This window comes from Heterocephalus glaber, unplaced genomic scaffold (assembly GCF_053883595.1).
Source record: "Heterocephalus glaber isolate CG9 unplaced genomic scaffold, H.glaber_assembly_v1.0 deba00000546, whole genome shotgun sequence".
Taxonomy (NCBI): domain Eukaryota; kingdom Metazoa; phylum Chordata; class Mammalia; order Rodentia; family Bathyergidae; genus Heterocephalus; species Heterocephalus glaber.
This window is the reverse complement of record NW_028258147.1, coordinates 33,300,963-33,546,697: the sequence shown is the minus strand read 5'-3', so window position 1 is coordinate 33,546,697 and position 245,735 is coordinate 33,300,963. Positions and strand designations below refer to the sequence as shown.

The 245,735-nt window shown below is 38.0% G+C and overlaps 1 protein-coding gene, 1 long non-coding RNA gene and 1 pseudogene across 9 annotated transcripts; 1 reads left to right on the top strand and 2 right to left on the bottom strand.

Moving 5' to 3' along the window:
* Window positions 1-8,274: 8,274 nt before the first annotated feature.
* Cdk6 (cyclin dependent kinase 6) lies at window positions 8,275-238,085 on the bottom strand. Of its 6 annotated transcripts, none has more exons than XM_004862366.3 (8): window positions 237,891-238,085; window positions 234,620-235,196; window positions 159,017-159,152; window positions 106,888-107,055; window positions 65,110-65,219; window positions 20,936-20,986; window positions 15,853-15,988; window positions 8,275-12,769 (listed from the first exon to the last, which is right to left on the bottom strand). In XM_004862366.3, the coding sequence occupies exons 2-8, from the start codon at window positions 234,850-234,852 to the stop codon at window positions 12,623-12,625; spliced, it is 981 nt and encodes a 326-aa protein (XP_004862423.1). In that variant the 5' UTR covers window positions 234,853-235,196; window positions 237,891-238,085; the 3' UTR covers window positions 8,275-12,622. The 6 variants fall into 6 exon arrangements, with proteins under 6 accessions (XP_004862423.1, XP_021098325.1, XP_004862420.1 ...); XM_021242666.2 differs by lacking the exon at window positions 237,891-238,085 and adding an exon at window positions 236,234-236,744; XM_004862363.3 differs by lacking the exon at window positions 237,891-238,085 and adding an exon at window positions 236,523-236,744.
* On the bottom strand, window positions 20,445-20,595 carry LOC147829670 (U2 spliceosomal RNA; annotated as a pseudogene).
* LOC110345386 (uncharacterized) lies at window positions 37,939-66,042 on the top strand. Of its 3 annotated transcripts, none has more exons than XR_015448662.1 (3): window positions 37,939-38,485; window positions 58,309-58,576; window positions 65,480-66,042. It is a non-coding gene; the product is annotated as an uncharacterized LOC110345386 (long non-coding RNA). The 3 variants fall into 3 exon arrangements; XR_002388695.2 differs by having other exon boundaries at window positions 58,309-58,616; XR_015448661.1 differs by having other exon boundaries at window positions 58,309-59,044.
* Window positions 238,086-245,735: the final 7,650 nt, after the last annotated feature.

Sequence of the window (245,735 nt, the reverse complement as noted above, 5' to 3'; positions counted from 1 at the left end):
CACTGCGCTAGGCACTGGGATGGGACAGGAATATACAGTTTCTTTCTTTCCTGGACCTTATTTTTTTTCTCTGTCTCTTGTGCCTCTCACCTCTCTCTTCCCTGTCACTGTCTCTGTCTCGCCTCTGTCACTGTCTCTGTCTCTCTGTCTGACAGGTCTCACTATGTACACAGGCTGCCCTGAACTCACAGTCAGCCTCCTGAGTACTGAGATTACAAGCATGTGCTGTGACACCCAGCTTGTTTTCTACAGAAGGGTAACAAATAACTATAAGAAACTATAGCTGCTCAGGGAAGGTACACACTGCTTATCTGTAGCTTTGTATGTTCCCTTATTTTCTCAGGTTTCTGGGAACTTCAACTTGAAAAGTGCAGACCCTTACTTGTTGGGCTTTTATCCACTTAAATAAGAACATGATTCTTCACTTAGCTTTTCAATAGCTTGAAGTATAATCCAGTATAGGGACCCCCAACTGCAGTGCTGATCAGGTGCTGTATCAGGATATTTTTTCTGCAACCAATAGACATTTATTTAAGCCACATTAATTAAAAGGGGAAAGAAAGCTGAAGGCAGTTTATCATAAGGGTATGATGTTCAGAGCCCAGGAACAGGACTAGGTTATCCGGACCCAACCTTTACCTATCTCCTTTCCCATCTCCGGATGGACGCGCTCCATGATCCTCTGTATATATGAAGGGACTCAGCCCACCTGCAGCTCTGAGTGTACAGGTAGCAGACCTAGATGTACTTTTGACAGCCTCAGTCTGATATTTATGACATAATCTGCTGAGAATGGAGTCAGTAGAACAAACATGGCCTCCTGGGACCCATCCTTGCCATTAGCCTGTCTCTAGAGAGCAGGAAAGTGGAAATCGGGAGGCTCCTCCACAGGGAAGGAGGGGCAAGGGATGAGTTCTTAATGTAATATGGTTCTATGTGAATATAGCAGAGACGATTAGAGGATCTGTTGTACACAGCTGCAAAGGAAATGGTCCAGGCAAAACTGGTTATTGATGCAGATCCTTTGTGGAAACATTTATTGTTATGACTGACCACTCAATATGCCACATAATTTCAATTTCTTAATAAAAATCAAATTACCAAGTTTTCATTACCCCTCATAAATATATTTTTTAGATTTAAAAATTTTAAATGTATTTAAGGACCTATAGAAATAAAGGCAAGTCATTTTTTTGGTACCGGGCCTTGGGACCTTGCACTTTTGAGACAGGTGCCAGAACCACTGAGCTAAATCCCTGGCCCATAAAGGCAAGGCTTAATGGGAGCTTGCAGGGAATTCTAGAGGTCTAATTTAAATATACCTAATATTATATACAAAGAGGGGGAACACAGGTATCAGCAACTACAGTGTATCTTGGGAGCTATGTCTTTTAGTCACTCTGCTTCTAGTACATACATGGCGAAGCAAAAACAGGCAAACATTAGCAGCAACTGTCTTCTCTGATACTTCAGTGGTTCTAAAACCCTTTGTATGGCACACGTGACCTCTCAACTGTGCTTCACATACCCACCACCCAGATCCATTGTTTTCAAACTGTAAGTCGTGCCCTATTAGTTGGGTTGTAAAATCAATTTTAGCTACTAATACTTTCAGAGCAGAGAACTACAGAAGAGACCGTGTGAAACACGTAGCATCATTATGTGAAATACTTTGCAGAACAAACCTCTCTGGACTGGGACCCACCATCTGGGACCCTGTTCCCAGAGAACAGGGAAGTGGAAACAGGGCTGAACTCCAAAAGGTAAAACCAGTGACAAAAGGCTACTAGGCACTTACGGGAGCACAGCAGGGATAACCAAGGGAAAGATTTGTCTGGACACAGCTTAGAAGAAAATGGTCCAGAATATATGCATGTGGGCACATGTGAATCAGATCATGCTGCTAGATTATACCCCACCTACAAATTATGATCTAGATGTTCAGAAGCCACTCCCTGGCACAGCCTCACCAATCTTCCTGCCCTTTCTGGCTTGCTTTTTCATAACCACAGGACTTTGTATGTGCAAAGTACTTTGCCTCGTGTGGCTGGCAAATACTGACCTTGGCATTTCAGTCCTCCTAAGCCTTATTTCTTTTTTTTTCGTACCGGGGATTGAACTTGGGTCCTTGTGCTTGCACAGCAGGTGGTGAAACCACTGAGCTAAATCCCTGGCCCCTAAGCCTTATTTCTGATGGGAAACCTTTTGCTCACCTCTGGGTCAGCCAGTGATGACATAATCCCTCTTTTCGTCTGTAAGCTTTGGAACAGACTGCCCACATTTTATTCATTTTTGCATGTTTGGTGCTTAGCACTGTTAGCTCATAAGGGCGTGATAAATACTTCCTGGATGAATTCTAAGTTCTATGCGCTGTTACTTTATTTACACTGGAAGTCTTCAAGTCTCTTTAAAAAGTTTAGAACACATTCTGCTAATATATTCTTGTAATTTAGCAATACATTACTTTCTAGGGTTATAGTCATTTTAAAGTAAAAAAAAAGCCAAGAAAAAAAGTAATTCCAAGAAAGCAGTTAAAATGGTGGTTTTTATTTGCTACCAATATTTTTATTGTAAGAAATACAAAAGGTATGACAAATGTACAAATTTTCTTTTTGCTTCAACTGAGCTTGAGTATAAGTGAACAAAATGGACAGTAACATTCCAACAATAATTTTGAATAAACGAATCCCATTATTTGACAATAAATACCTAAATTTCCATTCTAGCACCCAATAAGACATCCAGTTTCCAAAGGATTATTGGTCTGTAACCCTCTGAATTTTCTGACCTGTCACCTTTGCCACTGGAACAGAATCACCACTGCAGCGCTCCTTCTCCACACAAATCTTAGAACGAGGCACACACTGGATTGACTGCTTCCGACCTCAGAAGCCCTGGGTCAGAAAGCATCCCTCACTTTTGATACTTTTAGAAACAGATTCCTAATGATGGGGTATTTACTGGAAGTTGTGTTTCTTGAATGACATACCTTACACGATACAAACCCCTACTTTTCTATTCTCTTCTTCAGGTGGGAGGGGTTTGGATAAGTGGACTAGTATTTTCATCTGCTTCAAAGGGAGCGAGCGCATTCAGCTGAGGGTAAGCTGAGATAAGCCTTCTTTCCTTCTTCTCTCTTTTTGGCCTTAGGAAGGCTTCCTGTGTGGAACAGGGGAGAAAGTCACGAGATGACCCACCTGGCCCTTCCCTGTCTGTTGCTATCTGTACTCAAGGTCATTTTTCTTTGAGGGCTAATAATCTGGATAGGTAGGAAGGTCCCTGCTTCAGAGGTTGTGCTACACCCACCCGAGAGTAGAGCACAGGGTTTGTATATCCTGTGAGGAAGGATACTTGCATGGACCTGACTGGCCAGCGTGGGAACTCTTAATCTTGTTTTCAGAGAAAAGAGCAGAAGCAACATTTGACACCAAGCCATCTGCCAGCATTCTTGTAAGACTGTGATCCAGGCAGGGATTTTCCACATTGCTTCTTTGACCTGCTGAACCGAAAGCACCAAAACAGAGCATTCTGTGGCAACATGAGCAAACAGAATGAGTCAGTATGCACCTTGAGGGAACATGCACCCTGATGTCTGTACCCTGATATTAAAACAGCAGAATGAGTTTCAAGTATGAAGAAATACAGTAAAAGTACAGCCTGTAGATGGATAGAAAACAGCAGCTTGGAATGTGGTTTGTATTCTTCGTTAGTTTCTCTCTTGGTTCCACAGCCAAAACTGAATGCTCTGTACAATGACTTGTTTTAAACATCAAGATGCATACAAAGATGCTAAAGGTATATCTGATTGACATCACCAGCACACACTGTGCCTGGCATCAGGATCCAAAGACCAAGTGGCGGTGGCGGTCAGGCCTGTGTAACCAAACCGTGGTACCTAAGGTGTCTCTCATCATGTCCCTGATGCCCACAATCGGCAGAGGAGGATGGACAAGTGAAAGTGGTGGCAGGGGGCACCTTGGTGGGCAGGAGGAAGAGATGTAGGGTGGGGTAAAGGATGTGGGAATATTGGTCATCTGGGCCTGGTTCTTCACACAGCCTAGATTAGCGTTTGATGTGTACAATCTCTGTATTTCTGTGATTTCAAATAAGAAACCAAGGAGTCAAATGTTCAGATTAAGATTTAAAAAAAATTTTTTAAAACATTTTCTATTATAAGTCAGAAAAAAAGCTTACTGTGTGTGACAGCTTTGGCGAAACCTAGAAGTTTTAAAACTGAGAATGTGGAAGCACTAATGCATTATTATAGCAAAAATATACTTTTACACATCAGAAATGATAATCCTCTAAAACTCTCTAGCTCCAATCTGCACTCTGTGGGAACTGATATTGTGCTTTTCTTAACACATACTGCTCTTCTATACCAAACACTTGCCCTTTAACCTTCAGATCAAATCTAAAAATACCAAAAATGCAATACCCTTTTAAGGCTTTGGGACTTGCTGGTCATTAAAACCTCTTTGTCTATTATTGCAATCCTAGCTTTTTATTAACAGGCTGGATTGCTTCTGTATGCAGCAAAGTTGCCCAAAGGATGCCAACTTGGACTTCTCAATTGGACACACTCCGGAAGCCTCAAGACATAAGCTCTCAGTTATGTTCCTACAAAGCAACTTCGGCATTGCTTCCCTCTCAACAGTATTACTTGTTCCACTGCTGCACAGAACACCTACTCACAATGGCACTGGAGCGTGGGGGAAACTTCTTCACAAGGCCAGACAAGAGGCACCGCCCATACACCTGTCTCTACTCTCTGGGCAGCTGGTGTAGTTCCTAAATTAAAGCAGCCTCTAAAATGCTTTTCTACCTTTAGCTTTTACTTTTGCTGTAATATCACACTAAACTAAATACACACTTGACAAAAGCAACAAATATAAAGTCCTTTGCTTTAATTCCTTTACATGATAAAACACCTAGACACCAAAAGTACTACATCATAGACTTAAACCTACTAATCATGTAGAAATGCATGCAGGTTATTTGGTGACTTAGTCTAAGTTTTATTTCCTTTCTCTATCAAGGCCACAGTGAATGTTAAATGCAAATCTTAACCTTCAGTTGCACTTTCACAGGACTAGTGTGATTCAGGAATAAATAAAATACATGAATAATAAAAATAATTTATGCAAGTGTCAAACTTGAAAAAATTATTCACCTGTTAAGTGCTGCTCAATTCCATGTACTAATACAATTCTTACTAGTCACAGGGAAACAAGTGAATAAAAAGTAAGTAGGGAACTATAATACATGTGTGTATACTGTTGCAGAGGACCAAGAGTGAAAACATACACGATGTATGTGGGAGTTCAAGAGATGTATTGCTGCTGGAATCTACTTTAATTTTTCAGAGCCTTCAAAGTCAAACTCTGAGTTACTGATGACCACATAAATACAAGTTACTGCATTTCATAAAGCTTATGATTAGAATGTTCAAGGGTACAGAGTATCTATGGAACTTTAACCTAAAGACATCAATAGAATTTGGCTAGAAACCAGAGTCCAAAATTAAACAACCATGTGGCTCTTTGTTTGCTGGTTGGTGCCACCTAGGACGTGGCTGTCAACATGCAGCTATATGCACTTTAAGAAAACCCGCATTTGACAACTCAAATTCCTAACACAGAGAAGGCCTGATTATTTGTGTGACCAATCACATGAAAGGTTCCTCTACACAAAAAAAAACTCTCATTACATGACATAATTGTCTTTTATACCTTTAATTACTTGGCAAATAAAAAGAACTGGAAGCTAAAGAAATAGCTCCTGCCAACTGAAGTAGAAAAGGAACAAATTTTCAAAACTTTTCCAGGTACATCTTTTGCCATCATGCATGTAGGATAAAAAAAAAAAAATCTATCCTGTAATTATACATCGCCTCCTTAAAAAACAAACAACAAAGCTGAGCTTAGCACTTGGGATGCCTGGTAGAGCGCTTCGCACTTAGCAGTCTACTGCATCTCTCTATACCCGAGTGTTGGGAGGCTTGTGTTGTACTTCTTGACGCACAGAAGACACCCGTTTGTTTCTAGGGCCGGTTTACTCCCTAAGACTGCAGAACTGGTACCTCTGAGCCAGCAGCAGGGAACCCGACCTAGACAGTGTCCCGCCCGCGGGTTCGGGCAGCCACGCCCCTGCCACTCACCGGCCAAGGGGCGGGGTGGCGAGAGCTCCGCCCCAAGGCATCTAGGTAAGGTCCTGGGGTCGGTGGGAGCTGGGGGCGAAGTAGTTCCAAGGCTTGATGTCAGAACTTTGACAGTTCCAAGTGATTCACTCTGAAGAAACCAAGTCCATCGTTCTGCCCCTCAGGATTAAACTGCCTTGTGCTGTGCCAAAGAAACTTAAAAACACTAATTTCCTGCCTCTCAAATTTCATAGATCACTGAGGAAGGGGATAATGGGTCTCTGAGCAGAAATGTCAACTTAAAAAAATACATACATTGCATGAAGTTGCCAAAAAATTGGCAAAGTGGAGAAATCAAAGACTTAGGTAGACTTATCTACCTAAGTATTTTGTCATATACTTAAGACAAAATAATTTTTGTGGTGCTGGAGATTGAACCCAGTGCCTTGCACGTGCTAGGCCAGCACTCTACCTCTGAGCCACATCCCAAGACCTTTTCAATTTCTTAAGAATTTACATTTCTGACTATGGAAATGTAAAAATTACCAGATCTTTTAGTATTCTGGGTCTCGTTTCAGTATAGCAATTCTTTTAGAAAGTTTTGTCCACTTAATTACTGATACACTACTTATTTCGCTCACTTGATTTTTAAATTAGGATTTTTTTTTTTTTTGGTACCAGGGATTGAACTTGGGACCTTGCACTTGTGAGGCAGGTGGCGGAACCACTGAGCTAAATCCCCGGCTTAAATTAGGATTTTAAAACTGAATTCCTCAAAAGGCCACCATGGTAGGAAATGTGAAAGCAGCAGGGAGCTGTGAATTTTATACTCCTAAAAAAGTGTCCTCTTTGCACATGTGGGTTGCTTTTTAGTAAATCTGCCTACACTAGAAAAGTGAGGTAATTAGGAACCTCAAAAAATGTTTCTTGAGTAAACGAATGACCTGGCTTTATTCATTCAAATGATCAAAATCGATGTGTAAGCCACCCTAAAACATACTTTATTTGTAAACAATTGTTCAGAACTTAGCTAAGAAACAAAGTATTTAAGTTTCAGAACATTACGAAGACTATTAGTTATTAAATAAGTGCTAGGCAACTGTTAAAAGATGTGCAGAAAAATGAAGTTAGAATGATGTCTTTATTTTTTATTTTTTAGAATGATGTCTTTAAGAAGTATCTCTCTAGCCTTGGTCAGACTTTAATTTTTCTCTTAAAGTGCCACCTTGTGGGATACACTGGAATAAAACAAAAAAGCCCAGCTCTTAGGACAGAGTGAATTTTAAAACAGACATTTGCAAGAAAAACTATCTTCAGTCTTACTGTGTTAACTTTAAAGCACTGTAATAGAATTTCAATAGATGCTTGAAATAACAGCCTTTATTTTCAGGTGGCTCCTGTTTTCTTCTTGAAGGCCAGAGCACCAGGGTCAAGGAAACACAAAAATGATGTCCATTCATTAATCTAAACTAACTCCTTGAGAATACTAAGAATTAATTGAAAAAAATTAAAAATCAGATACCTTCTGTTTTTACAATTCTGCTGTTTATAAGGTCAGAAAATAGAAAGTCCAAAGGAATAGATTTGGCTTATTTTCTAAAGAAGTAGAAGTTAGAAATGCTTGAGGCATAGCTGTGTATCAAAATTGAGCTGGAAATTGTATTGCTATAAAAGGAAGCCAGTAAGACATGTAAAGGCCTTTCCCATACCTTTGAAGAAACTCCATTATTAATTTTTCCAGTACTTACATTGCTTGTCAGGCTTTGGTGGCCTCAAGTTGTTTTTCCATTGTGAACAAGGAACATGTAACTATCTTCCTAATTATGTATCTGTATGCACTTAATGCACAGGAAACGGGCTTTTTGGTAACGTCTACAATTTCTCAAAAGTCCTACTGACATAGGACTTTCACAGATACCTTTCAACAATTTATTTACTTTTACAGTGAATATACTCCTAGGTATGTAAAACAAGTATAGCTTTGAGTGGCTGCTTCTTCCCACAAAATGAGGAAGGATTATGAATGATTTAGTTTATTTGGCTCAGTCTTTGAAAAGATAATTTGTGATTGGGATAGCTTCTCCATAAAATTGGTTTTTGAACGTATCAAGTCCATAGTTGGCAGGTGACCTTAATTCTTTTTTTTTTTTTTTTTTGGTACCGGGGATTGAACTCGGGACCTTCCACTTGCAAGGCAGGCGGCAGAACCACTGAGCTAAATCCCGGGCCAGGTGACCTTAATTCTTGTAATACATTTGATGATCAAGAATGTATCTTTCAAAATGTATGGAATTTTAAAACTACTTGACTGTAACTTTCTCCAAAATTTCCTCTCGCCATTGTGTTTTACAAATAATTTTTTAATATTTAGAAATCATGCAATATCTTTATTTTTATGTTAGAATGTTAAACATGCATTTTTTGAATTCTACCAATATGCACAATTAAGTAATTATGGTGGCATAGTAACTTTTAATATTATTCTTTCTTAGACCAAAGTATGCAACAAAAGCATGCTTCTTGAAAATAAAACGTGAGACACTCTCATGTGCTTATCATAAAAATAGTCAAGTTTTTACTTAAAAAAAAAGAAGTTCTTTGGATAGAAGAATTTTAATATGTCTATGATAGTAGAGGTTTACATGATTTAATTTCCAAAATGGAATGAGAATTGCCATTACTGAACAGGCACCTTTTTAAAGATAAGCAGCTACAGTTATTTAAAAATCAATTTAAATACTCATACATAATTTAGAGTTCAAAATGTTTGGTATTGTTGATTATCACAAGATGGATAGTACCATATTCTGGAGTCAAAGTGTACACTTTTCTATTCAAAGGAACATGTGAAAATATCAGTATCCCATGCATTCTGACATTTTCACTTTTCCTTAAAGCTAACATGATGGGATTGTATTCTTAGGTGAATAATTTCGAGCTATTTTTAGTAAGTCACCTGGGGCTAAATGAGAATTCTACCATTCACAGTGTGCTTCCTGAGAGAAAATGAGAATTACAGCGGCTGAAATGGCTTCAAGTGTTATTTCAAGCAGTCTCTGGTCCTTGAGCTCCCATACTCTTCAAAGACCGACAGAGGAATAGGAGGCTCTGACTCACTGGGTTCCTAAGCACTCAGGAATTGTGTTTTTCAGGTCATTATCAGCCTTTGCCACCCAATAGCTTATGATAAACTAAACCAACAGGTTTCCTTTTCTTTTCAGATCAAGGTTGCTAAAACTCCACCTTAAGTGATAGTTGTCACAATCCCTGGACCAGCAGAACCAAACCCCAAACAGAAGCTATCAGGCACATTCTTGTACTAGTACTAGTATGATTCAAATGTGCTTTCAGATTTTCAAATTCTGATACTCTGCTTGCAATAAGTTGCTTTACTAGAGCCCTAAAGCAGTATGACCTTTACAGCTAAACCCTACCTAGCTTTCGGCAAAGATATCTGAAAGCTTATGTCACAGAATAGGCTGTGTTCACAAAGTTTGTATTTTGCTGTATGCTTCAAAGTGCCCTAACCTAATGGTAAGGCTGCTTGGTGAGATCTGGACTTCAGAGGTCATGAGCTTGGGTGCTGAAGACATACATGGAGAGAGTTTAAGTGCTCACCTCTGGAAGAACTGGGGCAAGACAAGCGAGGCTGAGGTGCCCTTTCATTCTGTGTCCATCAGAGGGCACTGTGCCAAGTAGCTAATGCCAGAATGTTTGTGCTTTAATTCTTTACAAACGCTAAACTAGAAATAAGTCCAAAGCAGATACTAGAAATAAAAGTTGAACTCAATTCTAAAAATGCTGAAAAATTCCAGTTTAGAACAGCTGCACTTTTCTTGAGGGAACTTAAGAAAAAAACTTACAAAAGCACAAACCCAGGTTATGTTCACTTCCACACATGAATACTAGCCAAAAAGGTCACGATCAATCAGTGCAGTCAGTTTTTAAATTCAATTTTTAGGCCCCAGCATGGGTGTCCTTGTATTCTGAACCTTGATCAAAGAAAAGGTGGAACTCATTTTCCAGGTGAAATTTTGAGCATACCTTACCTCAAATGCTCCAGGTTCACTATACTTAGGCATCTACAGGGCTGACAGCACATCATCATGACGTGCTGCCACATGAAGCAGTATAAAATATTCTATGCTCTGCCTTTATTTTTCTTCTTCTTTCCCTTGCAGTACTGGGATTTGAACCCAGGGCCTTCATATTGAGCTACATTCCCAGTGCTTTTAAAACATTTACTTATTTTTAATTTTTGAGGGAGGGTCTCACTAAGTCACTAAGTTGCCTGGGATAGACTCAAACTTGAAATCCTCCTGTCTCAGCCTCACACAGTGTTGGGATTACAGGCGTGTATCACCACACTCAGCTTCTTGTGGCTTTTCTATCTTGCTTTTAAAGACTTCTTGTTCCTGAGGCTACTGAACTGGAACAATATTAAGCAGTGTATGTACTTATAAGAATGGTTCCTGTCAGGTTTGGAGGCATACACCTACAATCTCAGCTACCTGGGAGGCTGAGACAGGAACATCAAAAATTTGAAATCTTAAGTGAGACTAAAAATGCAATAAAAATAAAAAGAGGAGGGGACAAAGCTGGGGATGTAGCTCAGCATTCCCTGGGTTCAATCCTGAGTATTTTTTTTTTTTTTTAAATTCCCAACCCCACAAGCCACCAAGGAGAAACATCTGCTGAGTGAAGCAATCACCATTCTTTGAAAATCCTCTCTAAACATAATCTAGCTATTTGCTGCATGCATTCAAAACCTGAGTCTGAAAGCACAGGCAGTTACATTTCCTAAAGATACTTTCCGATCCTAAAGATGTCTTCTGATTCCTTGAGCCAGCTGAGCACTAAACCATGGGTAAGGCAGAGGTGGTATGGGATACAAAGGCCTGAAGAGAAGACAGTAAGAGAAAAAGTAAAGCTGTTTACAGTGCTGAGGTCAGGCTGGCACTGTAGAGGGCAGGTGTGACAGCAAGGCATTTGCAACAATCTCAAAGCAGAAAAAGATCACTTCAGAGAGTAAACAGGTAATCTTTAAGAGAGAGGAGTTAAAGACAACACGCACCCGCCCCAGATACTACACTGACAATATAGTCTATAAAAACGGAAAACACTAGGTAACAGTTTATAGTGATCTATGTGCTAATGGTAGAGAAGAAGTATCCTATATGCTACCTAGGGAGCGTTAGGGAATGCAGGCTAGGAGGGCTGCGCTAACAGGGGCCATATGGGTTGCTGGTAGGACTGCAGAAGTGAGCCCATAAAATATAACCTGAAACTCAGTATCTGAGAAAGGTTCACTGGAAGAAAGTGAGCAGGTGGTGTGTGGAACAGCTCCAACAAGCTGCTGTTATAGAATGGTAGCAGTATTTATCAGAGGAGCTGGGAACTAGATAAGAGAGGCACGTTGCAAACAAGGCAGTGTGGTGAAAAGTACAGTGTAAGAGTAAAGGCAATTTAAATGGCATTCCTGTCTTTAACCAGAGAAAACTCTCCAAACCAAGACAGGAAACAGTTTCTGAAACATGCTTAACACAAACAAAATAACAACAAAACCAAAAAGGAAATAATGACATTTCAAATCAGAAAGTAAAAGCTATCTCTATTTTTTTAACCTACTTACTCCCTATATCTATAGCAAATCATAAAAAGCTTATAGGTATTTTCCAAAAGAAACAATAAAGAATGGTACTATAGAGAAGGTTCAAATAAACTTAACACAAGTAAATTCAGCTTTTTGAAGAGTACATAGAATGCATGCTTTAAAAAAGAGGTCTCTTAAAAGATATGAGAATTTTTTCACTTTTGTTGTGTGTCTAAAACTTCATCTTTTATCGCTAGCAAATTTATTGTTTTTGTCCAGAAAAGAAATGCTGAGGACGTATGCTCAACTTTCTAATTTGAACAGAACACGCTTAGTGAACAAGTGCCTGTTATTCATGGTCTTTAAAATTCAATTATTCTTGTCATTTACAAAAAGTAACACTTTAAGAGATCAGAGAATCTCCCTCTGTCACACACATGTGTGTGCACACTCACACATACACACACACACATACACACGCATGCACGAACGTACACTCACAAGTACCAAATCAGGCCTGGCAGCTGCAGGGAGATCACATCATAACTCAGCTGTGCCTGGATTACCCACTTCACACTGGCAGCATTCAAGGTTAGAAAAATGAAATGGCAGCACAATTGGTCAGCAGCTTCTCTTCTTCTGGAATTTTTCCAGGTTCTTGAAACAAACAGACAAACAAACAAATGAACGAACATAAAGCTGCAATCACTCTTGCATTGATTTCTAAACAGTAAACGAGGCGGTTTCCTTGGAGAAGCAGAGCCCATGCAAAGATGGCAGCTGGAAGGCCTCTAGCCAGCAAGGCTTAACAGCTCTGTAGGGCCTGCTCAGGGACCCAGCCGCCGCCGATGGTGGGCTCCAGATGATCAGCTCAAGGCAGCCCGGAGACCTCAGGCTGTGTTCAGCTCTGAGGCATTCTGGCTGGATGGCAGGTGGGAATCCAGGTTCTCCTTGCACCTCTCCAGGTCTTGGAAGTATGGGTGAGACAGGGCACTGTAGGCAGATATTCTCTTGGCTGGATTAAATGTCAAGCACTTCTGTAATAAAGAAAAAAGAACTGATTGTTATAAAACATGTAAATATAAATACTGTGGTCATATAGTTATCCTTCTATTCACTGTTGTGTATTGTCTATAGTAAGAGTATTTGCTTAGAGGGACATTAAATAATATGTTCACAATACTCATATATATCCCTAACACATAAGCTGGCCTCAGAAAAGGCGACATCTTTTGGGTGTCTGTGGACTCTTACCCACCAGGATTCCTCTCATGGCACACCCCAGGCCCATTAAAACTTGAGGAGGGCTGGGAGTGTAACTCAGTGGTATAGCACCTGCCTAGCGTATGTGGAGCCCTGGGTTTGATCTCTTAACACCTCAGAACAAAACAAAAACAATCGGAAAAGACCCCAACTGCCACATACAGACAAGTTAATGTTTTATTTGCAGTATGTATATCACTTTACTTGGACAGGATTCTTCTAGTACAGTTTTAGCAAACTTAGTGCTATAGTGAGAGACTTCACTCTAACATTTTGCTTTGCCCCAAGGGTTGTCAATGAGCAAAAAACAGAAGAAGTACCTGTTGAGATGTAAAGGATGACTACTGAGCAATGATGCCTGATGGAGGGAGTAAGGAAGAGCTAAACCTAGGCCCCTACAGCCTAATGCAGTCAGCCATGGACCTTGCCATGAGGCTGCACCACCAGAGGAGGGGATGTTGTCCTTCTAATTCATATCCAGAAGCCACATGGGCCAGAGCCCAGTGGATTAAATCTGAGCCACTGAAGTCTGACAACTCAAGCACAGGGACACTAAACTAGGGCAAACGAGCTGGTCCCTGCGCTTACGGAGTACCTGGTCCTGGTCAAACAGTTTAGAGTTTGACTGGGCTACAGAGGTAGAAGGCCAAATGAAGCACAGGTGAACCACTGGAGAAGCCCCAAACTCCATTCCCCAAACTGTCAACTGTGTCAGTAACCTCAGTCCCATTTCCATTCCAACCCCAGAAACCTGCTTTCTCAACTCTCTCTCCTCCCACTGATACCTCCTGCAAAGCACCTAGCTGGTGATAAGCACTAATTATGAGCTCCACACCCTCTGCCCCAGGAGCTCACAGGCTGCAAACATTCGACAGGATTGAATTTGAGGCACCCAGCGTGTTATATCCACTGCTGGATCTGGGTCTCTGAAATGTCTATGAATTTCAGTCCTCCAGAGACTTAAGGCCATTATGGTTTTGCAGACCTCCTCTCCTCAATCTGGGCTTCTGCTCACAGTCTTCATTCTGATGGGATCAGGGGCCCCTCTAATACACTGTTGACAACTACTGGCTTAAAGAGACACATACAAACAGAAAATTCTACATATAATTTCAGGCGAATTCTTGGATTTCCTGAATCTTATTTATCTGAGCTCCTTACAAGTCCAGGGATGCCAGTCTCCCTTTTGGGTTTTCTGAAAATCAAAGAGCTAAACAGCAGGCAGAGGAGGCAGCTTGTTTGCAGAATGGTTCCTCTGTGTCTAATAGTAATAAACAACCTTAGAAAAGCTTTGCAAAGGCTAAATTTGCAAAGAACAGGAAAGCAGAGGCAAAAATTCTTGAGATTGAGCCTTTCTTCCCACAGTCCAAGGAGAAAATAAGGCAGGAGTATTGGAAAAGGGAATCAGCCAGTTTAATCCCTAGGACACAGGAAAGGAGAAGCGTTGTGGAAATATGTTCAAGATACAGAGACATAACCCTAGAGGATTGTCTCAGAGAAAGCCCTTCCCCTGCAGCTACACCAATGGTGTAAGAACTGGGAGAGGAGAGTTCCTTAGCCAAATGTGGGGATGTATAAACTTCAAGGGGAAGTGTTTAATACTATAGATATAGTCCTATAGATATAGTTAGAAAAAGTGGTTAAGTTCTATTATTGCTCTACTTTAAGGTATAAGGTAGGTTGCATAAGACTCAACTCAAAAACTCTGTGTGATAGTATTACTTCTGCCCCAAAATGCTGACTTACAAAGCGAGCTTTTAGAATCATAACTTAGTCAAGACTTGAATACTGTGGTAGAATGAATTTTTTTTCAGTAGATATTCCCTTCTATTGCGTTCTTCCACAGGAGCAGCATTCCTTCCTTGGTTGAAGTTGGCTTGGCCACGTAACATACTTTGGCCAGGGGAATGTGGCAAGAAGTAGTAGGGCGCTTCTCCCAAGCACAGGCCTCAGGGCCAATGTGTGTTTCTGCCTGCCTGTGTGGGAGCATCTATCTGCTGCATGAGAAAAACATGCCTGAGGGAGCTGCTGCCTCTCTGGCGTGGGTGCAGAATAAGACACATGGAGAAGACCTGAACTGGATCCACAGGCTGAGGCAGATATCAAAGTCTCTTATTTCAAGATGTAAAGGATACACTTATTACTCACTGGGGGCCAACATCAAGAGAAGCCCAATAGATACCCTCTTCTGTATAGGGAAATTGTGTATAAGGTCAAGTATTATGATTTTAAATCTCAAACGAGCACAGAAGTCCTATTCTCTCTCTCTCTCTTTCTTTTTTTTGAGACAGTGTTCTCACTATGTGGTGCAGGCTGGCCTCAGACTCAAAGCAGTTCTCCTGCCTCTGCCTCCCAAGTTCTGGGATTATAGGTCTGTGCCACCACACCTGCCTTCTTTTCTTTTCTTTTTGCCCTTATTTTCAATGACGTATTTTATATATGCAAGGCACATTAAATCTTTATTAAAGAAACTGGTAACTAATAGGAGTATTGCTATTTAGTTCCTTTGGAGAATATCTTCCTAAAGATGTGACATTGCATCTTTGTCTTAGAAAAGGTACCGTTAAAATGGCGAGTTGCTTAAAGCAGCATGAAGCTTTAAACAAGCAAACATAATATTTACCTCTAAAGAAGTACATAGAGAAGCTTCTAATGTGACATTCAAAGGTGGCAGACTTTATTAAAAAGTGGGGTTCAGAATCAAAAGCCACCCGCTGGAAATGGAACCCAGGCAAAGACTGGGGCCAACTCCCCCAGTGTTGCTGTGGCGTGATGCCTGCAACTGGTACTCGTGTCCAGCACCCAGTCTGGCTAGGACGAGGGCAGTGCAGACCAGCTATGTACTGCATGAACTTACCAGAAGTAGGTCTTTGCCTAGCTCGTCAATATCTGTTACAAACTTCTCAATGGGTTGGGCAGGTTTGGAATGAAAAGCCTGCCTGGGAAGGGCCACATCTCTAGGCCAGTCCTCTTCTCCTGGGAGTCCAATTACACTACAATAGAACCACATGCAAATGTGAGCATCACCTGCTATGTGAAGGGTTTTCTCACTACAGTCTACAGAATGCAAAACCTTCGGGGCAGGTAAGGGGGACACAGAGCCCCAAGAGAACTTCACTTTAACGATTTGAAGCTTCTCGCACTTATTTCTGCTCTAAGGCAATATGGTGGTCAGGGGTCAAGGTTCATATCACAGGACAGCTGTAATATTCCCAAGGAGGAGATAAGAGATTACTTGGGATCAGATAACTAAATGTAATTGCTAATGTAGAAATGGAACATACACTCAGGGAAAGTCCTAATGTACTGATGAAACAGGACCCACTGGATTTAAAGGAGACACACATAGGTATATAATATCTTCCCTTTTGCCCAAGAGTGTTTTTGTTGTTGTGGTTTTGATGGAATATGTCCAAAAGGACATGATTTCATGATACTCATCCAATATGGTTTATTAATACATCAATTTGGTTGCATTATTGGTTAGAGTAATTCTCCAAACAGCAACTACATACATTAGACATCAGATAAAAAGAAAAGCAGGGCCAGGGCTGGGGATTTAGCTCAGTGGTTCCACTGCCTACTTCGCAACTGCAAGGTCCCGAGTTTGATCCCCGTACCAAAAACAAAAAACAAAAAACCCAAAAACAGGGCCAGAAAGTATATTAGCTCTGTCTTATGCAAACACTCTTTTATAAAAGACATCTTTGGTATTCCAAAGTGAGTAAATAATAAAAGGATATTGTTTATGTTTCCTTTAAAGGCCATTTTGGGATCAGAAATGTGGAGAAAATAGCAAGTGATAAAATTAGAACAGGTTTTGGAAATAGGTAATTTGGGTTCAAATTCTGCATCTTCAGGCCGGGGATTTAGCTCTGTGGTGCTGCTGCCTACCTCGCAAGCGCAAGGTCCTGAGTTCAATCCCTGGTACCAAAAAAATAAAATAAAATTTAAAAAATCTGCATCTTTCACTTACTGGCAGGAAGGACGAATTACCTAATGTCTGTGACTCTTGATGTTTTATGTATACAATGATGATATTAATTTAGGGTTGTAATGATGATGAATGATAATATATGTGAAGCATGTAAGAGTGCTTCAAACATTGCAAACATAGTCAATATCATAACTCACTATTATCATAGGAATATAGTCTTACGGGAAATGTAGTGTCACTACACTAAAAATATGACTAGCTTGACTCCTATTTATGTGTCATTAAAGGTTCTTTAAAGTCCTATATAATTTATAAACTAAGAGATATTATCTATAGGTTATGTATCGGTGGTAAGTAGGTTTGAACAAGGTATATAAGAGGATGGAAGAACTTATATCTTACAAAGACAGAGTAACTGAACTAAAAAAAGTTTAGCGGACAGAATGTATTGCTATTCAAATACAGAACCAAATTATTTTAACTCCAATTAGAAATGATGTTGACCCACATTAGAGTCTTCCCCTTGGTCTGTACTCTTTGAATCAGACTAAAGCCTGGGAAGGGGTGACCTCATGAACGTATTTTCAGGCTTCAGGATGACCTGGTGGTAAATGTCATAGGATCTGCCGGGCTTTGTTTCCCTTTCCTTTACCTAACAGAGCCCAGGGTCTAGACGTTACCCAGAAAGAGCAGATACCCTGGGTGTCAATGCACTTGTCACTGGCTGTCACAAGACATTAACTCTGCCTTAGTTGGGCATCTAGAGAGAGCCACATTATGGAGGCAAAGAGTCTTGTGGACATATTTACTGAAACCAATGAGTAGAAACAACAACTTGAGCAATATATGAATATGTTTAATGACAAGCTCTGCAATGAGAGAAATGAGAAGAAAATGAGCCAGGAGTGTAGTTCAGTGGTTGATCATGTGTTCAGTATAGTCAAGGGCCTGGGTTAAATCCCCAGCACCCCCTGAGTCAGAAGAAAATAAAACTACCACTATTAATTATAAGGAAATGTATGATGTGCTTGGATAGAACTGGGGGACAGGGCAGAGGACAAAAACAGTATGGTTTACTAACGATCTTTCAAAATTTTCTTTCATTCCTTTTTAGCTTTTGCCTTTTTTATCAGCATTTTTGCATATCATCACCATTCATCATAATAATGACTGAGAAATAAAATTTTTTTATTTCCAAGTTTGAATTTATACCTTGAGATACAATTTTGCAAGTATGGTCAACTGAAATGTATGTATGGTAGATGATTACATATAAACTAGATTATATATTTTTAAAATTACTATTTCTATAAAGTTTTATATGTAACTGTAAGTCTTTCTCCTCATCTGAGTCATGGAAGGACATCCTGACACATGTTGGCCAGGGATATTAGTCCCCTTTTGAAGCTGGGGAAACAAGAGAATGAGAAATGAACTGAACTGAACTGCAAAAGTCACACACTGAGTTTGGTCACAGGGCCCATAGAGAACCCCATCTCCAAATTCCAAATCCAATATTTTATCTTCATTAACTATGACACTGCTCTTACAAAATGCTCTAAAATGTCACAGGCTAGAAGTATTGTTTCACTTTCAAAGTACTTGTGTTTTTTGAATGTACAAATCTTCTTAAACACTGAAATATCTGTCTCTCTGAGAGTATGTGAATGCAGCTTTCCTTTAAAAAATTCAGTTTCATATCCAGTATGAACTTTCATGGCCCATATATGAATGTTGTGAAATTCTGATAGGTACACTAAAACGTGCTTGCATCACATTCCACTATTTGGACAGCTGTCAACTTAAAAGGTGACATTTATACTGGAAAGACTGACAGCACAAAATCTGTAAACGGCTGTGATGGTGGGAACGGAAGTCATTTTTTACGGATTTTAGCAGACACTAGGGAGCAGCACTGTCCCTTTTCTCAGGGGAGGTAATGCATTCTGAGGAAGCGGAACATAATTTTGATGAAACAGTGGCAGAAACCAAGAAATGAAACCTATAGGCACAAAATGTACAGAGCTTTACAAGTTCTTTTCTGTTGGAAATCCAGGCTTGTCATGTCCCTGCCAAAGTGGAACCAGCTTTCCCTTGGAAGCAGGTCAAACATGCTGGTCAAATGTTCCTTCTGGTCCACTGTACGGCTCCATTTTCCAAGTGGGGATATCAACAATATTAACAAGTCCGCACACAGTGCTGGGGGAGCAGCAAAATCCAGGTGGTGTGAATGAGGAAAAGCAAGGGATGACCTTGAATGCCATGCCTGGCAAGTGGATTTTGGTGCAGACATTTTCTCTATTCAACAGAGGGACACCAGAATGTCTGAGTTTCACAGTTCCCTCTTTAAAGGCATATGCACACAAAATATATTCAGTGATCATGGGGAAAAACAAATGTGAGCTTATCACTGAATGATCAAGGAACTTGACATCCAGAAGCAGGGTTAACTTGAGGGCTTTGTGCTGACTTTATCCATATCAGGGGTGGCCAGCAGTACCAATAGTGGCAGCTGCCCTACACTTGGGAAGTCCCCAGACTAAAAACAAGCAAAAACTAAAAAACAAAACTAGCAAACGTTCTTCAGGCTTTCAAGTCGCTGGGTTCTGACTCAGTGGCAGCATGGGCATTTTCAGAAGTCTACTGGAGCTGCTTCCAGTCATCAAAAAAAGAACAAAGTCAGGTTTCAGTGTTATTCCAGCTGTTTTAAGCAGTCATGCTTGAATAGATAGTGCTAACAAATTCTGTTCTTTAGGGCCATATTTTTGCCACCTTGCAGACTTAAGATTTCATGAAAAGCACTGGGATTTCTATTAAATGTTTCAAACCAATGATCACAGCTATTTTGAATTAGAACTCCCACTTTCTTGCTGCTCCACCCCAGTTCTCATGGGTCTTGGCAAATGCACAAGCCCCAAAAAGATGCCATACTGACTGCATGCTTTGTGAGAAAAAAATGACCCAGTTACATTCTAGAAACACGAAAGCATACATATGCTCACATGCACAAACACGTACATATGAATTCTGCAAATCATCAAGGAAGTGTGTAACAAAAAATGGAACCAAAGAATTTGAGCCCAAGAAAGAACTGTACGAGTGGGCTTAAGTCAAGAGTTTCATTTCTCAAAGAAATTAAGGAAGAAAAAGGTTAAATAATTAATGACGAATTATAATAACGACTTAACATTTTTTTTTTTTTTTTTGGTACAGGGGATTGAACTTGGGTCCTTGCGCCTTCGAGGCAGGAGACGGAACCACTGAATTAAAAACTAACATTTTAAAAGCACTTACTATGTGCCAGAGACTGTGCGAGCCCTTTACAGGGTGTTTTAAACAACTTTTTTGGCACCGGGGATCAAACTCCGGTCCTTGCGCTTGCGCAGCAGGCGGCGAAACCACTGAGCTAAATCCCCGGCTTAAACAACTTTCTCAAGATTATTTAGCCATAGTCCCAGGATGAGAACCTAGGATTCTCATTACCTATTTGGTGCTCCAAAGAAAAACGGGATTGTGTAGCATCTCATCCTTGGGTCAAGAAAACAAAACAAAACGATGCAAAACAAATCTAGATGACCAAGAATATATCCAACAGGGTCAAGAAGCTTAATGGACAAGGATGAGTTACTACACTTGATCTTAGCCAAAAGGCCGAGAAGCGATCAGGATGGGTTACCAGGGCACCAAGTGGCCCACCTCTGACGAGGGGTGCATTTGAAATGACCCTAGGAAGAGGACACATCTGCACTAAAGAGCTGGAGCTCAGCCAAGCAAAGAAAGAGGAACGGCAAAAAAGGTTCACACAAGCAACACACAGCTTCCAGAGCAGCAGTCAGGCTGCACTTCAACGGCGGGCACTGTCTCCACTCACCACACACATAGTAACACTGTCTGCAGCAGCGGCGTGGGGTCAGAAAGACAAGAGATAAACATACATGAATATCACAGGAAAGTAACTGGAAATGTTTTCAATGTTATGGATACTGATGTAGTTATGACTTACTCCAAGATTTTTCCTAGTTGATCCACATCTGAACTTCCACGAAAAAGAGGCCTAGAAGAATAAAGATATATCATGTATAAGGAATCTTCTCAGGTTACATGCAGTCAAATTTGTCATTATCATTGCTTAACAGGAGTAACATTCTCCACGGCTGGGGAAGAAATAAAGAACTGTGACATCTTTCCACTGATCACTGAAGGTTGTCCTTGTATATCCTCTAAGATAAAGATCTCTCATGAGAATCTGGTGGTACCTGCCTCATGTATAACAATCATGGGCATCATTTTTGCAGGCTTAGCAATAATAGTATACCATCAGCTACAGGGTTCAGAGTTCAACCGAACTGCGAGGTAGAACACACCACGGTCCTAATCTCACACCACGGGAAGGTAGGACTTTTTGAAGTGCTTCTTGGTGAGCACCTGCTCAGGGCATCTTTTGCACCACTGTTTATTACAGTGCTTCCCCCTGGGCCTCTCTCTTTCCATTGGTCCCTCCTGTAGCAAGTCATTTTTTTTTTTTTTTTTGGACATAGGATCTTGCTATATTAGATAGGATCTTGCTATATAGTTCAGGCTGGCCTCAAACTCACTAAGTAGCTGGGCTGGCCTCACCTTCAGTCCATACACAAATTTTAAAAAATGGAATCTTAGCACCCATCTTTTATTGAGCGTGAATGTTTTATCTGGCATGGTGCCAAGTGTTCCCACACATGATCTCATTTATTTCCAAAAAAATTCCTGGAGAAGTGTATTATTATTATCCCTACTTTCAAATGAAGAAATGGGGTTGAAGATGTAACATGACTTAACACAAAAAAATCGCAGACTTAAAATTCTAACCAGCTCTAAAGCCTGTTTGCTTCACTTTTGCCATAATACTTTTATTTTGGTTACTAGTATTCTCTTTGCTCCATCAATACAACTAAACCTCTAGGGAGAAACAACATGGGACTCTGTGAAGGACACTTCAGAGATCTGATGCTTCACAAGCTACTGCCTGTGGGATCCTGTATTCAGATTGCTTTGTGTCTTAAGATTCTTGCTCTACTTTACAAAAGAATGCAGCGATCCATTAGATTAACTGATTTTCTCTGTGAACTTACTTCTGATGGCTGCTATGATCTGAATGTTGGTCTTCCTCCAAAATTCTTAAGTTGGAACGTAACACCCAAAGTGACAGTATGAAGAGATGAAGCCTTTTGGGGCTCTACCCTCATGTATGGTATTGGTGCTCTTATATGAGAGGTTGAGGAGCTGGGTGTAGTAGTGCATGCCTATAATCCCAGCACTCTGGGGGACTGAGGCAGGAGGATTATAAGTTTGAGCACAACCTGGGCAACTTATTGAGACTGTCTAAAAATAAGAAATAAAAAAGGGCTGGGGATGTAGCTCAGTGCAAAGGCCCTGGATTTAAGTCCCACCTTTCCCTTAACCCAAGAAAGGGTTGAAGAGAGTTAGCTTGTTCCTTCTGCTGCATGGCAGCAAGAAGGTGCCATCTTTGAAGCAGAAAACCATTGCACCAAATCTTGGACTTCTCAGTCTCCAGAATTGCAAGCAATAAATTTCTGTTGTTTATAAAATACTATCCAGCCTAAGGTATTTTGCTATAGCAGCCAGACTAAGACAATGGCCTGTCTAGATTTACTTTGTATTATTATTATTATTATTATTATTATTATTATTATTATTATTTGCAGTGCTGAGAATCGAATATCCAGCCCTTGTTTGTGGTAGGAAAGTATTCTACCATTGAGCAACATTCTGGAGTTAGAATGGCCCAAAGGTTTGGCCTCTTTTAGTAAGGAGTGCAGCAAGCACAGGGACTGAATCATAGCCACTATTCTGTGAACACTCAGAAAAACTTGCTTTGAAAAACTTTTTAGAATACTAGAATCTTTGAGGCAGCAATTTGGTGAACAGGTCAGAATGACTTTCATCTCCTTAGGGAGACCTGGTCTGTGACTCTGAGCTCTATTAACTTGGCTTTGCAGCAGATGTGGGCTGGCTTGAGTTACACAGTGCCACGAAGCTGTAATTGCATACAGTTCTATTAAAATGGATCTCTGGATGTATATACATAGTCAGAAGACAATGGAAATGGGTCATGTGAAGGAGGGAGCAGACGAAGAGGTTGATCATGAATGTGATCAAACTTTTAATACAAGTTGTTTGAGTTTGGGCTGAAAATTCTGAATAGGTGGTAAGAGCTGGTTTTATAAGAAAGGATGCTGTGTACATCAGGAACATGGAGAGGCACAATGGATTCTGAGGAAGAATGAAATCTTTCATCATGGCAAAACCTTGGAATGCTATGGTAGAGTACAAAGATATAAGACAGCTACGAGGGTCTTATATATTTGTCTTTAAAGGTCTCTAATGAAAACATTCTTGGGGATATCAGGTCTGTGTGCTCTCAAGAGATATACAGGGCTGTATTTTCAGAGGTCACTATGAGTGATTATTTCTTCCTCAGGTTTGCTGATTTAAATATCCTTAAATTCATATAATTTATGCATATTTTAGGTGGAAAACATAAAAATAAATATTTGATTATATTCTTTGGTTTAGTAGTAAGCGGGATTTAATTCTATTGCCTTAATTTTATAACTGTAGGAATGATTCAGCTAACATACATACACTCTAAGTAGTTAGCTGTTTATTATCATGACATACAGCTGAGCTGATAGGAAGCAGTAGGCTGAAGGAACAAATAAAAGAAAAGAAAGACTGAAAGAGATGGTGATGGCAACACAGAGACAATCTGAAGAGACTCAATATAACTTTGAACTCTATTTCATTCCATTGCTTGGACATTTATCTCCCCAGGAAAACCTAGGGAATATTTAGGCTCTGCATGAAGACTGAAGATGGGAAAAAAATGCTGTACTATAAACAGTGAGACTGAGGCTCCTAAAAATCTATGCATTTTTTCAAGGAAAGCATTCACTAAGTAAAACCATTTTGTCTGCTTTTCGGCACAAGCCCTCTAGGTGACATACTAATTCTTCTACAGTAAGTCCCTGCCTTGTGAATGAGTTCTGTTCCAGGAGAAAGTCCATAAGTTGGATTTGTTTGTACTCACAAAGTGAATTTTATACAGTATACCTGTGAAAGTTGGCAGCTCGAACATTTGTAAGTTGGTGACTTGTTATATTTAAAATTTTTATTTTAGTTTCTGTGGTCCTGAGGATTGAACCTAGGGCTTTTGCAGTGAACTACATCATCAGTCCATTTTTATTTGAGACAGGGACTTACTAAATTGCCCAGGCAGGACTAGAACCTGTGATCCCCCTGCCTCAACACTCAAAGTGCTGACTCTAAGTGTACACCACCAAGCCCAGCTTCTACTAATTCTTTTAAAACTAATTATTTAAAGGTAAAATTAGCAATAGAGACATTTGAGAGTAGCAAATCTAAAAGATATCTTTGTATTTAAAAAATAATTTCTTCCTTTTTCAATAATTTTGGGGGAGGGGTAAAACAGAATGAAAAATTTTACCTACCAAAACATCTCAAGATAAGGACTGTGTAGTTGCTTTCTTAGGTTAACATATAAGGAAAAAATCTTTTTATTATACAGGAGAACACCAAAGGTAAGTGAATATAATATATTTTACTATACCAAAAACTACAATTACTTACATTAAAAGACTTTCCAGTCATTTAGTCAAGCACTTAGGATAATGGCACCCAAACTTAATCTGCTCAGAATCTCTGTTGGCTCTAAAGTTCACAAATCCTATTTCTAATTTTATATTCATATTTTCTGTCACCTGGCTTATGCTTTCCTTTTGCATGGGAAGATGTCTCCATACTCTTGGTACTATTCTATTGCACAAGGTCTCCTCCTATTAATTATAGGAATTTCTTATAGCTCACTTTGAAAATCTGAAAGTATTTGGAGGGAGATACTTAGAAAGTGAACACTTTTGCAGTGCATTTTTTCTTTTTCTTTTTGGTGCTGGGGAATGAAGTCAGAGCCTTGGATATGCTAAACATATGGTTTACCACTGAGCTTCAATCCTGGATATATTGTTATAAATTTTTATGAAAGAGAATTTTAGGCTATTTCCAATATTTCATTCAAATATCCTCCTTCTCCACTGGACTTTATAATAGTTAATGCTAAGATAAAACTTTGTGAAAGTAATATATTTTCATTTATATATTAAGCATTTTTTCATAATAGAAGATTGTCACAAAATGCAGTGACGGGGGCCAGGGATTTAGCTCAGTGGTTCCAGCACCTGCCTCGCAAGCACAAGGTCCCGAGTTCGATCCCTGGTACCAAAAAAAAAAAAAAATGCAATGACAACCTACATTCTTTTCAAACCACAACAAGGTTAATTCTCAATGTCCTTTAAGGTACTATCATGCCCAACAGGTACAGTTCTTGGCATTTTATGGCAAAGATTTTCCTCAAGGTTCTCTTGAGTTTATAAGAGGTTAAGTCTGAATGGTTCTTCTTCATTTCTTTCTTTTTGGTTAGTATACTTATTTTTGAGGGAGATGTTTGTTGACTAAGGATAGGGGATAGACTTGGGTGATGAACTGTCCTGGAAGCAAACCCCTACTGACAAATCCCATAACACCAAGTGACATTAGGAAAAGTCTCTTAACTCTTTTGAACCTTAGCTGCCTCATAATGAGATAATGAGATCTCAAAGGATCAACTAAGTGAGATTATGACATATACCATCCCCTGGAATGTCCAGCTTACAACAGACCTATACAAAGTTGTAACTAAAACACCCACTCATGGGGGGATGTCACCCTTGTTCCTTACCAGTATTACACTGAGAGAATAGTAATGTATTTCACACTGTGAACAGGAAGGAAGGAATGAAAGAAGGGGCATTTCTCACCATTTGATGAACTTTAAGTCCAACAGGCCTTTGCCTGGGTCACTATAGATTCCTTAGTATGTTACAGCTCTTATAACTCTATCAAGGAAAGATTTTTGTAAGTGACGGATGCCAAATTTTCTGATGAAGATTAATTCTGAATTGGCAGTATCATTTCCTCTCCTGTATGTAGTTTTGCAAAAAGCCTCAATGATGTACTGAAGTCTGTTATCAGTGAGGTGAATTTTTTGGGGTCAAATTACAAAGGAGACCAAGTTCAGATTATATGTTTTTAAAAAAATAAACAACTAAAAGAACACAGAAATATGACTCCTAATCTCAGTGAGCAACGGAAAACAATAATGAGAGGTGTGGTATGTTTCCTAGTAGATGAGAAATATATACTGGTATGTCTGTTACAGAAAGGAAATGATTCATGCATAATGGAAAATGAAAGATTTCATTTATAATACACTCACTATACTAAAAAGACAAGGAAGTTCTGGGTCACCCTATAGGGCACCTCTGTAACCTGCATCTGACCTGCGGCTATACTTCAGCTGCTATCTTTCTTGATTAGTAGAGAAATTTTCCATGTTCATAAAGTGACCTTTTGAAAAATACTGCCCTTCTATCTTATACTCTCTCCTTGTGTTCCATTCTATAGTTATCTGTTAAGTTAAAAAAGTTAATATCACATTACAATTACCACCTATTCAAATAACCAGGTAAAGCAGAAAATCAATTAAGTGATTTACTTAATAAATACTAATTGAGTTATTACTCACTAGGCACACAGAATCACAGCTGGAGCTGGGAGATTCCAAAAAAGGGGGCGCATATATATAAAATATAAGAAGCATTATATATAGTCTTATTAATGTATAACACCACACACTATAGATACTGAAATTATATTATATATATATTTTATTTATTCAACCAATAGATGTTATTTTTATACATTTATATAATACATTTATTAAAATATAAATTTGTAAGTATTTGTAAATTTTAAACATATACACACCTACATATGCAACCATAATGATCCTCGCTTCTACAGGTGACAAGATAAAGCTAGCATTCATCATCAAGTAGAGGTTTCTTGGTGGGGTCTGAAGCCCGAGGCAATCGTGTAATTTTCACTACAGTACTGGAGGCAGTCTGATTAACCTCCTTTTACTGGAGTAACTTATCTGAGGAAACACAGCTGAGTAAGTGGCTAGGCTGGTCTGTCTGACTCCAATGAACAGCAGACTAGAAGCTGTGTTTAGAAAGATTTATTTGGCAGGGGTCTGCTGTCAATCATACAGGATGGAGACTAAGTCAGAGAGCCCACCTGGGAGGTGAGTGTGTGAAAGAAATGACGAGGGTGAGGGTGTAAACTGGGAGTGGGGCTGGAGCAGGAGGTGGGAAGAGATGAAAGGCCACGTGAAGAAGATCAGAAGAGAGAGTGAACGAACTCACCCTGGGAGGGGAACATGAGTTTAAGTTCATATTTCAGTAAAGTGGGCAGAATGAGACGGGGTGTGTGCGTGCGTGCGTGCGTGCGTGCGTGCGTGTGTGTGTGTGTGTGTGATTAGTCATCTTCTAAGAGATCTAAAGGGTCCCCTAACCCCTTTTCCATGTGAGGACACAATAAAGAGTGCTGCTTAGGAACAAAGACATGGCCCTTACCAGACACTGACTTTACTGGTGCCATCCAAACAACGCGAAATGAATTTCCAGGGTTTATAAGTTTGTAGTGTTTTGGTATAGCACCTTGAGCTGCCCAAGGCAGACTGCTACTGGGTACGGACTTTCTTTTTGGGATACTAAAAGTCCTAAAATTGAATGTGGTGATTGTGGCACAATTCTGGACACATAAAGCTTAGAACTATAGATTTATATAAGTGAATTGCAGGATATGTGAATTATAACTCAATCAGCTGTTTTAAAAAAGCAGTAAAGAAATTACATTGCCAAGAAAACATAGATTCAAGACAGAAAAAAAGAATTGCCAAGAAAACTGTTTTAGGCCTAAATATATGAAAGGCTTAAGTACATGGTACTGAAGTACAGTGACAAACATGTATTTCAAGCACTCATCTGAAGACATGTGCTCTGAATAACCTAATGATATGGTCTGAATTTCTCCTAACATTTGATTTATCAGATTAGGGTAAAATAACACACCAACTCCCTATGATCAAAAAGGGGGACACTTCTGAAACCATTACTTTATGGTTTACTCTACAGATGGTTAGTGATTTGTTGTTTTGCATTTTTCTGTTTTTTTGTACTCATCATTCTTTGAGCACTAATTACCTTTACACAATCAGAGGTAAAAAGGCCAGCAACACTATTCCTTGCATGTATGTTGTGTTTACGATCTGTCTCCCCCCATGTCTATACGAACCTACTTCTGTTACTTGTTGGTTTCTACACCAACTGGAAGCTTAATGAGAACAAGGTCAACCCTAACTGGTTTCTGTACCCAGAGCACATAATTGATTGCCCCGTCTATCCATAATTGGCATTCAGTTAACACATCCTGAATGGTTACTGTTCCTCCCTACAAGAAGGTTTTTTCTTTCTTCTTTACATCAACTTCAGTTTTTCATTTCAAAATTCCCTTTCTTGCCTCATCTCTGGATAATTCAAGAGCCCGCATGTGTATTTGCACAAATATGTATATATATGAATAGATATATACACACTGAGAGCCAAAACTGGGTTCAATTTATATCATTGTGTCTATGCTTTAACCAGCCTGCACTAGGCATGAGGCACTATGTGCCTGAACATAATGGGCATTTAAAAACTGAGACTGGTTGGCAGTCATTCTCCTACATCCAAAATCTTGTCAAAACCACCACAGAAGCAGTAAGAAGCATGCAAGATGGGAACTCTGCCCTCAGGTGCTAACTTTACCTAGGTATGCAGGCTGGGGCTGGGCTCTTTGGAAGACAAAGAGTGAGAAAATGTGTAGCAAAGGCATAAGGAATTGAAGAGTGTAGAAGGAGGGGAAAGAGCACGGAAGAAGAAAATGAAAAAGCAGGCTCTTCCCTAAATCAAAATGACCGTGAAAGTAAACATTTTGAATCAATTCAAGACACTGAGGCAGCCTGACAGTGCAACATGAAAGAGGACTTCCAGAATGCAAAGAATGATGGGCTAAGTGTGTTGGAAGTAAGGGGGAGTGTTTTGAGGGGAATTATGCAAATGTCTTTTACTGTAATAAATTTTAAAAATTAAACATTTACTGTACTTTTTGATCTCAGCTCATATTTTTCACAGTTCTGGAGGGTAAGTCTGAGATCAGGCCAGCATGATAACACAACAATTCAGGGTTTATGTGCTCTTCCTGCCTTGCAGATTGCTGCCTTCTGGATGTATGCATGTTGCTCACATGGCTGGAGAGTCAGCGTGCTCTCTGGTATTTATTTTTTTGGAGGGAACAGGGTCTCACTATGTGGTTCAGGTTGGCCTTGATCTCATTATGTAGCCCAGGCTGGCTGCAAATTTGTGGCGATCCTCCTGCCTTAGCTCCCCGAGGGCTGGGATTAGAGGAGTGTGCCTCCACACCTGGCTCTCTGGTTTTTTTTTTTTTTTGTACTGGGGATTGAACTCAGGACCTTGCACTTGCAAGGCAGGCACGGCACCACTGAGGTAAATCCACGGCCCTCTCTGATGTTTTATAAGAGCACTAATCCCATCATGGAAGCCTTACTCTCATGATCTCATTTAAACCTAATTAGTTCCCAAAGGCCCTATCTCCCAATTCCTTTCTCATGTTACTGAATGCACTATACTTTCCATATCTTTAACAACGGAAAGTAGGGCTGGCAAGTTCTTGTCCAATAGCAGCAACAAATGCAATTGGTCTACTCCGTAGGAACCAAGTATTCATTTTATGTACTTCCTGATCATTTTTTAAATCAAATAATAAGTTTGCTGTTTGCCCTGAATCTCCTTGTCTCTTGTTCTCCAATCACAATGCTCAAGGGAATTCTTAAAGACAGGGTAAGGAATGATCATGCCATTGGGGTAAACTTTTTTCAGATATACACACATGAAAGAGAATGTGTTCTCTGTCTTTCTGTATCTGAGATATGTCATTTAACATGATGTTCCCCAGTACCACCTGTTTTCCTGCAAATGACAGAATATTGTTCATTCTTTTTATGGCTGTCATTTCCTCAATCCATTCACCCACTGATGGGTATCTAGGTTGACTCCCTATCTTCTTAGCAATTGTGATGATTTGTCTTGTCCAATCTGACTGATTACAGGCACAGGCTATGAGTTGGGTTGAGAGTGATTCTGAAGTGCTATCAAGGTGTAACAAGAGTATGGAGGTTAATGAGCAACACGTAACAATGAAAACAAACTAGCCAAATAAATCAAGTTTTCTCTTGGTGATGGGCTGACTTCAAAGTAATATACAAGGAATAAAGGTTAGAAAATGCAAAAGTAAGTCCATTTAGTAGAAGCATATTTCAATAGCAAATACTATATACATTATGGTAACCAAAATGTGGCTTCCAAAACCACTTACTTTCAATCCCTGAATCCAGTGGGGTCTTGTCTTTGACATGGTATTTTTGCCAAAGGCTATCTTATGAACTTTTCTGTGTGATCACATCTATGCTCAGACACACGTTTTCTCTTGCAAAAATTCTAATTTAACATCAGCCAGCTGTCAACAAAATGACATCTTTCCAAGACTGATGGTTTTAATGTAGATTTTTGGAGGAAATAATCACTAGAAATCTTCTGAAGTGGAAATGTCTGTTGGCCAGCATGGCTTATTTTTAAAAAAGCTTTGTTCAGAAGGAAACCAAGAGTATCACTCATAATTACAAATGATCCAAAAATAGCCTAAAGTTGGATTCAATCACTGGTTATAAATACTCCAAGACTGATGTTCTCATTTTTTTCCTTAAAAAATTATAATCTGCTTATCATACAAATACGAGTTCTGGTCCCTGACTGTCAATGATGCTTCCTACATGTCTCTAGTATTGAAAGATTAGAGAGATGACGAACTGACAAAGTTGCCTTTTATTTTATCAGGATAAAATTGTCCTGACCCAAGAACCATAATAATTTTTCAAAAGGCTTATGTAAAGCCTTTTGTGGAAAATTTGGGGAAAAGAAAAATATATTAAGAGATATCACACAAAATCACTTCCATCTTTTCTTTTTTTATACACAAATGGAGGACTTGGCATCTCTAAAGATCTCTTTTTTTCTCAAACAAATGAAGATAGCACCATACCCTGAGCAGGATCTGAATCCTGGCTATGTGGTCCTTGGTTTGAAAAGTGTAGAGACAAGAAAGCAGTTAGCAGTCATAACAAAACTCTGACCGAATTTGACTTAAGCTTCTTAGAAAAAAATCAAGGACACATTTAAAAAAAAATTACTTGCACACACATTTTCTCCTACTGTTTGAGTTTATATCTTATGACAAGGAGCATAAGATATTTTCTTTTTCCTTTACAAATGGTAAAATCAACTGGTATCCTGTATGAATATAATATTTTTATTCTGCACATTTTGGGTAGAATCCAATAATGTGTGATAACTCAACAATTTAGTACAGGAAACAAAGACCACAGCATTACTCAGAAATTTCACAGACTTTCTTAATAGAACAGACCTACTTGTATGTTTTTTTTTTTCAGCAATACTTGCAGAATGAAACTCTTCATTGTGGACACCTGGGTTTGTGACAGACACAAATTTAGATCTGAATATAACACAAATGATTGAACCTCTTATGCTAGGCTTCCTTAGACCTTTTTCTTTGTATGGGTCAAATGAAGGAAAGTTGGTGTTTGACAACTGTAGATGACTCATCAGAGGAAGTTCTTACCATATAGACGTGCTTGTTGAAATAGAGCTGGTGAACAAAGAGTCTTTCTTCCTGTGGGCTGGTGAGGGTTTCATTTTAGGAAATGGAAGTGTCAAATGTGGACAAACTGTCCTGAAGTATTTATAGCATAATGTGTAGTTTCCTTTAACTGCTTTTCAACAAAGAAGATGTGAATGGAAAATAAGATTTGAATTTCTTTCATTCTCATGTTATCTGAACTATATTCTTTTAATAAAATCCATTTATCCCTGTGATACTTACATAATGTGAACATGAAAGTGGTGTAGCTACACTGGAGTGTGATAGTAGTTTCCCAATTAATTGTAAGAGCTCTTTACTCATTATTTTGCCATATTCATAGCAAACATTTCTCCAAGATCATATGCTTTTTATCCTTGCAGTTGTTTTTTATTTTTTTATGAACAAAAGTTTTTAATTTCTACATATATCAATGTATTTGTTTGTGACTCTTTAATGCCCTGAAAGTCTATCTCCCTAACAGGGTCATAAATATTTCCTATAGTTTTTTTATTCTCTTATGATTCCATTTTAATATTTAACTCTTTAAGCCATTTGCCATGTCCTATGGTAAGAAATACTGAGAATCTAATCAGATTGCTTTCTGCTCCCAACAAGTTGATCAGTTACCTGACGTCATTTGTTGAACAAGTCATTCTGTCCTCCTAGGTTTATAATTTATGATAAATTACATCTTGTCCTATACTGGGGTCACCAATCTGGTCCTCTGTTCTATTTCACTCATGTCTGTCACTTCTTTGCTTGGTATCACACTGTTTGTATTACTATATCTACATGATATATTTTTGTATTTGGAAATAAAAATTTCCCTTCATAATTCTCTTTCTGGGGGAGGGAAATTCTTGGTTATTCTCACCAATTTAACTTTTCCAAATGTATTTAAAAATTACCACTGGGATTTTGACTAGAGCTACAAAAACCTAAAAATAGAATTTAAAAGATTTTATATCTTTACAATAGCCAATCTTTTCATTCAGGAAAATGGAGTTTTAAAAAATATTCAAATATTCTCTATGCTTCTGTAAGAATATCTGTATATCTCTTAATCAAAAGTTTGATAGGTTTCTAGATATAGATCCCACACTTTTGTTTATATTAGTCTACATTTTTAATTTTTGTGCTGGGAATGAGATAAGTTGCTACCAACCCTAGACAAACTTAACTGTGGTGCTTCTATCTGAGGTCACAATCCTGACTGTTCTTCTGAATCGTGGATTATCTTAGGTTTGAAAAATGGAAAAAAAAGGAAAAGGGGCCCGGGAGATGAAGTAAAGTCTTGTTTTATATTCACAGTTAGAAACTCTAAATCTCCTGGGAGGGCTCTAACAGTTAAAAAAAACATGCAACCAACAGCACCGAGGGTTAGTAAAACAGAGAAATCATGAACTAATAAGTGCTCAGAGTGATGACTCATTGCATTGGATCATCCTTGGGAAACCACCTACTAAGCAGAATTTAGCAGACAAGGTGCTATTTTGGGCGCATGATTTATTGCTACTTCCCTTTGGGAAAAAAATAAAGATTAATCCCAGTTCCCTAAAACACATGAAATTTGCTCATTCTGGCAGATGAACCTGTCAGGTAATTGCTATTTCTAGAACAGGACAGGGCTGTGTCTGCTGTAGGGACTTCTTTGGAATAAGACAGAAACACTTAATCATGCGTAATAGAAAGGAGCATTGACCAGCAGACAGAAGCCCCGTTCTTAACACCAGATCTGTAGCTGATTAACAAATCACCCACAGCAGGCCACTTACTCTCTGCTCATCTGTAAAAACCAGAGAGCTGAGCTTCTGGCTCATGTTGTATCACAGATGAAAATAATACAACAATAATAAACCACATGATGAAGCAGTTACTACTGCTGAGGAGTAAAAAGAGCCTGCTCAATAAAAGTAACACTACCAATCAAGGAGTAAGTATAATGAATGCTTTCATTCAAAGTCATTCACTTTTGTTGAATACTGTGTTCTCTTCTTCTCCCTTTGTTGTTTCTTTTCCTTGTTTATTATGACTAAACATGCAAGGGCGATTCAATGCTGTTGTTTGGTCCTATCTGCGAATGAAATTCCTAGATTTAATTTACCCATGATACACTGCTGGGCTATTTACAAAGATCACCAGAGAAGTTTAAAGACGATAGTTAGGAAAATGACAAAACTAAGGGACAGCATGTTTTCTTATTTTATGCCCCTGGCAGTAAAGCTCATTAGTTACAGCATTCCCCTCTGCTCCTTCAATTGTGCCCCTGAATGTGGTCGTTTCCACAACTGATTAAGGAATCAAGGTCCTGAGAGTTTAAAAGATTAGCTGGAGTTTTGAGATCTGTTTACTCGCTTGTTTATTCATTTTTCTTCTTCAGAGAATATTAAAGGATTAGCTGGAGTTTTGACATCTGTTTACTTGCTTGTTTCTTCATTTATTTTCTTCAGAGAATTCTGAGTGTGGGATACTGCTATGGATGCTATGAATACAGCAGTCAATGAAATATTCTCCCTCTCTGTGAACACACTGATAATTTGTTAGAATGTGTATTTTATGGTTTATAAGTAAGTCTGAACATTCTTATTCATGTTCATTCTTATTCACCAGTGGTAATACTCCTGTGAATTTCTACGTCACAATTTCTAATACTGCCAGATGATTCGGCTTAAACAAATGGGACAGAAACTATGAGCAATACTTGTTATTTTACTCCTTGTAAACATCCCTGAAACATAGGCATTATCATCCTCAGGTGAGAAGTCCAGGGCTCAGGAAAGTTTGTAACTTAAGACACAGTTATGCATGTGGTTAGCTGCAGGAGCTAGAATCTATACTGTATGTCATGATTTCTTATTGATTCTATTTTTTAAATCAAACATTTAATTGTAGCAGCACATTAAAAAATGTGTTGTTTAAGTCATAATGTCAGTCTTTGGCTTCACTACTTAGATTATTTATTTATTTATTTTGGTACCGGAGATCGAACTCGGAACCTTGCACTTGCGAGGCAGGAGGCGGAAAAACTGAGCTAAAACCCTGGCCCACTTAGATTATTTGTGAAAAAATGAATTTGTAAGAATGAGGAAGCTAAGGGCATATAATTATATTTATGATCCATTTGTATTACACATTCTGTAGAGAAGAACAACTCTGCCATATTTTTTATTTTACAACAGAAAGATATAACTAGTCAAGTTTTTTTAATGTAACAACATTCAGTTAAAAAAACTCAAAACCTTGTGTATAGTAATACTTACATTTTGGCTAAAATTCTGAAAGACTGGACATATATGATAAACATGTTTGTATAATATAAAATGTAATTATATACATATAAAAGACTGGAAAAGGACATAATGAAAATGTTAAGATACATATTTTTTTTGATTCTTTGTTTTTTCTAAATCAAAATTTTCAAAACTTTGCTAAGATAATACTTTTTAATTTGAAAAATATAATAAAAGTCATTAAAAATAAAAAGTAAAAATATAGTCATATGTTGCTGTCTCTAAACTTACGGCTTTAGAAAAAGATAAATTTGCAGATATTAAGAAAACTTTGAGGGCTGGGGATTTAGCTCAGTGGTGCTGCTGTCTTCCTTGAAAGTGCAAGGTCCTGAATTCAATCCCTGTACCGGAAAAAAAAAAAAAAAAAAAAAAAAAAGAAAAGAAAAAGAAAACTTTGAGAGTAACTATATGGCCATAGGGGGCTACCAGATTGCATGAGGTTTCAAAGGCCTCTAACAAAATTGAAGATTTAAATAGCAATGAATATTTTAGTCAAAAACTCCCTGTGGATCTAGAAAACAATTTGATCCGATTTTCAAAATTAAGCAAATGAATGTCTACTTCCAATATAAAGTTTACTTAGTAGCCAGTAGGACTTCTCATCTTGGAATTATAACTGAGGGACACATTTTCCTTGAAAAACAAATTTAGATTCTTTCAACTTATAAAGGAACTTTGATGATTTTCTTTTTTGGGTGGTGTTGGGGATCCATCTCAGGGCCTCAGAGGCATGCTAACCAAGTGCTACCACTGAGTCAAACCCCCAGCCCTTTCTGCCCATTTTTGGCTAGATTAAAATCCTGAAAGAAATTTTAAAGAAGTATAGGAGAATATTTAACTTTGAGGTCACTTTTTTTGGTACTGGGGATTGAACTCGGATCCTTGCGCTTGCGAGGCAGGTGGTGGAACCACTGAGTTAAATCCCTGGCCCTAGGTCATTATTTTTAAAAAATTACATAGATAAAAACCAGTGCAACCTAAACAAGTGTTGAATAGGAAGTTAATTTCTTCAACATCAACAGCTAATAATAAGAGGTATAAGTTATCACATGCTTATTATGGTATAGGGTAGTGATGGTAAACCTTTTAGAGACGAGTGCCCAAACTACAACCCAAAACTGACTTATTTATTACAAAGTGCCAACACTGCAATTAAACTGAATACTGAGGTTTTAGTTTAGAAAAAACAACTTACACATTAACACCTTTTGTCTTAAAAGAAAAACAGCACGTTGTCACCCCTGGTATAGAGGCTGCTTTACTCTGTTTTACATATAGCATCTCAAATAATTCTAACAACACTTTGCTAGGTAACTATCATTTCCAATTGAAAGAGAGGAACTGAGGCTTAGAGAGGTTAAGTGAAGATCAAATATCAAACACTGAAGAGTACATCCAATGGTATTTACATAGGTGATTATTTTTTGGGAAAGAAAAAGTCTTGGGATAAATTCAAATTGGAAAGTTTGTACTGTTCATTCATTTCAATTATCAGAACTCTTTAAAACTTACCAAGTATTTTGGGTAAAAGTACTTATATATTATAAATAGTATGTTGTATAATTTGTTAATAAACACTGTATGCACTGCTTATAAAATGCACTTTCAGATTGTGTACTTGTAGTATATAACTAATGCATACTTTTAACTACTTTGAATTTACATGCTAAATGTCTAAAAGACATTTTAATTTTCTTTATATGGCAATTGAACTACTTTGTATGAAGTTTCCAAAATATATAAAAAGACTTAGTATATATTTGGCATTATTTTATTAGCACCAATACTGTTTCTAAATAAACGATTTACTGTACAAGACGAACCTGGTGTCGGCTAGATGTGGGGGCCCTTGCTGCAAGGAGCGTGCAGCCTGAGGCACTGTGGGACGGCAGCCCACCAACTCTAAGTCCCACCCTTGAACTAATGTTTACTGTCTCCCATCTCACTGACCCCCTCATCTGAGGCTGGGGCTGAACTTTCTGATACCTTTACCCACTTGTTTGGGAGTGCTGACAATGCCCAGCGCGAAGGATGCTTCAGAGCAATTGTGGCCTCTGCCTCCCCTACTCCTGCTCTGTGCCTTCTCTGATGGGCAGCAGGACAACACATTCTGTGTCCACCGCCCAGGCTGGGCAGGAACCCCAGTTCTGCTCTGCCGCTGACTGGCTGTGACCTGCGAGGGCCTCTGAACCTTAGTTACCTTAGTCTCTTCCAGCACAGGTGAGGCTGTTTGTGTGCCTCAAAGGTACATCACTTGCATACTAAATTAAAATATGCCTGCAAATTAAATATGTGCTTGAAAATTCCCTTTGATTCCCCTGAGTTAACCAGCCCTTCCAAGCTAATGATGTGCAGAAAAACAGCAACTTTTGTTTTCCAAGCAGAACCACCATATTTGGTCCAATTTCAGACACCACCCATTGATTAAAATTTACATCCTGATTTTGTAAATAATCAAATGCGAAAACCAAAAGACATCTTGGAAACACTGAAGTGTGGGCGAATAGCTGGGAAAATATTTTCTTGCTGGGTGGTGATGAAATGCTTCAGATATACTGTATTCAGACTGTCCTTGGTGTTACCCTGGAACTTATATTTTCTGCACCCATATAGATCCATTTACTTTTCAGTTCAGTGAATACAGCTTTGCTGAGAGTTTTTTCTCCTTGAAGTATTAAAAAAACAACACCTTGGAACTCTGGTGAGCACTCATGGAGAGCTGCCAGCCTAAAGTTCTTGAAATAAAGAAAGTAAATAGAAGGCTGATTCTTCTTGCTAAGCATTTCTCAGTTACAACATGCATTTCTTGAAAACTGGTGAATGGCAGCAGCATTATTGAACAATTGCTCTGGCAAGTTCAGTAAAGAGAACTATGGGGAAACTCCTTTGACATAACTTGGCAATCAGACCCCCAGGTTCCCTGCCTGGTGTTATCAGTGGTCTGAGGAGCAATGTTAGGAAACTGACAGAAGCAGTCTAATTAAACGCAAGTCATTTGCTTCCTTCACGGAAAGCTTTCTTTCCCAGCAGCATTAGTGGAGAGTATGGATTATTGCTTAATGCCTTCCTGTTCTCCCTGGAAAACTGGAGTCAGTGCCTGGGGCACTGCCATCATGCCAGCATCATGCCTGATGATCACACCAGACTATGAGGCTTAAACCGCATAGTACAATTTCCTTTGTTTCCCCCTCCTTCTCTATAATTTTTTTTGTTGTTGTTATGGGCAGTGACAGTTTCTGGTTTCTTTCGTTTATCAACGGTTTCTTTTACCACAGCCTCTATTCCTCCTGCTGGAAGCCTGGCATGATTGGATGCTGGGAGAAAAACCACAACTGAATAGCCTGGCACTTACTATAACAGTCATTTCCAACCACAGATTAATACTGTTAGTGGATTTGACTAACGGCTCTTAATCAGCCCAACTGTCATCCCTTGAGAATGTGCTCACCAGTGAAAGACAAAAGAAAATATAAGCACCTCCAAAGCATGGTATAGTTCTGCTGATGGCTCATCTTCTGCATCCAAAGGTATCTCTCTGAATATCCTTTTCTTGGTTCTCCTTAATAATCTGAATAATGAGTGGACCAGGAGATAAGATACGCCCTGCTCCAGCTGGTTAGAGGATTAGGCCAGCTGGTAAGAGCTGCCATGGGACCCACTTGTGTAGAAGGACACACTGCTCAGCTGCCCAAGGAATGTGTGTGGAGCCTGTACTCTGCCCTGCCCACCTTGGGAAACTGCACTGGATGCTGGTGGTTGTGTTAAAAAGGAGCATCAAAGTACAAATAGAAGGAGGCCTCTTGGAAGCTTAGGCTTGCTGACAGTAGTACCGAGTGCTAAACTATCATACACAGGGACCAGGTTTTTCTCTTTATCATTTACTTTGACATAGGACAGTGATGGTGAACCTTTCAGTGACTGAGTACCCAAACTGCAACCCCAAATCCACTTATTTATTGCAAAGTGCCAACACTGCAATTAAACCTGAATACTGAAGTTTTAGTTTAGGAAAAATAGCTCACACATTAACATCTTTTGTCTTAAACAACATGTGTGTCATAGGTTTGTCACCACTGACATAGGAGATTCTAGCCTTAGGGCAGCTGGCAGAAGAAATTCTCAACAGATACAAAAAGAGGATGGTCTGATAGTATATGATACGGTGTATGACTGGTGCAATTAAATCAGATTCTATCCCAACCTTGTCATTTCTGCACTAACAAAATATATCCTCCTGGGGCCGGGGATCTGGCTCAGTGGTTTCCCCACCTGCCTCACAAGTGCAAGGTCCCGAATTTGATCCCCAGTACCAAAAAAAAAAAAAAAAATATATATATATATATATATATATATATGAGTGCAGGCTTGGGTCCTGACAGAATCTAACCCTAACCTACGGATGAGAAAAGGAATTCAATGACTCTTTTCTTTCTGAGAGGGGGGTTCCCCTGTGGTGCCAGGCTGCTCTTGAACTCCTGGGGCTCAGCTTCCCAAGTGCTGCACTACAGGCACATACCCCTGGCTCAGTGGATTATTAATTCTGGAATGTCAACTTCATTGGGTTAAGAAATGCCTAGCAGATTAGTACGGCATGCTCCAGGCAGGTCCAGGTGGGTTGTGGAGGCATGATCTTGGGGATTGATATGGTCCCTCACCGGCTCCACTTGGACACTGTTCCTCTGCTCTGCTTCCCTGCTGCCATGAACTAAGCAGCTTTGCTTTACCACACATTCTGTCATGATGTATCTGCCTCGGAGCCTGTGGACCATGGAATGACTCTCCTAAAACCCTAGGCTAAATTAAACCTTTCTTCCTTTAAGTTACAGGGTGTCAGGTTCTGTGTTTCAGTGACAGGAAAGCTAACCGATATACCCAGTTACTGTTATTTTCTCACTGATGACTGCTGGGTCCCACTTTGGGTATTTCACATACATTAATCTCAATGTTCTGCCTTAAAAATGTACTAAGTGGCATGCATTTTACACACCTGTGGTGGGAAAGTTAAGTAGAAAAATCTTTTAGGAAAGCCATTTGACTCCATGGATTAAAGGCTTTGAAATATTCTTTACTTCACTATTCCACTTCTAGGAATTAGTTCCAAGGGAATAATCATAAGAATGGAGAAAACTCTGGTTACAAAAAATGGGCATCACAGCCTTGTTTGAAGAAATCTTGCAAATTTTATTCACTCAACATGTTACTATATGCCTATCATGTACTAGAGAATAAGTACAAATATATAAAATCATAATTTATTTCTATGTAAGAAAAGTATATTACAAAAAGCATGATCCCATTTTGTAGGAAAATTAAACAGGTACAATGCACAGGAAAACAGCTGAAAGATACCCATTGAATCAGTGGTCCTCAGCTTTTTTGGCAACAGGAACTGGTTTTGTGGGAGTCAATTCCATGGATGCGGAGTGGTGGTTTTGGGATGATTTAAAGGAGCCACAACCTCACTGAACCTCATTCAAGATCCCTTGAATGAGCACTGCACAGCAGGGTTTGTGCTCCTATGAGAATCTAATGCCCAGCTGATCTGACAGCAAGCGGAGTTCCGGTGGTAAGGCCAGCCGTGCTGAGCAGCTGTAGACACAGATAAAGCTTCTCTTGCCTGCCTGCTGCTCACCTCTTGTTGTGAACCCTCTTCCTAGCAGGCCACGGTACCACTAATATTGATCATCTTTTGGTCACTGGCTTATAATTTATCTTTCTATTTCTCCTTTTAAAAAATAATTGTTTTGTAGAGAGCTGTTTTGAGATTATGTAAATCTGGTGTGTATTAACTTTCCACTTACTAATTTTAGCATCCATTGATAATTTTCACCATCCTATCTATATTATGTTATAGTTGCCATTGTGCTATATTCTTTCCTGTCCTGTTTCTTTACATAGACCTGTAGATTTTTATTCAGTCAATTATGATTTTTTACTAGAGTTATGTATTTTCAGGTTCAGAATATCTTGTATTTGTCCAGTGGTTCATTCAAGCTAAATTCTGTGCCTTTCTGAAATGTTCTCATTATTTTTTGAGCATTTTCTTACATTCTGGTACAACAGAATGCTTCAGGCTTATTTTGTACTCTTTTACTTTTATTTTAAAATGTTCTATAATAACCAAGTATTACCTTTATTAAATGAAAGAACAAAATGCATTCAATTTAAAGAATAATCTCACATAAAATGTAATAATCTGTATAAGATATGCATTTTATGTAAGGTTATTTTTTAAAAAAGTACAGATTGACAATCCTACATGGTTTAGAAATACTGTATTAAGACAAATGGGGCACCTCTTGAGTTCTACTTGAGATAGGAGAAGGGAGCCCCTGCCTTACAAGGCAACGTAAAAGGCAGCTGTGCCCAAAAAGATCGTTAGATGCACAAGTCACTACTCTCTTTTGACTGAAACCAGTGATTTAGCCACATAACCTGAGATACGAGAGGAAAAAGTTTAAGTACATTCTACTCAATTAATGTCTCACAGTCCAATGTCTCCTTGTTTCCTGGCCTCTGAACACTGCCTACAAGAATGGTGAGCCATGGTCATTTTCATCTGTGACTGAATTTCTTTCCGCTGACTGTTTGGAGTTTCCCTATGAGCTGGTGTGAGGTACTTCTTCCTGTGGCTCAGAACAAGACTCTCTAGGAGGGCCTTGGGGACTGCACTCTAGATTCTGTGAGCCACTATGGAAATAAAGAAGGACCAGGCATGATCCCCAACTCCTCCCTGTCCATGAAGATGAGTCATTACTTCACTGATGAGTCATCTGGCTAGGCCACTCAATCTGCTGTGACCTAGGCTGGAAGTGCTACCTAGAATTTCAGCATTACAAGGCCTGGGCCTTTTTGACTTTGAGTTCTTTTCACATTTCTGACAAGAAGTCACCCTCTATCCTGTTCCAGAAAAATGATACGAGGTATTTTAACAATATAAACAACAACAACAGTGGCTAAGTTTTACTGAGCATGAACAATGGAAAGCACAAGGCTAAGTGTGCTTTCCGTGCACTGTTTTATTTAACAACAGATTAACATTATGTGGCAGCTATATATTAATTTCCTCATTGTACACTTCAAACTGAGGCCGAGGAGTGGTTAATAAATAATGAGTTTGATGCTCCAAAACTGGGTCTTACCCCACTTCACTACAACACAAGCTTCAGATCTGACTGTGGAACTATGAGTGAATGTGAAACTGAGACTGAAAAAAATTCCAAGCTTTCTTTTAAATGAAAAATTAATGAATGGAAACAACACTAGTTGGCTTGGCATTGAGACCAAGCAACATCTTTTAAGTTGAGTATAAGAAAGCAAAGAGATGACTTGAATGAAGCTGCGAGTCCACGAAGAAGTCAGAGCACATTTGCCACAAAGCAGTTCAGTAGTTTGTTTATTCATTCATTACATTTTGGGTCTATGATGTGTTTCTCACTGTGCTGAGTGAAGGGAACATGGAAATGGGAAGACTGACATGGGTTCTAGCCTTGTGGGGCTTGGCTTATAGTTTAGGAAGAAAAAAAATCGTAAGTGGTAAATGCTATGAAGAAAATAAGCTACTCTGGTGAAGAATATGATGGTCAGAAAAGGTTTCTCTAAGATGACATTTGTCTTAGTTACTTTCTTGTTGCTGGGACAAAATACCTGACACCCACAAGTTAAAGGAGGAAAAGTTTATTATACCTCACAGCCTACAGAGATTTCAGTCCATAGTCAGCTGCCTCCAAGGCAGGGAAGCATGGCAGAAGGGAATGGCAGAGCAGAAACAGTTCTCCGTAGGGTAGATGATAAGACAGCCACAGCAAGTAGCAGCAAGCCTCCCTTTCCCTTTTATGCCATCTAGGCTGCAGGACTTTTAGGGGGTGCCACCCAATATCTACACCAGACCTATGCTAAACCAATCAGTGGACTACTTTAGTTATCAAAAACTTAATCCACATTCACACACCCTTGATCCGGCTGCCTCTGAAAAGTCCCAGCTAAGAGTGCATGAGGATTTGGAGGGACCATCTAGATAAAAGCTATAACATTTTAACCTGAAGGATCAAACAGAGGTGCTAAGGCTGATGAGGTCTCTTCATTTTCCCTTCATCCTTGGTAAGAGATGAAAACTTTGAATACTTGTCCTGGGTGCTTTACAACTTGTTCGGTGGTCAGCAGGTCAACCACTATTATACAATCCACGTGTTTTATCATTATTACTTTCCTTTACTCTATCCCAAACATCACAAAATGGTATACTTGAGATTTTTACTATTTAGTCTAGCACCGTCTCATTCTTTTTCTTTTTAATATAGAAAAATCATATCAGAATCAGGGATAAGAGGAAAGGTCTTTGTGTTTCACAGAGTTCATCCAAGTGTACCATTTGTTTCTTCCCTGTGGAATTGTCATATCAGCTTTAGGAAAGTTGATGGGGGGAGGGGGAGAGAAATGGGCCCGGAAGGGTGCCACTGAAACAAAGCCAAATTCGCTATTCATGCAGGCCCATGGGGTGAGGGGTGGAAAGCAAAGCAGAGAATAGAATCCAATTTTTTTTTCCTGTCACTGCAATGGTCAGATATAGTACTCAAGCTAAAACCAAAAGGTTCTTTCAGCCAGCACCCATGAGTCCGGACCTACCTTTCTCACATTTCTGTTCTTTTTTTTTTTTGGTACCAGGGATCGAACTCGGGTCCTTGAGCTTGTGCAGCAGGAGGCGAAACCACTGAGCTAAATCCCCGGCCCACATTTCTGAAAATGGTTATTTTACTATCTCACAGTAGAGATACTGAGAGCATGGAAAGCAGTAGCATGGGAGAACTGGGGTCCTTCTTTGCTATAATCAGACTGCATTTTCTCTGGGAGAAAGACAAACGGTGTTGGGGTCAGTGGCCATGTAATGCTAACAAGGGAGTATTTTTGATCTTTAGAGAACTTAAATCATGATTATATTTTCTGTTAAAAGGTAATAACAGTATGGTTGTGTAATATCTTCACAGAGCAATTTGATATTCTAAGACCCTCTACTTCCAGTCTTCCAGAAATCTGTTTTTTCTCTTATATTTCTTCTAACTACTGAATAATTAACCATAATGTTACTAAGCTAGTCTCATAGGAAAAAGGCTTGTGAAATCCACTCCTGATTCATGTAATAAGTGCAGAAGGACACATTAAGTAATGTGTACAGTCTGGAAAGGCCAACATTCTTTCCCCAAGGCCTAGTCCACCCTGAGGAGAGGAAAGTTTGTTTTCTCATTATTGGGGCAGCCATCTGATTGTTTCACACATTCCCAGGACCTTAGGGATTTCTCCTGTCACACAGAAGCGACACGGATCAGCCTGTCTCTCCACACTAACTGCCAGTGGAACTCCACACCAACTGACTGAGTTGTCATGACCCCAGGCTGCCAGTGCAGGTCTCCAGCTTGTAAGGCCTCAGGGTCAGATTTGGGGCCTGGTGCTGGCCTGCCACAATGCTGCATAAGGAGCCAGCAGCCAGGGAGACCTCTTTCTGTGTAACAGCCTGGTCACCTGTCTGTGAGGGAAGACAAATTTCATTTCATGAGGTCTGGCAGGGAAAGAAAACCGTCCACCCCACATCCAGGAAGTACTTGAGTGGCATAAGGTGTGACCCCCACGTGTGGGTATAAATGTGAATCTCAGGATAAAACTTCTGGTTATCTTGGTTTGGATTCCATGATGTTTTCACTTAGCTCTCTTCAACTTTAAGCCAAATTTATAGTTCCCAGGCTGTCAGAATAATTCTTTTAATGAAGCATGGGATGCCAAAGTAATGGCATCAGAGTTCTTTGCCCTTTCCTGGTTTTTAAGGGCCACTCAAATCACCATTCCCCAACATATCCATAGAGGAAAAAAGATGACGCTTATCTTGTTTTTAAGCTATTGTGTTACTCGATTTCCCTGGCACATGAAAGGTACGTAAATGATTGCAAAATAAGGTCTGACCCAAGCTTTGCCTGATATGAAGTTTTTATCTTGCTGAGTGTACTTGATAGTATGATTTCAAACTCAGCATTAGAAAGCAGGGTTCAGTCCAGACGTGTACTTCTATAGCACTGGGAGGGCTCCTGATTACTTCACAGTGAAGCCACTGTCACAAACAGGATTTCCTAAAGAGGTCTTAGGGCAAGCAAGCTTCATTCTAACTTTGGCTCTGCCATCTGGGAAGCCCTGCTGCTCCTCCTCTACTGTAAACAGGCAGTTGGGGGGGACTGGGGAACACTCCTTCCTATTGTTCCTCATGCCTTTCACTTCCCTTTCATCTTTGGTAATAGCTGGAATTTATGAGTACACTGGATGACCTTCCAAGTCTTCCCTTCAGAGTTTATTTACTTCATGGAGACTCCTTAGCACAGATCTATCTTTGGCTTCCCTCACCCCAACTATATTTGCCAGAAGGTGTGGCTTCCTTTCTGTCTGCTCTTTAACGGAATGGAAAAGGAGTCACAGAGACTGCATTCTTATAGACTAGAAGACACTATTTCCTGACATATACCTTTCACCCTGGCTGGGTCTTGCTTTCCAAAGAACGTGCTATTTCTGCAGCTTGCCTCTTCTTGTTAAATATACAATTAAACATCTCCAAAATCCACCTCAGAATTAACTTCATGCAGCTCCTATTATTTGAGTCCAGTTCAGGGTAATATTTAACTTTTCTAAGCTCTTGGAGTTTAAAAAATCTGTATCACATAGCTTAGCACTTACATATGCATGGTCTAATACTCCTTGCTAAATATTATATGCTAATACTTCACGCATATTTCTCTTATTTGTTCATATGGTTTATAACACTTTGAGGCTTTGGTCTTTCACTTCTTTGTTATTTTCCACAGTGCTTAGAATAATCTAAAACAGGGCCAGGTATTTAGCCCAGTGGTTCCACCACCTGCCTCACAAGCGCAAGGACCCAAGTTTGATCGATGGTACCAAATAAAAATAATCTAAAACAGTTGAAAATTTTGTTCAGGGCCTGGGATTTAGCTCAGTGGTTTCACTGCCTGCTGTGTAAGGGCAAGGACCCGAGTTTGATACCCAGAAACAAAAAAAAAAAAAAAAGAAAGAAAGAAAATTCTGTTCACTCATTAGTTGAAAGATGAATCCCACATTACTCCTGGTGTAGTAAGTTTCATTTCCTTATCATATAAGTTGGTTGAATACATTACATGTAAACATTAGAATTACTTTAAGGAATGCTAGGTCTAGTATTGATTTAATATGTTTACTTTATTTAGGACAGTAAACTGTATAAGTTCACGAGATTAAAATATTAGAATATAAAATAAAAATGATTAAATGCCTCTCAAGAAAAATTCTGAGACTGTACAAGTAGGGAAGAAACATGGCAACATCGGTTTGAGAAAGGCAAGAATAAAACAATACCTTTGGCCCATTCTATGCCAAAGATACTCAAAGAATGAGAGGCTCTGAGCTATAGGCTACAAGATACCCATTCATTCATCACTTATTTACTTGGTGGCCATTTTATGCCATGGTCTGTTAGGCACTAGCTATACAATGCTGAGCAAAATAGAGATGGTGGGGCTCACAACCTCATGACTGATGAGACAAACAGGTTTTAAGTCAGAGAGCACTAAAATATATACTTGCAGGCTATGGTAAGAACTAGGAAGAAAAAAACCCAAGATGCTATGAGAGTGAGCACAAGAGGGTACTGATTTTATTCTGGGTCAGGGAAGGCCTCTTCGAGGAAATCATATTTATGAGATTTGTAGGATGGGCTGGAGCAGCCAGAAGGTAGGCTGGAAAGTTCGAGTCAGATGACTCCTGGAACCACTGGAGGAAATTTCTCCAGGACACTGCTATCACTGTTGCATCTGCATGGCAAAGCCAATAATTTACGAATTCCAGCAAGAAGACAGGAAATTCACCTACTCATTTGATAAATCTTTACTGAATGCTATGTGCCAAATACAGTTCTATGCCCCTGAGGTATTCATGTAAACAAAGTAAAGATATTGTGGAATTTAAGTTGTAGGAGAAGAAATAAAAGCATTAGCTTTATATTCACCTAAGCACTCCAGGAATGGCCACAGAATTTAGATGTACACAATGAAACTAGAACTATTTCAGAGGAAGGAATAATGACATAGGGAATGGTGGAGGCAGCCTTTACCTGATGGGAGACAATTCTGCATGTCCTTTGTGTTTCTACACAACTTGGAAGTCAAGGCACTGACTGCATTTGTTCTCAACTAGATTCCTAGGTGAACAGCCTTAAAGGATAGTGTCTCTCTCTGGAACACAAGTGGGCTTGTTTATTCAACATAATGTTATCTCCCGGGCCCTAGAGCAGGCTGACTTACTGTCCATTATAAAATATTCTAGTTTCCTAAACTTGGGGTTTCTTTTCTGCATCACTGTATATACAAGTCTTACCTGGCAGTCTCATCCTTCCACGGGACCTGGGGATCCAGTGCTAATGCTAATAATGTAGTGACTGCTACTGCTGTGAGTTAAAAACTATCCTTTGTCTTGAACTTACGGAGTTTTGTGCCTCTGCCAGCATTTATAAACCGTGGCAGACTAATTTGTTAGCTTGTATTTGGGGAAAATTTCATATCCTTCACAGTTTTTGACATCAGTCAACTGACAGTCCAAAAAAATGTAGATTTCTTTAAAGTTCAGAAAGACAAAGACCAAGGGTGGGGATGGATAAAGCTCAAGTCTATAAAAATCAGGAAGAGTAAGCATGGTTGTGTTCACCAATCTTGAATGGCAAACCAATGGTTAATCCCTAACATGTAAGAGGTAAGTTTAAGAAACAAGAAAGGGATTTCTTCACACAGAGGATGCTGTACTGCTTTCTATAACTTAGCATCTCAGTATTTACTGGTGGAAGATACAAATTGTCCTATTAAAAAAACTCAATTTATAAATGACAGACCTAGACTGCTCAACTCAATATATAACTGAAGGCTCGGTCTTTGCCAAATGGTGGATAATGCCCTCTTACAACAGGATCTCACTATCTTTGTTAGAAGACTATTGGGAAAAGTCATTAACATAATCTAAAAAGGGCCATTTAAAATCTTACAAAACAAGGAAAAGACTTCACTGTAACTGTAAAATCTTTACCACAACTACAGTTCAGAATAATCTTCATTTATTTTTCCCTGTACTGAGGATCGAACTCAGGACCTTGTGCTTGCCAAGCAGGCATGGCACCACTGAGCTACATCCCCGGCCCTTTCATTTATAAATGTTAAATAATCTTGGTAAAATATACTCTTATTTTTTTTTTTCCATTAAGTTTATTGGTACATTTTAGGTATAAAATACAGTTACATACATCACTGGGATCTTGTACCACTACATGAGTATCTTGGTTATTTTTTTTTCCCCTTCCCCTGCCCTCCCTTCACCCCCTCCACCCTTCCCTATTTGCAAAGACTTTGTTTCAATTTTTTTCCTTTTCTCATATTTTTTCTTTTCCCTTCTTTCCTTTCCCCTACCCCTCCCACTTCCCCTGCTCCTTTAGACCTTTTCTTCCTATTACACAATATCAATTATACATTTAAAAAATTACACTATCAAGATCTAGGAGACATTACCACAGATTTTACAGAATTTAAAAGGATATAGAAAGCATATTACAAAAATCTTTTTTGAAATAAGTTTGACAACTTCTAAGAAGTACCTTGGAAGACAAATCAATGAAACTAACTCTGGAGGAAATATAAAATTTGAATAGCACCTATTAAAGAAAGTATATTCCTAGCTTGAAAACCTACCTATATGACAATAGCAGGCTCATATACATTTTAACTGATAAATTATATCAAACAATTAAAGCAGAAAAAAGAAGGAACACTTCTCCCCTCATTTTAGGAAATCAACATTGTGCTAATCCTAAAACTGGATAAAGATAATAGAAGAAAAAAGCATGAACATAGATAGAAATTTGTTTAACAAAACAAACTCTTAGAAGTCAGATCTGGCAGTATGTAGAAAGTGGTTTTATTATAGGGATGGCAGTGTTGGTTCAGCACTGGAAGATCCACCCCCAAAAGTCATCATTTTAACAGAGGAAAGGAAAAAGCCATATGATCGTGTCACTAGTTGGAGAAAAAGTATCGGACTAAATTCTATAGCGTTCATAGTAAAAGCTATCAGGAGACTAGAAGTAGAACAGAACCTTCTCAACAGATTAAAGACATGTACTCCATACTTCCAGCAAAAATGCCTTATATGAATGGAGAAGATACAATGCTTTCTCCCTAAGGTGGGGAACAAGGACAAATATGCCTACTCTTCATCTGTCCATTAAACTTTGAAACACAGGCCTAAACCAAAATAGTCTGGCAATAAAATGACCAATTAGGATAGGACTGGCAAGGTAGAAGCAAAATGTTCATATGTAGATTAAGTGATCATCTACAGAGAAAATACTAAGAAATCTCTAGGAGCCCCTAGAACTTGTATTTGAATTTAGCAGGATTAGAAAACACAAGGTATATATAAAAATTCAGGTCTATATATACTTGCTATAAATGAAGAATTGGATATTGAAATTTAAAAGTTATGTAGGAGTATAAAGGACCTAGAAAAGTAAAAAGAAAAAAAAAACAGTGTTGGAAGACGTTTAGTACCTAATTTTAAGACTTCCTCTTAAAGGTACAGTAATCAAGGCAGTATTGGTATAAGGAAAGACATAAAGATCACTGGAATAAAACAGAGAATCTAGAAATAGAAAAACACATATATGGTCCACTGAGTTTTGAGAGATTATTTAACATTAACATTTTATAGAATATAAACTCAATTCAAGAGCCGAGGAAGAGATAGTGTTTTCAGCAAATGGCACTAGAACACCTGGTATCTGTATATAAAAAATTAACCTCAACCCTTTATTTCCATACATAAAAATAACTTGAAAGGATCTATGAACCTAAATATGAAAGACTAAAACTATAAAACTTTAGGAAGAAATTATAAGGGAAAATGTTTATGAATTCAGGGTAGGCAAGAACTTCCTAGGATACAAAAAACACGATGTATGACAGAAAAAAATTGATAAATGAGATTCCATCAAAATTTAGAACTTTAAATGAGATCATTAAAATGAAAAGTAGTCCTTAAACAGACCATATTTACACTGCAATATACTCTCATCTTAGGGCAGTTGTTTCCCAAGCTAGACATGCAGAACACTTGCAGGAAATTTAGAGGTATACCTTGAAAAAAATGATTCATGGTCAAATGCGTTTGGGGAGAAATGCACTATGTATCTATACAGAAACATCAGGCAAACAAATGCAAGAAAACAGGGAACCCAGTTCCGCACACTATGCTGAATTTGGCCAACAACCTCAATGAGATCAGAAGCAGATTTATTTCCAGAAGTCAAGAATGGAACACAGCTCTGCTGACACCTCAATCTCAGCTTTGCGCAAGTCTAAAACAAAAAACGAGCTGAGCCACAGCACACCTGGACTTTTGACCTTCAAAACTATGAGATGATGGCACACAGTTATTCTTTTAAGCTGTTAAAACTTGTGGTAATTAGTTGCAGTTGCAACAGGAAATTAATAAACCAACATACACACTAATGGCAACAAGAATAAACCCAACAGGACACAATGGAATAAGCAGTAAACACTGCAGAACAATGTTCTGAATGGCTGTGAACTTGCTCTCTGGCTGAGAAATGTCCAAGAAAGAAAGGAGCACCAATTTTAAACCAAGAGGACTTGCTGGTAGCCTGCACTGAGAACCCAACTAAAACTAAACAAAAAGATCAGGAGTTTGGGGTGGAACCACGAATATATATACAAAAATTTACGGAAGAAAAATACTTCAGCGATGAGACATGTTAACAAAGGGGTCTTGTGCCAGGGATTTAGCTCAGTGGTTCCGGCACCTGCCTTGCAAGCGCAAGGTCCCGAGTTCGATCCCCGGTACCAAAACAAAAAAACAAAGGGGCCTTGTGAGGCACTATAATTAAGAGTGCGGGTACATGTAAATACCGAATAGTTTCTCAGGTGTGAGAAAATGAAAGTGTAAATAAGGACTAAAAGGTATACGAGATAATGGGAAATAGGAAGCAAAGGGGCAAAGGGGAAGGGGAAGTGGGAGGGGTAGGGGAAAGGAAAGAATGGAATGGAATTAATATGAGAAAAATGAACAAATGGAAACAAAGTCTTTGTAAAGAGGGAAGGATGGAGGGGTTGAAGGGAGGGCAAGGGAATGGGGAAAAAATAAGAATCAAGAGAGATTATGTAAAGGTGCAAATTTCCAACGATGAATGTAACTGTATTGTACACCTAAAATGTACCAATAAAGTTGAATATACATACATTAAAAAAAAAACTGTGGGTGTAGTGTTTCCAGTTACTTGTTTACTTAAAATCAATATCGTAGGGCCGCGGATTTAGCTCAGTGGTTCCCCCGCCTCCCTCGCAAGCACAAGGACCGGAGTTCGATCCCTGGTACCAAAAAAACCCAAACCAAAACAAAACAAAAATCAATATAGTATACAGTAACAAATTGGTGAGAGGAAGAAATTATCCAAAGGGGAGATTGTTTTGACAGTGGGTGGATGCTGTTCCTTTTTTTTTCTTGGTACAGGAGATCGAACTCAGGACCTTGTACTTTCAAGGCAGGCGTGGTGCCACTGAGCTAAATCCCCGGCCCTCATCCTGTTCCATTTGTATTTCATTTTTTCTGACAAGCTTTCTAAACTATGTTAGCACAGAGTGCAGGTGTTAGTTTATGGATCCTAGACTCTGAAGGTTGCTTTACCCCAACCTGAAGATAATAGTGAGTTGCTTTGTGATGTGAATTACGCTGGTAATATGCAAGTTTGCTAATACATGATGTAATTCCAGAGGTACTTGTGCTTAGGGGTTAACACTGTGGAAACAGACTGACTGGGTTTAAATCCTCATCCTTCCACTCAGCAGCTTCATAGCCATCAGACAGTTACTCAACTTCCCTGTTTCAGTGTTTCCTCTCCTGTGAAGATGGATAATAAGTCATTCTCTGTGGTGGTTTATTGTGAGCCAGGGCTGCCCTTACTTCCTAGAGGCTTCTCTCCAGTTCCTGATGTGGCCCCACAACAGAGCCAGCAACAGCAGGCAAGCTCCACTCATGCCCGCCATCTCTCTGACTTCCCCTCTGCCCATAGCCTTTGTCTCCAGGCTGAGAAAGATTTCTGTTTTTAAGGGGCTCACGTGATTAGTTGTCCCACTGAGGTAATCCAGAATAATCCAGGGTTTATAATCTTAATTACATCTGTAAAATCCCCTTTGCCATTTGTAGGGATTCAAATGTAGACATATTTGGGAAACTTTGTGGTGAGCTTTACTATGCCTAAAAGGCTAACTGAAGTGAATGATAAAGCTAAAGCTGCCTCAGTGCAAACAAAGAAGGAACAACTACATAATGCACAAGAGAACTTCACAGGCAGATGTTAAATTCTAAGTTTTATTCATTTCCAGGAGCTTTTAAGGTCCAGGGAACAGAATAAAGATCTGCGGGGAGTTGGACCTAGTAGAAGGTCTCTGATATTATAAAGAACATAATGAATTTTCCAGACCAGCAACTGTTCAAATTGAGGCTGGAAGAAATTATTGCTAGGGCTGGGGATTTAGCTCAGTGGTGCCACCGCCTGCTTCACCAGCACAAGGTCCCCGGAGTTTGATCCCCGGTACCAAAAAAAAAAAAAAGAAATTACTGCTAAACAGGATGACTTCAAGGGACTTAAAGAAAATGCATGGATTACAACCAATGAATATTCCCAGGATACATCTCTGTAGCCTGAGATGAGGTTATATTAAAAAATATTTATTTAACAGAAGAATTCAGGGTTCTGGAGAACCCTAGTAGACCAGCTGCTAGGGAGGTCCTGAGGACTTCCTGAGAAAGTCAGGGGCATCTAGGGAGTTGTGATACTCTGGGGAGTGGCTCTTCACTGAAGGGTATGGAAGCACACCAGTAGTGTAACAACAGGTAGTGAGCAGTACAGTAGTATTAACAATACTAACACATCCACTAACATGAATGACACGCTAGCTCTCTTATAAGGAGCATACTATATAGCACAAATACTTTCATATTTCACCATTTCTCATACTTTTTTGATACAATGTTGTTTTCAACCATTATAAAGCATTCTATTGAGTATTTTGATTATTCCATTTTTGTATTAGTTTCAATTATCTTCAAATAGAAAAATCAAGTGTTAAAGAAAAATGAGAAAATGCCAGAAATGATATCAGAAGGAACAAGTCATCTACCTGAAAGTAACCACTTTGCCTTTTGGATCTCTTCCTCAGTTCTCCTAAGTGTCAGTTTTGCTCTTTGCTCCCTGCTTCCTAAGGAGGCTGTAATTTGGCTACTCTTACTTTGTTTTTATGCTACTTTCTTATCTCATTCATCTCCCTTTCTATTTCATCTTTAGTCTTTCACTTTAACCTACTCTTCTCTATTTTTGTTGAAGATCTTCAGAGACCATTTCTTTTTAGTGACAGGTGGGCTAAAATGAAGCATAATTTTAGTCATATTTAATGAAACTTTTAAATCTGATGGTGTACTCTTGCTTGAGGCTTTTCAGGGGAGTTTCTGAAATCCAATTACAGGGCTATTCTCATAATAAGGACTAATAATTCATAATGAAATTATTTGCTTTTAAGCCTCATCCAGATGCTGTTGTGAAAAATATCCTAGTCCAACTACATTCCTTTGGGTCATTAGTGGCCAGTACCAACAGGTGAGGCCTGCTGAGGTCCCTCCCTCCTGAGAGCTATGGGAAGAGGTGGATGTTGGGGTCTGGACAATCCCACCAAGCATCTGCCAGGACTTTCAACCAGGGCATCCCATTCTTAAAATGGATGTTTTGAGGTCCTTCTTAGTCCAACTGGTACTTAACCAACAAACACAAAGTAATGGAATCCTTGTACATCTGATACATTCTACTGCCTTCAAACATTTACGACAACTCTGTTGAGTATAAAGTACTTTGGCTGTAGATTTTTATGCCCACAAAGCTATAGAATTTTATCTATTCTCTTCTGGCTTTTAGTTAAACAAAAGAGAAGACTGAGGCCAGCATAATTTTTTTTTGCCTTTCAGTTGAGTTTTAAAATAGATTTATTTGATTCTTGTAGGCTTTTTTCCTTCTCCATGCAATTCACTTTTTTTTTTTTTTTTTTTTTTGGTACGAGGGATTGAACTAGAGATCTCGTGCTTGCGAGGCAGGCGCCGGAACCACTGAGCTAAATCCCTGGCCCGATTCAAACATTTTCTAGGATGTGCTCTGTGTCATTCTTCCGAGTGGATTCCATGGATTGTCGTCCTAATATTCATGGGACAAATTCTTTATAAAAGTATCCTGGTACAGATGTGAAACTTGGAGCTACTAAAATCACTTTGCCATGAGTGAAGATGGTCTTTGAAGATGCCTGGACATAAAAATGGAGCTGCAGCTTTTGGGTTACACCAGTCCATCCCAAGGCTCACTTTTCTCTGGAGTGATCATTTAAGAGCCAACAAATGCTTTTGTTTCTAGTTGAACCAAGTTGAGTTTTGTGTACTCCCAGCTTTCAGAACCCCAAAGTGTCTCTTCGAAAAATAAATATCTTTTAAGAATTTAAAAAAGTCAGTTTGTGTCTCTTTCAATGACTTTTTCCTCAAAATACTGCAGATTTTGCACTGCCTTTTCTTACTTAGGAATGTTTGATTACAGTTTTGATTACTGCATTTCAAAAACCATCAACTTCTTAGCCCAGATTTCCATTCTCTATCCTCTATACTTGTCATTTTCTCACCTTTTGAAATCTTTTATTCTTTTCATTAACATCCATGAGAACTTCCAATATTGTCCTTTACACATCAATGATTCCATTTCCTACAATATTAATTTGACTTTTAGTTTCTATCAGATTATACTTACTTTAACTCATTAAGTGCTACAGTACTTGATTTCCTTACAATTGCACATCTTATTCATCTCTCCAGCTTCGTTTCTTGTTTACACATTTTAAAATGTTCAATTTTTGTAGTTTCTTGGTTTTTTTATTCATTAAGTTTATTGGTACATTTTAGGTATACAATTTGATGACATTCATCATTGGGAGTTTGTACCTTTACATGATATATCTTGTTTCTTAATTTTTTTCCCATTCCCCCACCCTCCCTTCAACCCCTTCACCCCTCCCTATTTACAAAGACTTTTGTTTCCATTTTTTCCTTTTCTCGTATTTATTCCTTTCCCCTACCCCTCCCACTTCCCCTAGTTTCTTGTTTTTGTTTTAGAGAATATGTCTGCTAGCCTTCTTTTGCATTAGTTTACTATTTTTGGAAATTTTCTTCTGATTCTGCTAATTGATCATTTTCAGAATTTTTTTGTTTCTTGAATCTTTTGGTTAATGTTATTTTGCCTTGTTCAATATTTTTTGATGTTATAAGATTTTTAAAATTTTTAGTTTTTTGTCCTCATTCTTCTAAAAGAAGCAATCTAGTGCCGCTGCCTGCCTTGCAAGTGCAAGGTCCTGAGTTGGATCCCTGGTACCAAAAAAAAAAAGAAGCAATCTAACCAATTTATAGTCAATACAATGTAAATATTACTTTGAATTCATTCTGTAACATTTAATACTGAGTAGGTCTTCTCAAGTTTTGGACATGGAATTTCCAGAAAATTAACTGTGTCAGTGATAAAAAAAAAAACGTTGGTAACATCCAAATCGGTTGATAGTAAAAGCTAATTTCCACTGTAAATCTGCCATTTTGAATTGTCTCTTGCAATATTTTAATTTGTAAGTAAATATAGTCCACATGTCTCTAGCTGTCTCTGCCACACCTTTTGTCCTCATGAAATTACTTGCATGCATATACATACATAGCTGCCAAAATCTCTTAATCTTATCTAAGAGCAAAATCTAGTATCTGGAAATTTAATTTAGCAAGCAAAACTGGAGTAATAAATCATAAATCCAATACTATCATGAGAAGGTTAACACTGAAGATCATGTTGAATATTATTTCTTACATTTAAAATGGGAGGAAGAGAAGGTAGAGAGTAGCAGAAGGAGTCAATAGAAAAGAGAGAGGAAAATAGTGAAAGAAAAGGAGAAGGTGAAGGAAAGTGTGGAGGGAAGAGGAGGAAAGAAGATGAAGAGAGAAAAATAAAGTAGGTAGTCTCTTACATCTGTTAAGAAAAATGTCCAATGCTTCTCAGTTAAATCAAGTAGTGGATCTTCCCAGACACCAGCTCCTCCATCTACCATGGGAAGGGCAGATTGGAGGCAGACCCTCAGTGCAAAACAGTGGCACCTGGGTATCAGACAGAGAACACTCCAAAGCAGTGGGCTGAATGAAGTGTCCTGCAGACTGTCCCTACAACCTATTGCTTTTAGTATAAGAACCTGTACATCTTACCATTTGTTGTAACTTAACACCTGGGTATTGTTCAGAGGAAAATTATGTAGACATACAATATACTTTCATGAATTTATATTTATCTAAAGTGACATTTATTATTTACTTATATTTATTACCTTCTCTAATAAATTTGCACAAAAGGTACAAAGCAACAAACGTAAATGTGACATCATGGGCAAACTCAACTCAGATTGGAGGTCCATGCCTCAGCTAAAATAACTTTGTGTTAGTCTCGTGTTTTTTATTTTGTAGGGCTGGGAATCTTTTGTTCATGAGAAAGAGATGATAAATTTGCCACTGACTACTGTCAACAATTGGCTTTCAGTGTATCAAGTACCTTATTTCTCTGGTAATGTTTTATAATTAAAAAGTGAGGGGCCAGGGATTTAGCTCAGTGGTTCCACCACCTGCCTCGAAAGCGCAAGGTCCTGAGTTCCATCCCTGGTACCGCCCCCCCCAAAGTGAGTGGATATTTATTCAAATTAAGTATCTTTATCCAACTAAATGACTGAAAGATGTGACCAGGTAGACCTAACATTTTATGACTAGATAGATTCAAAAGTATTGGTCTGATTCTTTTCAATTTAGATGAACCAGATAACAGAAGGGCTTCCCGTTACTTTAAGGCATAGACCTAGGAAGCAAAATCCAACTAATGATCCTGAGCTCTGGTGACTTACAGGAAGGATGACATGAAGAGAGGGCCTAACTCTAGATGCCACCTGGAAGGAAGATCAGAACTCAGTACATACTATTCTCTAAGCACAGGCACCGTGGCACTCTGTGGAATGATCGTTGGGATTGCCTGTGCACTGGGGAAAAACTAGTCTGAAAAACTGCTTGGGACATTATCTAAGATAACTTTAACTGACAAAACGAGGTTGACTACTTCTCTATCACTACTCAAACTGATAAAAAGGAAACCCATATTGAATTTTACAGTTGAAAGAGCTCTCTTACGCATCACACCAAGCTCAGCAACAGTTGTATAAAATTACCACATTCACTGACATTTTCCAGCTGGTATTATTTTTAAGTAGGGGTAGAAGAAGTAGCCAAGGCTTACATAAGAGTTCTTATCTTATTTCACTCTTAACAACCTTTCTTAATCTTGGAGAATTCTCACTCTCACGTCCCACTTTAAACTAAAACCAGACTCTAGTTTAAGATTTTTTTGGAGGGTGATTTGGTTTAGCTAGCAGAATTTTTAAAATATGCATGATATTTGACCCTATAATTTTGCTTCTGGAATTCACCATACAGAAATACTTGGGATGAATGTTCCACAAAATAAGCTCAAGGATTTTACTGCAACACTGTTTATAATAGAACCAAAATCAAATGAATAAAATCTAAATGTCTACCAACATAAAATTGGTTTAATTATGAAATAAAAAGATAGCTTTTCATCAGTTTAAAAATGAGTTAGAAGAATAGTGTAAGTCCATTTCTGTGAGAAAAATTTATGCCAAAAAATGTGAGCATATATATTTCCATGCTTATAAACACACATACCCACACACCCACACTCTTCAATTCCTAATGAAGATCTGGAAGTAGGTCCAGTATATTCAGGAATTATCTTTGGAACTTTAGATGGAAATATAGGACACGCAACATTTACATTTTGTACTTCTGTACCATGTGGCATTTTTACAAGCAGACGATGATTACCATTACTGTTAACAATAAAGCTGACTGGCACCTCAGTCTCCTAGCTTGCTCTTTCCCTCCGATTCTTGTTTCTGAAAGTGGCACGTGGAGCAAGAGGTCACAGGGACACTAATAAATTTTTCTTATCTCTAAATGCAGATGATAAGAGAACCTCATGACATTTTCCTGACATTTAAAAGAAACAGTGCATTTTAAACCAAGTAATGGATATAGTACTTGATACACAGTAAGTCCCTACAAAATGTTATCTATTGTTTTTATCACTGGACAGAATTAAGAGCGGATCAAATGACACAGAAAGAGAGGCTCCCTGTGCATGTATTCCTTTATGAAGTGTGCTCGTGAAGAGAAGGAGGAATACTGAGGGGAGAGAAAGAGGAAGGAAGATCTTTTCCAAGATGAAGTGCCAAGAGCTGGCGGTAAGGGATCCAGAAGGGCAGTATGGATGAGATGCGAGCCTAGCAGCAGAGCAGGATCAAGAGCACAACCTCGGAAGGAGGAAGAATGTATGCTTTTCAGAAACAGAAGGAAAACAGAAGGTGAAGATCAAGCGTGACTTCTGAGTGGAAGGGAGGGGAGGTGAGCAGCTGACTCTCATCACCTCACTCATCTCACCTAACTGGCGATGAGGCTGGTGCCGGGCTGTGAGTCTGGGAGTCGACTCGGGCTCAGGGGCTGTGCAGTTGGCGGGGAGGGAGCCCTCCCACGAGACTGGCCTCGGTCTGGGACCAGGGAAGGCAGCCTGATGAAAGGGGACAAAGCCAGCCAAGCCCCAGATAGCAGGTGCCAAGTGAGCACATGTGCTCGAGCTGTCCCTGTTTCTGTCTGTAAATGGAGCTTTCCTTTTCTCGTGGTACACGTGAAACCAGTGCTCTACTGCTAAGCTAGCTTCTCAGCCCAGCCCAGCCCAGCCCAGCTATCTTGTAATGGTGGAGCATTTGATGATGCTATTTCTAAAGCACAGTGGTTTTCAGATGTGAGCAGAGAAACCTGAGTTCATCACCAAGGTAAATGAATGAATGCTAGGGGGATGGGAGAATGTAAGTTGAATGATGCAGCTGCTGAGCCAAGTCTTCTGTCTCCGAGGTGCAAAGCACTTCTATCAGTAAAGTTCTTTCTTACTGTGTAGTAGTTCTATGCTAAAAACCCGTGATTCTTAGTCTCAGGCAATGCAATGAATACTGGGATGCAGGAGCGTATGAAAATGGAAAAAGTAGAGAGGCTTTGGCAGAATCATGATCCCAAAGCAGCAAATGGAAAAGAAGACCATGATTCCCTTCTGAGAGGGGACAGAGCACCTAAAGGAAAAGGGTAAAAGAAAGAGATTGTGAGGAAAACTTGAAGGAAGCAGGGTAACTTGTGTCACATAACAAGGATTCCAAGATGGAGAGCAGCATGCAGAGGGCCACAGAAGGGAGCAGTAGGCTGCTAGGTACAGGCATGGGAGTATGAAAAGTCAGAGAAAAGGACACGATGACAGAACTGTAGGAAGAATACTAAGAGAGAAAATCTAGTTTGTGGAGAGGATCACAAAACAAGCAGATGCAGGTTGCCGGAATGGAGGGGCACCAGGTTGGGGAGCTGGAGGGCAGAGCTGCCCTCACAGGGAAAGGCCAGGCCTGGTGGTGACTTTGTAGTATATATTTTTCAAATTCCTGTTAAAGTAGGCTACACACTAAGAATGAAAAGAACCCAGTATTGATCATATTACAAAAGTATTCATTTGCTGTTACCTAGAACTATCCTGTATGTATTACTCAACCAACATCGCTCCTGAGTACCATCTTGAGTATTTCCTCACCTAAGAAAATGCCCCTTTGATTTTTTTTCCATTTGGCTGGTTTTCTAAATGGAGGAGGAATAAAAGAGCTAAGAAAATATCACATAAGAGAGAATAAACTTCAAAGTCCGGTTGAGGCTGGGGCTCCAAACTCATGGTCTGACTTGATCCGAGGTGATCATTGACAGAGCTTGCCTCTGGTGCCTTGGTGTCCAGAACAGCCAACTACAGAGTCTCATCTGGTTGATGTCATTAGGAGAGTGCTCCAGTACAGAGATGTATCAACACAGCCACTGATGGGAAGTTGGCAAGGCCCTCAGTGACATTTTAGACTTTTGGCTCACTGACCACTAAGTCACAAAAGACAGTTTCAGTGTCAGTTTCTTAGTGCTGTGTGTTTAATTCATAGAAATCAATGACAACAAGCCTAGAGGCCACGGCACAATGGGAAATATAGTCATGAGGCTTGTCTGTTTCCTTCCAACAGTGACTGTATTTATTATATTCTTCCTGGTGGCATCTGCATTTCATAGCTAGGGATTAGCAGAGCTGCCAACCCAGAACTTCTAAGAATTACTATCTGTTTACCACAATCTCTATATTCAAAGAATCAGTAGCATGTTTTGTTTTTAAAATGTGCATTTTCTTTTCATGACTTCGCCTTAAACTGGAAAACCCCGTAATTTTAAAACCACAGACAATAGTTTTGACCAGGATCACAAGGCAACTGACAGGTACCTGGAGAGCTGTTGTCATACATTTCTTTTCCCATGTAGTGAAAAAAAATCATTCTTTTCCATCCATCCATTTACCTAACCATCTATCCTTCAAGCTGACTAGTGGGCTACTGACCAAATTCATAATAATATTTTTTAGTATTAAAAAATACCCCAATGTGGAGTAAAGATGGATAGCCCACAAAGAGTCAAAGGAGGAAGATGAAAAACACAGCTCTAATCCATTTTGCAGAATGCTTCTGTGGGTCAATGTGGGCAATTATTAAACCCAGATAGTAGTGACAGATGGTATTTAAACTCACTGGCTCTTTGTCAACCATCTGCCCTAAGACTGTGTATTGAGTTCATATTTCCTAGGTATTCAGTTCTGAATGGAAGGCATGTACCTCTTAATGGTATTAGAATTGGTCAACCTTTCTAATAAAGGACAAACTGGAAATCAAAGCTCTTAAATGTGTAACTTACTTCTTGGCTTCTTTAAAATACCACTGGGGCTACATTGTAGCAATGCATGAAACATTCCAGCAACAACAGACAAACAATAGCATGAGCAGAAATACTGCAGAGTAGAAAAAAGCTCTGGAGTCTGGTACACCTGAGCTCAAATTTGGTTCTACCATTTAACAGTTCTGTGCTCCTAAACGAGTTCTTCACACTCCTTGTGGAAGAACAGCCCTCAGATGTGAGTTTGATGACATAATGCATATGGGGGTCCCAGCCCTGGGAGTGTCCCATGACAAGTGTTAACTCTCTTCACTTCTTTTCCCTAGGTTACAGAGGATGGTGAGCCTTGTTGATACACACACAAAAAATTATTCCTCAAAGATTTCATACATAAGCAAATAGAACGTGACCTCTAAGGAAGGTTAATCTTGCCTTCCACAAAAAAATCTTCATTCCTCAAAAGAGTCTTCCCATTATACCCACCCACAGGACCCCACACTTCTTCATAGTGCTTACCACACTCACCGTGTATGTAAATACCTTTCTTCTCCACCAGCCCAATAGTCTAATAGTAAGTTATCTGTAGACTTAAGGAAACACCTTATTACAGGGTTTCTAACATCTGACATATACTGCTGGTGATATGTGGGATAATTTCAGGGAATGAATATGAACTAAGTTTCTTAATAATTTTAACGTTTATATATATTCTAATGTGTATTAGGCAAATACAACTGTCACAACAAATCTCTGATTTTATATATTTTTGTTTAAAATGAAGCTAAATAAAGCAAGTAAACTAATTCAATGTAGTGAATAAATTAAGTCAATAATAGTATAGTTGCTGTAAGAATACAGGAATGACAATGAAGGTGATAAAAAGATGACAAAATCAGGGAATTACTGCCTTAGCATTAAGTAGGAGCCCAAAGTGGACACACAAAATTTCCTGATTTAGTCTACAGTAGGCCAGGCATGGTGGTGCACACATGTAATCCCAGCATTCGGGAAACTGAGGCAGGAGAATTGCCATGGGTTCAAGGCCAGCCTGGGCTATATAGTGAGTTCAAGGCCACCCTGAACTGCATAGTGAGACTCTTGTCTCAAAAAAAAAAAGAATTAGCGTACAGTAACAGGGGAGCTTTCTGAATGGTTTGTGACTTCTCAGTTGGGTCAACAGTGAGTCAGAAGTTGGATCTAAATAAAGCTTGGGGTTGGGACCCCAGGATACATTTGGCATAAATAAGAAGCATGGCATATTCAGATATCTGGATGGTATCACAGGAAATACCAAACATGAACTAAGTCAGAACACAGGTGAGATCCCATGGTCACATTCAAGGTTACAGCTACATCAGTGGGAACTACCCAGGGGACTAGGCTCCCACTGCTGCAAGGATGTGTGGTTGGCTTGGGCTCATTTTATTTCAGTCTTAAAGCACATGGACTTGGTTTCTGATATTGCTTCCTTCTCCACGCAATTATTTATCAATTTACCACCTTTGTACGAGACTCCAGAAGAAAGAGTACTTTCTTATGTGCATATTTTAAGAGGCAGTGGGTCTACCCAACTTTGTTTTACCAGAAAACAAAACACAATGTTGCCATATTGTCAAAAGAATCTTTTCTTAGCCCCTAACAAGTGAATTCCCTTTCTCAGTTCCAATGCTAGGGTGGAGAGGGGTAGTTATGTCATGTTGGACTGGAAAACAGAATACATTTTCCCATAGAAAAAAAGGTTTTGGTAAATTAGCACAATTGATGTTTCAAATTTGTTCCAGGATATATAGGATTCTGCAAGCTAGGGTGGGAAGCTGATTACCAATTAGACTATCATTTCAGTGGAGAATATGTTTTAATGCTTAAAAATAAAACTCGGGTTTGTAAATGTTCCATAAACAGGGGGCTGTCTATACTTAAAAATAAAGCAAATTCCTTACCAGTAAATGAATAAATAAATATATCTATCTTATATTTTATCTTTCAACAGTTTTAAAAAACTTTGTTTTTACCATCAATTATGGCTAATATTTAAGTCTGTATTGTTGAAAATTAACTGACTATCCTCTCCCCACACCAAAAGACAGGCTCCATCTTTACATTGAGGACAATTCTAGATACATATATGTAATTCTAATAAGCATTTCTCTAACCAGGTTTTAGCTGTACTTAGTTATTTTTTGGATGATCTGGAATGACAATCTTAATTTCCATTCTGCTCTACTCACAGTAACTTATTTGCATTTCTGACCACGAGCCTATAACACAATGTGTTGGATGCAAAGAGTTACCAGAGGCACATTTCTTTTTTCTTTTTGGTACAGGGGATCGAACTTGGGATCTTGCGCCTGCCAGGCAAGTGGTAGAATCACTAAGCTAAATCCCCAGCCCTCAGAGGAACATTTTTTTAGAGGGACTTAAAAAAATAAGAACTCCTGGCCCCAGCCCAATAGTGAATCAGAATCTCAAGGGAGCGGTCCAGGAGCTGCACTCTGCCCATCCCTGGTGATACTGTCATAGAACCCAGTGATTCTTGCCCTGAAGGGTGTATGAGGATTGAGTGGAGGGCTTGTTAAAACACAGGTTGCTGGAATTCAGCCCACAGGCTTCAAATTCAGTAGGTCTGGGTGGGGCCTGAGAATTTGCATTTTTGAAAAGGGCCCAAGCGATGCTAATGCTGCCATCCAGTCAAAACCACTTATTTAGCCCATTTGGTAGACACTGCCGCTGAGCTGAATGTTACTTTTTCTTCCTTCCCTTGTAGAAAAACAACACTAGATCAGAGCTCACAAGACTTCCTTTGGATTCATACCACTGCTACTTTTTAGCTGCCTGATGTTACACAAATCACCGAGTCCACTGCAGTTTCCTCTCATTGTAAAAATTTAAAAAGGTAACACAAAGAAACAGCTCTGACACTGTACCTGGCACTGGAGGCTGCTGTTAAACGTCTGCTTACTCTGATCTCCTTGCCATTATCCCATCCTATGAGCTACAGATAAAATTTGCTGAGTTCTAGAAAGAGTCCCCAAAATACACTGCACAAAACTTGATTAAAATAAACAAACAAACAAAGTAACGACTGACCATTTTTCCTAATGAACTATCATGTAGCCACAATTTGAACATAATATGTCCAGTGGGAATATGCTCAGCTTCTCAACTCACATTTTCCCATGGAAATAAAAGCAGAAAAGAGAGATTAGATTATGGTGAAGTTCTTTGTTTAATTTTGACAAAGCTGAACTTAGTACCCAGGTAGGGATCATTTTCTTGGCAGATTTTTATTATACTGTTTGGCTATTTCTTGTGACCTGAAAATCAAACAAATGAATCACAGACTTTCATACTCAGGGTGACCCTGGAGGTCACCCACCTCACCCACCTGCCCTCTGAATGCTGCTGGAAACATCTCCAGTGTGTGGTGGTTCAGACTTAGACATCCAGTGAGAATCACAAACCCTCAGGTACTTTTCAGATCACTGTTCAATCACTAGGCTGTCCCTTCTCTGAGCAAATCATCTTTATGTCTTTAATTTCTTTTTTTTTTTTTTGGTACCGGAGATCGAACTCAGGTCCTTGCGCTTGGCGGAGCAGGTGGTGAAACCGCTGAGCTAAATCCCCAGCCCTATGTCTTTAATTTCTACATGCCTTCATTCCATTTCTGCCTGCTATAGGGCCCCCAAATGTCCAAACTTACCTCCAAGTGGCAGTACTGACACTGCTCTTGCCTCTGCCTTGGAGGCTAGCCTAAACATTCTGTTTTTAACTATTTTCACCATCAAAATTTCCATGTACTTAATAGTTCTCCTCCTGTGGATAAATATCCTTGAGAATTTTTTTTCACTAAAAAATATTATAATATACTGGGGTCACCATATCTTATCACTAAGAAAAGCAATGTAAATTGGAACAACAGTGAGGTTTTCCTTCCCAAAGTTTCTAGGAGTTCAAAGCTTCAGGTACACAAAACTGCACTGTAAATACTGAATGAGTGTTTTCAGGGGAGGCTCAGAAGGGACAGGTGGATCCAGACCATGACCTTGAAAAAGAAAATGTTACACTGCCACTTAAATTACTAAAGATTTCAAAAAGTAAGTGTATGTCTTACTTTCTACGAAACATTTCTGCAAATATGCAGCCAACACTCCAGAGATCCACGGGGGTGGCGTAGCTGGACTGGAGCAAGACTTCAGGAGCACGGTACCACAATGTGACAACCTGCAATGGCAAGCAGATCTGGGTGTTACTGAGAGACACAGCAGCTGGCTTCAGTGCACCATCCCTAGTGGTTTAAGGACAAGATTCACTTCGCAAAGAACTCCATATATCTAGGGTGACACTGTGATAAATGCAGTAAACAAACAGGACTCCTCACTCACAGGCCAGGACATCATCCTCACTCATGAATGCAAAATAACACAAGCTTCAGAAAGCAAAGACCCAAAACCTCTTATTTAAAGCTATTTTTTTTCTTACAGGACCTAAAAGGTAAAAAATGGAAAATAGATGACGGCAACAACTCCACCTCAATTCTCAGGTCAATATTATTGGAAAATCAGAAGATTCCAGAGGCTGATGGAATGTGACCCTGGAGTCTCCAGAACCTGGAGGACAAGTCAAACTTATCATGACACTTGGGGAATCAAAATAAAACCCCTTCCATGCTGCTCTTTTCAGGGAACAAACAAAAACTGGGAAGAGCTTCAGTGAGAATGTGTAACACAAATATTCATACCACATGAGAAAAGAAGTCATCCAGAGGAAAAGATCCAGAAAACAGAAGAACCCATTTAGTGCAGAGTGAATCAAACAGATGAAACAAACACAACTGCAATCACTTCAGCCAGGCTGAGGCCTGAAGAAGATGTATGATGTTAAGACTTTAGATTTATGCATGTACAGGGGATTAAGTGCTTCCTGTTTTGGGCAGGGTAGAGAGGCAGATACTCTATGGATACTTGAAATTGAGGGCTTTTCCTTTATTGTTAGGTAAAAAACTGAATACATAACTCTACTACATAAACATCTTGTATTATTCAGACCCCTTTTGTCTTTATTGATTTGTCTTCTTGTATTATTATCAACATCTATCTAAACTTCCTAAAATTCAGCTTTATGTATTGGTGCATTAGGACTGGTGAGAAACTCTCTAGAAAAGTTCCTATCAATCTCCTCCTCTCCTTGATGCACATACTGTTCCTTCCATCAAGGGACAGAGTTTATTCATTTTCCATTGAATCCAGGTTGGCTTTTGGGACTTGCCTGACCTGTAGAATGGGATGGAAACAATGTTTGAGGATACAAAAGTGTGGTCACAAGAACCCTTGTAACCTGGGCCTTTTCAAATAGTTCCTCTTGAGATGCTTCCTCTTGGGACCCAGTTACCTTGCCAGGAGAAGCCCCCCAAAATGTTCTGGTCCCCAGACCCAGCTGAGCTGTCAGCTAAAAGCCACGTGAGCAAGCCATCTTGAACAGTCAAGACCAACTGATTCCCTAATGAATGCAGCCCCGCCCAACATCACAGAGAGCAGAATTGCTCAGCTGAGTCCAGTCAACTGACAAGATTATAAAAAATAATGAAGTGGTGGTTAAGTTTTGCAGTAATCAGCAACATTAACAGCTTCCCCCTTTATCTCATTTAACATACTTTGTTTTGAATTTATGTAGGGCTCAAATTTATTTAAGGGATATCTGGCTGATATCTAATGGAGGAATCATGGTGATGTGATAGAAATAAAAAACACAATTTAACAATGCCAAAATGATGGTGTTCCAGTTATCAGTAAGCTCTGATATATTTTACCAGCCTCATCTCCCACAATATTTCCATACCCTTTATACTCCAGTCACACACTAGACTATACTGCTGGTTTTCAACCTTGACTTTGAACAGAATCATCCTTAGGTTTTGAGAAAAACTTAGGTATCCGGACTTTATCTTGGTCCCTCACTGAGTTATATCTCCATGTGTGAGCCATTTGTTTATATCCATACAAGAAAAATTTAACAAATATCAAAGAAACTATTTTAAGGCAATCATTCTTAGAAAAATAACTGGGCAAAATTCAATGATCAAAGAGAAGATGGTATTTTTACTGAGAGTCCATCCAATTTGGGTCCAGTTTTTAGTTACATACTGTATCTCTGCTTTATTAATATTTCTAGCTGGAGAAACACTTCTTCGCTCCTCTGACACATTGTGACAGAAGTGCAGGTACCAACTGTGCATAAAGTTCCACTTGAGTGGGTTACATATCCTGTGAAGGCACATTTACTTTCTCACTTCAATTCAGATTACTCTTTTACAATCTAGCATTATAGGAGATGAAATACAGCATTACAGGAGATGAAATACAGCATTATTTTAATCTGAATACAGCATTATTTTAAGCTGTTCTAAGGCAACTGTGGTTTCTGATTGGTTACTCATCTTTCTAAAAAAATTTTAGTAGGGCTATCTTCATTTTCAATACTTTAGTCTGTGATACCATTATGATCATAAAATAAATGTTTATACAGTAAAAATGAAAACAATATTGGTAAGTTTTAGTTCCTTTCTATTTAAAATTTAGTTACCACTCAAAACACAGAATAAATTTTTATCAAATGATTTAAAAAATACTTATTGAAAATGACCATTCTCCTTTATTTTATAAATGACATATTATATTAATAAATTTCCTAGTATAACACCATTCTTGCCTTCTTGAAAAAATCATTCCTAATCATTCCATATTAATCTTTTAAGAAACCTGAGAATTCTATTTGCTAATATTTATTTACGATATTAACCTTACTCATATATTAACCTGTACTTATAAAGCAGACTAATCTATAGTTTTCTGTTAATTTTTTCATGTTTCAATATCAGGGATATGCAAGCTTTCCATCTTTCCTATATTCTTTAATTGTATAATAACATAAAAATAATTAGTCCCTTGAGGATAAAATTTACCCATAAAATCATCTGGTTTTGCATCTTTCTTAGCATTGTGTCTTTACCAAACATAGTCCGTTCAGGTTTCAATCTCTTTTTAAGTCAACTTTGATTAAGATAAAATATTTTCTATGAAAACCCAATCTAGATTTTAAAAAATGCATTGGTTTTAGTATGAATGCAGTATTTCTTACAGTTATTTTATTGGTTTCCTTGGTTATACTGATTTTCTCTTTTTTAATGTATTTTTTCTCTTTATATCTGACAGGCTTATCAGAAGTTTAGCTGTATTATTTATTTTTAAAAACTCACGCAGGGTTTTATTTCCACTTTGGGAAGATTATTGTTTTATAATTTTTTGATTTCTATTTTTAGCCTCTTAAATTTCCCCCTCCTAGTTTCTTTGTTTTTCTTTTAGTTAAAAGTTTATTTTCAATTTTGATTAATAATAGAATATTTAGCTATTATTTTATACTAAATTTTTCTTAGTTTTGTTCATCTTTTAAAAATATGTAATCTATTTTAATTTTCTCTTTATTCTAAGAGTATACTACTCAAATGATGACAATTTTAAAAATCTAGTTCTAAGTTCTTGAGAACAAATTTTCCTAATGGTAAAACATAAATTCCTTTTTTTAGGAATTATAATCTTGTGCCTATAAAAACTGATGGAAGACTGCCTAAGGCACTTGAAGTCACACATAAGCAGAAATTTATTTATTTGAGAGCTTTATAAAGAGTGAACATTACTGATAAAAATGTTTCAGGTTTTAGTGCAAGAAGGAAGGACAGTTAACAATATAATTAATTTTTATTAAAAGCTCCTCTATGTTGAATAATTCTAACTGTCCTTAAAAACAAAGCATAATGTCAAATCTAAATTTAAAAACATGTTGTAGGAAACAATGAGTGTAATATTTAAAGATCAACATTTAGAAATCTGTGACAAAGGTAGCTACCAATGGTAACAATGGAGTTGTCTAGTAAGCAAAGATAACAATAGGAACTATGGACAGAGTTTGGTGGTTGAAGCCAGCTGGAACTAAAGCAAATACAATGTTTATTACAACCATTACATGTATTAACAGCCTCTAGAGGTGCTGAATGGATTTGGCAACAGGAGGGGTAGCAGAAAGTGGGGAGGAGTTCAAGGATATTTACACAAGTGAATGTATCTGTTTAAACTGCTTTGATCTCTATTCACAATTTTTTGAAGCAGTTCAATAACAATATAAGATAAAGTAGAGCCAAGGCCAACTCTGACTCAAAATACATGTCAGAATAAAGTGCGTTCACTTAATAATCTACTTAACAGTCTTTTATTCATGTACCCTTTCACCAAGATCCTGAAAAAACTGTCGGTCTGACTGAGCAGAGAAGCAGGGTGTGAACACTGTGCTGGGGCTCTTCCTTTTGCCTCTCCAGATGCTCTCTGCCCTGGAGGTAGACCTCTATCTGCCATATGCCTTCAGTTTCTTATTGAGTTTGGCCAATGGGAAGCTTTGGCAGGAGTTCAGAGAGAGAGGGAGAAGAGAAGGTCATGTCCTTAACTCCTTGGTTTCCTCCAGCAAGTGGTCTCCAGCAGGCTGTGTTGTCAACACACAGTCATGGCCACCTCAGGCAGCTTACTCTATTTGTTTCCCTCTGGATTCCTCCCCTTCGTCCTTTTGAGCCTGGGAATGCTAACAGCATGGGTGCTACTGAGTCAAGGTCTGGCACCATCCTGAGTCCCCTAAACCCATGTCTTTGTTAAGTCCTGTCTTAAACAAACCTTGAATTACCTTATTATATTGAGTGAGTCATATAGAGTATTTCCTGTTGGGGCACTAACACCTATAGTTTACAGATGAAGAGACTAGCACAGGGTGGGACTTCAAGCCTCAATTTTCTCATGTGCCAAAAGAGGACATCTGGATTAGGTGACCTGTAAGATGCTTTGTTACTATTCTAAGAGTCCCTCAATGACATGGCAATAGTAATGGAAGACTTACAAATGTCCACACCTTACAGACTGAAGAATTCTAGGCTTGGCTATCCTTGCTGCCCTTTCTTTGGCTTTGTAATTCCTAAGGACTGTACCAGTGGGGTGCTATCCTCCTTTTGGTTCCCTTCATGTTGTCTCAAATGCAAACAGGTGTAGATAATGGTTTATAAAATATAGATGCAACCTTTGGGGTACTTCAGCTTTCTCTTCCATAAATAATTGCTTTCTCCAAGGCCACATTGTCAGGCAGTCACTTTTCTTATATAATGCACAATTCCTAGATGCACACCATGGGCAGCTGCCCCCTAAATCCATACTCTACCCATGCCAGCTGTGGTGGTGTGCCCCTGCAATCCCACCTACTTGGGAGGCTGAGGTAGAAGGATTGTGAATTTGAGCCTGGGGACCACAGTGAGACTCCATGTCAAAAACACCACCATCGGGCCGGGGATTTAGCTCAGTGGTTCTGCTGCTTGCCTTGCAGGTGCAAGGTCCCGAGTTTGATCCCCAGTACCAAACCAAACCAAACCAAACCAAAAACCAACCAACCATACAAAGAAAAACACCACCATCATCACCACCACCACTGTATCCAGAGCTCTGCAGAGCACCTGACCACAACTTCTACTCTCTTGTGGATGTCGCCACTCATTCCTTCCATAGGAAGCTCAAACTCAAAATGCATTCATCGTTTTCCACTGAAAACTGCTTCTCCTCTTGTATTCACTCTCTCTGTAAGCAAAATCACCAGCTACCAAGGTTCCCTACTCATCTTCCTGAGCAGTGAAGTCACCAAACCTGACAGTTACATTGTGAATCATTCTTCTTCCTGATAATCCCAGCAGCTTCCTCTGGGTTTTTTTCCTACCAGTCTACTTCCTTCCACTCTAGACTTTTCAAGTGCACTTCCCCGCTCAAAATCCTTTATCTATTCTCCATAACTTTCAGGGTCAACATTAAGTCCAGCTTACCCACACTGCCCTCACAATCTGGCTTCCATGTCCTCTGACTTCATCACATGCTCCTCCTTTACAAAAAGTTTGTCCTTACCTGCTTACAGGCTTCAAGATTTTTAAATATGTGTGCTGTTTCATTCACTGGTGCCTTTTTATATACGCTGAAACCTTTCACTAGGTCCTCCTCACAACCTATTTTTAATTCTTGTGAACCTTGTTCTGCCTAGTCCTTCCAAACTTACTTCACTGTATCTCTTTCATTCTGTTTCACAGCATACTCAACCCCACAGCCAACCTTCTGAGGACAGAAACCACTTCTAGGTGAACTTCTCAACATCAGCACCTTAAACAACGTTGGATATAACAGGCATAAAATAAATGCACATTCCAACAAATGTATGGGTAGCCAGAAGACGTAAGGATGAGAGGTTCCAGGCTTAGGAAGGAGAACATAGGGCAGGACACATGGTTCCTATAATCTGGGAAATAGACCCTGCTTAGGTCCCCAGACCCACACCAGACATTCTGAGAATCTACCACTACTATCTTTAGTCAATGTGTGACTTTCTGATAAAGTTCCAGACCACTTAATTTTTATAAAATGAAGATTTAAAATGTTTAAAGGATCCATGTTTTCCTCAGGCTGCACTGTTCAAATTTCATTTTGAACTCTGTGAAACTTAAAATAATTACCCTTTGCTAAATGTCTATTATGTTTCTAGTAAGAAACTCTTCCTTCCTTCCCTTTCTTTCTTTCTTTCTCTCTCTCTCTCTCTCTCTGGATTGAACTCAGATCCTTGCACTTGCATGGCAGGCGGTGGAACCACTGAGCTAAATCCCTGGCCCTCATTCTTTTTGTAGAAGTATAGTATAGCATAGTTTTTTGATTCTGACACTAAACAATCACCCACTTGATCTTTCTCTGCCTTCATCATAGGAACCAAGTAAATATTTGCAGACATTCCTTCAACCTTTACAGATAAGTAGAAATGTAAACCAGTCTGAAAACACAGGATATGGCAGACTGCACAGCTCATCGTTTCCTCTTAAAAAGTTATTTTAACTTTTAAGGGAATCTCTGTGCTTTAGGAGGCCACATAATTACTCAGACTTGTAAGAGAATTTAAAAATGGATTTTTTTTGGATATGGAAATAGTCAAATACCCTCTAAAATCTGTGCCTTTTTTCTCCTTGGTCACTATGATCATTTTTACACAGGCTACATGCTACCTTTGATCTTAGCCAAAAGGCCGAGAAGCGATACACAGGCTACATGCTAACCTATGACATGAGTCTATCAGATTGGTTAGTGCATGAGAAAAAGGAAATGGAAGCGTAGTTTTGAAATCTAAGTTAAAGCACACACATTCTTGAACATATTAAAATTCTGTGGGCACTATCTTCCTTAAATGGAAGAATCTAAAGATCCTCAGTTGACTTACCAAGATACGGTTCATTCTGCGGCATGTACTCTCCCCATACATCCCTCCATCTAAAAAGGTTCACAGAGATGTACACAGGAAAAGAAAACTAGCCATACAATTTCCAACTAACCTGGTGTGTTAATTTTCTCTCGTTGCTGAGACAAAATACCTGACAACAAAAGTTAGAGGGGTTATTTGGTTTACAGTTCCTAGAAGGTTCAGTCCATAATCGGCCAACTCCAAGGCAGAGATGACAAACAGGCATGGCAGAGCAGAAACAACATGGCACTCTCAAGGCAGCAAAGGTAACAAGAGGGAGTTTAACAGCATCTTTCTGTCCCTTTTATCTTATTCAGACTACTGGGGATTAGGGCGGTGCTAATCACTCACATGGAGTGGTTTAGTAATCACACACCCTTAACCCCAGCATAAAGTCCCACCTCATCCGAATGAAGCTTAGGGGACATCTAAACACAAACCACCTGGGATACCAGAAACAAATTTAAAGTACAGAGGACTCTGGTGTTCTACTATTATTTTGTTTCAGCTATTAAAGTGAAAAAATTAAACAAAATATGCTTGTGAAGATTAGGATGTTTCCTGATTTTCATTTAGCAAGACTAAAACTGCAAACAAAAAAGGGGAAGGGCATAACTGACAGAAGGACTCAGATTGCAGCCTTAGGAATTTGGGTTAGAATAAAGGAAGTATTTCCTGACAAGAACTGTTAAATATCAGAATGGGTTGCTATGGGATTTTGTGATCTTTTTTTCTAAGACTTTTTATTTTTAATCTTATCTGAGGATAAAGAAGTGGGCTAGAGAAAGAAAACATTTGTAAAGAACAGAAGATGTAAAGTACTGTGCTGGACTGTCTACCTATTATACTTTACATAATCTTCAGTTTCATAGTACGAGGTACAGATAAGGAAGAGGCTACTCACAGAAGTTAAGGACCAATCACCTAGTGAAGGGCAGAACCAGGAATTAAAACAGGGCTTACATAACTCAGGTTTATTCTCCTTGTTGTGGAGCCTAGATGGCTCAGATCTTTTTTTCCCTCCCTACGGTCTTTAGCCTGATTACAATACAAATGTTTGTTATTTCCCAATCAACCAACATTTTTACAACAGTGTAGGTTTACCAAAATATCGAGAAATACAGAAAATGTTCTTCTAGGAGAATAATACCCAAAAGATTTCACCAAGATGGCCATCAGTTGTGGGATCAGGGTAGTGGGTGTGCAAATAGCTGAGTCCTAGATGGAGGTCAAGGAAGGTTGACCTACCCACAATGCTTTGCATAGGGCATGGGCAAGTTGCTGCTGTTCCTTCAGAACTCCCTTCCCTGGAGACCACAGCACTGTCCTTCTTCCCAATTTGTTCTCCTTTTGTATCTTCTAGCTCTGCATGTGAAGTCATCCTTTAACCAGTTTCCCAAGTCAGACTCTTCCTCCATCTCACCCCTCACTCATTTACATGAACTCAGTATATAAAATAGGCACACAAATGCAAAGAGGACAGCTGGGAAACTAGAAGGAAAATGCAGTGTGGGAGCCTGCATACCATTATCCACCATTTTATAAGAGTTCCAAGCAAAACAGGGAAAAAAAAGTTACAGCACTAGGAATAATAATTTTTCAGGTTTGAACTTAGTACAAGTGCATGGGTGCCATTATATCATCCTGGATTTAGTTATCTGATTTCAAATCTGATGTATTTAAAATTTAAATTCATTTCATATCTTCTATGAGCAAAGATGAAGAAAGGATCACTGAGAAGAATATAGGTGTTAATTAAATAATTACAGAATAAATAAATTCATTTGCTCTTAACTACAGTGCTTCTCTTAAATTGTCTCAGTTTCTAGGAAGAACCACACTAATACCACAGACTTCACAGAGTATTTCTAGGTACATCCGCCATCAGGAGAGGGACATGTGTGAACATAAAAACCAGCGGAAGGTTTCTCACCTAAACTCAGGGCCTCATGCTGCATGTATGTTCAGGGCTGGCTAGTTGCTGCCTGCAAACACAACTTGAAAGGAAAAGTAACCTTTACATTTGGGTAAAATTTGGCTTTTACCTCAGAACTAATTCAAAGAAACTCTACCTTCATTTATAAACATTTCAAAGAATGTTGCTGCTTTCTAGAAATCTGTTGCCACATTTCCCTCTGAAGAGTTCATTTAGTCACGTTTCCAGCTGTATTGAGCTGATATTCACCCAGGCAAGGAATTTAAACATGGGGACCCAACTACTGGGGGTGGAGACTGAGGGACAATGCACATTGGGCATATGGTGCCACTTTCCCTTGTAGATAACAAACCCCGCATGACTGTAGAAATGATGTCTTCATTTACTCACTAAACATTTGCAGGGTGCTACCCAGTGGTTGACATTTAGTGCTAGTAATTACTAGGGTATGGTTCTGTCCTTATGGGACTTAACAGTCTGACCAATTCCAAAAATGTGGTGGGGAAGATGGGAAGGAATACTACTATAAATTTTAAGACAAACGAATAGAATCTGTAAAGTTCATCTGACTTCAAAAGAAATAAATGCAAAGTGATTCCATCAATATTTTCCATTAATAAAGACACTTCCAATCCGAGAGGAGGTTTGGAGATGTTGGAGGAACCCAGCTGATTATCTCCAAGCCTGTTTCCCAGGGGGAGTTTAGGTAATGCCCAGAAATGTTATATGAAATGTGATTCTAAGTCAGGAAAATTTAGGGCTATGCTGAGTTTATCGTCTTTAAGTTCATTAAACACTGACATATTAAAAGCTCTGAGAAGTTTTGCAGTTAAGAGAACCTACTTAATTCAACATTTACCAAGCCTAATGATTTTTCTTTTTTTATAACATCTATTACCACTCTTTGGAATTTTTATTCCTTGGAAAATACTTTGCAAAGCTCTAGTCAATGACAACATGCAGGGTTGGGAAGAAGTAATTTGCAATAAGTTTTGGAAAGTATCTGTGTATGCAACTTAATGCTCTTAACTAATGTAGACCTGAAAAATAACAGTAAGTATGTCTTGCTTTAAAAGCAAGGTATGAAGCTGAGGATGTAGCTTGGTGGTAGAGCACTTGCCTAGTAACGAGACCCTTAACATCAGAGAAAAAAAATCAAATAATATATAAATAAAAATCTGGTTTGCATTAAAAAAAATCGAAGCACAAAATGCAAATGAGTTATTTACCCTTCAGAGCTTCGGTAAAACCATTATGGCATCAATTACCACTATATGTTATTACAGATATAGATGGTGGGGAATATGCCTTATTTATTTTCCATTTCTTCTTCATAGTACAAGCAGAATGCAGAAAAAAATCTAATTACTTAAATTTTCTAACTGTTTGTACATTATCTGGAAAGACATTTATAGTTCATTGTTGAAGTTCATAACATTTTTTTGGCAACTAATTCACCATGATAGGGGGGTGAGATTATAAAAACAAATAGTAGATTATGCTTTTCCTGGAAGAGTTCATGGCCTAGTGAGACAAACCAAAAAAGAAATAACATTAATACAGTGTGGGAGGAACTATAATAAGGCACTGAGAAAGTGCTATAGAAACACAGATGACTTCATTAAACAGAATGGGTGATATACTGCTCCTAACATAAAGTACACATAATTCGCCTATGTATAATAAAAATATGGCTGCAATAAAGAAAGTAATAAATATTTATTGAGCACTACTATATACTGTAAATCTGCATGCCAGACTTTCTTAATTATCAAAGACCACTACTAGTCTCAGCATTGCAAGTTATTCTTGAAAGGAATATAAAAGATCTGTCAGATTCTTGAGCAATTTTATATCCAGAATTAGAGGTAGCCAAGCAAAAGTTTGGTTTTACACTATAGAAAAAGTCTAAGGCAAAGAACATCAAAGCAAGCAATCCATGGGATTCATAATCAGAACTATATTTTACATACTTTCATTTCATAGTTAGAGCCAGCAGAGGGAGTAAACTGCTTCCAAAAAAAGTCTAAAGTATCTATAGAGAAATGTAAGGCTGTGTATGTAAAGAAAACATAAAAGCAAACTGGAATGCAGAGACACACTTCAAATACAGGAAAATAATTTAACTGTACTTTAGAAATTTGGTACAATGTAAGAGTAACAAGCAATTGTTGAGTAAACTGCAGGATGCCATCCTCTTGCTCCAACAAGACATACAGGACTGAAAGTATGAACTTTCCTATCAGCTATTCCCCTGCTGGGTATCTTCCCCAAAGAATTAAAAGAATCATACCACAGTGATATATATGTGCACCCATGTTCATAGCAGCACAGTTTGTAATAGCTAAAACTTGGAAACAGCCCAAATGCCCATCAACTGGAGACTGGATAAAGAAAATGTGGTTTTTAATAAAATAAAATGGAGTACTACTCAGTCATAAAAAAGAGAAATTAGAGCCATTTATAGCTAAATGGATGCACATTGAGACAATACTCTTAAGTGAAATTAAATAGGACACACATGTGTAAATACCGAATAGTTTCTCTACTGTGAGAAACTGAAAGTGTAAATAAGGACTAAAATGTATAACAGATAATGTGAATTAGGAAGAAAAGGAGCAAAGGGGAAGGGGAAGTGGGAGGGGGTAGGAGAAAGGAAAGAAGGGAATGGAATTAAAATGAGAAAATGAAAAAATGGAAACAAAGTCTTTGTAAATAGGGAGGGATGGAGGGGTTAAAGGGAGGGCAGGGGAAGGGGGAAAAATAAGAACCAAGATGGATTATGTAAAGGTGCAAATTTCCAATGATGAATGTCATTATATTGTATACCTAAAATGTATCAATAAAATTAAATAAAAAAAAAAGAAACTCTCTGCCAACTGATGTTGCAGTACTAAGCTGTCCAAAGTGGTAGCCATTAGCCACCGGCAGCTATGGAACACTTGAAATGTGTCAGTCCAAATTGTGGTAAGCTGGAGGGAAACACTGAATGGAAGACAGCCACTTGATTTTGAAGACTTATTAGCACAAAGAATAGAAAAATCTTTCCTAAATATTGTTTTTCCATTTTGATTATTTTGTTTTTTAATTCATTCATTTAAAATATTTCCAGCCTCCTAGTTTATGAAAGTATTTTTCTAATAAATGTACCATTATATACTTTAAGAATGTTTTCACTTTTCATAAAGCGTATACATAACATCAATTTTTTAAAAACCATAAATAAATAGATGCTTGTTGAAAAGAATTCCCTTCTATGCTTTTTTGGATTGAAGCCCTTTACAGTTACATTCAATCTTTCTCATGTAGTCATAACAGCATTTACTTTAGTGCTCTGAATTAGCCTCTGTGAATAGCTTTGGTCATATTGTCAACTTTGATGTAGAGTTCACTGTTGTAATGTGAAGTCACTCCTATGTATTAAATAGGCAAGAGGAAAAAAAGGGGATTCTACAGAAGTTGTTAGAAACCTATAGTGAAACTGAGGTGTGGCAAGTCGATAAATGCCATGGTTGAAATGTCAGTCACCAGTACTCTGGGAACAAGAAAAGACCAAGTCCTCATGTGGCCACCCACCCACTCAGTGTACAAAATGTCCACTCAGATCCACTGTGTGGTCCTCTCCCTGGGGAGGTACACCTAATATATAAATATCAGCCATTTATTAATCTCATCTTTGGTCACTAGAGGACACCACACTATACATGTAGTGTAAGACTAGATGAATTATAGGAAGAAGTTCTGGTTTGATATTTGGAGAACTGTGTTTTCATTCCTGACACACTTGTGTACATTTGTTATAAATAACCTCTGTATATTATCTTATAAAAAACCTATTTCAATCCCTTGGCTCCATTTTTCTCAACAATAAAATCAAAGTCATTAGATTATTTCAAAAGTCCTTTACTTGACATTTAAAGAAATGGAACTTTGACCAACAGGAAAATTTAAAAGACATTTATAAGTCCCCAAGAGAATGTCTGATTCCATAAAGCTAAAGTGGAATTTCAGAAGTCACTGTGAAGAGGAGTCATTTAGACTAAGAACCAAGGGCAAAGCCACATACCTCTGATCATACCCAGTTACAGGCTGGAAAACAATTATGTCTATATGTCTGTGTAGCATGGTAAGGGGCTGGAGCCCATTTCATATTCTTTTCAAAATTAGGTATTGTTAAACAGGAATGTGTAGTGGCTGATTGCACTTTCTGTAGGCAAGCATCCAAATGTATTACCTAATAGGCTCACAGTAGCCATTTCAAAAGACAAGGGTAAGATTTTGTATGTCTGTCCCTAAAATACAGTCATTTCTAAAAATAAAGATCATAGCAAAAAAGGAATGGTCTGGAGAAGAACGTTTCTACCTCTATCTATGGTAGCATGTGAATTTATCAAAATGAATTATCGGCTGCTATCTTCATAAATCACTAAAAGAGGGCTGAGGGTGTAGCACAGTGGTAGAGCAAGCGGCTAGCATGCTTGAGGCCCTGGGTTTAATCCCTAGTAACCCCCCCCCCAATCACTGAAGGGAAAAATATATCAAATCATTGAAACTGCATAAATTAATTATAGGTAGAAAAATCTTAATCCCCTTACAACATACTAAAAAGTTCAAGAGAAAGAAATTTAAGCTGCATAAAACATCTCTGGAAATTCCATTCTGTTCTCATGCAACTGAATGAATGAAGTTATAAAATCAAGCATAAATAGCAGAAAATACCTGAATCATCTTGATTTCTTTTAAACATTACTGAATAATTATGATCGAAGACAACTTTATTTAAATTACAATAGAATAAAGTCCCACAGTTTCTTGTTGCTGATTAAGTGATTTTAAAAAACTCAAGCAGCAATGCTCTAGGTAATAAGTGCTTTCCTGTTACCAGCTCTCATATCCGAGGGCACTGGATCGAGCTAAAGGACAAAGAGATAAGGGCAATATTGCTAGTTACTAACAAATGACAGATAAAAGAGCTCTTCTGGGTTCTGATTAAGTGACAGCATTCTACACATTCTTTTGACTTGAGAAAGTCAGACCAAGAGCAGCAGCTACGTTCCATGTGAAGCACCACTAAATAAGCGTATCTGCCATGCTTTCACATTCCCGCAGGACAAGATTCCTCCCCTTTCATTCAACAGAGGCATGTTCTCTGGGCTCACAGCAATAATGTGCCTCTTCTTCAGCTTCCATAAAAAAGCATAAACGTATATGCTGAAAGCACAGAGAAGTTTTGTGCTGTGGGATGCGGTGGCTGGGAGCCAATGTTTACAATCCCCTGGGTGGGGAAGGCAGGCTGAAAGGCTCAGGGAGGCAGGCTTTAAAAGTCTTTGCTGTTGCCGCCAGTGACCTTCGCCTCTGTTTTCAAAGCGGCTCTCAGGTTAACCCCTTGGATTCTGTGTGCACTGGAGCCGCACAAAGGAAATACCTTTCTTTGAAGGACACCTCTCTCATACACTTCGGTTTCTGATTTCAGCTGCTGGAGCAGCTCAAACACTGGATTAAGAAAAAAGAAAAAAGCATGTCTTCAATCTGCCGTAAGAGCCATGGGCATGTCAGGGGTAGTGGATCTGGATTTCGATGTGTGCTGTGTTCTACAAAGTGAAAGTTTCCCGCTTCAGGCAATGGACTCAAGCTTACAAACCAGGGGACTGTGAAACATGAGCATATTTGGTCTCCAGGGGAGAAGGAAGCATCCAATTTATACAGAAATGCTCTTTTCCCAGCTAGCCAATGAGAAGCGAGGCTGAGAGAGTGGGGCTTCCTAGTGGGATCTCCTGACTAGAAGAACGGTGCTGCTTAAAATTAAAGACAGGTTAAATTGCTAACAGCCCAACTTAAAAAACAGCGGAAGAGAAAATGCCAATTGTAGAAATGAAAAGGGGGTTTTCCTGTTCTGAAGTCAAAGCTGACCACACTTGGTTTATCATTACTGCTGCTGTTATTGTTTTAGTGGGAGAGAGTTAATAATCTTTTATTCCTAATGTTAAGAAGATCCATAAAGACTTAGCACACATGCGTGTACGTTTTATTAGTTTTTACAGTTTTACTCAAAAGGTATTATTCAATAGTGACATTATTTAAGACCTCAGAATATTTTCAGGATAGAAAAATTTACTTTAAAAAAAAAAACTGGTCTGAGGGCCAAGGATTTAGTTCAGTGGTTCCGGTGCCTAACTCCCAAGTGCAAGGTCCTGAGTTTGATCCCTGGTACCAAAAAAACGAAACAAAACAAAACTGGTCTGAGGTCAGACTGGTGCCTATTTAAACAAATGCTTTGGTCTATGACAAGTTTTGTGGACTTAAAGATGTTTGAGCCCTAAACACTGATCACCATTAATTCTGTCACTCCTTTATTGAATGACTAGCACAATGAATCCTAAGGTGTTGAATTTGTGCAGTTCTAATATTTGGAGTCTGTGAATCCTTAACATGTCTTCTGCCTTCAAGACAGTTGAGATTTCTGGGAAGAAAAGGAAGAACATACACCAGAAAATGTGACTGACTTGTTAAAGGCCATTAAAGTAAGTCTTATGAAAGAAAATTCAATCAAATACAAGACAATAAAGAGAGGGAGGACTTTCTCTTCACATTTGGAGATGAAGCCCTGGTGTCAATAATGTCATAAGGTATGCCTATTTTGTAACTGGAAGCCCAACGCAGGAAGAGCAATTCTATTTGAGAGTACTGTTTTTCAGTTTTCCTAGACTAAAAAGTGGGTCTTAAGTGCTTATGAAAGGAGTTATTAAAATCAAAACTATTTCCCTGGCTTTCATTATAGACCAAACAACCTGTTCCTTGATATCTTTTGCAGAAGTCATTGGTGATAAAGTAAATACAGTATATTCAACTCTAATGCAGACAGTGCCTAAAATAATGTTTTGAGCTCAGAGAAACTCCAGTACTTCACAACAGAGAAGATGTACTAATCCAGCCAAAGTTTATAATGGGCTTTCCTTATGCTTGGGATCTCATTAAGGACTTGTCCCATTTCCTGTCATTTAACTACTGTAAAAACTATGGGCTCAGCAATTTTTGCCCATATTCTAGGGTAAAAAAACCAAACCAAAACAAAAACCCTGATGTTCAGAACATGTTAGGAACTACAGTAGAGTTCCTCAGCTAGCCTGTGTCTGAGCTAGAATTCAAACTCAGGTGTAACCCAGCGTCTGCATGCCTAACAACTGAGCATGACAACCATGCAGGCAGACAGATCTCCGCACTGTCAGAGCAGCCCCTGGGAAACCTAGTCCATTGCTCTCACCATTTGGGATACGTACAATTACTATGACTAGTGGAGACTCCAAGGCTTAGCAATCTTTTAAGAAAGGAAATGCCTTCAGTTGGAGCATTTTCACCATAGTACTGAATTAAAATAGGTCATGAGGTCAGACTACTTTGTTTCTGCAACCAATTTACTAATATTTATCCACTTTTAAAATGGAATCTAAAAGTAGCAGATGGGATTTTCCCCATCACAATTTTCTGTGTTTTACAAATAGGCTGGGGAATATTTTTATTTATAGGCTCTAGGATCTATATTCTTACAACTCCCAGTTAGAGCCCCTATTTCTACCCAGCTTTTAAGGTATCGCTCTTATTGGTCTCCATAAATGACTACTCTCTTTAAAAAATTGTTGTGAAATCAAAGAAAATAAATACTGCCACCTTTTACAGAAGTGATAAATCATTCAAAAAAAAGAGAAACTTTTCAGCTTGGATTTGGTTTCTGAAGCTGCTTCCAAGAACCTAACAGCTATCCATGAACTTTAATTACTGCCATAGAATTACTAGGCACAACCAGTTACAACGAAGCTTCTCCACGCACAGTATAAAGTTAAAACTGGACAAATGAAGCCAAAATATGCACAGCTAAAAGGAATGTTACAGGGGGGCCTCTCAGCGAACAAAGCAAGCTCAGTTTGGCTCTTTCTCACTCGCACTACCACATCCGCACATCGTTAGTTGGAAAATTCCTGATATATGCTGTAATTTTTTGTGCTTTTTTTCCCCCCAGTACACTTGGGGCTTTAATGTCCAGATGCCATTTCCCCCTTATCTGTCTCTGTTTGGGGCTTTGCCAGCTATGGTCAACAATTAATACAGCTGATGAAAAAAATACAGTACACTCCCTGGCAACTGGTACAGCCTCACAGGAAATACCAAATAAAAACTTGATTATGTATTGTTTAACCATTTTGTTTGCCTGTAGGCCACCCTGTCGTTGGTGTAATTCAGACGCACATGCTTCATCTGGATGGTCTGTGCGCTGCACCATTGTTCTCAGAGTCTGTCATGCACAATCACTGGCTTCAGCCTGTGGCCCTCTAAATGAAAGGAGCAGATTTGTGGCAGCTTTCCAAACTGCATTCCTTTTAATTAGTCAACTTGTGGCCCAATGTTATAATAGATAAGTAACCTCTTAATATTCATGTAATTATTTTTTTTCCCTCATTCAGTTATAAGCCTTTGCGTGGAGGGGTGTGCTTTTCCTATATGGGCTCTGGTTTATGAAACAAGCATGTTACTATTACAAAAAACATCAGACACCATGTTTCAATGACTCTCCATGAGGATAATTCCCAGAAATCACAATATGCCCCTACCTATATTTTAAGCATATTATGAATTTAAAATAGCAACTAGTATTTTTCTTTGGTATGCATTTGATATATGTAAGATGAATTATCTTCTAGCCAACTTAACTGGGCTGGGAAGCCTCCCTTCCATCTGAACTGATAAACTGGTTCACTACCAGAGGGGCAGAAAGCTTCCTTTTATAGGATCTTCTGCAAAACAAGGCTAACATGGAAAGCAGGGAGCAGTTCTCAAAACACTAGACCTCAGTTAAGTCAATAATTAAACTGTTGATGCCCTTAAGTATTGGCACATGATTCCCTTCAAAAAGATAAATTAATTTCTATAATTTGGTTTTTTTTTGGTACCGGGGATTGAACTTGGGCCCTTGCTCTTGCGCAGCAGGCGGCGGAACCACTGAGCTAAATCCCTGGCCCAATTTCTATAATATTAATATTGTCCACTGGTATCAGGAATAAGAATGGCATTTAAATAAAGCTCAGTATTTAGGCTCTTGCAACTGTTTAAATTTCTAAACTAAACCAAGTGCTGCTCACACTGCAATGGTGGGTGAAATACAGTTGTATCTGCATTGCTCTTACATATTCTTAATATTTCACATGCAACTTATGAGACATTTACAATGTCACTTCAATAATTCATGCATATACTAATTGCCTAGTGTGTAACAAGCATTGGATCCCAGTAAGGTGACTGAAGACATTTTATCTGCTCTCAAAAGCCCACAGGTGCCCAATTGAGCAGAGGTCCTAGTTGAGCAGAGGAGGCAAATGTATAACTACTCATTACACATGTAGTAACTACTCATTACATGTGCCAGGGAGAGGCAGGTTCAAATTCTGGCTCCTCTTATGAGCTATATCACCTTGGCTAAATATAAAAACCTCTATATATCTCTGTTTCCTCATCTGTGAAATGGAGGATCATAGCAGCTACTTCACAGGGCAATGGAGAATTACATGATGCAAGAAACAAAGTGAAGGTGCATGGCTCTACATTTTAGCTATCAGCAAATGTCTGCATCATCAACACCACAAGCGTGGGCCAGGCTGCTGGAGAGGCACACACTGTACAGTGTTAAAAGGCAGTAGAGAGGAGCTGCAAAGGCATGACTGGCTGAGAGAACAGCTTGAGCAGAAGCTGAGGGGTATGAAACCATCTTGACCAGAACACGAAGACATCAGGTGCCCAGTGACAATCTCAACTGTGGTGGGAAGAGAAGGTACTGAAGGGTCTTATGTGGGGGATGCATGTCAGATTTGCACATCTGCACTTGTTTTCTGGTAACTGTGTAGGATGAAACTAGAGATGATCCTGGAGGTGGATAGCTCCATCAAAAGTTTGCAACAGTCCAGGGCACAGGAAGACCTGTGGAACTATACCAGGAAGGAGAGGAGAGGAAGGAAGAACAACTTTAAGTGAGTCAAGTGAGGGAGAAAGGAAGAGAAAAGGATGTATCACATTTCTGGCCTGGGTGACTAGGGGGAGGTGGGGAATGATGGGCAGGTTTCCTGCTTACGATGATGTCCAGCTGGATACTGGGGTCTGGAACTCAAAATAGACTAAGTTGGACATAAGCTGAGTTCCCTGCCTCCAGATCACCTTCATGGGGTGAAGGAAACTGTTGGAGAGTGTCCACAGGCTATGTGCCACAGGACAAACCTATGGAAAGCTATGCAAAGAGCAGTGAGCAGGCAGGAGGAAAAGCAGGACACTGTGATGTTACAGAAGCTAAGGCAGATATTTACAAGAAATAAAGAAGAGAGAAGCATACATGTACCAAAAGATACCAAGCAATTTGACGGTTGCCTGCATGAAACTGAAGGGTTAATGGCATCCAGAGTGCAAATTATATTTCTTTGGCTATAAAAGAATAGAGGCAGATGGCAGAGCCATTTGAAGCTGGTCTCTGCCTCCCCTGCCTTTTCCACCACTCGCTAACTTTGCTCAGAACTTCTGACTTCTTAAGGTTTCTTTCCTGGAAGACACAGGATGCAGATTGTGGCTGAAGGCATGGGGCAGCAGAGACATAATGCAAACAGGACCTAGAGGGGCTCAAAGCAGATAGGAGCCCCCCGCCCCCTGTGAATTAGAAGACTTCTGCCTCCAAAGCTGTGGATGTGAAAGTGAGCGTGAGCTCAGATAAACACAGATTAATTTGGAGGTATGTGCAGTAGGAATGAAGAGTTAGGATAGCTCACAAAGGTTTATTTACTTGACAAAAATAAAAAATGATATTATCATGAATAGACAGAGAACCTTGGTTTGCGAAGTCTAAAGCTTATACACTTTTAGTTTGGTGTGCTGGTGCATGCCTGTAATCCCAGCACTCAGGAGGCTGAGGCAGGAGGATCACCGAGAGTTCAAGCCAGCCTGGCTACATAGTGAGTTCAGCCCAGCCTGAACTACATAGCAAGACCTTGTTTCAAAACAAAACAAAAAATTAGTGTATATACTTAAAAAGCTGTCAAATACTATAAACATCACACAAAAAAATCACAGTATTTTGATTAATAAACCAAGAACTCCTCTAGGAAACTTCCTCGTTTTACTTTTTTTGTCCACAAACTATCTGCCTTTCATTTGACAACTTGTGAAACATTTTCTACAGAAAGACAAAGAGAACATGGTTTACTGACAGTTATGATGCAAAAAACATACCACTTCACAAGTGTTCATTGTTTGTGCTACAGGTATCAGTCTTAATAAGAGTAATTTTTAATAAAATCTATTTTGGATGACCCCCCGTCCCCCCGACTGTTTTTATGGTGCTAAGGACTGAACTCCGGATCTCACTCATGCTTAGCACATACTCTACCACCAAGCTACACCACCAGCTCTTGGATGATTCTTATAAGGATAGCTCTTTCTATTTAAACAGGAAAAAAAATGCATAGTTCTTTTTAAAATTAAAATATTGCATTATCTTGTATCTTTTTTCATTATAAAATACCTTCTATTTTGACTAGGCATCGAGGAGGACAGAATTCTTTGCTTATACTTTACATATCTATTGCCTCAAAGAATTTTCTTCAGACTAGCTTCTGGCCCTGTACGTTACAAACCACCATCCACAGACTTTTGGTGCCAGGCACTGTAAGCTCTGCCCACACTGGATTGACAACTGACCCCAGGTGAGTCAGCACAGTGGCAGTGGGGTTATTTCTGGAAGTCAGCTTACACTGGTCTGAGGCCAGCCATTACTGTTTTAAATGGGTTCTCAGTCTGAACCTTAGTTCTCTACTGCAGGGGGCTGCCCTGTGCATTGTGGGATGTTTAGTAGCATCCCTGGCCTAGACCCACTAGATACCAGTGGCAGCCAATATCCCTCCTGCCACCACCACTGTGACAACCAAAAATGTCTTTAGGTAGTGCAAATGTCCCCGGGGGGGGGGGATCATTTCAAGCTGAGAGCTACTGATATATTGATACATTCACTGAGAAACAACAGGGAACCTCACTGAGCTTACAAAGCTCAAAATAACTCAATATTCCCTTAGCCAGATCGCAGAAATGCCCATGGTCAGTCCAGTGGCACCAAAGTGTGTGAGGAGGAGAAATGTTCACCAGCTGCATTTAAAATATCTTACTTCTGCAATTACAAAAAACTCCATGAACAGATTGCTAGGGCCTCTCCCAGGGCCTTGGTGCAAAAGGGGGCCACAGTGAGGGGCTCTGAGCTGACTCATTAGGCACACTACACCCACTTCCGACCGTGAGTGATTCTAGCTGTATTTCATTAGTCATAAGCATTGGTATTTGAAAAGGTTATCTTTTACACTGCATAATAATTAATAATATTAACACTTCAAACAAGTCTCAGGATGGGCGAAAACACATTTCAATTAATCTCATTAATCATCACACTACAATCTACAGTTAAGTAACTAAAGTATAAAAAAGAAGCAGTCTCAATTCACTGGATAACAATCTCACATTTTAATGACATGAATTTGTCAAAGTGTATGCATGAAGAGAGACAGAGACAGACAGAGAATATGAATGCAAGCAAGTAATATTTTGACATCTCCTTTGTCTGGTAAGATGAATAAAGATTTAGATATAGGGCCGGGGATTTAGCTCAGTGGTGCCGCTGCCTGCCTTGCAAGTGCAAGGTCCTGAGTTCGATCCCTAGTAAAAAAAAAAAAAAAGAAAAGAAAAAGAACAAAACCCCCCAAGATTTAGATATAACTAAATTTCCCAGATTAAGTTTCTCTCTTCCAGCTCTGAAAGTATTTCATTTTGATCACGATACTGTTTTCTTACTTTTTTTTATTCATTAAGTTTATTGGTACATTTTAGGTATACAACATGATGCCATTCATCATTGGGAATTTGTACCTTTACATGATATATCTTGGTCATCAAGCTGTTTCTTATCAGTTTTTTTCTCTATCACACTGCTTGTGTTTATCAGCCTAACTCCTTTCCTGGTTTCTGATATGGACTAGACCCCTTATTCAAAGCCTTCTGATAGTTTCCTACCATGCTGAAAAATGCATCACCCCTTTCCCAGGTCTCCAACAGAGCGTGGGGATATGCTCCTGACCAATCCCTTCCTATTCACTCTGCCTCTGTCACAAACTGCCCTTGCTTTCCTTGGACAGGTGGAGGAACTCCCTCCTGCCTTGGTGCTGACGTTACTTGTCCCCTTGGCTGGTTTGTTCCCAAACCTTAGCATGGCACAGCCTTCTTTCTAGCTTCTCACCAGGCTCTACAGAACTTATCACTACATGAAATGATGTAACACCGTAATTTGTTTCCTTGTTTATCATCCATTTTCCTTACAAGAATAAGGGAGACCTACTGTGTCAGCAGCATCTACACTCTCAGCTCAGTACCTGGCCAACAGAAACCTACAGCAAAACCTTCAGCAATCATGTTAAATAGGAGTATGAACTTAAGAGCCCAAGGAGGTAGGTGTCTATGGCTTTAATAATGTTATAGCTATCTGGGTGCTCACAGATCTTTCTTATGTTCCGCTTCCAATTCCATTTCTTTGCTCATTAACAAGTCTCTTTGCCTCCACAGGCAAGCACTATTCTAATCCTGTGTCTTCATTTCTTCACTTAAAAAGGTATATTATATAAATATAACAAAATAATATATTTAGGGGCTGGGGTTTAGCTCAGTAGTTCCGCTGCCTGCTTTGTAAATGCAGGGTCTGGAGTCTGATCCCTGGTACAAAAATAAATAAATAAATAAATAAATATATATATGTTCAGTACTGATTTATAAATATTCAATGTAGTTTATAAATTTCTTCAATTTTAAAATTTAATATTGTTTCCAAGATTCACCCATGTTATTGTCTATATAGCTAGAGGTCATTTTGCTCTTTATTTGTACTCTGGGTTTCTCATATAAGAGAAATCATGCGATATTTAAACTTTTGTGTTTGATTTATTTCACTTAACAGTATGGCCTCAAGATGCATCCATCTGACTGCAAACGATTTAAGTTTATCTTTCTTTACGGCAGGGTATTATTCCACTGTGTATAAATGCCACATTTTCTTTATCCATGCATCTCTTCATGGACATATAGGCTGCCTCCAAGATATATCTATTATGAGTTTTGCTGCTATAAACATGGGTGTACATGTATCATTGTAATACCATGTCTTTAACTCTTTCAGAAGAATACTTAGATGGAGTTTCCAGTCAGTTTTTTTTTTTTTTTGGTACTGGGGATTAAACTCAGGAACTTGTGCTTGCAAGGCAAGCACTGGAACCACTGACCTAAATCCCCGGCCCTCTAGTTAGTTTTTGAGGAATCTCCATACTGATTTTCACAGTTGAACTAGCTCCCATTTCCACTAACAGGGTAGAAGGGGTTCTTTTTCTTCACAGCCTGGCCAGTATTTGTTACTATTTGATTGCTTGATGATGGCCATTCTTTCTGGAGTAAGATGGAATCTCAGAGTTGCTTTAATTTTCATTTCTCTAATGGCAAAGGTGTTGAACTTTCTTTCATGTATATTTACTGGCCATTTGTATACTTCTTCTGAGAGGTGCCTATTCATTTCACTTGCCTATTTTTTGATTGGGTCATTTATTGGGGGAATCTAAGTTTTTTGATCATTTGCATTTCCATTGCTACACAAGTCTATTGTGTAAACATATCAGATTTAAATTAATCTTTATTTTGTATGTGAATTACTGGGTTGTTTGGATTTTTTCATTATTACAAACAGTGCTGCTATGAATATTCCTGAGTATGACTCTTTGTACATGTGAGCAATCATTTTTCTATGGTATATTCCATACCATGCATGAAATTGCAAGGTTTCAAGGAATGGGTATGTTCGACTGTAGAGTTTATGCCAAATTATTTCTCAAAGTGAAGAACCACTTTAAGTTCCCAGCACCAGAGGATCAGAGTTTCAGATGTTTCTTGAAAGTGTACAGACTTGGTTTTAGATAAATGTTTTAAAAATTCGATCTAACATTCTTTTTTTTAAAAAACTGCTTAGTTCTGTCCATTTACATTTATTATGATTAACAATTTGTTTGGATATATCTACTAATTACATACCACTCTTTCTTGTATCTTGGACATTACATTTAGAATATTTGTTTTTTATTTTCAAAGTACATATCATTTAGTGAAAAGTCTTGGTGGTAAACTCCTGGGTTTTGTTTACATGAAAATGTCATTATTTTGTGAGTATGTTCTACACTTAAGACTATACATATATATGCATGTATATATACACAAATAATAAAATATCAGGACTAGTTGTGGCATTTGTACTATTTTGTCTTTTAGGCACCAAGAGAAGAAGAGTATAACATGTAGTTAGTTAGTCACCAAGTAACCAACCTAGCTTTTTGGTTCATACTCATGGTGCTCAGGCATGCTTAGCAAATACAACCCCTCCTTCTTAATCTCAAAGAGCTTTAGGCAGCAAAAAAAAAAAAAAAAAGGTAATCACAAAACAAAAGCAGAGTACAAGGTTTCATGTAAAGGGTGGCTTAAGAAGGGCTGAACTTCTTCACAGCAGGAAGTATCCAAAGGAAGCTGGCTCAAAGTCAGGTCATGTTGCAGAAGCTTCTGAATTACACTTCTACACAACAATGCTTATGTGGCCAAACCACACCTTTACTGTGAATCTAAGAAAAGCCAGAGCATGCTTTCCTCAGAGATCATATTGTGGTTTAATCTGAATCCTGAATTGGGGACTTGGTAAAGACTAAATTAGAGGGTAAGCAATTATTAAAATGCCACACACAAATTTCCAGAATGGCAGGCTGAATATGCCACTGAGTCATTAGTTTAGGTACCAACTCCTTTTGTGAATGGGGAGCATTCTTGCATGAATCTGTACAACGAAACAAGACAGTGCAGGTTATATGAGGGCTGGGCTGAAAGCTTCAGGGATTTCTTTTAACTAATGTTTTTGAAAGGTTAGAAGCTAGAAGAGTTCTTATACGACACATCTAAGTAAACTATGGGAAAGAGTGTATGTTATTCGTGATATTAATTCCTAATCCACAGCACAATGAGTCACTTATTCACCAGAGAAGAATCTAACCTATTTGGGAAATGAAACCTTCTGAATATTAACCACCATCTATCCCCAAGAGAAGGTGATAACTGGAACACAAAACAGGTTAGTTCAGAAACAAGATTAAAGTGCTCATTCTGTCTACAGAAAGGAAAGAAATTCACTTACATAATATATGAATTATTACTTTTCATCAACAGTCATCCACCCTACAGAGATTAAATCCTGAAGGTTTGTTTTGAAAATAGTTTCTCTTATCCTTCTAGAGCTTGTCCCGTAGGTGCTAAAGAAGAAAAGTACAACCACGAAGCTTTGTGCTGGAGCTAAAATTCAATTCTTCCTCAAACCTTAACCTCTTGCCTACCAGGTAAATGTAAGCAAGAATAAGGACTGAAGACACAGTGCTAGATTTCTGGGACTCCAAGACCTCACAACACTGGGAGATGGTGCCTGAAAACTAGACAGCATACACCACCTTACAGCTCACTCACAATAACATTTCACCTACGCTGTCTTGTGAAAACTCTGCCACTGGATTTCCATATTTACTTTCCTATATTCAAAGAACAGATATGTGTACAGAATATACTTTTTCCAAACTTCAATACTGTTTAAATACTGAGAAACAAATAATAATTTTAAAGAGAATAATCTCTTTAAGGTATTAATAACCTAAACTCTAGTATTAGTGGTTCCTAAATAACTAGTTGGCAGTAAAAAAATGGTTTCAGTATTTATTCCTTACCTGTCTTCATATTCTGGTACAAAGAGGCATCTTACTACTATATAATTCAATTACAGGAGTTTATTGGGTACTTTCTTTTTTTCATGTATGAACCTGTTTAATTCTCATAACAATCCTATAAGACAGGTACTGTTATTTTTCTCTGTTTTAATATAAGAGAAACCCAGGACACAGAGAGGCTAAAGAATTTATTCAAGGTCACAGAGCTTGTTGTAGCAAGCATCAAAAAAAGGTCTTTTCCCTTAACCAATGTATTAAGTTGTATTGAATCAAGCAAGATTTTTCAAAACTTATCTTTTGGCCTCTAGGTGAAAATGGTAGGGAAGAAAAATATTCCAGGAACACTTGAATCAACTTAAGATTTCAAAAACAATGTTGCCAAGACGATAGAAACAAGGGAAGAAATTCTAAAACAGGATCAATAGACTCACTGTTTAAAGAAAAGAAAGGACTTATTATCTTGAGAGGGTGTGTACTTTTTATTCACCAATACCTGATGTGATACAGAACACACTCAAAAGATAAACAAATGTAGTACTGGAAAGAATGTCAAGTATATAACTCTTTTTATTTTTTGGTTCTGGGGATCGAATTCAGGACCTTGCACTTGCAAGGCAGGTGGCAGAACCACTGAGCTAAATCCCCAGCCCTCAAGTACGTAACTCTTTAAATCCGATTTCTTCCCAGACTTTTCCAACTTAACAACATCTGGGCTCAAGAAGCTGGCTGTATTCTCTGAAGGGACATGGCTGTTGGCAAGTGTATGATGTTAAGGGTGGCACTGGGCACATGATGGTTGATGGTGAAATTTGGAGACATATTTAATTTTCTAAAAATCCTCAAATTGACCAGAGTTTTACTGGATGGATTCATTTATTTATACATGCACGCATACATACACACATACATACTAGGGATTGAACCCAGGGCCATTGCACTGCTCTTGTTATGTTTTATTTTGCTAAGTCATTAAATTGCCCATGCTGAATTTGAACTTGTGATTCTCCTGACTCAACCTCCCAGTGTGCTGGTATTATAGGTGTGCACCACCATGCCTGGTTTAAACAAATTTTTTACTATTTATTTATTTTTTGGTGCTGCTTGGATTAAACCCAGCACCTTGTACATGGCAGGTATGTTCTCTATCACTGAGCTATACTCCAGGGCTCCATATCTCATTTTTAAATTTGTGGTCCCTTAGAAGCAGCAAGCAAAGAAAGGTAAAAGTAATTAGCCACAAGCAAAGAAAAATCAAATGAAGGACTGAAAATTATTTATACATTTCTTTATATATTTACATCTTTCTTTCAAATCCTAGTTTGAATTTCCTTACTTTGAAAATTAAAAAGAACTCCATGCTACCATTTAACAAAATGAACAGATGAGATGAACCAAGAATAGAGAATAAACTGAAACCACACAAATTTGCCTATAAACATTTAAAAAGTACATCCTCATTACCAATTCCTATTTAGTAAGCATAATATATATGATGCCCTGTTTTCTTCTCTTAAGGTGCCTGTTCTCTAATGAAAAGAGTAAATTATAGTATTTTGTGGCTGTTTACATTACACAGCCCTCATTAGAGTTTAGTCATATAATGACCACATGTGAGGTATATAATCTGCCAATTTCAGCAAAAGCTGGATTATTGGGATAAAGAAAGGAGGAACAGAAAGACAGGTGGCTAATTAGAGAGAACATAACTGTGTTACTTTAGATTTAATAAGGTAAAAAGCAGCTGTCATTTAAAAGTCCTGAGGAAAATAAATATTTTTTGTAAAGGTTGTTTGTAAATTAAAAAATCAGATTTTATGATAGTCATCTTAATTACAATTGGGATAAATGTTAAACCATTAGAAAATTTCTGAATTACATAACGACTAGTAAGATCTCTTTCCCAGATTCATTATACAATATGCTCATTTTGAATGGAAACAATAATTGTCAACAGAAATTACTGTGTGTGTTCATATCACTTCTAGTAAAAACAGTAATGATTACATCAATAGCAGTACTAGGTCCCAAGCATGTGTCTATTTTATCACAACAGTATAATATGAAGAATATGGTCACAGATACTTTTTGATTATTATTATATGACATTAGTTTTTAGGGTTTATTTTTCATAAGATCAATTTCATACTAGACTTTGGCAAGGATGTGTTTTTTTTCATTACTCTTTCTGGATCTACTTTTAACTGTCTTCAGTTTCTGTCCTTTCTCTTTCCTGTCTTCATGTAGGTCTGCCTGCCAGCAACTTCTTAATTCACACAAAACTCACTGTACCACTCCATTTGTCACACTGTATTAAATCTTAAAAAAAAACCTGTTTGATCATGTTCTTCCAAGACGCTATGCTCATCAATCCACATACTCCATATACTTCTTGCTGTTTTGTGAACATGCTGTACCTTTTCGCAACTGTAACTAGAACACAACTTTCCCCCTTAGTTTGCCAGGCAAACTCCTCATCCTTAAAGACCTGGCTCAGAAATCAGCTCCCCTGTAGAGACGATCGGACTCTCCCAAATTGAAAAATGTTTGCCTCCTAGATTAACCAGAATTTACTTGGCTACGTAAGATATGTAGAGGCAATTTTGAATTTACATGTGCATACATGTACTTCATATATGCATATAAAAGTAACTAATGTTACTTAAAAATATATAGATAACTAAGTAATGTCCCATAAACATTAAAGAATTAATATCTCTTAAAAATTAGTTAAACTAGATTTTTCTTGCTGCCTCACCACTTTAAAAAACCATCATCAGCTTCTGACATATCTAGTTGAATTTCTGTGCAAAGATGTCAACTGTAAATTACTCACAGGTTTGCTCACACTCAAAAAGTGCTGATTATTATTAAAGAACCTAAGGAGTTATAGTTCTGCCTGCTGTGGTTAAGCATTCATCCTTAGCCTAATCAAAATAAAATTCAGCTTTCAACCTTTGTGGGGCAACTATGGGAAAAATGCACCATATTTCATAAAACATTTTAAGAGAGATAGTATATACACACCTCTGAGCGGAATCAACAATACAAATTTCTACCTACATAGTGGCCCTGTGTTTGGGAATGTACCAGATCAATGAAGAGCCCATCACTGACTCTCTACTGAGGTGCCATTCCTCTTCCTATGGCTAATATAAACTGACCTTCTTTGGGTAGTGATATGATTATCTGCAGCATGACTGAGCTATGCACAGGCATGTGATCCAATTCTACATGATAAAACCCAAGTGGAAGTCTGAAGAGAGCTTTGGAAAAGGTTGTCTTCCCTGATCAAAGAGGCAATGAAATGGTTCTTACTTGTGTAGCACACTGTGTATGAAGATGTGATGCTTGAAGCTGAAGCAGCTATCCTGAGGCCATGAGGGAAGACATAATCAACTTGTGGAGGGAGCAGAGTGAAATTTCTCCAGTATTTGGTTATGTTGTAAAATGGCATTTCCAAGCAATTTTACTGCAATTTCAGAACTACCCATCAGACTTCTTATGTTAGATTAAAAAATTCCAACTACTGATAATACTTTGGATCAATTATTCTGTATTTGTGCAACCAAATAAATGCTGATACAAATACATCAGAAAAAAAAATCTGAAGATTCCAGCTTTCATGATTACTAGTAATAAAGTTAAAGAAGGGAAAATGAAGCAGAACTGCCCACAGCAGAATAAGCTAGTGAGTGCCTTTCTTGTCATGATACTGTATGTTTCCATTACCAAGGGACAGCTGATGATTTAAGGGGGAAAGGGATGAAGGCTGACATTTGAAGGGGACCTTGGGGCAGAGCAGTGAGGTTGATGACATGGTTGCCTCTGCACAGAGATAAAAATGAAAGCCACAGGCCAGAGACAGAGTGGAGAAAAGGCTGAAGTTTGAGCATTTGAGGTGCTTTATTAGTAGGTAAGAGGAGCAGAAAGGCCCAGCAAGGTGGTGTCCAGAACACTCGGAAGGCATGAAGCTGAGGGTTCATTTACACCCTGTTAAGAGGAGAGTAGAGGTATGAAATGAAATCCTTTTGGAGAAAAAGTGGATGTTATCTATTACATTTTAAAATGTGCTGCTCCTTCTTTGTCCACTCAAATGTTCATCACAAGAGACCAGGTAAAAACATTATGGGTATTTCACACAGCGAAGGTAAGAAAATGAAACAACAGGCTATATGATAGACATGGAAAAATGCCTAAGATAAATTAAATGGAAAAGGTAAAAAAGAAACCCTCACACATAGAAACAAAAAGCCTGTATGTATATATAAATGCACACCTCCATCTACTCATACTGAGAGTTGTACACGAATAGTAAAAAGTATGAAAGTTCATTCACCAAACTGTTGATAGAGGCTTTTTCTGGGAGGAAGGATTATTGAGGATTTCCCCTTTCATTTTATTTTTAACTTACCTGGAATGTTTCAATTTAAAAACGATTTTAGCAATTAAAAAAAAAAGAATACAGAGGTTAAAAACACTGATTAAAGAAAAATGAGAGTTTAAGGTGGGAAGGAATTCATATATACCAAATTCATATGTACCATGGTACAAAGGGAATGCAAAACCAAAAAAGCCTGCAGAAAATGCCACTGAATTTGGTGAACTACATCTTATATGCAGTGTTTTTTTGCTCTAAAAAATTGTTCCTTGGTATCAAATTCCTAAAAATAAAATTACAGAGTAAATAAATTCTATTAACTTAGGTTTTTGTAACAGTTGATGGCTACCTTATTTTTCCAAAACATTATAGAACTAATGGTATTTGAGAACTATAATCAAATACTGGGGACATTTGGTAGAAGAGGGCATACAGTAAACCTCAAATGAAACAGAAATGGATGGGAACACAAATGGAGTTGTTCAGTACCAGTAATACAGCATTTAAATGCAATAATTTTAGTCCTACATTCTAAAACTAACAGGCCCTTATAGAAATAAAGATAGAATAACAAACATAAACAAAAGATAAAGATGAGATATGTCTGACTGTATAAAATTATCACAGATGAATCACTGTTTTATCTATTAGTATGTGTCTGCAATACACAGTGAATACATTTATTGTGAGGAGTTGGTACTATAGGTACAGCGTCTTGGTCCTTTTCACTTTCTCTCCCCTCCCCTTGCATGCCTAGATCCCCTTCCCATATGCAAAATGTGTATCTCCCTGCTTCCTGTCTTTTACTTTGCTCTTGAAGTTATTTATACCTTGGGTTTCTCATGTAAGAGAAACTATGTGATAAGGCTTATCCTGCTTCAGATGGACTGTGTACTCAGTCTTGTCAGCATCTCATATTTGCCAGTAAAAAGCATGATGGCCAATCTGTGTTCAGCTATAAGAATAGGTGAGTCTCTTTTTCCTTCTGGACTAGTTTTAAATTCACAATGAACTTTTATGGTTCTTGTATGTATATTCAGTTAAGAGCCAGAATGTCCAGATATTACAAAAAGTTACTGTACATACTACATAAATGCTGGAGAGGCTTAAAAACACATTTTAGGGCCGGGGATTTAGCTCAGTGGTTTCACTGCCTGCTGCGCAAGCACAAGGACCTGAGTTCGATCCCCGGTACCAAAAAAATACCCAAAAAAAACCCCCCAAAACAATTTTAATCTATTATATTTTAGATGCATATAAAGCTTTTGAAAAACTTTGGCATAAGCCTACTGACAAAATATTTAATTATTTAACCAATTTGATTTTTTGGAAAAAACCTTAAGCTGTTTTCTAAAGCTTTATTATTTTTAGAATAAGATTTGGTTTATACTTTAGCTCCATTAAGAATGCCCCCAATTTATGGGCTGGAGATTTAGCTCAGTGGTTTTGCCACCTGCTGTGCAAACGCAAGGACCTGAGTTCAATCCCCGGTACCAAAAAAACCCAAACCAAAACAAAAAAGAATCCCCCCAATTTAAATAGGTATTTGTAAGTTAAGTCATTTAACGTTAAAAATGGTGGTGCAGTCAGGTCTGATGGTATGTACCTGTAATTCTAGCACTCTGTGAGGTTGTGGCAGGAGAATAAAATTTTGAGTCCAGCCTGGGCAGCCTAGTGTCTTAGGGAGACCCTGCCTCAAAACAAAAAAAGGGCTGGGGACGTAGCTCAGTGTGAAGGCCCTAGGTTGAACCTGCTTTATATATATATATTCATAATACATATTCATATATATATATACATACATCCATATATACATATATTCATATATACACACATATAAATATATTCATATATATATGAGAAAATAAGGCATGGTTAAAAATGAGGTAAATATTTACATTGTGAAAATGTATTACAATGAAAGACACATTGCCATCAACCCCCTTCAAAATACTCCCCCTCACCTTGAACATTTATTCCATCATTCTTGCCCCTTTCTGAAACAGTTCTGGGAGTTCTCTTTCAGGAATGTGTTTAGTTGTTCTGTTGTGGCTGCCTTGATGTCCTGAACTGATTCAAAATGTTTACCTTTCATGATCATTTTGACTTTGGGAAAGAGGCAGACATCATACAGTGACAATACTGGTGAATACGGTGGATGGGTACTCACTGTTATGTTTATGAACCTGCCTTTCAGTCAGCAGTAGTATTCACCAGGTATTTTTTTTATCATACTTCAAGAGCTACTCAGGAAAGAGGACTTCCAGAACTGCTTCAGAAATTGGCCAGACTGGTGGGACAGGTGTCTTTCAAGTGGGGAGAAGGTGTTATTTTGAGGGGGTTAACAGCAATGTGTCTTTTACTGCGACAAAATTTTTAAATTTACATGCTCATTATTTCAATCATAGTACATATATGAAACAAAAAAATAAAAAATGGCTGTGATCAGAATTAGAATACTCCATAATAATACCCAATCAGCCAACTGGGTATAAGCAATAAAATTCTGGTTTTCTAGAGTATAAGCTAAGTACAAATACCAGATTTTAGCAATGAAAGTAACTCACAAAACACGTTCCGACTGGTTTTCTATTTCTGGTGCTGAACTGTCTAGATGGTTGCAGACAGAAGCTGTGAGGGTGCCTTGCAGGGAAGCTGATGTTCACGAGAAAGCAAGCTCCTCTACTCAGAAAGTTCTCATTTCATCACACTCATATATTGTGAGAGCCGGCTACCATGGCCTGTGTGTTACCTGGAGTGCTAAAACGGGTATTTCACAATGTTAACCTTTCTAAAATGGATGCACAGAAGTCAAACAAATGGGAATACTCTCACGAGAGCTACTAGATGACAGGCCCATCAAAAGTACACATAACTGGTTGTGCCAGGCTACCCCAGCGCAACAGGGAGACCGAAGAGGTGGGTCTGGAACTGAGTCTTGAAGAACGAGCTTGTTAGACTGAGAGGGAAAGGTGGTCTGAACACAGGGGAAGAGTGTCTGTGGCAGGGAGGCATAAGATCTCACTGCGTGTGGTCTCAACCATGTGCAGGTCATGGGGTATGTGGAGGGATTTGGGGTAGGTGGGAAGCAGGAATGGAGAGAAAGTTTAGGAATGACTTGCATTCCAGAGCTCAAAGTACAAGACTTGTGGGAAGGGGGAGCCACTGGCCAGTTTTACTCCTCCTCTGTCCCCCTAAGCTTGCTGGTTTCATATATATGCTGTGTGGCTGCTCTATTGCACCCTTCTATAAGCTAGTTTTGTCTTTCCAGGAAAAAGAAAATCTGCTTTTCTGATTAACTGTAGTCCTGATCTTTCATCCACTTCTCAAAAATGGAGTTTTATAGTCAGGTAAAGAAGCATTCATGAATATGTGTGAAGACCATCACTTTAGGAGTTCACTTTAAATTCTTGGTAGTAACTTTTTTTATCCTTAACAAAAGTTTTAGTTGTATTTTTTCTAAATTGCATTTTCTAAACGAGTAAAACCTAGTTTTTTGGAACTAGGTTATAGACAGACTTTGGCCCATTTAACAAGGTCAGACTGTTTATTCTTGACAGAATTCTTTCCCACTGTAAAAAGGTACTTTTAAATGCCACATTCCAAAACCAGTGCCAGTAAGCCACTGAAGCATATTTTCCCACAAGAACTGATACCATGTGCAGTCTCTACCTCACTGAGATCACCCAGCATTACTGAGGTGCAGAGTATTTAATACCACCCTGAAGTCTATCAACTGAATTTTATCAGCCAAGTGCTCAGAAAACACTTTCACATATTTCAAAGCATCAGTGATCTTTAAGAAGTAATTAAGTAAAAATGAAAATGAGAAAAGAGAATGATGGTTTTTAAAATTGAAAAAAATTAAGACAGTAGAATAAAATTGTAACTTTATATTAGTATCCAAACTTAGAAGTAGCAGAGCTTTTTATTCCTTATTTTGGGGTTTTTATGGTTGAGCTGTTAAATTTACAGCCCCATTTTTAGATTCTGCCAAGCCTTCAAGATAAATATATGAGCGGTGCTAAAGTAAATTCTCCTACGTTTTCCCCTTCTTTCCGTTGGATGTCTCCCTGAGACTCGAAGGTACATTATCCCTCCACAGCCAACTGTCAAGTTTAACATTCCCATTTATGAGGGATTTAAAAATCATCAGTATCCTAGCAGATTCTGGGTGCAAAAGTATCACTCACTCTATGTGTATTATCCCCAGAGAAAATAAATGATGAAAACAGGGGCAATGAAAGGAAGGGTTCAGCTGCTCAAAAAGCATCATTTAGGAACAGATTTAGAAAAGCAGCAATAAAGTCAATAAAATTAAACAGAAAATCTGGGACTACAAAAAAAATCCTTGAGAAGTGTGACCTGAACTTTTGGAGATGCCTAGACAGATTAACAGAAACACATACCTAATCTTCTAAAGGACTGAAAACAAACAAACAAACAAACAAACAAACAAACAACGCAGGCATTTCAATCCTTTCCTGAGACAGTATGGTTCTTCCAAAGATCCTGAAAACTATTTTTCTTAATTTTAAATAAAAGCATATCATTCCAAAAATAACAGTATACAAGTTGGGGAGATGCAGGAAGGTCTGTGAGCTTGAATATGGAAGGATGAAACACAATGATTATCTGAAACTCAGGAAAGACCGCCCAGACACACATCCAAAGTGTAAATGTTACTCAATTGGAGCTCAAGTGACTATTTGGGAGTGACACAGGCAATTGGCAAGATTAGCTAGAAGTTTCATCTAAAACAAATTTTTAAAAATACCCTAAAAACCTTAACTGGTTGTAAACGATGATGCAGAGACAAGCAGTATCATGGAAACACAGTTGAAAATTCATTCACTGATTCATTTGTGAAAGCAGGGAGTTGAGAAACAAGTTAAAAATAGTGAGACATTTGATGACATTGGATGACAAGTAATAAGTGATTATGTGCCTAGGATCTTTGGATGGGAAGACAGGAAAGCAGGTTGGGGATGCACTGCAAAAAAACAAAACAAAACAAAACAAAACAAAACAAAACAAAAAAACCACCTCGTATGTAACACTATAGAGTTTGGTATTTGTTCTTTAGGCACTAGAGAATCATGAGGATTCATTCATTTATTCACCTTGTATTTCTCAAGTGCTTACCAGGTAGAAAGAAGGCACCATAAGAAACACTAAAATAGTACAAAAGAAATTTTTTTTTTTGGTACCAGGGATGGAACTGGGGTCCTTGTGCTTGCGAGGCAGGCGGCGGAACCACTGAGCTAAATCCCTGGCCCAAATAGAATAAAATTTTGATTGAGTGGGGTATACATGGGCATGTTCAATGTGACAGAATTTGAGCAAAATATCTTGACTTAGGAACGTAACACCATGAGATTACTGAAGCCCAAGAAAAATGATGATATGGCCAACTTTCCCTTCCTTACAAGGCAGTAGTGACAGCTGTAAAACACAAGGAGTTTACACATCCGAAAAATTAAAGGGGACACTAAAGTCCAAGATATAGAAATATTGCTTCAATTCCAATGTTATTCAATTCCAAGGACCATGCCTTATAGTCTGATGTGAAATTAAGATACTTGAGTTAAACAAATTTAGGTAACAGAATTATCTCATTAAATGAAGTTCTTCAGATCAGTCTCTGACCAAGCACAGAAGCCATATTCCCATAAGAACATTAAAGGTAAGAGACAACAATACTGTCAACTTCTGGATTCCTGAGAAACCTTTTCTTGCAGGACCTCTCTAAAGTGTTTGTTCTGGTCAATTTTAAGATAGTGCTTGGTTTTCACATTTAAATTTGGCTTCAGGTTTCTGAAGTTTCAATGAGACCATATGGAGTGTTTATGACAGGATATAAAAAACCATATATCATATCTTATCTATATCTATATCATATCATATATCTATATCATATCATCTATATCTATATCATATCATATATCATATATCTATATCATATCTTGATAGGACATGCTGGCTGAACATGTACGGAGGAAGCAAAACATCCAGTCCTTTCTCTTAGTAAAACATCCTCCTGAAAGTAGCACTGCAGTTAAATTAATTTGCAACAGTGACCACTTATGAAGGAGCTAGAATTAGATGAGTCCAATGAATGGCTATCTTTTATAAATATGGAGAGCAGTCATTTGATTCACTTCCCAAATACAGCTGGCATAATCAGATAGGCACATGCACCTACAGCAGCTGCCTGTACAGTACAGAATTAATTTTCTTCCTGCACAGGAGAAATTCTCACAGTGGTCATCAATGTTTGCCTTTACTGTGGAGGCAGAGTTAACCTATCAGATGATAATTCAAAATGTGTTTTATTACCACTGAGAATGCGCCATGGAGGATCTGGATGGGTTTTCGTGTTTGTTTTGGCTCTGGCATTTTCCACGTACCCAGTCCTGGGAATCCTAAAGAAAACGTGTCCTGTTCCCAGCTCTGTGCACTGCCTCCATTGTGTTCCACTTCCCTCACTGGGAAAAGTGAAAACGAAACCAGCACAAACACTTCATTGTTAGCTATGAAATATGTACTGGCAACTGAAGTTCTAACCAAACAGACCTGGTAGTGTCATGGCAAGATGTTGAGTGGGGAGGGAGTTCTGGAGGCCCTTCCTTCTTCAGAGGTGTATCCTCCACTTTTGCGGAGGTGCTGAGGCCACAGGGCTTTGGGTTTTTTCCACTATACTCATGTAATGCTCTTGGTTTGATTTATTCAGTATGCACTGGCAGCTTCTGGAGGCTTCTGTGGGAGCAACTCAGCTGCCCAAGCAGAGGCACAGACCCTGCCAGGTCTCCATAGTAAATACAAGATGCACAAAGTGGAAACAAGCATAAACAATTTACTTTCTCCTGTAAAAGATGACATTGTTCTCCGATCTCTGGTCCTGCTTCACTCTGTCACTTGGTAGTCCCAAGTAGGTGCTATACAATGAGCTACTCCAAACACATACACAAAAAACAAACACAGATTGCATGATGCACACATCATGGGCCTATATATCTAGACAAGTTCTAAAAAGAGCATGGTGGTGACCTCTAAGAGCACCCTACATCTTGGCATGGGCAAGCAGGGAGGGCTTCCCTGACACCATCCTTGGTGGGTTCCTGAGTCATATGGCTGCACAGAAACTGTATAGAACCTTAGCTCTGTTTCTAATTATATATTCCTTTGTATGACTCTTTCATGGAGCTCTGTCTCCTCATCTAGCCTGTAAACTCTTTGAAAGCAATGACCTTACTTATTTTTGTACACCATAATCTCTCAAGTTCACTGACAGCAACCTGGCACATGGAAAGTAATCAGTAATTATTTAACTGAAAGCCATGACTCATTAAATTTATTTTCTCCCACAGTTTCTTTGAATCCAAAAATTTCTTTTAGTTTTTAATAAATACTATGAACACTGAGGTTAGCATAAGAAATCATCTAGTGTCAGAGGTATAAAGGATGTATACAATTCAAATTTTGAAGTACTTGTAGTGGTAAATAAATTAATCATCTTTTTTTTTTTTTTGGTACCGGGGATTGAACTCAGGTCTTTGTGCTTGCGCAGCAGGCGGCAAAACCACTGAGCTAAATCTCCAGCCCTAAATTAGTCATCTTAATAGAACAATCTTTAGAATCTTATTTCCATTAAAAATTCCCAAATTATTCCTGTATTTTTAAAAAACTCACTAATAATAGTCTTACTAGGTTTTTTATTTATGTATTGTGGAAATTTCCTCCAAACTATATGTTAGGTACAGGCATTAGAAGAAAAAATACTAATTTACTAAGTACCAAATGATTACACTAAAAAGTCATGATAAGACTGTTTAGTGTAGAGAAGAAATTGATTTAAGGTAGGCCAATCCTGGACTTCATCCCAGCAGCTGATGTTAGGGAGGTAAGAAAAGAAACGGTCTCATTTTATGGTGTAGGCTTCTTTCTATCCATGAGTAGTTTTATTGTGACTGTCCTAGAGAGTGACTGGCCCTTACTTTCTCAGTATTGGGATTCACATCTGGGTATAAAAATGTCTAAAAGAAGTCTCGTACAGCAAGTTAAGCACAATCCATGAGCAGCCATTTATGCCCCTGGATGATTTAAGGGAGCAGATACACACATAGGAATGACTGAGAGAATGCATCATTTACCCTAATAATACATATCCAAGATATTCAGATGCACAGGAATGTCAAAATTTTATTCTGAAATATGCATAAAAAATAAACCAAGAAGTGACAGTGCATGCTTCAGTGTTCCCCACTGTGTCAAAATGTGGTAGCAGCTGGGTTTTTAAAAAAAAATAAGACTTAAAAATATTGTAAAAAATGGACTCTTGAACATTTGTGGCACATTTGGATAGTTTCTAGAACCTGAGAGTTCCAAGAAACAAAGTTTGATATTCTTTGAGGTACTGAAGCCTCTAATCTGGAGAAAAGGGAAGCGGGGATTGGGGTAAGAGCCAGATCAGAAACATCATAATTCTCTAAGCCATTCACAATTTAGTTGATGAATTCAGACTTAATCTGGTTTGAGTCTCAGTTTCCTCACTTTCAGTATGAGATGGTTGATAAAGAGATCCTAAAATACCAAAGGCAATAAGATCACCTTGAATGCTGTATGGTTAGGTTTAAGAAAAATAAACAACCAAGTTTTACATCATAAACAGAAAAGAAGATAATTTCCTCCTTGAGTTGCTGGCTATAGGCTTTATGATGATCAGAGTCCTCACTGGGGCAGCTGGTGATGTTCTTGGCTCTGCTCTGAGACTCACTCTGACAGACCTGGGTGCACTATCAGGTAGGACTGAAACTGGCTGAGGGTTCTTCGTAATTTCTTTTCCTTGACAACAAAAATGAGTTGGACCAGATACTGCATTTCACATGGGAAGTACTCAGGAATATTGACCTTAGAATGACTCTAAATATAATTTAAGCTAGTCTTAACAGTCATTGTATTAAATACATGTATATTCTGGAAACATTTTTGACACAGCGATTACATAAATATATGGGTCGTGATTCTTTCATATAACTTATTGCAATGGAAACAAGCTCCACATAACCTATTCTCTTTGGTTTTCCACACACAGAATTGTTCAGTATAGGTCAGGAGAGTTGATTTTTCATGGTTTCAGAGAAACTTTTCTGATAAAAACAACTCACATCAGGAGCTAGGTATAATCGACCCTATTTCTCCTCTCATTTCCAGCTCTGTAACCCACAAGGGACTTCACATACAAGTTTACAGACATTCCAGTCTGAATGTCAAATCTCTGTCCACATGTCTGCAAACAACTCACCCTGGCTAGGGACAAATACACAAGTGGCACAATCTGCTGTTAGGAAGGATGATCCCAGGCAGCTCCCATGTGGTCAAGGTATGTCAATGTCCTGAGGGCAGGTTAGAGGTCTCTGAGGCAGGACCCGTTGGCATACTGGGCTCTGTGCCCCATGAAGGAAACATGGTTAGAGCAACCAGCATAGGGCTCCCCTTTACTCTGAATATGAAATTTGTCTACATTTTCCTGTTTTCAAATATCAACTTTCAGCAAGAATGGAATGTTAATTAACATTATATGCAGGCTAGGCTATCCATCCTCAAATTTAACAGGCAAAAGATAATCAAAACAAAAACCAACTGGATTTCCTGCTTTTATTTACGGATATTAGTGCCACTTGAGGCGATTAGAATAAAGTGTCCAGCTCAGTTACAGCTCATCCTTCCCTCAATTTATGTACTCAAGGAGACCAGTTCTTTCATCTGCTCCCCAATGACTCTCCTGGACCACAAAGCCTATTCATGCTTCTCCCCAGGGCCCCAGAACTACATGTGCAATAACTTCCTAGGGAAGCCCAAAGCCTACCTCACCCTTCCCACTTGGGAAACACAAACTCAACCCTTTTGGTGTGATTATGTAAGAATACAAGGGCTTGTCTGACCTCGTCTAAAGGAGAATCTATTCTTCAAATATCAACCTGCCTTATCTTCTCAAAAGTACTGGTGTATTCTGGGCAAAGAGGAAGCAAGTATGATTTATCTTTCAAAAATGGTAACATACTTCAAGGATTCTGGGTAAAGAAAATAATGTTGGGAATGTAACAAATTTTACAAGTGCAGGTTGCACTACTCGTATTTTGAGTAGGGAAGGAGCAAAGGGGAAGCAGAACATTTGTAAATTGGATTTTTCCCAAGGCAAGTTACCTGTCTCACACAATTTCCAACTTCTCTCCTGAGTTTCTACTCATCAGCTGATGCATTACTGAGTTTGAGGAAACAATTTTTCCTTGGGCAAAGTGTTTTGTTAGCCTCTTTCAAACATGTGCACCAAATATCAAAAGCAGCTACCCAATTCCCCATGTCACTGTGATGTCTAATGATACAATGTGATGTCTAGGTATTTCTCAACAGTGCCTCCCACCCAGGACAGTGCTGCCCTGATCTGAGAACCTCTCTGAGGTTAAACACAGACTACATCTGGATTATTTTTCTTAAAGCTTAATTTAATGTGTTTAAGGGTAACACTTCCATAGTCCTTATCAAATCAAAGGGATTCTCTGCATTATACTCCTGCTTCAAAATAAGTAGCACAGCAAAAGGACACTGCTTGGCTTCTTGTATCTTTGCATGAATATACTGTATATAAAATAGGTATTTCAAAGAAAAGGGATATTAATTCCTACTTTCATGCTGCTGTTTTCATAGCTTGGGTGCATAATTTCACAAAAATCCATCTCCAAAACAATAAGGAAGCTAACTAAAGTCAATAGCTCATACGATTTTGCATCTGAATGAGACAAAGAACAGGAAGGATATTGTAACTCATTGTTTACCAAAACAGGGTTTTGGGTTCACTTTCTATTCTGGCTCAGATGAAGTCTTCACCAGAGCAGCGCTACCAGTTCAAGGGTCATCCAAGTTCCTTGTCAATTTAATTTTTTCACATTCGGCACCATGTTCAGAGGAGTGCCTGGGTAAGACACTGGTTATTTCTCAAGCCAGGATAGTCAGTCGGATCAATATTCTCAGTGCTTTCTGGCCTTTAGCTGAGTGTTTTCCCATCATTACATACACAGCTCTGAAAACAGTGGTTATGGTAAAAAGCATTTGGAAACTTGTAACTGATTCCTTTCTAGTGGCTAAGATGCAATAGGCTATTTCTGCAACCAATCCTGTCCACAACAAACCCAGCCCGGATGTGTCTGTAGTTGTAAGCAGAATGCTTTCCTCTTACCCACTACCATATAAAAAATGCAAAGACATTCTTTCCTAGTTGACACTAACCATAGGCAATAATAACTTTAGGAGCACAGAAGGTGGGGAGTCTGTCATTCAAAAGAGGAAAAGTAAGTTTAATGAAAGGACAGTGCTCTTACTCACCACTGAAGTAAGAGCCATCTGAAAACTATAGATGCGGGCAAGGCCAAAGTCAGCAAGCTTTATTTGTCCACTGCTGGTCACCAGAATATTCTGTGGTTTTAGATCACGATGCACCACTCGGTGAGAATGAAGGAAGTCCAGACCTCGAAGAAGCTGAAACATCATATCCTAGATAAAACCAAAAATAAAGTCAGTAAGTGCTCAAAACAGAAATTCACCAAGTGCTGTGTGTGACGCTGAACCCTCAGCACTTTGCTGAGTGCATGGCATAAAGTAGACAATGGAGAAATATTAGCTGAATGAATGAATTGGTCTTCCTATTTCTCCATTCTCCACTGTCAAGAACACTACAAAACTTTTCACTCTCAACCATTTTATTAATGAGAAGACAACTTAAAAATAGTTTCCAAGTCACAGGAAATGTTCTGGAAGGATATATACCAAACTGGTGCGAGAGTTAATGTCAGGGAGGGGAAGTAACAGGAGGCAAGAGAGGAATGCATCTCCCTTCTTTTTTTTTTTTTGGTACTGGGTATCGAACTCAGGACCTTGTGCTTGAGAGACAGATGGCGGAACTACTGCCTTGCATCTTCCTTCTTGTTTAATATGTTATTTCAACAAAGAAGATCTAGTGAATATTCATAATGCTATTAATGGTGGTTATAATTTTTATAATGACCACTACACTAAGCAGTCACTATGTATCAGGCACTATTCTAAGCACCTTCATTGAATAACTTGTTTAATCTACAACAATTGTTGAGGTAAATAATCTCATTACTCCATTTTATAGGTCAAGAAAGTGAAGTTAGGTAACTGTCACAACACTAGCAAGAGACAGTCATAAATCAAACCAGAATCCAGAAAAACTGGGCTCAAATTGCCAATGCACTCCTTTATTAGGTCAGTAAGTGTGTAAAATGAGGCAAGCCATTTAACTTCTTTGAGACCAAATGCTTTCCATCTGTAACAAAATGGGGCAGTGTTTCTAGGGGCAGTGTTTCTTGGACTATCATTATTAACCAATATGGAACAAGAGGGCAATCTGTAAATAGATCAGATTATTTTCCTAATTTTAGGTCCAATAAAATTCGATACAAAATATGAAGCTCAGAAGCAGTAGCTGAAAGTAGGAATTTAAGACACCGGCCATAATGTTATGGTCTCTTGAAATCTGGAATTGCTAAGGGTAACCTACTCTTTAACCTCAATACTGTGAGAATAGTGCATATAAGGAAAGATCAGCCTATTTCATTCATACATGGGTTGAAAAAATGGTTAGACAGCATCATGGACTTCAGAGCTGACAGGACTGTGAAGATATACCAGTTTATCAGCTGGACCACTAAACCCTTTCATCAAGAAAGGCACAGTATTAGGTTTCTGGTTTCCAGTTCTGGTTCTTTCTCTAGAGATGAGAGCTCTGTATTCATGTTCCAGCTTGTTCGAAACCAAAGCCTTTGTTTTCCATTTATCAAATGGAGAAAATGACATTTACTTTTCATAAGAGTACAAAGTTTAATGTATGCAAAGTGGGAGTGGTGTTTCTGGCTCACGGTAAGCACTCAACAGATGGCAATTCTTAAGATGACCATTGCCTTGATAAGTAGTCTGTCTCCCGGGGAGAGAGATCACAACCAACTATTATAAGGTCAGTGTGAACAAAGCTATGAGAGGGGGCACGCAATGACACAGGTGTTTGGGGATCACTTCTGAGATCCCCCACAGGTGGATATTCTGAGCTGGCAGGGCTTACCTTTTAAGCTTGCCAAGGTGAAAACCTTGGAAGACACTGCACTGGCAAGGGATGAGAACCAGTGCAAGTCAAAGAACTAGGAATGAATAAACAGCAGTGTGAAAATGAAGCGCAAATGTTAAAAGAAAGTCATCTTCTGCTGTGGCAAAGTCTTTATTGGAAACATATGCACACAGCTTGTAAGCACTGGATTCTAAAAAGCATGACTAACCTAAAGTAATGTCATGCTGGCTCATCATCTTCAGCTTTCTATACAATAAGCATCACCCATTTAAAACAGAACCAAGAATAAATCTGCTTGGTTCATGCTACAGGGTCCAAACAATTAAGTAGCCAATTAGCAGTGTAACATCTTAAACTAATTAATTAGTAAAAGGCCCACCTAAATTTGTATTAAAAAGTATGTACAGCTTTTGTGTCCTTATGTACATAGTACACACTACATTTTTTTTTTTTTGGTACCGGGAATCGGACTCAGGACCTTGTGATTGAGAGGCAGGCAGCGAAACCACTGAGCTAAATCCCCGGCCATACTACATTTTTATTGGTTAGAGAATTGATAAAATAAGTATGTCCATGCTTACAGAAATATATATATCAGGTGGAAGATGAAAAATCACTGAAGGGCCGGGGATCTAGCTCAGTGGTTCTGCCGCTTGCCTCGAAAGCGCAAGGACCCAAGAGTTTGATCCCCAGTACCGGAAAAAAAAAAAAAAATCACTGAAAATTCCAGTACTGAGTACATGTCACTATTAAATAATTTTTGTGGAAAAAAATTTTTGTGGGCCTTTCTAATCTGCCTTTTAAAAATTACACATATTATCATATTTGTATGGATAAATAAAATATGCATTTAAATAAAATGGTTATTTTGTACTTTTTGGTAGCCTTTTAAAACCATGTAACAATTTATTGTGAATATCTGTCATTTCAATAAAAATACTCTACATGTAACTTTCTTATACAGTGTGATTTTTAATGACTACATAATTTTCAACCCCGGGATATGCCATAATTGTTATTATTTGGTTTTAGTTGTGCTAATTTGGCACTTATATTACATGTATAGTTCTGCTTTGTTTAAAGGTTAGAGCAGATTGAACTGACTTGTTAACATTATATCCAAGTGAGAGTTAAGCAGCGTGAATCCACATAACTGTGCTAACCACAATTCCATCTTAATGACCCCTAAGGATATAAATTTGGTTTATGCTAAAAACCATTCTGAACTTTGGTTCCAAATAATAGGATGATATGAATGAGTGAACTATAACACTATACAAGTATGAAAGAGTATCTTTATTCTGAATCATAAGAAGGGTTTTGATTAAAGACATTTCAAAGAATTCTCTACTTAGGCGAATCTGTTCTATCTCAATTTATAGTTTCATGAGACATACTTTTAAATTAGCTTTAAATAATCTATCCTATAGAGGAGTCAAATACTTCACAGCAACCCAAGTGATACAGTGCAATGAAACTTAAGAAATTGTCAACTATGGCTCTTTAAGTTTAAGTTTAAGGTTTAAGTCTCCCTCATGTTGCGTAGTTCTGGCACAGAAGTTTTGAACATCTAGTCATATTTGTGATAAATAGTCTCATGGGGCCTTACTCTAGCTTCACATGTGACCCGGAAGTGTGTTTTTAACAGGACACCACTGTGGAATGAAGAATGGCCCTATGTGTTTTTAGATGGGGCTCTGTGTTTGGCAACTTCCCTGCAAAGACTCCAGACCTCAGTCTGAATACCAGAAATCTTCAAGTCTTTTAATTGTTTCTTTTAGGTATTCTAGAGCTATAATTCTCTTACTTTTTAAAAACCCAAACAAATAAGCAAACTCAGAACACACCTTGAGCTTTTCTAATGGGAAAAAGATTATCATGAGGTTCTATTTTCCAACTGTCAACAATGCAGATTAGTTCCCAAAAGTACTGAAAGCACCCAGTTTATACTATATAGTAAATCACAGATATGGCAGCTTTCAAATGGAGATTTCTGGATACTTGGATATATCTAGCTAATCTGAGGAATATGTTTACATCCTCAAACTTTTGGTTCCAAAAATGTATAACAATTTTTCTATTTAAAAATTGAAAACAAGACATATACAACGTATACAAAGGATAATCATTTTTTCTCCTTATAATCTGAAGCCACAGTATTTTTAAATTCTTTATTAAAATTTTCACAGAAATATCTTCATAATATTTTGTTTGTTCCCTCAAAAGGGTGTTACAGGAACCTACAGTCTCAGATGTATCACTTTAAAAAAGATATTTACTACCAAACTGATAACAACATATAGACTTAAGGTAGGGATTATGATTATAGAAATAGAGGTGAAGGTTACCTGAATCTACACTTCAACAAGGATGGTGAAGTCATAAAATAGAAGGCTACTGAAAATAGTAAGGGTCAGTTCCAGGACCTTTTATCCTTATTACTAAAACACATCTATATCTTTATCTATGTACCTATATATTTAATTAATTGTTGTAAAATACATAAAACATAAAATTTATTATCTTGAACCATTTTAAGTGCATGTATTCACACTATTACGTAAAAAATTACCAGAACTTTTTCATCTTGAAAAACTGGAACTGTATGCCCATTAAACCAAGACTCCTCATTTTCCTCATCCTTTGCTCCCTGGCAACCACCATTCTACTTTCTGCTTTTATAAGTTTGATGACTTTAAATACATGTGAATTGTTGTATCTATCTTTTTGTAGGTGGCTCATTTCACTTAGCGTAATATCCTCAAGTTTCAGCCATATTGCGGTACGTATCACAACCACCTTTTAAGGCCAAATCACATTCCACTGTTTGTATGTTCAGTACTTTGTTTATACATTTATCAACGAACATAGGCTGTTTCCACTTTTGGCTATTGTGAATAATGCTAGTACGTACATACATGACAATTATCTTTTGGTAACACGTTTTCAATTCTTTTGGATATATACTCAGAAATCAAATTGTTGGATCTAGACCTATAATCTTTGAAAACCATAAAATGTGGTACAATATTGCTATCTAAGCAATGAAATAGTGAATAGCAAAGTCATGTAAGGTCCTCGAGCATCAGCCAGGTTGGTTCACTGAGTCTCTGAAGATTTTACCCCTTCTTTCTGCACTCAGGAAGCATCTGCCCCGTGGTCACTCCATGGAGCTTACTGTAGTAAACACCCTGTACTCTGCTTTAAAACTTGACAGGGCTCACTCCTGCATGCTTTCCCTGTTCAATTCCCAGTGATAAAAATGGCCTTTAAAGGTTGCTTTCTAGACAGTAAAGCAGGAATAAAGAGTACTTCTTGGTTTGTTTTTGTTTTTTGGTACTGGGGATTGAACTCGGGTCCTTGTGCTTGTGCAGCAGGCGGCGAAACCACTGAGCTAAATCCTCGGCCCTAGTACTTCTTGGTTTGGTCCACAGCAGTACCCAAAGGATGTTTTACTTCAAGTGATAAAGTACAAAACAAATCCCAAGAAAGCAAGAGAAGGGTTAAAATGGATTCCTAAAAACCTTCAGATCACCTAGAAAGTTGTATAATTGGTGAACCTAAGGCAAATAATTAACCAAAGAATTTGAAGACAAACCGTAAGAGTCACATGTGAGCTTTGTTCCAAAGAAGAGCACAGCCAAGTTGTGCCATTGCCTGTCGCTTTCCCACAGCACACGAGGGTGAAGAGAGACCCAGAAAGATGACATGTCACCGTGAAGCTCCCCAACAGAAACCAAGACACTAAACAGCCCTAATTAGAAGTGCTGGGTTTCTACTTTTACTCCTTCCAGGTAGATGGATAAAAGTGCAATATAAGTGGCTGATTTTGCATATAATTTTATTAATTAAATAAATATTCTGAAGTGAGAATTTAAAGAATCCATGTTATTAATTCCTGGAAGTTAGGGTAATGTTGGGAAGGTAAAGAATCTGCCTCAACCAACCAGAAATGGAAAAAAACAAACAAAAAACCCCTCAATTTCACCAAACTTCATGACTAGACTTACAGACCCATCTTTCAGGGTACAGTTCTCTACATCTCGTTTTTTTTTTTTGGTACTGGGGACCAAGCTTGGGTCCTTGCACCCGCACAGCAGGTGGCAAAACCACTGAGCTAAATCCCCAGCCTCTGTACATCTTGTTTATAGAGCCTCAATGGTTTTCTTTGTACAGTACTATAATTTTTGCTGATTGTACTGTATAGTACAAGTAGTTTTATGTTGTTATACATTACGGCATTGCATGCAAGAGTCACGCAAATAAAAGCACAGTCATCAAGTTGGAGTTTCCTTTGACCATTTCTTTGTCCTGAATATTGTAATGTATATACTACGTACAATTCCTCACTTAGTGACCAATTCAGTTAACAGCCTAGTTGCAGGCCTGGAACTTGGTTGTTAAACAAGGAATAACTGTACAATGCAATGACAATGCGATGACATACATGGACAATGTGAAAGAAGAAATCATTACCTCATCATAATGGCTATTATTAACCTACCATGGAAAGTCATCAGGAACTGAAACTACAAATATGCAATACTAATTATAACTTCTTTAGAGAGGATATACAACTCAGAATTGCACAAATAAGAAAATGTGAAGTTCAAGGCCCTTATTGTTTTACGTATGCTGTTTTAAAAATATTTAATATTATACTATGAATAATTCCCCATTGCAACATACATTCTTCTATAATGAAATTACAACAATATGCCTTTTTTTTGGTACCAGGGATTGAACTCGGGACCTTGCACTTGCGAGGCAGGGAGCGGAACCACTGAGCTAAACCCCCAGCCCAACAATATGCTTTTTAACAGCTGCATTTGGAAGAGATACCTTCTCATCTATTCCCATTCTCCTTCTCAATTCCTTCTTTTGGAACTTTCCCCCTCACTCTGCACTTCCCTTCTCTCCATATGAAGTAATGTATTACAGAAGCTGCTTTTCCACAGGGCAGACCATATTTGCCAGCTGTAGCAGACACTGTTGGTGGCCAGCCATTAAGGACTGGTCCACACCAATCAAGGCAATCCTATTTCCATTTGCTAGGAATTGATTCAGGGATGGGCATGAGACCCAGGCCCATGTGGGAAGGCTGGGGAGAGTTTTAGGAAGTACTTATCTCCTTGATAAGAGAAGCACAGTAGCAGGTTCTCTGCCATACTTCCCCCTCACTTCCCAGCTCCCACCTGTCTTAGACTGATCCTTAGAAATCATGTTATTATTCATGGAATGCATTATGTTTCTTTTTGTAATTAACCTGACTCTCTGATGTGGTTATAACTTACTCTTTACCTACACTTATACTTTTCTATAGGGTCCTCTGACCATTATGATTCTCCCAAACTGTCCTTTGAGTGCTTTCATAGGATAATAACCACAAACTAAGAATGTAATATAAAATTTTACTTAGTTGACATATATTCAGAAGCTAATGAGTAGGAAAAAATTACTAATGAACTTTTTCACATAATTAATTCTGGTTACTTTCCCAGCTTAACAAATAAGAACTAGAATTTGTGACAGTCTTTCCTTATGTTGTCCATTAATGGTGCACTGTGTGGATTCCAATGCAGAGGGGGGAGAGGAGCAAATGAGGACTCTGAAAAGAACACTTAGCTTCATTTGGTCAAAAAATGGTCTTTACAAGGGTTTTATTATAGGTCATAAAACACTGCTTACCACAATGTAGTTCTTCCTTGAAAAAGAAAAGAAACCCTTGCAGTGGTGAGAAGCTGAAAACAACACCCTGAGAGTCCTTGTGCCTTCCTCCCATAAACACATCTGTGCATGTTATCTGTTTTGGGAAGAGCTGTGTGCACAGCTGTTTATGGGGCTCTAAAGAGGAGGCAGTACTTCAACATTCTTTATTTCGTGCTGTTGCAAGAACTAAATCTAAGCTGAAGCCTGTTAGGATGGAGACAACAAATGCATCTCCAGGGACAAGACAACCATATGATTCACACTAATAACATCATCAATGAACAGGAAGAGGCTCTAGGTGGCCACAGCCACTCAGGAAAGCATGGAGAAAAGGAGCTCTTTTGACCAAACGGAACTGAAGAACTAACCACCAAGCCAGAAGTGAGACCTGGGTTAACAATTTGATGGCTATTTTATGATGAACTCATCAGGTTAACATTAAGATTGGCATCATCATGGGAGTTACTCAGGGAAAGAGCAGGACCATTACAGCTAGGAAAACCTTGGTCTTCAGTGGTACAGGTATCCAGGTACAGGTACATTTATTCAGGGAATGCTATTTCAGCTTAAGGATGTCCCCTGTAAAGTACAGCGTTCTGTGACTTGTTTTATTTTTTTAAATTTTATTTTATTGGTACATTTTAGGTATACAATATAATGACACTCATCATTGGAAATTCGTATCTTTACATAATCCATCTTGGTTCTTATATTTCTCCCTTCCCCTGCCCTCCCTTCCACCCCGCCATCCCTCCCTATTTACAAAGACTTTGTTTCCATTTTTTCATTTTCTCATATTAATTCCATTCCCTACTTTCCTTTCCCCAACCCCTCCCACTTCCCTTTCCCCTTTGCCCCTTTTCTTCCTATTTCATATTATCTATTATACATTTTAGTCCTTAATTAAACTTTCAGTTTCTCACACTAGAGAAACTATTCGGTATTTACACGTGTGTCCTATTTATTTCACTTAAAGAGTATCACCTCAATGTGCATCCATTTAGCTATAAATCTCTCTAATTTCTTACTCTGTATGGCTGAGTAGTACTCCATTTTATTAAAAAACCACATTTTCTTTATCCAGTCTCCAGTTGATGGGTATATGGGCTGTTGCCAGGTTTTAGCTATCACAAACTGTGCTGCTATGAACATGGGTGCACATATATCACTGTGGTATGATTCTTTTAATTCTTTGGGGAAGATCCCCAGCAGGGGAATAGCGGGGTCAAATGGGACTTCCAGTCCTAGTTCTTTGAGGTATCTCCATACTGATTTCCACAGTGCTTGCACCAGTCTACACTCCCACCAGCAGTGGAGCAGGGTTCTTCTTTTCCCACAGCCCCGCCAGCATTTGTTATTGGTTGATTTCATGATAGCAGCCATTCTTTCTGGAGTGAGGTGGAATCTCAGCGTTCTTTTCATTTGCATTTCTCAAATGACCAGTGATGTTGAACATTTTTTAATGTATTTATTTGCTATTTCTACTTCTTTGTGTGAGAAATGTCTGTTCATTTCAGATGCTCATTTTTGGATTGGGTCTTTAAATATGGGAGGTCTGATTTTTTAAGTTCTTTATAGATTTGAGATAGTAGACCTTTGTCTGAGGAAGAGCAGGTGAAGATTTTTTCCCACATTGTGGGTTGTCGCTTCACACTGTTGGTGGTTTCTCTTGCTGTGCAGAAGCTTTTTAATAAGAAGAGATCCCACTTGTTGACTGTGCTAGTTCACAGGCAACTGAGGTTTTGTTCATAAAATCTTTTCCTACACCAATGTCTTCAAGAGTTCTACCTAACCTCTGTTCCAGCTGATTCAGTGTTTCTATTTTAATAGCTAGACCTTTAATCCATTTTGATTTCAGTTTAGCCCATGGTGAAAGATACAGGTCTACTTTTAATCTTTCACAAGTTGAAAACCAATTTTTCCAGCACCATTTATTAAAGAGGCTATCTTTCCTCCAGTGAGGGTGTTTGGCTCCTTTATTGAAGATGAGGTGGCTGAGTGTGTCTGCAGTTGTTTCTGCATCTTCTAATCTGTTCCACCGGTCCTCAGATCTGTTTCTTTGCCAGTACCATGCTGTTTTTATCACAGTAGTTTTGTAGTATAGTTTCAAGTTGGGGATTGTGATACCCTCTACCTTGTCTTTGTTGCCTAGAATTGGTTTTGCTATTCTGGGTCTCTTCTTGTTCAAAATGAATTTTTAGATTGTTTTCTCAAGGTCCATGAAGTATGCTGCTGGGATCTCAATTGCAATTGCATTGAATCTATATAGCAGTTTTGGAACTATGGCCATTTTCACTATGTTGATCCTTCCTACCCATTAGCGGGGGATGTCTTTCCATTTTCTGATATCATCTTCATTCTCTTTTCAGAGTGCTATAGTTTTCAGAGCAGAAGTCTTTGATTTCTTTCGTTAGGTTGATTCCTAGGTATTTCAGTTTTGTGGATGCTATTGTGAATGGACTTGTTTGCCCTATTTCTCTCTCAGTCAGTCTGTTTCTCGTGTAGAAGAAAGCTATTGATTTTTGTGTGTTGACCTTGTAACCAGCTACTTGACTGAATTTGGTTATTAAGTCTAGAAGACTTTTGGTGGAGTTCTTCGGGTCTTCTATATAGAATATCATGTCATTTGCAAATAATGACAATTTGAATTCTTCATTTCCTATCTTTATTCCTTTTATTTCTTTCTCTTGTCTAATTGCCATGGCTAATGTTTGCAGAACTATATTGAACAAGAGTGGTGATAGTGGACATCCTTGTCTTGTTCCTGATTTGAGTGTGAAGGATTTCAGTTTTTGACCATTTAGTATGATACTGGCTGTTGGTTTTTCATAGATGGCTTTTATCAGACTGAGGTAGAGACCATCTATTCCAATTTTTTGTAGAGTTTTTATCATAAATGTGTGTTGGATTTTGTCAAATGCTTTTTCTGCATCTATGGAGATAATCATGATTTTTGTCCTTGGCTCTATTGATATAGTGTATTACAAGGATTGATTTGTTTACATTGAACCATCCCTGCATCCCGGAGATGAATCCCACTTGGTCAAGGTGTATGATCTTTTTGATGATCTTCTGCATTCTATTTCCCAGTATCTTATTAAGGATTTTTGCATCAATGTTCATTAGTGAGATTGGCCTATAGTTCTCCTTTTTGGTTGGGGCTTTCTCTGCTTTGGGGATCAAGGTGATGCTTGCTTCCAGGAATGAATTCAGGAGTATTGCTTCCCTTTCAATTTCATTGAAGAATTTAAACAGTAGTGGCAGTAGTTCCTCTCTAAATGTCATGTACAATTTAGCGGTGAAGCTATCAGGGCCTGGGCTTTTCTTAGTTGGTAAGTTTTTAATTATGTTTTCTATTTCATTGTTTGATATTGAGTCATTTAGAATTTTTAGGTCATCTTCGTTCAACTTTGGTAATTCATATGTATCTAGGAATCTGTCCATTTCTTCTGTATTTTCCATCTTATTGGCATATAGGTTCTCGAAGTAGATAATGATGATCTTGTGGATTTGTGCTGGGTTCATTGTAATTTCATCCTTTTCATTCCTAACTGCATGGATTTGGACCTTTTCTTTCCTTTTTTGGAGAAGGTTGGCTAAGGGTTTGTCAATTTTGTTTATTCTTTCGAAGAACCAACTCTTGGCTTCATTAATTTTTTGTATTGTTCTCTTAGTCTCCATTGCATTGATTTCTGCTCTGATCTTTATACTTTCCTCCCTTGTATGAACTCTGGGTTTGTCCTGCTCTTCTCTTTCTAGAAGCTTCAGATTTAGCATCAGGTTGTTTAATTGGGTTCGCTCTGTTTTCCTAATATGAGTATTCACTGCTATGAATTTCCCCCGTAAGACTGCTTTCATTGATTCATAGATTCCAATATTTTGTATTGTTATTGTCATTTAATTGAAGGAACTGTCTGATTTCTTCTTTAATTTCCTCTGTGACCCACTGGTTATTCAGAAGTGTGTTGTTCAATTTCCATGTGTTTATGAAAGTTTTGCGGTTTATTTTGCTATGGATCTCCAATTTCATCACACTATGGTCTGATAATACACAGGGGATAACTTCAATTCCTTTGCACTTAATTAAACATGTTCTCTGAGCAAGTATGTGGTCTATTTTGGAGAATGACCTGAATGCAGCTGAAAAGAATGTGTATTCTGATTTTGCAGGGTCGAACACTCTGTAAACGTCTGTTAAGTTCATTTGTTCAAGAGTTTGATTGAGTTCTAATATTTCTTTACTTATGTTTTGTCTAGTTGATCTATTTGTGACAGTGGGGTATTGAGGTCCCACACTACTACTGTATTAGTGCTTATTTGATTTTTCATGTCCTTTAGTATTTGTTTTATACAGTTGGGTACACCAGTGTTTGGTGCATATATGTATAGGATTGTCATCCCTTCCTCTTGGATTATTCCCTTTGCAAGGATGCAGTGTCCTTCTTTGTCTCTCTTAGTCAGTGTTGGTTTGAAATCCACTTGATCTGCAAAGAGGACAGCTACTCCTGCTTTGTTTTGGGTACCTGTCACATGGAGTATTATTTTCCACCCTTTAATTTTCAGTCTATGAGTTTCCTTTTGAATTAAGTGCGTTTCTTGTATGCAGCATATTGTTGGATTTTGCTTCTTGACCCATTCTGCCAGTCTATTTCTTTTGATTGGTGAATTGAGACCATTAACATTGATGGTTATAACTGAAACATTTTGACTTGTCATTGCCATGACTTTTTCTTTTGGTTGGGTTCTCCCCCTTTACATTTAATTTGTCATGCCAGATGGGTTCATTCTGCTTTGCGTCCTGGGGTTGTGATCCTCATTGTCTGTTCCTAGGATATTGTGTAAAATTTTTTGGAGTGCTGGTTTGGTATTCATGAAGTTCCTGAGGTGCTCTTTGTCATGAAAATATCTTATTTCTCCTTCAATTTTGAAAGATAGTTTTGCAGGGTACATCAGTCTGGGTTGGAGGCTGTTTTCCTTTAGGGCTTGAAATACATCACTCCAAGCTCTTCTTGCCTTGAGGGTTTGTGTTGAGAAGTCTGCTGTGATTCTGATGGGATTTCCTTTGTATGTGATTTGTTTCTTTTCTCTAGCTGCTTGTAGAACTTTGTTCCTCTGTTGGGTTTCTGGAATCTTAACAATTATATGCCTATGTGTAATTTTTTTCTGATCAAGGCTATTTGGAGTCCTATACACTTCACTTATCTGTATGTCAAGTTCTTTCCCCGTTTGGGAAATTTTCTGCCATCAGTTCTGTGAACAGTTTTTTTATGTCATCTGCACTCTCTCCTGTTTCTTCGTTGACTCCAATCAGTCTTATGTTCTTCTTCCTTGGATCGTCTAGCAGCTGCTGGATTGATTTCTCATGGTCCCTTACAATTTTGAAGCAATTTTTCTTTTTCTGGTCACTAATTGCAATCTTATCTTCTAATCTGAAATTCTGTCCTCACATTGGCTCATTCTGCTGTGTAGACTTTCAATGGCATTTTTAATTTCCTGTAAATCTGTTTGCATCTGTTTTATGGATTCCATTTGTTTCCTATGTTGGGATTCCATCATGTTCCTTAGCTCCTCTCTATATTTATTAATCATGTCTTGCACTATGAGCACAATCTCCGCTGTTATCTGAGAAATTATTTCTGATTTCATTTTTTCCAGATCTTTTGTAGCCAGTTTAGGGAGTCCAGGTGGTTGAGAATCAAGAGTGTTTCCTCTCATTTTCCTTTGGGGTTGCTGTAGGTGATCTGGAAGTCTGGTTTTGAGACTTGTTTATGTGTCTTTTCAGTTTGATGGGGGGTGGGGGGGTGCTGTTGGCGCCTTCGTGTCTCACTTGCTCTGGGCTGGGAGTGGTGGAATGGTAGCCCGGAAGCCCCTACCTCTGCACTGGGAGCGGTGGAATGGCGGCCGTTGTGTGACTTCTTGAGCTGGTTCTTCTCTTCTTCTTTTTTTTTGGTACTGGGGATTGAACTTAGGACCTTATGCTTGTGAGGCAGGTGCAGTGCCACGGTGCTAAATCTCTAGCCCTTGTTCTCCTCTTACCTTCAAATATTTTCGTGGCCCATTTAAAGCTCCCAGTTAGCTTTCTGGGTCTTTCCCTTTCCTAGGACCACAAAATTGTATTTTACTTCTCCTTAAGCTATTCCTCCACGGCTGCTCCTCAGCAACCATTTATCCATCTCTCCTACTACAATTAGAACTGCTCAAACAAAAATGTCCATGTGCATGAAGACTGGAGTGGTCATATATCACAGCCTCCAATTTCCTTTGGGCTTTCAGTGCACTCTTCTCTGGCTCTGTGGAAAGCCTCCTTTTGTGTTGCCCACAGTGGTTATCACAAACATTCAACATTTGTCTTTTTTCTCTGTCTCATTTTCATTGTAATTATGGTTCTCAAAATTATGGTTCTCTTATCTTAAATTCTAAATTCTGCCTCTACCCCTTCACCTCATTCATTCCATGGCTTCAACATTTATATTAATCATATTTTGAGACATCTCAAGTCATGATAGGAGTTGGATTGTGCCCAATCTCTGTGCAAACTTTGCTTCCTGCTCTGTTTTCCAGAATGTTCCACAGAAGTGGTAATCTCAGTCTGTCCAAAAATAACACAGATTTTTCACTCCTATCAAAACTTGTTCTTCAGCCTGTATTTTTTACCTTGTACCACCATCTGCCCAAATTAGCAATTCAGAAATTTGGCAAATCTTTTAGGTTCCTTCTCGGTTTCCAAATGTAATTAATCAGCCTCTATGTCCTGGTCATTACAGTTCCTAAATAACAGTATCTCTTGGCTGGATCCCAGCAACAGTGTTCCAATACAGCTAGCTCCCAGTTTAGATTTATGTATCTTTAATCTTTTCTACAGTGATGACTAAATGATCCTTCTAAAAGGTCTATATGAGTCATACAGAAATCCCCTACTACTCACTCTAAAACAAAGGTTCAACTTAGATTGATACCTAAGACACTTTCCTTTCTGATTTCTAACTCCTTCTGATTTTATTTATAGCTATTCTCCTACCCCTTGTACTACACTCAAAAGGTAATGTGGTCTATTATATCTCTGCCCCCTTGCAAGGCTGTTCCCTCTCTCAGCAATGCTCCTCCTGTGACTCCACTTCCTAATATACACACATTTTATCTGGCTCCTTCCTTGTAACCTATCTTTGAAGACTTATGTGAGTCTTGAGTCAAGTACTGGTCAATTCTTCTCATACCTAAGGGCTAAGCAAGGCATCCCTTTCTATAACACAGCACACTAAATAAGAGTTCTGTTATAGAGCTTATCCCACTTTCCTGAAACTGTTATGTCTCCTTCTCATGCTGCTAAGAAAGTAACTGGAAATGAAGGTGGGGTGAAAAAATAAAAGTGTATCCTATACTCTCCACATATATTATTTTTTCCCAGACACGGTATGTGTTATTTCATTTAATTCTCACAGCAACCCTTTAGGTAAACTCATCTTCATTCATTCACTCTAAGTTTGTATCATGAGCCAGCTCTTGAGCCAGGTCTGTATTAGGCTGGAGAACAACGGTGACTCTGAGAGGTCCACTCCACCGATTCCTGGGCTCTGTCCTGACCTTGTGCCACAGGCTCACCAGCCCTCTTCAGCTCCTGCCTTGGACCTCAGGTGCTGAATAAGTACAACAGATATGAACAAAGGCGGAATTTAAAAGATGCGATGACCTAGCACCCACTTCCATGCATTCACCCTACAGAACCATCAGCGCAAGTTTATAATGAATCAGTACAAAGAGATTCACTGCCATTTTGTTTGGAAGTATAAAACATGGAACACATCTATAAAACCTACACCAGTAGGGGAAGAGTTAAGTCAAGGGTGATGTGTCCTACAGTTTGGATGTATAATGTTCCCCAAAGCCATGTGGTCTTCAAGTCTGGCACTTCTGGATTGTGGTGGAACTATTAAGAGGTGGGGACTACAGGAAGGTTTTAGGTGACAGGATTTAGGTGTGCCCCTAAAAGGACTGTGAGGCATCACGCTCTTCCTTTTCGCTTGTTGGTCACCATGAGATAAACAGCTTGGTGCACCACACACTGTGTCATGATGTGTTGCCCTGTCACAGATCCAGAGCAAAAGGCCAAATGACCATAAACTGGAACCTCCAAAGTCAGAACAAACCTTTCCTCTTTATAAGTTTATTATCTCATGTATTTTGATACAGTAATGGAAAGCTGGCTAACACAATGTGTCTACAGTGTAATCTCAAGAAGCCATTAGAAAGATGGGTAATTCTACCATGTTAAACTAAGGGTGAAGGAGTAAACCTAAGAGTCATACATAAAATCTTGAAAAAGAAAATTATAGTACATATTTATGAATGTATAGCTATGTCTATATTAGGCTTATAGGATAAAATACATAACTCTTAATTAAATTTGAATTTGATATAAACAACAAATACCTTTTAAACATGTGTCCTATGTAGTATACAGGACATATGTACCTGAAAAAATTAGTCATTGTTTCTCTGAAATTTACATTTAACCAAATATCTTTATTTGCTAAATCTATAGTAGTAATCTAGTTAAGTATGTGCCACCATGTGTGAATGTTTGAGTCCAGCCTGGACAACTTAGTGAGACCCTATCTGAAACTAAAAAAATGGTCAGGGATGCAGCTCAGTGTGAAGGCTCTGGGTTCAAGCTCCAGTACAAAAAGAAAAAGAAAAAAGTTTGGAAAGAGATATAGCTACAGTTAAAGGTTTTTATTTCTGGGTGCAAGTGTGGAATGAAGGAACAAAAGGGAGAGATTTCTGCTTCTTTAATGACAAGTGTTAAAAGTGGCAATATTATGGGTGATTAAAAAATTTATTCATGTTCATTTGCATTTGCTAATTAAAATTATACAGATATATTGTTTCTTCTACCAATCTTAATTTTTAGTTAGTAGCCAGCAATCTTTTGAAAACATAAAAAACTTAATATGTGTTTGATAAAGTTTGTGAAATAAAAAATCCCACAAAGATCACTGAAAAATACTTCACAGAAACAGAAAGCTTCATCATTTTCTAAGAAACAGCACATCATTTTCTAAGTTAAACAGTGTTGCTTTGTCCACAACATAGTAAGTGCAATTTAATCAGTTTTTCTTTTACCCCCCACTCGCTGACATAAATCCTAGGAAGAACAGGTACTCAATAAATTTAGTTTAAAAACTGACAAATAAAAATTGTATATATTTATCATGTATATGATATCCTGAAGTACTTACACCTTGGGAAATGACAAAGTTAATCTAATTGACATATATACTATTACCTTATTTGTGGTTAAAAACACTTAATATCTACTCTTTTAGCAATTTTTAAGAAAACAAAACACCTTCTACCTCACATTGAAGTATAAAATTACTGGAAAGTAAAAACTACAGATGGTTCTGACAGACAAGAAAACAATGTGTTTTGGAGAAGACATAATAATACAAACATGTATTGGTTTTTAAAAAACTCTTAAACTATTTAAAATACTTTAATACTTTAATGAAATCTCAGTCAATAATGCCCTTTTAGAATATCCCTGAACTTTTGTTAGGATGCCAGTAAAAAGCTTAAAAGTTTACAGGCAAAATAACCAATGTAAAAACCCCAAATAGCCCACATTACAACAAAGATTGCATTTTATCTTTCCTTGAATACTTCTTTATTTTTGGTACCGGGACCCGAACTCAGGACTTTGCACTTGACAGGCAGGCATGGTGCCACTGAGCTAAGCCCCAACCCCCCGAATACTTTTAAACCTCAATTCTTTCCTGTTTGTTGGAATCCACATGCAGAATTTTTCCAAATCGTTTCTAAAACCTTTTCTCTAGTCTCCAAGACTGTAAAGCAGGCAATTTATTAGCTCAGGTTTTGGGGGTCATCTTAGAGTCTGTTAGACATGATTTGCCCAGAAATACCAGGTTTTTCAAGAGTTTCCTGGTGTTTCTTCAGTAGCTTGGAAGTGTAACTAGATTCAAGTGAATGCAGTTTGCTTTTATTTTGTACTTCTGTGATGTATCTATAAGGAATATTGTATTCACACCCCCCCATATTCATTCATAACCAGCACAATGGATAAACTAAAAGAATTGTTCTTTTCTCAAATATGGGATCTAAAAGAAAAATGAGGTAATATGAAAGTAGGAGAGGACTATTAGAAAAGAGGAAGGAATTAGGGGGAGGGCTCAAGGAATGGCAAGGGGCGAAAGGGGCCTGAAAACGATCTGTGTTATGTGTACGTATGAATATGCCAAAACCCCCTGTTTTTCTGTAGAACTAGTATGGACGAAAAAGAAAATTAAAAAATGAAAATTCTTTTTTTTCTAGAATTGCATTAGCTTTTCTTTTCTTTTCTTTTTTTGAGACAAGGTCTCCCTATGTAGTTCAGGCTGGCCTTGAACTCATAGCAATCCGTCTGCCTCAACCTCCCAAATGCTGGATTATAGGCATGTGCCACCACGCCCGGTTTCAGGTTTTTTTTTGTAGACAAAATGTGCAGCATTTACAAGTCTAGCTATGATGCTTCACTTTTTTTTTTTTTTTTTGGGTACCGGGGATTGAACTCGTGACCTTGCGCTTGCGAGGCAGGCACCGGAACCACTGAGCTAAATCCCCGGCCCTACTATCTTGTCACATGTATTTAGTGGCAGTTAAAAATATTTTACTGGAGACTTAAAGTCAAGTACGCTGGAATTCCATATTATGAATTACCAAAGTAGGCTAAAAAGGCATTAGGAAAATTTCTTGCCTCTACACATTTTTAAAGTGTTCAGATTAGGAGAAATCCAACTGATATTAAAATCATCAATTTGCTGCTCTACATAGGTGAAGAGTGAGGGGAAAGACACAATTTAAATCTCTGTGAAATGGAAAAAGACTTTCAAATTGCATATATGTGAGAAAGGATTTATACTGACAATATATAAAGAACTTCTACAAATCCATTAGAAAAAGACACATAACCCAATGTATATAAATGGGTGAAAGATGTAAACAGGAACCTATCTCACAAAAAAGGAAATGAAAACGCTCACTAGCTTATGAAAAAGTGCTTAACTTTATCAACCTGAGCTTACAACTGAAAACTAGAAGCCCAGGACAGTACAACATGGCTCAAACTGATCACAACAGGTGTGAAGATGTGGAGCAATCAGCCCTCTCATACACTGATGGTGAAACACAGTATTGTTATCATTATCAATTTTCTATCATTTGTCAATTTGTTGAAACACTTAAAAAGTCAAAAGTGCATTATCAGTAAGATTAAAAGCGTACAGTCATGGTCCTTTTCCCTCACTCCACAGGACACTGCAGTAACTCAGACTAAACGATGGAAAAAGGTTGTCCGATAAACTATGGCACAATACTTTATTATTTGAAAAATGTAATCATATATAGTAAAAGAACTCTTGTAGGCTTTTAAAAGTTTGGATTAGTATCTATCATTCTTTTTAAAATTAATTTTATTGGTACATTTAAAGTATACAATATAATAACATTCATCATTGGAAATTTGCACCTTTACATAATCCATCTTGGTTCTTATTTTTTCCCCATTGCCCTGCCCTCCCTTCAACTCCTCCATTCCTCCCTATCTACAGACTTTGTTTCCATTTTTTCATTTTCTCATATTAATTCCATTCCCTTCTTTCTTTTCCTCTACCTCTCCCACTTCCCCTTTGCACCTTTTCTTCCTATTTCACACTATCTATTATACCTTTTAGTCTTTACACTTTCAGTTTCTCAAACTAAAGAAACTATTCGGTATTTACACGTGTGTCCTATTTATTTCACTGAAGAGTATGGCCTCAATGTGCATCCATTTAGCTATAAATGTCTCTAATATCTTGTTCTTTATGGCAGAGCAGTACTTCATTTTATAGAAAAACCACATTTTCTTTATCCAGTCTCCAGTTGATGGGCAATTGGGTTACTTCCAAGTTTTAGCTATAATGAATTGTGCTGCTATGAACATGGGTGCACATATACCACTGTGGTATGATTCTTTTAACTATTTGGGGAAGATACCCAGCAGGGGAATAGCTGGGTCAAATGGGACTTCCAATCCTAGTTCTCTGAGGTATCTCCATACTGATTTCCACAGTGGTTGCACCAGACTACACTCCCACCAGCAGTGGACCAGGGTTCATCTTTCCCCACATCCCTGCCAGCATTTGTTAGTGGTTGATTTCATGATAGCAGCCATTCTTTCTGGGGTGAGGTGGAATTTCAGTGTTGTTTTCATTTGCATCTCGTGATTGACCAGTGATGTTGAACATTTTTTCATACGTTTATTTGCTATTTCTACTTCTTTGAGAAATGTCTATTCATTTCAGATGCCCATTTTTGGACTGGGTCTTTAAATCTGAGAGATATGATTTTTTAAAGTTTTATATATATATATATATTCCGGATAGTAGACCAGGGACAGCTGGTGAAAATTTTTTCCCACATTGTGGGTTGTCTCTTCACACTGTTGGTGGTTTCTCTTGCTGTGCAGAAGCTTTTTAATAAGAAGTGATCCCACCTGCTGATTGTTTGTGCTAGTTCATGGGTAACTGAGGTTTCGTTACATAAAATCTTTTCCTACACCAATGTCTTCAAGAGTTCTACCTAACCTGTCTTCCAGCTGGTTTAGTGTTTCTGTTTTAATATTTAGATCTTTAATCCATTTTGATTTTAGTTTAGTGCATGGTGAGAGATATAGGTCTAGTTTTAATCTCTGGCAAGTTGAAACCCAGTTTTTCCAGCACCATTTATTGAAGAGGCTATCTGTCCTCCAGTGAGGGTATTTGGCTCCTTTATCGAAGATGAGGTGGCTGAGTGTGTCTGGAGTTATTTCTCCATCTTCTAATCTGTTCCACTGGTCCTCAGCTATGTTTCTTTGCCAGTACCATGCTGTTTTTTTTTTGTTTTTTTTTTTTAATCACAGTAGCTTTGTATTATAGTTTCAAGTTGGGGATTGTGATACCCCCTACCTTGTCTTTATTGCCTATAATTGCTTTTTCTATTCTTCTTGTTCCAAATGAATTTTTGGGTTGTTTTCTCAAGGTCTGTGAAGTATGCTGCTGGGATTTCAATTGGGATTGCATTAAATCTATAAAGCAGTTTTGGAAGTATGGCCATTTTCACTATGTTGGTTCTTCCTACCCAGGAGAGCAAGGGAAGTCTTTCCATTTTCTCATATCGTCTTCAATCTCTCTTTTCAGAGTGCCATAATTTTCAGAGTAGAGGTCTTTGATTTCTTTTGTTAGGTTGATTCCTAGGTATTTCAGGTTTATGGATGCTACTGTGAAAAGAACTGATTGTCCCATTTCTCCCTCAGCGAGTCTGTTTTTCCTGTAGCAGAAAGCTATTGATTTTTGTGTGTTGACCTTGTATCCAGCTACTCTACTGACTTTGGTTATTAAGTCTGGAAGACTTTTGGTTGAGTTCTTGGGGTCTTCCATATAGAATACTATATCATTTGTAAATAATGACAATTTCACTTCTTCATTTCCTATCTTTATTCCTTTTATTTCTTTCTCTTGTCTAAATGCCATGGCTAATGTTTCCAAAACTATATTGACAGGAGTGGTGATAATGGACATCTTTGTCTTGATCCTGATTTTAGTGTGAAGGATTATCAGTTTTTGATCATTTAGTATGATATTGGCTGTTGGTTTTTCATAGATGGCTTTTATCAGATTGAGGTACTCCTTAATGACCATCTATTCCAATTTTTTGGAGAGTTTTTATCATAAACAGGTGTTGGATTTTGTCAAATGCTTTTTCTGCATCTATGGAGATGATCATATGGTTTTTGTCCTTGGCTCTATTGATATAGTGTATTACATTGATTGATTTTCGTATATTGAACCATCCCTGCATCCCTGGGATGAATCCCACTTGATCAGGGTGTATGATCTTCTTGATGATCTTCTGCATTCTGTTTCCCAGTATCTTATTAAGGATTTTTGCATCTATGTTCATTAGTGAGATTGGCCTATACTTCTTTTTTTCGGTTGGGTCTTTCTCTGCTTTGGGGATCAAGGTGATGCTTGCTTCCAGGAATGAATTTGGGAGTATTGCTTCCCTTTCGATTTCATTGAAGAGTTTAAACAGTAGGGGCAGTAGTTCCTCTCTAAATGTCATGTACAATTCAGCAGTGAAGCCATTAGGACCCGGGCTTTTCTTAGTTGGTAAGTTTTTAATTATGTTTTTAATTTCACTGATTGATATTGGGTCGTTTAGAATTTTTAGGCCATCTTAGTTTAACTTTGGTCATCCACACGTATCTAGGAATCTGTCCATTTCTTCTGTGTTTTCCAACTTACTGGCATACAGGTTCTCAAAGTAGGTATTGATGCTCCACTGGATTTCTGCTGGGTCCATTGTAATTTCATCCTTTTCATTCCTAATCGCATGGATTTGGGCCTTTTCTTTCCTCTTTCTGACAGGGTTGGCTAAGGGTTTGTCAATTTTGTTTATTCTTTCGAAGAACCAACTCTTGGCTTCACTGATTTTTTTTTGTATTGTTCTCTTAGTCTCCATTGCATTGATTTCTGCCTTGATCTTTATAATTTCCTCTCTTATATGAGTTTTGGGTTTGTCCTGCTCTTCTTTTTCTAGAAGCTTGAGGTTCAGCATCACATTGCATAATTGAGCTTGGTGTTTTCCTAATATGAGTATTTACTGCTATGAATTTCCCTTGTAAGACTGCTTTCCTTGTGTTCCATAGATTATGATATGTAATATCTGTATCATTCTTGAACACATGTGAAAATTGAAATTTTTGTGGAATAATTTAAGGTTTTCAAAAATTTCTTTACACTGTAGATACTTGCTATTTCAAATTTTTTCCCACTCAGAATTGCTTGTGCCTTCCACACAGTTTTGTCTTTTGTATTATCAAGGGCACTGATGATTGAACAATAGAGCCCCAGCATTAGTTCTAGGGTTTTCTTACAGGTTGTTAACTAATCCCCAAGTTCTTGGGCACGTGAGCAGGCTACAGTGACTGGATCAGGACTGGTGCCTGCGGAAAGTGACCATACAATAGATTCCAACTTCAAAAGCATTACATTGTGAAAAGACACAAATCTGAAAACTGATGAAATATGGTTTTTCAGTCCAGGTAGGCCTATAATCCCAGGGCTCAGGAAGCTGAGGCAGGAGAATCCCTGTGAGTTCAAGGACAGCCTGAACTACAAAAGAGACCCTGACTCAAACAAACAAATAATCCAGCTCTTCTATTCTTTCATTTCCAGTTTCCTCTTAACATTTATCTTTAATAACACGATAAAGATTAAATAGTGTTTAGTATATGAGCTGCCAAAGCACAAGATTAAATTATGTTGAAGGCAGAGTATTCTACTAGGCTAGAATATTCCAGTTTCATCATGAGAAACGTTAAAATGTGGCTCCATTGTTTCCTAAAGCCAATGTTGCTGAATCTGCTAGTTCTTCACTTTGGGATGAAATCTGCTCCATCCTGCAAGTGAATTATCACTCCAGTAGGCACTCATGCAATATACAGCAAAGAATATGCTGGATACTATTCTAAATGGTGGTCATCCCTGAAGAGTCTTTTTGAAGAAAATCTTGTCTGGCTATGATAGTAACGTACTAGTACAGAAAGGCTATCTACATAAGATCATGTCTTGATGAAACAAGTTAACTGCTGGTGATTATTGCATCGTTTTTTTTTTTTGGTACCGGGGAACTCAGGTCCTTGCGCTTGCGCATCAGGCAGCGAAACCACTGAGCTAAATCCCCGGTCCTATTGCATCTTTTAAACATATATTTGAATCTTAATTTTGATCACACAAAAATTGTGAAAGAATGTATCTGTGTTATGAAAAAGTATGAAAGAAACATACTGTTGAAGTTCCATTTTACTACTTACTGGGATTGCCAAAGAAAATATAAGACCTTTAGGTAAGTTTGAATAATTTGATAATGTTTTTGTGTAAATTTTTTTTGTTTATCTGAAATTCAAATTAACTGGGTATTCCATATTTTTATTTGCTAAATTTGAAAAATGTACAACCTACTATAACCTTAATCTCTTCCAAACTGGTAGGCCCTATTATTAATTTGTTGCATATTCTTCTAGACTTGGTTCTGTGAATTATATGATATATATATATATATATTTCAAATAAACAGAATCAGATTATCCTTAAAATTCTAGAACTGGTTATGTTTTTTCCACTCAGCACTAGGCCTTAAAGATAATTTCTCATAGATCTATATCACTTTTTCATGGTCACATAGTATTCCATGCAGGGTCATGGTCCAGTTAGCCATCTCTGAAGAATATATAGGTTATTTATATTTTTTCTTATAATTAGTACTACAACAAACTTTTAGTCATGCAATCTTTTATACTTGTACTAGGATTTCTCTGAGAAGTGAAAATGCTCAGTTAATGCATTTTCAGTTTCAATAAGTATTGTCAGAATACCTCCAAAGTACTGTATCAATTTGTACTTCCACCAGCAATATATGAAATTATCATTTTTGTTTGAGACAAGGTCTCCTATGTAGCCCAGGCTGGCCTTGAACTCACAATGGTCCTCCAGCCTCAGCCTCCTGAGATTATAAGCATGTACCACCATACTCTGCCAGAGATTATAATTTCTTAACAATCTCACAGATATCTGGTATTATCAAACTTTCTCCTTTTCTTTCCCTTCCTTCTCTTCCCTCCTTCTTTTTTTTCCTTCTTGCATAAAATTGATGAGAGAAACATTTCACTATAATTTTACTTCTGTGATTACAGTGAGGCTTGGGCATCTTTTCTTAGTTTTTTTTCTTTAATTCTTTTTCTTTTTGGTACCGGGCATCAAACTCAAGACCTTGCGCTTGCAAGGCAGGTGGCAGCACCACTAAGCTAAATCGCTGGCCCATCATATTTATTATTCAGTTGTTTTTCTGTAGTTACAACTCATTCTTTTAATAACCCAAGACCAGTATCAATTTTGCTTGAGTATACTATATAGAATCTATATTTGAAACAGACCATTTCTCATTTCCAGTATTCTGGCAACCCTCCTAGGAGTCCTGACTCCTCAAAAGTTAGCTGGGACTCAGCAGTTGTAGCTATAAATTCCTGAAGGGCCCTCAGATATAATTTTCTTTTCAACAAGACTAAACAATAGCCTTCTTTCCCACCTTAACCTTTCTGTTCTCTACATATCTATTTCTGCCTGTTCTTTACTCTCGGCAAGGAGGAACCAGTACTTGCCAAATCTTTCTTCAGAATTTCTCATTTCTCTCCATTTAATCATCATCACTACCTCCCCTTCTGGTATCAACCCTGATTATCTCCTTCCCAAATTACTGAACCCACTGCTTTAATATCTTTCTGTCACCCGAAACGAGCACACTGCTTCATGATTCATCAGTTGAAGGCCCAACAATCATGGTGTCACCCCCCACCTAAGAGCCTGCTGCCGTTTCCAGTGCCACACAATCGAGCCTGACTCTCTCCTTCTTAACTGGCTTCTACCTTCTCTCTGGGTGCACAGAGCTTAACGCCATCTTCCCCTAAATGGAAACCAGCAAAACTTGAGCAAGACTTTTAAATCTGGGCTTGTGCTGATTTGTATCACTCATGCTTCAGAGTAACATCTTCAAACTCCCTCAGGAATCCTGTTTTGTTCTGCAGTACTTGATGTTTGCAACATTCACATGGCATTTGTCATACACTGCCTTATGTGGTGGCTATTTCTCTACATATCATATTTTCCTTTTCTAGATTTTAAACTACCCATAAGCTACACTTATCTGATACTGGTCCTATTATTTAACAGAGCAGCTTGAACTATAAGGACTTATAGGATAAATGATATAAAACTAGAATATATTTCTCCCCCCTATTAAGTTTATTGGTACATTTTAGGTATAAAATACATTTACATTCATCATTGGGATCTTGTACCATTACAGGAGTATCTTGGTTCTTCTTTTTTCACCCTTCCCCTGCCCTCCCTTCACCCCCTCCACCCTTCCCTATTTGGAGACTTTGTTTCCATTAGAATATATTTCTGTTTAGACAGGCTTTCTTGTTCCCATTTAAAGCATACCAGTAATAGCTGACATGATTTAGATATATCAAATATTACAATATTTTAAAAATTAACATTTCCATTTGATCAGCTGCCATCCAGAAAACACAGTAAGATTTGAGGGAAAAATGCACAGATGTGCATATACTGTATTATTCCCAGGACTTTCACTTTTTAAATGTTCCAATAGAAAATTCTTAAAATCAACTCCCTAAACTTATGATAGCATATTATGTGTTCTATACATAGAAATTTCACAAGTAAAAGTTTATACGATTTGACTATCCAGAGACTATGAAAATTTTTAACATAATTCAGGCAACTGTTATATTACCACCAAGAAAGTGATGGAAGAGACAATCAACACTGTGTAGAGGCAACCAACCTAAAGAATGGGAAAAAAATCTGCCAGCTGTTCTTTTGATAGAGTACTAATTTCTGGCATATATAAAGAACTCAAAAATTTACCCCCAAAAAACAAATGACCTGGTCAAAAAATGGGCAAGCTAACTCAACAGACATTTTTCAGAAGTAAAAATGGCTAATAAGTACATGAAAAAATGTTAATCATCTTTAGTCATTAGGGAAATGCAAATCAAAACTCTGAGATACCATCTTACCCCAGCCAGAATGGCTATTAGCAAGAATACAATAAACCACCAATGCTGGCAAGAATGTGAGGAAAAAGGAACCCTTCTATACTGTTGGTGGGAATGTAAACTAGTACAACCACTATGGAAATCAGTATGGAGATTCTTTAGAAAACTAAAAACAGAAATTCCATTTGACCCAACTATACCTTTCATGGGTATATATTCAAAATAATTAAGTATCATAGTAATACCCATTGAATTGCATGTATACCCATGTTTACAGCATGCAACTCAATAGCTAAGATCTGAAAATGGCCTAGATGCCCAACAACAGACAAATGGATAAAGAAAATGTGGTATATATACACAATGAAATAGTCAAAAGAACAATGAAATCATGTTATCTGCAGGAAAATGCTAAGCAAAGTAAGTCAGGTACAGAAAGTTAAATATTGCATTGTTTCTCTTATATGTGAACCTTATAATATAAATAAATGAATGAATGAGTGAGAGATGACAGGAAAAAAGAAGGCAGACTTTGGAAACAGGAAAGGGGATGAAGGTGAGGGAGAAGCTAAGGGAGAGGAGGATAAAGGGATTAAAAATGATCAAGATATGTTATAGGCATGTACCAATTCTCCCAAATGAACATCATTCTGTATTGCAAATATATAATAATAAAAGAAGAAAACACCAATAACGAAGTGATGAAAGAAAATGCAAAAGGCATTTTATGTCAACAAAGGCTGCACCAGAAGGAAGAAAGGCCTTTTGGGACACCAAATACATCAAGTGGCCCTGGTGAGTCATTAAGGCCCTGAAAAAATCTAATTGATCTCACTTTTTACTAAATTGATAAGCCACCACTGTCACCAGTGAGACCCTTGGTGTAGCACTGTGACTAACTCGGTCTTTGAAAGTACAGAAGGACAACTGGAAAGTACACAGGAGAACAGTAATCTTCCCTTATACAGGTAGTGGCAAACCTATGACATGCGTCCCACAGTGGGCTATTTGTATCACTGAAAGCTCTAAAAGGTTCACCACCACTGCCTTATATCATTAGGACAGTAGACTGTGTACAAATACTTTATACTTTTTTTTTGGTACCGGGGATCGAACTCAGGACCTTGTGCTTGCGAGGCAGGCACTGGAACCACTGAGCTAAATCCCCGGCCCTACTTTATACTTTTTAATCCATTCGATTTGCACATTTTTCATGCTTATTTTACAGATAAGAAAACTGATGCTCAGAGAAATGAGGTGCTCAGGCTAATAAACAAGTTTCTTATTGGCAAGGACTCTCACCGTATCAAATAAATAAAACAAAGTCGGCAGACAATGCCTCCTGGGCCCTCAGATCTTTTAAGTATTGTGGTATTTCCCCAAATCTAATCATGGTATTGCTTCCTCGGGATCCACAGAGGACGGCTGTGTAACTAGTATATCCGGCCCGCTATTCTTCCCCCTATTGCCACCCATACTTAAAACTGTTGATACAAGGATTTCAAGGTGATTCTGTAACTTAAGACCAACTGAGAAAAGAAAACACAGCCAATGTCCAAAACCAAACCTGAAGTTCTTCAGGGTAGAAGTGAAATTTGCATTTCTAAAATCCCATCTATACTTTTGGATCCTCGGAGCCTCTTTTGTACTTATAAAAAATGTCTCACAGGAAATGTCTGACTTCTCTGCAGCACTTGATCTGTGTCTCTGAGGTTTTTTTGGTTTTGTTTTGATACCGGAGATTGAAGCCAGGGCCATTGTACTGAGCTACATCCTCAATATCTTCCCATTTTTAAAATTTTGTTTTGAGACAGGGTGTCACTAAGTTGCCTGAGCTCTATTTGAACTTGTGATTCTTCTGCTTCACCCTCCCAGACTGCTGGGATTACAACTGTGTGCCATCATGGCTTGGCTTCTCAATGTTTTGAAGGTGCTCTGCTGTATTTATTATTAGCCATCTCTAGTGCTATGATGTAATAGTGCTTCGTGTGTAGAAAAATATGCAATAAATATTTATTGAACTAAATAAAAGACATGTGCTTATTAAACATATATTCTTATTTAACTGATATGCTGGTACACTGCTGGAAACTACTAGGAAATAATAGGAATACAGACTGATAATACATGAGCATTACTGAAATGAAAGAGGTTGTCAGAAAGCACTACAACTTTTCAGAGAAAAGGAAATATAGCTGGAATAAGGGTCCGGTTAAAGAAAATAAAACGTTAAGAATGACAGTTCTAGCAAAGAAAGTGCTACTGATTCTGGGGTTAGGTCAGTAAAAACGAGGGCAAAGTTTAAACTAACATTGTTTTTAGAGGAATGTGTAAGTCCAGTAATTCTTTCAAACTAGTAACAAAACACTTTAAGTATAGGTCTTCATTAGAGGAAATAATTCTAAACAAATGAGAACAAAACCACATTTATATGGCTTTTGGAAAGTCCACCGAACTAGCACAGATGAACTAGGGTACAGTCCTAACATGACTTTTAATTGCACAACTTGTGGCAATTCATCCAACCTTTTTGGGAGTCACTTCCTTACCCATAGAGCGAAGATACTGAACTATACAAATCCAAGGCATTTTCCAGTTATGAAAATTTTGTGATTTCACTGGTCTATAGCTAAATTCTGCCTTCAAGACTTCAAAAATGGCCTCCCGAGGAAGTTAAACATAATTCCTCCAGTTTTGTTTATACTTCTAATTTTTAGATCTCACAAATGAACTTTGTCAATTTCTCAAGGTTTCAGTTTGGGAAGATCGAAGTGGATTAAAGATATAAATATTAAGACAGAAACACTAAACTTGCTGGAAGGTAAGTTAGGTAGAACTCTTGAAGACATTGGCATAGGAAAAGACCTCATGAACAAAACCTCAGCAGCACGGGAACTAGCACAAAGAATCAACAACTGAGATCTCATCTTATTAAAAAGCTTCTGCACTGCAAGAGAAACCACCAACAGAGCTAACAGACAACCTACAATATGGGAAAAATCTTTTAGCAGCTGTACCTCAGACAAAGGACTACTATCTAGAATATATAAAGAATTGAAAAAAATCAGACCCCCCAAATTCAAAGACCCAATTCAAAAATGGGCATCTGAAATGAACAGACATTTCGCAGATAAGGAAGTAAAAGCAGCAAACAAATATATGAAAAAATGTTCAACATCACTCGTCATTTGAGAGATGCAGATGCAAACAACACTGAGATTCCACTTCACCCCAGAAAGAATGGCTGCTATCAAGAAATCAACAAATAACAAATGCTGGTGGGGTTGTGGGGAGAAAGGAACCCTTCTCTATTGCTGGTGGGAGTGCAGACTGGTGCAACCACTGTGGAAATCAGTATGCAGATACCTCAAAGAACTAGGACTAGAGGTCCCATTTGACCCAGCTATTCCCCTGCTGGGTATCTTCCCAAAAGAATTAAAAGAATCATACGACAGTGATATATGGGCACCCATGTTCATAGCGGCACAGTTTGTAATAGCTAAAGCTTGGAAGCAGTCCAAGTGCCCATCAACTGGAAACTGGATAAAGAAAACGTGGGGTTTTTTAATAAAATGGAGTACTACTCAGCCATAAAGAATGAAAAACTAGAGTCATTTATAGCTAAATGGATGCATATCGAGGCCATACTCTAAAGTGAAATAAATAGGACACACATGTGTAAATACTGAATAGTTTCACTAGTGTGAGAAACTGATAGTGTAAACAAGGTTTAAAATGATTAAAATGAATAATTGATAATTTGAAATAGAAAAAAAGGTCCAAAGACAAAGGAGTGAAGGGAGGGGAAGGGGAAAGAAAAAGAGGGAAAGGAAAAACTATGAGAAAAGAAGAAAAAAAAAAAGGGAAATGAAATCTATGTAAATAGGGAAGGGCGGAGGGGGTAAAGGGTGCACAGGTAATGGGGAAAAAAAAATAAGAACCAAGATATATCATGTACAGGTACAAACACACAATGATAAATGTAAACAAAGTGTATACCTAAAATGTACCAATAAAAGAACAACAACAACAAAAAAGGTTTCAGTTTGGGTTTGGGACTATACTATGTTTAGGAAATTATCAGAAAGATTAAAATGAGAACTGGCTGAACCTACATATTCTATCAGAAACAGAGTCAAAGTGATAATAAAAATTACAGCCTGAGGCGGTAATTTTGATTTTATTTTTTAAACAAGGATAACAGATACAGATTCTAAAATCTACAAAATACTAAACAAAGAAATCCCAGGAGTGGTTTCTGAACTGCTTGCATGAACAATGAAACATAAGAATTTCTTCAAAATGCCAGAATTCAACTTTCAGTGGTTTCTCACAATCTTCAACTGTTGTCAAATAAAGGCATAAAATACTAAGTTACACAAAGAAAACTGCTAGGAAGTCTGACGGTAATGATTAATCTCTTCAGATGGTAGATTATTACTGATATTTTAAGAAGAAAAGATAAATTTTTATCTTTTATCTGGGCTGTAATTCACAACTGCATTCAAGTTTGTGTCATGCAGGTGGGAGGGTTGGATCTTTTCATTTGAGAGAAGGGAATTTAAGTGAAGAGTATCCTAATACGGATTCTTTTTTCAATAACAACAATATACCAGGAGCAACCGCAAACAGGTGAGAATTTACAGATCTCTGAGGACGTATTATAAAAGTTATAATTGCATAGGCAACTGTTAAGACATGCAGCTATATTTTTGTAAAGCATACTGTATGTATTCTTGATTTGGTTATATAGTAAGTTTGCAAAAATAAGAATATATTCTCCTTAACTTGGAATATAATTTTAGAGGTGCTAAGCAAAAACCAATATATATAATGAACAGCCAATATCTAATGAACACCTTTTATTTCTGAATCCTGTCATCGACACCATGGGCTTTAATTATAAAATTTATGTATAAAAGAGGCAGGATGTCTTCATTTCTGAATTTATTTTATACAGAGGCTTATAATAACTAAAATTATAAAGATAAATTACTTTAATGGCCCAGAGGGCATGGAAATGTTAAGACATTTATGTAACAGGACTTACCTATTAAAGAGTGCTGAGAAAATATATAAATTATATTTAATTCTACTGTAGTGACTGAGATGAAAACAATCTAATGAATTGTGCAAGAGTCACAAATTTCCCTCCTGGCTTTTGACTTGTGTAAACTTGGGCAAGTCATTAATTAGCTATTTACACCAGCTGTCTTCATCTGTAAAATTAGGACAGCACTCCTTCTCAATTGCACAAGAACGTCCCCAGCTCTGGTCTAAGAAGTGTCCTCAGAATTTAATCCTTTTAAGCACCAAACCCAGCTGAGATATACATGTACAGGAAATGTTCATTTTTCCTTAAACTTGCAGACCAGAAAATGTCTTCCAATGGCATTACAGAGGCTGAACTAGTCCGTTGTTCATGAAAATAGTCATGGTTATTGATTCAGTAGGCTTGTGTGTACATGAGAGAGGACTCTGAGGGTAAACAGGGGATAAGTTCTGGGGAAAAGAATGCAGTGAGTCATTAGGACTTGAAGTGAGATGAAATGTTACACCAAATCCTGCCGAAACTGTAGGACTTAAAATGAGAAACTACTTTTTCCCATGAGAACTCAACCATTATAATTTTAATGAATGCAAGGAATGATCTTCAAATTCTTAGTTGACATGTTTAAATGTAAATGTTTTCCAATGAAATATGCAATTTTATAAAATATGGCCACAATTAATGCCACAACCAGGAGAATTTTTATGGAATTACATATGGACACGTGACTACCCAAGCAGCTCATCATGACTGATGTTATTTTTCTGGATACAACAGTAGTTACTAATAATGATTCAGTGCCTTCCCATGAAGTTCAAGCCCATGTTTCTTGTCTAATTGGCTCGACACTGTTCACTGAACTGGTAGTTTTCTCTGCTATTCCTGTTTCTAACCACCTGGTATTCCTCTGGAGTCCACACAATTTTCAGGTTAAGTGGTTCAACTTAGCTAAATCTGAAATCAGGCCTAAAAAATAATTCTGAGAAAAACAATGCTATTTAAATGTAAAGTAAGTATAATTTATTTAGTTTCCATTTAAATGAAATAAAAACCTACCTTATGGTGAATGAATTTCTGAACCCCAAATTGTGACATTTATTAACTTACTAAATTATATGCTTCAATATTCACCTAAACTCAAATAGTATGAGTTACTGATTATGAGATAAATAAAATCAGAGATGAATGACATAACAGAAAAATTATATATAATCTACCCATCTACATGATGAGATCCTGTAGTTAAGGGACTGAGCACATATTCATGTGGGCTCACATTTATGTGTACTTTACTGATATTCCTTTGTGATCTAATGTTTAAAGGATTGTAAATACTAGCCAGGCATTTGGCACACACCTATAATCCCAGCATTCTGGAAGGCCAAGGCAGGAGTATCAAAAATTCAATCCCAGTCTGGGCAACTTAGTGACTTAGTGACACTCTGCCTCAAAACAAAACAAAAAATAAAGAAATGGCTGGGTACAGCTCAGCGTGAAGGCCCTGAAGTTCAATCCTCAATTCTTCTAAAAAAATAAATAAATAAAGACTGTAAATATCTAATGAGGCAATTTTCTCCAAATCTATGTTATTTTGATGTTAAAATTAAGAAATGTTTTATTAGTGGGCCAGGGATTTAGCTCAGTGGCACAGAATCTGCCTCACAGCAAAAGGTCCTGAGTTCAATCCCCGGTACCAAAAAAAAAAGAAATGTTTTATTAGATATACTAAAAATTCACAGGAAGGCCTTCTTTTGAAGTTGGCATATTATTCTAATAGGGCCAACTAAAACTGGTGCTCAAATATATAGCCTGACACCATGGCAGAAGTTAATTGTGGTCCTTACTGAAGAAGGCTGCATCTACCTCAGGTTCATGGTTCTTTCCTGCTTTCTGTCATCAGTAAGATAGGGGGACCCCTTTGTTGCTATCTAGACTGGCCGTAACTCCTCTACTGACAAAGCCCCTGGAATGATGTAATTGGGGTCTTGCATTCTGTCTCTGCTTCACTCTGAAATCTTAGCAAAGCCCCTCACCTCTGAGGCTTCTGTTTTCTAATCTACGAAATGAGGACCTCAGACTAAATGATGTCACAGAATTGGAACAGGTCAAATGTTCATCACCAGTAACATCTCCACTTCTTCCATACAGCACAAGAGGAAACCTAGATAATAGGATGAAATGTTCCTGCTACTCAATTATCCCCAAGTATGATTACTCCCTCCAGGATTTTGTCTTTGGATGCAACAATTTAAATGAACACTTCATTATTACTGATGCTTTTACAACTCGTGTCATTTTCATGTTCCCAAGTAAAATGGGGTCTTTTCAGTACACAATTCTAAACCAATTACCTGTTGGAGTTAACCACGGAAAAAAAAAATCATTCTTTTCCTTCTCCTCTAATATTAATGATCAATTCAAATGAGCAATTTTCAACAAACAATTTCACAAAGATTCATTTCATTCATGTGTCCCTCTTTGTTGGCAATCGGATATTTTCACTACGACAAATCCACCCCAAAGCACGGTATGTGCTTACAGAAAGTTTGGTCACAGTTCTCTTTGGTTAGCAGTAGCTTAATCATTTCAATCTTTAAAAAAATAAAATGGCAGTTTCTGGAAGCCTCTATTTATCTTAGTTTGTTTTCTCATCTCAGATGGCCCTTCTCCTCTGAAACTGGTTCTCATCCTCCAACGCTCCTCTTTCTGCTTGGTTCTCATTGAAAGACTCACAAAACCGGAAGATGGATCATTGTGGAAATGGAAGCCCTCTGGAGATCAGCAGTTTTAACCACTTCAGTGTGAACTGAAGAGTTTACTGCCACTCTAGTCCCCCTCTGTGTGGCAGTAAATTACCAACGATTAAGGAGCCCACTTCCCTTCACCCTCTCCCCCACCACTTTCCTCTGCTCCCAGGAAAAACATAAAAATGATCCCCAAAGGACAAAACCTGCCACCAAGGCTGCAGCACTGTAGTAATTTCCCAAGGCATTATGATTGATAATGATCAGCAGGGCGTGGGATAATAGCTCCCCTTAATTTACCAGTCCCTTTGAAGGGTTAAAATATGGCAGATGTTGATAGCTGACACTCCTTGCTAACAGGGAAAGACACATTGCTGTGGGGCCCACGTCTAGGCTTTCCCTTCCCCGCAGCTGTCTGTGTAGGGCTAATTGTATCCACTTGTTTAACCTCGGGGAACGTCTGGAGGGGACCCAGTGCCACAAGGGTACCTTTTTTTTAACGGTCATTTCCTCTCTGGTGTAACTTGCATGACAGTATGTGACAAGCAAAAATTAATGGGGACACTGCTGTGCCAATCCTCCTCAATTGCTGACACTGGCTACAGGCTGCCTGTTTGCCACCCAGCCAAGACCTCACATGAAACATGGCGAGAGGCCCACAGCTCTATTCACCAACAAGCCAGCTGGTCAGTGATGAGAGGAGCTGAAACAATGTGGTGCACACAAACCAGGAAGAAAATGCTTTACAAACCAATTCAGACTAAGGAGGTGGCATTTGCTAGGAGTTAATATGCTGGTTTATTTTCCTCAGTGGCAAACTGGAGGATTCCAATCTCCAAGGACTTAAGACAGAAGACATATTATAGACCTCTTTCAAGATCTCCTAAGGTACAAGGACAACACACCATCCAGGCAAAAGGAAGCTATGTGAGATTCATCTCCAAGGAGACTCTTCCAACAGGCTGCTTCCAGGAAGGTCTGAGGCAACAGGCTACCTCCTGCCTTTAGCTAACTACCATGGTGCTGGCCAGTTCAGAAATTCTATGCATGGATATCTCATTCACTCTTTCTCGCACGTACAAGTGCACATGCAAGCACATACACAAAAGAAGCTTTAGTTCAAGCCCACTAATTGCCCGCTACATTTTGCAGGGTTGGGGAATATGTCCCAATCTTGGCAAGATCTGTTTTCTCCTCTTAATATAATCAGGAATCCACCTCTGCTGGTGGCCACTTAAAATAGTGACCCTGTTATAGATTAGGTCCTGCTGATTCTGGCAGAGATGAACAAAAAAAAAAGGCATGTTTTTAAAAAGGAACAGCAGAAAAGTCACCTACCTTTAATCCTGGGTATGACTCAAAAGTCAAGTTTAAGGAGAAAAGATGGAAAGTGGAAATAGGAAAACTATACTGGTAAGAGTTTTATAACAAACTTAGGAAACTCTAAGAGCATTTTTAAAAGGCACAACAAAGAGGCTCCTGAATTTTGTGACTGAGTGTGGCATGCAGTGAAATTTTGGTAATTCTGAGTAATGAATACACTCACAAAAACAAGAATCTACTTAATTCACTTTTTCTCCCATTCAAAGTTTTAAAGTGTATCAGTTGATAAAAATGGGGCATTGACAGTTTCCAAGAAAATAAGGAACATTCGTAGCAGGTTAGGAATTCAGCATATGAACAATGTGAAGACTTGTGTCTAAGAGCTCTCTTTTCAAGGGCAAGGAGAGAGTGCAACATCCTCAGAGCTGCTAGGAGGACTCTGGGGAGATAGAAAACACGTTTCCGATTCTGAGGGGATTTTTCCAAGCCAACATTTGGTGGCTTAAGATGATCATTCTTTGGCCACAAAGAGTTAAGTTACAGGGACAGGTAGTCTACCTTCGTACCAACAAACGGAAGGAACAAAATTCTCCAACTCACTTGGGCAAGAAGCCCAAGACCAGGGAGAGAATCCAATAGGCCATGTGTGTCCACCTCCACTGGATGAAGGTACTGGGAATAACTTCAATGGGATGTATAGAAAGAACAATTTCTGTAAATATAACTGTGAGAGATCTACTGAATTTAGGAAAAGTTTAAAACATTTCTAACTCAGAACTCAAATACAGGCCTAGAAAAAAAAAGGAAGAAGTCATGGTAAGAGAAACACTAATCTCTTCAGCAAACACATTTCTAAAATATACAAAATAATGCAACCTGAGCCTTTTTAAATGTTTCCTGGCAATACGGTCTTTAATGAACCCTGCTTTCTGATAACAAAGTAATATTTTAACGAAAATTAAACACTCTACTCCAAAGAGTGCTTAGAATGTACTTTCTAAATACTAGATCCTTTTTGCTCAAGACCCATGTAGAAACCCTTTTCAACAGAAAACCCATTCAACTTCGGCATTCCCTCTATGTGATAACTCAGTGGTCTGAAAGTCAATCTCTCAGAATTAATTTTGCAGATGTCACTGAAGAAGTGGGCGAGTGAAACCCTGAACTTCTCCTGGCTGAAAGTATGGTGCCCACAGCCTCTGCAGTGGTTCTGCAGCCTACTCCTACGGCTCCATCCAGGACTGCTTGGGGTAGGGGCTGGTGGGTGCTGATACCTCCAGTGAAGTCATTTCATGGTGTGTGTGTGTGTGTGTGTGTGTGTGTGTGTGTGTGTCGGGGGGGGTATGTGTGTGTGGCTGGAAGATGTGGTCCAGCTGTGTGTCACAAATGGGTGCTTCCAACGTTGTTTCTCATGAATTAAAATATTATTTGAATTTATGAGTTTAGCAGCAGTTTATGTTTCTGAGCTCCTTAGTTGTTCCAGACTACACTAAATATCCAATTTAAAAATGCCAGAAGGGGTAAATGAATTCTACATACAGAATTTCATTACATGGATACTTTTTAGAATGCATTTTGTTTTTCTTAGGCTCAACAGGGAATAACCAATAGTCTTTCCTGTCAAATGCCACATTATAGGGTTAAAAAGCAGCCAATGCCAGTAATTTGCACTTTAGGAGGCAGAGGTAGGAGGACGGCAAGTTAAAGCCCAGCCTGGGCAACTTACTCTGTCTCAAAATAAAGATTAAAAGAAGGACTGGGAATGTAGCTCAGTGTAAAGGCCCGGTGTATAATCCCTAGTACTGCCAAAACAAAAAATAAATAAATAAAAGCAAGCTGCACAGTTTGTTAAAGGCTATCCAACATCCACATGTTCTGCTTGTGTGAAAGGGAACTCTCTTAGAATTGTACTTTCAAAAGTAATTCAGCCAACAACTGGATATAGCACATTTCCAGACTTTATAGTTCTTCTTGATGCTTTGTTAGCTTCTTATCAGAACAAGAAGAATGGAGATCTCTGTCAGGGCCTTCCTGTGGTAAGTAAAACACAAGGTGATGATTTTCCAGTTCATTTCCCCTGGCAACATGCTCATCAATCACTGGAGGCTGGGACTTTGTTATCTGGCTGAAGGAAAGAAAGCTCAGTGGTTTCTGTCCTAGTGAAATGGGACTCTCCCTTCACCTACAATTCAGGTTATCTTTAAGGCTGTGTATCCATCATAAGAGTACCTGCACTGATGGCTGATGAGCTCACAGGGCTAACCTGGAGCACAGCAATTTTAGCTAGTTTGGAGATGATTCAGTCTGCAATAAAAGCTACTTTTAATGTTTGCTGGTGCAATTTCTTAAATTCAACAGGGATACCACAAAAGTGATGGGTATTTATCTTTACTGTAAGTGATATGTCCTCAGCAGTTTACCATTCATTTACTATCATCCACACTGGTCAATTTTCATCTTCGTATGTTAAAGAGGCTGCAACAGGAAGGAAAAACAAGACTGTGAAATAAGGCAAGAAAGTTTAAAAACTATACACACACATCTAACTTTCCTGTGTTTGGTATCACTTTCTTCCTTTGATTTTGAAGAAATGTAGCTTGTCTCTGGGTAGATGGTGGAGTTACTTACAAACATGTTACTGTATGGGAATGTACATGTTATGAAGATTGTTGTTAGCAATTAGTCTCAAATTAAATATTTTACTTCAAGAAAAACTGGAAAAGCATTCTTGCATTACAACAATTCTGCATTCATACTATCTATTCATGGGAAATCTCCCCATAAAAGCCAATATAGGATTTTAAAAGAAACATTCTTTTTTTTTAAGTAGGCACAGACTAACACATACCTCCCTAAAAAGCCTTTGCTCAAATATAAAATGTAATTATTATGGGCTCATATTAACAAGAACACTGAAAGTGATTTCAAGTAAAAAATACTGGAAAACCAGAGACCGTTAAATAAACCTGTCCCTGTACCTGCCATTACAGTAAAAACAGGCTTGTAACTTTATTCTATACAGACATTAATTTAAAAGTTTACTACTTGCTGGCAACAGCTTCCATGTAAAATCAAGTGAAATTCCACTACAGCCTAATGATACTATTCTATGAATAAATGCCAGTAAGATTAAAAGAAGTAACAACAATGATGTATGTCAATCTTACGAGACATCACATTTAAAAAAATTTTTCAATGTAATTTTATCCAAGTGATCATCACTGTCAATAAAAATACAGTGAATACTTTAACGCATACATGATTATTCTACAAAAATCTGTCCTATTATGCTGCCTAATAGCAAAGGATGTGATAACAGGTTAATTCTTAAGTGGGGCTACAAAGACTCAGATATAAAAATGTCAACTTGTCTGTAATATAAATTAATTAAAATGTATGCTATTAAAATGTATGTTATTAAATTAAAATGTATGTTATTAAAATTGAAAGGTACATGGGCCGGGGATTTAGCTCAGTGGTGCTGCTGCCTGCCTTGTAAGCACAAGGTCCCGAGTTCGATCCCCAGTACCAAAAAAAACCCCAAAACATATTTTTAAAAAATATTATTACTTTTATTAGTACATTTTACGTATACAATATAATGACATTCATCATTGGGAATCACCTTTAGACCCTCTATCTTGGTTCTTTATCTTTTTCCCCATCTTCCTGCCCTCCCTTCAACCCCTCCGCCCCGCCCTATTTACAAAGACTTTGCTTCCATTTTTTTCATTTTCTCATATTAATTCTATTCTCTTCTTTCCTTTCCCCTACCCCTCCCATTTTCCCTTTGCCCTTTTTCTTACTATTTCACATTATCTATTTTACCTTTCAGTCCTTATTTACACTTTCAGTTTCTCACACCAGAGAAACTATTCAGTATTTACACATGTGTGTCCTATTTATTTCACTTAAAGAGTACTGGCTCAATGTGCATCCATTTAGCTATAAATGTCTCTAATTTCTTGTTCTTTATGACTGAGTAGTACTCCATTTTATAGAAAAACCACATTTTCTTTATCCAGTCTCCAGTTGATGGGCAATTGGGTTACTTCCAAGTTTTAGCTATCACAAACTGTGCTGCTATGAACATGGGTGCACATATATCACTGTGGTATGATTCTTTTAATTCTTTGGGGAAGATACCCAGCAGTAGAATAGTGGGGTCAAATGGGACCTCTAGCCCTAGTTCTTTGAGGTATCTCCATACTGATTTCCACAGTGGTTGCACCAGTCTACACTCCCACCAACAATGGAGAAGGGTTCATCTTTCCCCACATTCCCACCAGCATTTGTTCTTTGTTGATTTCATGATAGCAGCCATTCTCTCTGGGGTGAAGTGGAATCTCAGCGTTGATTTCATTAAAATGTATGTTCTTAAATGTAATAAAAATGTATGTTAAAACATCCTTCTTTTGGGTTACAAAAATATTAGGTTGCATTATACAAAACTACTACTTTTGCAGGGCAAAACCAACTGATTCTTGGGAATTTTATATGGTTTAATGTAATAGTAATAGTTGTAGTAGTGCATGCTTGTTTTAGACTATAAATATCAACAACTCAAAATACTTCCAGAGAGATATGCACTATTAATATTTTAGCATATCTTATGTTAGATTTTTAAAATATAGGTATTAGAAACATATTTCCAAATTGAGATCATATTTATATCATGTGGTTCTTGTCCTTGTTTAGGCAATTATCTTTAAAAAAATTTTTTTCTAAAAATTATTTTCTGGAGATGTATATATTATATCAGATGAATTGTCATAATCTAATCCCTTATGATACATTCTGATTTTTAATGTATATCTCTATTATTTGTGAGGCTGAACTTTCCCTTATGTCTGCCATATTCTATGTATATCTATGTCTTTGTGAATATGTCTACTCATTTTCCTTATCCATCTCTAAATTGGGTATTTTTTTCTTATTGGTTTGTAAGAGCTTTTCGTATATTAAGGACAGTAAACCTTTATTATACTTTGTAAAAGTATTTTATCATTTGCCTTTTAGTTTTATTTATAATGCTATAAATTTAAAATTTTTATAATCAAATCTAAGAAATCATTTCTTCTGTGGTATTTTCTTCTTACACATAGAAAACTGTACTCTTAGATCTGATCAATATTTCCTTAATTATTTATCCATTTAAAAACTAATAATAGTCCTCTCATACACACATATCTTTTTCAACTATGCTGTTTAGCATTTACTTTCTAAACATCATAAAAGAAGGCACTTGCTTGGTATCTAATGCTGAAAGTACTGTATTCAGTCTCCTAAACAGCACTAACTGTTGCTAAATCAGGCCTGTTTCTAGCAAAATTTACAAGCAAACTCAGCTGTCTCTTTTCTAAGGAAAATTTCCTGCTGTACAAAGGGTTACCTCTGAACAGTATCTCCATTATTTTACCCATGACTCCATTCCTAGTTTTCTGTTTTTCTGGCAGCTGCTCTCCAACTTACAAATAATGTGTGTCTTTGTTTAGAGTTCCTTAAAAAAACTGTATATTCTAAATGTGGAAGAAAGCTCAATTTATTTTACTTTGAAACCTGAGAAATCAATAACATGAACCATATGTTAATTATGGAACTCGGTGATAAATAAAGTTAGAAGTCCTGTGAAATTGTGGTGGTGAAAGTGATGGTGGAGTTGAAACAGAAAAGGAAAGAAGTCCTTTCTCTTGGTGTGTGATCTTTTCATAAATCTCTTCATTTGGGAAGATACCAAAATGCACCTCTTTTCTTAACTCATTCTAATGTAATTTGTATTTTACTTTCTTCCAAGCTCCTGAATGTTTTTTTTTTCAAGATCTTATAGCAAAGGAGATGCATATCAAGGGCTGTTAGTATAATGGCAACATTTTAGAATACTTGATGCCAAAGATAAAACTTAACCAATATTTATGCCCTTCTGTGGTTTATTTGGATTTATATGGTTTAGCACTAAAGATGTAAATCAACTCAGCTTTAATATCTAGTTGAAGGACTTGAGGTGTTGTGATCAGAGAAATAATCATAATGGCAGGAATAAGGGTGATGTAACATTTTAGCTTTTTTATACTCAGCATAATTATGTGCTTTTTAAAAATTACTTTTGGGTGGAGGCTTATTTACAGTAAATAAATCTCTCTCTTTTTCCCAGGGACCTAGCCAATCAATTCTCTTCTGATCACCAACTTATTTCTTCCCTCTTCTTGTACCTCATCCTTCTGACCAGGAACATATTTTAGAGGGAGTGCCCAGAGAGAAGCAGGGCCCTCACCTATATCTTTTATACCATTTTAGTTTCAGTGAAAACTTCTGCAGTTTCAACAAACACTTCAGGTCTGCAGCTATGGGTGATGCTGAATTTCCCAGTTCCAGGCTTGAATATTAACATGGGATATATCATTGCTATTAAAACTTTAACAAGGAGTGCCTCAAGTGTTCTTTATATACTACTAATCATATTCATAGATTGTTTTAAATTGAGGATAACTTTGCAGATCAATTTGTCTCTGACTGCTAAATTTGGACTTAACCTCTAATGTTGCAGTTCCTAAACTTAATTTGTAGTGAAAGCTCCTAGGTCTTGCAATCTTTAATCTCCTCTATGTTCTATTTTAGCTTTCTAATCTAAAAGTGGTCTGACAGGAGAATGATAAATATTTTCTTTGTTTTTGTCTGAGAAAGGGAAAATTAACAAGTATGGTCAGGGCTAGTAGTGAACAATGGTAAATACAAAAATCAACAAGCCTTGTTAAAAGCTTAGAATCACAAGTGGGAGAAAATCAGCCTCTGGGCACTCATGGCTTCTAATACATATGCCTCAAAAAGGGTACTATATTTGGCCACGATACTGTCAGTGCTAAAACCTTATGACTATAATTCGCTTAAATTTCATATGGTTTTGGTTCCTCACCTGTAAAAATGGACTAAGAATTTTGACGAAGTACACGTGCAAATCTGGTAATGGTTTACTAATTTAAGGGCACAAGGAACCGTGGAAACAGTATATATGAAACAAAAAGCATCTTTTAAAGGTCAAATTATTATGCATCATGAATGCTTTTTAAAAGTACAGATTTCTGTGTGTCTTAAGAATTTTTAGTTAGAATTTCCATATTTCTAAACATCTCTTTAATTCATATTGTCTACCAATGTATTGGGTCTTCCAGTAGAACATTTTAAGGAATAAAACTTCAATGCTTTTAAACAAGTTTCATACATACGAATGACTTTAGTTAAAATGCCACTTATGACTTTATGTGGGGTTAGAATTGAGTCTTCTTGGTTATTTATACACAGGCAAGCAAATATTTCACAGGTTTGAGAACATAAGAGAAGTTTTCCCTTTCCCAGTTTTGTCATATGTCAAAGTAGAGGAGAGAATTTCTTAAAGTGCAGGGTCTATAAGCATCACCAGGGTACTTAATGTAAACTCCCTTCTCAAGACTATAGAAAGTCAGTTAGGGCAGGACTGTCATTTGAAATGAGCATCCCAGGGGCTGGAGATGCAGCTGAGTCACTAACCACCCTTAAGAAAGAGGCACAGCAAAGAAACAGAGAAACAGAACACAGTATTCACCTAAGCCTTTTGTCTACCCTATAATAGACAGTAACTCATTTTTTGCAAAATCTTTTGAGTTTAGTGTATTTTCCAGGTATCTTCACTAAACTAACCATTGTATAGTAGCTGCCAGGATTTTCAAACATTAGAGTTTGCTTGCTCATTTCTAATATTCAAGGAATTCTCTTTGCCTAAGACTTCAAATGTCACAGTACCAGGATGCATGGCATTAAGTCCTTGATTTAAACATATATATCCAAACTAAGCCCAAACTCTCATTTAATTGATTGACCATCAGACTCAATCATTTTTGAGAATTTTACTCTAAAGGGTGATAAAGAGCAGAATGACAGTAATTACAATATTTCATACAATGGAGCCATATGAATCTCATAACTAGCACCACAGGGCTCCATTACACAATCTTTTGTGAAAAAAAATGTAATTATTCAACAAGTATTTACTAGGACCAACTATTATTTTCTTAACTGCAATGAAAAGACTGATTAATCTTTTCTACCTTGCTTAGGAATGAGGAATAAATTATTATCTCAGATAAGTGATAAATCTGTTCTCTACATGCCTGTCACTAAATTAATAGTGCAGATTACTAACAACAGTGTGTGCCTGGAACATGCTTGTACAGGACATGCTTCTATGTTCCAAGCAGAGTATGTATCCTGGAGATACTAGAGTTCTGACTTACAAACCTAAAAATAAGTATGTTTAGACAAGTGCGATGAGAAAGATTAAATAAGATAATGGTTCTGGGTGTGGTGGCACAGACCTGTAATTCCAGCTTCAGGAGGCTGAAGCAGGAGAATTGTGAGTCTGAAGCCAGCCTGGACTACACAGTGAGACCCTGTCTCAAAAAACCAACCAACCAACCAAATAAAAATAAAATAAAATAAAATAAAATAATGGTGTTAGGGTATACTGTGATAAAGTCAATGTGAAGGTGACATGGCCAGAGAGGGAATGGTGAAGCTGTGTTATGAGCTGAGAGGCACAAACTATTCTAAAACAAATGAAGAGTAAGTGGACACACTGACACACGGGAAGAACAAAAAGAAGGCCAGTGTGGCTGTAAGACAGAGACCAAGAGTCCTAGTGGGAACAGACTAGAGAGTGGGAAGACTATGGGGGGTGCTAGGTCACACAGGCCTGTTCTCGGCAGGTTGCAAGAGACCACTGGACTTAAGTTGTAAGGAGGGGAGTAAACCACCGTCTCTAATCTGAGCACTCTGGGCGGCTGAGGCAGAATGAACCCAAGTTCGAGCAGAGCCTAGGTGACTTACTGACTCAGTAAAACTTGGTTCAATCCTCAGTGCTACTAGATAAAGAAATAAAGAAATAAAGAAGTAAGTGAGTGAGTGAGTGAGTAGTGGAGTGACACAATTTTACATAATTATGCTTTAATCAGGTCTCCGGTTGTTTTACAGAGAATGGTCCAAAAAAGGGCAAGAGCAGATGTAGCACTTGGAGTCAGGAAGCTTGTCTGATGAGCTGGATTATAACTTTAAATAATGAGAATATTGAGAAGTAGTTGGATTGTGGATTATCTTTTGAGGATAAAATCATAAGTACTTACTGATAGACCCGATAAAACATGTGAAAGAAGAGAAAAAATACAAAATGATGTCTAGAGAAGGCTTGAATCGGGGAGAGGATTCCTGGCCAATATTTTGGTGAGGTGATGTCAAAAGGCTGGTTATATGCACCGAGAGCAGGGGGGGAGAGGTCAGGCTGGAGAAGAAGTATCTCAATGTTCTGACTGAGTGACCCACTTGGCACAAATGTCTATCCACCAAGGAGGAGAAGGACTGCTGGTAATGCCCAGGAGGTTCCAACATTCAGAAGAACAGCAGGCTGGATCTAGGAAGCGTAAGCACACGCTGAATTTAGGTGAGGAATAGTCCTCTTCTGTGCAGGACATGACTGCCTATCTGTCACCATGGTGATATAGATGAGGCATATAAAGCTTGCAACTTTTTAATGGACTGTACAAACAGACTCCATGCCTAAGGTGAGGAAGCATTTTCTAAAGAGAGCCCAACTTATCTGCTATTAGTTTAATCTAAGTGTCATTTGTCTATTCAATGAGTCAGTATTTATTTAGTGAGTCAGTCTTATGGTGCTGTTAGAAAGATACTTGCTTTTATTTTTTAACTCATATTTCCTGTTGGAGAAAAAAAACCCCAATAAATAACTCTGTTATACTTAGTAATGAGAATATCTTGCATTTGCATAATTCTGCCCTCTTTCTCTCCAGGTATTTTCAGCTATTACACAGACTTGGGAATTTGTATACGGATTTGTTTCTTGGAGAGTCTGCAAAATCTAGATTACCCAAAAACGGTCACCCTAAAGAAGTTCCTCAAATTAACAAAACTCTTCAAATATAAACAAAATACTATGTTTCTAATGGGGGAGGCACAAATGGAAATTACTACTATGGCAACAAATAGTACACTAAAGCGTTCACTGCTCTCTAAATCTTAGATCTGGGCTTAAGTGTTCAGGATGTAAATTACTGCAGTTGTTACAGTTTGCTTTACATTTTCTTCTAAATTTGGGATAAATTCAGTGTTGACTCACTAAGCTTCCAATCAGCTCTCCTAGTCAATGGCCCAATGTTGTGATTCTTCAATTTAACCTTCTGTTTACTGTGGCTGCTAAACTTTTGCTTAGCAATATATCTGATGTTCCTCTTGCAAAGAAATCCCCGAAACTGTTTATGTATGTGTATGTATGTGGAGGGACACAAGGGTAAATTTTTGGTTTACACAGAGAGAACAAACATTCCTTTTGAGTCAAAAGCTTATATTCAAAGCTAACTTTCCACAGAACTCAGGTCATGTTCCAGGCAAATGTTTGGCTGTCTGTGTTTTAAAAAACAGAACTGGGCTGGGGATGTCGCTCAGTGGTACAGTTTATGCCTACCATGCACGAGACTCTGAGTTTTGTCCCCAGCACCACAAAGAAAAATTAATGAATAAACAGAAAACGGAATGCTTCTAAGGCATAGTAAGGGTCTAAAACAGTGATGGCAAACCTTTTAAGTGCTTTCAATGATAACAAACAGCCAGCTGCAGAATGAGTGCTATAGATTCGCCACCACTGGTCTAAAATGTGTATACATACTGGGGTAAATTATTTTAACAGCCAATCCTATGAAATGCCACACTGATGTAGGAGGGCAGGAGAACTAATAGCAAAGAACCTTAGGACTCAGGTTAAAGAATCTGAAGTCAGGGATGAAGAGGAGGCTGGACAAGGCTGCACTAAGCAGAGGAAAGCTAAAAGAGGGCCATACAGGTTCACAGAAATGAGACGGAGAGGGAGTTGGAGACAGTGAAGGGAAGAGATACAGGGACTTGAGTAGCAAGAAACTGGGAAACCACAGCAGCAGGCTAAAAGCCTCGAGAGATCAACTGTACTGCAGGAGTGAATTATTCTGAGTCAAACTGATGTAAGTCAAGGTCTATCTTACAGTGAAAGTGGCATGACTGATCTATGAGGTCCCTTATACCACAGCGAATGTTATAACAACATTCTATTTTTCTTATTAAAACAAATTTTATTAAACAGTCTATCAGGTATCCTTCATGTTATTTTCTGTCATTGCATTAAAAACCAGGAAAGACCTGTGTGTGTGCGTGTGTGTGCATGGACGTATTTTAAAAATTATGCACGGACTATTCAATTAGTTCGTCCATGATATCAGACTGAAAAAAATTTCCTTCCGAGATCCTTATCGTTATTGTGGCGTATTTGTTCTTTGGATTTCTGCTCTTGTTTTTGAGATCACCTTATTATGCAACATCTGCTCTGCATTTCAAATGTGATAAACAGAGTATAAGTGTTGGTGGCAGATGGCTAATGACCAGCAGTGACAAGGCATTCAAGCCTGCCTTGTTTTCTGAGAAGTGATATTTTCATGTTAATTTGCTCTGTGTCCTGCAAAGATGAGACAAATCACCTGCTCATAATTCAGGCAAAGTGGAGACCACCAGGAGCTGAGAGGGGGCCATGGCTTGGTTCCTGTAGGAAGAAGAGGACAGGAGACTTTGCTCATGCAGTACAGCAGACTAGTTAGTCACTCTGCGTTATGTCAACTGGAGAAAGAGGAACCAACCCTGGGCATCCCACACTGACATCAGAGCCACTGTTTACTGCAAGCAGATATTAGTCATGAAAACAGATATTTCCCAGAGGCAGAAAGCAGGTGCTATTAAGAGTGTATGTCAGCCTCTGAAGTCTGGGTTTTGTAAAATAAACCTAATAGTACATTTTATCTCTTTCTGAAAATATTACAATCAACAGAAATCTCTTAAGAAATGTTCAATTGAAGATAAATGAAATCTAATCCACTGAGAAAATGAGCAACACAGATACATAAACCTTGAGCTTTTTTGGCTCTCTCAAGCTCTATAAAATTCATTTATCACAGGGATATATAAACATAATTTTTATCCCAAGATTGAATCATCAAAAGAGGTCATATGGTTTTGAGCTAAACGGGTTCTGTCCTATTTTAGAGACTGCTGATCTGGGTGAACTTTCAGTGCCTCAAACTTGTGAAATTATACTGCCAGTTACATCAACTGTGTTACATGCACAGAATGTCCAAGGAATTGATAGTAGGTAGGTTCTTAAAGAGTTTATAAGATAGTTGAGAAGTCAGACATTACCTAGGAAAGATAATATATTTATTGTACAGGCAAGCTTTGTTTCTGAATTCAGTAAATGGTTCAGTAAAAGAGGGCATACCATTTTGAATGCCTGAACTGAAGAATATTTTACATAAGAGTCTCTCCTCCAATGTATTTCACTGTATAGTTCTTCTAAGTAGCACATACAGATGACTAAGGAAAATAGTGAGAAAATTATTTATATTTTGTTTGTTTGTTTTTTGAAACACGGTTCGGCTATGTAGTTCAGACTGACCTTGAACTCACTGTGTTGACCTGCTGGTCTCAAACTCACTCTCCTGCCTTGCTAGGATTACAGGTGTGTGCCACCATGCCTGCCTTCCTTTATAGTTCTTACCTTTTCTCACAGGATGGCAGATAAAAGAATGAAAGAGAAAAATAAAAATCTGAAAGCCTTTTTTTCCATAAAGCCCCCCATAAATGGAAGGTGCTATATAAGCAGATACTCTAGATTTACCATGAACTTTAAAAAAAAAAATAACACAATCATTAAGATGTTGATTACCTCATAAATTTAAGCATGAAAATCCTATAACAGAATATTAGACCTCAAATGATTTTTAAAGATTAAAGATGGCACTGAATCCCCCCCCAACTGATCTGAAGATATTATGAATTAGAAAGAAGTAAAAAAAAAAAAAAAAAGCAGTGAGAATGTGAGGGTAAAAGGAACTCTTCAGTACTGTTGATGAGAATTTTAATTATTATAGTCATTATAGAAATCAGTATGGAAGTTCCTCAAAAAAATTAAAAATAGAGCTATTTTCTCTACCACTCCTTAGCATTTCCCAAAAGAATTAAAGGCAGTGTACCATACAGGTAGCTGCACAGCCATGTTTATTGCAGTTCAGTTCACAACAACTAAGCTATAGAAACCGCCCAGGTGCCCATCAATGGATGGTTGGAATAAGGTGTGGTATGTACACACAACAGAATACTATCCAGCCATACAGAAGAACAAATCATGTCATCTGCAAGAAAATGGATGGAAATGGACACTATCATGTGAAGTGAAATAAGCCAGATTCAGTAAAGTAAAATACTGCAGCCAGGTGTGATGGCACATGCCTGTTAATACAAGCACATGGGAGGCTGAGGGAAGATGATCCCAGGGTCGAGCCTAGCCTGGGCAACTTATTGACTTAGCAAGACCCTGTCTCAATAAAAAGAGGGAAAAGGGAGCTTGAGATACAGCTTAGTGCAAAGGCCTTGGGTTCAATCCTTGGTATAGCCAAAAAAAAAAAAAAAAGTCAAATATTGCATGTTGTTTCTCATATAAGTAATCTAGGGTAGGGGGTAGGAGACTGTTAGAAGAGGAAGGGATGGGGAGAAAGAAGAAAGTGTGAAAGGAGTAATGGGGGGGGGTGATCAAAGTATGTTTTATGCATGTATAAATCTGCCAAAATGAAACCCCTAGTCTGTATAACTAAGATGCACTAATAGAAAAAGGAAAAAGAAAGCCAGATATGCTCATGATAAACCTATGAAGCAACATTAGAACATTTGTTGACTTCACAGTACAGCAGTCAGCAGGCTCCTTTATGCCAGTGTCATGACCAACCAAGAACGGATAGACCCTTTAAGGACATCAGAAAAGAGATGAAAGTGGAGTGTCATGATGCATACCTGTAAAACCAGCTACTAGGGAGGCAGAGGAAGGGGGACCACAAGGCAAGCTGGAGGCCAGCCTTGATGGTAAGATGCTGTCTCAAAATAAAAAGGGCTGTAGATTTAGCTCAGCATGCCACTGGTTCAATTCCCACCAAACTGCCCACCCTAGGGAAGGAAGGAAGGAAGGAAGGAAGAAAGGAAGAAATGTACATGTTATGTCTGTCTTTTTAGAATACGCTTTTTTTTTGGTACCAGGGATTGAACTTAGGACCTTCCGCTTTCAAGGCAGGCAGCAGAACCACTGAGGTAAATCCCTGGCCCAGAATATGGTATTTTTAAAAGCGCTGAAAAGAACTACCTATAATTTTGTTTTACTCTTATGAAGGTCTCAACAACAGTGTTCAGTTTAGGCCTACCCCCTTAATTTACTTTATCAAAGTCTGACAAGAAGAAAAAATGAACAAAACCTTTTAACAAGTCTCTTTGTTTAAAAGCCTGGGGTAAGCATCCTCCCCCATCCCCTTCAAAGGCCCCAGTGGACTGAGCTAGTTCCCTACTCTCTCTGCCCCACTCGGAAGACTGCCTCCTGCCTGTTCCTAGTTCTATGCTGACCTCCTCTCCACACCCTGCCTTGAGAATCTCCCCATCCACTTCATCTCTATTTCTGTCTGACCAAGGTTTCATTAGCAGACCACTATGACTTATCAGTCATCTTAACTGCACAGATACTTTAGAAAATGATTCCACTTAGCAGCCTCTGGTATCCTAGAAGAATTCAATGTGAGGCTCAGAAAAATCTATGGAGGGGGCAATGTATGATATAAACATATGGTTAGCTTGTTTGTTCTTTAAAAAAATGACAAGGTCAAAAATAATTTTGAAATTAGAAATGTATCAGAAAAAGCCAATGATTATTTTGGTAGTCTATATTTAAGCTGCTGGAAGTAATTTTGAAAATAATTATCTGAAGAAAGCTTGGCAATGTCTTATTCACTGAGTGCTTATGTGTATAAATCACTGTACCGCATGGTCAGGATACAGGGATGAATACACAGATAAGATGTGTACACGAGTAATCAATTCAAGGCAGAAACATGATGAAGAAGTAACTATATGTAGAATAAGTGATATAAGGCAAATGAGCTAACATGAAACTGTAAGAACTGATTGAATGGTATCTGGGTAAGCCTTGAAAGTTACGCACATAGTTATTGATGGGAGAGAGAGGAAAAGAAATAGCACAAGAAAGAGGGCCATTGAGGTGGGAAGACACAGGCTACTCTAGGAGAACACTGATTAGTTCAAATTTGGTCAGAAAATAGAGTAAATAAAAAGAGAATGAGACCCTGCTTTACCTGGTGAACACAGGGTTTCTGACAAGCTTATAAAGGAAAGAAATGAAGCTATAAGGATGAAATAGAATATCAGAGAAGAGCGGTGCAGACAGAAAAAAGGGCCAACAGATGATTAGAAATACTTAACATTAAGAGGTCCCTCTCCTACAACATTGCTGCTGTGAAAATTAACTACTTCCACCACTTTCTATCTAAAATGATACCGAATTTTAAAATTCATTTCTAAGCCATGAATGATAAAGTATGGAGTATGCTTAAATAAGCTACCTAATTCAGACAAAAAGGCCATGAAGACTTGTACATAATGTGAAAACATTTAAAAGGTCTGGGAAATTCAGTTATGTAGAATAGAAGTAAAACCAGAAAAACTTTATGAGCAGCTTTCTCCAACAGCCTTGAGGAAGTATTTGAATCATTCTTGGGAAAATGGATGCACCTTGACACCACAATGTTAAGTGAAATAAATCAGACACACAAGCTTAAATATCTCATGGTTTCTCTTATATGAATATAAACTGTATAAATATATTTATAGTATAAATAAATTAAAAAGCAAAATAAAAGATAGATAATAGGAAACAAGGAGATAGCATTTTTGCAAATTGGAAGAGGACCAAGAGATGGAGTTCTGAAGGTAAGAGGTTGGGGAGGAGAAGGAGACTAGAAAGAATTAAGATGTGTTATATACATGTACCAACTCCCTATGATGAATGTAATCATTACATAATGCAAACATGTACTAAGAAAAATTTAAAAACCAATATACTACATTACCTTGTTGACCTCAAAGGACAAACAGTAAATCTTAATCATTTTTGAATCCCAAGAGTCTGGCAGTATTTGGTCACTTTTCTGTTGCTGGGACAAAATACTTGACATTACAATTTAAAAGAGAAAGGGTTTATTTTGGCTCACAGTTCAAAGGTTTCGGTTCATGGTCAGCTGGCTCCAAGGTAGAAACATCATGGTGGAAGAGCATGTGGAGGAAATCTGTTCAACTCATGTCAGTGGAGAAGAGAGCAGGGGAAGAGTCCAGAAATGAAGTGGTTCAGGACTAGATGTAATCCCCATGGTCACATCCCCCGTGACCTACTTACACACACCCAAATGTGTGTTTTACTAATCTCCTACGTATCTCTCAAGACAATCTAGTTGAAAATCAAGATTAACAATCATTGGCATATAACCTTGCACTTAGGCTTCCTGTAACATTTTATCCATGAGAAATAATGGCCCCAAATCAGTGTACAGTTATAATATACAACACGATCATGACAGATGTTTCAATGCCCCTTAGAGAAATACACCAACAGAAAATGATTGATCTATATTTACTACACTATACTTTCTAAGGTTAGAACCAGATAATGTACAAATAGTTATTTTAATATAAGTTTAATAGGCATTAAAACTGAAGGGTTATTTTACTTCAATATGAAATTAATGACCTAGAATATATCCCATTCTTTGAATACCCGTTAGTTGATAAGCTAGAATACGTCTCATTCTTTGAATATTTTACTGAGTTGATACTTCATACATTGAGTTCTAAAAGCTGTAATTCTGGCAATTTTCATAAGAAAAGAAAGCCGTTGCTTAACAGACTACGGTGCTGACTGCCTAACTAGGCAGAAACATGATTCTTGGTACCTTTATGGTTTCAGTAGGCACTCCAGGCTCGGGAACTTTGTCCAAGTAAGTGGTCAGGTCTTGATCAACATGTTCAAATACTAGTGTTAGTTTGGTTTCCCTGTCTGTCCGTGACACTGTGCACACATCAAACAACCTAGAAGGAAAAAAAAAGGAGATTAAGTAGGTAGAAATAAAAAGTAGTCTATATGTCTTACACATATCCCTCGATTTCATCACATACAAGGACAAAAAAAAAGAGCCAGTGTCTACCATTCCGGTTGTGATCTATGCAAAGACACCCAGGGATTTGCTTCTTTATATCAACATGAAAGTTCAGGAGAGGAACACAAGTGAAACACTTGGTTTGAGAGCACCTAAAGCAAGCTGACTGAAGTACCAAACATCTAGCTGCAGAGTGTCCTTAGTGTAGACCTTAGGTTGAACTTGTTTATGAAAATAGTTTTTTTTTTTGGTACCGGGGATGGAACTCCGGTCCTTGCGCTTGTGCAGCAGGCGGCGAAACCACTGAGCTAAATCCCCGGCCCTGAAAATAGTTTTAAAAAGTTGCAGTCCAGGCAAAATATGCTTCTTCTTGGCTGAAGTTTGAGAATTATTCCAGATAAATTAAGCATTTTTGGACTCTGCAATGAAGATTTTCCTGAAATGTGAGGTAGAGGCCTGTGAAGTTCTAAGGCAGCTTTCTCTTTCTAGTGAATCAAATTATTCTTTCTCCGGAAAGGGCATACGTTCTTAAATTGGTTTTAAAATTCCCAATGTCAGGTTAAAACCAATACTGAAAAATTCTAAAGATTTTTTAAAAATTTATTTTTGACAGATTATAATTGTATACACTTACGGGATATAGTGTGATTTTTTTTGCTCTTTTGGTAAACTACTGCACCGAATGGTGACTAACAAATAATGCAGTATAAATTGCAAAATTGCTGAAAGTGGAGTTTACCAGAAAAATTATAAGTAATGTGAAAGATTTATTAACTAGCTTTATTAAATCATTTCACAATGTAAACAATAAAATTTTTAAATTTCTTTTTTAGGGGAAGGAAAAACTGCATTGGTAAACTATGTTGCTCTTGTGTGATAAAAAACAAATTAACAAACATTATAATTAAGTTTGGATTGGCCAATTCAGTGAGGTCATGAGATCTTATAAATGATTCAAAATTTAAGTTTTAAAAACAAACAAACAAAGACAGCCTTCAGTAGTCAAAAGAATTTTCAAGCCAAAGGACAAAATGTCCTTTAGTTTCAACCATATCACACTATCTGGCAGAAGAGATTCTCACCAAATGTTTGAAGAATTAAACCAGCCACAAACAAGCTGTAAGAAAAGTTCTTTTAAAAAATGCAATATAAGGGCCGGGGATTTAGCACAGTGGTTCCACCGCCTGCCTCGCAAATGCAAGGTCTGGAGTTCGATCCCTGGTACCAAAAAAAAAAAAAAGCAATATAAATACTAAGAAAAACCTAGTAAAATGCTAGTCATAATATTTTTTTCATTAAAATACGAAATAAAAACCCTCCTCAAAGAAATTAACTGTATATGTGCATGCAGCCCAGTTACTACAAGCAGGGCTCACAACTCACTTGTCCAGGGGTCCAGTTTGTATATTACTTTCGTTAAGTTTTCAATGACCTGGTAGGCTCGCCATGCCACCCTACATTTCTGGGCTATGGGGCCTATAACATCTGGTACCTCTCTGTGAATCTAAACTAATTTTAAAAGAAATCTGAAGAACACTCTAATTAATTTACATCTGGCAGGGCAAACAACAGAATACCAATGAGTATCTATATGTCACAGCCAGACCTAAAGTATTACTGTTCAACTATGGGCAATTTGGGGTGAATTCTACAACTACATTAAAACCAACCAAAATCAACTGATTTTTCCTCTCACATTTATCTCCTTTCAGATATTCTGATTTTATGTTTTTATAGCTATTTGTAAACTTGGTATTATCCCCTGTTGACTTATTCTGGAAAATTATTCTGACAAGGTGAAAACTCCTAATTAATAAATTTATTAAAGAAAGTGCCATAAATCATGTAAGCCCCATACACTATGAAACGTATGATTGCTATCATGCATGAATTTAACACTTGGAAAGTTTATCAGAATAATTCTTTGAGCTTGACAATTTGAGGTAACTACCATTTATTAATAGACTTCTTTGAGCTATATTATTCCTATTAAATACACATTCTTGGATAATTTCACTTTTTCTTCCTTTTGAAGGAGAAAAAGGAGTTCTAAAATTACAGAACTTCTTTGTATCCGCCACTAGTATATTTGCGATAAAAGAGCAACAACCTAAAATGACATATACTAAATCAAATACAAACATGGAAATGGTCATACTATATGTACATGACAGTTAAGCTTCTCAAATATGACTTTAAAGAACATGTCATTATAATTAACACAAGAATACATTGCTTATCAGTCTGTAATGATTTTAGCAACTCTGGTTCTTACTGCATTTATAATGTATGTAAGGCATTTTGGCAATTTCTAAAATAAAAGAAATGGTGATGAGTACATAATGGGAGAATGAAATGATCCTATAACACTGGGGAATCAAAAGGTCACCTGTTCCCCAAACTGTTGTCTCAGAAGTTACCTAACAGCCCTGGCAGCATGCTGTTGCCTCATCTCACTGAAACGGTTTTCAAGCACTCTCAGCATGACAAAATTCATGACTAATACTAACTCACCCAAGTGGTTTTCCTCTAAGTTATAGATTCACTGATGCCACCCGGATTAAATGGACTCCATATGTAACTTTCAAAGTATGCTCAAGACATGTGCCACTGCTAATTAACTTAAATGACTAACCTTGGGAAAAAAGCAGTCATTCTATAGGTAAAGTAGGATGCATTTTAAAGAGATGCACAAAGAGTACACAGAGTAGAGTGTTACTGTATGAATTTTAATGGATGTATTTTTTAGGCTACAAAAAGAAGGGTGTCAGGCAGAAGTTGCTGGTCCAGTTTCAAGGTGGTAATCTTTTTAATTTTTAAGGTATTATTATTATTATTAATTTCATTTGGGAAGTGGCACAGATTACTTTCACTTAGAAATTTACAAGGGCATCAAGTAAAAGTCCTAAGAATACTGTAAGATGCGCTCCCTGCTTTGGCGCCAATGCTAGCCAGTCACATCCTATAGACCCATCACCTTGGAGAAGACATTTAGGAAATACTGTTCTTCAATAAAGTATGAAATTTTGTTTGACTTAAATTTTTTAGTAAATATTCTTGTAATAAAGGCTAACAGTTATATTTGTCAGTGGGTAGAAAATGCACTTCAAGACAACAGCTGTAACTATTAGAATATTTACGATGCTTTTCATCTATGACTTCTTCTAGAATTACCCCAAGTCAAATAATAGCAATATTGGTGAGAGATAAGACAGACACTTTAATATAACAAATAAGTTTCATAAAAAGCAACTGAGCGGGACAAGAACTGAAATCCCTGGTATTTGGCTGGAGGTTAACAGTACATATGTATATAAATCAGTGAAGAATTATAGGCTGCCTATAACCCACATACTTGCAAAACCAAAAAGCCGAGCAGGTCTGAACATTTGAACACAACACTGGAGAATAACTTCTATTGTATGATTCCTGTGTTGACCAACATTTTTATGCCTCGCTAAAACTTTTTTTTGCTGGTTTATTTAGTAAGCTGGCAAAAATACCATTTCAATGACTACATGATTGGACTTCCCTGAGAAAAATGTAAGCACAATGGAATATGAATAGAATATCTCTCAGATTACTTTCAGGAGAATTATCATTCAAATGTATCCATTACAGCTTCAGCGTGATGCAAGTGAAGGTTTCTTCAAAAAGGAGGAGTAAAAAGATGTTTTCAGCATTTACTAAGGCCATGCACCCTGTGTAGCTGTGCAAATGCAATCCAAACCAGGCAGATAGGTCATTATCGGTTCACAATTAAGTCAGCCAAGCCTCTGACTATCCCATAAAGTAAGTTCTCTTGCTGTCTCTATTGTCCTGACCCTCCAGCTGCAGGGCAGAGAACAGGCACAGCAGTCCAGCACAGTGCTCAGCTTTCCAGCTGTCCTAGTGATGTAATTATCTCATAACAAAATATCTCCCCGAATTAACTCTGTATCCTACCCATTGTAATTCTTAATGACTGCTTCCTGTTCATGTTCTCAATTTAACTTGCTATTTGGGATCTACTACACAGGCTTCCATCTAAAGGATGGGATTACATCCAATAGGTTTGGGATTTCCAAAGATTACAATTTACAAAGGTCTCCCCAACAACATGCTTTGTAAACACAAGCACTGCCTTTCTATTGTGGTTACAATAAAAGGGAAATCTGTATTATTTGCTGTGATTACACTCTGAACTGTCACAGGAAGTTCTATGAGGATTTTTTTCCTGTCAGGTTTTTTTTTAAACATACTCTTGATGTTTGGACATCAAATGGTTCAAAAACTGAGATATGTCTGACATAGCTGCCTAAAGGCCACAACAAAATTTCATTTGAACTAGAACCAGTACTTGGCATTAAGAAGAATTTTTTTCTTTACTTAATCTGGTCCTCAAAAGCCCATAAAGCACATTCTGGGGGCACTAAGTTTTATGTACCAGGTTCACACATCTTACAAGCTCTGAACTACAGGATGCTGCCCAGGGTGTTCTCTTTTTGCCTCTGTGTGTACTTAACCTGCACGAACACTGAGTGATATAGCTTGAGAAGTATCTGCCACCAACAATAAGGATTGCTAGAAGGAAACTGCTATTTCAGCAGCATCCAAAATATTTACAAGTTCTTACCATGTGGAGGCGCTATACTCAATTTTGGAATTTCCAACAGATGTTAAGACAAGTGTTGTCTTTTAAGAGCTTTATTATCTAGTTGTGAGACAGAAGACTTACATGTACAAATACATGTAATCAATACAGCTATGTATTAGTATCAAATATATTCTAAAAATACTATGTGTAATTTTATGTATAACACTGAAGTAAATTCATTCTACACCCTATCACATTAGACTAGAGTGGTATTTCCCCCTTCAGTACTGGTTTCTCTCTTCTGGCAGCCACACCCTTATTTTCTCTAGAGGAATCTCACCTGCCCCACACTCAGGTCGTGATGGTTTGGGGCACAGGGGCCTAGGGATAGCACGTGACCAAACCTGGACAATAAGAGTGACAGTGATTGATTGGGGGATGAACAGCACCATGAGAACCAGTCCCAGGAATTTTGCTAGAATTTAAGGGAGAGCAAAGCTCTCTTTATATCAGGATTACCAAACTGGCAAGACATAAGCCTGCAGCTGCTGGGGGCTCTTTGCCACCACTTTAGAGAACTTACCACAGAATGCAGCTAACATTGAGGAGCGAGACAGTAGACAAGAAATTCCACATGATACTGTTTAAGTACCTAAACTCTTTGCCTGATGTAAATCCTAGATTTTAGATGTATGAGCCAGTGAAGTTATACTGCTGCTTACCCAGCCTGAGTTGAATTTTTATTATGTAGGACAATTGTCCTAAGACATTCATAAATATTTTGAAATGATTAAATGACTTTAAAACATCAATATCTGACCTCAAATATGTCCTATACAATTAACAAAATGAGTAAAGCTCAAGCACGTACGAAGCAGTAGTGTTTCCTAAGTGACTGTACCAATTCTCTGACTTCCTGGAAGACTATTCACCATAAATGGCTTCTCCATTTCCATGTGCACAGGGCAAAAGTGATTGACAGCAGCAGATCAGATGGATTCTTCTCTTCTAAAGAGCTACTTGGCCTCCTCCCAGAATTCTTATTTGAACCAATTACTCTTTTTTTTGGTACCAGGGATCAAACTCAGGATCTTGCACTTGTGAGGCAGGTGGCAGAGCCACTGAGCTAAATCCCCAGCCCCAGAATTCTTATTTGAGATTCCTGGTCTAACCAGACATTTTACGGTTAAAAAGCAGGGACAGAAGACAGACAAGCTCTTCACAAACAGCAATATGGAACCTAGAACAGGAAAGAACTCAAAGGGTAAGAGGAAGCATGGAGGGAGAAGTATTTAAATATAGACTTCATTTAATTTAAAGGTTGAGTCTAATGCTCAAAGGCATGTTCTCCTGAAACCCTCAATTAAACAACCCCCTTCCCACTAGCTACTGCTGAAAAGTGCAAATTGAATAGGAGTGGCAAAGTAATAGTAACTCTACAGCAGGGAAACCTCTTTTGCTCACAATCTGACAAGGGACTACAAAGCTAACATCTTTTATTTGCTAAATCATTTTATTTCTAGAGCCTTAAGCAGAGCGTCCATAAGAAAGTTTCATAGTTTATCTTCTTCTAGTTCATCTTTAGAGATGCTATTCATCTAGTTTCAGCTTCTATTTACATGTACCTGGCAACTCTGACTCTGTGAGTTAATATCTCCTGGATCTCTTAACCAAAAAAATGTTTTACAGAAGAAATGGGAATCCCCTAAACTGGGCAAGTTTACAAGATGTGACTCACACTACAGTAAATATTGAAAGTAAAGCAAACAGTAAAATTTGTGTGTATGGAAACATTCTCCTACTACAGAATCAGCAACAAAACTGGTGTACTACTAGTCACTGGTATAACTAGGCCTCAAGTAAGCTATTTAGGCTGCTTTAATGATTATATGGGATGCCCACACACTGCTCCACTCATATTCAAGATACATTCTTGAAATGGAATTCAAGTAAAATAATTCAGACTTCTTCCATAGTCCTATAGCAAGCACTAGAAGCACTTTTCTATCACCAAGCACAGTTCTTCAAACTGCTAATGCATTCTATCTGAATAAAAGGCAGAGAAAGAACGAAGTTATAGCCTCACTCTGTTATGCTAATTACATGCTGCTATGGGAAAAAGAAAAATACTACTTTAGAGCTGAAACAAAGAAAACGAAAGAAACATATTTGTTGCCTTATAGGGAAGAGAATGTTAACAGGGGCACAATATTTGATAAGTGAACTCAGAGTCACTATGTGGACCATTATCTTTCCCAGACAAGAGACAGAAAATACAGGCAGCTGAATAACAATGAGGTGATACTTTTGTTAAGACTCAGTTGCAATACAAAAGTTTTAGAAGTTCAAAGAGAGTATCAAGACACTCTACCAAAGGAAGAAACTGGGCAACTGAGAAAACAAGCGACTTTGGTCTAGATTAGAATAATGTCGGAACTATCTGGATTAGAATAAACATCAATTCATGAACCCCAGCTGAAGCTCAGGAGTAGGACACACAGTTTTCTTCCCTGAGATGATGAACTTTTAGCCTTATGGAAGAGTTAACTTCAACCAATCACTTGACCCATCAAAATAAGGGACCAACAAGATTCAATGGCTAAGAGACCCTAAAACTGGTGAACCTGGTGAGGGTAGGGGAACCAAGTCCCAAGCCTTTTACAGGCAGGTCAGAGATTACAGATTCGTCAACTAAAGGTGGCTTTAAAATGGGGGCACCTGTTGGTACTTGTGTTTATTCTTTTAACTTTCCACAGCATCCAGCGCAATGTCTGATGCACAGTAGGTATTCAATACATTTTTACTCAAATTTTTCAAAATTATAACTTAGGGGGCAGGGGATGTAGCTCAGTGGCACCTTGCCTGCTTGGCAAGTATGAGGTCCTGCCTTTGATCCCCAGTACCAAAACCAAACCAAAACAAAAAAGCAAACAAAATAATAACTTAGGGTAAAGTCAGGAGCAAAGTAGAAGAGAAGATTCTTAGAGATGCCACCAAGAAGGCATGGCACTCTGAGTAAGCCTAATTTTGTAACTGATGTTAAATGAAGACTCCGACACTAATACTGGATTGCATTTATTAGTTAATACTTATGAATTTGCACACTAGCTACTAGGTACTTCTATATGTTTTGATTTTTAAAATTCTCACAGCAACTCTATGAGATAGTATTAATTTTAGACATAAGAATCTGACACATGCAAGCAACTACTCTTTGCATCACCATTTACGATAGCCAAAAAGTGAAAACAACCCAAGTGTTCATCAACTGATGAATGAAAAAACAAAGTGTGGTATATGTACTGCTGAAGCGAGCACAAAACAAAGTGTGGTATAACCATATAGTGGAATATTATTTACTAATAAAAAGAAACAGAAGTACAAACACATGCTACAACATGGAGAAACCTTGAAAAGATTGTAAGTAAGGGAAGCCAGTCAGACACAAAAGGCTACATGATTCCATTTAAATGAAATGTCCAGGAATAAGGAGATCCATAAAGACAGAAGGCAGATTAGTAATTGCGTGGGAGTGGACAGAGGAATGGGGAATGATTACTAATGGGTACTGGGTTTCCTTCTAGGGCCATGATATGTTCTACATTTAGATCACGGTGATGGTTGCACAACCAGTAAATACTGTAAAAATCACTGAAGCGCAAACTTACACAGGGGAATTTTGTGGTATGTAATGTATAACTCAATGAAGCTGTTTTGTTTTGTTTTTTTTTTTTGGTGTTGGGGATCGAACTCAGGACCTTGCACTTGTGAGGCAGGCAGTGGAACCACTGAGCTAAATCCCCGGCCTCAACGAAGCTGTTTTAAAACAAGCAAATAAAAAAACAGCAGTTGGACCAGGGATTTAGCTCAGTGGTTCTGCCGCCTGCCTCAAAAGCACAAGGTCCCAAGTTCGATCCCTGGTACCCCCCCCCCAAAAAAAAAAAAAGCAGCAGACAGGCTCAGTGCTTTTCCTAAGGCATGGGGACAGTAAGTGGCAGAGAAGGGATCAGATGGCAGGCTGTCTGGCTCCAGAGTTCTACTCCTAACAGCCTCCATTTCACCTCTGTAGGTAGCACAGTATTGGGGCTCCAGGGAAGTAACCTCTACGTGGCAAATGAAACACACTGCTGACAGCATTGTGGGAATGCCAGGCCCCAAACATTTTTGGTAAATTTGGAAATTCCAATATATACTCAGTACACTGGGCTGGAAAAAAAAAAGTTCAGGAAATTTGAGGAAAAATGTAAAAAGCTGAAAATTTCCTACCCCCTTAACTAGTTCAAAAAATGGCACACTGTAATTCACACGACAGAGCTTGAAAAGGATATTCTGATCTTGAGAATACATGAGTTAAGTGATATTTTAAAAAAGCAAAGTGAACAGCTCAGGCTTGAGTCAGATAAAGTGCAGAACATTCTGGACAACTTTCAACATTTAGTTCTCTTTCCATTTCTGACCTGTAAAAGCCCTGTTCTCCAGCTTGGGCCTCTCTTGAGGAAAAACGATGCGGCAGCCAAAACTAGGCAGGCGTCTGTGATGAAGACTGTCTGCACAGTCTTAGGAGAAAACCAACCAAGCTTTACCTGCACCATCAGCCAAAAATCTTTAATAATCACATTCTTACTAGGTGAGTAAATTTATCCCAGCACTAATTCACTCAAGTACTTATGATTACATTCTTCTCTAATGAAATTGCCACCGAAGTTCATTCCTTTTAAGGAAACACAAATGACCACTAATATATCAGAACATGCTAAACCTTACTAGTAACTTAAAGAGAAATGAAAACTAAGTGATATAATATTTAAGCCCTTCAAACTGGGACCAAATTGTCATTAAATTTTTTTTAAAGTAATAAAACCACACAGCATTTGTGAAAATAGGCCCGTTTCACTAGGAATGAAATTTGGTAAAAATCTTTCTGGACACACACACACAGACACACACTATTGTGTCTCTTAACATTTTCATGATGGGGCCATAATTTGTACGTCTTGCTGCCAGGCAGCTTGAACCACCAGTGGTTCATGCATAACTATCTCATCAGGTGGCTTTTTATTAATTATTAGTAAATTAATAATTAATCATTTGTAAAAAGACTGATAAAAGTGATGACCCATTTTAACCATCAGTGGTACAAGCTGCCTGATGGGATAGTCATGCATGTGTACATGCAGGAACATGTCAAAGTGATGACAGAGATCCATATTTATTGAACACAGAAAGGCATTCATTATAAACTCTTAAAAGAAAATTCAGGTTTCAGACAGTATGCATAGTGTGACTGCACGTATGTCAAACAACAGAAGGGTAAAATGCTACCCACGGTTATCTCTGGGTAGAGCTTACAATTATAATGTTTTTCTGCTGTTTACTCATCTGACCTTTATACAATGAGAACATATTAATTTTTAATAAGAAAAAAAATCACTATTTTAGAATTGAGTTATAAAATATTCTTTTCTCATTCAAGTTTTCTTCCTACCTCTTGTATTTTTTCTTCTACCCGCTCCCCTCTGACTTAATCATCAATCTTGAAAATATAGTTTTAAATATTAAATGTATAAACAGTGTAATTTCTTAATTTTGTTCTAGGAGAAAAAAATAATATGCATGTCATTACTTCATCATTGAAGGCATATAACTTTCAATACTCTCCCAATATGGAATGACCATAAACAAACAATATGGGGAAATGATATTGTTTTTCTGGTACCTGGATAAAAGTTCAAAAGCTAATAGGATTACCATGAAACAAAAAAAGAAATAATGAAAGCTCATAAAGCCTTCACATTACGCTAATATTCATTTTACAAGCAAAGAAAAATCCAATAGTGAAGAATTAATGGACTTTTGTAAGTGGAGGCAGTTTAGAGCCTGTCCAGTTCTGTCCAGTTGTTTTACAGATGAGAAAACAGGAGAGGGAGCGCAGAGAGGCAATGCCAAATAAACTTACTTGACACCTGGGTCTCATGACTAAGGATTCTGTGACCTTTCTAATACAGAAAGGTACTAAGAATTAAAAAACATTTTTTAAAAGGGCCCTGAAAAAAATTAACATCTAACATCTTCTGCTTTTAAAGTATACCAATTCCAGCAAAAATTTCAGGAATTATGATAAGAATTAGAATAAATTCTATAAATATTTTAAGGACACTGATGAAAAAACTACATTAAAAATTAGAATTCAAGAGTCAAAAATTAAAAGAACTGTTATCTTTACCAATGGGTAAACACAAGGATCTGTGCATGCGTTGTTTTGTTCAGATGTAAAAACTTGGTAAAATTAAAGTATGATTTGCTACATCTATGAAAGTTGTTTTTATTTTTGAATTTTATTTTTGATCTCAAAATATCTCAAATAAGGTAAATATTTTATGGTCTTAACAACAGTCAAAAACTAAGAGTAAGAATTTATAAATGTAGTTGCAACTGTATCTCCTTCACAGAAGACTACTACTTTTGCAAAGAACCACAGAACACCTTATACTGGAAGTCTGTTAGGCAACTGAGTATTCCACATTAGTTAATATTTTATGGACTTGATTCTTTCTTATCTTAAGACCCCAAACTGTTTTAAAATTAAAGTTTTTAATGGAATTCTTAATAGTATGCATTGCACATTTTTGACTATTCTATTGATGCTTCACAAATATTAAATTACTATAATTTAATTCAGCACAATTATTATGACCATTTATTTTAGAGCTTACTAGGTACATGTGTATAAGACAAAAACCACATTCACCCAGACACATTATAATGAAACTATTCAAAGACAAAGGGCTTCTTGAAAGCAGGGAGATTAAAAAAACCTATCACATTCAATGGATCCTTAATAAGATTAACAGTCAACTTCTTATCAGAAACTATGGAGGGCAGAAGGCAGTAGGATAATTTTAAAGGCTTGAAGATCTACATTTGGTAATACTATGCTACAACAATGAAGTAGAAATTATGACATTCCTATAAAAACAAAAATGCTAAAGGGAGTCCTTTGGTCTGAAACAAAAGTACAAGAGACAGTATCTCAAAGCCATATGAAGAAATAAAGAACAAAAGTATCTATGCATGGAGGTAAATACGCAGTTCCTACATTTTGGTTTATAAATATATTCTATATGATTTAAATCACAAGTGCCATGATAATAACTATAAATTTATGTTAATGGTCATATAATACATAAAAATGAAATTTATGACAATAACAGCATAAAGGGGAAGGGAAATTTTTAATATACTATTAAAGTTAGCATTAAAATTCAAACCAGGCCCTACTGAGGTTGCGAGTCACATGGAACACACCAAATCAGCCTGTGCCCCAGCAACACTCCACTGGACACCCAACCACCCCCACCCCGCTCCTCTGTACGGCCACCTTGTTCCACACTACAAAGACACAGAGGACACTGGACCACCAGACCACAGTACTGAGTCCTGCCGCTCCCACCCCAGAGGTAGGAGCTTCTGAGCCACCATCCCACTGCTCCTGGTCCAGAGGAAGGGGCTTCCCGGCCACCATCCCTCCCATTGCTCCCAGCCCAAAGGAAAGGGCTTTTGGGCCACCATCCCTACCACTGCTCCGGGCCCCTGTCCCACCACCTCTCCCAGCTCAGAGGAGGTAATCCATGCAGGCGCCAACAGCACCACCCCCAGTCGAAATGAGAAAACATTAAATAAGTCTCAAAACCAGACTTCCAGATCACCTACAGCAAACCCAAAGGGAAATTAGATGGAACACTCTGATACTCAACCACCTCAACTCCCCGAACTAGCAACCAAAGAAGATCTAGAAAAAATGACATCAGAAATAATTTCTCACATAACAGCAAAGATTTTGGCCATAGTGCAAGACATGATTAATAAATTTAGAGAGGAGCTCAGGAACATGATGGAATCCCAACATAGGAAACAAATGGAATCCATAAAAAAGAAGCAAATAGATTTCCAGGACATGAAAAACTCCACTGAAAGTCTACACAGCAGAATGAGCCAATGTGAGGACAGAATTTCAGATATAGAAGATAAGACTGCAATTAGGGACCAGGAAAAGAAAAACTGCTTCAAAATTATAAGGGAACATGAGAAATCAATCCAGCAGCTGCTAGATGATGCAAAGAAGAATAACATAAGAATGACTGGAGTCAATGAAGAAACAGGAGAGAGTGCAGATGACAGAAAAAAACTCTTCACAGAAATAGTGGCAGAAAACTTCCCAAGCAGGGGAAAAGAGCTTGACATACAGATAAGTGAGGCATATAGGACTCCAAAGAGCCTTGATTAAAAAACAAAATCTACACATAGGCATATAATTGTTAAGATTCCAGAAACTCAACAGAAGAACAAAGTTCTAGAAGCAGTTAGAGAAAAGAAACAAATCACATACAAAGGAAAGCCCATCAGAATCACAGCAGACTTCTCAACACAAACCATCAAGGCAAGAAGAGCTTAGAGTGACATATTCCATGGGAGAACCCAACAAAAAGAAAAAGTCATGGCAATGACAAGTCAAAATGTTTCAGTTATAACCATCAATGTTAACTGTCTCAGTTCACCAATCAAAAGAAATAGACTGGCAGAATGGGTCAAGAAGCAAAATCCAACAATATGCTGCATACGAGAAACACACTTCATTCAAAAGGAAACTCATAGACTGAAAGTTAAAGGGTGGAAAATAATACTCGATGTGACGGGAACTCGAAAAAAAGCAGGAGTAGCTATCCTCTTTGCAGATCAAGTAGATTTCAAACCAACACTGATTCAGAGAGACAAAGAAGGACACTATATCCTTGTAAAGGGAACAATCCAAGAGGAAGAGATGACAATCATAAATATCTATGCACCAAACACTAGTGCACCCAACTATATAAAACAAATACTAATGGACTTGAAAAGTCATATATGCACTAATACAATTGTAGTGGGGGACCTCAACACCCCACTGTCACAAATAGATAGATCAACTAGACAAAAAATAACGAATGAAATACTAGAACTCAATCGAGCTGTTGAACAAATGAACTTAACAGATGTTTACAGAGTCTTCCACCCCACAAAATCAGAATACACATTCTTCTCAGCTGCACATGGGTCATTCTCCAAAATAGACCACATACTCACACATAGAACATGTTTAAGTAAGTGCAAAGGAGTTGAAGTTATCCCCTGTATATTATCAGACCATAGTGCGATGAAATTGGAGATCCATAGAAAAAGATACAGCAAGAATTTATTTAAACATGTGGAAATTGAACAACACACTTCTGAATAACCAATGGGTCACAAAGGAAATTAAAGAAGAAATCAGACAGTTCCTTCAATTAAATGACAATGACAATACAACATACTGGAATCTATGAGACACAATGAAAGCAGTCTTATGAGGGAAATTCATAGCAGTGAATATGCATATTAGGAAAACAGAACGAGCCCAATTAAACAACCTGATGCTGCACCTCAAACTTCTAGAAAAAGAAGAGCAGGACAATCCCAGAGCTCATACAAGGGAGGAAATTATAAAGATCAGAGGAGAAATCAATGCAATGGAGACTAAGAGAACGATACAAAAAAAAATCAATGAAGCCAAGAGTTGGTTCTTCAAAAGAATCAACAAAATTGACAAACCCTTAGCCAACCTTATCAGAAAAAGGAAAGAAAAGGCCCAAATCCATGCAATTAGGAATGAAAAGGGTGAAATTACAACAGACCCAGCAGAAATTCAGAGGATCCTCAATACCTACTTCCAGAACCTACACACCAATCAGATGGATGACACAGAAGAAATGGACAGATTCCTAGATACATATGAATTACCAAAGTTGAACGAAGAAGACCTAAAAATTCTGAACAACCCAATATCAACCAATGAAATTGAAAACATAATTAAAAACTTATCAACTAAGAAATGCCCGGGCCCTGATGGCTTCACTGCTGAATTCTACAAAACATTTAGAGGAACTGCTGCCACTACTGTTTAAACTCTTCAATGAAATTGAAAGGGAAGCAATACTCCCAAATTCATTCCTGGAAGCAAGCATCACCTTGATCCCCAAAACAGAGAAAGACCCAACCGAAAAGGAGAACTATAGGCCAATCTCACTAATGAACATAGATGCAAAAATCCTTAATAAGATACTGGCAAATAGCATGCAGAAGATCATCAAGAAGATCATACACCCTGATCAAGTGGGATTCATCCCAGGGATGCAGGGATGGTTCAATATATGCAAATCAATCAATGTAATACACTATATCAATAGAGCCAAGGACAAAAATCATATGATCATCTCAATAGATGCAGAAAAAGCATTTGACAAAATCCAACATGCATTTATGATAAAAACCCTACAAAAAATTGGAATAGATGGTCTCTGCCTCAAACTGATAGAAGCCATCTATGAAAAACCAACAGCCAATATCATACTAAATGGTCAAAACCTGAAATCCTTCACACTAAAATCAGGAACAAGACAAGGATGTCCACTATTACCACTCTTGTTCAATATAGTTCTGTAAACATTAGCCACGACAATTAGACAAGAGAAAGAAATAAAAGGAATAAAGATAGGAAATGAAGAAGTCAAATTGTCATTATTTGTAGATGACATGATACTCTATATAGAAGACCCCAAGAACTACACCAAAAGTCTTCTAGACTTAATAAGCAAATTCAGTCAAGTAGCTGGTTACAAGGTCAACACACAAAAATCAATAGCTTTCCTCTACACCAATGACAGACTCACTGAGAGAGAAATAGGGCAAATAATTCCTTTCACAATAGCATCCAAAAAACTGAAATACCTAGGAATCAACCTAATGAAAGAAATCAAAGACCTTTTCTCTGAAAACCATGGCAGTCTGAAAAGAGAGATTGAAGATGATATCAGAAAATGGACAGACATCCCTTGCTCCTGGGTAGGAAGGATTAATATAGTGAAAATGGCCATACTTCCAAAACTGCTATATAGATTTAATGCAATTCCAATTGAGATCCCAGCAGCATACTTCATGGACCTTGAGAAAACAATCCAAAAATTCATTTGGAGCAAGAAGAGACCCAGAATAGCAAAAGCAATTCTAGGTAACAGAGACATGGCAGGGGGTATCACAATCCCCAACCTGCAACTCTACTACAAAGCTACTGTGATAAAAACAGCATGGTACTGGCAAAGAAACAGACCTGAGGACCAGTGGAACAGACAAGAAGATGCAGAAACAACTCCAGACACACTCAGCCATCTCATCTTTGATAAAGGAGCCAAACACCCTCACTGGAGGAAAGATAGCCTCTTTAATAAATGGTGCTGGAAAAATCGGGCTTCAACTTGCCAAAGATTAAAACTAGACCTATATCTCTCGACATGCACTAAACTAAAATCAAAATGGATTAAAGATCTAAATTTTAAAATAGAAACTCTGAACCAGTTGGAACAGAGGTTAGGTAGAACCCTTGAAGACATCGATGTAGGAAAAGATTTTATGAACAAAACCTCAGTTGCCCATGAACTAGCATAAACAATCAACAAGTGGCATCTCTTCTTATTAAAAAGCTTCTGCACAGCAAGAGAAACCACTAGCAGTGTGAAGAGACAACCCACTATGTGGGAAAAAGTCTTCACCTGCTCTTCCTCAGACAAAGGTCTACTATCTCGAATCTACAAACAACTTAAAAAGGTCAGACCTCCCAAATGTAAAGGCCCAATGCAAAAATGGGTATCTGAAATGAACAGACATTTTTCAGACAAAGAAGTAAAAACAGCAAATAAATACATGAAAAAATGTTCAACGTCACTGGTCATTCGAGAGATGCAAATGAAAACAACGTTGAGATTCCACTTCACTCCAGAAAGAATGGCTGCTATCATGAAATCAACAAAGAACAAATGCTGGCGGGGCTGTGGGGAAAGAGGTACTCTGCTCCACTGCTGGTGGGAGTGTAGACTGGTGCAAGCACTGTGGAAATCAGCATGGAGATACCTCAGAGAACTAGGACTGGAAGTCCCATTTGACCCCACTATTCCACTGCTGGGGATCTTCCCCGAAGAATTAAAAGAATCATACCATAGTGATATATGTGCTCCCATGTTCATAGCCACACAGTTTGTGATAGCTAAAACTTGGAAACAGCCCAAATGCCCATCAACTGGAGACTGGATAAAGAAAATGTGGTTTTTTTATAAAATAGAGTACCACTCAGCCATAAAAAATGAGAAATTAGAGACATTTATAGCTAAGTGGATGCACATTGAGGTGAGAAACTGAAAGTGCAAATAAGGACTAAAATGTGTAGTAGGTAATGTGAAATAGGAAGAAAAGGGCCAAAGGGGAAGGAAGTGGGAGGGCTGGGGAAAGGAAAGAAGGGAATGGGATTAATATGAGAAAATGGAAAAATAGGAACAAAATCTTTGTAAATAGGGAGGAATGGAGGGGTTGAAAGGAGGCCTGGGCAAGGGTGAAAAATAAGAACCAAGAGAGATTACGTAAAGGTGCAAATTTCCAATGATGAATGTCCTTATATCGTATACCTAAAATGTACCAATGATTAGAATGAATAATCGATAATGCAAAATAGGAAGAAAAGGTCCAAGGTCCAAAGGGGTAGGGCTAGTGGGAGGGGCAGGGGAAAGGAAAGAAGGGAAAGGAAAAATGATGAGAGATGGAAAAAATGGAAATAAAGTCTAAGTAGGGAAGGGTGGAGGGGGTGAAGGGAGGGCCAGGAATGGGGAAAAAATAAGAACCAAGATACATCATGTAAAGGTACAAGTTCCCAATGAGAAATGTAAATGTGTTGTATACCTACAATGTACCAATAAAAGAATTTAACAACAACAAAAAAATTCAAACCAGATTGTTATAAGCTTGAGATGTTAACTAATAATCCCCAGAGTGGCTAATAAGACATTCTTTGTTTGGAAACTGACTTCATAGCCTTAGGAATATTTTCTGAATATTCTCATTTCTGACTTAAAAGTACCTATTATGAGCTCAGGATTGTACCAGGACCTTTATATATGCAAACTCACTTTATATATGCAAACCTTTCAATAACCATATCAAGTATGTATCATTATTCTCATTTTATAGATGAAGAAGCTAAAATTCAGAGATTATTTTGGGCAGAGTCACAGAGCAGAGATAAGGGAAAGAAACAAGATTCAAATTAGAAATTCTCACTCCTCTTTCTGCTCCTTGATCTGGAGTTTCATGGTCCTATTCTCCTCTCACCCAATGCTGCACCTGCACCACCACCACCACCAGAATCATCACCAGAATCATCACAACAACATCAGCGTCGTCGTCGTCCTTATTTTATCCAATTATTTCCTTTAAGGTCAAAATTTCCAAGAGTACCTACAGGCTGATGAATCTCCAATCTGTCTTTCCAACACAGTTCTCTCTCCAAACTCCACATCCAGTTATCTATTAGACAACTATAACCAATATTCTGAACCCACCAATTTCAAGAACAAAGCTCATTCCCCTTGTTCAATCACATCACTACCTAACCAACTTTCTAAGCCTGGAAACCTTCAAGAAATTCTAGATTCTAACATTTCCCTATATGTCCAATCAACCACCAATGTTAGTACCTAAATATTTCTCTATCTACTACTACTTCATGAGTTCAGGAGCTCATCCCTTGTGGGTAGTATTACACAGTTCCCTGCATTGTGAAGACTCATGTACTCTTCCCTCACTGCAGTCCATGGACCTTCTAACCCTATACATCTGACCATAACCCTGAATAAATAGATTTAACCAACAAATGTGAATTATTTATTTTCTAAGCATTGTTTTGAGTGCAAGGGGTAGAAAGATCAAAGAACAAAATAAAATTTCTTATGTTGTTCAGAGTTTAACAGACATTAAAGTTTATCAGACTACTGTATTGATACTTTGGGTATTCTGTAAGGGCTGAGAAATGTGTGTAGGTTAGAATACTACACATACGGTATTTTAAGAAAGCTATCGAGGGGCATCCAACCTAGACCTGTAGAAAAATGTTAAAAGAGGAAATGACAATTGGATTGTCTCAGAGTATCAGGAGTTACCCAAGTAAGTGGCAGAGAAAGGGCACTTAGACTAAGCAAAAGCTTAAGTGAGGAGAGTACAAGAAGTCCCTGCAGAGAGAAATCCTGTATACCACAAAAACTTTTATGGTAGAACTAGAAAACCAGTACTTATGTTTTAATTTTCAAATAGTTCAATCTGATGGTATGAATAAGAGAGAAGAGTGGCAAGAAGACCAGAAAGGAGACTGCTGCTGCAGTAACACAGGGAAAATAAAGAGGGCCTGTCCTAAGGAATTGGCAGCAAGGGTGGAGAGTACAGATTCCAGAAATATTTGGGAGGTTGAATTGGCAGGACTTGCTAAGTGTCTGAATGTGGTGGGGGTGGAGGGATGGGAAAGGAGGAGAAGCCCAGGATGAGTCATAATGGGCTTTTGACTTTGGGGACTTGGTGCCACCCCATGAGATACAGCAGTGTTCCCAGACTTTGAGTTTTCGGGGAATGGTAAACTTTCCAACAATTTTAGAGCTCTGACAGAAAGTTGTCAACTAAAGACATAAATATCACCTATCATCCACTATCACCTAAATGTGCTTTCCTTACTTCATAAGGAAAGCACATTTAACACCCAAAATGTGAATACATTTACCTCCCCCAAAAATTCACTACAAGGGCTATTTTTCTGACTGTATCACAGATGATGGAAAATTGGTACCAGGCCTCACACTAACTCTGGGAAGCGCTGAGATAAAATATATAGAAGTTGATTCTGCAGTATAGTGATAGTTGAGCCAGAAGAATACACTGTCTTCATTAACTCTCCAGACCTATATGGACAACCACCCCACATATATTAATGGTTGTAAAAAAAAAAGTTCAAGAATTGTTTCAGGCCCTGAAGAAGAGTCATTCAACTGTGCTTATGGAGAAGGAGCTGAGTCTCAGAAGACAGCCTGGAATTTGCCATATAAACAAAGAAGTTTGGCATGGTCTTGGCATGAAAGAACAGTATGTCCAAAGGTATGTAGGTATGCAGGAAAACTCATGTCTTTGGGGAATTGTGGATAGTTTGGAATGATTTGGTGATTATCTTGGAAAATGGCAAGTGAAGAGCTGGAAAAGTACACAGAAACAAAATTATAAATGTTTTGGGGATCCAAGCTAAAGACTGTAGAAATTATCTTATGGGCCCTGGGAAGAATCAAAGGATTTGATAGTGCACAATGCTATGGGCAGATTTGGCACTTGAAAATACTGGCTGAAAACAAGTACAAAATGTCTGCAAAAGCCCAAATATAGAAGGAGAAAAGCCAACCAAGAGAACACAACTAACAGATATTTACTAGGCACCTACATTCTTCATCAAGGTCAATGAGACAAGATGTCTGGTCTCTTGAACATATTTTCTTCTGTTAAGCAAAACTTAAATCACATGGGCTAGGGATTTAGCTCAGCGGTTCTGCCACCTACCCCGCATGCACAAGGACCAGAGTTCGATCCCAGGTACCAAAAAAAAAGAAAAAGAAAATCACACATTGTATAATATTTTGCAATTTTAAAAAATTTAACAACTTACCAAATGCTTTCATAAATCTATCTTCATTTTAAAATTTATATTAAATTATATTTTATATGTAATGTAAGCCATTTCCCCGTTCTTTGAACACTGATTCATTATTACCTTATAATAAATTCCTAGAAGTGGTACTGTAAAAATCAAAAGGTATATGCCTCCCCGATACTGGGGATCGAACTCGGGTCCTTGCACTTGTGCAGCAGGCAGTGAAACCACTGAGCTAAATCCCTGACCTGAAAGAAATATGCTTTTTACACTTGATCTTAGCCAAAAGGCCGAGAAGTGATGATATATGCTTTTTAAAAAATTAAAATATATATATATTTCTTTGGTACCAGTGATTGAACTCGGGACCTTACGCTTACAAGGCAAGCAACGGAACCACTGAGCTAAATCCCCAGGCCCTATATATTTTTAAAGTTCTTGATCCAAACCAATTGACAGAAGATTTCACCAGTGTATACTCTCAACAGTCATCTACAAGTTGGGATCCAGAGGATTTGGTGATATACCAAGCTGTAAGAGTTGAAGGGAGTAAGAAGTTTAGAATGACTTTCCAACTTCTGGTTTAGGCAACAGGCATGTGATGGTGTGATTTTCAGGTAAGGAAAAGAGAAAAAAAATAAGATTTGAGGAGTAATTAATGAGTTTGTTCTGACAGATTAATGTGTGATGTCCATGGGAGTTGGGTGATAATGTCCAGCAACAACTGTAAATATACATTTAGAGCTTTGGGCACAGATCAAGTGATAGTTTGGGAAGTTACCAGCATCCACGTGAGACAGAGTATTAAAGGCCCTAATAACATCAAACAAGCACAAGAGTATTTCTTTTTTAATTACTTAAATTCTTTTATTGGTACATTTTAGGTATACAACACATTTACATTTCTCATTGGGAACTTGTACCTTTACATAATGCATCTTGGTTCTTATTTTTTCCCCATTCCTAGCCCTCCCTTCACCCCCTCCACCCTTCCCTATTTACAAAGACTTTATTTCCATTTTTTCCATTTCTCATCATTTTTCCTTTCCCTTCTCTCCTTTCCCCTGCCCCTCCCACTAGCCCTAACCCTTTGGACCTTGGACCTTTTCTTCCTATTTCACATTATCGATTATTCATTCTAACCACTGGTACATTTTAGGTACACAATATAAGGACATTCATCATTGGAAATTTGCACCTTTACATAATCTCTCTTGGTTCTTATTTTTCACCCTTGCCCAGCCCTCGCTTCAACCCTAGAAGAGTATTTCTGAATGAATCAGAAAGGTGGGCAAGAACACAGTGTAAGAAAATGATATCACACATACAAACACACACACACATCACACACATGAAAAAAAAATTAAGATAATTAAAATAATTCCATTTAAAACAGCACCAAAGCCAACAAAATACTTTGGTACACATTTAACAAAAAAGTTCACCAAATACCAACAACTGTAAAACAATGGTGAAAGAAACTGAAGATGATCCAATCTTGTCCATACTTACCACTCCATCCTTATCTTTTAACTGTTTTGTTTTTTTAAAATGCACCCTTGAAATTCTTGCAGCTTCTTATTCTCATGCTGAGCCCTGATACAAGCTGTTATCTCTGTCTAGAAAGCTCCCTTTTTCTCTGTCCATTTGGTGACTTCCTACTAACCAGCAAAGATTCTGCCCAGGGTGAACATTCTCCATGATACTTATTTCCTTTTCACCTTCCCATTGCAAGAGCCAAGACTCCTCTTTGTTACCACAACACACCTTATAGGAAGTGCTTAGCTATGAGTGCTGGATGAACAAATAAATGAACAAAAATATTCAATTGTCTTATAAGAAAATGCACTGTATTTTTGGAAACAGCCTGAGCCAAGTCTGATAAATTAAGTGGGAGATTAGGCTGAGTAATATTCTTCTGGGTCCAAAAAGAGGTGTGATAATAAAGTAAGGATGTCAATGTTTTGGCTAGACCAGTGAAACAGTTCTGAGGACAATTCCAAAAGAGTCTTAAAATGTTTTGCTCAATTAGGGTAGAGCTAGAAAAACTGGACTGCCTCCTATGGGACAAGATTTATTTGGTCATCTAGGTTCTAGTATGGCATTTTTTTGTCTTTCCCTTTGTTTCATTATTTTCAAGTCACATGGTACAAGACAATTGTCTATTAGACATATTCCACTTCCTAAAGAGTCCCTGAATAAGCTATCCTCATTTTCCTTCATGATTTCTTTCCTCAGTAACTGTCTTGACATGTTAAAGAAATACTTTATTATCAGAAGGGTGATTCTGCTTATTTCCAAAGAGGGAAGCAATTTGCTACTCTTTAATTTAAACCTATCCTCAAATCCAAGGAATGTCTGGCTCATGAAAGGAAAAACAAGGTCCAGAATCTATTAACTTGTGATCCACAGCCTTCAAAGCAATTTACATTCAGTATACATTTGAGTTTGTTTTGCTGTCAGGGTAAAGCGTAAATCCCGTGTGTCTTGCCAGCACAAAAGTATACTTAGACCAAAACGAGGTCACAAAATGTTTTAGAATGACACGTGTTTTACTTTTCTAACATTTTGAAAAAATTCCAAGGAACTACAGAAAGAAAGCTTCCTGAAAGGAAGAACTTAATACCCTCAATCACATCCTAGGTAGGCCTCATCCCAATCTGCATTTAGGGCACTGCCAAGACAACAGAAGACTGACGTGTGCCACAGCATACATTCAATCCCACAGCTTCTCTCATGTGAATCACCATACACCAGGTAAGGCCATCTGTGTTTAAATATCCTTCAAACACTTTGTCCGATCCTCTAGGTATAAATATCCAGATACTTCAATTTAAACAGTTTTTCTTCTGTTCAAATTTTATAGATTTTTATACTGTGCAAGTGGAATTAGTGTATACAAAGATTAGATCCCAGTATTAGCCTGTAAGTACATCTCTGGTAATGGCAACTACCTACTACTAGTGTTTCTTGGCTGTTCAAGGGATGTTGCTCTACTAAAACCACCCCCCTTGTCTTACATAAAGGAGTTCTGTGAGTACAAAAGACTCTGGAACTAAGTGAGATGGAAAACTGTAAGCACAGGGCAGTGTTCTCCAATAAAGAAAAAAGGCAACTCCACAAGCAGCTGAAATGCACTTGAAAAAGAAACTTGACCTCCACCTCTCAAAAACAAACAAACAAACAAACAAAAACGAATTTCACTTAGAATATTTCAACTTGGGGAAGGGGAAATAATAATTTTTTGAAAAAATAAGCTCAGGAAAAAATATATTTATATAAATTTTTTAAAGTTATAGACATATGGATACTTAATCACTACCCTCTTTGGATATATTACTTTGTTATAAGTAAAATTTTAAAAAATGCAAACTTGGTTCATATCTCCCTTTGACAGAAAAATTAGATAACAAGTAGATCTCTATGAGATCAGTTTTTACTGACTTGTTTCAAGATATTAAAATGATAATGAACCAGATAATATATCTCTCTATCATTCTTAATCATTTCAGAATAATTTGAGAAAATTATATTTCATAATTGCTAAATGCATATTTATTGTAAATACTATACTGTATCTGAATGCCTTCTTTTTCACCTTTTTCTGTTTTTCAAATGTATAATGCATTTCCCTTTCAGAATCATAATAGTTTCTTAAAAAAAAAACTCAATTGGTAAGAGTAAGGCATTTCCTCTTTAACTATATATAAATTTATTCAAAAGCAATACATTATGTTCAAAAGAAAATGCTCTGTAAAAGTCTAAAACCTCAAAGTATAAAATTTATATTTTAAAATCTGTTTAATCATAGATAAATATGGAACTCTGAAATAATACTTCACTTACACCAACTAAACTTGAAAAAAAAAGTACCACTATCAAATGATGTGCCAAAAAGGTATCTCTAGAAGGTTAGTTTTATTGTCCTGGAACTTACTTCAATAAAGACACACATGTGACACCCGGAAGATAAAATGGTACTTCCTGAACCAAACTGAAGGACAAAGTCTAAGACCAAAATTGAGAAAATGAATATGCAGATGATGAGGATGAGTTACCAGGAGAAAAGGCTCAAGAGACTGTAGTCACCCCAAATCTAATGGAGTAGAACATGATGGCAAGGGATTGCACAATGCAACCCATCAATATGCACGTCTACAAAAACTCTATATTTAATCCACATAAAAGGAAACTGTAGAAAGGCAATTTGGCAGTGCAGCTAGGCACTCTAGTCAGTGAGGGAGTTTATGTGACAAATGCAATTTCTCTCTCTGCAGTTCAAATGGATGCATCAGGTATCACACTCTGAGGTCCTCAGATATTAAGATTATTTCTAACTCCCCTCACGCATTCTACATTCACAAAGACAACTATCCCACTATAATCTGGCTTTCCCGTTAATAAGTATGCAAGGAAGATAATGCCTTGGTCGACAGATCCAAGTACTCTTAAGAAGTTCAGCTTTTACTAGAAAAGAGTACAATTAACATTTTGGTTCAATCCTCAGTTTCTTGTGACATTGGGAGGAGACTATCATCCCAGTTCCCCTATTCTTCTAGTAGAATAATAAATTTGGGATTCCAGTCTTCAATGCCAAGATCCTGGAACATGGCAACCACATTACCAGACGTGGCTCCCTATTAATGGGCAGCCAGTCATCATTCTGGCTCCTGAAAAGGAAATGATGACCTTCAAATACACCTTTTCTTCACACCATAAGAGTCTTTCTGCATTTTGACTTTCAACTCCTGCAATTTTTAAACTAGAAGAATAAAGACAATGCTTCAGGACATATTTATCCAGGTTTGTGAGAAATGCTAAAGAGATTGCGTCTTTGGGCAGCACAGAAGTGCATTTTGGAAAAGGATAATTCTTGGACTACTTTATATTGAATTTTTTAGGTTATGTACTACATCATGGGATGGGAAATGCTGGAAGAAAAGAACTCACAGTAATATCAAAATCCTAGAAGAAAAGAACTCACAGTAATATAAAAATCCCCCATCATGGCAAGGATGAGTCAATATCTATCAATTATAACTATCAATGTTAATGGTCTCAATTCACCAATCAAAAGAAATAGAGTGGCAGAATGGATTAAGAAGCAAAATCCAACAATATGCTGTATACAAGAAACACACCTAACTCAAAAAGAAATACATAAACTGAAAGTAGAAGGATGGGAAACAGTTCTCCACGCCACAGGAACCCAGAAAAAAGCAGGGGTAGCAATTCTATTTGTAGACAAAGTAGATTTCAAACCAAAACTAATTAAGAGAGACAAAGATGGTCATTACATCCTTGTGAAGGGAACAGTCCAAGAGAAAGAGATGACAATCATAAATATATATGCATCAAATGAATGCCCCCAACTGTACAAAACAAATGTTAATGGACATGAAAAACCAAATAAGCTCTAATACAATTGTAGTGGGGGATCTCAATACCCCTTTATCACAATTAGACAGATTATCTAGACAAAAAATTAACAACAAAATTCTAGAATTGAACCAAGCTACTGAACAAATGGACTTAATAGATGTTCACAGAGTGTCCTACCCCACAAAATCAGAATACACATTCTTTTTGGCTGCCCACGGGTCATTCTCTAAAACAGACCACATGCTAACTCATAGGAAATGTCTAAGTAAATGTAAAAGAATTGAAGTTACACCCTGTATATTTTCAGACTATAGTGCAATAAAATTGGAGATCAATCACCTAAGAAACGGCAAAACTCCCACAAACACAGGGAAATTAAATAACACCCTCCTGAACAACCAATGGGTAACAGAGGAAATTAAAGAAGAAATTAGACAGTTTCTACAAGTAAGTGATAATACCAGTACAACATACAGGAATCTATGGGACACAAATGAAAGCAGTTCTACACAGGAAATACATAGCAGTCAATGCTCACATTAGGACAACAAAGAGAACTCAGTTAAATATCCTAATGCAGAACCTCAAGTTCCTAGAAAAAGAAGAGTATAACAAACCCAAATCTCATACAAGAGAGGAAATTATAAAGATCAGAGCAGAAATCAATGCAATGCAGACTACGAGAATGATAAAAAAAATTAATGAATCAAAGAGTTGGTTTTTCGAAAGAATAAATAAAATTGATAAATAATTAGCCAACCTTATCAAAAAAAGGAAAGAAAAAGCTCAAATCCATGAAATCAAGAATGAAAAAGGTGAAGTCACAACAGATCCAGGAGAAATGCAAAGCATCATCAATACTTACTTCGAGAACCTGTACTCTAATAAAATGGAAAACACAGAAGAAATGGAAAGATTCCTAGATACATATGAATTACTAAAGTTAAATGAAGAAGATACAGAAATTCTAAACACCCCAATTACAATGAGTGAAACTGAAAATATAATAAAAAATTTACCAACAAAGAAAAGCCCAGGGCCTGATGGTTTCACTGCTGAATTCTACAAGACATTTAAAGAAGAACTATCGCCATTACTCTTTAAAATCATCAAGGAAATTGAAAGGGAAGCAAGGCTTCCAAATTCATTCCTGGAAGCAAGTATTACTTTGATTCCAAAACCAGGGAAAGACCCAACGGAAAAAGAAAACTACAGGCCAATCTCCCTAATGAATATTGATGCAAAAATCCTCAACAAGATACTGGCAAACAGAATACAAAGGGTCATCAAGAAGATCATACACCCTGACCAAGTTGGATTTATCCCAGGGATGCAAGGATGGTTCAATATTCATAAATCAATAAACATAATACATTATATTAACAGACTCAAGGAAAAAAACATATGATCATCTCAATAGATGCAGAAAAGTCATTTGACAAAATCTAACACCCATTCATGATAAAACCCTACAGAAAATTGGAAGCAAAGGTCTTTATCTCAACCTGATTAAGGCTACCTATGAAAAACCAACAGCCAACATCATACTAAATGGTCAAAAACTGAAAACTTTCATGCTAAAATCAGGAACAAGACAAGGATGCCCACTATTACCACTCCTGTTTAATATTGTTCTTGAAACATTAGCCACAGCAATTAGAAAAGAGAAAGAAATAAAAGGAATAAAAATAGGAAAGGAAGAAGTTATACTGTCATTATTTGCTGATGATATACTTTACATAGAAGTCCCAAAATACTCTGCCAAAAGACTTCTAGACTTAATTGACAGATTTAGTAGAGTAGCTGGATACAAAACACTCAAAAAACAATAGCCTTTTTATATACAAATAATAGACTCACTGAGAGAGAAATTAGGGAAACAATTCCTTTCACAATAGCATCTGAAAAAATGAAATATCTAGGAGTCAATCTAACAAAGGAAGCAAAAGATCTCTACACTGAAAAATATAGCACTTTGAAAAAGGAGCTTGAGGAGGATATAAGAAAATGGAAAGACATCCCTTGTTCCTGGATAAGAAGAACCAATATAGTGAAAATGGCCATACTTCCAAAACTATTATATAGGTTTAATGCAATCCTGATTGAAATTCCAAGAATATATTTCACAGAACTAGAGAAAACAATCCAAAAATTCATTTGGAACCAAAAGAGACCTAGAATAGCAAAAGAAATTTCAGGCAACAGAGATATGGCTGGGGGTATTACAATCCCCAAGTTGATACTATAGTACAAAGCTACTATGATAAAAACAGCATGGTATTGGCAAAGAAACAGACCTGTGAATCAGTGGAATAGATCAGAAGATGCAGAAACAACTACAGATATGTTCAGCCACCTCATCTTTGACAAGAGAGCCAACCACCCTCATTGGAGGAAAGATAGCCTGTTTAATAAATGGTGTTGGAAAAACTGGATTTCAACCTGCCAAAGATTAAAACTTGACCCATGCCTATCACCATGCACTAAATTAAGATCGAAGTGGATTAAAGATTTAAATGTTAGGACAGAAACACTAAATTTGCTGGAAGATAAGTTAGGTAGAACTCTTGAAGACATTGGGGTAGGAAAAGACTTTATGAACAAAACCTCAGTGGCATGGGAACATGCACAAAGAAGAAACAACTGGGATCTCATCTTATTAAAAAGCTTCTGCACTGCAAGAGAAACCACCAACAGAGCTAAGAGACAATCTACAATGTGAGAAAAAATTTTCAGCAACTGTACCATAGACAAAGGACTACTATCTAGAATATATAAAAAACTGGAAAAAATCAGACCCCCCAAATTCAAAGACCCAATTCAAAAATGGGCATCTGAAATGAACAGACATTTCTCAGACAAACAAGTAAAAGCAGCAAATAAATATATGAAAAAGTGTTCAACATCACTGGTTATTCGAGAGATGCAGATGAAAACAACACTGAGATTCCACCTCACCTCAGAAAGAATGGCTGCTATTAAGAAATCATCTAATAACAAATGCTGGCGGGGATGTGGAGAGAAAAGAACCCTTCTCCATTGTTGGTGGGAGTGCAGACTAGTGCAACCACTGTGGAAATCAGTATGGAGATACCTCAAAGAACTAGGCTTAGAGGTCCCATTTGACCCAGCTAGCCCTCTGCTGGGTATCTTCACAAAAGAATTAAAAGAATCATACCACAGTGATATATGTGCACCCATGTTTATTGCTGCAGTTCGTAAGAGCGAAAGCTTGGAAACAGCCCAAGTGCTCCTCAACTGGAAACTGGATAAAGGAGATGTGATTTTTTTATAAAATGGAGTATTACCCAGCCATAAAGAACGAGAAACTAGAGACATTTATAGCTAAATGGATGCATACTGAGGCCATCCTCTTAAGTGAAATAAACAGGACACACATGTGTAAATACCGAATAGTTTCTCTAGTGTGAGAAACTGAAAGTGTAATTAAGGATACACACACGGATGAAACTGCCTAATAACCTATTTCTCGGATTGTGTTTCCATCACGTGTCATACGACTGTATCAAAATTTAAATTAGGGAGAAGTCTGGCTTATGTGGAGTCTGTTAACTAACTGGTGTTCTTTCCAGATCATTATTTGTTCAGTGTTGGTTTTGGGGATCTTTCTGAAACAAATCACATCCTCTGGTGTCTTGTCAGTGCTTGAGATGCTTTTTTAAGTTATACGGAATAACATTTAAGTGCTTTTCAGTTTTGTTTTGGTTGAGTTCTACTGTATTTGAATGTTATTGTAGTTTTTTTCCCCTTGCATTGTTCTTCTTTGAATGGTTTTAATTTTTTATATGTGTGTGCATTTGATTAATAAAGTTATGTTTTTAAAAAATCTCCTGTAGGGACTTACCAAACATCAACTCATCCTCTACTGCGAATCAGCCAGGCAACAGTGGGTTCCTGGATGCCTTCAACGTGCCACTGTTGGAGATAACTCCAGTGAGCAAAACCATCCACTCTAGAAATTACTGGAATCACTGTTCTGGAGAAGTCACTACAACTGATGGTCTATTTCCTTTCTCCAGTGTGCTGGGGTGGAAACAAGATTGAAAATGACTTGTCTTGAATGATGGCTTGACATTCCAATGAATACTGTTAACACTGTCAAAGACAATTTGGCCCTAGCTTTAGCTATTCAAAACTCAAGTTTGTTCTAATTACCTAATGTAAGACTAAACAAAAAACATTCATTAATAAAAAGCAGAGAAAATACAGAGCCAAAATCTTTGTATATTTTAGCATGCAATCTATCTTCTTCCAAAGGAATGGCATGCAACTTGTTTCTAATTCAAAGAAAGATCATGGAAAAATTGTTTACAGTAGGACAATATTCAATAATTCATAGCTGAATGATCTAATGAAATTACTTTAAAATGTCAAATAGCAGGCCAGGCATGGTGGTGCATGCCTGTAATCTCAGCACCTGGGAGGCTGATGCAGGGGGATCGTCTCATGTTCAAGGCCAGCCTGAACCACATAGCAATACCCTGTCTCAAAAAAAGTCAAATATCAAAGTGATGTGTCAATTTTTTTTTTTTGCATTTCTACACTAAGTTAACATTTTGATTAAAGAGGAATTCAACAAATCATAGCTGTGCTTTTGAGAGAGTCTGCCCAACTTTTTATTTTATTTTATTTTTTTGGTGCAGGGGATTGAACTCGGGTCCTTGTGCTTGCACAGCAGGCAGTGAAACCACTGAGCTAAATCCCCAGCCCCGTCTGTCCAATTACTGAGTCCAGTTAAACACAATGATTTTTACAGATTGGCTTCCTAAAAGGGTTCTTAATTTTTATAAAATATGTCACCCTAACACTTTTTAAATGTCTACATACCAAATCTGCTGAACTAATACACCAAAAAGTTATGTGTACATATATATAAAGCTTCTAAATAATAAACAAAGAACATAAGACAAGGAAATGACTAATGTTCAGATAAGTTCATCTATATACATAGGGTTGTTAAGGAAGAATGATTTACCTAGGCAAACTAGGACATGGAGACATATTAAATGTTTAATTAAAGATTAGTCGTGAGATGAAGACGACATGACTTACTCTTTAAATTTTTGGTTTTTATTTTCTGTATTAGAACTATTTTTATTTTTTTTAAGTGTTGGGCTTCCTTTGACACATTGTTTCTTGATGAATGAGGGAGGGTCTCTCTGGACTGAGGGGATTCTTCTACACATTCAAGTCTCTCTTAGGAGAGCCACTCCCCAGTCCATTTCCTTGCCTTTAACATCTGGTTCTCTTTCCCCTCACCCTCTCTGCCTAATTCCAGAACTTACTTCTTTTAGCCTTAGGGTTCCCAATTCCTCTCCTCTCTCTGCAATTTTTTTTTAAAGAAAGTAAAAGAAAAGTCATTTGCCCTTTCCACGGCTCTTTGTTTCTTATAATTCATAGGAAAGCATTCTCTCCAAGATGAATCATCCTTATCCTGAATGTGTCCTCCACCCTCTGCTAAATCCTCACTTCTGTTTATTCCTTCCCATTCTCTCTCCACCTGGCTCCTTACACTTCTCATATGCCCTTTGTATAACAAAAACAGTAACAATTTTAACTCAATCTGATTGTCATTCTACTAGCCATATAACATCATATACTTTGTGCTACACTTTCTCACTATTTTAGTTACCTTCCCGCTCTCTCTTCCAGCACAATCTGTCTTTCAGGAAGCCAGCAGTAACTCCCCACTACTAAATGCAGTCTTCAGTCTCTTGAGGGCAGCACCTCAGATGTCTGATTGTGATGCCTCCTCCTGAAAATTAATTCTCCCTTCTGCATGTTCCCTAACGATTGGCTTCTATTTCTCCCTCTACCTCTGTTGTCTGTCTCCCTTTGTTTTTTTCCTCCTTCAATCCTAATTGCTGGTAGCCTCAAGCTTCTATATTGTATTCTTTTTCTGAAAATGTAGGAGTTCTTGCTCATTCATTTAATTAATAAATAGGATCTAATTTGACAGTAACCACAGATAGACACAATTTGAACTGTGCTGCAAAAGCTGGTGAGTGTGAATGTATCACTTTGCTGGTGACAGAGCCTAGTCAAATGCTCAGTTATTCACACTGGGCATGTGTGGCTTCTTTTATCTATCTATCTATTTATTTATTTATTTATTTTTTTTTAGGTACCGGGGATCAAACTCGGGTCCTTGTGCTTGTGCAGCAGGTGGCAAAACCACTGAGCTAAATCCCCGGCCCCATGTGGCTTTTTTCTTATTGTGAGACAAATGATGTAAAGCAGTGATATTCCAAATGTGGGACTCTAAAAGATCTCTATGCATCTCCTTTAAGAGTATAACAGGTTTTCCAGACTCCTCTGTGGAGCTCTCAAACTTCCTATACTTCAGCTACAAATAAGCCTTCCCCATTGGTTGAAAACACATAAAATCGAACATGTTCAAATATGAGTTCACCATGACCCCATCAAACCTGCTGTTTCTCCTGCGTGAGGAGTGCTACCACCCTATCACTCAAGCTTGAAACCACTACACATCTTGACTCTATGGCTCTGTTCTCCCACACACCCAACCAGCTACCAAAATTGGCAAATGCTAGCACTCAACTATTTCTCATATTTAATCTTCCCTCTCATTTCAAAGGTATAAGCCTAATTTAGGCCACCATTTTTCTTTTCTATCTTCCTCCAGGGAATGGTCCATCTCCTAGGTTACCTGTCTCTAGAGTCCTTCTATTTCAAGCTGGTTTGCCCTCCACTATTATTCTGACCCATCCACTTGGGCACATCTCCATTCCTCCTCTTCCCATTTCCCTCTGATAGATTTAACACTTCAGGCTCCTCTGTCATGCATCATGTTATTCATCTATTATCTGTGTGATTCTTTTCATATCATTCACCTCCTCTGTGAAGCCTATCTTCCCTGCTCCAGCAAGTTACACTTAATTTCTACTTCTGAACTGGCCTAGAATTGTAGCCATATCTTCAAATGGTGCTTTTTACTTTAGTCTTTGTATTACAGTAGTTTGCATAAGTCTCTCTCTGTCTCTGTCACCCATAAACTCACGGAAAGTAGGGACTGTGCAGTACACATTTTGATTTCCCACAGTGCATACTGCCTATAGCAGGTGCCCTGCATTCACTCCTAGGTAAGAAGAACCTTTACAAACAAAATATTTTGGATCTGGAAGTATCTAGCTTAAGATAAACTGTATGAGAAAGAGCATTATTAATATCATTAAAATATTTTCTTTATATTCAAATATAAATGTATAAAAGAAAATGGATGAATTTTTCAAAGTTAGCTAACATGACATTGTTGAATTGGCTATAAATTTCACTATTTTGTTTGGGGGAGGGGGCAAAATATGATGGAAATTCCTTTCTTTCTTTAAATACTAGAACTACTATAAAAAGTCTAGAAAGGCCTAGAAAAGGATGGTCCTGAAGTCTCTAAGAAACAAAATGAAATAATTACTGCCTTCAAAGATTCTCTCTAAATGATTTTACATAATCTACTATTTGAAACTGAAATTCTAGGAACATCAGATCTTAAAGCTAGAGCCCATCAAGTGTCAGTCCTTCCTTTTGACAATCAGAAAACTGAAGTAGGAAATGGTTAAAGTGACCTGCCCAGGATCTCTTTGTGAACTGTTCTCTCTAAGATACCACTCTCTCACTGAATGCAGCAAAGGAATCTCCCAAAATTAAGTTCAGGAAGGAAAGCACATTACTGTTACACCTTAAAAATTCTCAAGCATTCTCCAAGGAAGCTTTCAAAATATTTGGAAAAACAGATGGGTGCATGCTTCAATATGCTAACACAATATACTAACACAAATATGATTCTCTTTGGAGCAACGCCAGTTGGTTAAAAATTTGCCCTATAATTTCAATATATTCTTCTGGGTTAGCAAATGGTTCTCATTTTCTAAAATCATTGGCTGCATGCATTCAGCATTAAAAGAATTCTCTGCTTATCATCCATAACTACCAAAGGCCACTCTAAAGACATAAAGTGCCTGTTTATTACACAAGCAGCTAACGCACACCTTTTTAACTGTCAGCCTCTCCTGGCATGTGTATAGAGCTGCAGTTCCCACCATTCAGAAGTTTATAATGTGTGATCATTTCCTCTATATAAAAATGCACTATGTTTTTGCATGTTCTCCCTCCATTAGGTGGTAAAGTATGCTAATGGTTGTGCCCACACAGACCTATAAATTAGTATTGTTCTACCTTGGCACTCTCAATCCAAGGCTGGATAACTCTGTTGTGGGGTAATGTCCTCGGTAGTATACGCAGATCTTCCCCAGCCGCTCCTCACTAGATACCAGTTCATCTGTCCATTTCTGGCAACCAAAAACATCAGCAAATATTGCCAAGTGTCCCCTGAGTATAAAATTTCCTCTCAGTTGAGTATTACTACTCTAGAGCGAAAAGACAGTTCATTCTGAGTATGTGCTTATATAATTTAAAAAATATACATGTCTCATATAATCCCAGCTGACTTGCAGTAATTAATTTTTAAAGTTTTCTTGTACAGTACAATCATTTTTATATTCATGAATATTATTCCAATGTAATTTTTTAATAGACTACCTCACACAATCTACCAAACAAGCATGTATTAAAATACCTGCAATTTGGTTATCACTGTGCTAAACACACACACACACACACACACACTCACACACTCACACGTGAATTCTGCTTAAAAGGAGCTTCAGTCACTATAGTTGAAGAAGGAAGGCAAGCAACAACCACTGGCACTGGAGGAGAAGACACTACACAAAGCTAAACTAGGTGACAGGAACTTCTCAAGAAGGAGCACTCACTGTTAGCACTAAAGTTTCCAGAAATGTTCTCATGGAGCTGATAAGAGCCATGCTGAACTTTGAAGATGAGAGCTTATCAACCAGGTAAGAGGAATAGCAGGCAAATGAAAGAGGGAAGCCACAGGACCAGGCTGGCTGGAAAGAGCAACCAGGCTCTGCCTGAGAGCTAACCAGACAGAGGGCTCCCTCAGGATGAAGTGTGAACACGAAAGGTAGATCTAGACTACATGATAGCGAGAAGACTCTGAACTTGAGGTGACAGACATTATAGGTCATTTTTGAGCATGTATTACATGACATGAGAGGAAGGTGTGATATGAATTAGAAGACAGTTACGGAAAAAAAGAGAAACAGAAGTTAGTATACAACTCTATACTGATGGAATTTTGGAATGGTATAGTATCAAAGACAATGGAAAGAAGAAACCTAAAAAGAAAAGCACCAGACTTGGTTAATACTAGAGCATATTCAGTACAAGAGAAGGCAGTTTTAAAGGTTCAAGTCTGTCTGAGAGGAAAACAAGTAAAGTCTTAACCTCTATAAGCATCTACCACACTCACAGAGTTCAATATTACTTTAATTCATTACAACAGTCACTTCCTTACTGTTTGTTTTAATTACTTAATGTAGATTAATGACATCTTATAAATGGAACCATTAAAAGGAAAGCTATAAAACATGATACACCAACCACAATGACACACATTATGACAATAAGGCACAGAGAGGCAAAGCATCCGTAACTTGGAGCAAGGTCTAATTTGTGTCTACTGCCTGAGATAACCTTGGACTCTCTCCACTTAGTCTTCTCTTCTAAGGACCTGTAACCACTGAGCCATCCCACTCCGGAGGCCTCATTCTGATTAACCTTCTTTTTAAAAATACTCTCTTTCAGAAACACTAAACTTACTGGAAGGTAAGTTATGTGGTACTCTCAAAGACATTGGCATAGGAAAAGATCCTCAGTGGCACAGGAACTTGCATAAAGAATCAACAACTGGGATCTCATCTTATTAAAAAGCTTCTGCACTGCAAGAGAAACCACCAACAGAGCTAAGAGACAACCTACAATGTGGGGAAAAATTTTCAGCAACTGTACCTTAGACAAAGGACTACTATCTAGAATATATAAAGAACTGAAAAAATCAGACCCCCATATTCAAAGACCCAATTCAAAAATGGTCATCTGAAATGAACAGACATTTCTCAGACAAACAAGTAAAAGCAGCAAATAAATATATGAAAAAATGTTCAACATCACTGGTCATTCGAGAGATGCAGATGAAAACAATACTGAGATTCCACCTCACCTCAGAAAGAATGGCTGCTATTATGAAATCAACCAATAACAAATGCTGGCGGGGCTGTGGGGAGAAAGGAACCCTGCTCCATTGTTAGTGGGAGTGTAGACTGGTGCAACCACTGTGGAAATCAGTATGGAGATACCTCAAAGAACTAGGCTTAGAGGTCCCATTTGATCCAGCTATCCCTCTGCTGGGTATCTTTCCAAAAGAATTAAAAGAATCATACCACAGTGATATGTGCATACTCATGTTTATAGCTGCACAGTTTATAATAGCTAAAACATGGAAACAGCCCATCAGCTGGAGACTGGATAAAGAAAATGTGTTTTTTTCTATAAAATGGAGTACTACTCAGTCACAAAAGAGAAACAAGAGACAATTATAGCTAAATGGATGCACATTAAGGCCATACTTTTCAGTGAAATAAATAGGACACACATGTGTAAATACCGAATAGTTTCTCTGGTGTTAAATACTAAAAGTGTAAATAAGGTTCAAATGATATAATTGATAATGTGAAATAGGAAGAAAAGGTCTAAAGGAGTTGGAGAAGTGGGAGGGGTAAGGGAAAGGAAAGAAGGGAAAAGAAACAAATATGAGAAAAGGAAAAATGGAAACAAAGTTTCTGTAACTAGAGAAGGGTGGAGGGGGCGAAGGGAGGGCAGGGAGATGGGGAAAAAAGTAAGAATTAAGACACATCATGTAAAGGTACAAATCCCAACAATAAATGTTAACTGTATTTTATACTTAACATGTAACAATAAACTTAATTTTAAAAAAACCCTGTTTCCCTAGGAGGGTCGAAACGCAACTAATTAAGAAGTCCAATAAACAACAAAAAATTCAACAACCTTCTAGCTGCCAATCTGCCTGCTGGGTTTCAGTTTTGAACTATACTCTAAGAAAATCCCAAATTTTCTAGTTGCCTTAACTCTACCCACTGCAGCCATTTCACCTCGCCAACAGCTAAGAAATCAAGGAAAACACAGTATCCCTTTGCTGAGCTTTCCTCTTCTCACTTACTGATGGTCATGCGAAGTGCTAACATTGGGCGTGCTGGTTACATGAATATTAGCTTATTAAAGCTAGATGGCTGGACCTGTGGATTGCATTTGCCCCAACTTGTAACACAGACCTTTATTTTTTCCTTTTAGAAATTTACATGAAGTGCTATCCTTTTATGACAGTTTACGAACCCTGAAACTACTCACATTTTGAACTCTTTGCTACGGGGAGCTGCCCTGGTAAATGCAGAATATTAAAAAGCATTCATGATCTCTACTTATTAGATACTAATAGCAATATCCCCTCCCATCTACAACAAGAAAATACATTCAAAAACTGTCAAATGTTTCCTGGAGGACAAAACTGTTCATGGTTCAAGATCATTGCTTCAATGTTATCTTAAGGCACAAATATTGGTCAGGTAGTAGTGCTTGTATAATTCCAGGTTCAGATTGAATAAATAAATAGAAAGATAGACCAGTAGCTCTGAAAGAGTATGGTTTAGTAAACGTATTACCACTTCTTTTGATTCAAAGTGAAGTCCCAATGGAAGAAAACTGGTCACATAACCTAGGCCTCTGAAGCAGGCACACTCAGAGTGGTATGGCCAGACATGGGGCCAGTAGGAGGCTGAGTCATGTAGCGCCACCCAACCATCCCAACCATGCTGCCACTTCCCTTGGTTCAAATCATTTAGGATTAAAGGGACTCTGCTTTGGAGTTTGTTGGTAAAAGCACTGGCTAGTGTGTTAATTATATGCAAGCTGTTTTCTAGCCATCATAAAGCCAACTAGCATTTCTGCTCAATTGCTTGAAATAAAAATCCACTTTCTGTCATCATGTTCCAACTTTTCACTCTAAAAAGCATGGTTTTTCACTAAAATGAGTGAGCTCAAGGCATCACTGTGGCTAAGAACTGGCAATGCTCATCCATGCAACATGCTCTGCATGAACTCCTTCAGTGTCTTAAAGACATGCTGCAGTTGAAGTTGGAGGGGGTAATACATGACCAACAAAACAAAACAAAATACTACTCTTAACTCTTGGCATGAAGCTCTAAACCTATCTAATAATATAATATACATAGCTGTAAAATGCATAATCAAACTTCAAAATACAGCTTTACAATCCTAAAGCTGTATTTTCATGACAAATGTGGCATTTTACTTGTTAAAGACTCTGAATAAATAATCAATGTTAATGAATTTTCTTAACCACATGAAACCAAGGAGTAAAAATCTCTTTCAGACATGGGCTGTTCTCACCACTCCCCACCTCAGATTCTGGAATAGAACAAGAGGGAGCAATTATTATACATCAGTGTGGAGTCCCACATCAAGATCATGCAGAGAAGTCCTGAGAAGAACTGTGTGGCTTGATGAAAGGGAATGTTACAAGGGAAGAACAGAAGAAGAAGGGAGAAAGTGGAGGCAGGAGTGGTGCCAGAAGGAAATTCCAGGGCAATTCCTGGTACAAGACAGACAGTAGGCACTCTTTAGAGTCTCCTGGAGCCCAGAACCCCTGACACAGAAGACCACATGGATAAAGATTCTCATGTGAGTCCTGTTCCCATATCATAAGATCCCTCTGTCTTGAGCTAGCTTCAGTGGGTCTCTATTATATCAATCCTTCTTTTTCTTTTTTTCTTCCTGTCTCAAAAACATTTATAATATTATTTCTAATCCTAAGTCTTAGCCTCCTGGATTTGGTATGGCATAAACTACCTGGTTCTCTTCTGATAGTCTTGTCTTTTTTTTGGATGGGGGGTTATTATTAGGACATACCTATAGTATATAATGATTACAATTATCATGAGGAGTTAGTATACATAGGTAACATATTTTAATTCTTTTTAAAATCCCTTTCCCTTCCCTCCATCTATTAGATGTCATTTAAAAATCTATCTTCCTGTGGGGGAGCCACATACAGGGAGTCACTGTGTAGTGGATACAAATTTCCAGTTTGGGATGATGGGAAAGTTCTGGAGATAGGTAGGTGACAGTTGTATGACAATGTATATGTACTATGAGTCAGTGAATTGTACACGTGAAAATGGTTAAAATGATAAATTTATGTTGCTTATTTTACCAAAAAAAGGAAAACTAAATCTATTTCTTGGGGGGGAAAGTTTGAAATATTCGATCTATAGAAGCTTCTAGGCAAAGGAGGAGGCTCCCAGCTGCCGTACCACCACTCCCAATGCAGAGGAAAAGCCTTATGGCAACCGTACCATCACTCCCAGAGCAGAGGAGGTAAGCCACCTGTGGGCCAGCAGCACACACACACACACACACACACACACACACGCATGCTAAAATGAGAAGACACGTAAACAAGTCTCAAAACCAGATTTTCAGATCACCTACAGCAACTGCAAAGGGAAACGAGATGGAACACCCTGATACTCAACCACCTGGACTCCCTGAACTGGCAACAAAAGAGGATCTGGAAAAAATAAAATCAGAAATAATTTCTCAGATAACAGCAGAGATTGCGCTCATAGTGCAAGACATGATTAATAGATCTAGAGAAGAGCTGAGGAACATGATGGAATCCCAACACAGGAAACAAATGGAATCCATAAAACAGATGCACATAGATTTCCAGGAGATCAAAAACTCCACTAAAAGTCTACACAGCAGAATGAGCCAATGTGAGGACAGAATTTCAGATATAGAAAATAAGATTGCAATTAGTGACCAGGAAAAGAAAAACTGCTTCAAAATTGTAAGGGACTATGAGAAATCAATCCAGCAGCTGCTAGACGATACAAAGAAGAATAACATAAGGCTGACTGCAGTCAACAAAGAAACAGGAGAAAGTGCAGATGACATAAAAAACTGTTCACAGAAGTAATGGCAGAAAACTTCCCAAGCAGGGGAAAAGAACTTGACATACAGATAAGTGAGGCATATAGGACTCCAAATAGCCTTGATCAAAAATAATCTACACACAGGTATATAATTGTTAAGATTCCAGAAACCCAACAGAAGAACAGAGTTCTATAAGCAGTTTAGAGAAAAGAAACAAATCACATACAAAGGAAATCCCATCAGAATCACAGCAGACTTCTCAATGCAAACCTTCAAGGCAAGAAGAGCTTGGAGTGATGTATTCCAAGCCCCAAAGAAAAACGGCCTCCAACCCAGATTGATGTACCCTGCAAAACTATCTTTCAAAATGGATGGAGAAATAAGATACTTTCATGACAAAGAGCACCTTAGGAACTTAATGAATACCAAACCAGCACTCCAAAAAATTTTACACAATATCCGAGGAAAAGAAAATGAGTATCACAACCCCAGAAAGCACAGCAGAATGAATCTGTCAGGTGCAACAAGAAATTAAATGCAAAGGGGGAGAATCCAACAAAAACAAAAAGTCATGACAATGATAAGTCAATATGTATCAGTTATAACCATCAATGTTAATGGTCTCAATTCACCAATCAAAAAAAGAGACAGGCAGAATGGGTCAAGAAGCAAGATCCAACAGTATGCTATATACAAGAAATATACTTAATTAAAAAAGAAACTCATAGACTGAAAGTTAAAGGGTGGAAAACAATACTCCACGAGACGGGAATCCAAAAAAGAGCAGGAGTAGTTATCCTCTTTGCAGATCAAGTGGATTTCAAACCAACATTGATTAAGTGGAACAAAGAAGGACACCACATCCTTGTAAAGGGAACAATCCAAAAGGAAGAGATGATGATCATAAATATGTATGCACCAAACGCTACTGTACCCAGCTATATAAAACGAATACTAACAGACATGAAAAGTCATATATGCACTAGTACAATAGTTTTGTGGGACCTCAATACCCCACTGTCACAAATAGATAGATCAACTAGACAAAAGATAAACAACAAAATACTAGAACACAATCGAACTCTTGAACAAATGAACTTAACAGATATTTACAGAGTGTTCACCCCACAAAATCAGAATACACATTCTTTTCAGCTGCACATGGGTCATTCTCCAAAATAGACCACATACTCATGCATAGAACTTGTTTAAGTAAATGCAAAGGAATTGAAGCTATCCCCTGTATATTATCAGACCATAGTGCGATGAAATTGGAGATCCATAGCAAAAGATACAGCAAGAATTTCATAAACACATGGAAATTGAACAACACATTTCTGAATAACCAATGGGTCACAGAGGAAATTAAAGAAGAAATCAGACAGTTCCTTCAGTTAAATGACAATGACAATACAATATATCAGAATGTATGGGACACAATGAAAGAAGTCTTATGAGGGAAATTCATAGCAGTGAATACTCATATTAGGAAAGCAGAGTGAGCCCAATTAAACAACCTGATGCTGAACATCAAGCTTCCAGAAAAAGAAGAGCAGAAGAAACCCAAAGTTCATACAAGGGAGGAAATTATAACGATCAGGGCAGAAATCAGTGCAATGGAGACTAAGGGAACAATACAAAAACTCAATGAAGCCAAGAGTTGGTTCATCAAAAGAATCAACAAAATTGACAAACCCTTAGCCAGCCTTATCAGAAAAAGGAAAGAAAAGGCCCAAATCCATCCAATTAGGAATGAAAAGGGTGAAATTACAACAGACCCAGCAGAAAGCCAAAGGATCATCAATATCTACTTTGAGAACTTATACGTCAATAAGATAGAAAACACAGAAAAGGACAGATTCCTAGATATGTATGAATTACCAAAATTGAACGAAGAAGACCTAAAAATTCTAAACAACCCAATATCAATCAATGAAATTGAAAAAATAGCTAAAAACTTATCAACTAAGAAAAGCCCGGGTCCTGATGGCTTCACTGCTGAATTGTACATGACATTTAGAGAGGAACTACTGCCACTACTGTTTAAACTCTTCAATGAAATTGAAAGGGAAGCAATACTCCCAAATTCATTCCTGGAAGCAAGCATCACCTTGATCCCCAAAGCAGAGAAAGACCCAACCAAAAAAGAGAACTATAGGCCAATCTCACTAATGAACATAGATGCAAAAATCCTCAATAAAGTACTGGCAAACAGAATTCAGAAGACCATCAAGAAGATCATACACCCTGACCAAGTGGGATTCATCCCAGGGATGCAGGGATGGTTCAACATACGCAAATCAATCCATGAATACATTATATCAATAGAGCCAAGGAGAAAAGCCATATGATCATCTCGACAGATGCAGAAAAAGCATTTGACAAAATCCAACATGCATTTATGATAAAAACCCTACAAGAAAATTGGATTAGATGGTCTCTACCTCAATCTGATAAAAGCCATCTATGAAAAACCAATAGCCAATATCATACTAAATGGTCAAAAACTGAAATCCTTCACACTAAAATCAGGGACAAAACAAGGATGTCCACTATCACCACTCCTGTTCAATATAGTTTTGCAAACATTAGCCATGGCAATTAGACAAGTGAAAGAAATCATAAAGATAGGAAATGAAGAAGTCAAATTGTCATTATTTGCAGATGGCATGATACTCTATATAGAAGACCCCAAGAATGTCACCGAAAGTCTTCTAGACTTCATAACCAAATTCAGTCAAGTAGCTGGTTACAAGGTCAACACACAAAAATCAATAGCTTTCCTCTACACCAATGACAGACTCACTGAGAGAGAAATAGGGCAAATAATTCCTTTCACAATACCATCCAAAAAACGGAAATACCTAGGAGTCATCCTAATGAATGAAATCAAAGACCTCTTCTCTGAAAACTACAGCACTCTGAAAAGAGAGATTGAAGATGATATCAGAAAATGGACAGACATCACCTGCTCCTGGGTAGGAAGGATTAATTTGGTGAAAATGGCCATACTTCCAAAACTGCTATATAGATTCAATGTAACTCCAATTGAGATCCCAGCAGCATACTTCATGGACCTTGAGAAAACAATCCAAAAATTCATTTGGAACAAGAAGAGATCCAGAATAGCAAAAGCAATTCTAGGTAACAGAGACATGGGAGGGAGTATCACAATTCCCAACTTGAAACTCTACTACAAAGCTACTGTGATAAAAACAGCATGGTACTAGCAAAGAAACAGACTTGAGGACCAGTGGAACAGATTAGAAGATGCCGAAACAACTCTAGACACACTCAGCCATCTCATCTTCAACAAAGGAGCCAAACACCCTCACTGGAGGAAAGATAGCCTCTTGAATAAATGGTGCTGGAAAAATTGGGTTTCAACTTGTCACAGATTAAAACTAGACCTATATCTCTCCCCATGCACTAAACTAAAATCAAAATGGACTAAAGGTCTAAATATTAAAATAGAAATGCTGAACCGGCTGGAACAGATGTTAGGAAGAACTCTTGAAGACACTGGCATAGGAAAAGATTTTACGAACAAAACCTCAGTTGCCCATGAAGTACCACAATCAACAAGTTGGATCTTGGGCTGAGGGTGAGAGAGAAGGTCACATTCCAGGTTGAGACTTTGAAAATAACCCATTCCTGCCTCTGTTGTTAGCATTGCACTGTGCAGTGGAGAATTCTCAGTTGTGATTTTTCAAAATCTGAGTTTGGATTCTTGGAGCAGCTGAATTGCTATTGCTCAGCACTCTACTTTCCAGCACTGGAGATTTGAAGGCTTCTGATACTCAACAAGTTCTTGCTGTCCTCATAGCTTCCAGTCAAAGTCAATCCTGTGAGGGTTCAAGCTCCTCACATGATGCAAACTTCTCTCACATTCTGCAAAATGTGCTCCTAAATGCCAAGTTATGTAAGTTGGTGTCATTTCTGCTCCACAAGTATCAAAAGAAGGAGCAGGTCACCATGAAAGAAATGCTGCATGTTCTGCCCCATTATTACCGTAACAACTTCCCTCTGAACTTTTGGGAACTCTGTGACTCCATGTATCTGGGCTTTGGCATTAAAATCCGGAAAGTGTGGGCTGGGGATTTAGCTCAGTGGTTTCGCCGCCTGCTGCGCAAGTGTAAGGACCAGAGCTCAATCCCTGGTACCAAAAAAAAAAAAAATCCAGAAAGTGAATTACTCTGGCAATACATATGAGCTAGTCCCCATTTTGGGTCTTACATACAGTGGGATACTAGATGGCGATGATGAAAGAATCATTCTCAAAATCGTCATCATTATATTCGTCCTGTCTCTAATCTTCATAGAGGGCAACCATATCAGTGAGGAAGACCTAACTGCAAAAGTGAAAAGATGGGACATGTTAGCTCAGTCTGAGCATATTCATTTTGAGGAAGCCTGGAAATTCATCACTGAGGATTTAGTACAGGAAGAGTACCTGATGTACTGGCAGATTCCTAACAGTGATCTTGCTCACTATGAGTTCCTGTGGGGGTCCAAGGGCCCATGCTGAAACCAGCAAGATGAAACTACTAGTTCATATGGCCCGTCTTAATGGGACAGATCCCAAGCCTTACCCAGAACTATATGAAGAGGCTTTGGAAGCAGAACTAGGTATAGAGCCAGGGTTCCTGAGAAACAGGGGATATTGCCCAAAGGTGTCAGTGAATTTGTTCTCCCCCCGAGAAGAAATGAGGCCCATTTTCAGTCTCTGTGGAGAGCAGGCAGTTTTCTAAGTAGTGAAGGGCCAGGGGAGGGGTAAAATAGCACGCATAGCATCTTGCCGTCTCTTCTGCTTGGGTCACTTGGAAACAGACAGGGGTTTTCTTTAGGGTTTTTTGAAGTATTGGTCCATTTTGGGGGAGACTGAATGTAGCTTGCATATTTATTGAATGGTATTGATCTCCTGCATCTTTTTAGTCTTGGGATGATGTTTGTGTTTTCTGGTGGGAATGTGATTTTGTGTGACACTGATCACAAATGGAGTGCCTTTTCCATTCAAATATAACAGTCTTTCCTGTTTTATTGTACAAACAGAAAGACTATTCAATTTATTTATGATAAAATGAGAGTGGAATAGGAATTTCCTTGAAAATTGTAAGTTTACATCAAGTTAGAGGGACCCTAGAAAAAGTGATAAGGATGCAAATCAAATATTGGCTGCTGCTTATTTCTTTTCCCCTGTTAATCTATACTATTAAACTTCTATTTATTGCATACCTAAAAAAACTAACAAGTGGAATCTCTTCTTATTAAAAAGCTTCTGCACAGCAAGAGAAACCATGAGCAGTGTGAAGAGACAACCCATAACGTGGAAAAAAATTTTCACCTGCTGTTCCTCAGACAAAGGTCTGCTATCTAGAATCTACAAAGAGCTTTAAAAACTCAGAACTTTTAAAAACTTTAAAAAATCAGACCTCCCAAATTTAAAGACCCAATCTGAAAATGGGCATTTGAAATGAGCAGACATTTCTCAGACAAAGAAGTAGAAATAGCAAATAAATACATGAAAAAATGTTCAACATCACTGGTCATTCGAGAGATGCAAATGAAAAGAATGCTTAGATTCTACTTCACTCCAGAAAGAATGGCTGCTTTCATGAAATCAACCAATAACAAATGCTGGTGGGGATGGGGGGAAAGAGGAACCCTGCTCCACTGCTGGTGGGAGTGTAGACTGGTGCAAGCACTGTGGAAATCAGTATGGAGATACCTCAAAGAACTAGGACTGGAAGTCCCAGCTATTCCCTTGCTGGGTATCTTCCCCAAAGAATTAAAAGAATCATACCACAGTGATATATGTGCACCTATGTTCATAGCAGCACAATGTGTAATAGCTAAAACTTGAAAACAGCCCAATTGCCCATCAACTGGAGACTGGATAAAAAAGATGTGCTTTTTTTTTTTTTATAAAATGGAGTACTACTCAGCCATAAAGAATGAGAAACTGGAAACATCTGTAGCTAAGTGGATGCACACTGAGGCTGTACTCTCAAGTGAAATAAATAGGACACACATGTATAAATACTGAACAGTTTCTCTAGTGTGAGAAACTCAAAGTGTAAATAAGGACTGAAAGTTATAATAGATAATGTGAAATAGGAAGAAAAGGTCAAAGGGGAAGGGGAAGTGGGAGGGGTAGGGGAAAGGATAGAAGGGAATGGAATTAATATGAGAAAATGAAAAAATGGAAACAAAATCTTTGTAAATAGGGAGGGACAGAGGGGTTGAAGGGAGGGCAGGGGAAGGGGGAAAAATAAGAACCAAGAGAGATTATGTAAAGGTGCAAATTTCCAATGATGAATGTCATTTTATTGTATACCTAAAATGTACGAATAAAATAAGATTAAAAAAAAAGAAGAAGCTTCTAATCTTCAACATGAACTAAACCTAGATAATTGGGGATTTTGACCCTTGCATTTAGAGGATATATATAAAAGTATGTTCCAAACTTGCCCACAATTCAGCAAAGTGTTTTAAAAATGTACCTATGGCTGTTAAAAATGCTCCTGTTGAAGGGCAGCAATTGTAGGCTCTGAAGCAACCTTTTACTTTTAGTGGTTGTTCCCACCATTCCTTTACTTCTATCACTACTTACCATTTTACTATCAACTTTACAAAAATATGTAACTAAATGTAAAATGGATATGCATGTGTCCCTTATAAAGGAAGGAGACATGAGGGAGGAATGATGAACTTAGTTTCCTAAATTGATTACCAATTAGCTTAGTCCATATGTTTAAAGTAGTAAGTTCATATTTTAATGTAATACGACAAAAATGTCTGCATAACCAGAATATGGGCACAGCATACCACGTATATTAACGTCAACAATAAAAACCAACAGAAAATTTGAAACATGTGGAACAGACAGAAAAACTCCCGTTGACACATCGAACACAATTCCTAACCATATTTTTCTACAGTAAGACCAAAAGTTGGATGAATGCAAGATGAATTTACTTTGTTTTCCACAAGAGACATAATATGAAGAGAACACACAAATGCATGTTTGTTTAGGTTTGTAGCAAAGGTGAACAATTTTACATAAATTATACTGAAGTTGTAGATTACACCACTTTTGCAGCCAAACTAATTTTAATTTGGTATTACTCCCTTGCACTTTGAGATTTGTATTCTCCCCTTTTAACTTCATTTCCTGTTAAGTATACAGATACTCTCTCAATCAGAAGTTTTTGCCATACTAACTTTTACTTTTTAATGATATTTTAGCTTTAAGAAATCATTTTTTAACATTTGATCTCAATGTTTTGCTCATTTTCCATTCTTTTTATCCATTTTCTAAATATTCTTCTCCTAAATGTTTTAGTTTTCTTCTGATGTTTTATTATTTTACTCTCCGTCTAAACTTCCTGCTTGCCTTTTACTATTATCACAATTTCCTAACTTTTCCCTCCATGAATGAATTTAAGGAGTGAAATTAAAAAACTAAAATTGATTTTTCCAACAGACATGACAGAAACGGTTCTCTCATCTCTCCTAATAGCCAAACTGTATAACCAACTGAAAATTTTATTTATTCTAATTTTCTGAAAGCAAGTATAGGCATTATTCAAAAGAACCATTTTATCAGGATTCTAATGAAGGATGAACCTTAAAGTATCTTCTCAATATTCAACATAAAATTAAATAAGGAGTTATAGTGTTAAGTGCATTGTATCATATTTTAATTCTTTGATAATGGGGCTTACTTCATATAGTATCTTTCTTCTTTTAGTGATAGTTAAGTACAATTTTTCCCTGTATCTCAGTACGCATAATGCTCACCAAATCAGCACGAGATGAGTAAAAAGCAAAATGAAGTAAAACATCCGTTTTTATGCTGGGAGACAGCCTCAGAAGCTTGGAGTCTCAAGCCTATGCCTCTAATGCTCAGATTTCTATGGCAGCAACTCAAAGAACTCACAGAAAAGAAAGGGTTTCATTTGTTCATGCCGATACTGGTCATTCTCCCTACACTTTTTGTGATTTGTGATGCTTCAGAAAGCTATATACTCCAAGGGACAGTTGACCATAGAGTTCAGTAGAAATGCAAAAGCATATCTAAAACAACTGACTCATTTGAGTACCTCCTAGAAAATAAGTACTATTCAAAAGTAATGTACTATTAACTGGACATTATTCTGCCTAGTAAAAACTGGGTTTTAAATTCTGTTTATCTTCACTCATTACTTTTTAAAAAATAATCAGTAGAGTAAAATTTCCTGTTCAATTTTCCAATAGCCTAAACTCTTCTAACATCAACTGCTTCAGAATAAAGCTCTTCATGTAATTTCTCAAGTATTTTGAGGTTGGGTGGTTAGATGCACAACCAGAACATAATTCATTTTCAGCTGGTAGGATACTCAGATAAACAAAAATATGTTTCTGAATGAAAGATTCAAAGGAATACATATTACTGCATATTTTCAGTATGATTATGTAAAAAAACTCCACATCAAAGCAAATTTCTCATTTGGATTACATGTGCAAAAAGGTCAGGGTTATGTTTTCTGTAGAGATTTTTACTTTTATTATTTGGAAGTAGTTAAAGGGCCAGATGGGCCGGGGATTTAGCTCAGTGGTTCCGCCGTCTGCCTCGCAAGCACAAGGACCTGAGTTTGATCCCTGGTACCAAAAAATAAAAACCAAATAAAAGGCCAGAAATTCTTGCTATTTAGAGGTTTCTGTAAAGATGAAAACATAAATACATTTAATAATAGATACTTATGTTTTAAATACAGCCTTATTTTTACAACAATATACAGTAGCTATTCCTTGTCTATAAACCACTAGTTTTAGAATTTTCTTAGTAAAATATATTTGTAAAGAAATGTTATAAGTATGTCAAGCTAATGTAAAAATAGTTTTCAAATTACTTCATAATGTTTTAATAAATTGTCAACACTGAGAAAATCTTACCCATGCCCTGTAACTAATGGTATGGCAGGTAGAAAAACTCAAGAATTTCAAGGTTCTCTGGAGTTTCCAAGATTTCCTGAAAGTTTTCATCTTTGTCTGTACTCAATTTTAATAACTTAAGGGTGTAAAGACTTTGGCTAGTCCTAAATATAAAAGTAATTAATAAAAGCAAAATGTTCTCACTCGCATGGTGGGCCTATGCCAAACCACTCCAAAAATGAAGAGGGACCTGAGGAACAGATCCATGATTTCCCTTGCTCCCTCCTCATTGGTCACTAAGCCTTTCTCAAAATCAAAGTTGCGAACACTCCAATTATAGCTGAGCTCCATTTCCTTTCAATTCTGCCTTACTTATGAGTGTAGATAAATGATAAAAAGACCAAATGAATCACAGCAGGATTTGAGAGGTAAAGATACCTTTAGTTTTAGTCGAGGGCCAAAGCTACTTTCTTAGGCTGTGAACATTCTAAGAACAAAAAGCATCTAATCCAGTTCAAAATATAATGGTTTATCCTTATTATCATTAACTAATTTAAAAAAAACAGAAAAGAAATGGCTATAAATTTTTAATGAGAAAGAAACCAAAGGTTCCCTGAAACCCTTTGGTTTGGACCAAGATCATCCAATACCATAAGCCAGTGTGGCTGCAAAGACAAACCAGGAAAAGCTGAGTCATCAGAAGCATATCTAACATTGCTGTCAGCAATTCTGGTGCAAGATTCAAAGGTGAGCCTACTTCCTGTGGCCTGACACTCTTTCTTTCTCTTCTCACTGGCCCAGACAAGATTACAGAAACCTGAATGCCACCAAGTTGGGGAGCAGTACACAATAACACCACCACTTAGAAGTCTCAATTCCACGCACAGGTCTCTGGACATGTTTATTAAAACAAGTTTGTGTGTGTGTACATGTTTGTGTTTGTGTGTGTGGTGTATCTTGGTTGTGAAGGAATGCTTAACATGCATTCCTGGGTTCAATCCCCAGCACCTAAATAAAAGAAGAAAATATTGGATACCTTAATTCTGACAGGTAATAGAAAGCAAGATAGTTTTCTCCTCAATGTGCTTTGTCAGCATGCAGTTTATGTGGATTCAATTTGCTAAAGAGACTTTGACAAGAGTCAAATCCCAATGATTTCTGCCTAACGAAAAACCTTGCAGGATCAGAAAAAAGTATAAAACAGAGGAACTTACACTTGTGAGACATGACTTGTGGTCCAGTCTTGATTCTGCCAGACAGTTGACCTTGAACAAGTCATTTAAATTCTAATTCTTTATCTGCAAAATGAGAATACCAATCCTCCTGCAGCTTCCTTTCCTATTTCTGTGAAAATAGTACTTAAGTAGACAACTGTCATGAAGAAAAGGAATGACATATTCATTATACATTTTAAAATACAAAACTTTGTTCTCAGGGTAGCTACCCTGCATTTCGTTAGAAAACCTAAGTCTCAACGGACAAGATAAATCTGGGGACAGTAATAGTAATACACAGGACAGAATTCAGCGTACTTCTTAGAAAAGCAAATTATATATGAGAAATCATACTAATGCTTTTTTGAGGAAAAAGAAACTTTGAAGTGACATAAAGAATCAGTACCTAGCATTTTCCTGCAAAATCCCCACAGATTTCCTGATACCTTATTCAAATAAAATCAACTTTTCCTCAATCACTAGCATTAATTTTTTTTATAGTAGTAGCAGTAGTGGTAGGAATTGAACCCAGGGCCTCCTCACTGAGCTGCATTCCTAGTGTCTCCTCCCCTTTTTAAAAAATTTTGAGACAGGTTCTCATTAAGTTGCCTAGCCTGGGTTTGAACTTTTGATCTTTCTGCTTCAGCTTCATAGAGTACTAGGATTACAGGTGTGGGCCACACTGCCTGGCTGCATTTAATTTTCTAAATTGTATCTGACATAATTATAGTAACTGAACAAAACAAAAACAGAAAACCCTGCTTTCAGCAATATTTTACTCATCATATATTATTCAGTTATATAATTAAGGCTTGTGAACTAGTCTGGGATTCATCAACTTACAAAGCTGTTTCTACTAGAAATCTTTAATCCTCAAACTTTAATGTAGTAGAGGCTTTTAGCAGTCTTCTTTTCAGTCTCTATCCTTGTATACTTAGATGACATAGGTGTGACGATTTAAGAGTGATTTGGGTGTGACTAAAAAAGTTTACAGTCTCCCTACTGTGTGTCAAAGAAAACAAAAAATTTCCTTTTTGGTCCCTGACACCCAGCCACAGACTAGAGTAGCTTCAAGTGCACAGATTTTGAGATTAAATGTGGAAATAATTCTAGGACTTGAAGATGACAAAGTAGCTCTATCAGAAAGCAAGCTTTTATTGAACAGCTCCTATAGGCCTGGTAACCATGCTTGGCAACTGCTAGAGGATATGGTATCATGCTTAACCAGAGAAAAACTCGGCAGACAGCACAGATTTCCTGACTAAGAGAAAGATGCCCATGATATTAGAATCTGAAGACATCTGTGTAGAGTACTAGGAACAAAACTCCCCTTCCTAACCTTCCTATTGAGCGTTGTACTAAGGAGAACAGGTAGAGGCAATCAGACCAACTAAACATTTGCCAAGTACAGAGCACCTAACTTCAGAGACATCACTTACTATGTGTCCCATTCCAGGTACAGAACTGAAACTGATAACGAGCATAATGTAACCAAGTAACAGTCATGTAGCAGAATAAGAACGTGAACCTCCTCCATTTGACCTCCACTCTTAGGTAATCAATAATAGTCAACGATCAAGAAATAGTAATGTCCTTGTTATTTCCAGGGCCTCACGTGTATCCTCCAAATTTTTACTTAAATGTTCACATTCAAACATTTTAATGATTTTTTTTTTCCTGGTACCGGGGATCGAACTCAGGACCTTGCACCTGTGAGGCAGGCACGCCGCCACTGAGCTAAATCCCTGGCCCCACACTCAAACATTTTAAAGTGTCACATATATGAATTACTGAACTATACAGCTCATGAATTTTTCATGGTCCTGCAGATATTAACCCCCTACTCAATTTTAAATATATATATATAGTTGATGCCAACCCACAATCAACAGACTATATTCTGAATTGTTATACTAACTGGGTGATCTAATATCAGAAACCAAGTCCACATATGTGAGATAACTACCTAGCACCAGGATTGCAGGCTCTGACAAGGAGAAATTTTTTTTCTGCACAAGCTACAACCCAATTCCCAACCTTGATCTGTGTACCCAGGACCTAAAATCTTTTTTAACCTTTCCTTATCAATAGCCAAGAAAGCACATGTGATTCACAGTCATGTATGATTTGAGGTTTTATTACTATGTAAAAATAGGATAAGTTTTAAAAACTCAAAGTGCTCCCAAATTACTTTAGGGTAGCAATCTATACCTGTCAGAATCCATCCACTGGAATTACTAAGTAACTAACCATGAAAAGGAGATGGAAATGAAAATCAAGATTGTAGAAAATTTAGGAGAGAAAGGAAAGAGAATCCTATATAATATTGGTTATCTCAAAAAAAAAAAAAAAAAAGGAAAGCGTTCTTATTCAAGCAGTTGGTTTTGTTCCCTAACTACTCCCCCCTACATATCTAAGGGCAATGAGCACATTCCCAACTTCTACTGCCAAGTTAAAATGAAAACGTTCTCAGTCTACAAATGATTGAGGTGGTTTTCTTTAATCAAATTAGAGCGGCCAAATGTTCCTTTCAAAGGTAACTGTCTACTCTGCAGCTGTATGCAAACTACCACATCAAATGTGAGGGAAAAAAAAAGCGATAGAATTGTGTCCTTACAGTACAGTGCTAGCTGCAGAGATGAAGAAACAAAAGCATCAGTACAGCTAAGAAGTACATTCACAGTGAGCTTCCAGAAATATGCTGACTTCACAAACTCTGAACAATGTACTGAAACTTCCAGTACATAATCAGCTATTTTGGGGAGGGGAGAATGTGGGGGAAATTCCCCCTTAAAAACAGCTAAGCAGCAATAGATACCTTGAGTCATTTACCCTAGCGACCAAAGCCTCAATGAGAAACATTAAAACTGGCTGAGACTTCACAGAAAAAATAAAATCTCATAGACTGTGCTTTTTCACTTCCAGTCTCCATCAAAAACATACCACAGTGAGTAAACTTGAGTATCCAACGAGATTCAATTAGTCTGTAATGATTCATTTGCATGTAGAATTTATTCTTTTAGATCATCAGACATGGGAAATTCCTGTAAAGAATTAATTTATAGTAGATTTACTTTTTTTCTTTTAGTACCAGAGATCGAACTCAGGACCTTGTGTTTGCAAGGCAGACACAGAGCCGCTGAGCTAAATCCCTGGCCCTAGATTTACTTTTGTAGTTTGCTGTCCTTAAGAAAAATCAATTGGATGGGCCAGGGATTTAGTTGTGGTTCTGCTGCCTGCCTCGCAAGCACAAGGTCCCAAGTTCGATCCCTGGTACCAAAAAATAAAAAAACAAAAAAAAGAAAAATCAACTGGGGGCTGGGGATTTAGCTCAGTGGCACCGCACCTGCCTCACAAGCACAAGGTCCTGAGTTTGATCCCCGGTGCTGGAAAAAAAAAAAATTTACTTCGGCTGGGGATTTAGCTCAGTGTTTCTGGCACCTGCCTTGCAAGCACAAGGTCCCGAGTTTGATCCCTGGTACCAAAAAAAACAAAAAAGAAAAATCAACTGGCTAACATTCCCAATATGATGTTCAATTAGCATTTGCATGTTAGTTTATACCAGCTATTAGCTTTAGGGATGATGGTATATTAACTGTATGAAAATCTAGAGTATGACAATGAATTTAGATAACCAGGTGTGACACTGAATGAATGAGAACATATTCTTCCTACATTTATGGCCCCTTTCCAGAAGACTGTACCGTCCCCAAAAGTAAAGAATGTGAAATACATAGGGCAATATATCTCCCATGACCTCCATATTTCTCCAGGGCAGCTGTTCATAAACTTTTTTATTCCTGGTAAAATTTGCAGACCACTTCCTTGGTTCATACTTGTTCTAAATTTAAGAACTGCTGCAGATAATAAGTAATAATAATAATAATAATAAGTAATAAGTAATTCTCAAGCTACAGTCCTTTTGCTCCCATCAGAAAAGCAAACTGAATTGCCAAATGGCAAACTCATCAAAAATGTTTGCCTTCAGTCTTTCTCCGGTACTACTGAAGTAAAAGAAATAAACCCATAATTACAGAAGGAAAATTTTTTAAAAAGCAAGTAGAGTTTAGTATATCTTCCAAATGAATAAAATCTTAATAAGGTGATGCAAGAAGTCACCAGAATCAGTGGTCTTCAAAGTGGAGGACATATAATCAGATGTATTTAGAAAATGCCTTCTATTTATATCTATTTTTAATTTCATTTAAAATCATTATATAACTATACATCCATGGAGGCAACTGAAGGTCTGATACAGAGGCCATCCCTCTGCCATCCCCATACCTAGGACCTTGGAGTAAAACCTTTCTCATTATGGCATTTGGAGATCCTTTCATACTCTGACAGCAGGTCTTCCCTAGTAAAGCCTACGAAATAGATTCCTACCAAGTTTCCCATATTAAACTAATCTCCCAGAAACTGTAAGCAGAAACGAGAGCTACCAAAGACAAAAGGTCCTTTTAATAACAATATTAGTATTTATAAAATAAATGGACATACAAGGTCAGAAGGGAGTAAAAGGGTCAAGATTTCTCATCTGTCATGAACAACTAGAAACTGAACAAACACATGATACAACTGCTTTCAGTTATTAGACTACCGGCAGTAAAAAAATGCAATCACTGAGAGAGAAAAAAACAAGTTAGCTGAGCCCCAGATTGCCCCAGCTTTTTGTTTGCAGGCAATTTCCAGACCACAGGTGCAGGGAGGTGGAACACAAACAGAGATCTACAGTCTCAAAGAGTTGAGAAGATGGAGATCAGAACTGAAAGGACTGAGGTGGTTAAAAATTTTGAGACAGAATACTGGAGGGGAAAAAATAGAAGTCTATGGGGATCTACTGAAATCTTGGCCGAATATCAAACTGTGCATGTGGAACTATGTAACACCTAGGAAAGAAGTTTCTGAGGAAAGATCATTAAGAAGTTCACAAAGGGGAAACAAATTTTCAATTTCCTACCAACAAAAGGAGAGAGAACACAAAAGAGTAATGTCTTATTACTGAGGCTAAGCTAGCCTTAAAGTAAAGCTGACACTGGATTTCCTCTCTGACAATAAACTAAGCTGTGGCAGGTTTAAACTGAATGATAAGTAACATGACTGCCTATTAGAACAAAATCTAACACTCTTTAAAGGAATAAACAAAATCCAGCAGTTAACAATATAATATTCACAATGTCTAGGATTCAACTAAAAATTATTAAGACATGTAGATTCATAGAGGAAAATCTGGCCCATACCCGGGAGAAAAATCAGTCAACATTAGTAGACTCAGAAATGGCAGGCTTTATGGAATGGTAGACAAAGAAACTAAACCAATTATCATAAAGTAAATATTCTCAAAGACTTAAAGGAAAGTATGAGCAAAATGAAGCAAAAGAGAAATACAAAAAAAGAAACAACAGGTATCAAAGGGTATCAAAGCAGACTATTTGCTGAACGAAATTCAGAAAGGAGTAAAATCATATACCAGTCATCCCCTGATTACAATAGAATTTAAATAGAAAGGTTTTTGAAAAATCTCTTACATGTTTAGAAATTTAAAAATCCTTAGGTCAAAGAAAACATCAGTCCTAAAAGGATTAAAATATTTTACACTGAATAAAATGGAATCACAACGTATCAAAATTTGTGAAGTAAATAAAACTCAAATGTTAATATTAAAAGATTAAACTTCTGTTTTAAGAAACTAAATATAAAATCAAATAAAACCCACTCAGTAGGACAAAGAAATAAAGAAAAATGTCAATTAGAACAAAAGAAGAAATTAAAAAACTGATTTAACAGTAGTAAAATTTGTGAAATTCTATCTGTATTATCAAGAAAAAAGAGGAAACATACATATAACCAATATCATGAATGAAAGAGAGGATTATAGACATTTAAAAGATAAAAGAACAAAGAGTTTATACTAGTAAACCTAAAAAAGATAGTCAAAATACACAAAGCTCTTCAGAAATACAAATTATAAAATATGGCTCATCTAACAGCGGCCTAAATCCACTAAAGATATACAATTTATAGTTTAAAATTTCATAAAGAAAATGCTGATCCCAAATAAACTTCATTGGCAAATTCTATAGAACATGTAAGAAAGAAATAACCCTACATAAATCTGTCAGGAAAAAAAAGACACAGAAACCTTTACTCATTTATGAGGCCAGTACTACCTCAAACCAAAATCTGATACATTATGAAAAAAGAAAATTGTAGACCACTATCATTCATGAACGTAGATGCAAAAATTCCAAGCAAAATCTTAGCAATATATAAAAAAGGTACAGTGGACCTTCAAGTTACAGTTGACCTGACATACAAACAACTTTGGTTAATCAGGTTAATGGAAGATTCAACTGCCCCTTGTTATCTATAGTGTACCCAGATCTCAGCTGTAAACCAACTTGAGTTACAACCAGCACCCGGGGAACCGACTGAGTTTGTAAGTTAAGGGTACACTATACATCCTGACCAAGTGGTGTTTATCTCAAGAATATGAGCTTGGTTTAACTTTCAAAATTCAATCAATATGATTTACAGCATATTACAGAATAAAAGAAAAATCAGGTAATGAATTCAATGATGCAGGAAAAAACTGACAAAACATCCAACATCCAATCATGATAATTGTTCAGCAAACAAGGATATGAGGGAATTTGTTGAACCTATCCAAGGACATCTAGGAAATCCTAAAACTAGCATCATACTTATGGGCAAAAGATGGAATGTTTTCTTAATTTTATCAGAAATAAGACAAAAATATCAGCTCTTAGCAATTTTATTTAACACTGTATTGAGGTTCTAGCTAGTGCAGAAGAACAAGAAAAGTAAACAAAAGATATGTATACAGGGGAAAAGGAACAAATTTCTATTCACAAATGTTGTGACTATGTATATAAAAATATTAAGGAATGTAAAAAGCTACCAGACTGGTAAATGAATTTTTCAGATCACAATATATAAAGTCAATATTAAAAAAATGAATCTAATGAAGACTCTGAAATTAAAAAGAAAAAGCAGAGCTGTTTTCAATAGTACTGAAAAACATTAAATGTATAGGGATAACTTAACAAAATACAAATAAGACCTTTACATTAAAAGCTACAAAACAGATAAATTTAAGACTTAAATAAATGTAGAGATATACCACGTTCATGATCAGAATTCTCAATAATGTTAATATTAATGCCTCCTCTCCAATTAACAGATTAAATGCTAACCCAATCTTAGAAGACTGTATTAACAAGTTAATTCTCAAATTATAGGAAAATGCAAAGGAACAAGAAAATCCAAAATAATTTTGAAAAAGAATGAAGTTGAAAGAATTTACAGTATACCTGATTTCAAGACGCAGTGTAAAAACTGTATTAATAAAAACACCATAGGATTGGCAAAAGGATAAAAAGATAATGAAACACAATAGGAAGTCCAAAAATAAACCCAAATATATACAGCCAACCTATTTTTTGACAAAGCTGCCAAGGTAATTCAAAATGAGGAAATAAGAGTCTTTGCAACAAAATGGTTTTGGAATAGCTCAATATCCACATAGGAAAAAATGAACTTCAACTCTTACTTCAAGCCATGCATAAAGAATTAACCTGAATGTATCATACTTCTAACAAATGCAAAAACTAAAAATTCTAGATGAAAACAGGAAAAACTCTACATGCTCTTCAGGTAAACAAAGTTCTCTTGAGATACAAAAAAAGACAAACTAAATTAGACTCTGACTAAATTAAAATCTTCTCTTCCACATAAACCATTAAGAATCTGGGGGAATGAAAATGATCAACATGCAAAATATGTATGTACAAATTTCCCCAAATGAATGTAATTATCATGTAACACAAACATATAGTAATAAAAGCAATCAAACAAGAAAATGAAAGCCATGCCAAAGAACTGAAGAAAATACACACAATACATAGAGCTGACAAAAGATTTTTTCAGAATATGTAAAGAACTCTTATAATACCCTAAGAAAACCCAGTTATTTCAAAGATCAAAACATCTAGACAGATTACCCTGTAGTTCTCTTGTTGGTTGGATCCTTCTCTGACTTCAGTATTAGGGTAATGTTTGCTTCCAGGAATGAATTTGTGAGTAATGCTTCCCTTTCAATTTCATTAAAGAATCTGAGAAATATCGCTTCTCGGCCTTTTGGCTAAGATCAAGAATCTGAGAAATAGATGCATTAGGTTTTCTCTAAATTTCTTGTAGAATTCAGCAGTAAATCATCAGGGACTGGGCTTTTCTTTGTGGGTAGGTTTTTAACTACATCTTCAATTTCATTGGCTGATATTGGTTTATTGAGAATTTTTTTATCTTCTTGATTTTCAGTTTTCGTAATTCATATTTATCTAGGAATCTGTTCATTTCTTCTGTGTTTTCCATCTTATTAGAACAAAGATTCTCAAAATAGGTATTGATTATCTGGGTTTCTGCAGGATCCATTGTAATTTCACCGTTTTCATTCCTAATTGCATAGATCTGAGCCTTTTCTTTCCCTTTTTATGCATAAGACTAAGGATTTGTCAATTTTATTTAACTTTTCAAAGAACCAACTCTTCAATTCACTGATTCCTTGTATTGTTTTCTTAGTCTCTGTTGGATTAATTTCTACTCTGATGTTTATAATTTCCTCCCTTGTACAGACTTTGGGCTTGACTTCTTCTACTAGAAGCGTGAGGTTCAACACTAGGTTGTTTGAGCCCACTCTGTTTTCCTGATGTGGGTATTCACTGCTATAAATCTCCCTCATAGGGCTGCTTTCATTGTGTCCCATAAGTTCTGGTATACTGTATTGACATTATTGTTTAATTGTACATAACTGTCTAATTTCTTCTTTAATTTCATCTGTGACCCATGGGTTGTTCAGGAGGTGTTATTGAATTTCCATGTGTTTATGAAGTTCTTGTGGTTTCTTTTGCGAATGATTTCCAATTTCATTGCATTATGGTCTGATAATATGCATGGGATAATTTCAATTCTCTTGCATTTACTTAAGCATGTTCTATGAGCTGGTATGTGGTCTATTTTGGAGACTGTTCTGTATGCAGCTGAGAATAATGTGTATTCTAATGTACGGTGGAACACTCTGTAGACAGCTACTAAGTCCATTTGTTCAAAAGTATGGTTCAATTCTAATATTTCATTGTTGATTTTTTGTCTAGTTGATCTGTCTATTTGTGACAGTGAAGTATTGAAGTCCCCCATTACAATTATATTAGTGCTTATTTGATTTACCATGTCTGTTAATATTTGTTTTATATAGCTGGGTGCACTGCTATTTGGTGCATATATATTTATGATTGTCTCTTCCTCTTGGGATGGTTCCCTTTACCAGGAGGTAGTGACTTTCTTTGTCTCTCTTAATCAGTCCTGTCTTGAAGTTCATTTTGTCTGCAAATAGAGTAGCTACCCTTGCTTTTTTCTGGGCCCCTGTCGCATACAATATTGTTTTCCATCCTTTGACTTTCAGTCTATGAATTTCTTTTTGAATTAAATGTGTTTCTTGTATTCAGCATATTGTTGGACCTTGCTCCTTGATCCACTCTGCTCGTCTGTTTCTTTTAATTGATTTCAGACCATTAACACTGATGGTTATAACTGATATGTATTGACTTATCCTTGTCATGTTATTTTCCTGTTGTTGGCTCTCTTCTTTCCTCCTCTGTTTAATTTCTTGCCTTGTTTGGTGGATTCATTCTGTTGGGGTTCATGGAGTTGATCTCTTTTAGGAATATCCTTCAGAGCACTTTGGAGTGCTGGTTTGGTATTCATGAATTTCTTTAGGTGTTCTTTGTCATAGGTGTTCTTTATCATATTTTCTCCATCAACTTTGAAAGGTAGTTTTGCAGGGTGCATCAATCTGGGTTGGAGGTTGTTTTCCTTTAGGGCTTGCAATACTTCATTCCAAGCTCTGCTTGACTTGAGGAGTGTTGAAAAGTCTATGTTGAGAAGTCTTCTGTGATTCTGATGGAATTTCCTTTATAGGTGATTTGTTTCTTTTCTTTAACAGCTTTTAATATTGTTTCTGTTTTGAATTTCTAGAATCTTGAGGATTAAATTATGCCTTGGGGTAGACTTTTTTGATCATGGCTAACTGGAGTTCTATACGCCTCACTTACCTGTACGTCAAATTCTTTTTCCCTGTTTGGGAAGTTTTCTGCCATTACTTCTGTGAACAGTTTTTTTATGTCATTTTTGCTATCTCCTGCTTTTTCATCGACTCCAGTCAATCTTATGTTATTCTTCTTTGCATCATCTAGCAGCTGCTGGATTGATTTCTTATGGTCCCTTGCTATTTTTAAGAACTTTTCTTTTAATGACTGCTAACTGCAATCCTGTCTTCTATATCTGATATTCTGTCCTCACATTGGATCATTCTGCTGCATATACTTTCAATGGAATTTTTAATCTCCTGGATATCTGTTTGAATCTGTTTTATGGATTCAAATTCTTTCCTATGCTGAGCATTCATGGTTTCCCCATTTTCCTGAGTTCCTCTTTTCTTCATCTGTATCTGTTTTAGAGTCACTAAAAACCTCAATAAGATACTGGCAAAGAGAGTGCAGAAAATTATCAAGAAGATTATACACCATGACCAAGCGGAATTCATCCCAGGGATGCAGGGATGGTTCAACATACATAAATTAACAAAAACCAAAAACATAAATTAAAAAATATAATATACTAGACTAACAGAGCCAAGGACAAAACCATATGATCCTTTCAATAGATGCAGAAAAAAACATCTGACAAGGTCCAACAACTATTCATAATAAAAATCCTATAGAAAACTGGAATAGATCATCTTTATCTCAATCTGATAAAAGCCATTTAAGATAAACCAACAGTAAACATCATACTAAATGGACAAAAACTGAAAACTTCCTCTCCAACATCAGGAACAAGACAAGGATGTCCACTGTCACCACTCTTATTCAATATAGTTCTGGATACAATAGCCAGAGCAATTAGACAAGAGAAAGAAATAAAAGGAATAAGGATAGGAAATGAAGAAGTTAAATTATCATGATCTGTGGAAGACATGATACTCTACATAGAAGACCTCACAACTTCCAACAAAAGACTATTAGATTTAATAACCAAATTCAGCAGTGTAGCTAGATAAAAAGTCAACACACAAAAATCAATAGCCCTCCTGTACACGAATAATAAACACACTGGGAGAGAAATTAGGGAAACAACACCTTTCATAATAGCATCCAAAAAAATGAAATACCTTGGAATCAATCTAATGAAAGAAGTAAAATACCTCTACATTGAAAAATACAGTACTCTGAAAAAGGAGGTGGCGGAGGATATCAGAAAATGAAAAGGTATTCCTTGTTCTTGGGTAGGAAGAACTAATATAGTGAAAATGGCCATACTTGCAAAACTGTTATACTGATTTAATGCAATCCTATTTAAAATTCCAATAGCATATCTCACAGAATTAGAGAAAACAATCTTAAAATTCATTTGAAACCAGGAGACCTCCAATAGCAAAGGCAATTCTGGGCAACAAAGGCAAAGCAGGGGGCATCAAAATTCCTGACTTGAAATTATACTACAAAGCTACTGTGATAAAAAACAGTACGGTACTGGAAATAAAAACAGACCTAGGATCAATGGAACAGATTAGAAGATGCAGGAAAAACTCCAGACATAGTCAGTCACCTTATCTTTGACAAAGGAGCCAAACACCTTCACTAGAAGAAAGATAGCCTCTTTAATAAATGGTGCTGGAAAAACTGGCTTTCCACTTGCCAAAGATTAAAGCTAGACCCATATCTTTCACCATGCACTAAACTAAAATCAAAATGGATCAAAGATCTAAATATAAAAAGAGAAAAAATTTGCTGGAAGATACAATAGGTAGAGCTCTCGAAGTCACAGGTGTAGGCAAAGACTTCATGAACAAAACTCTGATTGCATAGGAAATATCACAGAGAATCAACAACTGGGGTCTCATCTTACTTATTAAAAAGCTTTTGCATAGTAAGAGAAACTACCAACAGAGTGAAAAGATAAGCCAGTGTGTGAAGAAATTTTTACCAGCTGTTCCTTAGACAAAGGACTAATATCTAGAGTAAATAAAGAACTCAAAATATCACACCCCCCAAATTTAAAGACCCAATCCAAAAATGGGCATCTGAAATGAATAGACTTCTCACATGAAGAAGCAGTAACAGCAAATAAATATATGAAAAAATGTTCAACATCACTGGTCATTCGAGAGATGAAAATTCAAACAATGCTAAGATTCCATCTCACTCTAGAAAGAATAGCTATTGTTAAGAAATCAACCAGTAACAAATGCTGGCAGGTCTGTGGGAAAAAAGGAACCTTCTCCACTGCTGGTGCAACTACTGTGGAAATCAGTGTGGAGATTCCTCAAAAAGAACTAAAACTGGAGGTTCCATTTGACCCAGCTATTCCCCTTCTTGGTATCTTCCTGAGAGAATTAAAAGCATCATATCACAATGATACATGCACACTCATGTTTATGGCAGCACAATTTGTAATACTTAAATCTTGGGAACAGCCCAAATGCCCATCAACTGACCAATGAATAAAGATGTGGTTTTTTTATACAGTGCAGTACTACTCTGCCATAAAGAAGGATGAGCTTGAGAGATTTATAGCTAAATGGATGTACCCTGAGACTACACTCTTAAGTGAAATAAACTGGACATGCATGCTTAAATACCACATCATTTCTCTGGTGTGAGAAATCCAAAGTGGAAATAAGGACTAAAATGTACAATAGATATTGGGAAATGGGAAGAGAATGTTCAAATGAGAAGGAGAACAAGGGTGGGGGTGGGAAAAAGTAAAGAAGGGACAAGAAAATCAAAGGAAAAATGGAAACAAAAGTTTTGTACATGGGGGTGATGGAAAAAAAGAAGAAGCAAGTTACATCACGTACTGGTACAAATTCCCTATGATGATGTTATCATAATGTTTATCTAAAATGTAACAATAAATGTTTTGCCAACAAAAAAAATCTAGATAGATACTTCCCAAGAGAAAGTATCAGAATTGTCAATAAACAAGTGAAAAGATATCCAACAGTATTAGTCATCAGGTAATGCAAATTAAAGCCATAATGTGATTATCAGTTCATACTCAAAACAGAATGGTTAAGATTAAAAAGATTCAAAATACCAAGTGTTGAGAAGGATGCAAGTCAAACAAACCCTACATACATTGCCAATACAGATTGTATAATCAGTCTGGAAAAGTTCAGCAGTTTGGCCAAAGAAAGATGATTTGAAGTTAAAAATATAATCACCCAAAGAGCAACTTTAATGGACATTTGGAAAATAATATAGAAATTTCTTTAGAATACAGGGCAAAGAAATCAAATAAAATATATTAATTAGAAAACAGGAAAAGAAGGCAAGACACAGAGTTGCAACTTGTAAGGTGGAACTTTAAGACACAGTGATCCCAAATCAAAGATGGAGTATCTAATAGGAGAACCTCAGAAAGAGAATAGAGCAAACATAGATTATTTTTAAAACTAAAATAAAGTGAAACTACATTTAGAAAGATTCCATGGAATGTCTACCAAATTGGATGAAAAAAACAAAACACCATACCTAGACACAATTATTTCAGAAGGCTCTAGTTAAGAATGGACTGGTAAGGTTACAAATCTCATGGATTATAACCTATTCAGAAGGAAACGTAACAATCAATTATTTGGCCTAGCACTGAACCTTATTTATAGTTAGAATAAAGCTTCCAAGGGTCAATCTTTAGACAAAGGAGGGAAGGTTCTATTGTGGTTGCAGATCAGAATGCAAATATTTAGCAACTTCAGCAAAGCAGCAAATCACAAGGTGATGGTAAAGGAAGGACAAAGGCTGAGGAAAGGTTGCAGTGACGGTGAACCTTTTAGAGTGCTCAGTGATAAACAGCTGGCTGCCACGGGTGCCATAGGTTTGCCACCATTATTAGGAAGATGAAATAAACTACTCAGGGGAGAATCTAGAAATACTGTCCAAAGTTAAAGGACATGAAATTGATGTTTAGAGATAGTATTTAAAATTATTATATGAAATTAAAATATCAAAAGAGTGATGGAAATAGAGAGTAGTAATAATGAGTTAAATCTTCATCTTTCAGAGTAGGAATTCAATAGACATCTGAAATTAAAGTACTCAGAAACACAGAATAGCATAGTATCTACATTTATGGAGGTAACTACCAGTAGCACCAAAAACAAAGAGTTAAAAGAAGTTGTGTATCTGAGTACTACTGGGCATAGAGACAGTTGGGGCAGCAAGCTTATTTGTTATCATAAGTCCTTCTGTACTAATCGCCAAGTATTAATGTCACAGTTGAAAAAAAAAAGCTGAGGAGAGGGCCAGGGATTTAGCTCAGTGGTTTCGCTGCCTGCTGCGCAAGCGCAAGGACCTGAGTTTGATCCCCGGTACCAAAAAAAAAAGGCTGAGGAGGAAAGTGCAGATTCTTTAATGTCCCTTCCACTAGGATGTGATGTCTGTCCCCTCTCCTTATATCACTGTTGCTTTGAACTCACTGGCACCAACACAATGTGGCAGAAGTAACATTGCTTGCTACCAGGGAGGGACACTAGCTGTCCTAGTAAGGACAGCTATAACATTTTTAAAAGGGCTTCAACAGAAAATGCTAAACTCTTCAGGGAAATATATATCAATATTTTTTAAAAAATTCACAGCCCAGAAATCTGAAATAATGTTCGTAAATTTCCACTAAAATATCTAAATCAAATCTGCAAAAAATAGTATGACCACATAAAATATTAAATATCACTTATATAAAATTGTTATAAATTAATGAAAAAGGTAATGGAAGGTTTAGCTTAGAAGGTATATATATATCTCAGAGTCCAATCAACTTGCTAATAACCATTAATTTGTAAGTAAGTCCTAATTCTTAAGTCAGGGCCCAATCCACCATAATTACATAACCTTGAAGTTTTCAATGAGTGACTAGAAAAATAAAATACCTGCTAAATTCTGATGCTAATTTACATTTTATTGTCAATAAAATTCCTACGAAATTAATTCTAATTCATCCACTCATTTACTTCACAGATATTTCTTGAATATGTGCCAGGCACTGTTCTAAATACTGCAAAAAAAAAAAAAAAAAGCAGTGAACAAAACAGTCAAAAGTTTCTGCCATCATGGAACTTCTGTTCTAATGGGAAGAGGATATTCAATACTAATTCATACAAATATTCAACAAATAACTGAGTGCGAGGGATAGTGGGGAATGTAGGAAGAGAAAATAAGGTTCTCAAGAAACAGCAATCACACAGCTGTATCACTTTATCATCAAGGAATTATAAGAATGACACTCTTGAACACTCTCCTTCACAAACAGCACTGATCCAAGGACTCTCTAAACATGCCAGAACTTTCATCTACTTTTAGATCACCAGGCTGACACCTCAGATCTACTTCCTATCCCAGATTCTCTCACCTCTACCTCAACTCAGCTCGTCATCGCTCACATTCTTTGCTTCTTTTACTGAGTGTGTTGTCCTTTCAGATACACAGATAACATCCTAGACCAGTCTCAGTTTGCTTAATAATGAATTTACCTTTTCATCAACTAAAGCAAAGAAAAACCTATACCACCTTTTATAAACGAAGATGCTTCTTTTGACTTATTTCAAAAGCCTGTATTTCCAGGACTGGAATTGGTTCCACTGATTCAACCACACTACATAGTAGTTCTCCCTGAGATCAACCCTATCCATCACTCCATGTCAGACAACATTTGAGAATTGGAGAGTAATGCCTCTGAAGAAGACTTTTTCTCCCTTTCAAAACTAGCTGGTACATCTAAGAACCCAGCTGGCATCAGTTTTAGTCTGATAATCTAGTAGTTAATTAAATAACCACTGATTAAATCCCATAGGGTTAAAACCATTTGTAATGACTAGCAGGGTGTCACAATATTTCTTTTGTGTCTTAATGTGTAAGTGTTATTTTAACGAAGCCCTGCTCTTCCACTTCTCTAGGAGAACTTACAATTCACATGCACTTCATTTAGAGCTAGCTCTGGGAGTCTCTTCTACCCCTATCTTCAATTCTGTCGCTTGGTTTCTCATGGCTCAACCCCAAAATATCCATCCCATTTTAACCCAAGGTCTTAAATAACTTCTCTAAGTGATTCTATATGGATGAAATGTATATCATATCATTTAAAACTACTCAGCCTCTTGATTTCCACTAAAAAACTGTTTAAATGTATTTGTCAGAGCCAATACCCTCACATATAAAGGCCTGACATGATCTCTTTTCTTGTTCTGTCACTGAGTGTGTTAATGCTCCCAACTTAATACTTGTATGCCTTCTAAAAATAAAAGCATTTTTAAGAAAAATGTTTTATACTAACCATTAGGAATTCCTAACAGAAACTATGAGACTATTTAGCAATAAAAAGAAACAGAGAGGACTCAATAGAAATTAGTGCCACCGAAAGAGAACAGCTTCCTTGCTATGTACAGAATTTCTTAACGTTTTAAACACAGAGTACATAGAAAAATTTAAATGTCATAAAGTAGTTATGCCATATGAACAGCCTTAGAAAATAAGAAATCCCAATGTGTAACATAAAAATGAACAATTCTGTTTGAGGTTTTGAATTTTTTTTTTTTAGAGAAAGAACCAGCAAAGAATCCAACTCATCTCTTGAGTTATTTTGCAGAATGAATACAAAGGAAATCATGGCACTCCCACATGTTCTCAGCAGCTCTTGATCTACAGCCCCTCCCTCGGGAAATCCATTACGGAGAAAGGTGCAGCATTAGGTAAATCTGACACCAATTACTTATACCCAGACGAAAGACTATATTCTACTATAATTACTACAAATCCAATACACATCTTCTCAGAAATACCACTCATACTTTCCCATGGGGTGGAGGAATTAAAGTACACACTACTAGCCAGGAATACAGATACCAATATACATCCCAGTTTCCTCCAAGAAATTGTTAACTACTTGAGGACAGGAATTGCTTTTGTTAATTCTCTATTCCTGTATAATATTTGATCTGTGTATCTCCGTAATTTCATTTGATAACAGCAGCCCAGTCAGGTCCAAAAAGTAGGAATAATTCCTATTTTAGAGTGGAGAAATGGCAGCCAAGAGACATTAGGGGTTTACCCAACATCACAAGCTAACAAGTGGAGGAGTCAGAATAGAATCAAAGTCTCCTGACTCTGGCCACAAGCAGGTACATTTCTTGAACTTATTGTTATAACAAATTTCAAACTCATATAAATGAAGAGAGATGAGTACAATGAATCTCTAAATCTTAATAATCAACTATATAAATGCAATCCTGTTACATTTATACCTCATTTTGAAACAAATTCTAGACTTCATACTTTGGAGGAAGGTCACATTTCACTATGTAAGTACATTTTATGATCACTTTTAATCACATTTAGCAAGGAGCTGAATAGAGTAGATGCTCAATGAATATCTGTTGAGTGCCAGAAACTCCACCCATATTTGCCGACATCATTACACATTCCTGATTAAAAATTTTTTCTTTTTTGGTACCAGGGATCGAAATCAGGACCTTGTGCTTACAAGGCAGGTGGCAGAACCACTGAGTTAAATCCTTGGGCCTGATTAAAAATATTAAACTCTGGGCCAGGGATTTAGCTCAGTGGTTTCGCCGCCTGCTGCACAAGCGCAAGGACCCAAGTTCGATCCCTGGTACCAAAAAAAAAAAAGTGTGCAAAAATATTAAACTCTGAGTTTGTAAATGGAATATTCTCATTCCTTCACTCATAAATATTTATTTTGGGCTACAAAACGTTAGGCACTAAGCTAAGTGAGATACACCAAGGAATAAGATGATATAATTTCTTCTTTTAGGAATTTTGCTTGCATGTGTTCTGCAAGTACACGTGAGAGTGTGCACACACACACCCCAACCGTGTGTTTCTTGAGGAACTGGAATTAGCTCAAACTGGAGCACTTGCAATGAAACCTAACAGTATGTTAAGATAGAATCCAAATTTTCTGTCCACAAATTATGTGTAGGAGAAGACAAAGCCTGGATGGAATTCAGAATCATCACTCTTTGGCAATTATTAGGAAGATTTTACCTAATTTTGCTTTAACAGTTTTCCACTATAGAAAGCTAAAGAAATTAAAATTAATAGAAAAAACAAACGTAAAAGAATTCAAACAGCTGATTTACATGTACATACAATACCTTACATTTTTACATTTAAAAATGTTCAAGTTATTTTCACCCTTCAATGAATATGTGTTCATTTCCTAATGTTAATATCTTCTTCACAGTATATAAGTCTGCCTACATAGTTAACTATAAATAAATTATTGAAACTTTCAAACTCACTTTAATATATATAAACCAGAAATTTCAGTAAAAAGTGAAAATGTTTCAGTCTTTTAAAAATCATTTCTTAAAAAATAAGAAAGTGTAATCCAATATACAGATTTGTTTCTCCCTCTTTATTTGACACTCCTTAATATTAACAACCCACAAAGTCCCTCCCGATAACTGGATGCCTTTTCTATGATTTCCTTCATTATTTAATCATTTTATTGTTACTGGATGTAGGGTGTAAACAAAATGATCACAAGACACTTCCAGCCTCAAGAAGCTTACAACTGGGTGTAAAAGGGTAGAGGGTCAGAAGAGATTAGTCGTGGGCTGAAGGGGTGGATTAATATTTCATTTTATATAACACAAAAAAGTAATATAAGGGGGCACATAGGTGTTAAGTGCTATAAAAGAGGTCCAAAGTTACCAGGGTTAAAATAAAAGGCTGCAGAAATGTTATCCAATTGGAGGTATTAACTGAATTGCTACTCAGTACACAGAAGGGACCATGACATCTTGGTCATGGAGGACAGGTGGCATTTCAACAGGTCAAGAGTGGTGCTTGGAGGAACCCTGAGTGCATACTCTGAAATCAGTCCAAATTAAAGTCCCCAAGGTGGAGAGAATGAAGAGCATTTGAGGGAAAGGGGAAGAGTCTGATTGCCTGTGTGATACATGTAACAAATTTACACAAAGAATACCATAAAATGCCATCAAAGCCAACATTAGTATTGAAGACAAAGATGGACAGTCATGAAAAGTTTAAAATATGAATATGTATTTGAAGGCTTTTACTAAATAAGACTTCACATGTGTATGCATGAGAACTAATACCTCAGACCTCCAAACATCAACGTTAACCGGAGACATCTGCCAATGCTCTGCATGCACCTTTCAAAGAATGGAAAGTGCCCATGTGAGGGATTTATAATTTATCTCGTTCTACTTAATAGCTATGGGTATCATGTTATTTAAGGATATAAAAGACAATCTTTGTCTTCATGTTAGCAAACATAAAGTCATTAAACTGCAAATATTTTTCATCTCAAGGGAGTTTTTGGTATGCAATGATCTTTAGTCATTCTGCCCTGCTAATGTTGGACATAAACCTCCGCCTGAACTTTAGCTACCCTAAATTTGTATCTAAATTTGCATATAATTGTGGAATAAAAGAGCTGAATAAAAATGAGACATTATTTGCATTTATAAAACAATTTTTATATAAACCAAAAGTTGAACCTAAGACCCCTCCCAATGAAAAATTCTCATACTGTGATTTGAATTCTACTACACTAAATCCTTTCAGAAGGCCAGATCAATGTTAAATGGTCACTTAACCACCTGTCAGTCCAATTAAATACAAGGATGACCAAAAATTGCGTATTTTTTCATTAAATTTTATAACAGGAAATATAAAAGGACAATTTAATCAAATTTCTTCAATACAAGAGCCGACTGGTTTAAATGACACCCGCCCAAGCTATGCCCCAGATAGCTGGTGCATAAATACACTGCCCAAGAGACATTTGGGGCAAACTGTTAAGTGGTTAAATTCCAAAGTCAACAGCTGCTAAAAATTTTAGGCAAATTCTATGACAGGATGGGTCAAGAATGTTTTAATATCTTATCTCAAATAGTCTTTCAGGCTCCTAGTGTATACTTGCACAGATTCCTGCCACACATCTTATAGTGCTCTCACCTCACCTCTCAGGTGACAGCAGCTCCATGTGCAGCTGGTAAATCAAAGATCAGGTAAGGCAGCACAATGGAAATAGTCAACACTATTCTCAGTAGCTCTTGTTGCTGGCCACCTATTCCACCAGACTTAGCATCTATGAATCGTCAATCAAATGCTGACTTTTAGTTGGAATACCTGTTATCAACCATGGCTGTCCATTTTCCCTGCTGCCTCCTAGATCTTGGACAAAACCCAAGATCACACAAACTACCTCTGCTACCAATTCATCTGGACCCAGATTTCATCTCTGCCGTGATTACTGCTACGTAAGGAAACTTGCAATTAATTTACTTCCAGTGAAGACAGAGAAGTTCATCTGAGCCTCATGAGAGATATAATGGAATACTACCTTGCTATACAGAAGGATAACCCTGAGACATTTCTAGCTAAATGGATTCACCTTTAGACCATGCTCTTTCGTGAAATAAATCGGACACACGTTTAAATACCACATTCTCTGGTGTGAGAAACCAAAAGTGTAAATAAGGACCAAAATGTATAATAGATATTGGGAAATGGGAAGAAAATATTCAAATGAGAAGGGGAACAAGGGAAGGGAAAAGGAAGCAAAGAACAAGAAAAAAAATAAGAGTAGAAGAAAAAAATGGAAACAAAGCTTTTGTAAATAAGGAGGGGAAAGAAGTTGAAGGGAAGGGAGGGGAAGGGGGAAAAAAACAAAGCACAATATATCATGTACAGATACAAATCACCAATAAAAAAATTAAAATAAAAAAAGAACCAAGAGACAATAAACTTATTGTTTAAAAAAAATAACAACAGTACAATTAGTTCCTCATAAAGCATAAGTAACATATATTTACGTGTTATGTGGTCAAATTTTCCACATTTTACGATGTTTATTTCATTGAATGGCCTGGATAGTAGATGCCAAAGCCATACTGTGATATTTCATTCATCAAACAAGTACCAAACATTTTGATTTTTCCTACTGTTCTTTGTCTAAAATGAGTAATATTACTGAGTTAGTTACAATATTTACTTGTATTTCTACTTAGTTACAGCTATTTAAATGAACATAATTACAACACAAATTCTCTAAAAGCAGAATTTAATGTAACCATCATCCTTTTTTCAACAGATATACTTCAATAGGGCATAGTGCAGTATTCAAGAATTTCCTGCACGAATAGCGTAATTTATTCCTTGCAAATCATCATCTTTGTTTACATACAGTTCATTTCTTCCCAAACTAGTAATGTACTGATTTGATTTACCTTCTTCCAGTAAACAAACAAAAACGTTCACTTGCAACTCAGATTAAAGAAAAAGTCAACAATTTTGCAATGACATGACAGATGAGCTGCTTGATGTTTGGGCTTTGGTTTCCTTATCCATAACATAAAAAGGTCGAAAGATTTACAAAGTGACTTCTAAACCTGATATACATGATTTTACAATGATACAGCATAAGAATGGGATGTTTTTGGTCTTTAAAAAAGCATTCCTAAAGAATCATTAACAATGAGGCATTTTTTTTCAAAATTAGAATTTATTGTTAATAAGAAATCTATAAATATCATTTACCAAAATCTTAAAAAGGAAAGTACCCTCAATTCCATGGTGATAATTACATAAAAAGTATATAACTGCAAAGTCAAAAATTCAGCATTATCAAGTTCTTCTGGAGGAAGAAGGAATGACCAGAACACCATATGTGAAAATGTTTATACACTAAACAACCTTGATAAATTGGAACCTTTTCAAGAAACTCTTAGAGAATGATAGAATATATTTTTATAACATACTGAAATTTAAACAGAGACTTAAAATCCTAATTTTACTGAAACAAGTCCTAATAAGTGTAGTATTTACCCACAAAATAACATTTTTATCCATAGGGATTCCCATAACCTACTTACACACCTGGATTTGCAATGAAGTCAAATAATATGCCATGTTTTTTTTACCCTGTTAATGATTTTTAAATATAAAAATCATAGTTTTACTCTGCTTATGTATATATTACTGAGATTTTTAAGGAAAAAATTAGAAAAATTTCCTTGAATAATGGTTGAGCTGTACAGCTGTTTCTTTGTTTTCTTCGGAGTTTTTGTTTGTTTTTAAAGCAATGACTAAATATTCTAATAATAGCAATCTACCATATTTAGATATTTAGATACCACAATTTTATCCACGGATATGCAATAACCTACCTATTATGGAACCAGTATTTGAATCTGAATTACTGCTACACTAATAAATTAAATAGCTGGAGATAATACAGGTGGTCCTTACCTATACCTCACTTATATGGCACATGATACTAGCATGTATTGGTTTATAATGATTAGCTCATTCCTTCAAACTCAGGGGAACCACTTGATGGGAATAGCCAGGTGTGATTTACCCATATATCTCCCCAACATCTAGTCCCCTGGTTTTTAAGGAAGGTGGCTTTCCAAACACTTGTTGAATAAAAAGATCTCAAATATTGACGTTAGTTATGTGCCAATGTCTAATCTGAAATTTAATCTTTGAAAAGTATCTTATTCTGACTAGAGTTTTGGTTATCTTGCCTATCAACCAGCAAATTCCTGGTAACTAAACTATCACAAAACTTAGTTGCTTTGTAAAATTAGGTTAAATATAGCAAAATAAGACAACTGAAATTTTTAAAGACAAAAAAGAGGGGGCATCCCATTACAAGGCAGGTTGTACAAGTGTAAAGACTTCTGACTTACACCAATATCCTCAGCTTCTAGAAGAATCTGGCATGTGGTAAATAAACTGTTGATAAAACATGTATTATTTTATGTCTATATAAATGTTTTAGTTGAGAATGGAAAACAGAACCCATTTGTGGAGTTCAGAAGCTCCAATATAAGTTCATACTGAAATCTGATTCTGGCAAAGGCTTCAGAGTTTGGGATTACCAACTGCAAAATAAGAGTAAATTTACATCCCAGACACTGTTTGGCTGATGTAGCAAGGGCCTGGGAGACATCAAGAGCAGGAAGCAAGAATTTCAAGCCATTATCCTTGTGCATATATGCAGTACCTGCGCCAGCAATAACAAGTCAGCTTTTCTGGCAAATCCATCAAAATTAAATGTAAAACTTTTGAAAAAAACCAACATGTTTATTGTTCTTCAAGTTTAGAAGTTCGGCTATCTGTGAGGATGGCCTATAATTATGATCAATTACGATTTGAAGGCATTAAAAAAGGTATCTGCCCTTTTAAGCAACTTTTAAAGAACCAAGAATAAGACTTGAACTTATCCTAGGAACAACAACAAATTATAGGTTTGGGGCCCAACCTTGACACTTTCCCTTGGAAGGAAAAGAACTGTCATTTGTACTTGACTTCCTGACCCTCCCTGAAAAAATATGAGCCACCTCTAAAATCCAGAATGCCTGGTCTGGCCAAGAAAGTCATGGGGAGCAGTGGTTGCCCAGAGGCAGAGGCAAAAAAGAAACAGGAAGAAAGCAAAAAGGGAATGGAGATGTGTAACTCGTGAGGGTGATCTCATCAATAATTTCCTCAAGTGTCATTCAATTTCATGAATGTGAATGATAGCCTTTTCCCGACAAACTTCAAGCTAATTATACTCAAGTAAGTATCTTCTTAGTTCCAAAGTCTGTAGTATCTGGGTTTGAATATGATTAGTTCTATAAACTGATGGCTTCTTGGGAACCTCTTACAGGACAAAAGTCCCACTAATCTACTGAAATACAAATACAGTATTCAGATACTTAAAGAACTGTTAAATTTACAGAGTGCTTTCACATACACTATCTCACTTTATCCTCACAAAAGCAAGACATAGGTGTCATTACAGTTGAACAAGTAAAAACAATTTCAGGAAACTACACCTTTGTCTTCAGTTCGTTAGTATAGCCTCCTGATATTCACAGATCAGAATCCAAGTCTTAGATCAGTTACACTAGTCTGTAAAGGCCTGATAAATCAAGAGAATGGATAGATTGGTGAAAATCTACCACAAGATGTCAAAAACCACCTTCCTCTGTTAGAAAAATGGATTTGACTTTGCAAATGATGGCATTACACAGGGGTGCCTCTGCAATAGCCCCTCATTGGGAGAACATTATTTCATTTGTACACTTCACAGGTATAAAAAATAAAAGAACTTTGGTCTTAAAATTTTAGTGGTGGATCCTTTGGGAAGAGTTTCAGTGACTCCTCTGGGAAAGTAACTAAATATACCCTTCTTTCCTTTTCCCCTCCAATATCACAAAGACTCCCTCCTCAAATAGGTTTTGTTATTTTTCAACAAACTTGCACACACAAAAGGTAATCTACTGCTTTTATATAAAATCCTATCTTCCATTCTCTCAGTTTCATTATCTTTTGCTCCCCCATCCTTAACTAGCTAGAAGTATAATGGGGTCCTATATTTACAGCCCTTTTCTACCTTACTTACACATTTAGCATTCTTTGCTGCCCTGTCGACTAAGTTTAACTGTGTTGGGAACAAAGCATCACACAAATCACCCAGCCTAGGATAAGAGGAGCCAAGTTAAACCTCGCAGGAAGGTTCAGTGGTACTTAGGTTCCCTAAGTCTGTAGAGTGGATGGTATTTCAAAGGTCAGTCTTGGGTTTCTCCATTTTGATGACTAACATGAAATTGTTTGACTTTTTACAAAAATATTTAGCTGTGCTTATTTACATAATTTCATCTACAGCACCCACAGTAGGCATATGCTTGACCAGGTCCCCTAGATGAATGGAAGACGGGAACAAGATTCCAAAATCTCCTCTATCCAACACAGTAGAGCTGAGAAAGGTTAAATCACAACCCATTCTGTAGGAGTTTCTGTGCATTCCTTTTCAACTTCAAGGTATGTACCTCTCTTTTAAAAGAGACAACACAACCACACAATGAGGAAATTCCAGGATTACTAAGAAAACATAATCATCCTAAGTCACACACCCTTTAACACTGGTTACTACACAAAGGAGAGACTGTGGACTGCGTCCTCCCCACCCCCATGCACAACACATCCAGGGAAAGCAAGCTATCTAAAGATACCACCTCTTGGATTCGCGTCTAAACCTTAGGTGAAGTAGTCTAAGAAATACGTCAGTCCAGTGAGATTAAGTACCTCAGACAGGTGCTACTTTTGGAAGATACTTTTAAAATGACATTGTTTGACACTGGGCGACAGCACTGAAACTCCTTAACCTTCAAAAGTCATTCTTATTATGAAACTTTAATAAAAAAGAAACCACGAGTATGATTGGCAAACATACGTTTCTGCATTTTCTTAAGCCTTACACTGGGCTCCACCCTTAAAGTTCCCTTCTTACTAATTACCACACCGCAACCTGCTACATCTCTCAGTCTCTCAAAATTCCCCCATGACAGGGAAAAATACGCGGGGGCTGGCGGGGCACATCTCAGACTGACTGGTTCCGTCCCTAAAACGCAACCAGCCGCCCCAAGCTCCTTCGGGGAGGGCAGGGAGAAAGCACTTGGGCGTTGGGGGGCTGTGGGGAAGCCTGCGCAGATCTCCTATCCCCCTGGTCTTTGCGCAGGCCGTCTAGCAAGGGCACCGCTCCGGCTGGCAGCTCCGACCGGTCAAGACGTGGCGCCGGGCCTTCCCACTGCCTCCCGCCGGGCACTTTCCCGGGCCGGAGGGCCGCGAACAGGCAGGCCTCCCTGGCGCGCGGTTCCAGACGGCGAGGGCGCGGCTCCCACTCACCTGACCACGTTGGGGTGCTCGAAGGTCTCCAGGTGCCTCAGCACCGCCACCTCGCGGATAGTGGAGAGCGGCATGCCCTCCTCGCCGGTCTGCACCCGCACGCGCTTCAGTGCCACAAACCGGCCTCCGTTTTTCAGGTCGCGGGCCTTGAACACCTTCCCATAGGCGCCCTCCCCGATCTCCGCCACGCACTCGTACTGCTGGTCGGCGCGGCTCAGGCCGTCCTTCTCCATGCCGCCTGGACGCCGTCCGGCGCTGCGCCGCTGGGGCGGGCGGGGTGCGCTCGCTCGCTCTACTTCTCCCGTGCTCCCGGAGTTCGGTCTCGCTTTCCCCTCGCACCGACTGGCTCAGACGTTGGGGTTCTCGCGGCCGCCGAGGCTGGATGCAGCGACCTCCCCGCAAGCTGGCGCAACCTCGGTGCCGCCGCCGCCGCCGCGAAACTCCGCCTGCCGAGTCGCCGCCGCGGAGGAGCGCGCCGATCCCTCCTCTTCCCTCCCCGAAGCGAAGTCCTCTACTCAGATACCGACGCGATCACATAGTCTCTGCCCCAGCGCGTCTCCGTCCACAATCTCGGCACCTAAAATAGGGGGCGAGAGAACAAGAAAGCGCAATCAGACATCCCAGGCGCCCCACGCAGGGTTCCCCCACACTCCCCTCCTCCTCCTGTCTGAAGCTCCCCACGCTACCCTCCGCGCGCTCCGGCCCTCTCGCAAGCCGCCAAAGCCTTCCTGGTTTCTCGTTACTTTCCTTCCCCGGCAAAGAGGGAGCCGGCTTCACGCGGAGAGGTTGCAGGGGCCCCTCGGGGATGAGCGCGCCGCGCGGGACGCAGTGGAACGGGAGGGGGCGTGCCGAGCAGCCCAGAGTGTGCCGGGAGCGCGGGGGAGGGGAGGCGCCGGGCACGTCAATGTCACGGATTCATATTTATACCTTGATGATCGCCGGCTTTGCTGCCCTCCTCCCCTCCAGGGCCGGGACGTTCAGGGAGAGGGGTGGGGAGGTGGCGATACAGGACGTGCAAACTCCGGTGTGGAAGGATTGGGTTCAGTCCCGTGGGGCCGCAGAATGTGGGTGGGGGCCCGCAGGACCCTGTAACCCGATGCTGGGAGTGTGCGAGAATGGGTGGTCAGACATCTGCTCAGAAATTGCTTCCTTTCTTTCTACTTTCAGTTTTTCTACGAGGAGACATTTAAAAACGTCTCGCACACGCGAATGATCTTTTAGGGGGTGAAGGAGTCTTGGTGTGAAAAGCAGTGCTCCCTCCGAGTGGAGGACCTCCCTGGTGGAAGTCGGGGGAAGGAAGACAAGCCATCTGGTCAGGAGGGCTGGGGCCACTCCAGGGTGGGCGGGCAAGAGGTCGCGCGGGGGGGGCGTCCCCCATGGGATCCCAAGAGTGGGGGAAAGGGGTATCCGTCATACTTGGGCTTGTCGTGTCCGTAAAGAATAACGTCAGGAGAAAGACAGCAAAACCATGACTCGCCCTTAAGTTTTCAATTTCAACCCAGGCAAAAACACAAACTCTCTTTAAAAGGGTGGGGGTGGGGACAGGAAAAGCTGCGCTTCCCAGGGTGACAGGGAAGGGGCTGTGCCCTCGGGGCCCGGACCAGGGAACCTTACTTTGCCAACAGGACTTGGCGGAGGTAGCGGAGGTGGGGCGGATCCATTCCCCCTTCGGCTGGAGGCCAGGTCTCGTCGGCAGCCGGCCACCCCCCCCCCCACCTCTGCACAACAAAGCTCTCGGAGGAGAGAGCACCCTAAATTCCCTTCCCAGTCAGTCGATCTCGGACCTGGGGAACCTCCCTCCCCCACTGCCGCGGCAGCCTAGCCCGACATTCGCCCTGCCGGCCGAAGGACGAATTCCCGGGACCTCTCGCAGTTACCTGCCCCACAACCCCGGCCCGCTCACCGTCTGCCAGGAATTAAAGAAACGAGGCGCGGCGCGACCCCCACCGTGTGCGGGCGGAGTAACCGTAGCGAGGACAGAGCCGCACACTCCTTTCACGGCTTTCCTCCACAGCCCAGCGAAGAGCCCCCGGAGCCCGCCCGGGGGTCCAAGCCAGGTCTAGGGCCACACAGGTAGCAGGGGACCAGCCGCCAAGCGCCCGGCCCGCCCCCGCCCTCGCCCGCCAAGTCCTGCCCCGGCCGGCGGCGAAGGAAGCGCTGGGACGTCCCACCCCCGCGGGGAGCTGCGCCCGCGCCCCCGCCCCCGCCCCCGCCCGCACCCCCGCGTCCCCGGCACTGCAGTCTGGGGCCGGGAAACGCGAGCAGCACTGCCTTTTCCCCCCCTCTCCTCCACTTTTTTTGTTGTTGTTGTTGCTTTCCCACGCTGGCTGAATGTGACTTGACCCCATTTCAAAAAAGTTTGACATAGTGCTTCAACATTTCCGCATTCCTCCGCGACTACAAAGGCTTCAGCCGCCTCCTTCTGCTTTCTGTCTCTGCTCTCTGTCTTCACACTCAATGAAATCCTTCTTGTGCCTCTCCCGAAGCCTGCCAAGCACCGCAAAGGTCGCCACCAGCGCGGCGAGGAGAGGCCGCACCGGGGACCGCGACTCCCCCGCGTGCGCACACGCAGAGGCGCCCATGTGCACGAGGAGGGGCGCGCTCCGGCCGGGCGCGCGTTCTCAACGCCGATATTTTAAATAATAATTTTTAAAAGCAACTTGGAAATCAAGCAAACGTGCGTCCTTGCGGGGCTTCAAGCCTGTGCACCGGCCGGCGGCGTGCACTCTGTGCACACATAGCACGGCCGCGGAGTTGCCAGCAGGAAGCCTGCGTGAACATTTACTTCACTGTGGGGAGGATGGAGCCCACACCTCAGCAAGCTGAAGGGGGAGCTTTTGTGGGGAAGTAAATATGGGGCACGGAAACACTTTCGGGCCTGGAGTGTCCCCCCGCCCCCCCCCCGCAGTACCTTTAAAACCCTCTGTGGATTTTGATGTGAGTGTACGAGTGGAATCGAAGTTCCTTTTGGAGAAACTAGATGAAGAGTGTACGTGTGGGTGTTTGTGGGGACGGCTTTGTGGGAGCTGGCACAGGATCTCGGTGTCGGGGGTGTCCCTAGTGTGGGATGGCCCCGTCTCTCCAGATTAGATGATACTCCTCTCTGGCTCCGGCGGGCTGTCCCCTAAAGGGTTAACCAGAGCCACTCCAAGGACACATAGCCCCCCCCCCCCACCTCACCAACCCACATCCTCACCTCCCACCCAGGCAAGCTCCCGGAGGTCCCCCGAAACCTCCCGCAGCCCACCCACCCGAGCCCACAGCGCCTAACCTGAGGCTCCCAGTCGCGTCGGGCCTCCCGAGTGGGGCGCGTGTAGGGAAGACCTCCGCACGTGTCCCCAGCACGGAGCAGGTACCCCGACCAGGGCAGGAGTGCCCGGCCCTCTCCCCGGCGAGGCGAGGGGGTGGGCACAACGGCGGAGGGCGGAGGGACGGCGGAGGGAGCCGCCCGCGCCGCGCGCTGGGGACCGCGGGGGCCTCCGGACTGCGGGGGCCTCCGGACTGCGGCCGGGGGTGGGGGCCTGGGGGGCGGGCGCGGGGGGCGGACACCCACCCCGCAGCTGGGCCTGGCCGGGCTGGGGTCGCGCGGCGCGGTGGCCAGCAAGTGTGCAAATTGAAGCCTTCCGGAGAGAGGGGAGGCGGCCAAGCCCGCTGTGCTGCTAGCCTCGCAGCTCCCCAGCAGTTCTCTCTGAGGGGCGAGAAGGGCGCGGGGTGGGGGTGCTAAATGAAAATTTCCGGTTTTCGCTGGTACTGGAGTGGAGGATCCCGCGATTAAAAGAAGCGGCACGAGAGGCAGAGAGTGGGATGTGTCGTCGGGAGTCGGCGGAGTTTCCACACTGAGGGTCACCTAGAGTTGGGGTTTTGACAGGGTGAGGCGGGGGTATCAGCCGCCTGTGTTGTGGACCAATGGGAAAAACACAAAACAATAAACACGAATGATGAGGGGCCAGTGGGGCTGGTGAATACCAACACTTTTCAAGAAACTAAAAAAAAATCAAACCAAAAAATAATAACTCATCTATTAAGAAAGGGGGGAAATTTGGCAGGGTGCCTTGCAGAAAAGAAAATACTATTCTGTCCAAGCACTTTTCACTTTCAGCATAAGCCACATTTGTTTTGTTTTCCTTTGCTTCCTTTTGGCCTCCCAAAGCCCTATCTTTCCTTTTGGACAGAGGATATGGTTTGGAAATTGTCAAGCACTCTTGTGGTTAACGATCTACTTGAAGGGGCTGACGGGGTCACAATTATTAAGTGGTTAGCAACTGCTGAGGGTTCACCAAAGCATTTTTGAGGCGCTAAAAAGACCAAAATTTAGTCTAAATAACAATTCCAAGATAATAGACGGGCACACACACAAAGAGGTGTGCTTAGTTTAAGTGCATTATAGGAATTTTGAAATTTGAAACCTTGTAAGTACGTATACTTTACCTGCTGAGAAAACCTGAACACAATTATTTCAGGTGAAAATGAGATTTTGGAGGGGGAAAAAATCTTCAAGACTTTCTACAAGGCAGTAAAAAACAAAAAACAAAAAATCTTAAAAATAGCTTTTTGGAAAGAATTCAGTGTTCTCTAAAATCTTTATCTGTAGAATACTTGAAACTCTTTTAAATATTTTAAAGCAATACTAAGAAGAAAAATTTTTTTTCAATGCTTTATAGGGAATTTAAAGCCCATCAAAATTCTGTATGAACTGGAAATATTACCTTTATAAATCTTTTGCTTCTTTTGAATGAAACCATGTTACTAATTTTATAGTAAATCAAATTTTTGCCTTTATAAAATTAATTCTGTATTACAATGTGAAGTAAGGTCAGGAAAATAAAAATTGATGCATTTCCACAGGCAAACATTTTGCAATGCATTGTATTAATTTTTCTGAAAAAATAGAAGTGAATAATTATGTCTTTAAGATAATTATTAAAATATATTTTTGTTTTAGGGTATATTTTCTAAAGTAAAATCCAGTTTCTGAACAAAATTTGAATTTGTGTTTATCTATAATCTCATGTAATTATGCACTTAAAAGGCAAATTATTAGATTTTATATTTATATAAAATATTGTCACTAAATTACTAATTGAATTTTAATCTAGAGATACTAATGAAAATCCTCCATTTTGATAATTGTTCATACTTATCAATGATGTTTTTAAAAAGATTCACTAGCTAGTAATTAACATGGTTATATAATCTACAAATAATAACCAATAAATAGTTATAAGAATCATCACATCATGACAAGCATTTGAGCAAATGTTTCGTTTAAAAAAATAGTAAGCTATAAATATCTTTAAAATTAACAAAAATACTGGATAGTATTATTGATTACTGAATTTGACAAGAACCACTGAAGATTAGAAATTCCATGATTTAGGTTACTAGATGATTTGGGCAAGGTAAAAAAAAAAAGAAACTTTATTTAATGATATATTTTAATAACAGGTGCTACCTCTCTGTCTTGCCTTTCTGATATTACTTTTGTTTTATGTTAATTTATCATTGTTTATTCCCCCTGGTTATGGTTCACATTAAATCCCAGTTGGTTAAAAATTCAGATCCAAGGAAGTTTTGCAGTGAAGTGTATAAAATCAGTAAATCTAAAATTGTTTTTGGTTATGGATAACTTTCTATGTAACAAGTTATCATAACAAATTTGTGCAAAGTTTATTATAAACTGTGATCCAAATTCCAACTTCTTTAAGTGTATACAATGAATAAAAATACAGGATTCAACAAAATACTGGACTCAGTATTTTCATACTACATATAAGATAGTCTACAATCGCAAATCAAAATCATACAGGTTTTTTAAAACTAGAATTCAGGGATTTATCTCTAAATATGGTATTGTAGCTTACACTAAAATTTTTCTTAGTGTCACATAAGGGATGTATTTCACATGTGGACATTTTTATATCAAATATCTGTAAGTTTTTGTTTTCCCTTAAATAAAATTAAATTTAAAGTTTTGGTCTCTAATTTTTAACTTTGTTAAAGAAATGAGTAATTTATTTAAATGACTACTCCAATAATGTTTATCTAATTCTAAATCATCTCTGATTTATACTAGCTATTCAAATTTATTAAATACCCTTTTTCAGAAATTCAGAAATTAAGTTTTGCTATAACTTACTGTAAAATTATTTTACTTGAAGGTCTATATAAAAGTATAATTTTCCTCAATAAAATTCTCTATTATTTTGATAAAAGCATTTCTGGTTTAATAACTGAAACGAATTACCCTACTTTAAAATCTGATTTGCATATTATGTAAAGGTTCTATATTAATAATGCAAAACTAATTTTGATACAAAAGAAGATATATAACAAATTGCATTTTAATGTGTTCATCTCTCCTACCCTAGGCATCTTCAAAATATTGCCTTGGTTTTTGCCCTAAAATGTAATGACTAAAACTTGCTAAATATCCTAGGAAAAATTGATTCTATTATCAACTATTTGAACTGTAAAATTCCAAACTTTAAATGATTTTTAAAGTTCAGCCTGCTAAATAAATTACTTCCAGTTGATTTGGAAATGACCTGGATTTTTTCTGTTTATTGTTGCATGTGGTCTAGTGCATTGCATTTGAACAGTGAAACAGGAAAAGATTTTGATATTTGCCATGAGGGAAAAAAATGCATTGAGTAGTGGTAACTTATAAAATTTAAAGAGAAAAAAAGAGACACTATTATCTTTTGAATGTTCTGTTTCCATTGAGTCTTACTACTCTATAATTATAACCATCCAACATGTCAGTACTATGTTCATATTTGTATAATTGTCATCATTTTTCTAATTTCTTTTCTTTTCTGATAGACACCCATGTTTTCTTTTTCCTTAGTGTTTCTGTGCAAATACCTATGTTCTTAGCTTATTGTTTTGACATGTTCCAAACATGTTCTTTAATCTTTTCATCATCTGTATTAGAATTCTGAGTAATCAGAAAAATATGGAAATATACTTAGGAAAGAATATGATAATTATGTCAAAATACCTGCATTTCCTTTCAGTTCCTATAATTTTCACACTAGCATCTGACATTTCTGCTCTGAGGTAATACATCTTGACTGCACACATGGCCTAACAATTGCATTACCATCAACACTTTTGGTGGAGCTAAAAGGTGTGACACATTTTAGATAGTTCATTCAGATGGGGATGTGAAGGTACAACACAGTAGGGGTGAGCAATGATAAAGTGGAGTCTGGGAGGTTGGGGGAGTGACAAAGGAGCCACCCAGGGAGAAACTTCTGTGAATGGCCTGGTAGCAGGGCAAGTGAAGAAACCACATGCGGTGGTCGTGGGGCCAAGAGATGCAGCCCTGGTGCCCTAGGTATGGTGTATCCAGGAAACCCGATTCTTCCAGAGTGAATGGCATTCTGTGCCTCTCCTATAATGCAATTAAATCTGTCTTATTAAACGGGATGGTAGTGTGTGTATGTGTGTGTGTGTGCATGTGTGTGTGTGTGTGTGTGTTTCCATGTTCTTCTGACTATTTTATGTTGTCTCATTCTGGCTTTTACAGAAAATAATATGAAATGGAAACCTGCAGAATTTTTTGAATGCCTAGAAAAAAAGTAACTGACAACGTAATTTTGTGGAGCAAACATTTTACCACAGATTGACAAGAAGTTCTGATTTTTAAACCCTATTATAAATTCGTTCAAAGTTACTCACATCTTTGTATTCCAAGTACCTAGCACAATACTTTATGTTCAATAAATGTTTTTCTATGAAAAATTGGCTTTAATTTCTCTTCTATTTCCTTCAGGGAAGTATATTAGAATCATTTTTATATAATGCAGTGGAAAATTTTAATAAAGCTTACAGATCAATATGCTGATTTCAGGACCTCAGAAACCTGCCATCTCCTTTGTAACCCTCTTCTCTAAATCCTTCTTCTTACTGTAAAACACGGAATTCCCTCCACTCAAAGACATTCTTCTTTTCTTCAAAACCTTGAAGCCATTTGCCTTCTACCTTGATAAAAGCTTGATGCCCTGCTATTAACCACCCGAGCATCCACCTGCCTTGTTCCCTTTGACACTTCTTCAACTCCTGACTGCACTCATGGCCACAGTAGGTGATGGAGAAATGCAGCATTGGTTCTTATCAGAACATCCTGGAATGGTTGTGACATACAGTAACACTTGAAACGTGAGAAATCTGTGTTTCAAGCTGTGTAAACAGAAAAGAACCAGGTCATCCTGCTACTTTGGGTGAATGCTATATGCCTTCTTTGTGTTGCAGGTATTAGTCATTTAAAACATTTTTGTCTGAAAGAACATATTTACCCCTCAAAATTTCAACTAAATTATTTTTCTGGTACGGGAGATCGAACTCAGGATCTTATACTTGTGAGGGAGGAGTGGTGCCACTGCACTAAATCCCTGGCCCTTTTAAATTATTTTTCTTTATAAAGAACAAATAATAAACTCTAAGGTAAATTAGGTACTCTATAGCTCAGAACCTGGAAACATAACTAATTTATTTGTTGATATCCTCAATATCTATGTAAATATATCTGAAAAGATAAAATCCTTGATTTCAAAGTTGAGAGGCCTGTGTTTTTATTCCTAGTTCTTCCTCCCTTGGTAACAGTCACTGCACCCTCAGGGACCAGTCATTTAACCTTTCTGACCTTGGGGTCTATGCCTATTAAATGTATTTGCTAATCATTCAAGAAGATAGAATGAAAATACTTTGAAGAGAGGCAACAAACAATTTCATCTTTGCAAAAGAAGATAAGACAGCATAATGAAGGTTGCTGATAAACTACCTGTGTGAGGCTGGGCAATGCACTGAAGCCCCTGGGCTTTAAGACCCTTGTCAATAAAAGAGATGATTAGACTGAATGATTTCTGTAGCTGCTGCAGCTTGAAATGATATGATCCTACCCAGCATTTTAAACCTGGCACCATCATTACATTTCTGTATTTTGTTCATTTGTTTTTTTTTTGTTTTGTCTTCGTTTTGTTGAGACAGGATCTCACTATGTAGTTCAGGCTGACCTTCAACTCAAACTCACAGAAATCCTCCTGGCTCAGCCTCCTGAGTGATGGGATTACAGATGTGTGCCACCACCCTCGGTTTGCACATCTGTTTTTATAAATGCCCTAAATAAGAGTAGTGCTGAGGATGAGAATCTGATGTCAGGAACCCAGAAAGGTGCCTGGATTTCAAAGATAAATTATATTGGGTTCTCTTTGATTTAACTCCATGACTTCTAGAAAAATGCTAGAGCATTAGTATTTTTATTAGAGATGTAAAGGAAGGAACCAGGCTTTAATTATTTGGCTAAAACTAAATGTGATAAATTAACCAAACATCATTAATAAAATATGATAAATTATAGTAGTATACTTAGAACCAGGTTATCTAAGATTAGAGATTTTGGATGATTCCAAGAATCCTTCAAAGGTATCATGAAGAATCACTGTGGTATCAGTGGTAGCCATCCTATAGTGAGGCATGGGAAGGGGGGTGTTGGAAGGCCAAAGACAATACACTGCGAATTTGAGGGGCCTCAGGAATATCAGATATTTCTACAGTTGCTGATCCAAAGCTATTTTTAAAGTATGTAGAGGAAGAGGCTGCTGCCTCTGGATTCTTATTTTCCACTACATCAGGCCATCTGCATGGTTTTCAGGTCCTTCCTAGATGTCCAGGGAAGGGGAATGAAGGCAGATAATTATGGATTAGAAGTCTAGCTCCATTGTGTGACCTTTCAGATTCCCGGTTTCTATCATCCATAAACTATGAATGTTGTAATCTGCCACAATAAGTTGGCATGAGAACCAAATAAGTGCCTACTGTGTGCATTTTGTATTTAGCAGACACTTAGTAAGGGTTAGAATACTACCAACATTCCTTTTACAAAATCACATCACCTGTTCTTTTTCTTTTTAGGGATGGGTAACCCTTTCATGGCCATACATTTCTTTTTGGCTGGGCTGGAACATTCACTCTTTACAAGAAGAGAAACCCTAGAGACAGACACACTCAAATTATCTTGGGCCTGGACAAAACCACCAATGTCTCTGGATGTGTGAGGAAATTTTAGTGGGTGATTGTCTCAACTAAGACTTCTCTTTGTTCAGATCTTACCCCAGTACCAGCCAATCTCTATAGTCTATTCTTCACTGTTTTTGTTACTCTCTTCTTTATACATGGCTCTGTTCTTCCCTTGCCCAGGGCTTTGGGACTGCCCGCATCTGCCCCTTATACCTGTATCTCAAATCTTTGCTGACATTTGTCTTAAAAAAAAAAAAAAAAAACCCTGCAATTTGCTGCCTCCCTCCAAGGATTTTCCCATAAGCACCTCTTGTGTTTCTCTTGGTTGAAGTGCTGATTATCCCTATTTGTCATCCTGTCAAACTCTTCCCTAGCCCTCTGCCTTATCTTCTTGGCTTAGCACAACATTGCATTTCCTACTCCATACAATCTTCCTACAAACACTGAAGGGGAGCTAGCTCTCTTTCTCTCTCTCCTTTTAAAATTCCCAGGTATATTTCCACAGCTCATTGGCTCCCAGTCATTTGATACTCAGCTGTTTTCCTCAAAGGGCATTTTTCTCACAGCTTTCTTGTATGTGGCCATGGGCCATCATGAACCTTGACAGCATAGTTCCTGGGCTTCTGTTCTTCACTGATTTCTACTGTGAGAAGCTAAAAAAAAAAAAAAAAAAATTATAGTACTATATGCATCAAAGTACAAAAGGTGATAGACTCCTTATGAGCTGGGTCCCAGGATTTTATTTCTTCATTTCTAAGTCCTGGCCCAGGGACAGTGAGTAAAAAGTGTTGATTAAATAAAGATCTCATATCATAAGAGACACACATGCAGTGCCCTTAGATCATCTGCCTCAGAAGTCACCTGGTACCACAAATTTCTCCCCTATTTTTTCCCTGTCCTGGAGTCCATGCTATCTTCTTTAAGGATGACTCTTTAGCAAGGTAAGTAAAAGCCTCCATTTTTGTGGTTCTAACACCCCTAGTCTCTGCCTCTCAGTTATATTGTCATGATCTTCCTCAACAAGAACACAAAGAACAGTGCTACAAAGCTCAGGAAGCTGAATCAGTCAGAGCTACCTGGGTTCACATTGGGTTAG

Coding starts and splice junctions, on each gene's coding strand:
- Cdk6 (XM_004862366.3), bottom strand. CDS start 234,852: ATGGAGAAGGACGGCCTGAGCCGCGCCGACCAGCAGTACGAGTGCGTG. Junction 159,153..234,619: donor GAGCACCCCAACGTGGTCAG/GTGAGTGGGAGC, acceptor TTTTCCTTCTAG/GTTGTTTGATGTGTGCACAG. Junction 12,770..15,852: donor TAGGCAAAGACCTACTTCTG/GTAAGTTCATGC, acceptor TCTTTATTACAG/AAGTGCTTGACATTTAATCC.